Below are 288,358 nucleotides of genomic sequence, written 5' to 3' on the forward strand. Positions count from 1 at the left end.
GGGATCTTTGGAGAGCAGGGATTGAACCCGTGTTCCCTGCATTGGCAGGAGGATTCTTAACCACTGGACCACCAGGGAAGCCCTTGGCTCAACTTTTGAATGCACTGAATTTCCTTCTTGTAGCTCTAGTATTTGTAGCTTCATGTATCCTTCTATAATTATACCTGTCAACTGCTGGAGGGACTGAAAACAACACTGGATTATTTATCAGGGAACTGAAAATCCGGCTACTTCATCTGCTTTGTAGGAACCATTATGTCTTCATAGAGTTGTGAGATAATAGGTAATAATCTAACAGTAGGAACTCGGTAAAAGGCAGACGAACATGATTCCTTGTTCTATTACTAGTCACACGATGTCCACGCACACCATCCACATTCCCTCTAGTGTCCTCACCAAGGGGGAAAAAGAGAATTACTCTTCTTATGGAATGAAAATGAGACAATACATGTGAAAATGAACTAATAATATAGGCTTTGGAATCAGACAGCTATGAACTAGAATTCTATTTCCTTCTTTACTAAACTGAGATAGGCCAATTTACTTTTTTTTTTAGAGCCTTAGTGTCCTTATCTGTAAAATGGGGATAAATAGCACCTTTCAATACAGTGGCAAGAATAAAATGAGTTAAAAATATTGTAAAGTGCTTTGTACAGGGCCAGCCACAGAGGAGGGCACTGAGCCAATGCTAATTCTCTTCTGATTGGTAAAGCCTAGTGAAGCACTTTGTAACTGGCACTTAGTAAATATTCATTGATTTGAATTATTCTCTTAATCTTTCTCAAGAGCTTTTTACTTTCCTAGCCAGGTATTGTCTTCTTCCCTCTTAGTAACTGCACATCTGTTTGTATAGCTGCAACAGAGACAACTACTGTAGGAAATGTTTCACCAGACCTGGGTAGAAAAAGATTAAGTTCTAAATCTTTGTTCTTTCTTCAAATAGATTCACTCTTCCATACTGAAATTTTAGGTGTCACCCATCATTTTTGTGATCATCAAATACATTGCTTTCCATACATTTCCCAGTTGGAGGAAGATTTTGACAGTTTGGGGACAGGGCTACTTATAATAAGCTCTCAAAAGATGTAATGCAGACAAAAATTGCTCTACAATTTAAATTATTTTTTAGTCTTTTGCCATACCAAAAGACTTGGATCTTAGTTCTAAGTCTTAGTTCCCCAACCAGGGATTGAACCTGGGCTCTTGGCATGAGGAGTCTTAACCACTGGACTGCCAGGGAATTTCCTAGAATTTAAGAGCCATGCAACGAGACTCAGTTTTGTCAAAAGCAGTCTTATAATTCCATTTCTCTATTAGTCCTAGGGTCACACTTTGAGATAAAAGCTAAAGATAAGAGTTTAAATGTGTCATTCTCGTTTTATTGTTATATGTTGTACAGTCCTGGCAAACCAGACAGAAGAGGTTGATAAGAGTTCAGTCAATTCAGTTCAGTCACTCAGTCATGTCCGACTCTTTGTGACCCCATGGACTGTAGCATGCCAGTCCTCCCTGTCTATCACCAACTCCTGGAGTTTACCCAAACTCATGTCCATCGAGTTGGTGATGCCACCCAACCATCTCATTCATCCTCTGTCATCCTCTTCTCCTCCCACCTTCAACAACCTTTCCCAACATCAGGGTCTTTTCCAATGAGTCAGTTCTTTGCATCAGGTGGCCAAAGTATTGGAGTTTCAGCTTCAGCATCAGTCCTTCCAGTGAATATTCAGGACTGATTTCCTTTAGGATGGACTGGTTGGATCTTCTTGCAGTCCTAGGGACTCTCAAGAGTCTTCTCCAATGCCACAGTTCAAAAGCATCAATTCTTTGGCACTCAGCTTTCTCTATAGTCCATCTCTCACATCCATTCATGACTACATATAATATTAATTTTTTCCCCTCATTATACATATTCTACATTGTATCAGGGAGAATTTTACACTGTATCTACAGATCAGACTCAATAATTAGATTAAGGGGTAGCCTCTCTTTCTCTACATAGCCCTCCACTTAAGTGTGTACAAAGTAACCCTTTTAAGCAAGTAGGGGTGTTGATCAACATGGATATGATTATTCCTAGTTCTTTCCAAAGAGAGATCCAGCCTCTGCCCTTAGACCCTGGGAAGTGATCACTAGGCCCCTGGAGTATCCCACTTGATGGGAATGGGGTTTATGATGGGTGCTTTGAGCTATGCCGTATCAGTTCTAATCTCTAGAGGAATTAGACTAAAATCATTAGTCTGCTCTCTGGGAAGGGCTGAAAACTAAAGTCAGTCAAATGGGCATTGTGACTGAGCTCCAATAAAACCTCTGGACATTAAAATCTTGGGAAAGCTTTCCTAGTCGGCCATAATCTGTATATGTTGTCACATATCATGACTGAAAGGAGGTAATGCCCTCTATGACTCCACTGGGAGAAAATGGCTGGAAGCTCCATTCGTACCCCTTCTGGGCTCTGCCCTGAGCATCTCTTCCCTTGGTTGATTTTCATTTCTATTCTTTTGCTATAAAAACACTGTAATTATAAACACAGTGCTCTTCTGAGTTTTGTGAGTGCTCTAGCAAATTAGCCAATGTGACATGGTTGGGGCTTCCAAAAGTGTAGACAGCTGGTCTGAAATAAGGATAGTTCTAGGGACCCCTGAACTTGTGCCTGGAGTCTAAGCGAGGGCAGTCTTGTGGAGACTCTTCCCTCACACTTGGCAGTTTGGCTAAACTCATTCTAAGGTGATGGTGAAAGCAAGGATAAGAAAAGGTGAGGTAAGAAGATCTGGGTATGATTCATATCGGGGAAGTCTATAAAATTGGTGAGTTTAGGGGTTTGTATTTTGGAAATGTGAACTTAAAGAAGTCTTCCAGAGGGGAGGTAAGAGACCAAATCATGGCAGGAAGAAAAACTGGACCAAGTGCAGATCTGAGTAGAGTTCTGACAGTCCTTAGGAAATTACTTCAAACTTTTAGTTAAGTAGAGCTATATATGAGTTAAAGGTGATGATATGTCAAAAATGTTCTAAAACTATCACATATAAATGTGGGGGGGGGGGGGAAGGAGTGCTTTTAACATTCTGGAAAAGTCTGAGTGTAAAGGTCACAAACTGAGTTGTACTGAGAAATTAAAACTTTCCTGATGTTCCCCCCTCAGATTAGAGAAAGTTACTTTCCTGTGCTTTTTGTCACATTTCCACATTCAAAGTTTAACTTGATTAGCAAGCTTTTATCTTGTTCCCAAGTAAGGAATTTTTATTATTTTTTATTGAGATATAATTGACATAAACATTATATTAGTTTCACATAGACAACATCAGTCAATATTTGTACATATTGCTAAATAATTGCCACAGTGAGGCTAGTTAACATCCATCACCACGTAAAGTTATAATACAACTTTTTTCTTGTGATGAGAACTTGTAAGATTCACTCAGCCGCTTTCAAATATACAGTATTATTAACTGTAATCACCATGGTGTGCATTACCTCCCCAGAACTCCATTATATGCAAGGGACTTTTAGAGCGAAAAAAATTGGGGTACTTAAGAAAAGCAGGGCTTCCCTTGTAGCTCAGCTGGTAAAGAATCCGCCTGCAATGCAGGAGATCAAAAGCAGTTCACCTATTTCAACTTCCGCCCAGATACGTGTCTGATTTGTATCTCCTCCACTTCCCTTACATTGTAGGATCAAAATTTTCAGAATATAACATTTAAAAATGGTGCCTCAGTGGAACATGTATTTTTCCAAAGTAAAGGTCCCAGTGGGGTGTATCGTCCTGGAGTTTTACCAGAGGCGCACTGGTCTCACTTCGACCGCGCAACCTCCAGGGTCAGGCTCAAGAGGTGTGTGAGGCTGGCGAGAGAGGTCTAGGTTGGCACACTTGGGAGTTCTTTAAACCGTGGTGTTGGAGGCAATCTGAGCAGCGGCATGTTAAGTGGGAAAGCGTCAGTGGATGGGCTCTGCTGGGCCTCGCTCGCTGGAAGGATTCTAGCTGGACAGGGTTAGGAGAGGCCCATTTCCCACCTGGATTAAGATAGATCCGACGGGGTCTTCGTTTTCCTTCTCCTGGGCCATGCCTACAGCCCGGCCGGGATGCCTCCCCGGGAAGGCGCGGTCTCCAGACTCGGGAACTTGCCGCGGTGGGAGCTCGTCCCCATGGCAACGCCAAGTGAAGCCCAGCCTGGTCCACGCCGGGAGCGGAAGAGGGGGCGGGGAGGAGGCAGGGCCAGCCGTGCCTTCTGAGAACGCGCTTTCCTTGGGCGTCTCCCCCGCGCGCCGGAGACCTTGGTATCGCCCAAGGCGGAAGTGGCTCCGGGAAGGAACCGGTTCGCGGGCGCAGTGATGGCTGCGGGCGTCCCCTGCGCGCTCGTTACTAGCTGTTCCTCCACCTTCTCCGCAGACCGGCTAGTGCAACGTGAGTAGCAAGGCTTCTGGGCCGGCCTCCAAGCCCCAGGACAAGCCTCGGCGGGCGGCAGTCCCGGCACCGCGGCCTCTCTCGGGGTCTCGGTCCTCGCCGCGAGCGCTGGGCTCTTTCTCCGCTCGGTGGTGGCCCGAGGCCCCTCGGGTGCCGCTCAGATATGGTCAGGGTGCCTAGTTCCCCGTCCACTGTTAGCTACAATACTCGTTGCTTCTCTGTTTCTGCCTGGCCCACCATGGGGTTTGTTCCAGCGTTTTCTGTTAAGTAGGACCTCAACCCAGGGGTTGTCGGCGGGCAGCCGTTGAGGTGAACTGAAAAGGCTCTCAGGAATTGAACCTAGGAACGCGAGCGTCAGGTGCATGATTCGTGATTTATGTTGTCATCCCTGCTCTTGTTCCTCTGCACCCCCCGCCCCATGTTTATATGTTAAGACTTGTTAAACTTGCCCCCTCCACTCTCAGTTATTCACTGCCTTGCCTTCCTCCTGAGACCAGGCCCTCCGCCAGCATTAGTTTTTGGTTATTACTGGACCTAGTCTTTTTCTCTCTAGACCCCCATAGTGGTTGTCAACCTAAGTCACTCTTCAAAGAATCGTAGGCGAGGAGGGGAGACCAGTGGAGTAGAGAGAGCATAGGGTATTGGGCTCGACTCTTCCACTAAGACTCCGCAAAGTTGATTATAACTCAAGACTCCTCTGTTTCAAATTGTGGCTTCGAGTCAGAACGGTGACTCTCAGCTATAACCTATGCCCTTCAGTTTTCTGATCTGTAAAGTGGTGCTAATTTTCACATGACTGTTGTGCTTAACACTTTGAGTGATCAGTCGGTAAATGGTAAATACTATTAATAAATACATTATCTCTCTAGCCTTCGGTTTTCTGATCCTGAAAGTGGGGCGTGCTAAGTCGCTTTAGTCGTGTCCGACTCTTTGCGACCCCATGGACTGTAGCTCGCTAGGCTGTAATGTCCTTGGGATTCTCCAGGCAGGAATACCTAATTGCGGAGATCCAGGGGATCTTCCCGACCCAAGGATCGAACCCGCGTCTCTTATGTCTCCTGCATTGGCAGACAGGTTCTTTAGCACTAGCGCCACTTGGGAAACCATGAAGTGGGGCGTATGAATCTGTCTCACGGGATTCTTTGAAGGATAGATGATGTGACATTTTGAAAGCATTTGGTAAACTATAAAGCATCATATAAACGTGACTTTTCCTTGTGCTTGTCAATTGACAAAATTAGGCAGGGTGTCTCTCCAGCACAAATACTATATAACTTAGTTATCATTTATGATCTCCTAAATTCCTTGCCAGAGTAAAAGTTTAATTATACACTAAATGGTAACCAGCTCTTTAATTATGCCATTTCCTTACCTCTCAGCAGTGGTCCTTCTCATTTATTTCCTTTCTTTTTAAAAATTGTTTTATTGTAAAAGTAGTGCATAGTCCATTAAATAAGATTTAGCATAATGGAGAAAAGAAAATGACAGCCAGGGTCTCATCACACAAATACAAATACTGTGTTAACATTCCTGTGCATTTATTTCAGTTTTTTCCCCCAATGCACAGATTTTAAAAAATTGGTAATTGCATTTCCAATATATACAATTTTTATCCTGATATAATAGTTTTAACATTTTATTTTTAGCATGTTTTATTTTTATTATTTTACATATAAAAATTCAAATATTGTATCTGAAATATTAAATATATTTATATAAACATATGAAGTTATATATTTATAACATTTAAGGCATATGATTTTATAAATATATTTATATAAAATATACTATTTTCATATAATATTTCATATTTTTCATTTGTAAAAATTTACCATTACATTGTAAATTAATTTTCATTATATATTACATCTAGAGAGCGTATTCGAATTTGCTCAGAATTCTTAAGCTTCTTGGTGTAAGCTTCTTTAAATTCCCAAGAGAATTATATGCATTTTGATTTCCATTATTGATATATAGAAGTCCTTTCAAAGTCAGTCTTGAAAGTATTAAGTTTTCTCTTGGCTGTCACGTGCTATTGTTGGCAGGAAGGGGGACCCCTTCAGGGCCGGAGAGTGGACTCTTGTCTAACACTCAGAAAAATGAATTGTCGGAGGAGACACACATGCTGACAAATCGAGAGACTTCATTGGGAAGGGGCACCTGGGCAGAGAGCAGCAGGGTAACCAGGGAACCCAGCAGAGCTGCCTTGCCACGTGGCTCGTAGTTAATGTTTCATGGTAATGGAGTTAGTTTCCAGGTTGTCTCTGGCCAATCTGTCTGACTCTGTCCTTTCCGGTGGCGAGTGCATCGCTTGGTGAAGATGGAGTCCAGCGAGGAAGATTCTGGGAGGTTGGTAGAATGTGTGGACTGGAGTCATCTCTCTTCTTTTGACCTCTCCTCAATTCTTCCAGTTGGTGATATTTTGTTAGTTATGCATTCCTTATCAGGACCTGCTGTCCTAAGATAAGCTTGCAAGTGGTACTATCTTGCGTGCCCAGGGCAGGCAGTTTCAGTCAGTGTTTCCCCTAACAGTTTAAGAATTTGCAGACACAGTCATTTCTTGAAGGAGTTGTTTACCTGTAGTTGGTGAATGGTAATACTGTACTTCTTTAAAATATATTAGTATCGTTGGAAATGAAATAAGTCCTGTAAAACAATCCACTTTATTTCTGTATATAAAATGTTTCTTGGATAGCTTCTATGTTTGTTAAAATTAGATAACCTTTGCTTTGTGGTTCCATTAATGTTTTATAGTGAAAAATAAGAACAATTAATGAAGAGATTAGTTGAGTAAGTAAAAGTGAACCATAAAAGAGAGATTTTACCCAGGTTAATGATTTGGGTAACCATGGTAACAGTGGAATGTAGTATTTGCTGAGTTTTGATTCTGTTTTATCATAATTAAAGATGGATTCATCACAGTTTGAGTCTAAGTTTGGCATAAAAGATGGAGACTACTATAATGAATGACTTTTGTTAAGTGTTCAGTGACATTAAGTATGGTTTTGGACTGAATCTTAATTTACCTTTTTGGGAAGATTTGGTTTCCTTCCATGCATTAGGAAGAAGAACATTTCGGCTTTCTCCAGTTTCTTTCCTTCAACATTTGATCTATTTCATTGCTTTTAACCAACAATGGGAAATATTTCTTAACCAAATTACCAAGTTTATTGTAAGTATTCATGAAATAAAAATCAGTATGCCTCCACTCTGGGTGAAGTATGGACTTGTGAGAAGCTTTTTTCATTTTGTCACTCAGGGGCTTTATGTGCAGTTTTCTGGGTAGGTATCTGACATCAGTTAAAAGGGGTCTTACCCTTTTAGATTTTTAAAGGGGAATGAAGGTTCAGGATACTTGTGCAAGGCTATATGTGGTGTGCGAGCAAGTGTCTGTACCCCCAGGCCAGATGTCTTTCCACCTCACATATGTTTATACGAACATTTTACATTTATTCTGGAAAAGTGTATTCTGATATTAAGAACAGAGCTAGTCTCTGTGCCAGTTTATTGTTTAGTCGCTAAACCATGTCCAACTCTTTTTGCAACCCCATGGACTATAGCCCGCCAGGCTCCTCTGTCCATGGCATTTCTCAGGGAAGGATAGTGGGGTGGGTTGCCATTTCCTTATCCAGGGAATCTTTCCAACCTAGGGGTCCAACCAGTGTCTCCTACACTGGCAGGTGGATTCTTTACTACTGAACCCCCAGGGAAGCCAGTTACTGTAGCGAAAATGATTGCTAAGAGACTATTCCTGTCTTCAGGAAGGATGTGGTCAAAGTGCGTGCTCCACCTGGGAAAGTATTAAAATGTATTAGTAGATACCTAAGTCTTAACATCTTGTTCTACTTTCCTAGAAGAAACTTTCCATAGAAAAATCACATTTGGTTTTAATATATGTAATGCGTATTTAGCAACTGTAAGCGGTTTAGGTTCTACACCTAAACATTTGGAGCAAAATTGTTTTCTTCCTGTGAAATGTGGAAATTTGGAAATCTTAACATCAAGCATTTTTGTGTATATCGATAGTCTTCCCAAGCATGTTTTCACATAATTCAGTTTGGTTCTTGTATCCCCGTGAATTAACAAAGTCAGCTTTTCTCCATTTTACAAATGAAGAAACTGTGGCTCAGAAGCACTTGAGTTGTCTAGATTGCTGAAGTGTACCAAGTGTGGAGGATATGTTCTCTTTCGGGATTTGTGTGCATGGGCTGTGCGAATGAAATATGTTGAAATTCTTCAGCAATCAGAACTATTTAAGGTGGTGGCATTGAAGAGAGAAGATTAACTCTAAAAGAAGGTTTTAAAATATGCTCACATTTCCATTTAGAATGGTTGAAGTCTTAATTCTGAGTGAAGGAAAAAAATCATTGCCCAAAGCATCTGTATTTTAAATAGAGCATGCGCATGCCTAATAGTCTTTAACAGTGTCTGGATTTTTTTCCCCTCAATTGAGGGAGCCCACAGTACAAACATTGTATATATTAGTCAGTTCTGCTATATAGAATTAACATTAAAATTAAAGTGTTGTTCCAGATCATGTCTAACAGCATCCCTTCTAAATGTAAAATTCTAAGTATTGGTTATTTTTATGTTAGATTATATAGTTCAGTTCAGTCACTCAGTTATTGTCAACTCTTTGCGACCCCATGGACTGCAGCATGCCAGGCTTCCCTGTCCATCACCAACTGTTGGAGCTTGCTCGAACTCATGTCTATAGAGTCGGTGATGCCATCCAACCATCTCATCCTCTGTTGTCCCCTTCTCACGCCTTATATCTTTCCCACTATCAGGGTCTTTTCTAGTGAGTCAGTTCTTCACATCAGGTGGCCAAAGTATTGGAGTTTCAGCTTCAGCCTCAGTCCTTCCAATGAATATTCAGGACTGATTTCCTTTAGGATAGACTGGTTGGATCTCCTTGCAGTCCAGGGGACTCTGAAGAGTCTTCTCCAGCACCACAGTTCAAAAACATCAGAGGTTATATAATACTTTTTTTTTTCATGTTTATCTTTTGAAAACTGAAGAATCAAGCCCCATTTTAAAGTTTCAGTAGACACTTCACTTGTAGTAAAGAATCTGACATTTTGTGTTTGGAATTCAGATGCATTTTTACCCATAGAAACATTCTGCTGGTCCTCAGGTTTCTAAAACTGTGGAACCAGGTAGCTCAATTATAAGATGGATAAACTAGGCTTTGGGGAATTATACAGGCAAAGCTGGCCATCAGACTGCCCACTGCTGCTTTAGGAAGTATTCATTCTGTGAACTGGGAGTTTGTCCTAGGTCTGTCAGACTCCTACAGTTTACAGAAGATCTTAAAGTCATTTGCTAAAGAGAACATTCCTAATTCGGGGTAGGGGCTATTATACAATTTAGCCAAGGTTATCTAGCAACAGAATAGGGATAGGAACTTGTGACTTCTAATTTAGGTTTTTCTGTAGCAGCTTGAGGAGCTTGAATGGAGCCTTTTAGTTTACTCTGGAAATAAGTAATAATCTTTGCTTTAACAAAGTTGCTTATTTTGTTGTGGTAGGAGAACTCTGCCTTTGATTGGATTGTGTATTTCCAAGTCTGTATTTTCCTCAAAGGAAGAAAGATTGGGCCAGGAAGATTTACCACAAGGATGATTTCAAATGATTGTGGAGGAACTTTGATTTGTTTTCAACTAGAATACTTAATATATTTAATTTTCAAATAACATTAAAAGAAGGCTCAAGATTTTTGTCTTTATTAAATGAGGAATATTAAGTCATCAACCTTAAAATTAAATAGAAGTTCACATCCTCTCCAGACTCAAAGGGACTTAAAACACGTTCATGTTATCTTTCTGTGTGTCTGTGTATGTGTGTGTGTATAGTTGTATGTAAAATTAAAGCTCAAAGAGATTGTGATTTTCTAAGTTTGTTTAGGTCAGAAAAGTTGGGGAGCCAAGATTCAGTTCTATCCTGTGTGTGTGAAATCTGATGAACTTCCTGGTGACCAGAGTTATATGTCTTCAAGGTGAATTGAGGGACAGAAGAAATTACAGTAGATTTTACTACTACATTGACAACTTTTATGGTTCAAAATAAGTTTATACCTTTTCTTTCATGATAGTTGGAACCTTAGTAGATGAACTATGGTAAGTTAAATAATAAATGAAAATGCCTCTGTTGGTGCCCAATTTGTTTTTTTAATCCATCGAGTAGAGAATTTGTATGAAGTGTTAGACTAATCCTTTAGCCATTGTTGATGAGTTAAATGATTATAAGGTGTTTGTCTTCCCAGTAAATGGCATTCCAGTAACTCAGGTTGGGGAGCAGGCCGAGAACAGCAGTGGGGAAGTATTACACATCAGACCATGTTGCACAAAACCGTTGATGATACTGAGAGTATTGCATCATCCTGGAGAACTGAATGTGTCAAGACTCAGAGCTTTCTTTCTGGGCCACACAATGGCTTGTTTTTGTGCAGCAAAAGGTAAAAACATCCAGAAGATATGCAGTGGTCATTTGGGTTAAAGAACTTGCTGCCTTTTGCCCTGAATAATTCCTTAGCAAATAGTGACACTCAGTAAATAATGAAATCTGATATGAAACCATTTTTTTTAAGCTAAAAATATGCAAATTGTTTTAAATATGTCTGACAAGAATGAGAATCCTGGACACGACATTGTATTTATTTTGGAGCCAGTGTACAAGCACTTCCCTGATAATTACTTATCCAGGAAGCAAGACTAAGGTATATTAAGACAGAGAGGATATTGTGAAAGTTTTCAAGAGCCTTTGTGATATTTCAGGTTCAGTAACAAATGACCTATTTAGGGTTTAATTTTCTACATAGACCTGAAAGCTGGTTCTACACAGGGGTAAAGTAGTATCTTACTTGAATCAAAATTGGTATGCTTAGAGCAGAAAAATGAGCAGGATCATTTGGTAATAAACAACACTGTTATGCTGACAAGAGAATTACCATTCTGTCTGAATTCTGCTGGGGTTTTTAGGACTTTTTGTGGGGAAAACATTTGTGAGTTGAGCACTGAGTTCTACCCACTTCCTAGCTACCTGACTTTAAGCAAGTTAATTTTTCATCCCACAGACACTTAACTGTCTTTGCACGTGTTGTCATTGTTCTCAGCGTCTAAATCCTGTGCCTCAATCACCTACCTTATCCATAAAGTGAGAGCATTGTCTCCCAGTTTCCATGATTTTTTTCCAAGCCCCTTTATTGGGGTGTAATTTAAATGCCATAAAATTCACCTGTTTTTAAGTGTAGCCCATTCCTGTCATCCTAGAAGAAAACCTGTTAGCCATCATTCCTCATTCCCAGCCCCAGCTCTGGGCAACCACTAATACACCTCCCACCACCATACAGTTGCCTTTTCTGGACATTTTATGTAAAAGGAATCATACAGTATGTGGTCTTTTGTGCCTGGCTTCTTTTACTTAGCTTGATGTTTTTGAGATTCATCCCTGTTGTAGCATGTACTTGGTATTCCATTATATGGCTAGATCACATTTTGTTTACCTATTCATCAGTTGATAGACATTTGGTTGTTTCCACTTTTTGGCTATTATGAACAAATGCTATGAATAATAATAATATGAATGCCATTATGGACTTTCTAAGAACCTGTTGTATTATTTTATGAAACTGCTGGACTTTTCCAGAGTGGCTGTATCACTTTACCTTTCCCATCAGCGATGTATGTTGTTTAATCTCTTAGTCGTGTTCGACTCTTTTGCGACCCCAGGGATTGCAGCCTGCCAGGCTTCTCAGTCTGTGGGATTTCCCAGGCAAGGTAACTGGAATGGGTTGCCATTTCCTTCTGCAGGGATCTTCCCGACCCAGGGATCAACCCGCATCTCCTGCATTACAGGCGGATTCTTTACCTCTGAGCCACTGGGGAAAATGTATGAGAGTTTCAGTTTTTCCACATTTTTGACAACAGTTGTTTTTGTTTGTATTGTCAGTTAGTATTTTCAGTTTCATTCTAGTGGGGGTGAGGTAGTGTTTCATTGTGGTTCTAATTTGCATTTTTTTAGTAACTAATGATGTTGAGAATCTTTTCATGTGTGTATAGTCCATTCGTATATCTTTGATCAAAAATTTATTCAGATCTTTTGCTCATTTAAAAAAATTGAAGTATAGTTGAGTTACAATACAGTGTTGTGTTAAACAACAAAGTGATTCAGTTTTATATATATATCAGATAATTTTCCATTATAGGTTATTATAAGACACTGAATATAGTCCCTGTGCTGTCTTGTCTCTATTTTATGTGTAGTGGTCTGTATCTGTTAACCCTGTGCTCCTAATGTCTCTTCTCATCTCTGCTTTGGTAACCACGTTTGCTTTCTGTCTATGAGTCTATTTCTGCTTTGTATATAGATTCGTTATTATTTTTTGAGTCCACATATAAGTTATATCGTATAATATTTGTCTTCCTCTGGTTTCACTGAGTGTAATATTGTCTAAATCCGTCTATGTTGCTGCAAATGGCAATATTCATTCTTGTTTATGGCTGAGTAATATTCCATTATATATGTATGCTGCATCTTTGTAAACCAATTGTCTGTTGATGGGCACTTGGGTTGTTTACATATCTTACTTTTTTCCCCATTAAAAAACCCTTTATCTTCTTATTAATGAGTTGTAAGAGTATTTTATGTATCCTAGATAAAATTCCTTATCATGTATGTAATTTGTGAATATTTTCTCCTGTTCTGTGGCTTATCATTTGGTTTTCTTGATAGTATCTTTTGAAATGCAGACTTTTAAAATTTTGATGAAGTCCAGTTTATTGATATCACAGTTTACTTTTTCTATAACCCTTTGACTGTGTGTTGTCCAGTTATGATTTTAGCCTGTTTTGAAGAACCTTTTGGGTACTGGGATGTTGGGTCTATTACCTTTGTAATGTTTTTCATTGGACCAAGCTTATTTTCAATGCATGCATACAGAATAAATGTTCTTCATTGAATTTATTCTGTTTTGACAGGTTCATCTCAAATATGTTTACCTTCTTTCAGAATAAATTAACATCTGCTGCAGATTCTGTTGTTAACTTGAGCTGACATCAGTATTTTTGGTGTGAAGTTTAATTACTTGATGCTGGCTTGTTTATGAAAATTACCATTTGAGTATAAAAATTATTTTCATCTCATAATTGTCCTCTTCAGGCTTATGTGTTCTTCATTTATAAATTATTTTCAAAACATCTAAGATTAATTGCCAGATAATGTTTATGGTTAAAAGAATTTAAAAATACTTTTAAGATAGGTTTTTGATCAGATGCAAATGAATGGCATTTATGTCTGTGGTCGGAGGTTATTGTGACTGGCTGTAAAAGGCTAGCTTCAGTTCTGTAAGAAAGAATAAAACCAGCTGTGCATTCCACACTTCTGTTTTGTTTCATGAATGCAGTTAAGTCAGTGCCACAAGTTCTTTTGCTTTAAATTAGGGTTTCCGAGTATCAGCGTTGTTGACATTTTGGACCGAGTGATCTTCTGCTGTATGGGGCCGCCCTGCGTGTTGTGTTCCTGGCCTCTGCCCGCTAGGTGCCAGTAGCATCTCCCCAGTTGCAAGAACTGAAAACGTCTGCAGATGTTGGCATGCCCCTTGGAGGCAAGGTCGTCTCCCAGTGAAGAGTCACTGCTTTAGATACGTGTCTCACGCTATGAGAATAGTCATGGGATTCAAAGGAGTCCCCTCCTTTCCCCAAGTGTAAGTAGGAGTTGTCTGTCAGCTGTGCCACTGGGATTGATAAAGTGGTCTTTGCAAGAAGCCCAGGAAACTTAGAGGCTGGTGGTTCTTCCTTGGTCCTCCTAAGGCACTCCTCCATAATCTCTCTCCCCTACCTGCCAGCTTCGTTATGTTCTTTAGTGCATATTGCTCTTTCATGGACAAGCAGAGACACCCCCACCCCTAGTTATTTTTTTTTGAACTTTTTAGTTTTGTATTGGGGTGTGGCTGATAAACAATGTTGTGGTAGTTTCAGTTGGACAGCAGAGGGTCTGAGCCATACATGTGTCCATTCTCCCCCAAGCTGCTGTCCCATCCAGGCTGCAACATAACATTGAGCAGAGTTCCCTGTGCTATAGGATAGGTCCTTGTTGGTTATCCATTTAAATATAGCAGTGTGGACATGTCCATCCCAAACTCCCTAACTGTCCCAGTTATTTTAACAGGAAGATGTGGTAACCATTTCCAGATGGGTATTGGAAGAAAGTGAACTTGAGGAAAAGGAGGAGGACTGAGTTGGATTTCCTCTGCTTCAACTTTTAAAACTTAAGCCCCAAAGCACATGGAAATGTGAATTTAGAGAGTGACCAGAGAGGACTGTGTGAGGAAGAGGTAATCAAGTGTTGTGAGCAAACCAGAATTGCTGTAGTCTTGTTAAAGCAGGCGTATGTTGCTTTAACTCAGTCCAGTTCCCCTTCTCAGTCACTTAATACTGCTCCACTGATGGAGCTGTCATCTACACGCAGACAGATGTTGCATTTATGTGTACCAGGAGGCTGCAGGATGATTACTCAGAGAATCACAGAGAAGGATTTCCCGACATTTGTCTCTGTAAAGTCCCAGCCCTAACCTTGCAGTTTTAACCTTTAAATGGCACACAGGCTCCAAAGGCCCTTTCCATTGCAGCAGTATGAGCTACTCCTAGTGATTGGGGAATAATCTGGCAGTTAATAACAGCTGCAGAGTTTTTGACAGAGCAGGCACCCATCTTATACAACGTTCTCATGAAATTGTGGTTATGAAATGGTCACTGGTTGCAACAGCACAGAGCCATTATGAATTTTAAAGATTTCTGTCTTTCCTCCTCTCTGGTTAATGAAAACCCTGGCTGTCATATATTTTCCCGAATCACATTTTGCTCAATTCTTTTCTTTCATAATGGTTGCTTTCCCCTTCAGCTGACGTCAGACTCCACTGCCTCCTATAATTTTCCTAATTGCTTTCTCTTCTGTCTCAGTCTGCACAGTAACAATGGAAAAGAAAAATTCAAGAAGGCTGACTTTGGGGGGGTGGCCAGGGAGGCTTAAGGGAGGTGGTTATTTCCTAATTGTGATGTTTCTTAGGCACTTTCCGCAGCGCGGGTGTAACTTGTCCTCCTAGAGTCAGGAGAGCTGTCACACGTGAGGACCCTGAGCTGGCGAGGAGGACGTGAGCTTACTGAGGGCCTGCTCTGTGCCCGGAGCCCACCTGCGCTTCTTGTGTAGCGTTTTATTTAATCTTCAAGGTGCCGTTTGAGGAGTGTTTTTATCTCCTGTTGCAGGTGAGGAGCTGACGGAGAGGTTAGTTTGCCGTTCTCACCCAGGGCTAGCATTCAGATACAGGTCCCTCTGACCCTGGGGCTGTGCTGTCTCCTTTTCCTGGCCTTTTGAGGTGAGCAGTACTGTCATCTCAGAGGGAAGGGGAAGCAAATGTGGGTCCCCGGAGTAGTGTGCACCATGAAAGACCCTGGTGTTGGGCTGGAGGTTACAGTCCTCTGCTGCAAAGGCAGTTTCAGGTCTATGAGAAAGACTAAAACTAACTGTATTCTCAGAAGAGTTCTGCTTTCTGGAAGGATCATCTTGATTTGAAATGGCAGCTATCACTTCCCTCAAGGCATAGAAAATAAGATTTTAACCACTGGACAGCTCTTCGCAAAGAATATCATGATTAATTAAGTGCCCATTAATTCTACTGGTATTAAAAGTCTTTAATTGTCCAACTGAAGGAGATAGGAATACTCTAAAAGAGTATCAGTTCCTCGAGTGCACTAATTTGGTCTTTTTTGGCTGGAGTGGATGGGAGAAAAGGAGTAAGGTAAAGGTTATATTTATATATATGTATGTGTGAAATTGGATATTTGTGCTGTTTGAGAAATTTGCCTTGGATCTTCAGTCTGCTTCTTAGTTCACGATAAAGAGAGTATTACCTTTTGTTGATTCTAAACCACAAAAAGCTGCTTCCCTCCTTTCTTTCATGATTCCTTTTCAAATTTATACTTTTTTCTGAGGGAAGGAACATCAGAAAAGATGGAAAGTAGTACAAAGAGGGGCAAGAAGCAGAAGGAGTCTTTGAGTTGCTGGGCTGAAACTTTTCTTACAGTTCTCTTTAACTCTTGAATCTCTTCACTGACTTCCTGTGTGGGAGGGACTGTAGGGGAAATAAATTCCCCCAAAAGTGAGAAATAAGTAGGAGCTTCTGGAGAAATGATGGCTGTGTAAGTTTCTCAACCAGGGAGGGAGATTTATACTGTGCTTAAAGCTGGGGGAAAGGTTTATACTTGTTACTGGAACCGATTTGACATTTAACTTCTCATCTAAAAGCATTACAAATTAACTATTTTAAGCTGTGAAACCACTTGTAGTAACAGACCCAGCAATTAATCACCTAGTATTTGTCTCTTAAAAAATGATGTATTACAGCTCCACCAGGTGGCTGCCGGCAGTGTGAATGAGACAGGCCATCATCCTCCAGGAGGAGGGAAAAGCTGCTCTTGCTTGCGTGTGTGCATCATTTTGAATCCATCAAAATCCAGTTGAGTGCAGGGCTTCCCAGGGTACAGGGCTTCCGAGGTGGTGCTAGTGGTAAAGAACCCTCCTGACAATGAAGGAGGTGTTAAGAGACACGGGTTTGATCCCTAGGTTGGGATGATCCCCTGGGCATGGTAACTCAATCTAGTGTTCTTGCCTGGAGAATCCCTTGAGCGGAGGAGCCTGGGAGGCTACAGTCCATGGAGTCACAAAGTGTCAGACACACCTGAAGCAACCTAGCATGCATTCAGGGCAAAGAAGAGAGACCATGGCAGGTTTTTCTAGGAAGTCTGTCTGGCAAAAAACTCCCACAAGATCACTATGACTCATTTTTGACATATAAATACCCAAACCCATAGACAGTTTTCTGATGGGTTAGTTGTATCTCTCATGTCTTTGGGTATCCTCATTCTGGCTGTTGTTTTGGGTTTTCATGAAAAGGCGGAGGATACTTCGGCCCGTAGTTGATTTTAGCTTGTGACTGTTAGACACCTGAATGTGACTTAGCCCAGATGCTAGATATTGCAGTGTGTAATGTACCACAGTGGAGTAGGAGAGATGGTAGTGACCTGGACTGTTTTAGGCTCTGCTCCTATTAGGCAGGTGGCTTTTTTTCTTTGGTTGTCAGTTTTCTTATCTGGAAATGAGTGAATTATACTGACCATCTCCATAAACTCTTAGCCATGTACACCAGCATTTAAGTGGTTTTTGCTTTAATTTGGAAAAGAATAAACTCGTTAAACATTTGAAACCAAATATAAAAGATGAAGGAGAAAAGCTATACTTAGTGTAAGCATTTACATTTTTTAAATTAAACTCTACATTATGATATTGATGATAAGAACTAGAATGAGCCAATCTTCACTTTTCTCTCTCTGGTTCTAATATGGCACAGATGTGATAATAAAGCCCATATGCAGCCTTGCTGAAAGTATCTGATTAGACATAAAATGTTGAAAAAAAATCTGATAAGTAAATTGAGCCATCAAGTTGTTTTAGGCAGCGCAAAGAATGAAAACAAGACAAAAAACCCAGTCAGCTCCTAAATCTTTGAAAGGTGAAATTCATTTTTCCAACTTATTGGTTCTATTCTCAGCTAATATAGAGAGAAAGAAATAACTTCTTTCTATGTGTTAAGTAAATACCTTCTTGTTTGAAAATCAGTGACAGTAGGTAATTGGAATTTGAGGAGCTCTGAGTAATATTGTTTGTCCTCTTGTGTTCTAGACATTTATTAATAAAATGAACCATCCTTAAATGGATCCAAATATTCTGTATTGCAGTTTGTGAAGTATATGACATCCTCATTGATTTAATTTTTTCATGTTAGTTGAAGACACTGATTTGAAAAAAAATGTAATCCATATTGTATTCCAGTGTCTTAACACTGCAACCAATCTAGGAACTATCAAGAACTGCTGTGGTGCTGGTAGGAATACTGGTCCCCGGCTCCTTCTCCTTCCCCTTAACAACATTTAACAAGTAAGTTCATCACTGTACTCCTTTAGCTTCCCCAGTTTAAAAAAAAAACAAGTCAATTCGTTATTTTAAAAAAGTACTCATGAATGAAGACTGATTCCATATGGTGGCTTGTCCTGCCGTTAAAAAAAATCAGTTTATACTTTTTTTGCTGCACCCCTTGGTTCAGTTTGCATTCTTCCATATGTGCTTTTATTGGCATATTGCTATACCACCTGCTTGAAGTTTGAAATGTTAGTTTTGGATGTAACATTGACTTTGATCTAAGAGTTCTTTGTTTTTTATTCTGCGAGACATTTATATGAAAGCAGAATCTTTGATTTTAGTAACTTATGTGTTCTTCCTGCTGCTTATTTCTTAATTGTGCATGTCATAATGTCCATTACGGGACCACTATGGCATTATTGATAATTAATAAAAGATTATAACTTGAGATAGAAATTAAGCAGAAAGAACTACTGATTTCTTAAAGAGACAAGGTAAACTCTGATTTTCAAATAGTGGCATAGACCTTCTGTTAATATGAGAATAACAATTCTAGTTTTGGTGAAAAATTTTAGAAAGTTAGTTTCAAAATGTGCCTTATGGCAAAGGTAAATTCCTAAATTTATTTGAAATTTAGTTTTTTATGATTAAAAAGTTTTATTTTCAGCAGGCCCATTCTTCTTAATAACCACATGATGAAGTTTACTAATGAAAGAATGCATGTTCGCACATACATGCTTTATATATTATATCTTATTCCTAGCAGTTTGGGAACTAAGTAATTTCTACATATCTTTGTTGAGCAGAAACTATGGCAACGTCCCAAATATATAATCCTAGGTCTGGAATTTTAAATTTAACTTCTAATTTTCTGTGTCCTGCTAATTGTGAGTTTGAGGAATTTATTTTATTTTATTTTATTGAAGTTTAGATGATTTATGATGTTAATGTCTGCTATGCAGTGACGTCATTCAGTTATACATATATGAATACATTCTTTTTCATAATCTTTTCCTTTGTGGTTTATCAGAGACTGTGGAATATAGTTCCCTGTGCTATGTATAGTAGAACCTTGTTTATCCATCCTGGATATAATAGTTTGCATCTGCTAATCCTAAACTCCCAGGCGCTCTCTTTCCCACCCCCATTTGTGTCATGTTTTAGAATCTACGTGTGACTGACATCGTGTGGTACTTGTCTGTTTTCCTGAGCCCTGTAGTATGGTAGCTTCTAGTCCACCCACATCACTGAACACGGCGTCGTCTCCTTTCTTTGGTGGCTGGGTTCCATTGCGCACAGGCACCACATCTTCTTGGTCCCCACATCTGCTGATGGACGTTCAGGTTGTTTCCGTGTCTAGGCTGTCTTGAACGGTGCTGCGACGAACAGAGGGGTGCATGTATCTTTTCAAGTTATAGTTTTGTCTGGGTATACATCTAAGAGTGGGATTGCTGAATCATATGGTAATTATATTTTTATTTTTTTGAGGAACCTCCATACTGTTTTCCACAGTAGCTGCACCAACTTACATTCCTCCCAACAGTGTAGCAGGGTTCCCTTTTCTCCATACCCTATCTAGCATTTGTAATATACAGCCTTTTTAATGGTGGTCATGGTAGTTTTGATTTGCATTTTCTTAATAATTAATGATGTTGAGCATCTTTTCTGTGTGTCTTCTTTGGAGAAATATCTGTTTAGGTCCTCCACCCGTTTTTTGATTGGGCTGTTTTTTTGTTGCTGTTGATTTATATGAACTGTTTGTATGTTTTGGAAATCAAACCCTTGTCAGTTGCATGATTTGCAAATATTTTCTCTAAGTCCATTGGCTGTCTTTTAGTTTTATTTATGGTTTCCTTTGCTGTACAAAAGCTTGTAAGTTTGATTAGGTCCCATTTGTTTACTTTTGCTTTTATTTCTATTGCCTTGGTAGACTGATCTAAGAAATGCAAAAAAAGGAAAATGGCTATCTGAGGAGGCCTTATAAATAACTGTGAAAAGAAGAGAAGCAAAAGGCAAAGGAGAAAAGGAAAGATATACCCATTTGAAAGCAAAGTTCCTAAGAATAGCAAGGAGAGAAAAGAAAGCCTTCTTTAGTGATCAGTGCAAAGAAATAGAGGAAAACAATAGAATAGGAAAGACTAGAGATCTCTTCAAGAAAATTAGAGATACCAGGGGAACATTTCATGCAAAGATGGACTCAATAAAGGACAGAAATGGTATGGACCTAACAGAAGCAGAAGATATTAAGAAGAGGTGGCAAGAATACAAAGAAAAACTGCACAAAAAAGATCTTCATGACCCAGATAATCATGATGGTGTGATCACTCACCTGGAGCCAGACATCCTGGAATGTCAAGTCAAGTGGGCCTTAGGAAGCATCACTATGAACAAAGCTAGTGGAGGTGATGGATTTTCAGTTGAGCTATTTCAAATCCTGAAAGATGATGCTGTGAAAGTGCTGCAGTCAATATGCCAGCAAATTTGGAAAACTCAGGACTGATCACAGGACTGGAAAAGGTCAGTTTTCATTCCAATCCCAAAGAAAGGCAATGCCAAAGAATGCTCAAACTATCACACAGTTGAACTCATCTCACATGCTAGTAAAGTAATACTCAAAATTCTCCAAGTGAGGCTCCAACCGTACGTGAACCGTGAACTTCCAGATGTTCAAGCTGTTTTTAAAGAAGGCAGAGGAACCAGAGATCAAATTGCCAACATCCGCTGGATCATCGAAAGAGCAAGAGAGTTGCAGAAAAACATTTATTTCTGCTTTATTGACTATGCCAAAGCCTTTGACTGTGTGGATCACAACAAACTGTGAAAAATTCTTCAAGAGATGGGAATACTGGACCACCTGACCTGCCTCTTGAGAAACCTGTATGCAGGTCAGGAAGCAACAGTTAGAACTGGACATGGAACAACAGACTGGTTCCAAATAGGAAAAGAGTATGTCAAGGCTGTATATTGTCACCGTGCTTATTTAACTTATATGCAGAGTACATCTTGAGAAACTCTGGGCTGAATGAAGCACAAGCTGGAATCAAGATAGCCTGGAGAAATATCAATAATCTCAGATATGCAGGTGACACCACACTTATGGCAGAAAGTGAAGAACTAAAGAGCCTCTTAATGAAAGTGAAAGAGGAGAGTGGAAAAGTTGGCTTAATGTTCAACATTCAGAAAACCATCATGGCATCTGGTCCCATCACTTCGTGGCAAATAGATGGAGAAACAGTGGAAACAGTGGCTGACTTTATTTTTTGGAGCTCCAAAATCACTGCAGATGGTGACTGCAGCCATGAAATTAAAAGATGCTTACAACTTGGAAGGAAAGTGGTGACCAACCTAGACAGCATATTAAAAAGCAGAGACATTACTTTGCCAACAAAGGTCCATCTAGTCAAGGTTATAGTTTTTCTTGTAGTCATGTATGGATGTGACAGTTGGACTATAAAGAAAGCTGAGCGCAGAAGAATTGATGCTATCAAACCGTGGTGTTGGAGAAGGCTCTTGAGAATTCCTTGGACTGCAAGGAGATCCAACCAGTCCATCCTAAAGGCAATCAGTCCTGAATGTTCATTGAAAGGACTGATGTTGAGCTGAAACTCCAGTACTTTGGCCACCTGATGCAAAGAGCTGACTCAGTGGAAAAGAGCTGATTCTGGGAAAGATTGAAGACGAGAGAAGAAGGGGCCGACAGAGGATGAGATGGTTGGATGGCATCACTGACTCAATGGACATGAGTTTGAGTAGACTTCGGGAATTGGTGATGGTAGGGAGGCCTGGTGTGCTACAGTCCATGGGGTCGCAAAGAGTCAGACACCACTCAGCAACTGAACTGAACTGAACTGAGACTGATCTAAGAAAACATTGGTATGATTTATGTCAGTGTTTTGCTTGTGTTCTCTTCTGTGAGTTTTATGGTGTCTTACATTTGCACCTGTAAGTCATTGAGTTTGTTTTTGTGAATGGTGTGAGGGTGTGTTTTAACTTCATTGATTTACATGCGACTGTCCTAGTGCCACTTGCTGAGGTGACCGTCTTTTCTCCATTGTATGTTCTTGCCCTCTGTCAAAGATTGACTGTCGTTGTGTGGGTTTATATCTGGGCTCTTTATTCTGTTCCATTGATCCATATGCCTATTTTTATGCCAGTGACTTGCTATTTTGGTTACTGTGAAGTGAGGTGAAGTGGCTCAGTCGTGTCCGACTCTTTGCGACCCCATGGACTGTAGCCTACAAGGCTCCTCTGTCCATGGAATTTTCCAGGCAAGAGTACTGGAGTGGGTTTCCATTTCCTTCTCCAGGGGATCTTCCCGACCCAGGGATCAAACCCAGGTCTCCCGCATTGCAGGCAGATGCTTTACCGTCTGAGCCACCTTACTTAGCTTTGTAATATTGTCTGAAGTCTAGGAGGGTTATGCCTCCTGCTTTGTTCTTTTTCTTGAGGAATATTTTGTATGTTCACCTTGTTGTTGTTTTAGTCACTAAGTCATATCCAACTCTTTTTGTGGCCCCATGGACTATATAGCCTGCGAGGCTCCTCTGTCCTTGGAATTTTCCAGGCACGAATACTAGAGTGGGTTGCCATTTCTTTCTCCAGCGGATTTTCCTGACCCAGGAATCAAACCTCTGCCTCCTGCATTTCATGCAGATTTTTTACCACTGAGCCACCTCGGAGGCCCATATATATGTTCATCTTAGTATGTATTAAAAAGGAGTTTGTGGCCATTTTGCTCTAATTCTTATAATAACCCAGTTAGTGGCATGTCATTTTAGATCTCTTAAGTTCATTTTCTACATCTGTGTAAAATGAAGATTGTGGTTTGGGGTATGAGAGATGGGAGTTTGGGTTAGAACAGTTTCTGATGTCTCTTCCAGTTCTAAATATTGTATGACTTTATAGAAGCAAAAGGCTCCCTGATGGTCCAATGACTACAGCTATATTTGTTCATCATTGACTTGGGTTTTACTCTAAGAATTTTAAAAGTTATACCCTTACTACACATGAATTTCTGAAAGATTTGGTTCCCTCCTAAATCATTTAATTTTCTTGGCTCTTTTATATTAAAATTTGCCAAAAGTGTCTTTGTCAACAAGAATTTGAATTGGCTTTCAAAGAATCTGAACAAGGCTGAATATAAATGGAATGGGGTCATTTATCAGTATCCATTCTTTTATTTTATTAGTTGAATTAATGTGTCAGCATTTGGCCTAGGGACTGTGTGTAGCCCTTTCATCTTGTTAAAGGTTAGCCTTGCTGCCGTCTTCCTTTTAGCTTGTAGTAAGTACAGAATAGTTAAATATTCTTGACTTTTCTTAGTGTTTGAGCTTCCATGAAGTACGTAAGCAATAAAATAAATGTAACTGTTATTCTTTCTCTTCCACACGCTCTTAGTGGGTGTTTCGTTAGATGACTATTTTGTGCTCTAGTATTGTCTAATCTAGTCACAGTAGTTTTCATATTCTCTTTTTGGCTGCACCATACGGCATGTAGTATCTTAACTCCCTGACCAGGGATTGAACCCATGCCCCCTGCATTGGAAGCATAGGGTCCTAACCACTGGACCTTCAGGGAATTCCCTAGTTTTTATATTCTTAAAGAAAAATGCCAATTAATTGAATTAAATTATGTCACTCTTACAGTCAAATTATCAAAGAAGAAAATAGCATAATAAATGGGATCCCCTTTGAAAACTTCAAAATCCTTGTGTAAAAAGAAGCAGCGGAAGTAAATGCCTTTTTAATATGGTATTTTACTGAGAAGCTTGACCAGTGTATATTGATTTTGCACTTTCCATGGTAATGTTGTGCCATTTATTTAGATATTCTTGGAACAGAAGATGTTGTTGTGGAAGTGACTGCCAACGATGCTGTGAGGTTTTATCCCTGGACCATAGATAATAAATACTACTCAGCAGATATCAATCTGTGTGTGGTGCCAAACAAATTTCTCGTCACCGCAGAGATTGCAGAGTCTGTCCAAGCATTTGTGGTTTACTTTGACAGCACACAAGTAAGATTTTGTTTTCCTTGGACCTTGAATAAGAAATTACTTTGTGCTTTTTCTTTCCCCTTTGCATTTTCTGTGAGTTCTCTTAATGTCTTTTTTTTTTTCTGTTTTTGTTTGTATATTTTTTTATCCCTCTAGAAATCTGGTCTTGATAGCGTTTCCTCCTGGCTTCCTCTGGCAGAGTCGTGGTTACCTGAGGTGATGATCTTGGTTTGCGATAGAGTATCTGAGAACGGTAAGGCGCACCAGTAGGTGGTACGCATGTCTGCCATTCCTTGGTAAGCAAAACAGGGGTCTCCTTAGCTCAGGGCAGGATGTCTTGTATGATTTCACTGCCTTACAAAAATATCTTCAGCTTTTTCTCTTTAGAACCTTGTAATATTTACATTTTATTTTTTAAGAATGAACACTTGGAAAAAAAAAAAAAGAATGAACACTTGGGGTTTGAAAAATCATCTTTTTATTAATTTATTTTGGATGCCTTTAGAATAACATTGACATTAAAGGTTAACACTTTGAGATTGTGGAGAGTGTTGCAGCAATATTCATGTTTTATTTTTTTTTTGCTTCTGAAGAATCTTTGCATGTTATTTTAGGTGTAAACCGACAGAAAGCTCAAGAGTGGTGTATCAAACATGGCTTTGAATTGGTAGAACTTAGTCCGGAAGAGTTGCCTGAGGAAGATGGTAAGTATTTTTATGTCTGGAGAAAACATAGATTTTGGATTCACAGATGAGAAATTATTTTAATTCAAGGAAGAAGAATCAAAATGATATTCAAAACACATTATTTTTCCCTAGCTTTTTGAAAAGATTTATGCAGAATCCATTGATGCAGTCTGTTAATCAAATAATCCATTTATTTGGTTTTACCACCCATTTTAGGACTTTTGAAATGTTTGTGTTTGTTATGGATAGAGATTTCTATCTTAAATCTTAGTCATTTCCCCAATCTCTTATCCTTTCTTTGCTGCCAAAAAAGGAGGGTTTGGCCTATATTCATAAATAGTTATAAAGTTTATGTTTCTAATTTTGAATTCCTAGTAACCTGAGGCTGAATTCCTAGGGACCCTAGGGGGCATGTCAGTACTATTTGTACGTCTTTTGGACATTTGAAACCACAAATAGATCCACAAATGTCCCCCCGCCCCTGGAGGGGTAACTCTGTACTTACCTTCCTTCTACTATATTTTGGACCTTATATTTCTTTCCCTTCTTTTTTCCCCTTCCCCCATTCTTCTTCTCAAGTTTTTTCCTTCCAAGTACAACTGTGCTAGCTACTGTGGAGTCTACCAAGATAAGACAGTTTTGGCCTCCAGAACCTTATAATCTGGTACAAGAGATGAAACTTGTATACAAATTACTGAATACAATGGAACTTCCTAAGTATTATAAAAAATATATATAACGGTGCTATGGTGTTTCAGAGATCAAAGAGGTTATTTCGCGTCAGAAGTTCAAAGAATGCATTGGCACTGTGAACTCACACTTGTGAGCTGCTCCATGGGAAGGAAATAGAGAAGGTACTGGATTTAGAGCCAGAGGACTGGTGGGAAGATGCTGGTCGTTGCAAAAGACATCCTAAGTAGGGCAGCCAACTTGAATTAAAGTGCATAGAGAGGCTAAAAGTAATCATTATGTGAAACCTATTTTTTTTTAAAGAAATTAAGAAATATTTTTCTATATTCTGACTTAGAATTTTTTCCAAAGTGTTGTTACCTTCAGGAATAAAGCCCCACCGGAGAAAAAGAGGACAAAAATGAAATAAAAAGGCTGATTTTTCTCCCTGTACATTTTTTAGAATATTGAAAACTATTAAGTATAATTTCTAGTCCATGTTTTTCTAGAATTCTTGAAACTTGTGCCCTGTTTTGCACTCTAGCAGGCATGTGATTGCTTGCTTCTGGCACGAGAATGTTCTCTTGCCTATTGTCCTTGAGAATCAACATTTGAGTCATTTTCTTTATCTGTTTTCATTTTGGAATCTCTGCTCCTTTATCTTGCTATGCTGCTCCCTTACGCCTTGTCTGGATAATGTTCCTTTTTTTGAAAACATTTGTTCATTTTTAATTGGAGGATAATTGCTTTATAGTATTGTGTTGGTTTCTGCTATGCGTGCGTGCATCGTCGCTCAGTCGTGTCCGGCTCTTTGTGATCCCGTGGACTGTAGCCCGCCAGGTTCCCCTGTCCATGGGGATTCTCCAGGCAAGAATACTGGAGTGGGTTACCATGCCCTCCTCCAGGGGATCTTCCCAACCCAAGGATCGAACCCAGGTCTCCCGCATTGCAGGTGGATTCTTTACCATCTGACCCACCAGCAAAGCCTGGTTTCTGCTATACATTAACATAAATTAACCATAGTGAATAATTTTCTTGTATTCAGCATAATCTTTTTTTAAAAAATTATTCAGTCTTGTTCCTTTATTATGATTTTGTGTCTGTATATAAGGTTCTTTTTTTTTTTAATGGTTGTGCTGCGCGACTTGCAGAATCTTAGTTCCCTGACCAGGGTTCGAACCCTGGCCTATGGCAGTGAGAATGTAGAGTCCTAACCACTGGAGCGCCAGGGAATTCCCTAAAACAGCTTAAAAGTAGATTTCAACATATTGTCTTTAGGTAAATTAACTAAAACCTTCCTAGAATGTTTCAATGCCAATTGTTAGTGTATACCCTCATCATTTATTGGCATGTATTATTCCATATACTCTCATTGTTTATTGGCATGTATTGTTCCCATATACCTTCACTGTTTTTTCCCATGTATCCTCATCCCATATACCCTCATCATTTCCCACATATACCCTCTCGTTTATTGGCATGTATTATTCAACTTCAATATGAGACCTTATGTTTGTTTGTATTAAATTAATCTTATTGATTCTAGCTCTTTATTTCTGATCATATTTTTGGCTTCTGGTTATATATCTTCTGAAGTTTAGTTATTCTTTCAAGACTTGAATCACTGAAAGTTAAGATAAACATAGCTTTTATTTCTTCATATAAACACTGATGGTGATAAACTTGGCTTTGTCGAGTATTTCCGGTTTAATTCTTCCTATATTTCTGTTAGGTTGGTAGGATGGTATTTAAACAATCCATCATTTCATCATTTCTGGATGCCTCTTGTCTTTAGGCACTATGTTAGTTTAAGTAGTGAGAATGATGAATTCAGTAAGACATGACTCCTGCCTTCAAGGAGTTTCCAGTTTAGAGGGGAAGGTTATACCAGTGAATTATCAGTTCCAGTGCATCTTTTCCATGGGAAAGGTACACAGAGTGATGTCATCCCCACTTTTCTTTGAGAATAGCATGAGTGATTTGCCTTTAATCAAATAGCTAATAAATTACAGAGCCTGGCTTCACATTCAGATCTTAAGACTTCTGATTCTGTGCTGTTCCCGTTAAACCCCCCAGGACTGGGCCAGGCCACTAGAGACAGGTTCTGTATGGACTGTGCTCTGTAAACTCTTAAAAAACTTTTTAAACCACATGAAAACTTTCAGATTCTGCTGCTGTTTTCCACATGAGTATTGTAAGACTCAGCTGAAGGATTTTCATTTCCTTTATGCACAGTCGTATCTACATTGCAGATAAGAATACTGCCTTATTATTGGTATACTAACTAGGATACCAATTATTTTTAGTGCCCCGTTATTTTTAGTGTCAAATTCCAGAAGCAAGATAGTACCGATACTGAACTAATTAAACTAAGTTGTCAGTGTTTGTGGGTTTTTTTTTTTTTAATGACCCCTTGCCTGTCTCTTACACTTAGGGTTATAGTAATTTCATTTCTCACTCTTAAGCTGTCTATTTCTCATCAAAAAATTATTATCTAGATAGCTATTATAAATAGTAATTATCACTGTATGATTCCCATTGAGGAAAAGTTGGGGCATTTACTGGATTTTATAGCATACCAAGAGGACCTTTCCTGCCCTTAGGAAACTCATTGTTTATGAATAGCCAAGTTTGGTATTTCTAGTACTATCCCAGGATTGTGTAATTGGTGGAAACTAACATTTTCAGATGTTAATTGATGGAAACTAACATTTCTTGCCTTGAGGACTCCATGAACAGTATGAAAAGGCAAAATGATAGGATAATGAAAGAGGAACTCCCAAGGTCGGTAGGTGCCCAATATGCTGCTGGAGATCATTGGAGAAATAACTCCAGAAAGAATGAAAGGATGGAGCCAAAGCAAAAACAATACCCAGTTGTGGATGTGACTGGTGATAGAAGCAAGGTCCGATGCTGTAAAGAGCAATATTGCATAGGAACCTGGAATGTTAGGTCCATGAATCAAGGCAAATTGGAAGTGGTCAAACAGGAGATGGCAAGAGTGAATGTCGACATTCTAGGAATCAGCAAACTAAAATGGACTGGAATGGGTGAATTTAACTCAGATAACCATTATATCTACTACTGTGAGCAGGAATCCCTTAGAAGAAGTCGAGTAGCCATCATGGTCAACAAAAGAGTCTGAAATGCAGTACTTGAATACAATCTCAAAAATGACAGAATGATCTCTGTTTGTTTCCAAGGCAAACCATTCAGTATCACCGTAATCCAAGCCTGTGCCCCAACCAGTAACACTGAAGAAGCTAAAGTTGAACGGTTCTGTGAAGACCTACAAGACCTTTTAGAACTAACACCCAAAAAAGATGTCCCTTTCACTGGAATGTAAAGTTGGAAGTCAAGAAACACCTGAAGTAACAGACAAATTTGGCCTTGGAGTACGGAATGAAGCAGGGCAAAGGCTGATAGAGTTTTGCCAAGAGAACACACTGGTCATAGCAAACACCCTCTTCCAACAGCACAAGAGAAGACTCTACAAATGGACATCACCAGATTGTCAACATCGAAATCAGATTGATTATATTCTTTGCAGCCAAAGATGGAGAAGCTCTATACAGTCAGCAAAAACAAGACCAGGAGCTGACTGTGGCTCAGATCATGAACTCCTTATTGCCAAATTCAGACTTAAATTGAAGAAAGTAGGGAAAACCACTAGACCATTCAGGTATGACCTAAATCAAATCCCTTATGACTATACAGTGAAAGTGAGAAATAGATTTAAGGGACTAAATTTGATAGAGTGCCTGATGAACTATGGACGGAGGTTCGTGACATTGTACAGGAGAACAGGGATCAAGACCATCCCCATGGAAAAGAAATGCAAAAAGGCAAAATGGTTGTCTGAGGAGGCCTTACAAATAGCTGTGAAAAGAAGAGAGGCGAAAAGCAAAGGAGAAAAGGAAAGATATTCCCATTTGAATCCAGAGTTCCAAAGAATAGCAAGGAGCGATAAGAAAGCCTTCCTCAGCGATCAATGCAAAGAAACAGAGGAAAACAACAGAATGGGAAAGACTAGAGATCTCTTCAAGAAAATTAGAGATACCAAGGGAACATTTCATGCAAAGATGGGTTCGATAAAGGACAGAAATGGTTGGACCTAACAGAAGCAGAAGACATTAAGAAGAGGTGGCAAGAATACGCAGAAGGACTGTACAAAAAAGATTTTCATGACCCAGATAATCACGATGGTGTGATCACTCATCTAGAGCCAGACATCCTGGGGTGTGAAGTCAGGTGGGCCTTAGAAAGCATCACTGCGAACAAAGCTAGTGGAAGTGATGGAATTCCAGTTGAGCTATTTCAAATCCTGAAAGATGATGCTGTGAAAGTGCTGCAGTCAATATGCCAGCAAATTTGGAAAACTCAGCAGTGGCCACAGGACTGGAAAAGGTCAGTTTTCATTCTAATCTCAAAGAAAGGCAATGCCAAAGAATGCTCAAACTACCACACAATTGTACTCATCTCACATGCTAGGAAAGTAATGCTCAAAATTCTCCAAGCCAGGCTTTAGCAATACGTGAACCATGAACTTCCAGACGTAACAGCTGGTTTTAGAAAAGGCAGAGGAACCAGAGATCAAATTGCCAACATCCACTGGATCATCAAAAAAGCAAGAGAGTTCCAGAAAAACATCTATTTCTGCTTTATTGACTGTGTGGACCACAATAAACTGTAGAAAATTCTTCAAGAGATGGGAATACCAGATCACCTGACCCACTGCTTGAGAAACCTATGTGCAGGTCAGGAAGCAACAGTTAGAACTAAACATGGAACAACAGACTGGTTCCAAATAGGAAAGGGAGTACATCAAGGCTGGATATTGTCACCCTACTTATTTAACTTATATGCAGGGTACATCATGAGAAACGCTGGGCTGGAACAAGCACAAGCTGGAATCAGGATTGCCAGGAGAAATATCAATAATGTCAAATATGCAGATGACACCACCCTTATGGCAGAAAGTGAAGAGGAACTAAAAAGCCTCTTGATGAAAGTGAAAGAGGAGAGTGAAAAATTGGCTTAAAGCTCAACATTCAAAAAACTAAGATCATGGCATCTGGTCCCATCACCTCATGGGAAATAGATGGGGAAACAGTGGAAGCAGTATCAGACTTTATTTTTGGGGGCTCCACAATCACTGCAGATGGTGATTGCAGCCATGAAATTAAAAGACACTTACTCCTTGGAAGGAAAGTTATGACCTACCTAGACAGCATATTAAAAAGCAGAGACATTACTTTGCCAGCAAAGGTCCGTCTGGTCAAGGCTATGGTTTTTCCAGTGGTCATGTATGGATGTGAGAGTTGAACTGTGAAGAAAGCTGAGCACCGAAAAATTGATGCTTTTGAACTGTGGTGTTGGAGAAGACTCTTGAGAGTCCCTTGGACAGCACGGAGATCCAACCAGTCCATCCTAAAGGAGATAAGTCCTGGGTGTTCATTGGAAGGACTGATGCTGAAGCTGAAACTCCAATACTTTGGCCACCTGATGCAAAGAGTTGACTCATTGGAAAAGACCCTGATGCTGGGAGGGATTGGGGGCAGGAGGAGGAGGGGACGACAGAGGATGAGATGGCTGGATGACATCACCGACTCGATGGACATGAGTTTGAGTAAACTCCGGGAGTTGGTGATGGACAGGGAGGCCTGGCGTGCTGTGATTCATGGGGTCGCAAAGAGTCGGACACGACTGAGCAACTGAAGTGACTGAACATTTTCAGATGAATATGAGTGGATTCCATTGGTGAGGTAATGAGGTTGACTTTACTGTATAAACTTTTATGCTGTGTGTTTATTTTAGTTTCTATTAAAGTCATGGTTCAGACAGTAAGGAATCTGCCTGCAATGCAGAAGACCCAGGTTTGAGCCCTGGGTTGGGAAGTTCCCCTGGAGAAGGGAATGGCAACCCACTCCAGTATTCTTGCCTGGAGAATCCCATGGACAGAGGGCCACAGTCAGTCCATGGGGTCACAGTGTCAGACACAACTGAGCAACTCACACTTTTCATAGTTGATTTACAGTGTTGTGTTAATTTATGCTGTACAACAGAGTGATTCAGTTGTGTGTGTATATGTATGTGCTTAGTTGCTCAGTTGTGTCTGACCCTTTGCGACCCCATGGACTGTAGCCTGCCAGGCTCCTCTGTCCATGGGGATTCTCCAGATAAGAGTACTGGAGTGGGTTACCATGCCCTCCTCCAGGGGGTCTTCCCAACCCAGGGATCAAACCCAGGTCTCCCAGATTGCAGGTGGATTCTTTACTCTCTGAGCCACCAGGGAAGCCCAAGAATACTGGAGTAGGTATCCTATCCCTTCTCCAGGGGATCTTCCCAACCCATGAATTGAACCCAGGGTCTCCTGCATTGCAGGCAGATTCTTTACCAGTAAGCTACCAAGGGAGTTCGGTGTGTGTATATATATATAAAAGAATATAAAAAAGATATATATGTATATAAAAGAATATATATGAGCGTGTGTGTGTGTGTGTGTGTATATATATATATATTCTTTTTTATGTTCTTTTCCATCATGGTAGAAAATATCTCAGGATATTGAATATAATTCCCTGTGCTATGTAGTAGGACCTTGTGGTTTATCCATTCTATATGTAATGGTTTGCTTCTACTAACCCCAACCTCCTACTCCGTCTCTTCCCCCACCCTCATCCCTTTGGCAACCACAGGTCTGTTCTCTATGTCTGTTTTTGTTCTGTAGATATGTTGATTTGTGTCATATTTCAGATTCCACATAGAAGTGATATTATATGGTATTTGTCTTTTTCTCTCTGACTTACTTTGCTTAGTATGGTAATCTTTGGGTCCATCCATGTTGCTGCAAATGGCATTATTTCCTTCTTCTTGATGGCTGAGTAATACTCTGTTGTGTATATAGACCACATCTTCTTTATCCACTCGTCTCTCCACGGACATTGAGGTGGTTTCTGTGTCTTTGCTATTGTACATGGTGCTGCTGTGAACATAGGTTTGCATGTATCTTTTTGAATTATAGTTTTGTCTGAGTATATGCCCAGGAGTGGAATTGATGGATGAGACTGTTTTTAGTTTTTGAGGAACCTTCTTTCTGTTTTTCACAGTGGCTATACCGGTTTGCATTCCCACCAACAGTGTAGAAGGGTTCCCTTCCCCCCATACCCTCTAATAGCAGTAATTGCTATTTAAAGACTTTTTAATGATGGCCATTCTGACTTGTGTGAGGTACTACTTTGTTGTAGTTTTGATTTGCTTTCCTCTAATAATTAATGATGTTGAGCATCTTTTCATGTGCCTCTTGGCTATCTGTATGTTTTATTTGGAGAAAAGTCTGTTTAGGTCTTCTGCCTGTTTTTTTATTGGGTTTTTGTTTTTTTGTTGCTGTTGAGTTGTATGAACTGTATATGTATTTTGGAAATGAAGACCTTGTCAGTTACATCATATGCAAATATTTTCTCCCATTCTGTTGGTTGGCTTTTTGTTTTGTTTCCTTTGCTTTGGGAAAGCTTATAAGTTTAGTTAGGTCCCATTTGTTTATTTTTGCTTTTATCTCTATTGCCTTGGGAGATTGACCTAAGAAAACATTGGTTGTCAGAGATTTATGACATAAAATGATTTATGTCAAAGAATGTTTTGCCTTTGGTCTCTTCTAGGACTTTTCTGGGATCTTGTCTTATATTTAGATCTTTAAACCATTTTGAATTTACTCTTGAGTATGGTGAGAGGGTATATTTTAGCTTTATTGTTTTACATGTGGCTGTCCAACTTTCCCAGCACCACTTGCTGAAGAGACTGTCTTTTCCCCATTGTATATTCTTGCCTCTTTTGTTGAAGATTAATTGACCGTAGGTGTGTGGGATTATTTCTGGTCTCTCTATTCTATTCCATTGATCCATATTTCTGTTCTTGTGCCAATACATGCTGTTTTATATTCTTCTCAGTTGTGGTGGAAAATGTCTCAGGATATTGAGTTTAGTTCCCTGTGCTATACAGTAGGGCCTGTTGTTTATCCATCCTGTATGTGATGGTTTGCTTCCTCTAACCCCAGCCTCCCACTCCATCCCTTCTCCCACCCCCTTGACAACCGCAGGTCTGTTCTCCATGTCTGTTTTTGTTTTGTAGATATGTTATGCCTCCTGCTTTGATTCTTTTCTTTCAGGGTTGCTTTGGCAATCCTGGTCTTTTATGGTTTCATATAAATTTTAGGATTATTCTGGTTCTGTGAAAAATGCCTTGGGTAATTTAATAGGAATTGCATTAAATTCATAGATAGCTTTGGGTAGTACGGCCTTTATTTTTGGGTATGGTTGCTTTATAATGTGTTAATTTCTGCTGTACAATGGAGTGAATCAGCTCTGTGTATGTATGTGTATCTTCTTCCTCTTGGACCTCTCTTCCGCCCCCACCTTTCCCCATTGCATCTTCATCATCACAGGACCCTGAGCTGAGCTCTCACTGGATACCGCTTTTACACATGGCAGTCCTTACATGTCAGTCACAGTCTCCAGTTTAGTATGGCTCTTTTAGCAGTATTAAATCTTCCAATCCAAGAGCATGGGATATCTTTCCATTCCTTTGAATCATCATTAAAGAACTTTATAAAAGGATGTGTGTGTATCACACATAACCCTCCCAGACTTCAAATAACACAACATGTTAAGCAAAGTAAGTCATAAAGAGAAAGACAAATACCATATTATATCACTTATATGTGGAATCTAAAATACAATACAAATCAACATGGGTCCATCATGTTGCTACAAATGGCATTATTTCATTCCTTTTGGTGGCTGAGTAATATTCCATTGTGTATGTAGGCCACATCTTTTTTATCCATTCTTCTGTCTTTGAATATTTAGGTTGCATCTTTAATTTCCTTTATTAATATTTTGTAGTTTCTAGCATATACACTCATCTTTCACCTCCTTGGTGAGGTTTATTCCTAAGTAATTTTTTGGATGTGATTTTTAAATGAGATTATTTGTTTACATTCCCTTTCTCATATTTCATTGTTAGTGTAAAGAAATGCAACTGATTTCTGTATGTTAATCTTGTATCTTGCTAAGTTGCTAAATTTATCAGTTCTAGTAATTTTTGTGTGGAGTCTTTAGGATTTTCTGATATGATATCATGTCATCTACAAATAATGACATTTTTATCTCTTCCTTTGTAATTTGATACCTTTTATTTCTTGTCTGGTTGCTGTGGCTAGGACTTTCAATACTGTGTTGAATAGAAATGATGATAGTGGGCCTCTTTGTTCCAGATTTTAGAGAGAAGGCTATCAGCCTTTCACTGTTGAATATTACATTGACTGTGGGTTTGTCATAAATAACTTTTATAATATTGAGATATGTTCCTTTTATACCCACTTTGTTAAGAGTTTTTATCATGAATGCATGTTGTATTTGGTCAGGTGGTTCTTCTGCATCTATCGAGATGATCTTGCATTTTTTATCTTTTGTTGAAGTAGTGTATCACATTGACTGATTTGCATATGTTGAATCATCCTTGTGAACTTAAGATGAATCCCACTTGGTCATGGTATATGATCTTTTTTAAGTGTTGTTGGATTCAGTTTGCTAATATTTTTTGAAAATTTTTACGTCTGTGTTCATCAAAGATTATTGTTGTTGTTTAGTCGCTCAGTTTGTCTGACTCTTTGTGACCCCATGAACTGCAGCGTGCCAGTCTTCCCTGTCCTTCAGTATCTCCCAGAGTTTACTTAAACTGTGACTCATGTCCATCGAGTCAGTAATGCCATTTAACCATCTCATTCTCTGTCGCCTGCTTCTCCTCTTGCCCTTAATCTTTCCCAACATCAGAGTCTTTTCCAATAAGTAGTCTCTTCACATCAGGTGGCCAAAGTATTAGAGCTTCAGTATCAGTCCTTCCAATTAATATTCAGGGTTAATTTCCTTTAGGATTGATTGACTGGTTTGATCTCTTTGCTGTCCATGGGAATCTCAAGAGTCTTTTCCAGCACCACAGGTCAAAAGCATCAGTCCTTAAGCGCTCAGCCTTCTTTATGGTCCAGCGCTCACATCTGTACATGATTACTGAAAAAAACCATAGCTTTGACTATATGGACCTTTCTCAGCAAAGTGATGTTTCTGCTTTTTAATATACTGTCTAGGTTTGTCATAGCTTTTGTTTCAAGGAGCAACCGTCTTTTCATTTCATGGCTGCAGTCACCATCCACAGTGATTTTGGAATCAGAGATAGTAAAATATGTCACTGTTTCCACTTTTGCCCCTGCTGTTTGCCACAAAGTGATAGGACTGGGTGCCATTATCTTAGTTTCTTGAATGTTGAGTTTTAAGCTCTCTTTTTCACTCTCCTCTTTCACCCTCATCACAAGGCTCTTTAGTTCCTCTTCACTTCTCCCATTAGAATGGTATCATCTGCATATCTGAGGTTGTTGATATTTTTCCTGGCAATCTTGATTCCAGCTTGTGACTCATCCAGCTTGGCATTTCACGTGATATACTCTGCATATGAGTTAAATAATCAAGGTGACAGTATACAGCCTTGACGTACTTCTTTCTCAATTTTGATCCAGTCCGTTGTTCCATGTCTGGTTCTAACTGTTGCTTCTTGACCTGCATACAGGTTTCTCAGGAGGCAGGTAAGGTGGTTTGGTATTCCCATCTAAGAGTTTCCCAGTTTGTCATGATCCACACAGACAAAGACATAGTCAGTGAAGCAAAAGTAGATGTTTTTCTGGAATTCTCTTGCTTTTTCTATGATCCAGCAGATGTTGGCAATTTGTTCTCTGGCTCCTCTGCCTTTACTAAATCTAGCTTGTACATATGGAAGATCTTGGTTCACTTACTACTGAAGCCTAGCTTGAAGGATTTTGAGCATTCTTGCCAGCATGTGAAATGAGTACAACTGTGTGATAGCTTCAACATTCTTTGGCGATGTCCTTTTGAATTGGAATGAAAACTGACCTTTTCCAGTCCTGTGGCCACTGCTGAGTTTTCCAAATTTGCTGGCATATTGAGTGCAGCACTTTATCAGCATCATCTTTTAGAATTTGAAATAGCTCAGTTGGAATTCTGTAACCTCCACTAGCTTTGTTTGTAGTAATGATTCCTAAGGCCTACTTGACTTCACACTCCAGGATGTCTGACTCTAGGTAAGTGAATACATCATCGTGGTTATCCGAGTCATTCAGATCTTTTTTGCATAGTTCTTCTGTGTATTTTTGCCACCTCTTCTTAATCTCTTCTGTTTCTCTTAAGTCTTTGCCATTTTTGTCCTTTATTGTGCTCATCTTTGCATAAAACGTTCTCTTGGTAACTCCTGTTTTTTGAAGAGCTGTCGTTTTCCCCATTCTATTGTTTTCCTCTTATTTCTTCGCATTATTCACTTAAGAAGGCTTTCTTATCTCTCGTAGCTATTCTCTGGAACTCTTCTTTCAGTTGAGTATATTGTTCCCTTTCTCCTTTTCCTTTCACTTCTCTTCTTTGCTCAGCTATTTGTAAGCCCTCCTCAGACAACCATTTTTCCTTTTTGCATTTCTTGAAGGAAATGGCAACCCACGCCAGTACTCTTGCCTGGAAAATTCTATGGATGGAGGAGCCTGGTAGGCTACAGTCCATGGGGTCACATAGAGTCGGACACAACTGAGCGACTTCACTTTCACTTTTCCTTGGAAATGGTTTGATCACCTCCTCCTATACAGTGTTACAAACCTCCGTCCATAGTTCTTCAGGCATTCTGTCTGCAAGATCTAATCCCTTGAATCTATTCATCACCTCCACTGCATAATCATAAGGAATTTGATTTAGGACATACATGAATGGCCTAATGGTTTTCCCTCCTGTCTTCGTTTTAAGGCTAAATTTTGTAATAAGTTGCTGATGACCTAAGCCTCAGTCAGCTCCTGATCTTGTTTTTGCTGACTGTATACAGCTTCCCCATCTTAGGCTGCAAAGATTATAATCAATCTCATTTCGCTTTTGACTATCTGGTGATGTCCATGTGTAGAGTTATTTGTTGTGTTGTTGGAAGAGGGTGTTTGCTATGACCAGTGCATTCTCTTGGGAATACTCTGTGTTAGCCTTTGCCCTGCTTCATTTTGTACTCCATAATGTCATCAAAGGTACTGACTGGCCTGTAATTTTCTTTTTTGGTGGTATCTTTGTTTTTGGTATCAGGGTGATGGTGGCTTCATAGTGTGTCTTTGGTAGTATTCCCTTCTCTTCAGTCTTTTACAAGAGTTTGAGAAGGATCGGTAAAAATTCTTTGTATGTTTGGTAGAATTCGCCTGTGAAGCCATCTGGACCTGGACTTGCATTTGTAGGGAATTTTTTGTTTTTTGTTTTTTCGACTACAGATTCTCTTTCACTTCCAGTGATCTGTCTTTTCAAATTATCTTCTTCTTGATTCAGTTTTAATGAGATGTATTTTTCTGGAAACCTGTTCATTTCTTCTCTGTTGTTGAATTTGTTGGCATTAAATTGTTCATAGTACTCTCTTACGGTTTTCATGTTTGGGTTCCACATAAGTGAAAAAAAACTTCTCGATCATATTTTCACATGCGACTCTACTTAAACGTAATGAAAACATTCCATTTTAAAAACAATTTGTGACAAGCAGTGAAAGGTGAATACTATACAATAATGTGGAATGGAAGAGAACAGAGAACAAGAGATCGTGGGACCACTGCCAACCACACCAAAGGTTGGTCTTCATGCAAAGAAGGTGATGTTGTGTATATATGGGATTGGAAGTGAGTTCTCTACTATGAGCTCCTTTTGGAAAACCAATTAGTTCCAATAAATACTGCTCCCACGTAGACCAAGTGAAAGCGGCACTAGACAGAAAGTGTCTGGAATCAGTCAACAGAAAATGCATCATCTTCTTCCATCAGGATAACTCAAGACCACATGTTTCTTTGATTACTAGGCAAGAACTGTTACAGCTTGACTGGAAAGTTCTGATTCATTGTCATATTCACCAGATATTGCACCTTCAGATGTCCATTTATTTCAGTCTTTATAAAATTCTCTTAATGGAAAAAATGTCAATTCCCTGGATGATTGTAAAAGACACCTGGAACAGTTCTTTGCTCAAAAAGATACAAAGTTTTGGGAAGGTGGAATTATGAGATTGCCTGAAAAATGGCAGAAGATAGTAGAACAAAATAGTGAATATATTGTTCAGTAGAGTTCTTGGTGAAAATGGAAAATGGGTCTGTTATTTTTACTTAAAAACCGAAGGAATTTTTTGGCCAACCTGGTATTATTGTATTCCCATCAGTTTCTCACTTTATGTCTGTCAGTATTTGTTTTATGTATTTGGGTGTTTCTTTATTGGGTGCACATAGTGTCCTTTATTTTTCTTTATGCCTTTTGTTTTAAAGTCTTTTTTGTCTGACCATGAGTATTGCTAACTCTTGCTTTCCTGTGATCTTCATTTGCATGATACGTCTTTTTCCATCCCCTCTCTTCCAGTCTGTGTGTTCTTTGCCCTAAAGTGCAAAGTGCCTTGTACCTACAAGGGTGCCTTGTAGGTGGCATAGTCTCTTGTTTTTTTAATCCAGTCCACCACCCTGTGTTTTGATTGGAATAGTCTGTTTACATTTAAGGAAATTATTGGTAAATATGTATTTAATTCCACTTTAAACCTTGTTTTCCAGTTGATTCTGTGTTTCTTCTTTGTCTCTTTGTTTTTCATTTTGTGGTTTGATAATTTCCCTTTATTTTATGCTTGTGTTTTCTGTTTGGTTTTTGTGAATCTGTTGTATGTTTTTGATTTGTGGTGACCCTGTTTTTCAAGTATGTTAACCCCTTCCTGTATTGCTTTTAGACTGGTAGTCATATAGGCTCAAATGAAAGAATCTGTATTTTCTTCCTCTCCTCCTCTGCATTTTATCATTTTGATGTCCTCAGTTACATCTTCATGTTTATCCTTTTGCTATTCCTTACGTTTATCATTGCTTTCATAAATAGATTTAAAGCCTTTTTTTTTTCTTTTTGATCTGTATACTGGCTTATTTAAATGATTTACTTTACAATTGTGATATTTTCTTTCCTTGATTCTTTTATAATAAGAGAAGACCTTAATATTTCTTCTAGAATAGGTCTAGTATTGCTCTTTTCTTTTAGTTTTTCCTTGTCTGAGAAATTCTTTCTCTCTCCTTCTCTTCTAAATGATATTCTTGCTGGGTAAAGCATTCTAGGTTGCAGATTTTTCCCTTTTAAGACTTTAAATATGTTTATCCACTCCCTTCTAGTCTGCATTATTTCAGACTAGCGAAATCAGCTTATAGCCTTATGGGTGCTCCCTTATAATTAACTCTTTGTTTTTCTTTTACTGCACTTAGAATCTTCTCTTTGTCTTTAACTTTTGCCATTTTGATTATAGTTTGTCTTGGTATAGGTCTGGGTTCATTTTATTCAGGAACTTCTGTGCTTTCTGTATCTGGATATCTGTTTCCTTCTTTAGGTTTGGAAAGCTTTCAGCCATAATTTCTTCAAACACATTTTCAATCTCCTTTTCTCTTTCTTCTCCTTCTGAAGTCCCTATTATCATAGAGTGGCACACTTTTACGTTATCCCATGCATGTGTGCTCAGTTGCTTTAGACGTGTCCAACTCTGCAACCCCATGAACCATAGCCTGCCAGGCACCTCTGTCCATGGGATTTTCCCTACAGGATACTGGAGTGGGTTGCAGTGCCCTTCTTCAGGGAATTTTCCTGACCCAGGGGTTGAACCCACATTTTCTGTGTCTCCTGCATTGCAGAAGAATTTACCACTGAGCCACCGGGGAAGCCCATGTTATCCATAGGAGGTATTTTATATTATTTTCACTTTTTTTTTTTCATTTGGCTTTCTGTCTACTGTGTTCTGAATGGGTGATTTTCATTATTCTGTTTTCCAAATCACTTTTTCATTCTACTAGTCATTGCCTTTATCTTAGTTTTAATCTTGGCAAATGAATTTTCTAATTTTCTTGCCTCCTCCTCATAGTTTCTAGTTATTTGTTTGTTTTACAGTAATATGCATTTCTGTCGATAGCCTTTCTTAATTCCTCTGGTATATTCATTACCTCTTTTTTGAACTTGGAGTCTATTACACTGAAGAAGTCTGTTTAATTGTTCTTTTAGGGGAATTCTGTTGGTCTTTTAACTGGTAGTGGTTGCTCCGCATCTCATTTTACATATATTTCTCTTACTCTGAGTTTAGGAGAAACTTGCATACTGTGGCCTTGGAAGACTTTATTTGTGGGAGCGTCTCTGTGTAGCTTGCGTGGGGTTCATGTTTTCCATGCAGGGGCTGCTTTTATGTGGACGCCGTCTGCCTCTCCTCAGCATGTGCCGGCTCTTACCCCCTTGATAGGGGTGCACAGATGCTGTGATCCACGTGTTCTCCCAGGCCGCTGGCAGCGTTGGCTGGTACCTACTCCTGGGGCCCATGGCAGCAGCTCCTGTGCACTCCTAGGTCCCACAGTGGCAGGGGCGGTGATTGGCGCCTGCTCTTGGATCTCTCTGTGCCTGTAGTGGTTTGTGTTGCCCCCAGAGCTTGCATAGCAGTGTCCTGAAGTCTGAGACCGTGTGTGCAGGGAAAGAGGCTCTTAAAGCAGCCCTGCCTTTCCCCTTGCGTGGCCCCTGCAGTGGCACTTGCCTCTGTGGCGGGTCCAGGCTGCTTCCTCGTGTGCCTCTGGTTGTGGGCGTGCCCTTCCAGCCCTTCAGGCCGTCTCTGCACAGCCAGCCCCAGCGCTCCCCCTGAGTTTGACCTCCAGAGCCTGAGGTGCCGCAGCCAGCCCCCGCCCGCACTGGCAGACACGTGTCAGACTGGGCCATGCAGGGCGGCACGCCCGCTGTCTGTGCAGGTCTCTCTTCGGCCTTCTCTGGCCAGTTGCTCCACTCTCCTTTGAGGCTCCAGAGCTCCCACTCTGTCCTGGCTGACCACTCTGCTGGTGCACCGACGTCCCAGGATATTGGAACCTTTCCTCTTTCATAGCTCCCTTCCAAGGATGCAGGTCCTGTCCTGATTCCTTTCTCTTTCTTTTTTCCTTTTCTTTTGTCCTACGTGGTTATGTGGAAATTTTCTTCCCCTTTCAGAAGTCTTGAGTTCTTCTGCCAGTGTTCAGTAGGTGTTCTGTGAGAGTTGTTCCACGTGTAGATGTATTTTTGACGTATTTGTTGAAGGAGGTGAGCTCCACATCCTTATCCTCTGCCATCTTGTTCACTCTCCAGTTTCTAGAATATTCTTATCAGGAACTCCAAGCTTTGTATTTTCTTAGTTTTTTTTTTTTCCTTTTTACGTAAGTTATAGTGTGAAATAGCAACTAAATAGGCAAGATAATTGTCAGTTATTTTAAAGTGTGGACTGTGGCCCACAGTCCTAGATATACACATATAGTCAGCTGTCTGTATCTAAGGGTTTTGCACCCATGGATTCAACCAACAGCACATTGAAAATGTTCAGGAAAAAAAAAAAATCCAGAGGGTTCCAAAAAGTTTACATAGTATTAGGTATTATAAGAAGTCAAGGGATGATTTAAAGTATATGGGAGGAAAAAGGTATATAGGATGATGTGGGTAGATTATGTGCTAGGTCACTTTAGTTGTGTCCAACTCTGTGTAACCCTATGGACTGCAGCCTGCCAGGCTCCTCTGTCCATGGTATTCTCCAGGCAGGAATATTGGAGTGGGTTGCTATGTCCTTCTCCAGGGGTTCTTCTGGACCCAGGGATTGACTGGTGGGTAGATTATATGTAAATACTAAACCACTTTATATAAGGGACTTGAGCATCTGCAGATTTTGTTATCCATGGTGGGGAGAGAGTCCTGGAGCCAGTCCTTCATGAATACTGAGGGATGAATATATATAAATATTTATGTATGTGTAAGAGTGTGTGTGTGTGTGTGTATGTGTATATATATATATACTTTTTTTTCCCCCTCCCTGATTAGATGACTTCCCAGAATCTACAGGAGTAAAGCGAATTGTTCAAGCCTTGAATGCCAACGTCTGGTCCAATGTAGTGATGAAGAATGGTAAGTAACTTGAGACTAAACGTTCTAAAGATTTTTTTCCTCCTGTTCTTTCTAAGTTTTAAATTATTCAGATATATGTGGAAGCATTAAGATTATATGAAATCTGTATATTGTTCCATTTTAAAGTCCCAGTTGAAGGGAAAGCCAAAATAAACATTTCTAAGACTTTAAAATATATGTTGAATCGTTAACAAGAATTTGGAACTTACGTTTAACATGCTTGGCCTTGTCTTTGGCTTTGCAAAATACCCCCAAAGTTGTAAAGGATGACTTCTGTCCTTACAGAGCTCATAGTCCAGCAGTCCCGCAGAGGAATCAAAGTGTGTACTTTTAAAATGCTAGGTAACTGTGCAAGGCAGTCTTGGATGAGTACAGAATGTCTGATTCAAGCAGCAGAGGCAGAGGGGCCAGAGATGTGGCCTTTATTTATTGTGGGCCTGAGTATAGAGTTTCAAGTCGAAAGCAGGTCTTAGCAGTTGTCTTCATGGGATGGTCAAGATTTGGGTTGGTGAAGCGAGAGAGTGGCAAACAGTGGAGGGAGCGTGTCTTCAAGAATAATGGTTGTATCTTTTAGGGTTTCTCAGAAACTCTTGCCTACCAGTTGGACCTAGCTTAGGGGAGAGAGGCCTGTATTTGAGGCAGGAGAATCTGAGCTTTTTCCTATAGGAAGTGGTGAGTCTTACGAGACTTCTTAACAAGTGGTGCAAAGAAGTTGGCACCTTTGAAAGGTTGATGTTGTGGTGGGTTTGGCAGCTGAAGCAGATAAGAGGTAGAGCCTGAAGTCAGGCTCTGTGGCTGCAGCTCAGTAGCCATAGGGCGAGAAGCTGAATCTCAAGTGCTGTTTGAAGCCAACGGGCTAGTTGGTACACATTAGCCTCTTATTGTCTGTATTAGTTTGCTCGAGGCTGCGGTAACAAACTACAACCAACTGGAGTCTTAGAACAACAGGTATTTATTGTCTCACAGTTCTAGATGCCAGAGGTCCCTTTGATGGTGCTAGGGAGGTATCTGCTCCGGGTGTCTCTTCTGGCTTCTGGTAGCGTAATTCCAGTCTTCACATGTATTCTCCCTGTTTGCTGGTCTCTGTCCCTGTCTTTTTTATATAAGGATAACAGTCATAATGAATTAAGAGCCCACCCTACCCCAACATGACTTCATCTTTACCAATTATATTTGCAAATAAGGTAACAATCTGAGGTATGAGAGGTTAGAACTTCACCATATAATTTGTAGGGGAGTGTAATGCAACCTATAACATATTTCTATTGGAATCACTGCCTGTGTAGTGTTTTTCTTTTTTGTAGCACTTGGCTGCCCCAACAAGTATGTTATGCTAGGTGAGACACTGCAGAAAAGAATGAGAAAAATCATGTTTAAGTGACCTTATCCCATATTCCCTGAGATAAAGGAAAATCGGTTTTATAAAAATAGAAATATTTCATCTCAGTTTTCTGTTGACACTTGAGATTAAAGTGAGGGTGGGGGCTTTTGAGCTTGCCTGAAATCTAATTGAAGCCATGCATCATGAGAGAATTTGCTTCTAGCATAGAAAGGTATTCCTTCCTCCCCTTTTCTTCTCCTTTCTCCCTTTCATTTAATTGTTTTCTGGGGGAAAGTCTAATGGGTCTTATTATGTTGAATTCCAAAGATATTAGACTTTATTCTGTTGTAGAAGCAATCAAGTTAAGGCCATGATAGTTCTAAAAAAATAGATTTCAGCCTATGTTTTCATCTCCCTGTTACCAAAACAGACCCCAGTTAAGGCTTGGTTCTCATTCATTCATTCAGCAAATCCTTGTTGAAAATTTATCATGGTGCACCATTGCTATAGACTGTCATCACTATGAAAATACACTTAAGGTATATGGTACATAAACTGGATCAGTGTGGAATACAGTTACATTCAGTGGTGCTTGTTATATTCATAAGAAATATTTTCAAGAGAGCTTATTTGGTTTTAATCACTTTTTGAAAAATCCGCCCCTCAAGTTTACACATTAAAGAAGTACTGTGGGCTTCCCAGGTGGTGCTAGTGGTAAAGAACCCAGCTACCAATGCAGAACACTCAAGAGAGACAGGTTTGATCCCTGGATCAGGAAGATCCCCTGGAGAAGGTCATGGCAACCCATTCTAGTATTCTTGCCTCTAGAATTCTGCCTGGTTGCAGAGTCAGACACGACTGAAGTAACTTAGCACTCACGCACATCTTATAATTTACATTTATAGCTATAAATTTAGAAGCTGGACTGAACACACTTTATTACTTTGGAATTATGGTCAAAGGTATTTTCTGGAAAACAAAATATGCTTTTCAGACACTACACAATACTCTCAAGAGAACTGCAAAGCCAAGAGGCACACTGGATTTCTCATGGCCTTTGCCTTGAAGCATCTTTGCTTTATTTTTTTTCTCTGCAGTAGTGATATATTGGTTTGCTCTTAACCAAACCTCAAATATTGCTGTTAGCTTAATTCCATTTTTAAGAGGATGTTGACCTACATGGTATGAAGGAAACTTAACTCTCTTCTTTCTCGAAGGAGCCCTAGGTATGGAAATACAGTGGCATTTAGATGCAGCCCAAGTTTTAGGAAGTGTGGAGGACATCCTTGTGTAGCCCCACATCTTAGATTAGAGACAGAATTCGGTATGAGTATATGGTGGGGGCCGTATTACTGTTCCAGGATTGGCCTGCCCCCGTGCCCTCTGTAGGTCCTTGCTCTGCTGGTGGGCTGAGTGAGCCGTGCCCGCCTCCCAGCAGCCTGTTCGTGAAGGTCGCCTGCCAGCAGGTGCTCAGACTGCTCTGTTTATTTGCAAGTGTCCATCTTTTCTAGTTCTTTTTTCTCTTTCATTTCCCCCCTTTCCTCTTTCTCTCCTTTTGTTTTTCTCTTTTAAAAAATTGTGATTAAATATACATAGCGTAAGAGTTACCGTTTTGACCATTTTTAAGTCTACAGTTCAGAGGCATTAAATACGTTCACATTGTTGTGCAGCCATCACTACTCAAAGCTTTTTAAACCCCCCAAAATTTTAAATCAGGAAGTTAGTTGACAAAGTAAAGAAAAATATTGGAGGTGTTCTTTTAGTTTGTTTTTCTGCTGGAAATTCAACCAAGGTTTTTTATACAGGATTTTAGAGAATAGTAAGAGAGGTAGCATACCTAATTCATTTTAAGGCCAGGTTAAATGATCCAAATCCCTAAAGATAGTACCAATAAAGGAAATCATTAGAGGCCTTCTCCTCTATGAACATAGATGCCATGATTTTAACCAAAATACTAGCAACCCTAGCCCTGAAATACATAAAAAGAATATAACCTGACCTAGTTGAGTTATTCCAAGAACCTAAGATTCTTTAATATAAGAAAAAGTTACTTAAATCACTGCTTGAACAGGTTATGGGGGGATCATATGATTATGACAGTTAATGAAAAATGCATTTAAAATTTAAAAAATCTGTACAGAGGGGGGAAATAAACTGAACAAATTAGAAGTGGACTCTTGTGGCAGAAACTGACAATATGTGATATAGTGTACACCACACTGAATGTAAAACAGGGAGAGGTAGAGTGGGGCCACTTCTCACTTTCAGGACACTAATGACTAGCTTTCCTGTTGTTGTTTTCATTAGAAAAATTACTATAATCACAGTTGATTCTTTGGGATTATTACATTGCCAGTTATATAATCTCAGTTAATTATTTTGAAATATGTATTATCTATTTAGTAAGCAATAATGGATCATTGAGGTTATATCATATTGGTCTTTAATTTTGATTCAGAAAAGTATTAGCTTGAAATCTTATAAAAATGCATTTTAAATGTGCTCAGCTTGGGAAAAACATTTCCAATTCTAATAAGGACTGTGAAAATTTAGCTGTTATGGCAAATATCCCTGAAAATGTGCAGATCTGACTAGGGTTTCATTTCTTTGCAGTTTAAGGCCACTAAGCATTCACAAGTCAAATACCCAATCTGAAAATCCACTTAATTAAAAACTTAAAAATGAATAACTTTCTTCCTGCCTTCCACCAAGATAAAGTGAATGTGTTTTCCTCAATGGGACTTCCTGATTGAAATGAATGGCAAGCTCAGTTATTTGCTTATTGTAAGTCTGAACAACTTACCCTGCCTAGTAAGTTTTTGCCCCTAGTCTTTTTCTTAAAAGTTAATAATATAAAAGATGGTTCCGTGGGATTCTAGTTTCACCACCTTCATGGCCTGCTGGTTTTGCAAATAAAGTTGTTATTCCTTGCCCCAACAACTTGTCTCTCGATTTATTAATCTGTCATTCCATGAGCATTATGAGCTTGGACTTGGTAAAAAGTTTTGCCCTGGCAGCTTGGAACCTTGGGGCTCATAGACAGCTGACATGGGTTGAGGAATTTTCAGGTAAGGCCCTAACAGCTTCCAGGAGCACTTGTTCTGAGAATCTTCCCTTCAAAATTCCCCAAAGCAACACTGTCTGCTGCAGGGCTTGGCAGTTGAAGCAAGAAACTGACATCTGGAAGCTGATGGGCTCCATACAATAGGGTAAATAGAAAAAATAATAATGATAACTTAGAAGTATGAGATTAACAGATACAAACCACACAAAACAATAAGGATTTACTATATAGTACAGGGAGCTATATTCAATATATTGTAATAGTCTATAATGGAAAATAATCTGAATATATATATATATATATATATATATATATATATGTAAAACTGAATCACTTTGCTCTACACTTGAAACTAACACAGTATTGTAAATCAGTTATGTGAAGTGAAAGTTGCTCTGTCTTGTCCAACTCTTTGTGATCCATGGACTGTATAGTCCATGGAATTCTCCAGGCCAGAATACTGAAGTGGTCTCCCCCCTCCAAGGGGTCTTCCCAACCCAGGGATCGAATCCCGGTCTCCCACATTGCAGGTGGATTCTCTACCAGCTGAGCCACAAGGGAAGCCCAAGAATACTGGAGTGGGTAGCCTGTCTCTTCTCCAGCAGATCTTCCTGACCCAGGACTCAAATCGGGGTCTCCTGCATTGCAGGTAGATTCTTTACCAACTGAGCTATCAGGGAAATCAACTATACTTGAACTACTAAAAAAAAAAATGAGGGATATATTGTGTAGCTGGAAATACAAACACACATACACATGCATTAATGATACAGAAACAACCAAAGAAAAGATACATTTACTCTTTTTTTTTTTTTTTGCTTCTCTATTTGTGTCATCTTTTATTTCTTTCACCAGTGTTTTATAGATTTCTATATACAGGTCTTTTGTTTCTTTAGGCTAATTTATTTCTAAGTATTTTATTCTTTTTGTTGCTACATTTACTCTTAGGAAAGTGTCCTCTGAATGGTGGAAAGTATCTGTAAACCATACATTTATCTGATAAGGATCCAGTTGTTCAGTCACTCAGTTGTGTCTGACTCTGTGAGTCCATGGACTGTAGCATGCCAGGCTTCCCTGCCCTTCACTATCTCCTGGAGTTTGATCAAACTCATGTCTGTTAAGTCGATGATGCCGCCTAACTTATCTCATCCTCTGTTGCCCTCTTCTGCCCTCAATCTTTCCCAGCATCAGTGTCTTTTCCAGTGAGTTGGCTCTTTGCATCAGGTGACCAAAGATTTGGAGCTTCAGTATCAGTCTTTCCAGTGAATATTCAGGGTTAATTTCCTTTAGGATTGACTAGTTTGATCTCCTTCCTGTCTAAGGGACTCTCAAGAGTCTTCTCCAGAACCACAGTTTGAAAGCATCAGTTTTTTGGTGCTCAGCCTTCTTTATGGTTCAGCTCTCACATCTGTACATGATTACTGGAAAGACCATAGCTTTGACTATATGGACCTTTGTTGGCAAAGCAATGTCTTTGCTTTTAATATGTTGTCTAGGTTTGTCATAGGTTTTCTTCCAAGGAGCAAGCACCTTTAATTTCATGGCTGCAGTCACTGTCTGCAGTGATTTTGGAGCCCAAGATTCTGTTACTGTTTCCATTTTTTCCTCATCTGTTTGCCAGGAAATGATGGGACTGGATGCCATGATCTTAGTTTTTTGAAGGTTGAATTTTAAGCCAGCTTTTTCACCCTCCTTTGCCTTCATCAAGAGGCTCTTTAGTTCCCCTTCGTTTTCTGCCATTGGAGTGGTGTCATCTGCATATCTCAAGGTTATTGATATTTCTCCCAGCAGTCTTGATTCCAGCTTGTGATTCATCCAGCCCGGCATTTTGCATAATTTACTCTGCATATAAGTTAAACAAACAGGTGACAGTATACAGCCTTGACGTATTCCTTTCCCAATTTTGAACCAGTCCATTGTTCCATGTCTGGTTCTGACTTTTACTTCTTGACCTGCATATAGGTTTCTCAGGAGGCAAGTAAGGTGGTCTGGTGTTCTAATCTCTTTAACAGCTAATGTTAGTAGTTCTCAAACTTTGCTGCATATTATAATTACCTGGGGAAGATGTTTTATTTTATTTTATTTTTCATTTATTTTTATTAGTTGGAGGCTAATTACTTCATAACATTGAAGTGGGTTTTGTCATACATTGACATGAATCAGCCATGGAGTTTACCTGGGGAAGATGTTTTAAATCTCTATGCCTAGGCCTCACCCCACAACAGTTAATGCAGAATCTCTAAGAATTTTCCACAGTTTGTTGTGATCCACACAGTCAAAGGCTTTAGCGTAGTCAATGAAGCAAATGTTTTTCTGGAATTCCCTTGCTTTTTTTATGGTCCAACAGATGTTGGCAGTTTGACCTCTGGTTCTTCTGCCTTTTCTAAATCCACTTGTACATCTGAAGGTTCTTGGTTCATGTATTGTCGAAGCCTGTCATGAAGGATTTTGAACACTACCTTGCTTCCATGGTGAAATAAGTGCAACTGTGCCATAGTTTGAACATTCTTTGGCATTGCCCTTCTTTGGAATTAGAATGAAAACTGACCTTTTCCAGTCTTGTGGACACTGCTGAGTTTTCCAAATTTGCTGGCCTATTGAGTGCAGCAATTTAACAGCATCATCTTTTAGGATTTGGAATAGCTGGAATTTGATCACCTCCACTAGCTTTGTTCATAGTGATGCTTTCTAAGGCCCACTTGACTTTACAGTCCAAGATGTCTAGCTCTAGGTGAGTGACCACGCCATTGTGGTTATCTGGGTCACTAAGACCTTTATTGTACAGTTCTTCTGTGTATTCTTGCCACTTCTTCTTAATATCTTCTGCTTCTGTTAGGTCCACACCATTTCTGTCTTTATTGTGCCCATCTTTGCATGGAATGTAGTACTTAGAATGTATAAAGAACCCTTATAGCTTAATAATAAAAAGACAATGCAATTTTTAAAATGGTGAAGGAGTTGAATAGACATTTTTCCAAAGAAGGTACACAAATGGCCAGTACACAAATAGCATATGAAAAGATGCTTAACATTATTAATCATCAGGGAAGTCACAACCACGTGAGATACAACTTCATTCTCACCAGGTTAGCTATAATCTAAGAGACATTAAGAAGCATTAGTGAGGATGTGAAGATATTAGAACCCTTATACACTGATGATGAGAATGTAAAATGGTGCTATAGCCACTTTGAAACAGTAGTAGTTTCTCAGAAAAGTAAGCCATATGACCCAGCAATTCCACTCATAGGTATTTTACCCAAGAGAATTGAAAACATATGTCCACAAAAAACTTGAACACAGATGTTTCTAGCAGCATTATTCATAATTGCAAAAAAAAAAGTGGAAACAAATGCTGAATTGGAAATAACTGCTGAAAACAGCATCCATATGATAGAATATTATTCAACCATAAAAAGAAATGAAGCATGGATGCATGCTACAACGTGGATGAACCTCAGAAACATTATGCTAAATGAAAAAAGCCAGACACAAAGGCCACATATTTTAATGATTCCACTTAAGTGAAGTGTTCAGAATACTTAAATTCATAGAGATAGAAAGTAGATTAGTGGTTCCCAGGGGTAGGGAGGGGTGGTTTGGGGTATGAAATTTCTTTTTTGAAGTGATAAAAGTGTTTTAGAATTATGTAGTGATGATGGCTACACAACTTTGTAAATATACTAAAACCCACCAAATTTCATACTTTAAAGAAGTTGAATGTTATATATATATGTAAATGATATCTCAGTAAGAAGGAGGAAAGGGAAGGCTGGAAAGAGAAAGGAAAAAAGGAAGGGAGTAAGGAAGGAAATAGTACTGTTAATGATGATAGTACTGTTAGAAGGATGTTGATAGAAGGCAGTGAGATGGTAACCATACTAATGAGCTGCTAATATATATACATTATCTTGTTTAATCACAATATTTGAAAGAGTTAGGCCTAAAGAGGTCAAGTAATTTCCCCAAGGTCATATAAGTCATCAGTTCTCAAACTTCTTTGCACACTGGAATCACTTGGGGAACTTTAAAAAATACTGATGCCTGAATCTCATTCTTGGAGATTCTGCATTAACTGCTGTGGGGTGAGGCCTAGGCATAGAGATTTAAAACATCTTCTCCAGGTAATTATCCCCAGGTAATTATAATATGCAGTAAAGTTTGAGAACCACTAATATTAGCTGTGAAATAGCAAAGCCTCTGATTTGAACTTAGATCTTTATAATTTTGAAGTCTCATGCATTTAACTACTGTGATGTATAGCCTTATAAATTGCTATATTGACGTGAAATTTCTCTAAAGAGTCTGGTGACAGTGTCCAGTGCCAACATTTCTAGTAGCTGTGTGACCTTATGTGGAGCTCATTCTGTCTAGGCTTTATTTTTAATCTGGAAAAGGAGGTTGGTCTCCATCCATGGCTCTGGTTGCACAGTGAGATCACCTGGGAAGCTTTTATGACCTGTGCTGTCTGGGTCTCACCCAGACCATTTATCTTAGAAGGGAGGGGTGGCTACAGTATTTTTTAAGTGCCTCAGGAATTCAGATACGCAATTTGGTTGAGAACCACTGACATAGATGATAGTCTTCTAATTCTAACTTGTAAGAGTCTGTGCTAAATCCATGAGAGTAAACTCGGCATTTTGAAAGCTATTAGCCCTTTGACTGATTTGCTTTCTCCCATTCATGAATCGTGTAATACTCACAGGTCACTCCTCTGACTTACAAAGCCAGAGGACAGAGATAGGACTCTGCCCAGGGTAGAGTCACCTAGAGGCAAAGGTGAAAATAGTGGGCCCTGTCCTCTCTACTTCCTTGGTACCTATTTCTAGTATACAAGATCTCCTTGAGACCAGGAAGAAATAACACAGCCTTTATTAGTAGCTGCCTGTCTGGGGCACAGTTGAGGCCTTAGGTGTAGCTAGATCATGTGAGTTTGTCTTCTGTCAACCTCAGATTTCTCACTGTTCCATAATTTTAGATCTAGTTTCAAGTGTCTATTCATTCATTCAGAAAAACACTTTTGTTTTTTCTGGCTGGGCTGGGTCTTCATTGCTTTGCACAGACTTTCTCTAGTTGTGGCAGGTAAAGGCTATGCTTCATTGCAGTGTGCAAGCTTCTCATTGTAGTGGCTTCTCTTGTTGTATAGCACAGGCTCTAGGCGTGCGGGCTTCAGTAGTTGCTGCTCGTGGACTCGAGAGCATGGGCTCAGTATCATGGCACATGGGCTTAGTTGCTCCCGGCATGTGGGATCTTCCTGGACCAGGGATAAAACCCATGTCCCCTTTATTGGCAGGCAGATTCTTATCCACTGCACCACCAGGCAAGTCCAAACAATATTTATCAAGTGGTTACTATGTGCCAGGCATTGATATCTGTGGTCGGGATACATCAGTGAACAAAACCGACACAAGTTTCTGTCCTTGTAGAGTTTTCATTCTAGTGGGACACATTAGCCAGTAGATAATACACCTAATTAGTCAGTTGTACAATATACTAGAAGATGATAAGTGATGATGAAAAAAAAATAAAGCAGGGTTAGGGATGTTGAGATAGTTGGGTAGATTGCAGTATTAAATAGGTGTAGGTCTTAAGGTTGATCTTAAGAGCTTGAGATCTGAGGATGGAGGTGAGGTCTTTGCCATGTGATATCTGGGAGAATAGCTTAGCAGGCAGAGTAGATAGCTACGGCAAAGGCCCTGAAGAGAGTCCATGCCTGGTGTGTTTGAAGAAGATCAAGGACTGCACTGTGGCTGAGGAGGGAGCCCAGTCAGGGGATAATGGAGGACCAGTTATCAGGGTCTCACAGGCCATCATAGTAACTTGCGTATTTGCTCAGTCAGCCAGGGACTTTGGCAGGGCTTCTGCTGAGTAGAAGAGTAATATGATCTGACGTGAGGTCTGTAAAGAGCACTCTGGCTGCTTTGTGGCGAAGAGACGGTGAAGGTGAGGAGGAGCCAAGGTGATCTCATAGGAGGTGATTGCAATATTCTAGGTGAAAGAGAGCGGTGACACAGACCAGAGTTGTAGCAATGGAAGGAGTGAGGAAAGGTCAAATTCCAGATCTGTTTTGTGGTCATGCCAGCTTGATTGATGGTTTGGATGTGAGGGATGAGAGAGAGAGCACAGTCAAGGAGGACCCCAGGATGTGGGCCTAAGCAGTCAGAGGAAGAGGATGCCATCAACAGCAGTGAGGAAGCTGCAGGTGAAGCCGACTTTGAGGGGCAAGGTGACATATCAGTGGTTTACTTTTGGACGTGTTAACTTTTGAAAGGGACACTAGACTTCCAAGTGGAGATATCAAGTAGCCAGTTGGCTAGATGCATGGAGAGACACATGGGCGGCATTTAAAACCTTGAGCCTACATGAGATCGCCAAGTGAGTAAGTGTAGTAAATAAAGAGGACCAAGGACTCAGCCCAGGGACATTCCAACATTAGGAGGACGGGGAGAAGAGAAAGAACCAGGCAGGGACACACAGAAGGAGTGACAGGCGAGGGGGGAGAACCAAGAGTGCCGGGTCCTGGAAACACGAGTGGAGGGCTGTCAAGGTGGAGGGAGTGGTCAGCTGTGCCACATGCCGCTCACAGGCCAGGTGAGATGAGAACTGAGAACTGCCCTGCAGATTTAGCACTGTGGAGATCATCAGTGGACTTGAGGAGACAGTTTTGGTGAAGTAGTTTTAGGAGAGAGTGGGAGGAGAGGAACTGGAAATGGTGACTGTAAACCGTTCTTGAAAACTTTTTTTTGCAGGAAAGAGGAACAAAGAAATAGGTGGGTGCTAGTGAGAAGAGTGTGGTTTACTTTTATTTATTGTATTTTTTAGAATGAAATCAAGAGCAGCATGTTCATAGGCTGAAGGGAACAAGCTTGTAAAAAAGTGAGAAAACTGTTGGAGGAGGAGAGAGAAGGGAGGAGTGCTAGAAGGCTATCCTTGAGTAGGCGAGAGAGGGTGGGCTCTAATGGGGGAGTGAAGAGGTTGGCCATGGATGGGAGGGGAAAGTAGATCTCTGCAGAGGCAGAATGGAGTGTGTGGGCACAGATGTTGCTGGGTGGGGAGATGTGGCATGGAAATCTGTGGAAGTTTCTTCTGATTGCCTCTGTTTTCTCAGTGAAGTCAGAAGCCGGGTTATCAACTGAGGACAGAAGGAGGTTGTACTAGGATCTGAGGAGAGAGAAGCAAATGTGAAAGCTATCTAGGAGAATGAGAGAGTAGATGAGCCTAGGGATGTAAGATAAAATGCTAAAAATAAATGACTGCCAGACAGCACGACGGGGCCCACTTGAAATCTGGTGTGATACGTTCAAAGTGAAGCCAGGCACAGGCAGCAGGAGTGTGTGTATGTGCCCATGGGGGTGGAGTCGAGGGGTGGGTCTTTTCCCTGGCTGCCTTAAGGTACACGGGTGCAGCCATGGAATCATCAGTTGAGCTTTAGCCAAGCAAGGATATCATGGTAAGAGAGAAGAAGGGGATTAGGTTGTATCCATAAGAGAATGAGTATAATGATTGATCATGGAATTTAAACTGGGTAAGAAAGCGAGAGAGAAAATCAGTGGGGAGAGGAGTCAGGGAAAAGGTGATAGTTTTGAGGTCCCAGTGAAGCTGAAGGTTAATTGGCTTGAGCTACTATAAGGGAGTGGGGGTAATAAGCTGGGAAAATAAGTGGTGATCAGCGAATGAGATGCATGAAATTGAGATATGGAGGGGTTGTAATGGATAATAATAAGATCTTAGGCTATGACCGTGTGACTATTTGACTGAAATAGGTCGAGGACAGCATCTGTAAAACAAAACTTTAATGAACCAAGAGTCAAGTTCTTAGAAGGACCATCAGTATGTGTATTGAACTTTCTGAGAATCAGACAGAAATAGTATTGGAGAAAAGGACAGTGAGCCAGTAATTAAAATTGTGATGAAATAAGAAGAGGTGGCAGGAATACACAGAAGAACTGTACAAAAAAGATCTTCACGACCCAGATAATCCTGATGGTGTGATCACTCACCTAGAGCCAGACATCCTGGAATGAGAAGTCAAGTGGGCCTCAGGAAGCATCACTATGAGGAAAACTAGTGGAGGTGATGGAATTCCAGTTAGCTATTTCAAATCCTGAAAGATGATGCTGTGAAAGTGCTACACTCAAAATGCCAGCAAATTTGGAAAACTTAGCAGTGGCCACAGGACTGGAAAAAGGTCAGTTTTCATTCCAATCACAAAGAAAGGCAATGCCAAAGAGTGCTCAAACTACTGCACAATTGCACTCATCTCACATGCTAGTAAAGTGATGCTTAAAATTCTCCAAGCCAGGCTTCAGCAATATGTGAACTGTGAACTTCCAGATGTTCAAGCTGGTTTTAGAAAAGGCAGAGGAACCAGAGATCAAATTGCCGACATCCGCTGGATCATCAAAAAAGCAAGAGAGTTCCAAAAAAAACATCTATTTCTGCTTTATTGACTATGCCAAAGCCTTTGAGTGTATGGATCACAATAAAATGTGGAAAATTCTGAAAGAGATGGGAATACCAGACCACCTGACCCGCCTGTTGAGAAACCTGTATGTAGGTCAGGAAGCAACAGTTAGAACTGAACATGGAACAACAGACTGGTTCCAAATAGGAAAAGGAGTACGTCAAGGCTGTGTATTGTCACCCTGCTTATTTAACTTATATACATAGTACATCATGAGAAGCGCTGGGCTGGAGGAAGCACAAGCTGGAATCAAGATCGCTGGGAGAAATATCAATAACCTCAGATATGCAGATGACACCACCCTTATGGCAGAAAGTGAAGAAGAACTAAAGAGCCTCTTGATGAAAGTGAAAGAAGATAGTGAAAAAGTTGGCTTAAAGCTCAGCATTCAGAAAACTAAGATCATGGCATCTGGTCCCATCACTTCATGGCAAACAGATGGGGAAACAGTGGAAACAGCGGCAGACTATTTTTGGGGGCTCCAAAATCACTGGAGATGGTGATTGCAGCCATGAAATTAAAAAACACTTACTCCTTGGAAGGAAAATTATGACCAACCTAGACAGCATATTAAAAAGCAGAGACATTACTTTGTCAACAAAGGTCCATCTAGTCAAGGCTGTGGTTTTTTCCAGTGGTCATGTATAGATGTGAGAGTTGGACTATAAAGAAAGCTGAGCACCGAAAAATTGATGCTTTTGAACTGTGGTGTTGGAGAAGACTCTTGAGAGTCCCTTGTAGTGCAAGGAGATCCAACCAGTCCATCCTAAAGGAGATCAGTCCTGGGTGTTCATTGGAAGGACTGATGCTGAAGCTGAAACTCCAATATTTTGGCCACCTGATGCAAAGAGTTGACTCATTGGAAAAGACCCTGATGCTGGGAAAGATTGAGGGCAGGAGGAGAAGGGGGCGACAGAGGATGAGATGGTTGGATGGCATCACCGACTCGATGGACATGGGTTTGGGTGGACTCCGGGAGTTGATGATGGACAGGGAGGCCTGGCTTGCTGCGGTTCATGGGGTTGCAAAGAGTCGGACACGACTGAGCAACTGAACTGAACTGAACTGAAAGGGGAATGGTTGGATGATATGTTGGATGATGGCAGCAAAGTATCAGATGCTTGGCCTTCAAATATAGACTGTGTGAGAGTATCAGTAGGGTTTTATATTTAGAGGCAGTTTTAGAAGTAATTCAATCCAGTGACCCAGTGGGAGTAGGGGACTGTATATTAGATACGACACACGTCTTCTCGAGGTGTTTGCCTGGCTCCCATTGATATTCATTTTAACTAGTAAGCCAGTATTACCCAGTTGATTGATAGGTGGCATATCTCTCGAATGCATTTGGATGGAAAACTGATAGGAACTTTTGAGCTAGTCTGTTCTATGCAGTACAGGTATGGTTTCTATAGCATCCCTGCCAGATGATTGTCCACCGTTTTTGGTTGAATGCTTCTAATAATAGATACTTCAGTATTTTATGAAGCAGTATGCCTAGAAGCAATCAATTGCATAGAGAAATCAGAGAACTGGCCTGTTAATTCTCAGAAGATAGAATATCTTAGTCTGGTAGTTTGGGGAAAGGATATTTTACTTTGTGACATAGAACTGAGAACAGTGGTGAAAATTTTTTCTCTAATGTATTTTCCCCACATCTCCCTATTTTACTGGCTTTCATTTTGATCACTCTTCTTCCTTGTCCTCCTTGGAGGTGAAGAAAGTTCTAATGGAAGTGATTTAACTCAGAGCTGTTGAAATGATTAAGGGGAGGGGAAGAATGGAGATTGTCTAAAGTAATGAGTTTGGAAAAACCAAAGCTGAGAAGGGATTTAATTGGAATATGTAGTGTAGGGTATGCATAGGGTACATGGGGACTTGATTTCCCAAATCCTAGGAGGTAATTTATGGAGTACATTCCACTAAGAGATGATCCAGGCAGAAAAGAGAAATGATTCAGAAGGGACTGCAGTGAATTCTTTTGAATGACAGTTGTGCCTGATTCAGGTTAGGAAGGCTCTTGGCCTAAACCTTTAAGACTTTTCTTTTGGAGAACAATCATTTACTTCCCAATATTTTCTATGAAGTATTTTTTTCTATCAAGTCTTGTACTGGCTGTACAGATTGCATATTGTTGAATTTTATATAATTTAATAAGGGACACTGTTTTGTTTAGTATGCTAGTGTATATGAATTAGCCAGGGGAAGCGTTTAGAACATAGAATCGCTATGCATGCCTCTGGCGTGATGTCTTCCTTTCATAGATGCAGAAAAACGAGGCCTCAGGGAAGAGAGGTGACTTGCCCACATCCACACAGTGAATCAGTAGCTAAGGTGGGACAGCAGGGCAGGTCTCCTAACCCAGGAGTGTTGTGTTTTTCCATTACTGTGTGTGTCTCTGTGTGTGTCATTTGCTCAGTAGTGTCCGACTCTTTGCGACCCCGTGCACTGTGGCCCACCAGGTTGGGAATTTTCCAGGCAAGAGTACTGGAGTGGGTTTCCATTCCCTTCTCCAGGGGATTACAGTGTGTAGATCTGCATTTTTGGCTGATGAGAGAAATGAACACAGAGGAGTTAAATAATTTACCCAGGCTGCATGGGAAATTATTGGCAGTCAGATGAGTTCATTCCCCACAGAACTCTCTCAGGCTGAGGTGTTCTGCTGCCGTGAGTAAGATATTTAATGAGACAGGCAAGAAGTAATGATCATACCTGAGTTTTTGGACCTTTTTTACTGACTGCATTTTAAATAAATCCTTTTAAAAAGGTTGTCTGATGTGGTGTTGATACTAACTTTATCCCATTGTTCTGCACTTAATCCAAAATACCAGTAAGGCTTCTGGATAGTTACTGTAATAACTGTCCTGTTAGGCCTAATGAAAGATAGTTTATTTTAAATTATTTCACTTCAGAGTCACCACGGGTTATTCTCTTTAGTTTGAGTTAAGGTTTATTTGTACGTAGTAGGTGCTCAGTTAATGTAATTTGTTACTTAATTTCACATTGTAAAAGGAAACAGGTTAAATTATGGTACTACAGTTGTAGACAAATTGTTATTCTAGAGAGAGATTTCTAAATCTTCTTGATATAGAGGTAAAATTTCTGGGCTAACTTATAATAACCTGGTTTCATATTCTTGGCCCTACCAATGTCTTGTTTCATAAGTGAAAGCTTCATACTTTTAAAAAAAAATTTATTTATTTTAAATTGAAGGATAATTGCTTTACAACTGGTCAATTGTGTTGACTTCTGCCATACATCAACATGAATCAGCCATACGTATATGTATGTCCCCTCTCTTAAACCTCACTCCCACCCCTCCATCCCTCACCCCCCTGCCCCCTTGTTACAGAGCCCCAGTTTGAGTTTCCTGAGTCATATGACAAATTCCCGTTGGCTATCTGTTTTACATATGGTAGTGTATATAATTTATTTTTTATGTATAAAGCACAGATATGCATAAAATGTATAAGCATAGATATAGTGTATCTGTAATATTAATAGTTCAGTGGGGAGGGTATATTATGATTAGGAAACAAATGTCTAGAAAGGCCCTGAGGGGGCGTGTCTTTGTACCCAATTCCTGGCACAGAGCTCCAAATATTACAATAAATTAATATTTGGGTTTTGTCCTGGCTCCCGAAATAATTCCAGAGCAATCCAGGTGAAAATAGTATCTTCTGTGAATTCAATAACAGACCCCTTTAAACCACACTGGAGTTTATGTTAATAGAATGAGTTTTGGAAAGCCCCTGAGAATGGGAGACTGGTTATCAGGGGAAACAACCGCATGATTAGGTGGTTGGAACTTTCGACCCCACCCCCAACCTCTGAGTTGGGGAGAAGGGCTAGAGGTTGTTAATCACCAACGGTCAGTTTCCAGATTGGTTAACACATTGAGGTGCTGGGAGGGTGGCATGCCTGAAAACTTTGCTCTATGCATCTCTTCCATCTGGGTGTTCCTGAGTTACATTCTTTTATAATGAATTGGTAATCTAGTAGGTAAACTGTTTTCCTGAGTTCTGTGAGGCATTCTAGCAAATTATCAAACCTGAGGAGGGGTTCATGAGGAGCTGAGCCCCTTGGCAGGCAGTTCTGCACTAACTATGGGGGGTAGTGTCAGAATTGCATTAAATTGTAGGATATGTGGTTGGTGTCCTCTAAGAACTGGAGAGTTGCTTTGTGTGGGAAAAAACCATACATCTGATGTCAGAAGTGTTGGTTACAAGTAGAGAAGGAAACAAGTTTTTCCTTAAGGGGCCATGATGAAAGCAGCTGAGAAACAGTAAGCTGAACGATCAGGTGGTACATACTAAACTCTTCAGTTCAGTTCAGCTCAGTCGCTCAGTCATGTCCGACTCTTTGTGACCCCATGGACTGCAGCATGCCAGGCCTCTCTGTCCGTCATCAACTCCCAGAGTTTACTCAAACTCATGTCCCTTGAGTCGGTGATGCCATCCAACCATCTCATCCTCTGTTGTCCCCTTTTCCTCCCGCCTTCAATCTTTCCCACCTTCAGGGTCTTCTCCAATGAGTCAGCTCTTCACAGCAGGTGGCCAGAGTATTGGAGTTTCAGCATCAGTCATTCCAGTGAACACTCAGGACTGATTTCCTTTAGGGTGGACTGGTGGGATCTCCTAGCAGTCCAAGGGACTCTCAAGAGTCCTCTCCAACACCACGGTTCAAAAGCATCATTTCTTCGGCACTCAGTTTTCTTTATATTCCAACTGTCACATCGTACATGACTACTGGAAAAACCATAGCTTTGACTAGACGGACCTTTGTTGGCAAAATAATGTCTCTGCTTTTTAATATGCTGTCCTTGGAGCAAATTCCCAGATGTCACTGTGTTCACTGTAAAGGTCAAACTTCTAGAGAGATCAGAGTTTGCACTGTATGCATTAAAGCCTTCAAATGGTCCAGGAAATGAAGTTGTTAGAAGTGCCTGTACACCTTGGTAGGGTTTTTTAGATGTCTCTATCCATGTCAATTTGCTCACCTTGTATAATACTCCCCGTACTGTCTTGCCTTCCATTTACTCTACTTGAAAATTGGTTTAAGAAAAGGGATGTCAGTAAAATCTCAGCTGCCTACTTGTTACCCTCCGCTCCTGTGAGAGCCAGCTTCTGGCTGTGGAGACTTAGCATTTGGGGGTTTTTTATAGTTGGATAATGTCCTCTTGTTATCATGAAAGAGAACTGACTGGGGGCAGTGCTTTATGCCAGATGTGACAGATTTTTAAAGTTGATTCCCCCCCACTCCCACCTCCGTTTTTAGTCTCCGGTGTAGCTGTCTTCTCTTTCCATTTGCCTGGTGCACCAGGAAACCTAGTGACAGACTCCTTTGTCATCTTTGGATGATCAAGGCATCTTGCTCAGTACTATGCCTTGAACTTGGGAAAGTGAAGTGTTAGTCATTCAGTCATGTCTGACTCTTTGCAACCCTGTGGACTATTGCCCACCAGGCTCCTCTGTCCATGAAATTCTCCAGGCAAGACTACTGGAGTGGGTTGCCACTTCCTTCTCCAGAGGATCTTCCTGACCCAGGGATTGAAACTGGATCTCCTGCATTGCAGGCAGATTATTTACTGTTACGACTTGGTTTTAATTTCAAGGAAAAGAAGATGGTTAGTAGAAGCCTGATGAGTTTTGTTTTGTTTCAGGTGAAGCTGTCACTTGTTTCGCATAGGAAAGTAGCATTATGTGTAGTGTCCTTGTTTAGAGTGTCAGTTTAATGTTACCCTCAACCCCCCCACCACCACCAATTGCAGGCTTTGTTACCTGACCGCTGGTACCACAGAGGATTTAGTTGGCTCTTGGGTGTTCAGTGGGTTTTTGTTTGTTTATTTTTGTTTTTTTGGTGTTTTATAAATACCACCACTGAGGGATGGGCTAGGAAGGGAAATCCTGTGATCTTTTACTGTTCCTAATCAGTGAAGGAGGGATTAGACTAAATAAATATTACAGGGTTGTAACAGTTATCTCCCAGTGGTAAGCAGTAATTGTGGAGATTGGATTTAGAAGCTCTGAAAATTTACTTTCAGTGTATTATAATATTGACTATCCAGTGATGCAAGTGGGTAAAGATTAAGTGGAATTTTAATGTTAGAAACAATCCTTTCATATGGTTTTCTGTGTTTTCCCATTATAAATAAAAAGATTGGTCATCTATTAATGTATGTTCTCCGGAATGTACTTGGTAACAAGATACCATGGCAGAAATCCCAGTCCATTTTTAAGGCATCCTTTGCAACTGATGTACAGAGCAGTGTCAATAATTGAGAACCAAAACATAAGGTCTCTCTGGCTGCCTGATACCTGGGTTACTCTCCTGAGAAAGCAGATGGCTAGTACCTTTAACATAATTTTTTTCTAAAAGTTGAAAAAATGATGATTAAAAATTGAATTTAATGTTACAGAAAACAAAATAACATCAAATTAGTGAATGGAAGAATGGTTAATGAAGAGGATTCTAATGGGGTCTGTCTCTGCCTGGGTGATTTTGGGAAAATGGCATCATGTTGCTGGACTCCACTTACCTAACCTCTAGGATAGAGTAGAATTATATCAACCTAATATTCTGTGGAACTGAGTTCCTTGAGACAGAATGAGTTGTTCCTCTTTTTTATTCCAGCACCTAATATTGTGGAACTGAAAAAAATGATTTGAATAATCTGTCAGTACTCTCACTGTGAATGTTGTGGTCAAAAATAAAATGTGATGTATTAATACATTGATTTTTAGGTAGAATGCATAATTTGGTGGAGGAGATTGTGTTGTAAGAGCAAAAGGGGAAGGAAGAATTGTGACAAATTAGAGAAGATGGAAGGCAGTAAATGTATGAGTAAAATAATGAGATTTTGTTCTTAAAAAATCACCCCCAAAATTGTCCATAGGCAAATAAATGGTGGGAAATCTCTTCAGATTAGTCACCACGAAGGCACTTCAGGCTTCCTCCTGTGACCCCCTTGCAAAACATTTTTGTAGTCATTCTTTGGAATTATTTTTAGAGATGGTTATGAGCCACATAAGAAAAGTCATCTTTTTGTTTGTTTCATTTGCTCTCATTAATCCCCACACTGGTTCTGAATTTTTTTTTTTTTAACTTGATTCTAAACATTCCTTTGAGGATTTTCAAGAGTGTGCTTTAGGCTCTGGAGAAGGGACTCACAGTAGAACCACTTTTGGAATTAGTATAAAGCTTTCCTTTACAACTTTGGAAAAAAACATTCTGATATTTAATTCAGTTTATTAAGAATTTGTGTGTATGCATGCACAGGAAAAAAGAATAGAAGGGCATATGCTGAAGTTAACTGGTATCTTTGGTTATTTAGTTTTCTTCCTTATGCTTTTCTCTATTTTACAAATTTTCTACAAAGAACATATTTACAATCAGGATAAAAGGCAAAAAAATATAGGGTGGTTTTTTTCTGGTCACGCTTATTACATGTTCAGGTATTGGCAGAGACAGTTCTTCACTTGTGAGCATGTGTCACAGGTGTCAGAGATTGACTTTTCTGAATTCAAAGCTGGTGATGGAGCCAGATTTAGTGCTTAAGCCTATTTTTCTAAAGATGTGCTGTCTTTAATAATATACTTTATAATTTTACCCTTTTCAAGCAGTAGTTTAGAAAAAGAGAATAAGTCAATTCTGATTCTTTTGTGATATTAAGAACATGTCATTTCCATTTGTCAAAACAGAAGTGGAATGTGAGATAAAAGTGTATGCTTACTTTCCTAATACTAGTGAAATCATTTTGGATGGAGTACTGTATTTGCATAACAGTTTTTATGCAAATAGTATGGTATGTTTTAAAAATATTATTTAAAAATATATGCATCTTCTGTGTATAAGTTGAGGTATCTTAGTTATGGTTATGGTAAATTTGATCATCTTATCACATGGGTAGAAAAGAAAACATTTTGTGGGGAGAGAAAGGGGATGTAAAGAAGACTTAAAATACAAGAAAACTTGAACTTTGTGTGATGAGATGATGCCAAATAATTGGTGCTTTAAAGAAATAAAAGCTGGGGATTTCCCTGGTGGTCCAGTGGTTAAGACTGTGCTTCCAATGCAGGAGGTGCAGGTTTGATCCCTGGTCAAGGAACTAAGATCTCACATGCCATGTGATACAGCCAAAAACATAAAGAAAGGAATAAAAGCTAAAATATGAACACAGAAAATATATAACATATCATCTAAGACATTTTGGGGGTGCAGTCATGGAAATTCAAATATTGTGAGCAATACATATGAATTTGAAGTATAAAACCTTCTGTCATGCTTGCAGCCTCTGTCTAACAGCATGTCAGGCTGTCAGCGGATAGCTCAGCATCCCCCCTTGTAGGCTTAGCACTGTCTGTGGGCTCTGCAAGGTGGAAGAACCCTGAACTCCTGTCTGTGTCTGCAAGGAGTTTCTAACAGCAGATAGACTCAAGATAGGTGTTTATGCTACCACAGTAAGGACTACAAGGCAGATGGCACTGAGGAGCTGAAATCATTCAGAGAAGTTTCCCATTGTAGGGAGAGGATGTTTGTAATGCTGACAGGATATAAAGATTGACTCCTGAGTGCTTTTATTACTTTTCCATTGAAAAATCCTTGCAAGAAATGACTTAAAACCTGAGCATTTTAGGCCCAAATTTCCTGTCCTAATTAGATTTATATCAGTGGTTCTTAATTCAAGGTAGTTTTGCCCCCACCCTGGGGACATTTGGCAGCGCCACAGGTACTTGTTAGTATAGGTGGGGATGTACAGGACGCCCCCATAACACACTCAAGTGTCAGAAGTGGTGAATTTGAGAAACCCTTGTCTACATATCCTTGAAGGCACAGTGAAGGGACACTGGGGCTAACCACCTGTCTGTCACTGGTTTTATGTGACCAGTGCCTCCAGGAGTTATGGGGGCTGGGCTAGGATAAGTTAGTGAGAGGCACTGAAGTGGCGTGTAATTAATTATTCAGTTCTCAGCTGTTCATCTTATTTCAGTTGAAATCAGCCTAAACCAGGGATATAATAAAGGATTACAGACAAAAAAGAGAACTATATGTGAATAAAAGGATATCTTTTTGCACTTGATCCAAGTTTGTGTCATCATATTCAATATTTGTAGTGTCATATTTAGTATTTGTATATTAAACATTTAATGCCTCTTTGCTCTTTATATGATACCTTTGGGCTTAATGGAAATTAATTAGGATGGAGATTTTTAAAAATAGTTTTACTTATCTATGTTTGGCTGTGCTGGATCTTCGTTGCTGTGTGGGCTTTCTTTAGTTGCAGCGAGCAGGGCCTACTCTCTAGTTGCAGTGCATGGGCTTCTCATTGCAGGGCTTCTCTTGTTGCGGAGCAATGGGTGTAGGGCATACAGGCTTTCACTAGGTGGGGTGCGTGGGCTCAGTAGTTGCCGCCCCCCCGGGCTCCAGAGCACAGGCTCAGTAGTTGTGGTAGTTGTAGTTGTGGCTTAGTCTTCCCCTGCCTGTGGGATATTCACGGATCAGGGATCAAACTGTGCCTTCCACTGAGCCACCAGGGAAGCCCTAAAACTGGAATTAATTAGAATCAGAGAGTTCTGAATTTCACATTCAGGTTCTAGTTGTGTGACTTTGAAGAAGTTACCTAATCGCTTTGAGTTATAGTTTACTCTGTTAAAAAAAAAAGATAAAACCTCGATTCATGTTGATATTTGACAGAAACCAACGCAATACTGTAAAGCAGTTATCCTTAAATTAAAAATAAATAAATTTAAAAAAATTTGTAGAAGATAAATAACAGTGTGCCTTTAGATTTATAAAGAGATATCCAAATAATTTCATATATTTCCACAAGGCTTGAATTTTCCATTTCTAATCTTTATTCTAGATGCTATGGTTTTGTTTCTGACATTTCCTTGAGGAATTCTATGCAGATGACCAGTACTGAATTAGTGTTTTTAGGACCGGAGTTTAACATACTTACTATTCCTTCTAGAAGAATTTAATTTACATCACTTAACAACTTCCCATTTCTGTAGCTCTGAAGTTCCAGAAGAATCAGTTGAGTAGACAGATTTATTCCTTCTTAGTCTGGTATTTTGTGGCATCAGTAAAACCAGAGATGCTAAAGCTAGTTTCAACAGCTATCAGCTGAAAGAATAAATTCTTAACAGGGATGACATTTCCATGCCCCGAATCCTGGGGAGAAAAATCTGGCAAACAAGACAAGATTTAGGTGATTCTTGCCTGTTAGAACAGTAGTTTTACAGTGGGTGCACATGGGTAGAGTTTTGCTAAACATTGAACTTGGGAAAAATGGAAAGTTTCTTTAAAACCATGGGTGTTTAAAATATCCAGGTTTTTGAGCAACATTAACGTGCTTTTCTAATTGTGAAAATTTTTGTCTCTAACTTCCTTAAAATATAAGCAATGGAACATAGTGAACTCATGTTAGTTGGCCAAATTCTCTATTGTTTATAAGAAAATACTGAGCCAGAGTTCTTCCAGCTTTCATTAGCCTGAAACCTGATTATAAATTCATGATCATCTATAGATCTTAAAAGGATTTTGGAATTTTTGGTTCTTATTTTTCTATGAAGTAACTGAAAATACCTAATTCAGAGTTGACTGTCAAGAGAAGCTGAAGAATGCCACTTTACTTCATCAAATCACAAACCTCTAGAGCAGAACGGGCCTTAACAACCATTCTAGCAACGCTTTTTTTTTTTTAAACAGATCAGAAAATTGAGATACAGAAAGATTGACTTGTCCAAGGTCACACTTGTAGGTCAAGCCTATTTGACCACTAGCCCTGTCTTCTTCCCACCTATTTTTACTCTCTTCATAATTTTATTCATTATTAGAATGGGACAGTCAGGGGTTTTTTTGTTGTGGTGGTGGTTAAACACACATAGCATTTAATCATTAAAAGTTTTATCTTTAAACAGGCAAACACATGAATATGGAACAAAAGTCAAAAGGTACACAAAGGTTTACGGCATGCAGTGATGAGGCCAATTCCCTTGCTCTCCTATCCATCCCAGATCCCTTCCTTGGAGGCAGCCACTGTAAAGAATGAGGTATTTTAAATAGAGCGTTTAGGTCTAAATAGCACGTCTAAACTGACATTGTATTATATTATTCTTCACAGATTGCAGTCTGGCCTGCCAAGTTTAGGTAATGCCCAACAAAGGAAAAACATAAGCTGTGGAATTGGGATGTGGAGAGAATTGTGCACTGATTTGAAAATTACCCAAAGTCCAAGTGATTTCCAGTAATGGAAGTGAAGGCTGCCTTACGTCAGTACTCTGTTACTCAGATAATGCCTTTTGTGCAAAGAACCTGGAGTATTTTTTAAGAATTCTCATGTATCCTCATGACATGTAAAATCCCTGAGTGGTGCATAACTACTTTCAGCTGCTTTAGAGTCTATACCACATTGGCCACAAAAAAGAATTATGTTGATGTTTGAACAAACACCCCCAGGCTCTGAAACCATCAGTGTGGGACATCACATGGATCTGCTTTTCTCAGCCTCTGAGCCGCTGTGGCCTGCCTTGATGAAACCTTGGTGTCTGGTTCTTGGAGGGGACGTACCCAAGCGTCGGGCCTGGAGAGTTCCTCACCAAGCGGGCAGGTGGCTGAGGGGCGAGGGGGGCTCCAGGAGCACCTGTGCACCTTTTGTTGTGGAGCAGGGAGGGCAGCAGGCTCTTGGTACCGCCTGGTGCCTTTGTCGCCTTAAAGCGTAGGTGCTGACTCGGGTAGACAACCGCATGCAGTCGGTAGGTGCCTGCCCACGTGCTCAGAGGTCAGCCTGGAAAAAGCTGCAGGTCTAGACTCCACGTGCCCGTCAGGCTTAACCCAGTTTCCAAGGCAGACCTCCCCAAGTGAAAAGGGGGACGAGTAGCTGCAAGTGCTTATCTTTCTGTGGTGCTCTGTGTGACTGATGACAGGTTTCACCCAGTAGGGGAGAAGGCCTTGAAAGTTTGTAGGTTGTTTGAAGAGAGCTGAGAATGGAGCCAGGGAAGCCACAGGGAGGAAAGTGAAGGAGGAGGAAATCATCTTTTTGAGAGAGCAGTTCTGTGACTTCTGTGCTGCTAGACTCTTAAATTATGGGTTTCACATCCACTCTCAGGCAGTGGGTTTTTGTTTCAGGGGCTTTTTATTGTTGTTGTTTGGCTTTCCCTCCAGTTTTCCTGATCCTAAGGATTTTCCTGGGCTTCCCTGATGGCTCAGTGATAAAGAATACACCTGCCAATGCAGGAGGAGATGCTGGTTTGATCTCTGGGTCGGGAAGATCCCCTGGAGAAGAGAATGGCTATCCTCTCCAGTATTCTTGCCTGGAGAATTCCATGGACAGAGGAGCCTGGTGGGCTACAGTCCATGGGGTCGCAAAGAGTCAGACACCACTGAGTGACTAACACTACCTAATAAATATAAATACTGAAAGTATTGGGAACCTTAACTGAATTAAACAGAACTTAATTTCAAAAAAGCATGAATGTTCATTTTCATCTGGTAATGATGCCTTGACATTGATTCTTTTTTTTTTTTTTGACATTGATTCTTTTTAATGTTTTTTAATTATTTAGACACTGAAATATTAGTTCATAGTAGCTATTAAAATATCAGTGCTGTTAATCTTTGCAAACAGAACTACTGAGCAGCCTTTTGTTATAACGGCCCTGCCAAATATTTGATCTGGACTAATACTCTTTGATTTCAAAGTTATTCAGAATTTAGAGGATTTTGTAATTAATAGTAACTATTTTTTATAGTGAAAACTTTCATAACAAGGAAATAGCTGTTATTTCATCATCACAGTCATTTTAACAGCTTTACATGTAAATAAAACATTTCACTGATTGTATTTTTTCTGTTCAGAGAGGAACCAAGGCCTTAACCTTCTCAGCTCATTGACTGGAGCAAACCATAGCATTGGATCAGCAGAGACCTGCCACTCAGAGGTAAAGATTTTTCCTGGATCTTTTCTCTGCTTTGGCTTTTATTTCTACTCGTCATTATGAATCTCTACACCATTCACCATTTTTTCCTTTCCAATTAAGAAGTGGCAGAGAATACCCAGAATAGATCCAAGGAGCCTGCTGCCTGTTAAGAGCAGGCTAGATTGGTATTAAAGCAGTAAGCCCTTTCAAGACGTTTACAGTTTGGGCTCTTCCGTGTGTTTTTGCTAGAGTGCTTTTAAAAACATGCTAGAATTTCCTTGAGGCTGAAGTTGCCCCCCAGATCTTCAAATATAAAATAAAGTAATGGTTCTTTTAAGTACTCCTTCTGTACTCTGCAGTCTGAGGCAGGTCCTTGTCCTTAATGAGCTTAACAGGCTGACTCCAGCCCCCTGTCCTCAGGGACTGTGGTCCGTGTCCGCCTTGGTCGGCATGCTGGATCATGCGCACGTCATGCAGCGCCACATTGTCTTCCCAGGACCACCTTCTTCCATCTCTGAGCTGTTTTGTGATAGGATTGTGTACATTTTCAGGTTTTGAGTAAAACATGATTTGAAACAAAACAAACAATATGTTTTTAATAGTCAAAAGCAAAATCATAGCACTTTTCTATCCTTGAGGAGAAACACCCCCAGAGTAGTGAACCCTTGGCCCTTTTTACATAATGTGGCCTCGGTCCTTCTTCCGTCCCTCCTCGTGTCTAGCTCCTCTCCCTGCCTCTCTACAGCTGAGCAGCGCGTGGGCTGTGCGCCTTTTTGGAGGTAGCGCGGAAGCGGCCTCCGGTTAGACTGTGGCTCGTGTGTGTTTCTCCACAGCAGCCCTGTGGGCCGGCAGCAGAGAGGACCGAGTCCCTCTCGGACCATCGAGGGGCCGCTTCTGACACGGCAGACGTGCAGGTCGACAGCATCGTGGGTGAGTGCCGTGTGGCTGCCAAGTGAGAGCGCTGTGGAGCTTGCCAAGCCCACGCATGGGGCATACATCATCCAGAGGGAAACTGACTTTAGACGAGGATGAGGGAGGGACATCGACCATTGATACTGTTCAGTTGCTAGGTCGTGTCTGACTCTCTTGCAACCCCATGGACTGTAACCCTCCAGGCTCCATGGGATTTCCCAGGTAAGGGTATTGGAGTGGGTTGCCATTTCCTTCTCCAGGGGATCTTCCGTACCTAGGGATCGAACCTTTGTCACCTATAATGGATCCTTTACCACTGAGCCACCAGGGAAGTCCAAGGACATCAGTAGTGACCCCAAATGAATGTGAGCCTTGTGGACGGCTGTCAGAAAAAGCAGGGAGAGTAAATACATTACAGTACAAATCTGTGGGCACCACTGATTGTCTCAGCAGAATCTCGATTAAGATTATCTTAAAGTAGGTAGAACCAGGTAGTGAACAGCTTTATATCTCCATCCACCATTTTTTCATGGTATTTTACAGCAGTCAGAATTGGTAACAAGAATAATGTAGTTTTATAAGCCCTCTCATATCCTTTTAAAGTTCTTTTATGTCCACATTCTCATTTGGTAATGAAGTTTGGCAGAGAAGTTATTTTACAAAGATGAAGGTGCGGCCCAGAGCAGTTTAATAACTTGTCCAAGAAAGTCTTGGAGCTGAAACTGAAAAGCAGTTTGTCCAAAAAGCTAGAAAGCCAGGGTGCTTAGTTGACAATAACTATAAATGTTCTTTTGTTGGGAAACTACTCACATCACTACTACTTTTAATGCCACGGAGGGCCCATGTGCAATAATAAGTCTTAAAAAAACTTTTTTTCTGTTTGTAAACTAATTCATACAGAAAACTAATTGGTTATAGAAACATATTAAGAAGCAAAAATTGTGTATAACTTCATTTCTCTCCAGTTTATTCAATCTTGTCCTCTCAGTTGAACCCTTCATATTAGCTTTGAGACCTACTAAAGTCTCTGCCATGAGAACAAACCATTGACCACACAGAAGAAGATGGGAAGATAAGAACTAACCTAAAGAACTCGGGGAAGTGGTGTCCTGACTGGATGCCATAAGCCAGAAACTAAAAGAACTGAACAGAAATCCTACACTCTACTTAATAAATTTGATTCTTACGAATTCTTCTGAAGATAAATATAGTTTACATATATTATTGTTGAAAGAATAAGAAAATATAGCATAGAGAAAGAGAGCTAGGTTTCTCACTCAGAGAAAGAAGTTACAAATAAGGAAAGGTGAAGGCTGGGTTAAATCCTTTGGTACTGAACTAGAATTGAAGGTATCAGTATGAACTCTTAGTTTGTTAAAATATAGTTTGAGCAGTGGAGAAATAAATACGATACGTGTATGCATGTGTGGGCTTCCCAGGTGGCGGCAGTGGGAAAGAACCTGCTTGCCAATGCAGGAGACATAAGAGATCTGAGTTCTATCCCTGGGTCAGGAAGATCCCCTGGAGAAGGGAACGGCAACCCACTTCAGTATTCTTGCCTGGGAAATCCTAAGGACAGAGGAGCCTGGCTCACTGCAGTCCATAGGGTTACAAAGTGTCAGACATGACTGAAGTGACTTAGCACACACGCAGGTGTGCATGTGTAAGTGCACACACACATACACACATATATTTCCTAGCTCTGTCCACTAGGAGGGTCTAGAAGCAATACTATTCTAATAGTGGTGGAGACACTTAGCACTTAGATCTTGGTTTCTAAATACCATTCTCCAAGAAAAGATACCAGGGCTACTTGGAGAAGTGTGTGATTCAGGGCTGGGGCAGGAAAAATGAAGGATGAACCTGAAGCATCTCATGGTGCCAGAAAGTAAAGTGGAAGTGAAAGTCACTCAGTCATGTCCAACTCTTTGCAACCCCATGGACTATATAGTCCATGGAATTCTCCAGGCCAGAATACTGGAGTAGGTAGCCTTTCCCTTCTCCAGGGGATCTTCCCAACCCAGGGATCAAACCTGAGTCTCCCACATTACAGGCAGATTCTTTACCAGCTGAGCCACAGGAGAAGCCCTAGAATTCTGGAGTGGTTAGCCTATCCCTTCTCCAGCAGATCTTCCCGACCCAGGAATCGAACCGGGATCTCCTGCATTGCAGGTGGATTCTTTACTAACTGAGCTATGTGGGAAGCCAGAAAGTAAGGAAATGCTCAAAAAAGGATGAGGGCGTGTTGAAAGGTCACAGGAACCAACCTGAAAGCATTTCCAATGGCTAACGCTGGAAGATTTTGACAAGCAACAAAAATTAACATTAGTATTAGGCTGTAATCTATAAAATAAAATGTATACCCATGAATCCATACTAATTTAAATAAATAATTGAATAAATACATACCTGGAAAAGAAAGGGCTGCTACTCCTCCTAGAAGAATTCCAGTTGATAAATGTAGACATTATGAGGGAAATAGAAAATCACCCTTAGCCACACTCTACAGTAATAGTCATTGCAGGCAAGATCCACTGATAGATGGTGAAATTAGTAGATGAACATTTGAGAAGAAACACAACATTTCCATAGTCAAAAAATATCTTTTCCAAATTACTTATTACAAAGGGAGAATAGTAACCTTATACTGGAAAAACCTGGCAAGTACCCCTTTAAGGGGTGACGGTTACGTCACCAGTAATGACATATTGACATCTCCTCTCAATATGATGCACTGAAAGGGTACTCACGTCTGTGGTGTTCCCGCCAAAGGTCCATAAGTCATAAGAAAACATCAGACAAACCCAAAGTAAGGGGCATTACACAAAATAACTGGCCAGTACTCTGCAGAAGTGTCAAAACCATGAACGACAAAGACTCAGGAACGATCACGAACGGGAGAAGAGTAAGCGGGTCTGACGGCTTAGTTCTGTGTAGAGCCCTGAAGTGAATCCTGAAACAGAAAAAAGATACTAGTGGAAAAACTGATGAAGGTTGAATGAAGTATGTGGTTAGTAGCACTGTTCCACTATTAACTTCTTGATGTTTATACTTGTACCATAGTTACGTAAGATGTTACCACTAAGGGAGGGTGGGGAATGGCATATTGGAATGCTCTATACTATTTTTGCAACTTTTTTTGTAAGAGTAAAATTATTTCAGATTTCTTTAAAAAAGGCAAAACCAAACCAGCGAAAGTAAAACACTTTCCCTCCCCCACATCTTCCTCCTCTCTCTACTTATTTCCATTCCCCAGCTCATTCTCATCTCGCTCTTGTTCCCATTTTCCACTAAAACAGCTCACCGGCAACTTCTGTGCCGCTTGATCTAACTGATGTCCTCCTGTCCCCATCTTGACCTAAGAGGTCAAGGGCAGCACTTGGTGTTAGGAATCAGTCCCTTTCTGAAGCATTAGCTTCTCTTCACTCAACCAGCACATCTCCTGGTCTCCTTCGTACCTCTCTGATGATTCCTTCTCTTCCTTTGGAAGAGTACTCTCCCTTACCCAGCCTTTAAATATCTCCATTCCTCAGTGTTCCATCTAAGCTCCTCTTCCAAACCTGTATTTCAGCATGAAGTGATTCTACCATATCCATAGTTCAATTAACATGTATACAGATAAATCACAAATTTTTTGTCTCTAGCCCTGTATAGCAACTGCCACAACAACACACCCATTGAATGAAAACAAGTTTATTAACCAAAAGTATTTTTAACATCAAATAATCTGTATAGTATTGTAGTAGATGCAAAGAACAGTGTTATCATCCTTGTCTTCAAGGGGCTGATAGTCTAAAAAATGCGACAGGCCTTGTAATGTAACGGGTAGAGTCATGGACTGGGAGTCCTGGGCAGCTGGGTGTGAGTCACAGCTCTGCCACTGGTAGTGAGATGGCCTGGAGTAAGTTGTTCAGCTTTCCTTAGTTTCCCCTTCTGTAAAGTAAGGGTAAGAGATCTTTCCTCACAGTGCTGTTGCGAAAATGAAATGGAATTGTCAGTTGACGCGCTCAGCAGTGGAGGGAGACAAGGCTGTCTTTCTCCCTCACTGTGGTAAATGTCACAGTAGTGGTGGACGGCCGTGAGAATAGAGGAGTATGTGTCAGTGCCAGGACAGCTCTGTAACACCGACTGTGGGATGAATCTTAAGGAAGGAGACCTGTGAGTTGGGATGGTCAGGGAAGACATCCTACAAGTGGCCAGCCTGGAGTGGAGGCTGAGTGAGAATTCTGACTAAAAACAAAGTTTGATAAACCACATGCTGATGCAGAAATAGTAAAGGATTTGTGGTAAGAAAATAGGAATTTAGATTGGCTCTGCCTTTGAATAGCTCTAATTTTAGAAGATTTCATTTTTAAACCCAGGTTGCTTCATGTGTAAATTGTGGACGGTGGTATCTGTCCTAACCACCTTATATGGTTGTCAGTAACAGATGTGAAAATAGTTGTTGTCCAGTAAAGTATGGTATAAATTTCAGGCATTTATTGAATCTGCATATCTTAGTACAGGGTGTGGGCTTTAGAAATTGGAAACACGTCAGTCTGAATCCTGGCTTCCCAGGTGGCTCACCGGTAAAGAATCTGCCTGCCATGCAGGAGCTGCGGGAGATGCGGGTTTGATCCTTGGGTTGGGAAGATCCCCTGGAAGAGGAAATGGCAGCCCATTCTAGTATTCTTGCCTGGAAAATCCCATGGACAGAGGAGCCTGGCAGGCTGCAGATCACAAAGAGTCAGGACCGAGCATGCATACATGCATAAATCTGACCCCAAGGTCACACTTACTAGCTGTGACCCAGAGTAAGATCACTTCTCTTTGTACTCTAGTTTTCTCAGGAAAGGTAGAAACAGAATTCTGTGCCTCATTGCAGTTATGTCAAGGATAAAACGAGTCCCTGTTCATCTGTGAGGGCCCGCTAGCAGCCAGGCAGGATACAGCACCAGGAGGTGTATAGCTGGCCCGTGCTGGGCCCTCGTTCAGTGGTGACTTGCGTCCAAGCCAGACTCATTGCTATAGGATTCTGGGTATTTAGCACATACATAAATACTGTGTGGCAAATCCTTATTGCAGATCCCATGTTAGACCTGGACATTCAAGAACTTGCCAGTCTTACTACAGGCGGAGGAGATTTGGAGAATTTTGAAAGACTGTTTTCAAAGTTAAAAGAAATGAAAGGTAATTGGATCCATTGGGTCTTACAGGTTTCTGTAGTGATGCTCCTCTGTCTTATCTAGTAGGATTTTACTTTGTAACTGCTAATAGCATTCCATGCTTTGGCCTCATCTGAGAAATGTAGATACTGTGGGACTGTGCCATCCTCTGTTGGTAAAAGTTTCTTTAGGAAAATTCTCCTCTTTTTTCATTCTTTTTCTTTTTCCTTTCCCTTCTTCTCTTGCCTGTTTGTTTCAGTCTGTCTCATTAACATGGAATCAGTAAGATCCCTACCAATTTACTCACATCATTCCCATCTGGAAGATTTGGAAGACTTAAACTATCTAACAGCTGTAATGACTCCACCATAAACATGTGTTTTTGCAACCCATCTCCCATCTTCTAGTGTTAGAACATCTATGCACTCCAGATTCTCCTGTGCGATTAGATGAATTTCTTAAGATATATTTTCCCCCTAGACAAGGCTGCGACGCTTCCTCACGAGCAAAGAAAGATGCATGCAGAAAAGGTGAGAAAATTAGTCAGGTATTTACATACTTACTGCAGGTCCAGTGCTGTAAGAATTATATGTCACACTTGTTTACTTCTAAAGTGTCTTACTGTGAAGTTTCTGTTGGATATTCACTTATGATTAATTGAATATTGAGTTGCTGCCATCAGGCCAGGATTTTCCAATGTATGTTGAGTGACGTGGAACATTGAAGCTCAGAATGTTTGCCTTCCTAGCTGTTAGGCTGGAAGACTCTTGAGTTATTTTGTTTGGTTATTACCAACACATGTTCCTGGCAAGAAGTGTATATGGTTTATGGTATCCCACTGTATGACTGTGTCATAACTTACTTATCCACTTCCCCTTTGCACATTTCAGTCACGTGCCTTTTTTTTCGTAGTGAAGTTCATATCCCTATACGTCTCCTATGTATACAGTTCTGATTATATCCTCAGTATAAAGTCTAGGAATAGAAGTCGTGGATCAGGGTGCTCAGGGGGTTTGATAGATGTTGCCAGAGCACTGAAGGGCACGGTGTAGAATTTTAAGTCTTAATCAGTTCTGTGTGTGACATGAAACGAGCTGAAGTTTAGGTGTTCCCTAAAATCTGTTGCTTGCTTCTCTCCACAGGTGGCCAAAGCCTTCTGGATGGCAATTGGGGGAGACAGAGATGAAATTGAAGGCCTTTCATCTGATGAAGAGCACTAAACCATTCATGCTAGGGCTGGCCTAACTAAGACCCTAGCGCTCTCTCCCTGAGATTCTTCTCTCTTCAACCCAGTCATCTTTTGCTGAGCTTACCAGCATCATGTTGGCTGCCTGACTTGTTTACAGGGTCCCGTTAATTTTAGTTTTTAGTAGAGGGTAAAGCAGAAATCTCTTCTCCCTCAGTATATTGGAAGGGAGTGAGGAATTTTCAAATAACATTTTTTTTTGTTCTAGGAACGGGAGTGGGGTAAGCCTCAAAGGCCTGTGTGATTTGCCCTAGTTAAAGAAGAAAAACCACCACCCAGCTTTCCTGGTCAGTCTTTTGAGGAGCATTCCCTGTGTTCATGTTGATCCCTGCAGATCAGGAGTTTTCTGGTTTTCTCTTTGAAGGAGCTTGCTGCTGGAGGTTTGATGCTTTTGGTGGCACGAAAGGAAAAAACTGCAGGTTTAATCTGTGATGTAGTACAGATTATGGGTCAGCCACTGGCCCTCGGGTTAGTCTCTAGCTTAAAAAGCATCTGGGCATTTCATTTGAAATACAGTAATCTGACCTCTTGGTAGAAAGTATTGAGAAACCAGTGTGAATTTTTAGACTATAATAAATGATGCAAAGGTTTTCTACTCTGGTGGGGATAAAAATAAACCCTTCTCTACCAAGTTGTGGGCAGGGGTGGGGGTGGGGCATGGGTAAGAGAAACTTAAGGAATTCCCTGTATAGGCCATTGAATCAGTATGATCCTAGCCTGAGAATTTTGCATTAGTATGACCATGTAGAAACTTTTCTTTCTTAGAGTTTGCTACTTGAGATGGCGGAGATGTGTTGTCACAGTTGATACCCTCAGAACAAGGGGAGTTTCCTCTTCTCTCTCTGAACGCCAGAGATCACTGCCAGAAAGGAACACTTAAGTGGGACTTGGTGGGAAGGCATGCAGAACGCTAGGCAGTGAATCCCTCAGTACCTGTGTTACTTCCAGGGCTGAGGAGTTGGGCTGCAGGGACACTGATCTCCAAGGGGGAAAGTTCCCAGAAGAGTGGGAAATGCAGAAATGAAACCCTTATTTCTGTTTGTTTAGGGACTGCGTAATGCACGTCATGAGCCTTCAGCCTGCCGTGGCTCCCAGCTGTCTCGGCACACGGGCTGAGACCTGCTACTGGCCTGGTGTGGGTGTGAACCCCATAGGTCACCAGCAGAAACAAATTTCAGACCTGTCTGTGCAACACCTTTTCAGCACTGCAGAACCTGCTACAGATGGCAGAAGGAACGGAATGCTCCAGGGTCCTGGCCAGAGCGGCCACAGGATGGAAGGTTTCAGCGAGTGGGGTGTTGAGGGAGAGCCATTCGAGGGAACATTGGCGGCTGTCTTCCTTGATAACTTTTTTCTTTTTCTTTAACTATTCTGAGGGTCTTTGAAACTGTAGTTTACCACCATTCCAGCACTGTTTCTTTGAGGTGACTGCCTTGGCCATTGAGGGGGAATGTAAGGAAAGTCAGCTCTGGGGTTGCAAAATGAAAGGTGGAACAAGTTTTTCTTAAAATCTGAAAGGTTTCAGAGAACACTTTAGGTCACATGGTTTGGGAAAACAGACTATAAAAAGCTGTGAACTTGATCTTGTGGCTTAAACAAAGCCAGGTGATTAAAATGTGATTTATTTGTAAACCCTGCTTATGTGTATTTTTGTGATTTTGTTGTTTTTTAGTAGAGGATGTGGGCGGGGGCAGGGGGAGCCTTCCTTCTTTGGATTAGGCATAAATAGCAATAATCTGTTCGTCAAACTCACTGTTTTAAATCTATTCATGTGTATAATATTATGTTTTCAAGGTCTCAGCTATCTAGGGGTATTGGCCCCTTCTGGGTGACATGTGAGATTAAAGTGTACAGTAGTAACTACTAAAGGCCCTTTTAAGAAGCATGATCATGAGCTAATAGTGCAATAGAAATTGCAGACTCTCCAAAGTGACCTATGTACATGCCACCACAAGTTATTATGAACTGCCCATCTGTGATTTAAAACAAGAGCCTCGGCTTTTTTCCCCCTTAAACATTTTTCTATTTGTGTAACACAGCATCTGGCACAAACTGGGCCCTTAGGTTTGGTTTGGATTTTCATTTGATATTTTGATGGCTATGATTGCAAAGTTTTAAGGTCTGTGAGTGTTGGGAGGTAGGGAGAGACAATAATAAACTTTTTTTTTTCCTGAGAAAATCATATATTATGTAATAACTTTAGAGTGATGAAGACATAGATATTTTTATAATTTTAAAGTATGTTATCCTGCCAGAATATGAGAAGATTGACAGAACCACGTCTGCTTGCTGTCTATTTATAGAACTTGGCCACATCTAGTTCAGAGAAGCAGGAGATTCAGGGAAGCTAGACTTAGATGGCTGAGTAATATGGGATGTGGTTCAAGGACCATAGAGCATGTCAGGCCATTACTGCAAACTGCTTGTAACATGGGAAATGTGATCTACAGCTAACTTCGTGTTCCCGCCGTGGAGAACTGGGGATAAATGGTTTTGCTGTGGCCCATCAGGTTCTCTCTACCTTGGGCCAGTCTCTTAACAATGGTCGTTAAGAGAGCACGTGGTGTGCCCCTTGGCCTGCCTTGGCCTGCCGTGGAAAAACAGTCTTAGAAGAATCACTGTCTAAGGGTAAGATGAGAGCTCCCTGAGCTATTCTGAGCCGGAGTGTTTGCTGATGCAAAGCTAAATTTAGCCAACATCTGTCCAGTGTGGTCAGAAGTTTGATTCATTGAACATTCTGATTGATGGAGACAGTGCCAGGGAATGCTGGATGAGTTAAGAGTCACCCTTCATCCCCCCTCCTCCCCCCAAAAAAACTTTTAAAACAGAGGAGACAATTTAGCTACAGCCTTCTATCGTTAAATACCCATCTTATAGAGGACTGTAGCTAGAGAAAATGTGAAAAATCAGGTCAGGTGTAATCCTGCATCCCTTAGTGCAGGACTGGTTTAAAAACGATTAACTTGCCCATAATTTGTGTGTTCCTGAAAGCATCATGCTGACCGTGCGGGGCAAAGTGCTAGTTGTTTGTTGTTGTTCTGGTTTGATTTAGATTCCACTTGGGGTTTAGATGAGTGATTTATCCTTGGACCTTCGGAATGTGAGCTCTTGCAGAAGGGGTCTTAGAAATATTCTATTTTATGCCTGTTATTAACATCACCAGTCTTGCTCTTAATCTGGGTGTCTTTACTCAGGGTTAAGTGTGTGTAATAGTTCTTCTAATATAGGAAGTATCTGTCTTGATTCTGAGGTGTTTCTCTGATTTGCACAATGAAGAATTGAAAAGAGGTAACAGCAACAGTGTGATCTTTTTGTTGGAACACTGATGAGAACTGGTCTGGTTCTTAAATAAGTGCTATTCTACTGTGTTTCCTGTTGGAAAAGTATTGATTCAAAAACTGGACCTAATGGTTGTAACTAACTGCGTCTTTGGAAAACAGGCTTGGGAAGAAAAAGATTTCTTTTTCCTCTGAGGTCCTTTTTCATTGTGTGTGTGTTGATAGGCTTAAATAGTTGAGCCTCACAGCTGCAAATCTGGGAGGAATACCTGGGTCACAGAAAGCCTCCCAGGTTCTCTCCTGTGAAGCACGTGGCCTACCCCTGCCTCTCTTTCTCTCATTGACCAGGTGGCTTTGATGGTCCTAAGTGTGGGCTGAATGAGGCTTGAGGTAGGAACTTTGTGGGAACAGCAGCATAATTTAGGAGAGATGAGTTTCTTCTTCTGAAGCCCCAAGACATGGTCTGCATCAATCCTGTTGCTCCAGGAAAGTCTCAGGAAGTCATTCATGGTTTTACAAGGTCTCAGACCTGACGTTAAGGACGAGCAACTAGAACCCGTTCCTTTATCCTGGTGAGAGCTGAAACGAGGCCTCAGTGCAGCCAGCACTGCCTGGGACCCTGCTCGGTGCCAAGACTGCTCTGGCCATGGCCGAGGCTACAGACGTCGGTAAGGATCTGGGCTCTCCTCTGACAGCTCGTCGTCTGACTCGGGAGGGAGACGGGGCGAGCGAATTGAGGCCACAAAAGGTCGAACACTGGGCAGAACGTGACGTGCGCTGTGCCCAGCCTTGACTGCTATGGGGAGAGCGCCCAGCGGGGTGGGAAGAGCATAGTGTATACCTTCGAGCGGCGAGTCTGTCTTGAGCCCACATCAGAATCACCTGGAGGGCCCCACTCCAGGATTTCTGATTCAGTACGTCTGGGGTGGGACCTGGGAATGGGGGTGTCTAACATCCCAGATGACACTGATGCTGCTGGCCAGGGGCTGCACTTTGAGACCTGTTGACTCTGAGGAAGCCTGAACTGAGCTATTGGGCTAAGAATCGGGGTAGATATGTGGGTGAGGTTGCAGAATTCTCAGCGGAAGCTGCAGCATGAATAAAGGTATAGAGATAAGCAAGGGGTGATGTTGGGGAAACCCCTGTGGTACAGCTAGAGAAGGGGTGGTAGATGAGGATGAAGGGATGTGAGAACCTTGGAGTACTGCTGTGTGCCTACTCAGGAGATCACCAGGGAACGAACGGGTTTAGGGCAGAAAAGACATGTAACTGTAATTCCAAGACTATCTGGCAGCAGTGCTAGCCAACGCCAGTTGATTACCAGTCTGCCTAGAAAGCTCTGTTGAGGATTCTGAAGCTGAGAATGGACTTAGCACTGTGATGAGTGCTTTGCATGGATAGAGAAATAGCAAGTGCTGGCGATTTTGCCCTGTATTTGCCATCCCTGGACTAAAGGGTGACAGATTAGGAGAGTACTGGAATAACTGTGATGAAAGGTAATCAGAACTTTGGGTGGTATTCCTTCAACCATGTATAAGGACTTGTATAGGACAGTAGGACTTCCCAGGTGTCACTAATGGTACACAACCCACCTGCCCGTTTAGGAGATGTGAGTCAAGGGTTTGATCCCTGGGTCAGGAAGATCCCCTGGAGAAGAGAAAGGCAACCCACTCCAGTATTCTTGCCTGGTGACCCACGGACAGAGGAGCCTGGCTGGCTGCAGTCCATGGGGCCACAAAGAGCCGGACACGACTGAGTGACAAACACCTTGAGGTACTGGTGGCACCTCCATATACCAGTAGCCAGCAGGCTGTGGGATGTGAGTCTGAAGCTTGGGGTTGATGTCTGGGCTAGAAGTACTGATCTGGGAGTCTTGAACATATATGTGGCTTGAAATCACATGGATAGGTGAGCTCTGTGAGGGAGGAATATCCAGGGTACCTACCGTGGTCTGGGTACACCACCATGGAAGTTGGGGGGGGGGCGGTGCAGGCCTGAGAAGAGATTGTGCAAGAGCGTCCAGGGGAACCTGAACACAGGGCCTTTCCAAAAGGGAGGTTTGGTCCACAGGGGTGGCTGCAGAGGTGTGTGGGGAGCAAGGAAAAGAAACCCTCAGGACTTGGGTGTGGGGAGGAGGCCTGGAGGTGAGGCTCCAATAAACACGGGGAGTCAGAAAAGGAAGTTTGCTCAGGAAAGGGAGTTTGCTTGGGTAAGGTGGAAGGTGATTCAGTTGGGGTGTTGTCCGGCTCATGTTTAACAGGCAGCTGGAGTTAAAGTTGTGGAGCTCAGGGACAGGCTGATTAGAGGAATGGATCTGAGAGTCATTTGCTGAGAAATCGACTAGATAAAACCTGAAGAAAGTTGTTTACTGGCAGGAGGCTGGAACTGGCCAGATAACAATGAAGGTAGGAATGTGATGTCATTCATGGAGGGCAAACCTACAGACTCACAGGTGCTGTTCCTGTGAAGTCCACCTCCCACCTGGTATAGCAAGTACTTGGACTCTGGTGACGTCCTTAGAAGGAAGTGACCCAGCTGGAGAATGAGTCCAGCCCCCTTCCCCAAATGGTTTACTCATTCTAATCATCCTTTTTCTTAATCCACATCATCTTAGGTCAATGTATGACTCAGCCAGGGGAGCGATTTTGAAGTCTCTCTCTCCTTGGTTTGAAATTTAAAATGAATTTCCACAGGAGCTAAGTCATCAGAGCCGGAAAGTTGCAGAAACCTACTTCTTTAGGAGTTTAAAACTTAGCTCCGTGCCTGTGGTGAAACTAATCTGGTGACCTCCAGTCACTGGCTGGAGGCTTTCAAATACAGCGGAAGTGAACACAGACTGACAGCCTGGAGACAGCACGGCTGGGAGGCGTGCCTGAGCCGGAAGCCCCCGCACCCGCTGCAGGACTGGCTGGCACCGCACGCTGCCCTCGGGGATGAATGAGGGCCGCGGCAGAACGGGGCCTGGCACACCTGGGCTCAGAGGCACTTTTCTCTGAAGGCCCCAGGCCCTTTAAACTCTCCACCCAGACATGGCAGCCAGAAGGAGTGCGCACTTCCAGCCTGGCTGCTTTTCAATGAAAAGTTTTATTAGAAGGGCACTTACAGGAGGACGAGAGGAGAGAGGGACACATTTAACAATAGGGGTACAATGCTTAAACAGGTGCTCAGCTCTTAAGATACAAAAGTTAGAAAAATCTAAAACACTATAAATACATACATGCTTTTTACAAAGGTATTAAAAGGTCAGGCTGGCTGAGAAGGGAAGGTAATCAGCGTCCTCCGTTCTCTTCCCCACCCAAGCAGGAGTCCCGCCCAGGACAGCCTAGTTGCAACAGCAGCACTGAAGGTGAATGAAGGCTTCTTGGGGGGAGGTGGCTCCAGCCCTCTGTACAGTTCTCGCCCCTAGGAAGGGAGAGGGGCTGGGTTCAGAGGCCCCTGTGGACGGGCCCGCGTTTGCCTCTGGGGGCCAAGCCCAGAGCCACTGCGCCCTCCACCAGTGTCTGGAGCGAGCTGTACCCCATCTCTTCCCAAGCCACTGTCCTCAGGAGGAGAGCCGTTTCCAACTTTCTTCCAAAAATTAAATAGTTATCTGTCTTGGTTTTAAGAAATTATTACATAAATATAAAAACACCAGAATGCTCGAGTGTACATTACTTCAGCATAAAAAAAAAATTACAGGATCACTTGAGAGAATTTCTCAATCCAGTTTACACAATACATGAGTTTTTCTTTGTGATAGCCGTGTTTCTGAAAGGTTGCTTGTATAGCAAGTCATCTCCCCACTCTCCCATCAAAGATGCCTCTTCAGTTTTGATCCATACATTTTCTGCTTTCCTACCCACTTGAGAAGCGGCTGATACTCCTCAAAGACTGTTACTTGAAGGAAGGTTCTAGAAGGGAACATCTACACCACACCAAAGTGGCACAACTTGACTATGTTGAGGTTTTCTTCTAGCAAAGATGTAGATTAGGGAGAAAACTCCCAACTCCGCCACTTGAAGTCACACAGTGAGATACAGGGTTCAGAACCAAACATGCGCCCTCTTGCTACTGGTAACCCCCTTCATAAACAGTCCTAGGAGCAGCATGCCAATTCCTGTCCCTCCCTTCTTTTACAGACTACAGAGAGTGGCCTAATGGGAGCTCTGGCCCCCAGAGGTCCTCAGAGCCTCAGAAATGGCAGTTTGGGGCTGCAAATGAAATCAGATCTCTGCCTTCTCCCCAAATGACTCGCATGCATGCATGACATGCACACATTACTTCAAGAAAACCTTTTTCTGCGGTTTGAGTAAAAGCATTTAGCCCTGGAATATGTCCAAACTCCAGGAAGCCAGAGGGAGATGGAGAAAAACAAACTGAAGCACAAGATATGTGCTGCAGCTCATTCCAATACGTTAACAATGATTTAAAAAAATAATCACCACGGACAATTAAAAAAAAATACAGCACAGACAACATAAGGACAATGGAAAAGTCTGCCAGCAGCCTTGCCCTCATGTCTGTTCCTCCTAAGAGTCAAAGTCCCCGCTCCTGACTCTGGGCTTGTCTCAAAATGTCAGGTCTGCAGCCTGCCAGGAAGGTGGCCAGCGGAGATGACGTGCCAGCACAGGCCTGTAACCCGAACTGCCGGGGCGGCTACCTACTTGCGCTGGAAGGCTCCCAGTACTAAATAAAGTTAGGAGCGGGGAGGGTGTGGGAGGAGAGGAAAGGGAACAGAAGTTGGCTCCCAGGGGAGGTGCCGAGGCCAGGATCTAGGGCCCCTGCGCTATAGCTACACCCGGGTCAGCATCGGCACAAGCCGCAAGGTGAAGGTGGCCTGGCGGGGAGCCCGGGGCAGGGGAACAAGGCGTGTCCTGCAGCCTGGACAACGACACCAAAAGCACTCTCCAGCAGCTGCCATCACCCCCGAGAACTGCCCTCCTCCTGCCCCTTCACCTGTCCTGTCTTTCAATGTATAAATGCCTTTATGCAATAGGGTTTTAAAACTATTTTTTACGACTTGTAGGACACTAATATTACACATGCCTCAAAGCCACTTACGCGGCCTCTATGATGGGAATGAAACCAGATCCTAACCTCTAGGTACAACCAAATTTCCTTCTGAAGGGTGCTGAACGTGGTCTTCCCCACTTTTTCCTCACCCATCCTCCTGTAGCAGTCTAGTTATAAAGAAAAAAGGCCAAGTAAGTAGCTTTTGGGAAAAAACACAAAATTAAAACTCCACGCCTCCTAGAAGAATTCTTTAGCTTTCAGCATTGTGGGTTCTAAGACGCCATCCAAATGCAGCCAGACGTGACCAACCGGATCACCCAAATTGGGCTGTACCTGAAGCCAGCGCCCAAGTACCTGGAGGACAGCTGTGTGCCGTAGGAAGAGCTCACAGGAAGGAGATCACAGGCCCCTGGAGACTGCTGCCCGTGGCTTTTAGTGGAGGCATTGCGACACTCCAGCCGAGGCCAAACTGAAGTTAGAAGCCATACCACCAATCTCAGACCTGACCGGGAGCAGAAACACACATCCAGGAGGTTCAGACGATTTCTTGTATCTGTAAGAGGCAGTCCACGATCATTTCACACCAGGCAGAAACTTCAGACCCACAGCATCTGGCCGCAGGTGGAGTGCAGGGCTACGTGGTGTCTCTGGACTCTGACAACAGCCCTGTGCAAAGACTAGTCCAGGTCTGGCAAGGCACTCCTGTCTGCTCCTGTGTCCTCTGGAGGCGTGGTGAGCAGCCCTCCTACCTGGACTTTAGGGCTGGAGCTTCCGAGGCCTAGGGTCCTGTGAGCAAGGCACCAGGAAGCACCAGCGTCTCCACACAGCATCATAAATGTCATCACATTTGAGGTTTATACCTGCCAAAAGTACACACTTTCTTCCCTTCACCTGGAATAATACAGGACTTCCATAGGAAATCCCTTCATTTTTCCTGGTAGAAAACCATGCAAAAATATGGGATAAGTCATTTCATACAAAAAACAGCAGCAAAGAATAAAAGTACCAATTGCAAGTGACAATTCCATCTGCTGTATTCTGCAAAAGGTCAGTATAAGAGGGCTTTTTTTTTTTTTTCCAGTTGAAATAATCTATAGTAGTTTCCTCACTAATTGCCACTGGGAGCAATACTTATTATACATTCTAACTGCTAGAGTTGTCACTGACGGTCCTCTGCCATGAGCTAGATAATCTCATACCTCAGGGGAAAGATGACAGACCTCTTTGCACCAATTCTGCAGTTTTCAAAGGTGTAAAAATAATTTCTTTTAATAGCCCTTTTATTTGTCTTTGTCGGCCTGAGATCTTTCCCTCTTGGTGAATTTGCTTCTGTCAATTTCAGCTTCCAAAAGTACTAGCAGGTATCTTCTTAACAAAACCTGGAGAAAGTTTCACTTGGGGAGAGAAGTTGCTGGATCCCACTCTGGTTTCCCAGTCAGTGTGCAAACCAGGGTGTTTTGTTTTGTTTTGTTTTTAACTCAAATGTTTAAAAGAACATACAATGAAGGTCATTTAATTAACGCAACTGACTACACCAACCAATATAGCCAAATGCATGAGAAAGCGGAGCAAGCTCTTACAGGTGACCGGAGACCCTCGCACACCTCACAGACAGCTACCTCCTGGGAACACTTCCCGTAATTCGGATCTCTCTTGAGATTAACATGATGATACAAACTGTATGTCGCATATGCGCTGACAACAGATCCTGCCAACTGCTGGAAATGAGGGCACATTTAAGGTCATTTTTAAAGAAGAGGTGTCTTACCACCTCTTCCCACCGGTCCCTACGTGCTCGATTCTGAACACAATCAGGAGGCTCAGACAGGTGGAGACCGACGAGCCCCTTCCCTGCCCCAAGTCAATTCAGCGCTCAGGTACAGGGTCTGCTCCTGCCGGGGTTTGGGAATATTCGGTGGAAGGGGAGGGCCGGGCCCGGGGTGTGCTCAGACCCCTGCAGGCTTCTCCCAGCCCAGAGCACCCAAGGCGAAGTCCACACTCCAGTCCTAACCAGGCGGCCAATTCCTGTTGGGCAGTGACATCTCAGTTTGCTGTCTCTTTAAGAAAGAAGGGGACCAGGGGAAGGGCAGGTGGTGAAACACTACCTGTTTGCTCACGCCACCAGAGCAGAAGCCATTTCTTACCCTTCAGACCGGGGCCGAAGGGCCAATGTGTTCAGCAGACACAGCTGTTCATAGAAATCCACCTCTGGGTTTGCTTTCGTGTTTTGGAAAACAGGCTGATGCCACTTTGGTTGAGGGAGAAAAATTTCTTCTTTGACACCAGTGAGTTGAGCTCTGATTTCTCCACCTCCTACATGGCCCTCTTCCCCACTTCCACCCTCCCTCCCCTCCCCCTTCACTTGCAGTGTCCCTAAGACACGCTGGAGCAGCGGATGCTGGGGGAGCCCATCTGGGTGAGGACCTTGTCAAGCCACTGCAAAGGTCCATTCAGGTGCAGCTCAATCCAGCAGGGGGTGCTGGTCACAGTCTGTCTCCTGCAAGACATTTGAGAAAAGGGTGGGTGGGGGGCGTTTAGAATATCCAGTAGCACACACAGATGCATCAGAGTGGCCTCTCCTGATCTGGTGACAGTCTTCTTCCCAGAGCCAGAGATACAGCCTGCCCTGCCAGACCCTGTCCTGGAGAAGGTGCCACCAGCTTGCTGGAACTGCCTGCCAGACTCCAAGCAGGAAGGGAAAGGTGGCGGCCCCCTTAAAGAGAAACATGTAAGGCAAATTCCAGGGTGCCCCAGAGGCCCACCAGTTGCCGTGACGGGCCCCTGATGGAGAAACTCCAGCCAGAGCGAAGGTCTCCCCGGCCCCCTGTCGTAAGTGGGCACCCACAGCTCCCCTCTCTCCAGCCCTGGCAGGCCACGATGACGGGTGTCTGTCTGGTTGAGGGGTGTTTTTTTACAAAGCGCCGACAGAGTCCACATGCCGTCGGTCCCCAATGTGCTGATATAATTCCCATCTATGGCCTTATTTTGGAAAATCTTACGAGCAGAGCGAGCCATGGAACAATTACTGGAAAAAACTAAGGCACACCACACGTTTCTTTTCCCCAAAGCCCTCTGTCTAAATTCAGGCTGGTTGATGACGCAGCTTGCAGGCGAGCTCCCAAAGGCCTCCGCTGAGCAAAAGGCTATCTGCTGAGGCCGGAGGCGCGGGTGCCAGCCGGAGGTGAGAGGCCCGGGCCTCAGGCCCGGCTCTCGGCCACCTCACAGGAAGGGATGAAACCTTACTCTCCTTGGCCCAGGAGGCAGAGGAGGGCGAGACTGTTCTGGGAAGGGGCCGCACCGCCGGTCAGGCTGCTGCTCAGCGCTGCCAGGCGGCGGTGACGCGGGCCGCGCAGGACTGGGTGTGCTGGCGGCGTGTCCCGCGCGGTGACACAGTGGCCCCAGGGAAAGGCTCTGGCCAGCAAAGGGCCTCTGCCCCAAGCACTTGAAGCTGGAGGGCCGCGTGCCGCGCCAGGTTGAGAGCCGCCAACCCCAGGGCGCCACCCTCCTCGCCTGGCCTGCGCATCGTCTGAGCGGAAGGTTAGAAAGGGGCGTGCAGACACGGCCCCGGGGCGCCTGCCTGACCCGGGTGCCTGCGTGCGACCCTCAAGACGGCAGTCTGAGTGTTCAGAGGGATACGCGGATCTCCCTCTGGCCCTTTCCCACTGGGTCCATCTTCAAATATTTCCCTTCCCCAACAAAAAACAAGACTAGTTTTCTAACCTTTCGTGTTGCCTAAATGATTCCAGCCAAGGCTAAGAGGTGAGTTAAAATGTCCCTCGGACTGGGCCCGTGGGCCTGGGCTAATGTCAGGCTTTTATCAGTGGGCTGTAAGTTCTCCTGAAGGCTGACCACTCGGACCGCCCAATTGTTCACACCTCCCGGATTTGAGAGGGACCCCACAGACCAAGGGCTCTGCTCCCCAGCACTGTGGGGCAGACACGGAGAACAGCAGCTAAGATACGGTAAATGACAGACGAGGATTTTACGGACCGAAATCCTCTAATGAGAATCTGACTTTCCATAAGTCACGCTCATCTGGATTTCATTATAAATGGTGGCCCAGAGCCAATACTGAAATGGGTTTGGCCCGGGTGCAGAATGACTGCAAAACAAAATGGATTCCAAACATCTGGAAAAATGAAGAGAAGGGGGGAATAACTTGCGAGGTGCTGGCTCGGGCTGACGTGTGGGTACCTCTGCATCTGCCGTGGAGCGGGGGCTGGGCACACAGACCTGCCTCTCGGGGCAGCTTCTGCGCAGGTGTGGAAAGGAAAGGAATGGGCATCTCCAGGCCCACACCCGAGTGGTCTGAGAGCTTCGAGAGAGCAGACCAAGGACACCCCTGACCAGTGCAGCATTTAAACCAGTACGTGAAATGCTGAAAGAAAATCATTTCTGAGCCAGTAAATATTGTTCCCTTGACCGCTGGCTTCTCCTCCCTTCCCTGCTTTCTCAGTTTTAATATCCTAGGTCCTCAGGGTTACCAGGTCAGAGAAGGAGCCACAGAGGAGGGGAGGAACACTGAGAGGGAGACTTAACTCCTTGAAGAGGGTTGGACTGAAATCATCTGCCCAAAACAAACCAGGAGGACGCCAAGAGGGCACGGTTGTAGGCTCAGCGTTTCCACCAATGGTGCGACTCCAGGCACGTCGGTTTCCCTCCCTGGGCCTTCGCTCCCTCACCTGTACGAGGGGGATGACACCAGCATCCCCACCCAGCGTTGTGAGGATGAGATGCTTCCAGTGCCTGAGAAGCTGAAACGCTGGGCAAGCACCGCTCAGCTCTTCCTCGTCTGATGGGACTCGGCCCTGCTCTGATCCCTGGCTCCTCTGCTCTTGGCGGAGAGGGCCAGCCTGGCTCATCTCTGAGGACCCCTGCTCAGCTGTTCTGAGTCAGCTGCGGTCTCCGCGTCCCCAGGACAGGCACGCCAGCACCCACCTGTACTCGGCTCCCCAGCCTTTGACGAAGCTCATGCGAATGGTGCACATGCGGGTCAGCTGGTACACGGCCTCGAAGCCCTGGTTGACAGACTGAGCTAAGAGGGCAGCGAACTCCTGGTTGTTGAAGATCTTCAGGTTGCATCCTGCAAACAGGACAGACGCAGAGCTCACGGGGACGAAGGCCGGCCTTGTCCCGAGCTCCCCCCCTGGTTAAAGCCACTGCCCAGGCCACCCAGACCAGCGTTTCTGCATTAGCCACAGACTCCACGCTCAGCCGCCTGCGGGGGGCAGCCCGCATGGTCTCCACTCTGAAGCCACCGCCACTTCAATAGGGAGGTGCAGCCGACACAGCCGTAGGGGGGTGCGCGAGCCTGGTCCCCAGAGCGGGGGGAAAACTGAGGGAGACAGTCAGCTTGGGGGCTCTGCCCTGGGTGAAGGGGCCAGGCAGGACTCCAAGGAACAGAGAGACAGGGCTGTGGCCCAAACGCCCCCTCGGCGTGGGGCATGGTCGGCCGCCTGGGGAACAGAAGCCAATGCCCTTCGATGGAGGGGGTGCCAGAGAGGGCAGCTGAGAGGCTGCCCAGCCTGCCATGCCAACAGGAAGCTCAGCAGAGGGTCCTGGGCACCTTCCACCCAGGTTCTCCGATGAACCCACCTCCGTTGGGACTGAGGGCAGTGAGAGATCTGAGCACAAGGCTGGGTTCGGGTGATGTTCACAGGAAAGGGAAGGTGTGTGCCCAACTTTCCCAGCAGTACAACCAGAGACAGGCACATGTGAAGTGTGCAATAAATCTCCTGTTTGAAGTCCTACAGCCCAAGTGCCAGGAATGTGTCAACCGGAAAAATAAAAGACAAAAGCATGTTCCGGAAATGCCCCAAAGGTGAGCTGAGGCGACACTCACTAGCGGGCCAGCCCCGACTGGGCCCCCTGGCTGGCTGTGTGACTCTGGGCTGGTCCCTTTTCTAAGCCCATATCTCCCTTGTGAAGGGAGAGGCTGGCCTCAGGAGCCCCCAGCTCCGACATTCCAAGAACTAACAGCCAGCCACAGCCAGCTCTGCCCGAACCAGAGAGGCTGGGAGGGCCAAGGGGTGGGCAGAAAGCCAAAAGTGCAGCTGGGCTTCCTCTCCTCGTCTTCTCTGCGGGGACAGGAGGCGAAGCAGGGCCCACGGTGGGCTCCCGCCCCTGCCCAGCGAGCAGCAGACGAGCACACGGCCCCAGGCTCATCCTGGCTCGGCCGCTGACTAGCTCTGTGTCCTGTGCAGGTGGCTTAACCTCTCTGAGCTTATCTCAACGTGCCTCCCTGCCGGGAAAGCTAGAGTAACTGGAGAGGACTCAGTGAGCCCCAAGACAGACACCTTCCACCCAGGTTCTGTAAAGGCAACCACACGACATTCTGGGAACAGAGAGCATCACCGGCATCTCAAACTGCATTCTTCACTTGACCTTGCCCATGACCCGCCACACCACCATCATCTGCTACTTGGCAGGCAGGAAGACATGCCACACTCGTGCCATAGGCAATGGGCTGAGCCACACACTCTCTGCCTGCCAGGCACAGTCCACGCTCTGCGGCTGCATGTCCTGGGAGGAGGGGGCCTCGGGGGCTTTCTGCCTCTGCTTTCTATGCAAGGTTCTAGGTAAGATCAGCCTCTTGCCTGGTCTTCTACCCAGGGCTGGCCTTGTCCACACCACCCTCTGAGGTGAGCCTGCCATCGCCTGGAGTACAGAGTCCTACTCAGCAAACCCTCAACAGTCCCCTTGAGTAAACGTGATCTCATGTCCTTCCATGGCCTGGTCCCATCATATTGTCTAAACATGTGCCCTCCTTCACCTCTAGGCCTTTGCCCATATCATCCCCTCTGCCTGGAATGCCCTCAGTCCCTGCCCCCATCACCCTGTGCCTACTCCTTCCACGCTGGTGCAGGCCCATGGCTCCCTCCAAGCTCAAATGCCATATCCTCCATGAAGCCTTCTCTGAACCATCCCAACAGTTAAATGCTTTTCCTCTTGGATCCAACAGCATGTGACCTGTGCTGCTTGCTTTGTGCTTAGCACTACCCTCCCTTGTATTAAGCACATTTGGGTCTTTGCCTTGTACGCGCAGCTGATGGGTTCACTCTGAGGGGGCAGCAGGAGGGCTTCCTGTACCCTCCCATCCCCCTGCAGCTCCCAGCATGGCTGTAGGAAGGAAGGGAGGAAGGAAAGAAGGAAGCAAACAGGCATACCGCCTCAGCATCTGTGCACACAGGCAGGAAACAGGTACCCACAGATCAGAGGCAGACCTGTCAGATGCTGCGTCTGCTCTGCGGAGGTTCCTGGAGGTCACAGTAAGACAGCAAGGCTCAGAGAAAACCCAAGAGAAGCATCTCCAGACTGTCAGTGCAAACACCAACGCGGAGAACAGGAAGAAGAAAGCTTTCTGGCATCCCAGGCATGCGCCGCAGAGGAGAGGCCCACAGGGAAGGGGTGGGCGTGTAGGTGGTGGTACCTGGCGGAATCTTGCAGACGGTGGCCGGGTGCCAGCCATAGCGCTGGTTACAGTTGGGAGACTGCACGAAGATGGCGCTGTCACTGAGGCATTCTGCGAAGACCTCCCCTCCGATGTAGTACAGCCGCACGCCCCGCCCTAGAGAGACGCAGGTTAGCCGGGACCAGGTCTCCCTGGCCCCCACGCAGTGGTCCTGGCACCAGCCGCAGCTTCCACAGGAGGTTCCAGGCGACTGGTTCTCTACCAGCATCACCAGGCAAGCGGGACCCAGAGCCCAGGCCCAATCCCACCAGGAAGTGATGGGCGGTTGCTAAAGCTAGGGAGGCAGACCACCAGTGATCTGCCACAGGCCTCAGCCAAGTTACGCAGCCTCAGTTTCTTCATCTGTAAGATGGGGATAATGATAATACCTACCTCGTGGGTGCCTGGTGAGCAGTAGCTGTTGGGGGAAGGTCCCTTCCCCTTCCAACATTCAGAAACTCATGTGGTCAACCTGCAGAGAGTTCCTCCGGCAGCAGACACCCCAGGAGCCCTTCACTGTAGGCATGGCTTCATTAATGCCACCCCCTGGACCTTTCTCCTCTCAATGCATTTTTCTAAACCATTCCATAGGTTTATATCATTTAGTTTTTCTTCATCTCTTAAATCCACTCCAGATGGACAGAAATTATTTTTAAACTGGCCCTGCAACTCAAGTGGTTACATAAACCCTCCAACAATGAGTCTCTGCTCAGCCAGGGGATGTACTCTTCTGCCTGGAAGGTCTCTGTTCCCACTCCAGGGTGGGGAGAAGCCCTGAGGGCCGGGAAATGGAGCCAGATTTCACAGGCGCGCCGTGGAGTGGGATGGAAAGCAGGTGATCAGCTACAGGCCTGCCACCTCGCCCCACAGCCATCCCCCGCCCCCACTCCCCTGCTCTGCCTGGCTCAGTGCTGTAGGACTTGGCATCTCGAAGACCCCTGGGTGCTGGCAGACCCGGGGGACCCCAGTATTACATCAGTCAAGAGCAGGAGGCAGAGGTGGAGTTGGGAAGACAAGATCCAAAGAACAAAAATGTTTGGGTAACTTTTAAAATACTATTTTTAGATATACAGAAGTATGAAGTGAGTAAACAAACCTCTGTGTATACCACTGCGGGTCTTTTTAAAACAAGTGACGGGCTGTCTAGGAAGGGTACGGGCTGAGGGGCAGGGGCTTATGTCACCCACTGTGTCACACACTTGCTGTGTGCCCTCTGCCCCTCCCTGGGCGTCAGGTTATTCCCTGGAAAATGATCCCACTGGTGCAGGCCCGTGGCTTCCCAGCTTTTAACTGGAAAACTGTCTCTCTACATGAGATCCTCTGTGAAGGCCCACGATACAAGCAAGAGCAGAGGTGCTCTGGTTCGCGTAGGCCCTGACCCCTGCTGCCCTGCTCAGCTCTTGAGCTTGCTCTAGAGTCCCTCGGCCACCGTGGATGCACCAAACAATGTCTGAGAATACCCACCCTCTCTACACCATCTCTACAACCCTTCTAGGTGACTCTGGATCGCAAAGTTGTGAACATCCTCAGCGTGATAATTTTCTGAACAAATCGAGGGCCACGTATCACGGCTTCACCTTCCCTAGACTAGGTGATCTTTCGCCACGGGCTGGGGCTCAGATGACAGTGTCAGCAGTGGCGCTGTCCCAGCCGCGGGCAATGAAAGTGAAAGAAAGTCAAAGTCGCTCAGTCATGTCCAACTCCTTGCAACCCCACAGACTATACAGTCCATGGAATTCTCCAGGCCAGAATTCTGGAGGGGATAGCCTTTCCCTTCTTTAGGTGATCTTCCCAACCCAGGGATCGAATCCATCCAGGTCTCCCACGTTGCAGGCGGATTCTTTACCAGCTGAGCCACTAGGGAGGCCCAAGAATCCTGGAGTGGGCAATACCTGTCGTCTCTTCACTTTTTCTAAGTTCCTAAGACAATTATATATGAAATGAACAAATGAAAGATCACTCCTCCAAGACAGACTATCTACCTGTCTGCGCTCCATATTAAGGGTATTTTTATTAAGAGAATGGCACGGCTGCCTTTCTCAAGAAATCAAAGGGTCTTCCTCGACTGCTTTCAAATTTTCAGAGATGGTCTGTCTGAGGAGGGAGGAACAGGCAACCCGGATTCTACCTGTCTTACCCTAAACACCCTCAACAAGGTGACAGAGAGCCTGAGGGGTGGGTGAGGGAGGCGGCACAGGGTGGCGGGCGGGTTCCCGCGGGGGCGGGGGCGGGCTGGGGTGTCAGGGTGGGTAACGTGGCCGCCCCTTACCGATATGCCTCCGTGTCAGCTCCACAGCTGCGTTCCGGTTGACGTTGGAGAGCAGCCCCAGGCAGAAGCGCTCCGAGTTGGAGGGGTCGGTGAAGCCGTCCACCGTCATGGACGGCTGCGAGGCGTGGAATGTCTCCCCGACGCGCTGGTTGAGCTCATAGTAGGAGATGGAGCACCAGAAGGCCGGCTCGCAGTAGGTGACGGGCTGCAGGTCTGCAGAGACAGGCCAGGCTGCTGGGTCAGGGAGTGTCCCCAGGCTCCGGGCTCCTGGACGGGGTCCCCGGGATACCCTGCAAGACTGTTTCCTCACCTCCCGGAGGGCATTATAACCTCCCCGCCCTTTTCCTGTGTAAAACTCACAGGATCTAGTGGGGCAAAACCCTCAGGTGTTGGGAGACGGGTTCCGCCGGCCTCAGCACTGTTCATTTAGTCTGAGCTCACAAAGGCCCTACCCCGCCTGGCCTTAGGTCAAAGCCGTCTTCAAGGAGGTGCTGGGCCAAATCTGAAAGGCCCTGGGACCAACAGATACCTGGGCAGACGCACCAGACAGGCCAGCAGTATCCACTGCAGTCTGGTCCCGCCACCTGCCTTTCTTTCAAGGTCCCCATAGTAACCCGTGCTGATCTCTGCCCCCTTAAAAGGGCCTGCAGCTTCTGGTTTTGCCTGATCATGGGCCAACTCCTAGCCCATCTCGCGGCAGCGTGCAGGCCTGTGAAATGGCCAGATGACGAGGCTGGTGCGACCCCGGTGTCCATCCGTGCTCCGCAGTTGCAACCACACAGGCATCGGGTGCTGTTTGCGGCGTGAGCTGGGTCCCTGCCATTGATTACAGAACTATCCTCCTCGTATCCAGATGCTATCCATTGGGGCGGCTGAGACACACACACTCACCCAAGAGAAACTCTGAATTTATCCCAGTTGCCAGTCTGTGTCTCAGTCAAGGGCACCTTAGAGCAAACTGCCATCCTGTGAGGGGGTGGCTCTCAGAAGAGGTAGGCACCCCGGAAATAGAGGCTTCCCCTCACGGGACCCCACATTGCCTTTCCCGTGACTCGTGCCACCTCTAGCCGTTTCAGGCTCCACACCTGCCCAGGTGCCCTCCTCCGGCCCATCTCTCCGTCATCGCTCATCTCAGGGTCCATCCTCCTGGCCAGGGGCCAGGCCCTCATCACTCCTCATTTGCACCAGTGCCTGCCCTCTGACATGACCCCCTCCCGCCCCCTCCGCACCCCAGTCACCCCTTCCGCTGTGCACTGCTCCCGGGACCACATCCGGCACTCTGCCTCCTCGCATCCCAGGTGCTGGACAATCAGGGGGCTTGCTGCTCTCACTGCTCCATCACGGGTCACTCACTCTGGCTCTTATTAATACATGCACACATACACACAGACGGTCATTCAGGGTGCATCTCTGGGGAGCTGGTGAGACAGTCCAGGAGCGCTCACTGGACCAAGTCTCAGCCCTGGCCCGAGACCCCTGCTCACTGCCCGCCAGGCAACTGCCCAGAGCGAGAGCCCACGAGAACCTCTGCTCAGCTCCCCAGGCCACTACCAGTGTGTAAAGCCCAGGAGAGAAAAACCCAGAAGCAGTTCCAGGTGGGGCCAGGTCTCCCTGCCGGGCAACGTGGCCCTGACCTCCTTCCAGGGTCAACGTCCACGATCCCATCTGAGGGTGAAAAGAAGGTTAGCACATGCAGGAGGAGCTGCAGGCAGGTGACAAGCCTGCCCTTGCCACACCCAGGAAGAGAGTCAGCTGGAGGGTCAGGACACCTAGGTCAGGTTTCTCCACCTCAGCACTACTGAGGTTCGGGGCCGGGTAATTCTGTGTTTGGGGAGAGAGGGCTCTGTGGGCTCCAGGATGTGTGTGGCATCCTTGGCCAGCAGACCACATCCATCTCGCCCTCCCAGCTGTGACAGTCAGAAGGGCCTTCAGACACTGAGAGAGGTCTTCCAGGGGGCACAATAGCCCCCAGATGACAGTCACTTCCCTAAATGTTTGACCAGGTCATGGAGCCCAAGCTTCACGCCAGACACAGACCAGCTGTGTGCTGGTAAGCAAAGAAGTTTAGCTTGGAGTTTCAGTGTCTGCATCTCCCCCTGGCCACCCGAGTGGAGAATCTCCTTTCTCACCCGGAGCTGTTTTTGGATGGGCTGAGAGAATTCAAGTGGAGAGCAGGGCATGCATCAGACACTCAATAAATGGTGTCAACAGCAATTAGAATAATTTCAGTTATTCAAACTTGAGAACATCCTGTTCTTGGCCTGACCTCCAACCAAAGGGGGCAAAGTGTCCTTGCCCCTCCTTCTCCTGCCAGGGTGGAGCAAGGGAAGAGGAGGGAAGGTAGGCTGTCCAGGCTACTTAATGGCGAAGGGGGTGTGATGGGGGCAGGAGCGACCACAGCCCGCAGCCAGTACCCTGGAGGCTGGACTGAGCCTTGTCAGCCACATCCGGCTCTGGCATTGCTCGATGTTTGACATTCCAATGAGATAAGTTATATTCTAAACAATGTGCTCACTAAAATGTGAGCTATGTTGCTTTGGAAACCTTAAGAAAAACAACCACCACCACCTAAGAAATCCAAGTGCACTCCAAGCCTTCAAAGTGGCCCGGCAACATGTCAGACCCAAAACGTACTGGGGAAGCGCTGCGGGCCCCACTTCCCAGAGGCAGGCTCTGCTGACTTTGCTGTGCAACCTCAGGGACATGACGTCCCTCTCTGGCCTCAGTGGCCCAGTCTGAACAGTGACTGCAGTGTACTGGAAGCCACTGAAGCAGACTGTGAAGGTCATGGGTCACACTGAAGAGGCAGCCATGACTGATCTGGGCTGGCCTTGGCTTCCCTAGCCAAGTACAGAACCGAGTCCTTGTCCTCGAATGATAAAGCCAAGTCCAACACCCCCTGGGCTTAGCCCAGGCAGAAGGCAGTAAGCCAGGCTCCCAGGAACACTGACTCAGCCCACTTGTCAAAAGAAGGGAAGTCAGCAGGCCACCCGCTGGGTAACATGGGGCCAGAACACCATTCTGGTGATGTGTAGGCTTTGAGGTGTCTCAGAATCAGAGAGAGACTCGGGGTCCTCGCCCAGAGGCTCTCCCAAGCAGATCTGAGCCCTTATCTAAACATCCCTGCAACTCGCAGACGCTCACTAAACAGTGTTGTGGAAAACACAGGATGCAGCAGCCTGACACATAATTAGGCAGATGGTAGTTTGGGGAGTGGAGCTGTCAGGCCAAGGCCAAGTCTGAAGGCTGCCATTTCAGAGAGTGCTGTCTGGACGAGCTGACCCACGTTCAGAAGCAGCACCCCAGCCATGCACTTACTGTGGTCTGCAAACAGCTGCCAGTCAGCCTGGCCTTTCACCTCTCCCCTCCCATCATCCCTCAGGGCTTCCTGCAGGCACTTACGCCAGAGAAGCTGCATACCCGAGTACGCGCCCCACCTCCGGGGTTCTGCCTTGAATGGTGCTTTATTTTTAAACTGCATGTCTGCCCTCATTTCTTTGCCTACTAAAGGACTTATCCACACCATGGTTCAGAACAAGACCAAGTCAGGACCCTGGAAAAGAGAAGACTATAAACAGGCTAACCATTAAATTAGATGGCTACTAAAAGAGCACTCAGCTTGGCTCTGAGCTTCCTAGCAGACAAGGCAAAAAGGGAGCATGATATGCGACCTGGCTCTGGTTGGCAAAAAGAAAATTCTTACCAGTTCTGTAGGGAAAATAAAGCTTGTCCTGGGCACTAAATCTTAAAAGAACTCTTCAATGGGGCCACTTCTCCCCCACAACAGTCAATACAGTCATTCAACCCACCCTGGATTCAAGAGTGTCCCAATAAAGGCAAAAGCAATTTTACATAAGGCTGCTTCTGGGGGAAAGAACTCTGAACATATGTGGCTCACAGGCTCCTCTGGGAGGACAGGGTAGGGTGACCTGCCCCAAGGAAAGTGGTTTCGCTTCCCCAGGCCAAGGACTCCATACACCTGGTGTGGCAGCTGATGGCGCGTGCCCAAGGCCTTCCCTCCACACGCTCTGCTCCCAGGCAGACTGCTGAGTTTGTGCTAACCCCTCTTCCTGTGGCAGAGGCGTTGCAGACGCAGGAGCCTCCCGCTCCGGCCGCTCTCGGCCCCCAGCCCCCGCCGCTGCGGTGAGGGCCAGATTCCTCGAGGGGCAGGGGGCACTTAATTCTCCACTGGCCCCCTGCCAGCCTAACGCACTGGCTGGCTCTGGTTCTCAGCCCAAGTCCAAGCTGGCGTGGGCTTTCTGTTTTGTTTAAGGGAAAGAAAACAGAATAAAACCCAGAAGACAACACTTGGATTAAGGGATGCCTATTAAAAACACGTGCAAGAGATCCAAATCCGGGAAAGGAAAGGGGGGAGGCCCGAGCAGGGCAATTAGCTTTCCGCTATACGTCGAGAGCAGGGAGGGGGGTGAGGAGCGGGCGCGCCGATGCGGCGGAGCTGAAGGTCAGAGCACCAGCGCCCGCCTCCGTCTGGGCCCTGTGGAAGAAGACCCCACACCCTAGGCCCCATCTGCCTTCCACTGCCTGCGCTGCTTGTCCCCCTCGTCTGCTGGGACACGACCCTCAAGGCCCAGCTCAGGTGGCTGTGAAAACATTCTCTCACCCCTGGTGTCTGAGCCGCCTGCCCACCTAAAGGTCAGGTCCCTGCTGGCCCAGGCCAGTCATCCCAGCAGCCGGGCACCAATTCCAACTGGTCTCGCGAAGGATTAGGCCACAAGCCCACTTTTACCCAGAAAGGACCCCTGCTCTGTCAACCGAGGACCAGTCTACCGAGACCAAGAACAACGGAGAAGTCTCAGCTGGACGGCCGCCCAGGAGTCTGACGGTCCAGCCAGCGGTTGACTTCCTGCCATGAGGACGTCTGCCTGTGGTGCCCCGAGCTTGTGGAAGACGAGAGCTCAATGAGGCCTCGGAAAAGACACCTGGGATTGGGTTTGGGCTGTAAGGGGGTCCCCCCCTGCCCTCTTCTTGAGGGGCCAGGGGTCTTTTTGCTACCTTGGCCACCAGCAGGAGAAGGCAGCTTCAGTCCAGGGCCCTCTGGGAAACCATCACCTCCTTCAACTCCAGCTCAATTCCTGCCCCTGGACACTCCCTGGTACCTCACTTCCCCGAGTCAAAGCCTCTCCAGAGATGTCTCACTCTAAAGCAAAGAACAGCTCACTCACAGGCAGGATCTGGCTCATTATCTCTCTCCACCTCCTGCTCTCCTCCCCCTGCGTTTGCTCCAATACTTGACCTAAATCCTTGGAAATTCCAGGTGATTCATCCAACACAATGTGTAATAACAGGAACCTCACCTGCTCACATCCCTTCCCTGCACAACAAAGCCCTGGGATCTCCCCAGAGCCTGCGGCTGGCCAGAGGCTGAGCTGGCTCTCAGTCACTCCTGGGGCTCCCCCATGAGGCACCCCCAAGTGGCTCAGAGGCTCAATTTTTTGCCTGGAGCAGGAAAGAAATGAAGTAGTAGCCAGATGTCCTATGCCTGCTTTCTTTCTGTATAATAACTTCTTTACAAGAAATAAGAGGTGTCCTGATATGCCCAGATGTCTCCGGGAGAACTCTCCATGTGCCCGTCAGCATCCTACGGTTTGGGACATTCGGCCGTGAAAGAGGAATGCAGAGGTGGTGGCTGTGTGCCGACCCCCCCCACCACCGCCTTTTATCTGTCCTGCAGCCCACTGCCGAGGACTGCAGCCCCCTCCCCACACCTGCTCTCCAAATGATGCCCCTGACCCCCGAGGAGCTCTCTCCTTACCCCTCACTTGGCATCTCCACAGAACCTGCCCACCCCCTGCCCTCAGCATCTCTCTCCCCTCTGACTGTTGGGCCCCATCCTCCGCCTGACCCCCAGGCCTCTTCCCGAGGCACGTCTCATGAGTCCATCCTTGGGTCTCCCTCTCCACGGCGTCCGTCCACCCCCAGGACTTCAGCCGAACCTTTGTCAGTGTTTCCCAAGTGAGGTCTATAGAATGGTCCATGGGATCCTAAGAGAGAAGTGTTCCAACAGTGGTCGGATCCCTGAGAGAAACGCTGGACCAGCCAGGCCTCCTTTCTGCAGGACTCTCAGAGGCTTTACGCTGTGAGTGCCCTGGGGGCCCCAGGAGTGAGCATGAGACAGGTTTTCCAAACTCATCTAAAGATAAAATCACGTGTCTGACCCACTACGGGCAAGGCTATCACACATGCCAATGGCTCCGAAGCTGCACCTCCAGCCGCGGCCTCTCTCCTGACCGTCCCACTGCTTCCTGGACTCAGGTGAGCACCTCCCTGTCACCCTCCTCGCCAAACCCCATCCCCCATCTCCTGGGGTCCGGCCTCAGTGACATGGAAGCCTCCCAGTCTTCCCAGTTAAAGCTGGTCAATAAATGCTGCTGATTCTGGCCCATGGTGCTCTCAGATGCCTTCTCCCGTTCCACTACCCTTTCTCTAAAGCGTTCATCTCAGCCTCCTTCAGTGCTACAGCTTCCTAAGTGGGTTTTTTTGGGAGGGGTGGGGCAGGGGTGGTAGCCCCAGCAATGTCTCCTAAAATTTAAATTCCACATAGTGGCCAGATTAATCATTATGAAGCCACCATCAGATAAGCGCCCCAAACTCAAAACCTGCCATCTTGCCTTATCCTGTTGGCAAGGTGGGGCTATGTAAGTGTGGCCTTCCGTGCTCTTCTCAGCCCTGACAGCCCTCTCAGCCTCATCTCCACCGTGCCGCCCATAAGCCAACCCACCACACTGCCAGCCATCCCCAGAGCTCAGCCTGCCCGTTCACGCCAGTGCTTCCATCGGCAGTGCCCTGCCCTCCTTCTCTGCCTCCTCACAGCATCCTACCTGTCCTTCAAGGTCCAGTGCACACGGTTCACAACTCTGAGGTCTCCCCGCCCCACCCGGCACATACACTTCCCCTGTCCTATGTGCGCCTGCTCCTTTGGCCCTGGGCGCAGTACATCACTGGTGACAGACACCTCCAGCCACTCCACCAGACAGTGAATGTTTAAGGGTCTTCAGCTCTGGACCCCCAGCATCGGTACATAGTAGGAACTCAGCGAATGAATGAGTAAATACAGAGAAGATACTGACCACCCTGCATGATGTCCCCACTGGAATGCCACCATTCCCTCCTGTAAGCCCTCAGGGTATTTCCTCTGTACCTACCTCTTGTTTTATATAAAAAGCTATTTACAGTCCTGCTTATTTATCCCAACAAGGCCGACAACATTTGATATCAGGGTCTGGGGCTCCTCTTGGAATTCCCCTACCTGGGCTGGCATACAGAGATGGAGCAGGAAGTGCCGGCAAACGGCCGAATGAGGAAGAGACGGGCAAGCAGGCAGGGGTCCCCGCCAGGGACGACATGGGACACCAGGACCCTCAATCTGACACTTGTTCCCTCCCTGAGCCGAGTTCTGCTGAGAAAGGGGAGAGCTGGTCCAAGTGGCCGAGCAAGGCAGGGTCCTGCTGCATGTGGGGACACAAGCTCTGGGCCCCCAAGGCCTGAGGTCTCCATTTCCTAGCTGTGTGAATGGGACAAGTACGTTAACCAGTCTGTTCCTTGGTTTCCTACTCCACAAAATGAAAAATTATAGCACTACCACCTGATTTAGTTGTCACAAAGATTCAGCTAACACGCATGAAGCGCTCTGAACAACACTCAGTAAACGGCGAGTTCTCAAGAAATGCCAGCCATTATCATCACCATCCTCTCATCTCCATCCAGCCCTGATGCCAAGGCGATGAGACAGTAGGGGTCCTACCAGTGGTTTTGAGTGGGTGAAGGCTGGGGTTCGAGGGCTCACCAAGCAGAAAGGAAGCTGGGCCTGTCAGCGCCAGAGTCTCACCATGAGTCCTTCATGACTCGTCAGCTGACTCGTGCCCCCATCCACATCTTCCCAGCAGAGTGGCTCCCCCCTCTCTGTCCGCCAGGCTTGGAGGCTGTTCCTTCATTTGGAAGAAATGGCCTTATAATTCCTGACCCTCAGACAAGAGGCTGAGGGACACGGCAGCAGGCTGGGAGGATCGTGCCAGTCGGGCTCTCTGCCTTGGGGCCAAGTTCAAGGACACGCTGTCATCCTGGTCTACGCAATCTTGAGGGGAATGCAGAGTGAGCACCCACCCAGGACAACTTTCAGTCCGAACCACCAAGTCAGGCAGTGGGGTTGCCAGGTCAAGCACCAGCTCTGATGTCTGTAGACTGAAAGGGCTGCCGTGGTGGGGTCAGAGGGGTCAACCTCCAAAGCAGAAAGCCCAGAGTGAAGTTCACAGTCATGGCCTTCAAGTTAACATGAGCTTCCAGCCTTCAGAGTTTATGTTTAAATAACTCCATCAGTCCTTTCACATTGGGAACATACATCGTGGTATTATTTTACAAAGACACTAAAACAGATCCCCCAAAGTCATATTTCACACTGCCCACTCGTCAGCCTGTATTAAAGGGTTTTCAAGCAGCTCCCACACATTCCAAATGATGACTCTTCATCTGATGCTATCAGTCAAGGACTGGGAATAACTGGGAACAAAAGCCAGGCCAATCCACTCTGATTCACCAAGTATGGATATTAACTCCTTTGTTCCCTGCAGTCAAGTCCCAGCAGTACAGGCCAGAACAAAATCAAACTCACATTCTTCTAAAGCTGCCAGACCAACTCAGGAAAAAAATTCCCCTAAATGAGAACTGAACAAATATTTCATTTGTTTTGAGCCCTCTGGCAGGCCCCACACTGAAGCCAAAAGACGCTCCTGGATTAGAAAAGCAAATCTCACAAAAATGACCCAAGAAATCAAACATCTGAGAGAAAGTTGTGGAAATGATGGCCCAGCTGCTCCAAGACATCATGAGATAATGCAAGATGATCAATGAGACATCTAAGCATGGAAATGTGTTTACAAAATAACAGAAGATAGAAGGAAAAACTGAATATGAAGTATTATCTCAAAGGCAAAGCACAAATATTATGTGCCTGATCCAAAAACATCAGAGGACTAAGATAAAACAAACACGTTTGTGTGAGGGTAGAGGGATTATGGGTAACTTTGCATTTAAAAAAAAAAAGAATTCCTTATATGGTACTCTTTTAAATAAAAATGACATCACTGTCAGATGAGGTGCTCAGATGAAATCCAAGTAAGTGTATCTGAAACAAGTCCCCGAAAGCTGGGGGCTGTAGTCTGCACCACTGCCCGTGGCTTTGCATCAAACCACACACGGATGCTCGCCGACCACAGACCCTCATGTTTCTACAGCACAAGATTCGGGGGATTTTCATTCACTCGTGTCTAACCGCCTCCCAGGGGAAATACAAGCCTGGCCCACGGCTGCTTTTCCTGCCACCGCTGTTCTCAGGTTTCCCATCCTGTGGGTGACCCCAGAAGCTATGTAAGCAGAAACCTGATGGGTTGTGCTGGGCGGATGCTGGGGGCCAGGGGTTGGGGGGGAGGAGCCTCACTTTCACAGGGCCTCCTCCCCACACCAGCCACCAGCCAGGGCTACAGCTAAAGGGGGTTCGAATTATACAGACAAGGAGCTACTTACCCAAGTTATTGTGTGCTGGGGACATCGGATTCGGGGAGAGGTTTGGAGAACCTGCAAGGTGAGACACTGCTGTGAGACTTCAGAAAAGACTGTGGGCCTGGGAGCCAGATGACAGAAGGTGTACATCACAGTGGTGTGGGAAGAAAACCCTGGGCTGGGCCTCCATGGCCCAGGAGAAGGCTGAACCTCATATATCCTTGCCGGTGCACTCGCTTCCCCGGGTCCCAGCTTCTTCATCTGTGCAACCAATAGATGAGCCGATGACCTCGGAGTCTCTTCCACAACTCGAGGGTTTGATGCGTCTAACCAAGCCTGCAGCAGGAGGCTGCTGCGGTCCCAGCCTGGGCACACAGACCCCACACTGACATGCCCTGTTAACTGGGGGAGACCCTCTCCCCAGGTGCTCCAGGCCCCCAGCAGCGAAAGTGAAGCTTGCAGCCGCCCAGACCCCTCTCTGCTCTCAGAGCTCAGGGTCTGCAAATACCAATGCAGGCATTCCCAGGTTTCAGGAAACTCACCAAGCTGCCTCAGACACCCCACAACTCAGCAACCAGACTGACATTTTATGCAAAACATGATGCTACACATGGGGAAAAGTCCTAACTACCCAATTCGTCCTATTCTATTATCTTTACTCATTACTCCCAGTGGGTAGATGGGTGGGGACCCACACAGCATCAGCCTTCAGAAAACCAAGCTATTGCTTTTCCAAAAAGCAACACTGGGCTGGTCCCTCCATCGTCCCTGCACCCACGGGGCTCCAGCTCCAGAGGGTTGTTTGTTTACTGACTGACAGCCCTTTGCGCCTGGCTCCACTCCCTGAAATCTCTAGTCCTCACCACTGGGCCTTCAGCTTAGGCTGCCTGGAGCTGTGAGCAGGGTCTGCTTCTGCTCCTCAACTCAGCTGTGACCTCCTTGAGGACCAAGGGGGAACCATGGGTTTCTGTCTCGCCTCTAGCACCCAATCTTCTGGGGGATGTGGAAAAGTCAGAAAAAGCAGAGTTTTCAAATCTTCCATGGTATCTGGACATAGCACCATGTAGCCATGGGACTTTGGCAAAGTGGTTCAAACACTTTGAGCCTTGATTTTTTTTCCCCGCAGGTATAAAATGGGAATGATACCATCTACTGTGTGATGTGTAGAAATGAAGTGAAATGGTGCACAAAACTATGCCTACACCAGGGCTTGTACACAGGAGGTGTTAGTAAGTGTTGGTCTCCTGTTTCAGGCTGGTCCGAATCATGGAGACCCAGGAAGTGGGACCTTCTCTCTGGTCTGAACAGACATGTGCACATATCTGGGGAGACACAGGGCTGGACAGGGAGAGCCTCAGGCCCCAGCAGAGATGCTGCTCCCATCTGCTGGCAGGGAAGTCAAACCATGAGCAACTGGACTGGTCTGAGTGAAGAGCAGAGAATAAACAGGAGACCCCACCCACCCACAAAGCCTGGGGTCCACAAAGCCCAGGGCCCGTATTCAATAAACATTCATGTCCACAACAGGGTCCTACAGGTACACTACGGGAGGAGATGAGGAAGGGAGGACAGAGATGGGACAGAGAAAGGAAGGGGGAGACATAAGAGTTGAGAGGGTGAAGAGGCGGCTGCTTGTCCCATATAAGACCTTCTTCTCCTTTGGTCTGTTTTCACAGGCAGACTGTGTTACTGTGCTTCGCAGATGCAACTTTTTTTTTTTTTAACAAACTGAAAGTTTGTGGCAACGCTGCATCCAGCCAACATACTGGGACTGTTTTTCCAACAGCATTCATTGACTTCATGTCTTTTGTCTCCTTCTGAAAATTCTCACAATATTTCTAATTTTTTCATTATTGTTATATTTTTGATGGTGATCTGTGATCTTTGACAGTTACTATTGCAAAAAAGATTTTGACTCGAAGGTTCAAGTGATGGTTAACATTGTTGAGCTATTAAGTATTTTTAATTAAGGTGTGTACACTACTTTTTTGGACATAATGCTATTGCACACTTAACAGACCAAGACAGCATAAACATAACTTCTACAGGTACTGGGGTACAAAAAATTTGCGTGACTTGCTTTACTGTGGTTATCTGGAAATGAAACCACAGTATCTCAAAGGTTTGCCTGTAATCCTTCCACAAACCTGAAGAGCAGCAAGGAGGGAAGGGGGAAGGAGAGGGAGAAGAAATATAGCATCTGCAGAGATGTTGCTCAGGGGGCTGACTTCCCCCGCCAGCGTTTAAAGCTGTGAGCTTACGGCAGGCACCCGGCATCAGATACAGGTCTCCAGTGCACTCTGGCTGGGTTCACACGTCATCCACTCATCAGTGGTGTGTGGAGGCATGTGACACGATGTCTAGGCTGTGTATCAAATGACCACATTTACAATAAACATGCACGTCCCCTGCATCCTTCTTTCAGGAATTGCACTCTCGTCTGGGCTACGTGCAGGGCAGGTGGCCCTGCCACATCGGACAGCTCTGCATACACAAGGCATGCCTGCTGTCATCGGAAGGGAACATCTGCTTGGCTCTCTCCTCCTCACCCAACCACACGCAACGCCATGCACGTGCGATGTGGCAGCTGGGGTTCAATTCAAGAAGCCGCTGGTCTGGGGCCAATTTGGTCCCAGAACAAATGAGGCAGGAACATCTGGAGATGTGGCTGGAGATGACTGGGCTGGGCCCCTCATGGCAAGAACACATAGATCGCATTTGGGCATCACACACAAATAGATGCTTCGGGGCCTTGCAAAGATCTCGCCTCTGTTCCAGCGCTCCTGAGCTGTTTCAGGTGATGAAGGCCACCCTCCATCACACTGCCAGCAGCGTTTCATCTGCTTTCAGCCTGCAGGGGCTCCGCATCAGCCTCTGGCTACACCTGAAGCTTTGAATGACTGGCCCTCCTGTCTCTGCAGGAGAATGCTCCAGCCACACGGAGCTCTCTGTCACCCCAGAACTCACCAGCTCTCCTCCCCACAGCCCCTCATGACTCTGCCTGGCACACTGCTCTGCCTGTCCTGGCAGCCTGGCCAAACCCTATTACCTCCAAGACCCAGTGCAGGAAAAACCTACACTGCAAGTTACTGCTCAGTCCCCTAGTCCTTCGTCCCCAGGCTGGGTGGCGTGGCCCTGCTCCGTGCCACCAGCATCTCCCATCAGGACACAGAGGAGACGGCACGGGGACTGCGGGCTGGCTTGTTGGTCTCCTCCACACCATGAGCCACTCGGGCTCCTCCTCTAGTCCAGATCTGGGCCCATGGGGATTGCTCAGTAAATACTGGATGGAGGGACAGAGAGAAGGATGGAGAGAGAAAGGGGGGAGAGGGGAAGACAGAGAGAGAGATGGAGGAACAGAGGGAAGGATGGGGAAGGGCAGGCACTCAGGAGAAGGAGCACAGACTCCACAAGACTCTGACCTGCATCCATGCTGTGGTTCATCTGGTGGTCACTGGTCTCTCCATCTTCACTCAGGTAGCCTGGGGGCGGGGTTTCTGGGAATTGAAAGGAAGGTGGTGCATTACATGGCCTGTCTGGTTTGGTTCTTGAGGCGCCCTTTGCAAACACACAGATGCACGCCACTACGCCGGGGGCGGGAGCTGAGGAACTCTGGGCCTCGGAGGCCTGGCTCTCCCTGTCTTTGTGCACTAACCCTCGCTTGTTCCCACCTGAATCACTCTGAACTCGGTTCACACTGTCTGACTCCCAGTCTGAAGTGCCTATCCCTACAGCCTCTGTGGGGCTAAACTTCTCCCCATCCCTCAAGATCAGGTTTCAACCCACTCCCCCCACCTCCACCCGGCCATGGACTCACCCATCTCTGAGGACAACTGCCTCAGATCACCCTCTGGCTCTACCAGCCACCTCCGCACCATGATCTGCCAGCTCTTGAGGGGATGTCTCAGCTGGGATGCAGGCTGTATGAGAGCAAACCACCATGCATTTCTCTCACTGAGCCCCAGGCCCTGACTGACTTCTCTGCTTTGCTGAACTGAGTGGGCAACCCACCCTCTAGGGACCAGAGCCACCCAGGACAGATGAAAGGCCGGGTCTGTAAAGCAGGTCCTTCCTTAAGGCTCTGATCCACGCACACAGGCCTGCGGTCAACCTCAGCACGGTGTGCTCACTCGGGGCCAAAGGCTAGTCCAAACTAGACGGCTCCGAAAGGAGCACGGCCCATCTCTGCCCCGGCTACCCTAGTGCGGGGTCTGGCCAAGCACTTTTCTGCCAAGCAGTTCTCCTGGACGCCTGGAGTTCTGGTGATTCACACATTATTTGCATGTAAATGATGGGCTTCTAAAAACATTTACACTCTGACAGTAGAGCCCACTTCTCCCTTTACAGTAAAACCTCCCAGCCAGGTTGGAACCCTCCTGGGGCTTACTTACAGGCCCCGTTCTCCACACGCTGCCCGGCCCTTGGCCCCGGCTCAGCCCACTGCCCCTGCAGCCCCCCAGACCTTCGGGGATCCTGCCTGAACTCCAGCCCCGGGGCCGAGAGGGTGGTGAGAGAAACACAGCCTTGCTATTTCCGCTTCCAAAATAAATGACTGTGCCGAGGCCGGGCGGAAGGGTCACGCCGCCGCTCCTCCATGCCAAGAAAAGCATCATTAGTGAGCGGGGAGCCAAGGCCACGGGTCCTCTCCCCACAGGGACGCGGGTCTGAGTCAGGGGCCTCGGGCCAGCGGGTGTGCGGAGATGGGGTGATGGGGCCGTCCCGCGCCCGCCTCCGGGGCTGGCCTCACGGCTCGAGGGTGCCTACCTGGAATATTGCTCTGGGGCTCGATGCCGGCAGGGAAGTTAGTGTTTTCGGGGATGGAATGGCTGTAGTCGTCCAGCGGGGGGAACTCGGCCGGGATCTCTGTGTGGCGGGGCACCAACACAGGAGGTAGAACTGTGCAGAGGAGACAGAACCGAGGAGGTCAGCGTGGATGCCGGGCTGGACTGACGCCCCGGCACCCCCAAATGCACCAGAGGCCCTCCCTCAGGGAGGAGAGGCAGAGGGTGGGGGAATGGGGAAGGGGAGAGGAAGAGGCGGCGGCGAAGGATGCCCGGTAGACACCTGCGGACCCCACAGAGGGGCCGTACCTGGGGTCTCTACCCTCTGGTAGTGGTAGGGATTCACGCAGACCTCGTCCTTCTTCATGTTGAAGGCGAACTCACACAGCTCCATGGCCCGCAGCTCGTGGTGGCTGTGCAGGTCGGGCCATCGCCACAGGCGGCAGTAGATGACGTGGGGGAGCCCCTTCCGGTGGGACACCTGCAGCCGGCCATCCAGGGACCTGCCGGGATGGACAGGAGGAGCAGAAACAGACAGTGAGGGGGATCTGGGCTGCCTGCTCCCCAAGTCCAGCCCGCCGAGCTCCTGGGGGCCTGGCAGAGACTCAGAAAGCTCCCCCTGACAACCAGCACTTGTCCGGCTCGCAGGCAGAGGGCCTGCAGATCAGAGGAGCTCTGGGCGTACGGGAAGGGGTCCAGGAGAACAACAGAGGCCCAGCCGGCAGGCCGAGGGCTCCTGGGCCGGCAGAGCAGACCCCGGAGCCACCAGGCTGCGGGATGACTACCCTCCCCAACCTTGAAGGGAACAGCGCTGATCTGTGCTCTGGAGAGGCCAGGCCAGGCGGAGGTGGGCAGAGGGGCCGGGGCTGAGCTAGAAGATGGGAGTTCTTCAGGAGCCGACATGAGGACCACAGTGACGCCGTGGAGGAGGGTGGCAGAAGGCAGCCCGTCTCCAGGGGCACTCCTTCCTCATACACAAGGGAACATCCCTTTTTCAGCTGGGGTCTGTGATGAGGTGGGGAGCGAGGGAGGGACATGAAAGGGAACTTTAACTGGTCAGGGCCCACACAGCAGGCCTCTCAGGAGTCCCTTTCCATGTGAGGGCTTCTTGCCGACCGGCCCAGGCGCCCCGTCCAAGGCTCTCGCCCCTAGCTCAGAGCTCAGGCCTACATGGTCATCTATGAGCAGAGCTGCGACCCCACTCCAGGCCTGGTTCTGCCTCGGTCCCCAGAGCCCAGCTCGGCCCAACCCACCACCCACGGCAGTGTCCTGTCCCCGTGCAAACCACGTCTTCTGTGGTGACTTGGCCTCTGAGCAGTTGGCCTGGTGCCCACCGCACTCCCCCAGGCTAAAATGTGGTCCCTGATGGACCAGTGGTGTCCGTCCACGGGAGCTCTTCTAAAAGGCAAAACCAGAGAGCCTGCCCCAACCCATTACATCAGAATCTTCCTCTAAAATCCCCGGGTCACCGGCCCGAGGGAAAGTTGGAGCAGTGCCATAGGCTGTGAAGACTAGGGAGCTGGAGTGGCAGGGGCACCATCAGCCAAGAGTCAGGTGGGAAACAGGGGGCTTCTGAAAGATGCGAGACTCCAGGGACAACCAGGGTTAGACGGGTGAGGAGAGTCCTTATACACACAGAATCCTTTACCAAGGGATTTCCCTGGTGGCCCAGTGGCTGAGACTCCATGCTTGCAATGCAGGGGGCCCGAGTTCAATTGCTGGTTGGAGAACTAGATACTGCACGCCATCAACTAAAGGTCCTGCATGCCACAACTAAGACTTGTGCAGCCAAATTACAAAGATGAAGAAGGGGGGAAAAAAAGGAATGCTTTATCTAATGAGTATTTCATGAATTCCTACTTTGTGTGGCACGAGGGATACAGTGGTGAGGGAAAGAGATGAAAAGAGGCCACAAAGCGCTTCCACGGAGCTTCCATGGGCAAGGCCGACATTAATCTACTAATCAGGTCAGCGACAATGACAGGCGAAGGGCAGGGAGCTGCGAGCGCATACGACGCTGGGGACGATGCTTCACTGAAGGGTGAGACAGGGCATCTCTGATGGGATGGTGGTTGACCAGAAGGTCTAAAAGGCAAGTACGCAGACAAAGGGGACTGGGAGGAGGACATTGCAGGTAGAGAGAGGAGCGTGTGCTAAGGTTCTGAGAAGGTGGAGAGCACGGTTCTGAGAGGAGGGAGACCAGAATGGAGGCCAGAGGGACCAGAGAGGAGGGAGGCTGGGGCAGCAGGAAGGCGTGCCTCTGCCGGGTCTCAGACTCCATGATGAGAGGTTCTGCTTCTTCCTAAGAGCCACAGGAACCCTCTGAGATGTGTAAGTGGGAAGAGTGTGTGTGCCTGTGTGTAAGAAATTCTGGCTGTGGGGACAAGCAGACTGGGGGCAGGGGTGGTGGAAGCGTCCAGAGTGGATGAGACGGGGAATTCTCTGGTGGCCCACTGGTTAGACTCCCCCCTGCTTTCACTGCTGAGAGCCCAGGTTCGATCCCTGGTTGGGGAACTAAGATCCCACAAGCCGCGTTGCATGCCCCCGGCCACAAAAAAAGAGTGGATGTGATGGGTACTCTTATATAGAGAGAGCCCCCCAAAGGCAGTACTGCCCTTCCTACAAGAAGGCTCATCTTTGGACCCCACTGGTCAGCGGGCAGGACGTTTCTGACAGCTGGGCAGGGCTGGTGGAGAGGCATTTGAAGCTCTCTGTCCCTGTCCCCATTCAACTGAGGGCACCTGTCTTCCTGAGAAAAAAAAAAAAAGGAATTTATGGACACTGTGAGGGAGGGGCCAGCCAGATGCCAACAGAAGCACCAACCAAAGAGACAAAAACAAGAATCTAGTCAAACTCTCTGAGTCACTGGCCTGGGCAGGGGGAAGGACAGACAGGTCAGAGCTGGGCTATGGCAGAGGGACTGCCGGGAGCTGCTGACTAAGGGCGACTCCAAGGATGTAATTACCTCCCTCCCGTGGGGCCCCAGACCAAGGAACCCCAACAGCCCCAAAACAGTAATTAGCAGGCAGAACGAGAGAAGGCAGCCTGGGACTCGCCCCTGAGACACGGAAGGCAGACGGCCAGATGCGGAGTCATGAGACCTGGGGTCAAGACGAGGTTCTGCTCTTCCGGCTGTGAGACCCTGGGCAAGTCGTGAGGTCTGTGGGCCCCTCGGTTACCTCATCTGTAAAATGGGAACATTCTCCGCCCACCGCTGCCCTTGACCTCACGCAATTTTCAGTATTCACTCAAAAGTGCTTTCTAGGGGCTTCCCTGGGGGCTCAATGGTGAAGAATCTGCCTGCCAATGCAGGAGACACAGGTTGACTCCTGGTCTGGGACGATCCCATACGCCACAGAGAAACTAAGTCTGTGCACCTCAACTATTGACCCTGCACTCTAGAGCCCGGGAACCACAGCTACTGAGTCTATCCACCCCAACGCCTGAAGCCGACACGCCCTAGAGCCCATGCAGGAGACCCCACTGGAATGTGAAAAAGCCCACATTCTAGCAAAAAAGCCCACATCCAGCAACGAAGACGCAGCACAGCCAAAAATAAATAAATAAGTAAAACTATTATTTTTAAAAAAGTGCTTAGTGAAGTACCAACCAGTGAGCGTTACTCTTCCACATCACAATGGACCCTCTCCAAAGCCAGCCCTGGATAAGTGAGGTGAGCTGTGGGGCGGAGGGGGAGAGAAAGGGGGTGTGGGAGGTGACTAGTGGGGACAGAGAAGGCCTTAGCTGCTCCTATTGTCTTGAAAACCACTGTGCGCCCACAGAGAGGGACGTGGCCACATTCCCTCTTCAGGGTTTGCCAAAATCCCCTGAAAAGAGACAGCTGAACATCTGGAGTGGCCTCCGCATAGAGTCCTTGGAAAGATGCTCAGACCAGCAGGAAGGAGTGAGGTTGTGCAGGGAGTCCCCCTTTCCTACCTGGTTGATGGAAGTTTTTTTGTTTTTTTTTTTAATGCAGCACTATTTACAATTGCCAGGACATGGAAGCAGCCAAAATGTCCATTGATGGAGGAGGACTGGATAAAGAAGATATGGTGTATATATTACAACAGAATATTACTCAGCCATAAAAAAGAACAAAATGATGCCATTGACTGTGACATGGATGGACCTAGAGACTGTCACACTGAATGAACTAAGTTAGACAAAGACAAATGTTATATGATATCACTTATACATGGAATCTAAAAAAATGATACAAAAGAACCTATTTACAAAACAGAAATAAGAGTCATAGATGTTAAAAAAAAAAAAAAAGTAACACAGGGCAGGAAGAGGGTGATGGCGGACAACAGAAGAGGAGCCCCCCCCTTCCATGGGACAGACAACCTGAGACAGAGAGCAAAAGGCCAAACTCCGTCAGCTGTGCATGGGGCCTGGGTCTTAGCAGGGAAGGTGGGGGACAGGACACTCTGGGCACTCCTGGTGCAGAGGGGTGCCCACCCGTCACCCTAATGGCCTAACCCCCAGGACCCCTAACAGCCGAACCAGAGACCCAGAGGGGCCCAGGGCCCCACGCCTGCTCGGGGGCCTGCCAGGGGGAGAAGGGCGCAGAGTGGGTAGAAATGGGAGGCCTTGGGACGCACAAGGCCTCTACATGCCTTGTGAGGATGCAGCCCTCATGGGTTCGGGTAGTTGACGGGCGGAAGGAGAGTCGAGGAGGGCAGAAGGCATATCACATTTGCAGGCAGAGGCCTCAGTGTCCTGACTCCTCATCCAATCCCTTCTGGGTTACATGGGTTGTTTCTTCTCAGGGCCTAAAGATCCTGGCTGTCTACCTGCAGTATTACAGCAGACAAAACTCCAAACATAGAGGAAGCAGCAAGGAGCAAGAAGGGGGTGGTTATAAATGGGAGGGGGTATGAGACTGGGAAGGGGTGGCGGAGGAGGGGGAGGGGACAAGGGATAGAGGACGGGAGGGAGGTGGAGGAGAGGAGGCAAGTGGTGGAAGGTGGGAGGGAGATAGATGGAGGAGGGGGAGGAGAGGAAGAGAAACAAGGGGGGTGGAGTGGGGTGGGGTGGGGGTGGGGAGTGGTGAGGGGAGGGGCAGGGGTGGGAGAGACTAGGAAAGTCTTTGGTCAAATACAACAAACCGGATGGATGCATTTCTCTCTGTCCTGCCCAAGACAATGAGTAGAAGAGCAGATCAGACAAAATTGGAAAGCAGCTGGCCAAATGGGAACAGACTTAGCAGAGTGACGAGAGCTGAGACCAATCGTCATCAGAGGACACCAACAGAAGTGATTCCCATTGGGCCTCAAAACCTGGGAAGACTCAGGAGTTGGAGGCACCACACACGTGTCAGGACTCGGCTGAGAATAGGAAGATGGGGCTAAAGTCTGCGGAAGAGGCTGGCAGGTCCCAGCTCTTTCCCTGCCAGCCTCCCCACAAACAGGACCTCCCCAGGCCTGCCAGAGACAGGTCTGCTCTCTATGGAAAATGATCCAGACAGCAGCTCTGGATGGGGTCACAGGGCACAGCTGGGGGTGAAGTCAGACAAGGGTTAGAAACAGGATTTCGTGAATGCTCCCTTGTTCACCAGGCACCCAGGACAGTGGCAGTCAGGCCCGTGCCCCACTCCCACCTGTAGAGGAATTAAACAGCTGAGCCCAGGAGAAAAGACCTGCGACACTGACATCTGGGGATCACCCAACAGAACGACCCAGTCCCTGCAAGCCTGCCCCCCAGGGAAGCCCGTTTGCCAACAGGCCCCTCCCATCGCCATGCACTGAGCAGGCACTCAGCTTTTCATTGCTACTCTCTCATAGAGATGCACATCCGGAATCCCCACAGAGACACACATAAGTGGGGGAGGAAAAAAAAGAAATCTGAGACAATGTAGGGAGCAGAAGAAAACTTCCAAACAAAATGAAACGAAACAAAAACTACTCTCAGGGAGACAAGTCACTGGAATCCTAAAACAGGAACATGTGCAAACTACTGAAAAACATTCCTGGAAATAAAATATAAGAATATAAATTAAAAACTCAAGAGAGCTTTTCACAGACTTCTTGAGCTTTTAAACTACATACATGAATTATTTTAATAGTATAAAGTTTTTTAAACCAAGGAAGGTACAATAATCAAGGTACAGATCAATGGACACTCATAGAGTCCAGAAACAGCCACATAGATATGATCCACTGGTTTCTGAAAAAGGTCCAAAGATAATTTAGTAATGAGACAGAAGAGACCACTTTCAACAAATGGTGCTAGAACAACTGGACGGCCATATGCGAGGAAAATAAGATGCAATCTACACCTTGTACCTTATACAGAAATTAACTAAGGTGGGTCATAATATAAAGCTTTAAACTATACATCTTCTAGAAGAAAACATAGGAGAATATCTTTGTGGCCGTGGGATGGGCAAAGATACTACATCAGAAACATATTCCAATTTTTTTTAAAGTTGATGAACTGGACATCATCAAAGCCTAAGCCTCTGGTGTTTGAAAAGACCCTGTTAAGAGAATAAAAAAGACAAGCCACAAATTAGGAGAAAATATTTGCAAAGAATATATTTGATGGGGCTTCCTTTGTAGCTCAGTTGGTGAAGAATCTGCTTGCAATGCAGGAGACCCCAGTTCAATTCCTGGGTCAGGAAGAACCCTTGGAGAAGGAAATGGTAACACATTCCAGTGTTCTTGCCTGGGAAATCCCATGGATAGAGGAATCTGGTGGGCTATAGTCCGTGAGGTTGCAAGAGTCAGATACAACTTAGTGACTAAACCACCAACATATTTGATAAAAGACCTATTTCCAGAATACATAAAGAACTCTGAAAACTCACTAATAAGAAAACAAACAACCCAACTATTAAAAAACAAAACAGGTAAGTGACTTGAACAGACACTACACAAAAAGACATAAATGTGGCCAAAAAGGAGGATGAAACGATGCTTGACATCATTAGTCATTAGAGAAGTGCAAACTAAAACCATGAGATGCCATTCCATCATTACTAAAACAGCTACTACTGAAAAGACTGCCATGTCCTGGCAGGGATGTAGAGCAACTAAAACTTCATATGTTGCTGGTGGGAATGTAAAATGGTACAACTACTTTGAAAAACAGCTTAGAAATTTCATAAAAGTTCAAAATATAAACCCACCATATGATCCACCCAGTCCACTCTGTGAAGTCTTACCCGAGAGCAATGAAGGCATCTGTCCACACAAACCTGTGTGCATGAATGTTCATCCCCACTGTATTCATAAAGGCCCCAAACTGGAGATGACCCAATGCTTCTCAACAAGCGAATGAATAAGCAAACTGAAACAGCCATACAAAGTCAAGTAACAAAAAAGGATGAACCACTGATACAAATAACGTGGATGAATCGAAAAACAGTCATTCTCAGTGAAAGAAGCCAGGTGGGATTCTGTTTGTATAACATCAATACAGTAAAGTCAAGGGACAGTGCAACCTTACATTTGCATGACAGCAAGCAGATCCGCGGTCGTCTCAGGATGGGGTTGGAGGGGGATGGGAGAGGGGGCTTATCAAGGAATAAAGCTGATGGTTGGTACCTTGACTCCTGGTGGTGGGTTTTTTTTTTAATTGAAGGATAATTGCTTTACAGAATTTAGTTGTTTTCTGTCAAACCTCAACATGAATCAGCCATTGGTATACATATATCCCCTCCCCATCTGCCTCCCCATCCCACCCCTCTAGGTTTACACAGAGCCCCTGTTTCACTTTCCTGAGCAGTACAGCAAATTCCCCTTGGCTATTTTACATGTGATAATGTAAGTTCCATGTTACTCTTTCCATACATCTCACCCTCTCCTCCCCTCTCCCCATGTCTGTTAAGTCTGTTCTCTATGTCTGTTTCTCCATTGCTATCCTGCAAATAAATTCTTCAGTACCATTTTTCTAGGTCCCATATATATGCGTAGAATATGATATTTATCTTTCTCTTTCTGACTCACTTCACTCTGTATAATAGGTTCTAGGTTCATCCATCTCATCAGAACTGACTCAAATGTGTTCCTTTTTGTGGCAGAGTAATATCCATTGTGTATATGTACCATAACTTCTTTATCCGTTCATCTGTCGATGGACATCTAGGTTGCTTCCATGTTCTAGCTATTGTAAACAGTGCTGCAATGAACAATGGGATACATGTGTCTTTTTTCAATTTTGGCTTCCCCAGGGTATATGCCTAGAAGTAAGATTGCTGGGTCATATGGTGCTTTTATCCCTGGTGGTGGTTTTGCAGGCATATACACAGGTCACAATTGACCAAACTGTACACTGAGAAAACATGCAGTTTGTTGTATGTCAAATATACCACAATTTAAAAAAAAAAAAAAAAAGAACTCTGGGACTTTGGACTTAGATAAACCTGGATTCAAATACTGACTGTCTCTGGTCAATAGCTGGGTAAACTTGATCAGATTGCTTAATGTCTTGGCCTTAATTATCTTTCATCTTATATAAGTCACTCTGCTGGATTGCTGAAAGGACTAAATGACATTCCAGGGAAGCTTTTGGCAAATAGTCAGGACACAATACATGGCATCAATCCACTGTCATTTTTGTAGTCTCACTATTACTACACCATCACCATGACAGCGCCCGGAAGAGAAAGGTCCCGAGTAGGAGCTCTAGGACACCAGGCCCCTCCCCTGCCTGGGCCATCTGGGTCCACAGCCCTGGAGGCCACGTGAGGCTTTGGGTAGCCTGGTGTTTCCAGTCTTCACAAGACTCTTGTGCTCCTTATCTCAGAGCAGCCTCTCCGAGATGCAGCTGGGTCATAAGGCAAGTGTTGTATTGGTCCCGCCTCACCCCATCGAGAGGAAAGGCGCCCCTCCTAGCACCACACAGCTGTCTGCACCCAGGTCATAGCTACAGGGCAGGTCTCCTGGCTGCCAGGCCAGGCCTGATGGTGCGGAGGGGCACTCTCCAGCTCCTGAGCACACGACCACCGGTCTGGCTTGGCAGTATCCTCAAGAAGTCACTGGGGGGCTTCCCTGGTGGTCCAGGGGTTAAGAATCTGCCATCCAGTGCAGGGGACATGGGTTCAATCCTTGGTCGGGGAGTGAAGACCCCACGTGCCATGGGGCAAGTAAGCCAGTGTGCCCCAACTACTGAGCCCTGTGCCTCAACTAGAGAGGCCCGCACACTGCAACGAAAATCCCGTGTGCCACAAATAAGACCCATGGAGCCACAGAAATAAACAATAAATATTCAGAAAAAGAAGAAGTCATCTAGCTCATGCCCCTGCTTCTGGGCTGTACAATCCGCAACCTCATGACGAGGCGGGCATCCCACTCACGTCCTTTTCTCATCACTGACTACTCCTTTGGGTTCAGGGCTGCACAGAGCCAGCCCGTAGTGTTCCTTCTCTCCCTCTGTCCCACTCAAAACACCCAGTAATGCTTACCAAAGGATTAATAGTGAACTGGGAGTTTCAGCTGCTGGATCTAATTTAGTCCATGTGTCCGGTACACACCCTCCCAGCCTTACAGGGCACCGGGCCCGTTTTAAGCAAGTCCAATAAATAAGTCTTAATTCTGAGCTGATGTTATCATAAACATGCTCCACTGCAGAACAGGGTCTATTTACAACCTGCCCCTCTCCCTGATCCAGTCCTTTCTCGGCGTAGCCCAAGACCAGCTGCTGGGGCTGAGAGCACAGTCCGCCTCTGGGCTGAGGTCTTGTCCCACACCCAGCAGCTTCCTGATGAGAGACCCTCAAGAGTTTCTCCAGCAATGCTCTCAAGCTCCTCTGACAGAGGTTTTATTCCTTAAATATATTCTTCACCAGCCGAGCCATTTCCTATGGCAGGAAATTAGGTTTCCTCCCATTGGCTCCAAGTGGGGCCTGTAAAGTGTCCCAAAATGGTGGTGGGAGCCGCAGCCAAGGCCATGGACATGCCAAGGTCCTGAGCCGACGGTGAAGCGGAGCCCGCCCGTGCACTCGGGCAGGGAGGCAGGCCCGGGGCCCACACGCCTTCACGTCCCTGTGACCAGAGCTCTGAGGCCCGCAGCCCTCTGGGGGCCGACATGAAACCGGCAGACATGGACGTGAGGCTGGGAGATGAGGAGCAGAGCACATAGCTCCAGAGACACCCCGGGATCCAGTCACAGCACGAACTATACGCGGGGCAACTGCTGCATGTGCATGCGTGTGTGCTCAGTCATGTCCAAGTCCTCTGACCCCGTGGACTGTAGCCCGCCAGGCTCCTCTGTCCATGGGATATTCCAGGCAAGAATACTGGACGGAGTTGCCATTTCCTTTTCCAGGGGATCTTCCCAACTCAGGGATCTAACCTGCATCTTGTGCATCTCCTGCATTGGCAGGCAGGTTCTTTGCCAGTGAGCCACCGAGGAAGACCGGGCACACTGCTACTATGTGAGAATACAAAGACGGCCCAACCCCAGTGCACCCTGCCTTCCCCGAGTTCAGAGAACTAACGGGGCTTGACCAAGGTCATGTAACTTGTACAGGAGCAAGGCCAGAACTCAGACCCAGACCTGGGTTGAGAAATGGAGGGTGGCATAAACAGTCCTTTTTCCCGTGCTGTCCCATGCTGCCTCCCTACCAGGGAAACTGACTTCTTATCCATCATCAAAGAGCTACTGAATACCCACCAAATCTCAGGCGCCAGAGCAGAAGTGAACAAAAAGCAAATTTGTTAATACTTCAGGTGAAGCCTATTTTACTTAAAACACATACACACAACTAAACTTTCTAGCTTCTTCCAGAGACCAGCTTTTTTTTTTCCAATTTGCTCATTGAGTAGTAACAGTTCCTTTGTTTCTACCTGGCCTTTGAGCACCAGTGGTCTCTCTGAGATCTGCTGCTCTGCCTCTCCTTCATACGTAAGTATCAGAATGTTCCTTTCCCTCTTCCATGCCAAGGATGGCCCAGGACAACTGTCTGACAGAGCAGCAAATATGCTGCTGCTGCTGCTAAGTCGCTTCAGTCGTGTCCGACTCTTTGTGACCTTATGGATGGCAGCCCACCAGGCTCCCCTGTCCCTGGGATTCTCCAGGCAAGAACACTGGAGTGGGTTGCCATTTCCTTCTCCGCAGCAAATATGAAAGCCCTGCAAATAGTCCTGCTGAGAGGACCACTGGATTTAGGGGTTCACCCAGGATCCTCTCCCTTTGGTCAACACAGCCAAAACCAGGACTTCCCTGGTGCTCCAGTGGTTAAGACTCTGCCTGCCAATGCAAGGAACACAGGTTCGATCCCTGGTGCAGGAAGATCCCACCTACCAGGAGCAACTAAGCTTGAGCACCACGACTACTGAAGCCCGAGTGCCTAGAGACCACGCTCTGCAATAAGGCACTGCAACGAGAGGCCCTCGCTCACCACAACTGGAGAAAGCCCACGAGCAGCAACAAAGATCCAGTATAGCCACACACACACACACACACACAAAAAAAAACCACAGCTAAAACCAAAGCATCCTTTGTTCCAGGCAGAAATGCTATGCAGGGTCACATGTTGAGTCAAGGGGCTGCAGGTGACAAGCCACAGAGGTCTAGCATTTAAGGAACGAAGCGTTCCTGGTCAGCTAAGCCCTGGCTAACTGTCTACCTGAAAACTCACTCTGGAGAACTGCAGACAGCTGGGACTTGACCTTGAGCGCATCCTGACCAGTTCCTTCCTTCTGTGGTTGAGGAAACAGACTGATAGATTAAGCACTTCAAGGTCACCCAGCAAGTGAACACAGAGCGAGAAGGTGGTCGCCCAGCTGTTATTTCACAGCAGCCAGAACTCGCTGCTGCTGAAGTCTGAAAAACACACGAGTCCACATTCGCCCTCAGTACACTGACTGCAACAAAACATATTAATGATTTTTCTTTATTGTATTGAATCTTAAGTTGCCCAGAGTTCTCAATCTTCAGGATGACAAATATTTTTTAAAAACTGGGTCTGAGCACTTGGTCTAGGTGAAGGATGTGTGCTATAATTCCTGTCCCATCAGTGCAACCTTCTGAAAGTTACATTAAAAGAACCTGTTACAAACAGAAAGAAATTTAGCTGTATATTGAATCTACTATTCCCCAAATCTTTTCAAAGTTTACTTTGGTTGTTAAGAGTTTAAATAAAAAGCAACACTTCCAACATCAGCTCCTTATCATCTGGTGCCATAAAGGAAGAATCTGGTATGGGGGAGAGGGGGGTGGTCCCCAAATCTCCGGATAACTGAGATTTCCCTGTAACCCCACCATAGCGACCACACGCTCCAGCCCATTTCGTACGTGTCCTCAGCAAGTTCTGTTAAGTACACTAAGCACGTTTTTTTTAAATGTTCCAGTTTAGATTGGCCTGTGAGGAGCTGAGAACAGAATTTCACAAGCCCTGATACCAGTCACTGAACCACTTCACCAAGAACAACCCAATTCCCATCTGAACTTGCCAATGGGTAATAGCTGGTGCTTCAGGCCGCCACACTGGGGGACAACCCATCCGATGCCAGGCTGAAGCCCCCAGTACTGTGCTCCGGACCAGAAACCGGCTCTCACTCCTCCCCCACTGGACTGATGTCTCCCCTCCCCGCTGAGAGCTTTCCAGAGTGGCTGGCTCAGATCTGTGACAAGTGCTCCAAGCAGATGGGGCCCGAATGTGAGCCCCAAAGGTGGGAGGACCCCCTGGGCAAACCCTGGAAGGAAGAAGCCAAGGAACACCTCGTCCTGCCCACTGCGGCGGGTGGGCCCCACAGGAAACACATTATCTGGACCTCAGGGCCTCCCTCCTCCCAAGGGGCCAGGGATGCGTGGAGGGCGTACACTTTCTACAGAAGACAGAGGCTGATCTGGAGAAAGTTCACTTAATTACAGTCATCTGTAAAGCATATGTACACCAAGAATCTTTCAACATCGGGCTGTGAGTAAGGGGAGCCCAGTCCCCTCCTCACCCCGGTTGCTCAAGCTCAGCTTTCCCGACACTTGGGGGCAGATCACTCTATGTTGGGGTAGAGAGGAGCCGCAGCTGTCCTGTGTCGTAGGGTATTTAGCAGCATCCCTGGCCTGTCCCCACTAGATGCCAGTTCCACCTCACCTCGCAGCTATAATAACCAAAATCATCTCCAGATCTCGCCAAAGGTCCCTGAGGGGGCAAAGTACTCCCCTGGGTTCCTTGAGAACCTGTGGGCTATGGAAATACTCTGGGCATGGGCACAGGTTGGGGGAAACAGAAGCAATTTCCACCTCAAAGCAAGTGTCAGCCTGGACTTCGCACTCATCATCTCCCTGGATACAGGGATTCTGTGGGGTGGGTCTCCTCAATCCCATTTTTCAGGTGAAAGATTCACGTGGCATTGAGTGACTTGCTCAAAGTTGCCCAGATGAACTAGAAGTGGTGCCTGACTTTGTAAGCTGGGATCACACCCCAAACCCAGCTCCCCATGCCTGCAAAGCACAGTGATCATTCTGTTTGAACCAGAGGTTCTCCGTGAGACCATGATCATGGTACCCTCTGGTCCCCCTCACCCATGCAAAGAAAGTAGTTACATCTGGGAGGCAGAGGGGAAGAAGGAAGACAGGAGGAAAAGGAGTGTTTCATGTGGAATCTTTCTATTTCACAGCTTTGGTGTTCAGAAACTTTTTTTTTCCTCCAAGAACCAACTTAAGGGGATTACTTTTTTCTTGGCAGTATCACAGAGGTTTCACACTGGAAAGGGAAGATGTGACAGAAGTCTGGGTTGGTCTCTGGTTACCGAAATAAGGGGGAAAGAACTGTTGCCAGGCTTCACGGAACTTTCTGGATGGCCATTTCACTCTGCCAGTTAATATTCACTAAGAATGGAATTAAGCAAGAAGATCATGTATTTGTTTATTTTTAAAGAGATCACTCACAGAATGTTCAGGATACTCATAGCCCTTGGCCATGTTCTGATGGGCTTAAGGCAAAAAGTACACTTCAGCCCAGCTTTTATTACAACCCCCACCCCAAAAGCTCACTTCACAAAATACAGGGAGTTTGAAATGGAATTGTGAGTTCAGGTGTGTTTAGATACTTCTCATTCTACTGGGTGACTCTGGCCTCCTGTGGCCCTGGTTCTGCATGCAGCATGGCTATTCACATAGCCCACACTTAAAGGGTCCCTGCTTCCAAACTGCTCTGGAGAAATGGATTCATTTGTATTTTCAATATGGGGGGAAAGAAGAGAAAATGGCAGCCTGAAGCCAAGAGGACAGACTCACACAAGAAGACAAAAGACTTCCTTCTCTATCTGACAACATGGCACTCCATGAGCAGTTGGGGAAAGAGATTTACTAGGCTCCACAGTTTAACTTTGGAGGGAAAAGTTTTAAAAAAGGGTGGGGGGCGCTCGGGGAGCAGCTTTTGGAGACTGTTAGATCATTATCTCGGCTTAGACCCTTTTTTCTGAAGAAGAGAAAACCGGGGCTTGAACTACAGATCAGCCTTCCACTAATAAAAGCCTGTAGACTGAGAAATGTCTTTGATCTCTTACAAAATAAAAAGGCAGGGCTCCAAAGAGTCACCTCCCCTGACAACTGCTATTTCTCTTGTCTTATCTGCCAGTGAACTTCAATATTAGCTCACTTCGCTAAACAAACAACTCTTATTACGGGACTCTTAGTCATTCTGTTTTTCACTTTCTTCCAGCAGAAACCATTAAGGTCTGAGTGGCCTCTCCGGGGCTGTCTTTTCCCAGACCCAGTTCCCAGCCTTCCACCTCCCGCCCCACCAGGTTTGTATGAACTGAGCCCCATGAATCACTTCCTGTGGGCAGACTGCACGTTTGGGGATGGGATTTTCTTTGTCTTTTTTTTTTTTTTTTTGGAGAAGATTCTCACAGACAGTTGGGCCTCAAGGAGTAGAACCAGGCAATGATGATGCTCACTCGCTGCCCTGTCCTATTAAAACAAATCAAAGTTTCCAAAGACATATAGAAAATGTCAGGCGGTGTGTTCGTGACTAGGGGAGTTGGGGGGGAGAGGTGAAGAGGACAGATGAGGAGGTTTTCTGTTAATTGCTCAGTTTTGACTTCCTTCATTATGAGTCACTGGCCAGAGAGATAAAACAATGTCATAAGCACTATACAGCATGTAGGGTAAACGTGGCAACTTTCTGTGACATTTGAACCGAGGAGTAGGGCCTCTAGAAAACGTTCACTCAAGCTCCGAGTTTACAACCATTTCTGGTGAAATACCATACAATATGGGCTGGGAAAGGAACATTCCCACATTTCAGTCTTAATCACATTTACCACTCTTTCCCCTGTTCTTAAAAGAGGCCCCACAAATGGGAAGGAAATCTAAAAAAGAGGGGTGATATGTGTAACTGATTCACTCTGCACAGAAACTAACACAGCATTGTAAAGCAACCACAGTCCATTAAAAATTAATTTTAAAAAAGTAAATAGTCCCCAAAGCCTTAAGTAAGAATCCTCTAACCTTTCAGAGCAGCCACTGTAGGGGAGCTGGAAGCAAAGGAGGGGTGGGAAATGACCACATTTCTAGAAAAAGTGAGTTTAAGGCCCATGAAGTTAAACAGCTATCTTTATAAGCAGGAAGGACAGAATTCGCAGGACACCAGTCTCCAACATTCCACAGACACTCTGCCTCTCTCTGGTCCAAAGCTTTACAAGCTTACATAAGCAGTTTCCATCTAACCGGTAACAAAGAATGGGTGTCCTGTATATTCTGGGCATCACTATCCTGAGGACAATTTAAGCAGCCAATTAGCATTCCTTTCAGTCTAAAGGGACAGACTTCCTATTGTCTCTCAACAAAAGGTTCTGGTTCATTGGGGGCAATTGCACCTAAGACAGCAAAGAACCCCTATGGGCAGGAAGATGGGAATTCCCAGTAAACAAGAAGGGAGGACTTCAGAACTTACAACGTCAGGGTGGCAATCACCTGCCCTGCTGCTTAAAGCTGGCCTCAAGGACTAAACAGCTCTAGGCTAAAAGCTGCATCACCAACCTCCCCACCCACCCCTGACCCCCCCAGCAGCTCCACTCGGGAGCACAAAAAGGCTTCCAGGTGAAGCTCCCTCCCCTGGGGTCCAGCACCCTCACAACTCTCTCCCACACCCAATGCACCCAGTCCCAGCCAAGTACCCACAGAGTACCTGCCCACCCACCGCCTCATCAGACACCCACTTCCCAAACAGCACACAGGTATTTAGAGGCCTGCGTTACAGGTATGGAAATTCACGGTGCTTCGCCGGTTCATGTTGTTGAGCTAACATGTTGTGGCCATAATGCCTGAGTGTGGGGCTCTTGCATCCACAGCCAGAGATCTTCAGTCCTTGGCGGTATGTCAACATGGTCTAGGGGTCCAGAGGCTCCCTTCAGTCCAATTATGCCTCCAGCTCAAAGATTACCCCCATTCTGTGGCTCTTCCTGCAGAAAGATCTCTGTTCTCCCCTCTTCAAAGACTTACAGACCTTACTATCCAACATTCACCAAACTCACCATCACCATCACCTGGGATGATAAAGTAACTTCCATGTGTACCTGGCTTCCCCTCCCAACGAAGACAGGAGCTCCTTAAGGACAAGGAGACCCAACTTAAAATAACTTCCCCAGTCCCCTGGATGGAGCATGGGGCTTGCATGTTACATTTGTTCAAAAGTAGGTCAGGGCAGGGGAATTACTCCTCTGGGCAGCAACAATCAGAAGATGGAGGTGAGAAATACAAACCTCAGGCTGCATCCCAGCCTTATGAACCCAATTAAGACACGAAGCCTTGTAGTAAAGGGACCCACAGATGCACGTTACTACCAGAAACCCAATGCCAGGAATGTTCTCGAAGCAATCAGCTGGTATCGAGAGGTGCCATTAAAAACAGCAGGGGAATGACAGCCACAGGTGCCAGTTCATTCTGCTAAAGCAGCCAGTGGCGGGGTGCAGGGAGCTGAAAGGCTTTTAAGTGAGGAAGTCCTGCCTACTTCACTCATCATACCAGAGAGAGACAAAGTCATATGTGGCTCAGGTTGTAGGCAGACACAACCTAGAAGGCTTTTCGATGAATTGACTCAACAAATATTTGTTGAGTGGAGATTTTATCAGTGTTGAAGTTATTGGCAGAGAAGACATGCACAATACATCTGGGTCTACGCCAGGGAGTGGACTAGCGTGTCTGTGGCCCCACGTTGGCTGTGCTGCTCAGAGGTGAGGGGTCTCCAGGTATGGAGCATCCCATCTACACAGCAATGGGTTCAGGGACTTCCTTGGTGGCCCAGTGGTTAAGACTTCGCTTTACAATGCAGAGGGTGCTGGTTCAATTCCTGGAGAGGGAACTAGGATCCCATATGCCTCAGTTTAGTTCAGTTGCTCAGTCATGTCCGACTCTTTGTGACCCCATGAGTCGCAGCATACCAGGCCTCCCTGTCCATCACCAGCTCCCGGAGTTTACTCAAACTTATGCCCATTGAGTCAGTGATGCCATCCAGCCATCTCATCCTCTGTCGTCCCCTTCTCCTCCTGCCCCCAATCCCTCCCAGCATCAGGGTCTTTTCCAATGAGTCAACTCTTCCCATGAGGTGGCCAAAGTATTGGAGTTTCAGTTTCAGCTTCAGTCCTTCCAATGAACACCCAGGACTGATCTCCTTCAGGATGGCCTGGTTGGATCTCCTTGCAGTCCAAGGGACTCTCAAGAGTCTTCTCCAACACCACAGTTCAAAAGCATCAATTCTTCAGCACTCAGCTTTCTTCACAGTCCAACTCTCATGTCCATACATGACCACTGGAAAAACCATAGCCTTGACCAGACGGACCTGTGTTGGCAAAATAATGTCTCTGCTTTTTAATATGCTATCTAGGTTGGTCATAACATATGCCTCATGCCCCCCAAAAAGAAAAAGAACTAGAACATAAATAACAAAAGCAATATTTTAACAAATTCAATAAAGACTTTAAAAATAGCCACATTAAAAAAAATCCTTAAAAAAAATGACGGGTTCTGCCAATCTCTAGTGTCCGCTTGCTTTCTAGCACTGACAGTTCACCTACCTGCGAAACACACTAATTTGCCATGAAAAGGATCTTTAGAATGGTTGTGTTTACACCTTCCAGTTCCCTGACTGCCTTTAGGCATGTAGGGCCTTGGAAGAAACAAATCTGAATCATCAACAGCAGCAGTGCAAGTACATGATCAAGAAGAGGGACTACGATCTCAGAAACAAAACAACACACAGCAAGGGGAAAGAGAAAACTTCAGGACTTCCACTCTTTCTGCAGGTTAGAAGAAAACAAACCCCCAAAGCCCAAGCTTCACAGCAGTATCAGCAAAACTGTGACAATCACAGCTGTGAGGCGACAGTAAAGGATTAAATTGGTATCAAACAAGTTCCTGAGAGAGAAGTTGGCTTCAAACCAGAAAGGTGGGACTTCCCTGATGGTCTAGTGGCTAGGACTCTGCACTCCCCATACAGGGGGCCCAGCTTTGATCCCTGGTCAGGGAACTAGATCCTACATGGTGCAACCAAGACCCGGTACAGCCAAATAAATAAAAATAAACATTTAAAAAGAAACCCGGAAAGGTAAGAGGCTGCAGAATTGCTGACCTCAAAGGTCAGAGGTCAGGAAACGGGTGCTGTGGCTCACAGACGAGGTCCCGTTTGTGGCTAGCTTCGGCGGGATTCGCCCAAGACACAGGAATGAATACAGACGACCTTGCGTGGTTTGTTCCAGATTCAGGAATCAGAGGACTTTGGAGCTGGTGGTGGGGGTGGGGGCTCTAAAATGAACCATTGCACTTCCTCTGCCTTTTTCCCTCCACTTAGGAGGAGACGGAGGCCCCGGCAGAGAGAGCATCACCCCAGGGCCCCTTCTGTTCTTTTTTTTTTTTTCCTACTCCAGGAATCCATGATCCCAAAACTATCTGTGGCCCAAAATGGAAAACTCAGCTGTCAGGGAACAAAAAAGCTAAGCCCACAACAAACGGCAGGGCTCCCCTCCAGGGCAGGAAGACCAGAGGGTGTCTGGGCAGGAGGACCGCCTTCTGGCGCTTCCCACCCTCCACACAGCCAGCTGTCAGGCCCAGCGCCCTCCCAGCCCGTATTTCAAGGAGGCCGGGCCCATCTCCCCGACTCTGTAAACAGCTCTGCCCTCCCCTCCCTCTGCCGCCAGCGCGCAGAACACCCCCTGCCACTGGGGCCTGGACTGTTTGGTAACAATGGAGGGAACATTAAACAAGGGTGGAAGACGGGAAGTGAATCACTGAATTCTCAAGCAGGCTCCTTGGAAGGGGCAGGGTGGCGGGAGGGGAGGCTGGGGCCACGCGGGGAGGCCTGGCGGAGGGTGGGGGAAAGTTTCCCGGACGTTCTCTTCTTGCCCCACAATAGGGTGCCCCCCGGCTCTGCCTGCCTTCCGGCACCAGGCAAGCTCAAGTTCCTGAGTCATCTTGGCTGCTTCGAGAAGTATCTCGGATGTTCTCTGCTCGGGCACCAGGTGGAAGCGGGTGGAGATGCAGAAGAAGAGCCACTTCTCCACAAAAGGACCCAATTCTGTCCCCACGGCCCTCCAACAGTCTGACCCTGACACTCGGCAGATCCTGGTCTCCCCAGTAAAGGGTATGGCTTTGTCTCCTCTTTCCCCTGCTCACAGCATCAATTACTCACATGGAGATGTTCCACGGGACGATGGCAGGCCACGACTGAAGCAGCATCTAAGTGAGACACACGCTGTCCCCTATCCCTCCCCCGCCCAGTACACTGATTCCCACTCAGCCCGGGTGCCACGCCAAGCCACTTCCAGCAGCATCACTCACCTCCACTGACGACCACCCACCCTGGATCTGCACAGCACCTCCAAAGCCTGGTCTCTGCCAGGATTTTGTCCTGTTTCATTCAACTGGTGTGTGGAACACCATGGGTGCATGCACTCTACTGGTCCATGCCTCTACTGGGAGAGGCAGGGAGACGCTCCAGCAGTCCCAGTCTGTAGTTACTGAGGGCCTACTATGTGCCAGGCACTCAGTGAGCACCTCAGTTTGCTCAACTTTGCAAAGGATCAAGGACTAATGGACCAAACTGTGCACCACTGCACTCCACGCAGGAGCAGGGCCAAGGGCGCCCCACAGTTGGTGCGAGTCTGACCTAATTTTTGCTTTCCAGGCTCTTTTCACAACTAGTTTTTCCCATACCTGCCTCATCTTCATTCCAGAGGTAACATCAATCAGTTGTTTCCTAAAGCAAGTTCTTTGCTAAGCACTTTATGCTTATATACTTTTATCCTGCTGGACAGGGCCCTGTTCTGTAAAAGACGACCATGAAGTTTTAGTGAGCAGGAGAGCACAGTCAAGCTCTGAACTCCAAACCCAAAGGCCTAGGGTCTTTCCATTGCACCAGGCTGTTGCCCGGCATACCCACTTGCCTTGAAGGAGACACAGCGGGAACAAGGTAAGACTGGGGCCCAGGAACCAGATTCCAGCTCTGGCTCCTCCCTCTGCCACCTGGGTGACGTTAGGGAAGGTGTCTCATCTCCCAGGGCCAGTTTAAATGTGAGAACATGATAAAAACTTCATCTGAGGACAATTTATGTTGTTGTCCATGGGGGTGGTGTTTTACAGGGTACCAGCAGCTTTGAGCAGAGACTAAGGAGATGAACGATTTCCTCCTTCCGAAGTTCACTCAAGTTTGCCAAGTTTTTTGACACTCCCATCCTCAGAGATCACGAAAGTGAAGGTCTGAAGCAGTTGCCTGGGTTCCTCAAGTCCCAGTCCTGCTTTAGTGACTATGTGTGAGTTACTCCTGCTCCCCAAGCCTCAGTTCTCATCTGTAAAACAGGCAGGTTGGATCAGATATGCCCAAGGTCCCTTCTCCGACAATGTGACTAACTATTAATCAGCAGCTCACTGTTTTGTTTTTTTTTTTCTCACACAGAGAAGACTTCCTCCATGCAAATTTCTCTGAACAATGAAAAAAGGAACACATTTCCAACACCCCAGCAATACCATTCTGTTCTAGCTACTGCTGGGAACTGCCCAAGTGCCAGGAACTCAACTCCCATGGTCAACTCCGACCCCGGCCCTTGTGTGTGTGACTTTGCAAGGATGATGGAATCCACAAGGCTAACTTCCTGCCTGCGCTCCACACGAATGCTCTGAGCAGGAATCACGGAACTGCGGAAACTGCAGCGGAAACTGCAGAATCTGTCCCCATTCCTGGTCACGGAAGAATCGCAGGGAGGGAAGGCGTACCTGCTGCAACATTCAGCATCGGCCACCGAGAAGATTCTAGAAGGCAAACTGGTACCATCCTGTGTCTACAAGCACCGCAGTTACACCCCAGGTAGGATGTCAGAACCTCATGAGCAAATCCACTGTTGGCTGTGACATGAAGTCCTTCTGTGCTCCCAAGTCCCAACAGGAAACACTAAATAATTCCTGATTTAATTAAGTGAAAATTGAGAGTCAAATGCATTCTACACCAATATTTGCTCTTTCAAAGGACATTTTCAAAAGGGAAAAAAAGTACTCCTCCATAAGAAACTTTTAAAACAAAAAGTAAACAAGAGAAAACCCAAGTGTACATATTCCCCTCGGACATAATATTTTATATGGATCACGTACTTTTGACAGGCTCAGCTAAAATTCTTTGCTTTTAAACATGAAGAGCAAAACTCCTGTTTATATCCATACAGTGAAATATTACCCAGTTATAAAAAGGAATTCATGATTGCAACATGCAAAAACGTGAAAGAATCTGAAAATAATTATGCTATGTGCATGAAAGTACCTCCCCATCAAATAAAAGGAGTACACCCTGTACAATTTCATTAGTGTAAGATTTTAGGCAGTTTAAACTAATGAACAGTGACAGAAAGCAGACCAGTGGCTGCCTGGAGACTGAGGGGCAGCAGGCAAACAGGAAGGCAGAAGTACACATGGGCAGAAGGGATCTTTTGAAGGACATGTTCATCATCCTGATCGCTGATAGTTTCATGTGTGTACATATGTCAAACTCATCAAACTGTACACTTTCAATACGTGTCAGCTACTGTATGTCAATTATATCCCATCTATTGCTCCAATGGACAGTGTCAGAGCTCTCTGTTTACTGCACGAAAACGGAAAAAAGCCAGTGTTGACACACGAAAGCATAATGACTACATTATGACGTTCTAAAACATTATGATGTTCTAAAAAGGCGTGACATATTTACACACTAAAGAGTTCGCTGAAAACGTAGGTACGACCTCTCTGGTACATGAACGTCTTAACTATCTAGTTATTCACATAAAATTGTGTGCAGATCCATGACTTGAGACAATGCTCATAACAAGTGTTCATCAACGAAAAGCCTCAGAGCATCACAGAGCGGGTCTCAGAACTTCAAGTTGGCATTGGAGAATAAATTGTACACAGAGACCCCAACCCCTGCTGCAGTAGTGCGGGGACCGGGGTGCGTGCAGGCTGTGGTCTGGCCAGGAATGATCCACGGAGCCAGGGGTCATGCCAGGGAAATGATGGTGGGGGGGGATGTTTAAACCCAGGAGCAAGCTGCCGGGTGTGCCGTGTGTCCAGCTCTCCCTTGCACACGGACTCACATCCCTGTGTTCATGTTCAACACGGTGGGCCCACCTGGTGAAGTGCAGGGGTCCTTTCAAACATCACAAGACTATTTTGTCAGCTTTTTTTTTTTTTTAAATCTTTAAATTTTGAGGTCACTATAGCTTCACCGTAATTTAGCACAGTGGTTTTCAAATGTCTTAAGACATTGGCAGACTCAGGCCTCCAGACTCCCCTATGTCAACCTCCTATTCCAAAATGAACTAGATGTAAACACTCTGTTCCTCTCAAGAAGTCTGAGATTTGGGGGCGGGAAGGCTGTATATCAGGGCACATCACTTGGAAACCTCTTATCTAGGACACTCATGGCTCAGGCAGTAAAGAATCTGCCTGCAATGCAGGAGACCGGGGTTTGATTCCTGGGTTGGTAAGATCCCCTGGAGAAGGGAATGCCAACCCATTCCAGTATTCGTGCCTGGAGAATTCCATGGACAGAGAAGCCTGGCTGGCTACAGTCCATGGGGTCACAAAGAGTTGGACATGACTGAGCGACTAACACTATCTAGGACATGCCAAGGAGCAAAAGTACTCAGCACACTTGGGGCTGACACTGGAGGGAAGAAAGGAGGGGCAGCATGAACGCGGGGAGAGACACAGGGTCACCAGGCCTGGAGGAAAGGCCTTCCAACCTGTTGGTGATACGTCCTCCAAAGTTCTGCAGAAAGACCGAGTTCATTGCCAGCCCAGCCCCGGGGTCGAGTATTTCTGGTATAATTCCTCACAAACCATGGGGGCTCTGCAAATGTTCACAGATGGTGATGAATTCCTACTTCTGGCCAAGTGCACAGGGGAAAACCCCAGTTCTTAAACACTTGAATGCGGATAGTCCTAAAGCAATAGCGGGCGGGGAGGAGATAGGAAGAATGCACACACACACACACACACACACACACAAAGGAAATTAAAAATGGAAGAGTTTAGCATCATGGATAAGAGAACAGTGAAAGTCAACTAACTGGTTTGGGACTGGGTTCCCCCTAGCCCAGGTGTGTGTCCGAGAACAAGTTACTTAAGTTCTCTGTGCCTTAGTTGTCTCAAACCATCCTGTGGGTAGGTAGCATCATCCCCAATTTAAAACTCGTGGTGCAGGAGACCGGAATATGTGAGCGACATTTCACAGCATCAAGAACAGACCCTCCCAGAGCTTGCCCTGACCAGCGCCTCCCCTCAGCCCCAGGTGAATTGCACCTGTTTTCATCAGAGTTGAACTGGCTTTTCTGGGGCACCTGGCCCCTTGTCCAGCTGCCAGAGTACAAATTAGCCAGTACCTGCTGGAAGCCCATCAGAAATAAGAATCACGAACTAGGAAGAAAGCATTAAGTAGAGACTGTCATACAGAGTGAAGTTAACTCAAAGGGAAAAACAAATATCACATATTCACGCATATATGTGTGGATCTAGAAAACAGTATAGATGATCTTATTTGCAAAACAGAAATAGAGACACAGACGTAGAGGACTAATGTATGGACACCAAACAGGGAAAGGAGGTGGGGGTTGAACTGGGACATTGGGATTGACATATATACTCTATTAAAACTAGGTATAAAATAGATAACTAGTCAGAGTCTCCTGTACTCTCACTGAGAGCTGAGGGAACTCAACTCAGTGCTCTGCGGTGACCTAAATGGAGAGGAAATCCAAAAAAAGAGGGGATATACGTACACATATAGCTGATTCACTCCGCTGTAGAGCAGAAACTAACACAACATTGTAACGCAACTATACTCCGATAAAAATTGAAAAAACAAAAGAGGAGTTTAAGGCCCAGGAATCTGGTGGGTAAGCAGGAGGCAGTCTCTAGGTATTAGATTTTCTGGATAATCAAAGACCAACTTAGAGGTCCTCTAACCCCGTTCAGTTCAGTCACTCAGTCGTGTCCAACTCTTTGAGACACCATGGACTACAGCACGCCAGGCCTCCCTGTCCATCACCAACTCCCGGAGCTCACTCAAACTCATGTCCATCAAGTCATGAGTTGGTGATGCCATCCAACCATCTCATCCTCTGTCGTCCCCTTCTTCTCCCGCCCTCAATCTTTCCCAGCATCAGGGTCTTTTCAAATGAGTCAGTTCTTCTCATCAGGTGGCCAAAGTATTGGAGCTTCAGCTTCAGCATCAGTACTTCCAATGAATATTCAGGACTAATTTCCTGTAGGACGGACTAGTTGGATCTCCTTGCAGTCCAAGGGACTCTCAAGGGTCTTCTCCAACACCACAGTTCAAAAGCATCAATTCTTCAGTGCTCAGTTTTCTTTATAGTCCAACTCTCATGTCCATACATGACTACTGGAAAAACCATAGCTTTGACTAGACGAACCTTTGTTGGCAAAGTAATGTCTCTGGTTTTCAATGTGCTGTTTAGGTTGGTCATAGCTTTTCTTCCAACAAGCAATCATCTTTTAAGTTCATGGCTGCAGTCACCATCTGCAGTGATTCTGGAGCCCCCCAAAATAAAGGTCTCTCAATGTTTTCATTATTTCCCCATCTATTTGCCATGAAGTGATGGGACCAGAGGCCATGATCTTAGTTTTCTGAATGTTGAGTTTTAACCCAGCTTTTTCACTCTCCTCTTCACTTTCATCAAGAGGCTCTTTAATTCTTCTTCACTTTCTGCCATAAGGGTGGTGTCATTTGCATATCTGAGGTTATTGACGTTTCTTCTGGCAATCTTGATTCCAGCTTGTGCTTCATCCAGCCTGGCATTTCACGTGATGTACTCTGCATATAAGTTAAATAAGCCGGGTGACAACATACAACCTTGACATACTCCTTTTCCGATTTGGAACCAGTCTGTTGTTCCATGCCCAGTTCTCCTCTAACCCAACAGCCTCAGAATACAGCACTCCATCCAACAGTTCCGCCAAACACAGGGCTGGATGCAGCCTGTTCCTCTGTGATTTCTGCCTCCTGCTCTTAGAACAACATTCAGGGACCTTGCAGAACAAGTGTCCTTGGCTGGGCACTCTCTGCTCCAGGTCGTCATGCCCAGGTCTTTCCTCAGATGAAGACCATCTCCTAGGGACTTTTGCATTAAGCTGACATCCAATGAACTGCCCAGGGCCTGAGAGCTGGGCCCCAGGTTCTCCATCCACATCCCTTCTTGAATTTCCCCCACTGCATCCATCCTGGTGATAATCCCAGGGGAGAGGCAGGGACCCATAACAGTGCATGATATAAAGAACTTATCAGCTTGAGGAGGACAGCTGTCTCAAAACATTAAACCAAAAACACGGCATAACAGAGAAAGTGCTTTGAACATAACAGGTGCTCAATAAATATTTATTGTGCAAATGAATGCTCCATTGAAGTCAAGGCAAGCGCCTCTCTCTTCTCCCCACTTCTTTCGTGGTCAGTTTGGGCAACTTCCTGAGAAACTTCCCGCTGCCGGAATCCAGAGACACAGAAGAAAGCCACCAGTTAATTGGTCTGGGCCGGAGGCTGAAAACAGGCAGCAGCCCACAGATGTTGTGCTTGGCGTACACAGAGATTTTTAAATTTTTAAGTTAGTTGCCAACTTTTAAAAGCTGGGAGATTTCATATGTAAATCTAGATTTTTGGCATCTCTTAAAAAAAAAATCAGAATATCTGGCAACCCTTGGCTGATGCCATGTCACCGATGCCCCTTTAGATGAGAAATGAATCCTTAAGTCCCACTCTGTCTTGACACCAGGCCCCAGCCTCCCGCCCTTCTGCCTGTCCCTGGGAGCATCTGAGCCTGCAACCCTTGCCTGTTCTTCCAGCGTGGGAAGCACTGCTTCTTATAAAACAAAATGGAACCTGAAGGGCCGAGGGACATTTGTAGGGCAACCACACGACGTTCACTTGGGACAGTTCAATTCACACTGTCCTCGTGTTATTAGTAAATGCATCTCCTTTCACTCGCAGAGTCCCTGTTTGAGTAACAAACTGTATGGCTACCCGGAGCCTCTGCCAGCTCTAGACCTGCCTGGATCAACCCAAGAACTCAATACCCAAAGCCTGAGAAGGAAAGTCCCTTGATCTCTATACGGTTTCCAATCCTGAAGATGTCAGATGTCAGAGGGGTTCACTCCACAAAGAAGGCCTTCAAACAGCCTGGCTTTCTCGAAGCTGTGGCAGTGGCCAGCCCTGGAGGATCTGCAACGCCGAGTGCCAGGGAAGGCTGGAGAGGTGTGGCCGGGACTAGAGGTAGAAGGAGGTACCTCTCTTGGGGCAGGCAGAGGTAGAGAGAAAAGAGAACAGAGAAGGGAGTTTAATAACAACCCCACCTCTGGGTACCATTTCTCTTGCTTGAAACCACAGGGAGAACTAAGGCTACCTTATTTTCAGTGGACACAAGGGAAGAAGAGAAAATGGCAGCCTTGATGGTGAGACAAGTCATCAAAGGTCATCAATTTGTATTTATTGTCTCTTCTAGAATCTTCTACCCTCTTGGATCAAACACATTGAATTGTCAGGGCCAGGAGCCTGGCTTCCACCCACGCTGATGAAAAGACAGACTTACTGAGCCTTTAGCTGAGTGAGGTTGGGTCAGGGTTTAAAAAAAATCTAGTTAGCCAACATGTGGGGGGCCTTTAGTATAGCCAAGGGAGGTACCTTGCTTCAGAGGGAATACTTTGCGAAGACACAGCCACAGGAAGGCAAGCAGGTGAGCCTCTTTTCATACTGAACTGCAACACCCAGCTAGCTCCAGGCCCCAGGCTGCAACATTCTTAAGTATTTCCTAACATCCCTCCAATCCAGCCTAGGCTGAGAGGGTTTTGCATTTAACCCTGAAATCAAAGTATTCCCTTTCCAATCTTTAAAGGGTTAAAGGCCAGGGAGGGAATGATTTCCCTGAGGGAGGAGGGTAGCAGAACGGCTCCCTTTCCCTAATAAAAATTCTGGCAAGAGCAGACAGTGTGCAGAGGGGAAAGGCAAGGCCGGAAATCAAGCACTGCTGTCTTGACATTTTATCCGAAAACCTGACGTAACTGGATCTCACAAGGCATCTGAGGCTTATTTTTTCCCTCCCTAATGTGAGCAAACAGAAGAAAATCGGGTTCTGAAAATCCTTAAGGTCCATGTGAAATTAAGTCCCTCAACCTCTTCTTTTCCAAAGTGGGAGCATTACAGAGGAATCATGGCTGCCAAAATCTGTTTTTAAGTTTCCTTGGGTCACTTGCCTCACAGACGTCCAAGCCTGTTTTATTGAGCAACAGAGAGCTAACAGGAGGCATGATCTACGTTGAAACGGGTTCCCAAATTTCAGTCTCTCAAAGGTAATTATTAAATAGACCCAGGGAAGGGCCTTGACTTTGGAGTGGGCAGGGAATCAGCTATAGTCACTGAAACACTGATCAAATTCTACAAAGATGATAAAGAGAAAACGCCTTCAAAGAAATGGTATTTTATGTTTTCCCTGACCAAGTTAGCCAGCAGCCTGGATTGGGAGGGTTAACAGCATGGAGTTTTAACATCTTGTAGGGCGGGGAAGAGTTGAAGGGTATGTATAAATTCTCCGCTGGCCTTTGGCCAGGGCTGCTTTTATTGATCTAATCAAACACAAATGATGATGCCTGACATGACTTGTATATACAAATGGCCATCTGAAAACAGTCACAGACCTAATTGAAGGAGACGGCAGGAAATCAAAGGAGGGCTGGATGGAGGAAGAGAAATACCCAGACCCACAGAGCAGCATTCCAGCTGCCCAGAGAGGCGGAGCAGGGGCTTTTCCTTTGAGGGGAGGGAGATGTTTACTCTCACTGAGGAGTTCGGCTCCCCTGCCTGCCACTGTCCCGGGGAGCAACTCAGAGCAGCCACGACTGGGAGGGACGAATAGCCACCCTCGCCAGCAGGCGCCCCGCAAGCTCCGCCGCGATGGCAGCTCGGCCCTGATGGCATGTGGCGGAGCCAGGGCTCAGGGACTGGAACCCAGCCGAGGGTCATGAGCAATGCCTCTGTTTCTGTCACGCAGGGGGTTTCCTGCAGGAACTGTGGCTTCCTGACAGTCGGAGCATCTACATCCCCACCCAGAGAAGGAGAACGCTGGAAGGCTTCTAACAGCTCTCCAGCCAGCAACCCTGTGGACGGACAGGGAGACCAGCCCACAGAGGAGACTTAGAGGGGACTTGTCCCGAGGTGGGGTGCCTGACCCCCATCCACTGTGCTTCCCAGCATACCAGCCTGGAGCTGCCCCATCGGAGCAGGCAATAGGCGCTGGTGAACTTAGGAGGTCACAGAGCAGAAGGCAAGAAATGTGGTGAGAAAGACAACATAGCTCTTCCTAGGAGAAGTCGGATCCCTAATAGCTTTCATTTTCTCTGCTGCCAAGAGGAAAGCTTTAGTGATATCCAGAAAGGAGAAACGGAGAGCGGGAATCAGAGTTTGCAAGCTTGTTTCAAACTCTTCAAGAAAGAAGACATTTAGACCCATCACTCCAATTCCCACAGGCACTCTGACCAAATGACCACGAAAAATTAGACAGAAATAATCAATCCCAAAGAGCGGACTCACTGGAAAAGACCCTGATGCTAGGAAAGACTGCAGGCAGAAGGAGAAGGGGGTGACAGAGGATGAGATGGTTGGATGGCATCACTGACTCAATGGACACGAGTTTGAACAAACTCTGGGAGATGGTGAAGGACAGAGAAGCCTAGCAGGCTGTAGTCCATGGGGTTGCAAAGAGCTGGACATGACTTAGCAACTGAACAACATAATCAATCCCAAATAAAACTGGTAATGGCTATCACGACAAACACTTCAATTTGTTGAACAAAGTAAAAAGTAAATTGGCAACACTGAAAACTGCAAGAATCAACCCAGGAGAAAAAATAGGCTCCAGAGTAAAAAGTTCAGCACAAAATAAAACTGGAAGCAGTGAAAACTGTAGGCAATGAAAGTCATTGGCTAAAAACTGATGGACAAAAATCTAATAATTCAGATATGCAAAGGAAAACTGACTTGGTGGCAATAATGGCACAAAAGAAAATTCCAAAATGGCAGAAGCTAAAATCAGTACCAAACAAAGGAAAGCAAGCAAACAAAAACTGAAGCAAGTTTTGCTATAAATTGCACCGAGTGGCAGATACTAATGAAAGTAATTTGTTTAAAAACACAAACAAGGAAGAAGTCAAGAACAGTTTAACTGTAACACACAGAAAATGGTTGAGGTATTAAAACGACTCATATCCAGTTTAAAGTGCTAGAATGAAAAATGCCCAAGATGTTTTCAGGAAAGGTGGTCAAAGGTCCAGCCATTGTCTGTGGCTACCTCCCCATTTCCCTGAAGAGAAAGGGGGACCCTTCCCCTTTGCTGGATGCTTGTCATCATGCCTGGATCAGGGCCAGGATCCATGAAGGATCAGACTTCAGCATAAAGAGCAGACATGGTAGAAAAACATCTTCAGCCACCAGGAGATGGCCTTCCATTCCCAATCAGGTCACTGACCTGACCTAGGGCAGGTGACGGCTTCTCTCACCTTGGGGACACAGACCCTACTGTAAGCGGAGGATGGGCCATTACTCACTGGGAAACCCCGAGTCCACGGTGCTGGCCCTACTTGGGGGACCCAGGGACTTCCAATTTTCTACCCTTGTAGGGTGGGTAAAAGACAGACAAGGACGCAATTCTATGGGCGGGGGCGGTGGTCAGATGAGCAGGGCAGTGGGCAATTCTCATCTTTCCTTCTCTGTATGTTCTGAATTCTTCACAATAAGTATACATTACAGTTGTGATGGGGGGTGAGAGGGAGCATTTGAGAAAAAAGCCAAAAAACTTGCTCTAATAATAGACTCCAGAATGTATTTACTCACATGAAAGGTCCAGATGACCCTGGGAGCTCCAGATGGCACAAGTTCGAATTTGCAATTAAGCATGGAGGCAGGGTCAAGTTGTAAATCCAAGGCAAAGGATTTATAATTTTGGAATTTAATATAAACAGCGATTGGGGAGCAGGCAGACTTGCTCTCTCTCCCTTAAGCTGCTGCCCTCGCCTTAGGTATTCAGTCTTCTTCCAAATGCTGATCATTTGGTGGTTCAAACACATTCCAACGGAGTTACTCGGCTTTACAAACAAAACACTACAAAGTCCTGGCTGGGGAGGACACACACCAAATTCAGAGTAAACACCTGTGAGGAGGAGAAGAGAGAAGAATAGGAAGGGGGTGGGGTAACAGGAAGCCTTTAGCAGAGTAGCTTTAGGGTTTTGTTTTTTAATAAAGAAATAAGACATTACAGGTATCTGAAGTAAACATGGAAAAATATTAGCACTCATTATATCCAGTGGAAGGTTCATAGGCAAGATATAATATACCTGTAGCTTGTATGTTTCCAATTTTTGTATCATGAAAACACACTCAACAAAACCCCAACAACAATAGACCAAGGCAAGGAATCACCTCTGGCCGCTTGGAGAGGGTGTCTGAATCAGCACAGAGCCAGCTGAAAAAATCAAAGTTCAAAGTCCTCTGGTATGTAAATACTTAGCAAATTCTTGGCCTGAGAGTATATACACAACATATTAACTGGTCTCTGCCTTCTAAAATTTTTGTTATCATAGGAGAAAAAAAATCTTGTTTTCTTTTTTAAACAAATGAGTGTAAGGGAAAATGAAAACTATTATTGAGAGATGGCCTACTTGGTGTCTGGTACTTTGCAAGAAGTCTGGGGTATCAGCTCAACTGAGGTTTAACAACAAAGAAGGCTATTGTGACCCCTTCCTTTCAAGAGGAGGAAACTGAACTTCCGAGGGGCCAATCACTGGTCCAAGGTCTGGCATTCAGCAAGGAGAGCTGAGAAAGGCAGGCTGGGCTCAGGGGTAAGAGAGATTCATGGGGGCCCATCTCTCTTACCCTCAGTTGGGGTTATTCTCTGTGGAGTCCCCCTCTCCCCCCACCAACCCATGTGTCACCCTCACAGGGTCAGAGCCCGGATCACCAAGCCATGGGACAAGGAACCCTTCCCAAACACAGCCCTTGCCTGCTGTCTTGTCTCTGCAGCTTCAAAACCGTAGCAGCTCCGTCCCCAGCATCTCCCCACACTCATGCTCCTAGGATAGCGCCACCTTCTGGGGACACATCTTCCCCAGGGCGACACTGGGAGGTTCTAAAGGGCAGATGGCTTGGAAGGCTCATCTACCATCACCTCTTTAAACCTCAGTGTCCTCCTCTGTAAAATAAAGAACTGTGGCTCCATCTCCTATGATCGCTCTGAGGGCTGGGCGCAATAACACACTACAGCTCTTAGAATGGGACCTGGCATGGTCACAGGCAAATATCTATCATCGACATAATGGTCCTTAACAACTCCAGGTAAATACAGTTTCTCTCAGCACCTAGACCTGAGATTCTTTGAGAGCAGGAGTCATGCCTTTTGTGATCTCACAGCCCCCACAGTAACCTACAGGTGTCAGGGGAGGAGAGGAAGCCAGAGAGGCTGGGGTGGGGTTGAGCGTCCACCCAGGAAAGAGCTGGGCACCTTGAAGGAAGGGTCCCTTCCACATTTTAAGACGTCCAGTTAGTAAGGAAAACAACGAAGGGACAGGGAACTCTCACAAGTCGCTTTTCTTAGAGCTGTTCTGTCAATTCGGGGTCTGCACGTGTAAGTACCATACACATGTGAGGGAGTGGGACCAGGGGAGATGGCATCACAGGGCTGCACTTCAAACAGGTCAGGGGGAGAGCATTCAGAGAGTCTCTGGTGACTCAGGGACATCTCAAAGCCCCAATTCAGGGACCTCCCTGGTGCTCCAGCAGCTAAGACTCCATGCTCCAGATGCAGGGGGCCTGGGTTCGACCCCTGGTTAGGAAATGAGATCGTACATGCTACAAATAAGAGTTTGAATGCTGCAACTAAAAAAGTAAAAAGGCCCCACATGTCGCAATGAAGGCAGAAGATCCCACGTGCCACAACTAAGAATAGGCACAGCCAAAAAAAAAAAAAAAAGCCCCAGTTCATCCAAGCTCAGGGAGGCGCGGGAAGAGGTCCTGCTACAAACACCGAAACCCTGACACACATTCCCTGCTAATTAACCGCAGGCCGACTTCACTCCCAGAGCAGCAGATTCCAACGTGTAGGGCCGGGGCTTGGCCTGGGGTGAGCTCGGGGGAATAACCAGGCTCCTTCAAGGGAGAAGCCACTGTGTTCTCCCCCGAACCGGCATGGCATGCAGTATGCAGCAGCAGTCTGACCCAAGTGCACCAAGAGGGTGGCCCTGAACCGAGGGTTCCCTTCCCTCCAGTCTAACAAGGTGCCGCTTTGGACGACAGCCCAGATCAGGTCCACAAAAGGCTGGAGCACAGGCCCCCAGGAGGTGGAGGCAGCGGCGGCCGGAGCACTGGAGTCCGGGCCCTGGTCTCGGCGCTGGCATTCCCGCTGTGTGACTTACTGTCCCTGAATCTCTCAGTGGCCTCATTCAGAAAATGAGAAGGTTAGAACAGATCATCCCGATGATCCCTGCCAGTTTTTAAGTTGTTGGAAAGGACTCTCTTCTGGGGAATATGTTTTGCTCTCTTCTGGGAGTCTGTTTTGCTCTCCCAAACTCAGACTTGAGTGAAAACCAGAGCAAGTCCTGGGTGTCACACCCGTCTCTCCCAATACCACTGCCCCCGCCCCCAACACACACACCCATCTGCTTTTGCTAGTTTTGTATGTTTGTCTCTGAAAGTCTTTCTAACTCTTCTAATTTTCTAATTTGTACTTAATCACAAGGAACTGCGCTTACATTTGGTATGGGGTTCACAAATGGAACATACTAATGACTTTGTAAATTAATTTCAGATTTGGCTCCATAATTTTTGGCAGTAAGATTCCACTTTGTTTTCCCTCTCATTGTTTTTAGAGGCAAATGGAAATGCAGCCCACCCCTCCAAAAGTACATTAAAATTCCAATTAAGTTTTCATGGAAAAAAAACCAACAGCAATACAATATTGGCATCTGGGGCAAACAAGCTGGAGTGTGGAAGATGGCAGCTATAAGCCTGGAAGTGTTCAAATGGGCTGAATGTGACACAGGCTTTCTCTGGCAAGAAGGTAAGAGGTCCGGGAGGGCTGTCCCTAATCCCACCAGCAGCTCAGCAAATGCCACTTCATTCACCCTTCCATGAAGTCAGACTGTTGCAGGGCCTGCCTGGAGGGAGGCAAAGACCTTAGTGCAGGACGGCTATGATCTCTGCTACTTGGGCTGGGCTGTTAAGTCCTGTCCTGGGTGTGACACTGGATTGGGCCGTCAACAAGCTGCACAGCATTTAAATGGGAGGGACCCGAGGGTGAGGAAGTTTAAAACATGGGTCAGAGAAGGAACAGATGAGGACGCTGATGATGCTCTGCAGGGAGAAGTCCCAGGGGACACAGCAGAAGGTCCCCCAGGCCAGAAGACTCACTGGTAGGCTGTTCTCAGGTGCAGGGAAAATTACAGGGAGGCTGACTTCTGCCCAAATCAAGGTGGACTTCATTGGAAGGAGGGAAAATAAAAGGGCTATCTTAGAGTAATGATTTTGGAGAAGGAAATGGCAACCCACTCCAGTATTCTTGCCTGAAGAATCCTAGGGACAGAGGAGCCTGGTGGGCTGCTGTCTATGGCATCGCACAGAGTCGGACACGACTGAAGTGACTTAGCAGCAGCAGCAGAGTATGATTGGAGGCGGTCAGCAGCTCATTAAGGATTTTTAAAAAGCCCTTCTTACATTGAGGGCACACGCTTTCAGGTTACTCCACAGTGTTGCTTTTCACACAAACCTTCTCCAAGGGCCACCACTCAGGCCTCTTGGTGTAACCACCAACCTCCATATAGTCACTGGGGTTTTGCCCCAAGTTCACACAGCAGGTCAATGCAGGTGCAGGGACCTGAGCTGGGCTCTCTCCTGGCTTCCTCCCCCCAGCATCCCTCCTGTTTCAGCGCTGATCCCCTCTGTCTTGCCTGTGGGACGGCATGCAGATTCCCAGGGGCTAAATGCCATGCCATGCAGTGTAAATGTTCCTTGACTGTCTATCTCAGGAAAGCGTAGATGGTGAGGTGGTTCCTCTCCAAGCCCCCTGGCAGGGACAGTGGGGAGAGAGACATTCACCCAGCAAATGGTTTAATCCTCAGTATTCACTTCCCGAGAGGTACTTGTGAGGCTCAGCCCGGGAACATGCTGCTCAGACAGGGAAGGAGACCCATGCTCAAGTATCTCTGATGTAAAGTCTTCATGGCTGGTGTCTCTAGGACTCGGCTCCTCCAGCCCCTCCCTGCAAAGTGAACGGTTGGCTCAATACCTTCCGGCCTTCCACATCTCTAAAGTATGGAACCTCTCAGACGGCCAGCAGTGTGGCCCAGGCTCCGTGCAGCTCGGTGCTCCGGGAGGACCACACTCTGAAGCTGCCGGTCATCAGGAGGGATGAGGGCCTGCTCTGGTGGGGCTCCCACACACTGCACCTCTCGCGTAATACAGCTTGCTTAGCCAGGCAGCCTCTAAAAGAAGCAGCATCTCCTTTTGCAGAGGATGGACTGGCTGCTCCTGCCCCAGCGTTACAGCTGGTAAAACAGAAGACCAGACAAGGTGGCACAAGAAGGGGCAGGGGAAGCTGGGCTTCACTTTGGGATCAGTCCTGGACCCTGGTCACAGAGAGGCAGTGAGGTGTACGGGGCTGAATCAGGGCTCTGGAGAGACCAGCCGGGGTTGAAATCCCAGCTCCCTCTGAGGTGCAGGACCTCAGAAAGCGCCGTGTCTCTGCGTCTCAGTGGCCTTCTCTTCCCATCAGCACTGGGAGGAATCCCCGAGGCTGACGGTGACCACGCCTGGCACACAGCAGACATCGGCCACTACGCAACATCTGGTAGCGTTGTGATTGCTCTCAGATAGAAAACAAGACACCAGACCCAAGAAATCTGGAAACATAGCTCAATGCCTGGCATACAGGAGCTCAATGACTGCCTGCTGGCTAGACAGACAGGCAGACAGAAAGTCGAACACACAAAACCCAAACCCCTCAGTTCAGAGCGCCTGTGGCCTCCATTCAGTCGCCATCCTGCACAAGATCTCTCCTCTTGGAGCCTCAGCTCACTGCACTGTGAAATGGGATAACTCAGTACTTCAGAGGCTCGCCGTGGGGTCTAAACAGGCTGATGGGCTGGATCTTCCAGGGAAAAGGTAACACCTAATAATTCCGGCTCAGAGCACATGCTCAATAAATATTTGCAGAGGGAGGGAGGGCATGAACGCACACATGCATTCAAGAACTTGCCCAATCCCAGCCTCCCCAAATTCTTGGGGTTTCTCCAAGCAGAAAGTCTCAGCTGCTTGGAGCCTCCTGAAGTGCCCGACATTCCCAGGTGGCAGTGGGAGCGGGGCCCAGCGTGCTGGCCTCTACAATGACTGCCCATCACGGGCTCCCCACCCCCACCACCAGCCCCCACTATCACCAGCCCCATCCCCCACTGGTTTAAGAACCTGGGATTAGAAGGAATGAGTTTATACACACACACACATCACCTTAACAAAGCAGCCCCAGACCTGCTGAACCTATGTCCCGAAGCCCTTGTTGAACAGGCCAGCCATGGCGCCCCTCTTGTGCCCTGTAGCTTTCTCTGAGCACTTGGCCTGACTGCTACGCTGTGTGCAGATTTTCTTTCTCTATACAGAGGGAAACAGACAGGTGAATGGACGGCTCTGGAATCAGCAAGCCCTGGTCCAAATTCCAACTCCAGCTCTGACTGTGCAGCCTTGAGTAAGTTGCTTGGCCTCTCTGGGCCTCTGCTACTTCCTGTGTGAAAATACACATGCTACCCATCTACCACTGAAAATTCAACAGAACAGCAAGGGTCGAGTGTCTAGAACGGCGCCGGACACAGCAGGCTCACCAAATTCAACTGTCTCCTGCTTCCAGTGGAAAGGAGACCCGAGCTCTAGCTCCACTCCGCTCCTCACTGACTGTCGCAGTGAGTCACAGGCCCTGTGAGTACAAATGCTCCCCTCCAACATGCAGATGCTGGGACTTCCCTGAGGGTCCAGCGGCTAAGACTCCACACTCCCAATGCAGGGGCCACAGTTCAATTCCTGGCGGGGAACTAGATCCTGCATGCTGCAACCAAAGATTTCGTGTGCCACAACAAAGACCATAATTAAATAAACTGAGTAAATATTCCTTTTTCTAAGTGCAGATTCTATTAGTTGACCAAACAAATCCCAGAGCTGTGCCGTCCAGTATGGCAACCACCAGCCATACATACACACCTCCTGGGCACTAGCAATGTGGCCAGCCAGGAGTGACATGTACTGTGAGTGGAGAGAACAAGCTGACTTCAAATATTTAGTATGATCTTTTTAAAGGATGTAAAATGTCTCATGAAAAATGCTTCTATTGAGTACAGGCTGAAATGTTAATGCTTCTGAATACACTGTATTAAATAAAATATTTAATTTCACCTTTTCTCCTTTTATGTTTTAACATGGCTAATAGATTTCAGATTCCATCTGTGGCGTGTGCTCTACTTCTGTCAGAGAGCACTGCTCCAGGGTTCTAAGCAATCAGGAGTTACTGCTGTTGGCATTAGTCTCCCCTACAGAGCCTGCAGTTTCCTCTGGACCCCTGCTAGTGCTTTCTTTTCTTCCCCAGAGCACTTAACACGCAGTGTTCAAGGTGCATGCCGAAATGCTCTTAGGGACCTGATGAATAAAGTCTTAAGATTTCAGACATGATCAAGCAGTCACCGTGCACCAGGAACCAAGTCAGTGGGTAAAAATACACACCAGCTCATCTAATCCTTACAGGAACCACAATTCACAGACAACAAAACTGAAGCTCAAAAACACTGAGCGATTTGTCCAGGGCTACTCGATGGTCAGGGACAACAGCCGGGACCCAAGGCCACGCAGCCCCCACTCCTTGTTCCAGCGGCATCTCTCTCCACCACACACATCCTGGGAAAGCTCCAGCCTCACAGTGCTCCGCCTCCCACCCGCACGCTCTGCCCCCCATCCCCACCACCTAAGGACTTCCCAGCAAGGCAGAAGTGACACACCATCGAGTGAGTCCATGAACAACCCTACCTGCACTTGGCCTGGGCTGGGCTAGCTCAGAATGAATCACCTTTTAAAAGGGGTGAGTGATAGGGAAGGTAGATTCTAGCTTGTTGCCTCTGAACTTCCTGGCCAGGGTGCAGGTGGGAGCCTGGGAATAAGGAATTGGTGAGCTGTAAAGAGCCTGATGAGGTTGTTTTGCTTTTTCTTTTTTTTTTTATTAGTTGGAGGCTAATTACTTCACAACATTTCAGTGGGTTTTGTCATACATTGATATGAATCAGCCATAGATTTACACGTATTCCCCATCCCGATCCCCCCTCCCACCTCCCTCTCCACCTGATTCCTCTGGGTCTTCCCAGTGCACCAGGCCCGAGCACTTGTCTCATGTATCCCACCTGGGCTGGTGATCTGTTTCACCACAGATAGTATACATGCTGTTCTTTTGAAATATCCCACCCTCACATTCTCCCACAGAGTTCAAAAGTCTGTTTTGTATTTCTGTGTCTCTTTTTCTGTTTTGCGTATAGGGTTATCGTTACCATCTTTCTAAATAATAGCCAGGACATGGAAGCAACCTAGATGCCCATCAGCAGATGAATGGATAAGGAAGCTGTGGTACATATACACCATGGAATATTACTCAGCCATTAAAAAGAATTCATTTGAACCAGTCCTAATGAGATGGATGAAACTGGAGCCCCTTATACAGAGTGAAGTAAGCCAGAAAGATAAAGAACATTACAGCATACTAACACATATATATGGAATTTAGAAAGATGGTAACGATAACCCTATATGCAAAACAGAAAAAGAGACACAGAAATACAAAACAGACTGTTTTGCTTTTTCAGAGGAACTCATTAGCAAGGCTGAGCAGCCCCAAGTTTCATAAGCTCAACCCCATTAAAAATCGCCTCCCTGGGACGTCCCTGGTGGCCCAGTGGTTAAGACTTCACCTTCAAAGGCAGCGGGTGTAGGTTTGATCCCTGGTCAGGGAGCTAAAATCCCACATGCCTGGCCAAAAAAACAAAAACAGAAGCGATACTGTAACAAATTCAGGGCTTCCCTGGGGGCTCAGTGGTGGAGAATACATCTGCCAACACAGGAGACCCAGGTTCGATCCCTGATCCGGGAGGATTCCACATTCCTTGCAGCAACTGGAGCCATGTACCACAGCTACTGTACCTGTGCTTTAGAGCTTGAGATACACAGCGACTGCAGCCCGCACGCCCCAGAGCCCGTGCTCTGCAACAAGTCTGCACACCGAGAGAGAGGAGCCCCCACTCGCTGCAACTCGAGAAAAGCCCGGGCAGCACTGAAGACCCAGCACAGTCAAAAATAAAACAAACAAACAAACATTTTTAAATGGTAACAAATTCAACAAAGACTTAAAAAAAAAAATCACCTCCCTGCCACTCCCAGGTCACGCTGTCCTCTGGGCTCTGGCTGTCCACTCCAGCCCTATACATGATGTTTCTTTGGCATCAGGGCTCAGGGGGAAGGCCCAGGCTGATCATAAGCATGGGTTGTTAGATGAGTATATGTGAGGAGATGGAGGCAGAAACAAGAGAAAGGAACAGCTGTAAAGAGGCAGAAGATACAGCCCTGTCTCTGAATGAACTCACTAAATAGGGTACAAAGAACCTGAAAAATAAAGGACAACGCAAGAACTACCCAGCAAGCAAGTACTGTCTACAAAGGGGAGGAAGCAGACGGAGGATGAGCCAACAGGCCTCTCCTTGTCTAAACCATCCGAGCTTAAGGGGAGAAGTGGTTTGCAGGTGACAGGGAAAGATCAGGGTGGGCCTGGCAGTTTGGGAGGGCTTCTTGGAGGAGGACGTGCCTGCAGGAGGAGCAGGGCTCAGACAGGCCTGGAGGACATGCCAATGGTTGGCTGTGTCAAGCCTGACACTTAGCCTCTCAACCTCTCGGTTTCCTTTTTTTTTTAAAGGGGGAAGGGGTAGCAGGCAGAGAGGGAGGAGACAGAGAAAAAACAAAACGTCTGGGAGACAGTTCACATCTGACCTCAGACAGGGCAAATATTTACTCACCCATTCACGAACCTGGCTCTGGGGAGCACCCTCAGCTGGGGACGCCTGGGTTTATGCTGGTGTCTGGTCTCGATGTGAGGCCTGAGGCGGCCAGTGTTTAGCCAATGGCATAGAGTCCAGTCCTACAGCTTGTCTGTCTGCAAGCTCAATGGACAGCATTCGACGGCCGTGGAAAAAGTGACCACCACGATGACCCCACTGCTCACACCAAGACACTGGCGAGCCACAGGGCACGCTGCCCTCTGCCGCATGCCCACCTCCCACAGGACCGTCCTGAGTGTGTGAGCCTGCGTGGGGAGGGCTCATCTTACCCTCACCAGGGAGCTGGGGGGGAGGCTGACAGCCCCTCATTCCAAGGATGAGGATGCCGAGACTCGGCAAGGCCACACGATTCACACACAGTCCTACTGAAGGCAAACCTGAGCCTGCCCAGTCGGACCATCGCCTGAGCGCTCCCGCACTAGTCCTGCAGCTGAGAAAAACTGTCAAATATTTACTGAGAAGCTACTGTGTGCCAGGCACTGTCCATGGCCCTGGGGACACAGTCACGGACAAACAGGGAAGGAGCCTGTTCCCCAGGAGCTGGCGTCCCGTGAGAGGAGACTGGCCCAAACACAGAACGCAAAATTAAGAGGAGTTCAGTCGTGATACAGGCTCCTTGCCTGAGGAGGTGGGAGGTTAAGCGGGCTGGACCCCTGGACCACTTCAGAGTGAAGGTTCGTAAGAATGACCAGGAAGCACGTTTCAGTACAAATTCCCAGAGCACACCCCAGGGCTTTCATTACAAGTCTAGGAAGCGACCAGGAAATCCACATCTTTAAGAGCTGGCCAGGAGCCTGGAGGCCCCGGATTCCCAGCAGCCTGGGGCCTGGGCACAGTGCTCTGGCCATGTTCCATTATCCACGACGGTTTACAACTCCCACCTCAATCCGTCATCCATAAAGTGAGCATCATTCTTTTCCATGACGGTTTATCACAGGATATTGAATCCAGTTCACTGTGCTATACGGTAGGGCCTTGTTGCTTATGCGTTCTATATACAATGGTTTGCATCTACTAACCCCAAACAGTAATGGAAAACAATGTGAAAAATTTATATATGTATTGCTATAACTGAATGACTGCTATCCAGCGGAAACTAACTCATCATGGTAAATCAACTATAGTTCCAACACATAAATTTTTTTTTAAAAATGAGCATAAAAACAGCAGACCTGACCTCCATCTCAGGGTATGCTGAGACACAAAGAAGGCTGTGAAGTTAAAGAGCTGGACAAATGGGAATTACATACATTTTTAAACCACAATGTTGGGGATTCCCTGGTGGTCCAGTGGTTAAGACTTCACACTCCCAACGCAGGGGACCTGGGTTCAATTCTTGGTCAGGGAAATAAAATCCTACATGCTGTGAAGCATGGCCAAGAAATGAAGATAAATAAAATAAGAATAATAAAATAATTTTAAAAACCAAACAGCAACAACCACACAGCTGGTGAGAGTGGACCCACCAAAAGAAAAAAAGGAAACCACATAAGCCCTCTAGAAACCTGGGACTGCCTGTCCAATGCACACTGCTCAGTGACAGATCCCCCTACATGTAACCTTCCCTGCCACATATAATCATTCTAACACAAGCGCAGTTGCACAACAGGGGCCCGCGTGTGGGTTTCCATGCAGTGGCCCCATCCTGTGGGAACCCAGCGTGTGGGGTTCCTGGTTAGGCAAGCGGCTGCAATAAATTACCCCGCCGCCAGCGGCTCTAGCCCACATGTTGCTCTTATGGTCAGCGCACTTCATCCGAGCAATGACCTAACCCCAGCGCCAGTCAAGTCAGCAGCAGGCTCTCCTGTTATCCCCCTCCAGCAAGCACCGGCTCACATTTCAGGCCATTTGCTCCCCTGGGCATGACTCAGAGAGTCAGTTGTCTTTAAAAAATGCTTTTCATATTTCAAATCAAAAATAAATACCACGCACTCTGGACGCAAGCCATCACAGATGTCTCTGTTGAGTTATTCAAGTAAGAAGACCCGGGGAAGTAGAAAAAGTTAGAAAAGTGGTTAACTCCTATCATCCTGTCCCTAGTGCCTTAACCCACCGCCGGGCTGGTAGAGTGGGCCTGAGGCCAGGTCACAGGACTGATTTCTGGCTAGGGCAGAACAGAGAGGTCAGGGGTTCATACATTCATTAGGACCGGGAAGTGGAAAAACAAATGCCCTGCAGGCTAATCCTACTAGGAGACATTGTGAATCCTGGCAACCTCACCTTGAAGGGGCTCTCTGTACACAGACTGGAGTGGCCCTTAATCCCTAAAGAAGAACGGCGGGTGGTGGGCAAAAGCAGCTGCAAGGGCTGCCCGTGTAAGCACCGTCCAGCAGGGAGGGGCCTGCCCAGCACACAGGGATGCGCCCGGCCCCCAGGGCCCCAGGCCATTCAACCAATCTGCTTCCCATGACTCCCTTCTTCCCTTATCCTGACCCACCCATGCCTTGACCATTTGGCTTCCTGGGTGGGGTGCCCACAAGGAGAGAACGCCCTGCTTAGAACCTCATAGTGGTTACACTTTTCAACAAATAAACTAGTGGCTTGATTTGTGCTTTAGCTTCTTACTAGTTGGTGGGAGCCCGCAGTCCTGACTTGAGGCCGACAACATGAGGTTTCTGAGTGGGTCGGGCCAGGCCCAGCTCCCAGGTAAGTCACCAAGGTCGGGGCCGTCTTCTGGCCCCAGCTCTTGCCTGGATGTCACATCTTTCCTCCCAGTCCCTCCAGACGCACCTCCACTGGGCACAGAGCTGTGCATTTCTTCAAGGTGCTCCTAGGTCACACCTGTAAGCATAGCTTTGAAAGCTGAAATCAAAAGCGAAAACTTCCCCTTTAGCCATGGGTTAATTTCCAGTCACACATGCTCACAGGTGAGGCCCTGATCAACTGTGATATTGTGTGATGGGACATTCTGATTCACAAATGTTCTCATTAACCAAGGATAACCAGAAACCTTTCTTTTCCCAATTCCCTGTGAAAATATTTCCAGAGTATCTATCCACTCTTCTTCCTCAACAACTCTGTTTTCTCTGAAGACAAGACATTTTTAAGACTAAGGATCCCTCCAGCCACTCAGGCCCAGACCATGAAGGGAATCTTCACTAGAGAGATCAGCAAGCGTGGTAACGAGCAGAGGTAGCCGGTCAGCCGGGTCACCTCACCACCCCAGGACAGCCTCTGGCAATGTTTTCTTTCCCAGGAACAAAAGCCTGAAGACAAAGCTGACTACAACCTATTTTCCAGTGATTGGTTTCAGTCTTATTCCATAGGGTATCCACAAAGTTAGAGAACAGGGTATACTATTTTCCCTCTGTTTCTAGACTTTCTGGGCTCCCTGGGATATTGATACTAAACCTTTCCAGGTTAGAAGTTGGACATATCACTTTCAATTTAGAGGTCTTTGACCTAAAAAGAAGTCCAAGGGTTGCAAAAAAACACTGAGTATCTTATTTGGAAATGTAACTAAAAGACTGTTTCAAAATAAGTCTATCCCATTCTCTAACTCTGTGGCAGGTATCTGAACACCTTATGTGTGGCCACTGCTATAAAATTTAAATGCTGGAAGGAGGTGATGACATCATCATGATATTAAAGGCTACCACTTAATGAGCAGTTATAATATGTCACAGATTGTCATTACATCTTGTCAACTTCATTTTTTAAAACTATTCTGGCAAGTTATTTTATCCCAAATTTACAGATGAAGAAACGGAGGCTCAGAAAGTTCAAGTCCTTCTATGTGGAATCTAAAATATGACACAAATGAACCTATCTATGAGACAGAAACGGACTCACAGACACAGAGAACAGATTTGTGGCTGCTGAGGGGGATTGGCGGAGGGAGGGATGGATTGGGAGTTTGAGATTAGCAGATGCAAACTAGTATCTATAGAATGGATAAATGACAACGTCCTACTGTATAGCATAGGGAACTATATTCAATATCCCATGATCAATCATAATGGAAAAGAATATGAAAAAATATATATGCACAACTGAATCACTTTTCTGTACAGCAGAAATTAACAAAATATTGCAAATCAACTATACTTCAACAAAATTGATTTAAAAGCAAAAAACACCCAAAAACAAACAAAAAAGGAAAGTTGAAGTCCTTGCTGAAAGTCCCATAGCTTCTGAGTGGCATGGCCAGGATCTGAACCCTGGTCTGTGTACCTCGAAAGCCCTGTTATTCTCTACCTCACCATGCTGTATATCTCAGACCTCAGGAAATTCACTCCAGTGTTTTTCTCTTCATGAAAAAACAATTCTTGTCCATGGAGTGATTACTTTAAGATTATCTGATAAATCCTGGCTTGAAAAGACAAGTTTGAGAACCAGTTCCACTCAGCTTCCAGCTGGTTGCATAACCCACGAAGTGCCCTCACCTCTTTGGACCTTAGGATCTGGGGCTATGAGATGAGTCTACATTTCCCGAGACTTCTTTCAGAGCTAACAAGAGGCAAAAATTCCCAAGAGGTCACCAACAGCCATAAATCCTCAAATAGGAAACAGACCTAAGGACTACTGTGAGGAAAGCAGACCTAACTTGCTCACTCCCAGACTCTGGAGAGGAAACCAGTAGAAGCTGGATGGCTTCCAGGGAAGGACAGACCCCTCACAGCACCCCTTCAGGGTGACCTGAAGGGTCCCTGAAGCTACAGGTCAGTTTCTCTCTCCTAAGAAGGAAAAAAAATAACAGTTTCCTGGTTTGTAAAATGGAAATGTCTCATGTGTTCATTCAACAGAGGATTGCCATGTGACTGCACTGAAATATTAACAATAAACACGCTTTTAAAGAAAAAAAAAAGTGCAGAGATCCTGGGATCAGCAGATTTGGATTAAAACTCCAGCTCTGACTACAAGTGAACAAGTCAACTGAACCTGAATGAGACTCAGTTTTCTCATCTATAAGTCAGACCTCAGATCAGGGCTAGAATTTTCTGTAAGGATGAAAAAGTCCTGCTCTGGGCTGTTCAATGTGGTAGCCACTAGCCACCCGTGGCTACTGAGGCCCAGAAATGTGGCCACTGTGACTGAGGAACTGGATTCTACATTTTACTTAATTACCTGATATTTTGCAAATGCAGGAGGCATATGAGACTTGGGTTTGATCGCTGGGTCAGGAAGATTCTTGGAGGAGGGCATGGCAACCCACCTCCAGTATCCTTGGAGAATCCCAAAGACAGAGGAGCCTGGTGGGCTACAATCTATAGGGTTCCAGAGTCAGACACTGAAGCAACTTAGTACAAACGCACCAGATATTTAAATAGCAACCCGTGGGTGGCGGCTACCCTATTATATAACATAGCCTCTGTAGTGATAAGAATGAAATCAGATAACGTCTATAAACTGCCTTGCACAGAACACAGGAAGCAGTTAAGTTCAGGAGGAAAAATGCATGAATATATAGAGGTCCCATCAGTGGAGATTTTTTTTAAGCAGAATATTCTTACATCAAGAAATGGAGGCACCAGAAGCTGACATCTAGACAGAGAGATACATGGATAGTTTAGGAAAACCCCCAAAGAAAAATCAGATACACTATTGGAACCATTCCCTTAAGTGTGTAAATGCCTGGCTTGAAAGTTTTGTTTTCTTCACCAATGTTCTTGTCAGCAGATAGAGAGGGCGTTTTAGGCCAAACTGGGTTTTTATAACCCTCAACGCCCAGTACAAACTGCCCCATGAGCAAGCTCTCTCAGCAAAACCTTCCATCCTGATGGGCAGCCGCCCCCAGCCCACGTGCAGCCTCCCTGGGGCCCTCGAGGAAGCTGCCCACCCAGGCCCAGGCACACCCTGCTGGGGCCACGGGCTCCAGGGAGGGAGGGAGGGAGGGAAGGAGGGGGGGCCGCCCATAGGGCCCGGGGAAGGCGGGGGGCGAGGCGGGGTCACAGGGCGGGCGGGAGTACCCCCGCACCCACTGGCAGGCAGCCTGCGTCAGAGCCCGACAGGAAACAGGAGAAGACAACACGGGCCGCGTGGAAATCCCCGCCGGGCCCCACGCCAGAGTGTGACTCAGTGGGGCCGGCCGGCCAGCTGCCCTCCCACCCCGCGGCCAGGACCCAGGGGGCCGGGCTGCAGGAAGCCAAGCAGCCTCTGCACAGTCGCGGACACTCGAGTCCTCCAATGTTATTCACTACATGACAGATGCCATCTGAAAGTGGGCGAGACAGGGGGCCCAGCCCACTAGGTGGGAGTTCAAGGCTGTCTAACTACAGCAAAGTGCAGTTTCCCTAAGGGCAGGTTGGAGTTCAAGTCCCAAAGCTGCCACTAAGCCTAAGACAGCCTCTGCACCTTCCCTGGCCTGCACGATCCAGGCCCCATCCCACCTCCGGCCCCGTCCCACCCACTCTGTGGCAGGTCCTAGTCTCACCCCAGGATGTCAATTATCCTAAATGTGGACGTTCCCTTCAGACACTTATGTCACCAGGACGCAGGCCATGCCTTATACCTTCAAGGTGAGTTGGATACATACAGGGAGCTCCAAAATCACTCTTGTGTCCAAACAGACAGCATGGAATACCTCCAAGACTGATATCCCACAACTCTCCTGGTGGCCCAGCAGTTGAGAGTCCACTTGCCAATGCAGGGGATGTGGATTCGATCCCTGGTCTGGGAACTAAGATCCCACATGCCACGGGGCAACCAAGCCTGTGTACCACAACTACTGAGCCGGTGAGCCCTAGAGTCCACCCTCCCTAACAAGAGAAGCCACGGCAATGAGAAGCCCAGAAGCCCAAGCACTAAAGTTAGAGAACAGCCCCCACTCGCTGCAACTAGAAAATCCCACATGCAGCAAAAAGACCCAGAATAGCAGGAAAAGAAAAAAAAAAAGACTGAACCCTTGACAGCCCCTGGCCAACTCCAAGTCACCACGGGTCCACCTGGGCTGCCAGGGGCTCCATCTCACGCCTCCCTCGGGGCAAGGTCTATCCTATACATTCTTCTTTCCCCCATAAAGTACCCTGTGTCCTTGAGGGCACATAGTTGGTACTGACGAAAAGCAGCAACAACAACAAATTCCTGGTGCGAGACACAAGAGGCTCAGTAATCCAAAGTCTTATTAACCCTTTGAGATAACTAGAAAAATCCAACTTGCCTTGACGTTTTACTTTCAGAAATAATCTTGGGCAATTTTGCCTTTGGACTATAAACTTCTTACAAAACAGTCCATTTGCCCCATTCCCTTAAGTGCGCGTTGGTTGGAACTTCAAGGGTGCTTTTGGCAAGTCTGAGTGCAACTTGGCCTGCCTTCTATGTACCTCCCTAACCAGTGACTCCATTCAGCCGGCACGTGAGCATACTCAAGGCTCTGCCCTCCCACGGGTCACCCCAGACCCTGGTCCCCATCCAGCTCCCACCTGGTGGCTGTCCTCCCAGCACTGGTGAGTGGTAGCAGGAGTGACCCACGCCCTCTGTTTCCCCATCCTCCCCTCTATTCATTCTAGGACTCACTGTGTGGGCCTGGCCCCCAGCTACCACCACGACTGCCCTTACCAAGGCCACTAGTGATCGCTGAATCACAAAATCCAAAACACGTGCTTTGCACACCTTCGCATCCTGGCTCCGCTGCTGCATCTAACTGCGCTGTTCCCCTCCTCTCGCTGCAGGGCCTCATCACTCGCACCTCCGGCGTCCCTGGTGTCTTGCTTTGCCTCGCTCTCCCCGTGCCCTGAAGGTAGCTGTCCCTCAGGTGCCGGTCTCCTTCTCAACCCACCCTGTACCCTCCCCAACCTGGCCTCACCCACACCATAATGCCTCACAAACATGAATCTCAGCTCAGCCCTCCCCTCCCCTCCCCTCCACACTCATCCACCCAGCTGCCCGGTCGATGGGGCCCGTGACAGGAGCTCTATCAGCAGTCACTGGGGCTCACTGCTCGTCAGCACGGGCCTCCTCTGTGCGTGGCGTGATGGGAGATGCATGGCCCTGGGTTCAAGTGGTACCCAATGGAGAAATGCTGTGAATCTCAGAGAAAAGACAGACCTCAGGTTGGGGCTCCCGAAGAAGGCACCACTGAGCAGGTGGCATGTGGGGTGGTATCTTGAAAGACAGCTCAGGAAACCAGCATTTTTATCCCATGAGGTATTCTGCACTCAGCTTCCCCACAGCACACTGAGACAGCACAAAGTCTTACCTGGCTATTTGAAACTGCTCTTTTACATCCTAGGTTGGATGAAAAATCTCCTAGAGAAAGACATTGTCTATGTAGATCTTTTTTTTTTTTTTTTTTTTTGCGGTGGGGGGCGGGGTTCTTTGTGACAAATTGACTCCCCCTCCCTAATTCTAGTGTAGTCTAAAAGGAAGATATCTTTGGACCAAAGTTCACTGGCCCCAGCCCTCCCTCACTCAAAACTGCCATTTATTTGCAAAAAACATCTGGGATTTGCTTTATTCTAATTCTGGTAAGGAATGCACTATAAAGAGGGAAGCTCCATCTATATTTTTCACTCTTGCCCCGGTCCTCTCAGCCAGGCTGGACAGCCCTCCCTGGGCCCCCACTGCAATCCCTATGCGGGGTGGTGAGTTACATGTCCCTCTCCCCTTGCTGGGGGCAGCAGCCACCCTGCACTGTGCCAGGCACATGGTCAGCACCCACCACAAGCGTGTGAAATAATGCATTTCAGACTCTTAATAAGGAGTTCTTGCAATAAATGATCTCTGGGTTGTGCTTGGCATTATATGCCTTCTGTAATATCACTAAAACAACATTACATGATCATGTCTCTAGGCATTTTAAAGCAAACAAGAATCTTTAAAGAAGGTTTAAGGGACTTCCCTGGTGGTCCAGTGGCTAAGACTCCATGCTCCCAATGCAGGAGGGCCTGGGTTCAACCCCTGGTCCAGGAACTAGATTCTGCATGCTGCAACTAAGAGTTCGCATGCCACAACGAAGATCAAAGATCTTGAATGCCACAACTAAGACACAGGAGAGTCAAATAAACAAATAAAAATAAATGTTTAAAATGATCATTATTAAAATGTGAAATGCCGGGCTTCAACTCACAAGCTGAAATCAAGACTGCAGGGAAAACTATCAACGACCTCTGATATGCAGATGATACCACTTTAATGGCAGAAGGCAAAGAGGAACTAAACAGCCTCTTAATGAAGCTGACAGGGGAGAGTGAAAAAATTGGTCTAAAACTCAATATTCAAAAAACGAAGATTATGGCATCTGGTCCTATCACTTCATGGCAAACACAAGGAGAAAAAGTGGAAACAGTGACAGATTTTATTTTCTTGGGCTCCAAAATCACTGAGGACGGTGCCTGCAGCCACAAAATTAAAGGACTCTTGCTCCTTGGAAGGAAAGCTATGACAAACCTAGACAGCGTATTAAAAAGCAGAGACATTACTTTGTCAACAAAGGTCCGTCTGGTCAAAGCTATGGTTTTTCCAGTGGTCATGTACAGATGTGAGAGTTGGACCATAAAGAAGGCTGAGTGCTGAAGAAATGATGCTTTCAAACTGTGGTGCTGGAGAAGACTCTTGAGAGTCCCATGGACAGCAAGGAGATCAAACCAGTCAATCCTAAGAGAAGTCAACCCAGAATATTCATTGGAAGGACTGATGCTAATGCTTAAGGTCCAATATTTTGGCCACATGATGCAAAGAGCTGACTCACTGGAAAAGACCCTGATGCTGGGAAAGATTGAGGGCAGGAGGAGAAGGGGGCAACAGAGGGTGAGATGGTTGGATGGCATCACCGACTCAATGGACATGAGTTTGAGCAAACTCTGGGAGATAGTGAAGGACAGGGAAAACTGGCGTGCTGCAGTCCATGGAGTCACAAAGAGTCAGACATGACTTATCGACTGAACAACAATAAAGAAATGAAGCAATCTCAACTTAAAAAAAAAGAAGACTTGAAAATCTGTGCTAAATAAACCCATCTCTTTCACATGAGCTTGGAGGGCTTCCCAGAAGGAAGGGAAACATCCCCACACCCACAAGAGTCTCACGCCCAGCACCACCTGCTCTAACCCACTTGGGGACCTGTTGACCTCCTAATGATCAGAAGGGGACAGCCACTCTGTGCAGTGAGGGCTGCACGGGGCTGGGGCTCAGGGGACCATGGCCTGAGCCTGAGGGTAGCCCCATTACCACTTCTGCTTTGGGGCACATGACTGCCTCCTCTGTGAAATGAAGGAGCCGAGCTGACAAGGTCTGAGGGCCCTGCTGGGTCTGCCAGTGGCTCTTTCCTGACTTTCAGGTCTGTCCAAAAAAAACCCTGCCCACTAGCTCCTTCTGGCAGAACCCAGGGTCACCACCTGAGTGAGGCTGGGGTGGCAAGAAAGAGTCTGGATTTTAGATCAAAAGACCCTAATTGGTCTCCTGATCAGTATTTACAGCCTATGAGGCCTCCAGAAACCTTATGCATCCGAAAAGGATTATGACTCGCCCCAGTGGCTCTGTACGACAGACCAGTCATGGCCCTAGACCTCAAGAAGCCAACCCTCCAGGTGGAGAGGCAAAGACACATTCACACAGGGTGTATCTGGGGTTTGAGGAGGTGGAGGGACCAGGAGGACTGGGTGGGGGAGTCCAGAACGGCTTCCTGGAGGAAGTGAGCATGGGGATTTCCGAGCAGTTTACAAGTTTTTTTTGAGATAAACATTGCATTTATCTGCTTTCTTACCTCCTGACCTTTGCCTTCCAAATTGGACATGCCATCATATCTAGTCATAAGATGCTTCTCCAACCATGAAGTAGAAAGCTAGCTGCCTGGGTCACTTCCCCATGGGTGAGAAGCCATCTGCTCAGCTCACTGAACACGTGTCCATTTCCTCCATGTCGAATGGATAACACCAGAGGTCTTCCTCATTTCCTGCTCCTCGGCTCTCCTGTCTCAGCTTGTGAGCGCCTACCTAGAACTCCCTTCTCTCTGGCCTTTCCACTCCCTCGGGCTCTGAACAGCACTCCCAGCACCAGCGACCTCTTCTCTTCTGATTTCCTACGGCACCTACTTTCAAAACTACTCACAGACCGCTAGGAATAACCACCATCTTCATCACAGCAGTCCCCCTTCCCTGCATGCTCCTGCAGCCCGGCACTCGCATGACCCACTTGTGATCATAGCAGTAGCCACACAACCCCATGAGAAGGGTGCTACATTTATCCCCACCATGCCAGGATGGGTCTGACGTTCAAAGCATATGTCCCTGGCCTGGTCACCTGGTACTCTATGGGTAAGATTTCCCCTTGGATGGCGAGGGCTGGATCGGTATCCTAGGGCAGGATGTCCCAGCAGTGCCTTCCAGGCCCTCACATTAACTGTCATGGCCTGATGGCCCCAGCACCTGTGATGAACTTAGCCCCTAGCAGCTGCTTCAAAAAGACCCACTTAGGGAAATCAAATAGGAGATGCTAAGAGATCCACGTCCACAGCCCTCCAGGCAGACCTCTCCCTGTTGTTAAATGCCGCTCCTTCCTTGGGGCTTCTGCATTTGCTCTTCCCTCTGTCCAGGCTGCTCAAAAATCACCTCTTCCCTTGGTGACCCTTACACCTCAGCTCAAATGTCACTTCCTCCAGGAAGCCTTCCCTGACCACCACTCCTCCCACAAACAGAATCAGGCCTCCCTGCCTAGAGTGCTCAGTCCCTCTCTCTGTCCTCATTCATGGCTCCCCAAGGTCTGCAATGTGACATCTGTGATTGCTGGGTTCCCCAGACTCCAAGTGCCTTGTCTCAAGGCAGGGCCTCTCTTTGTTCGCCACAGAATCCAGAGCCTGGCTGAGGGGGAGCAATCAGTAAGATGTGCTGAGTGAATGAACAAGACAGTCCATGTCATTAAACCTTATCTCAACCTCAATGTCACTCCGGGACACAGACTACCAGACATCTTCATCCCCACTACACTGATGAGAAAATCGTGACTCAGAGGACACATGTCTGTCACCTGGGGTCAGAGGCTTGGTAAAGTCTAGGACAAAAATGCCCCCAAAGGGTCAATGCCCCCAAAGTGTCACAGCATCTTCCTGTTGGATTTGCTGGCACAACTCTCAGCACACAGGAGGTCTGGAGACCTAAGCAGATGGACACGGGAGCCAAATGACCTCCCAGGTGGACCAAAACAACTTGGTTCGGTGGTTGTTGGCCGGCATCGTGTTTCCATCCTAACAGATTCTGGAGCAAGGCCACATTCTGTCTGCAACCTGACTCCACCCTGCCTGCTCTGTTCTGAGAATACTGTGAGGGGCTGGAGGGATACAGAGAAATCCAGGAGTGTAGGTGAGACTTGACTTCTGAAGGAGAAGAGACTTTCCTTTTGTCTCGTCATGTGAGTAACAAAGTGCCAAGGCGCTCCTGGAGGTGCCCACAGCCTCTAGAGCAACATCAACTCTCAGCTTGCTGGTTCGACCTGACACATCTTTTGCTCCAGAGCAGAGCAGAGCACTGGGTCAGGAGTCAGAGACTGGTTTCTCAGCCCACCTCTGACCCTGACCACCTGGCGACCCCAGGCAGCTCAGCATCCGTACATGCCCAGTGCGGGAAACAGCACCCACCCTGTCTCCCTCGCTGTGGTCAGGCTCAGAAAAGATGGCAGGAGCGAAACTGTAAGTCCCAGGTAGTAACTCAGATGTTACATTCTTACATTATTACAAGGCCACTGCTGGCCAAGGGCCCAGAGGTGCAGAGGGTGATCCCTGGGGGGCTGCTTTTTGACCCCCAACCCCACAGAGGCAAATGTAACTTTAAAGAAAACTGCTCTTACCTGTTCAAAGATACCCAGGGCAGAAAGAGCGCTGGCCTCTTACACTCCCTAAATTAGATCAAGAATGGGGACCAGAGAGCAGAAAAGGAAGGACAGGTGAAATCAAAGCCAGGATTCCCTGGGCTGGAGTCACCTCCTCACACGTTACTAACTGTGACTTAGAACAAGTAGCTTACACACGCTGTTTCCCCTTCTGCAAACTGTGAAACAGTAACCTCCCCTAGAGGCTGGTGTTCAAATCTCTCTTTTTTTTAAAAAAAAAAAAAAAAAGAATGTTACCAAAAAATAGTAAAGCCCTTTATTGGGGATGAGATGGAGCGGGCCACCCAACATGACACATGTAGTCAGTTAAAGGCAGTTTGTTTCTCTGCCCCAGGAGGGAGCCTGTCTGGGTGGGCCTCTTTGTAGAGTGACCAGGCCTGTGCCAAGCACAACCGCAGGTGGTGGTGGCCCCACTTCTAGGAGAAGCGGTCCAGTTTGGGCCAGGACCTCCCTCACGCATGCTGGAGTTTTCCATTAGGCAGGGAAGCGGGAAGGCATGTCAGAGTGAGCAGAAAGGATGCTCCAGCACTGAGGAGGTGGAAAGGTGGGTGGGCTCCAAGGTGGGTGAAGCAACACAGCTTCCCTTCTAGGTCACTGCCATCTCTCAGAGCAAAGCCACCCAACACTCATCACTACCTGGCCAGCTCTCAAGAAGCAAATGGCAGGAAATAACTCCTAAAACACAGCCAGAAGGGCCAGCAAGCACTTCACTTTTCTACCTCCAAATGAGCCTCAAAATCCTAACCTGATCACAGAAATGTCACTGAAGGAGGTAATAAATATTCAGAATTTTAGGAAGCATTCCATCAACATTTTTTAAAAGTACCCCCATGTCCCTTCCTAGGCATGATGGGGGGATGTGAGGGAAGTAAGACACAGTTCCTGCCTTGAAGAAGCTGTCAGGGGAATTCCCTGGTGGCCCAGTGATTAGGACATCACACTTCCACTGCAGGGGCCTTGGGTTTGATCCCTGGTCAGGGAACCAAGATCCTACAAGCTGCCCAGTGCAGTAAAAAAAAAAAAAAGAAAGATGGACTGTTAAAAAAAAAAATGTTATCAGTCCAAAGGGACAGAACTAACACAACTGAAACAATTATATGCTCATGAATCTCTGGTTCCTAGGACCCACAGGGGAAAGTCTCTCACGTTGAAGCCCCCGAAAATATTGGATTCCTCCCTCAGGAGAGAAAAAAAAAATTATTTAAATTGTATGGACACATATGTTACTCTGTTCAGAGGTCACATTTCCATTTTACCTTTGGCTGATAGGAGGCTCAGAGCCAAATTTGCAGGCTATATCTAACAATCCCACAAAACTTTATAATACCCAATATTGTGTACTAACATTACCTTTGCTCTCATGTTATTTTCCAATCCTTTTCTCCTCTTCCTCTAGTTTCCCTGTCCATCTCAATCCTTTTTTGTTCACTGTACTTGAGACTTATCTGAAATTCTTTTTTGGAACAAGGTACATGATTAAAAATTTTTTTAACTTGATTAGTATTACAAGGTGAAAGTAATCAAGGCTGGCATGAGGATGAACACATAGATCAATGGAAGAGAACTGAGAGTCCAAAAATAAACCCTCACACTATGACCATTGATTTTTTAAATTTAATTTTACTTTTAATTGGAGGAAAATTACAATATCATGATGATTTCTGCCATACATCAACATGAATCAGCCATACGTATACATTTGTATTCTTAATCACTGATTTTTGATAGATGCCAAGACCATCCAGTGGGGAAATAATAGTCTTTTTAAATGGTGCTTGAACAACTGTATATCCATATACCAAAGAAGGAAGTTGGACCCCTATCTCATATCATATACAAAAATTAAAATAAATCAAAGACCTAAATATATAAGCTAAAATTACAGAGCTCTTTGAAGAAAACAAGGGAGTAAATCTCTGTGACCTTGGATGAGACAATGGTTTCTTAAATATGACACCAAAAGCAAGAGCAACAAAAGAATAAATAAATTTAGCTTCATCAAAATTAAAACCTTTTTGTTTCAAAGGACACCATCAGGAAAGTGAGACAATTCAAGGAACGGGAGAAAATATTTGCTAACCATCTATCTGAAAAGGGAATTTGTATCCAGAATACATAAAGAATCCTTAAAGCTCAACAAGAGAAAGACAACCTAAATTAAAGCAGACAAGTGGCCAATGAGCACGTGAAATGATGCTCAGGGCCGTTAGTCATTAGGGAGATGCAAACCTAACCACAGGGTAATACCACCGCACGCCCAGCAGAAGAGCTGAAATAAAACAGATGACACGAGTGCTGGAGAAGCTGGAACCCTCAAACACTGCTGGTGGGACCTGTAATACACCCCCACTTTGGAGCAGAAGCCAGTTCCTCAAAGAGTTAAACGTACAAATGACCCAGTAATTCTACACCTAGAGATATACCCAAGAGAAATCAAAACACAGCCATACAAAAACTTGTACATCAATGTTCACAACAGTAATATGCATAATAGCCAAAAAGGAGAAACAACCCAAATGTCTATCAACTGACGAATGGACAAACAAAATGTGGATATAGCCCATATAACCTAATATTATTTGACCATAAGAAGGAATGAAGTATGGGGTCGCAAAGAGTGGGACACGACTGAGCAATTGAACTGATACATGCCACAACATGAGCCTTGACAACACAGTGCTAAGTGGAAGAAGCCAGTGACAAAAGACCAACACTGTATGACTCCATTGTAAGCAATGTCCAAAAGAGGCAAATCCATAGAGACAGAAAGTAGATCAGGTTTCCAGGGCAACGGGGTAGAGGGTAGATGAGGAGCAGCTGCAGATGGGTATGAAGTTTCTCTTAGGGGTAATAAATATATTCTGAAATTAGACAGCAGTAATGGTTATAGAGGGCATCCCAGGTGGTGCAGTGGTAAAGAATCTGCCTGCCAATGCAGGAGATGCAAGAAACATGGGTTCAATCCCTGGTCAGGAAGATCCTCTGGAGTAGGAACTGGCAATCCACTCCAATATCCTTGCCTGTAAAACCCCATGGACAGAGGAGCCTGGTGGGCTACAGTCCATGGGGTCGCAGAGTTGGACGTGATTGAGCACACACACACACACACACACAATGGTTACAGAAGTGTTAATGCACTAAAACCAAGGAACTGTATACCTTAAAAGAGTAAATTTCATGGTATATGAATTATATGCTAATAAAACTTTTTAAAAGTTCTTTTTTAAGGTTGGTTAAATAAGGTCGGGAGTTGTATTAATAACTCACTGATGCTGGTTTCTTAATTTTGACAAAAGTACTGTGATAACATAAATTGTCAACACCGGGAAAATCTGGGTGACAGGTACATGGGGATTCCATGCTATCTCTGCAATTTTTCTGTAAGTCTACAATTATTCCAAAATAAAAAGTGCATTTCACAAAAAGATGGCTCCTATAGAGTTAACTCAGAGAAGGCAATGGCACCCCACTCCAGTACTCTTGTCTGGAAAATCCCATGGACAGAGGAGCCTGGTAGGCTGCAGTCCATGGGATCCCGAAGAGTCAGACACGACTAAGCGACTTCACTTTCACTTTTCACTTTCATGCATTGGAGAAGGAAATGGCAACCCACTCCAGTGTTCTTGCCTGGAGAATCCCAGGGACGGGGGAGCCTGGTGGGATGCCGTCTATGGGGTCGCACAGAGTCGGACATGACTGAAGCGACTTAGCAGCAGCAGCAGATAGAGTTAACTATTATGTAATTATTGAATGAGGCTACACAACTGCAGTGTACCTCCCCTCTAGGAGGCAGCTGCTCAAGGGCAGACAGAGCCCACAGGTCTAGACTCCACAGACTCTCAATGCCTGTCAGCAGAGGGGCTGTATGTATAACAACAAATGCGGTCCTTTTCCCTCCTACCAGAGCAGGGCAATATCCCGGAAGCCTCCCAACCACACCAGAAGGGTAACACTGTCACCCAGGAAGCCGTCAATCTGAGGTACTGTTAGTTTTCCACCACTGTTTATATACACATGCACTTCTGTTTGGCCAAATCCACCGTCCACTTAAGCCACACCCTCTGGCACAGCCAGCAGCGGGCTGGGGTCCTGGGACGCCTAGCCGGGCATTGCTGAGTCTCCCTCCTCCAGCAGAGGAGGTAACTGTCTTGATGTCCCATTGCATACACATCGCATATAACCTGACTGGGGCCCCACAGACCTCTGCACGTTTACGAGTCTTCTCCCCTAACCGAATGGAAGTCCAAGGGCAGAGACAATCCTTTATTTATTCTTATTCCCCCAAGGTCTTACAGACATACACCCAAGCAATGATCAAGTTCATTCATTAATGGGTAAACTAGGAGAGTTCAGGAAGCATATGGTAACATTGTTCCTACAGGAAATCTACTGGTCTCAGCAGAGAAGGACTAAAAAGCAGAAATCCTCCCTGGTCTTCTCTTTCTTGCATGGACATCACTAGTGGGTTGAGGTTTTGGTTTTGCGAGCACGGGGTGGATATCTCACTCTGACCAATCTGGGAGCCGTGGCTGCTTGTTTTGCAGAGACACAGGTGGGTGGCAACTGGGCTGTGGGGTGGGGGTAGGGGGGCGGGCGTCACATGCTCTGCCAGGCTGATGGCAGCGCTGCTTCCTGTGGGGCCGCTGACATCAAGGGCCAGCCGTGCGCAGGGGGCACGCGGGTGTCCCAACAGCAGGCAGCAAGCGGGGTCATGTGAAGTTCAGCACTGGGGCTTTCTCAGTCCATTGGGTTTTACTCATCCCCTGTCCACGAGGCGTGTTTCTCCCCCTCCCGCTCCTCTTTGTGTGCGTGTGTGTTTTAATTATTCGAGGGCTCTTGGCTTGCTTTCCTAACCCCACATTAACATTTCCCTCCGCTACTGAGAAAGGAGGCATTCCACCCGCTGGAAAGCAGTCAAAGAGGCCAGGGAGAATTCCAGCTCTGTGCACGAACCCTTGGGGACACGGTCTGTGTCCAAGCGCCAAAGAGGAGGATGGGAGGGTTACATGAGCAGGACAGCAGGAAGCTCTTGGAAGCCACGTGGTCTGCTGCCACCTCCCACCCATTTTATAGATGAGGGTCACGAGTCCCAGACGGTTCCAGCAACTTGCACAGGGTCTCCCAACTTCCATCAGAGCAAAACAACTCAATTTTTCACAACTGCTACCATAAAGCATTTTTCAGTCCAGGCAAGCACTCTGCATAAAAAACATGCCCCCACACAAAGAATTTACAGTGGAAATCGTGTCTTACAAACCAGCAAGCCATGAGAATTTTCTAATCACAAAGCATTACAAAAATCCAACATGCAGATTCATTTCATGCATTCATTTGACAAGATTTATTAAGTGACTACTCTCTACCTGGCATGGTGTTAGGCTGAGAGGACTCGAGGGTGAACTCCCCTTGCCTTCAAGAAGAACCCAAAGGTTGTCCGTGAGACAAGGACCAATCCGTGGAAAATAAGCCTGGGACGGTTAGCTCAAGATGGGTACGTGAGCTCACTTCCTCTTACGAAAACACCAAAATCACAACTAACTGCTGAAAAACCATCACCAAAAAGATGCTGGAACCTACCAAAAAAGATACCCTACAATCATACCTTCTTTGATCTTCATAATTTTATCTCCACCTCCAGATCATTGAAACCCCTAGATTTTCACTATTTTTCCTTCTTCCCAAATGAAAAAAAGAAGCACAACGATCTGCTTCAATGTATTAAGTCATAAGCCACAAGGCATAAGCAAGGGCCAAAAGCTCAGTTTAGAACCGGTGCAGTCCAGGGACCGGAGCTCACACAAGGCAAGACCGCCCTGCAGTCCTGAGCAGGGATGTGCAGAATGACCTGAATGCCAGCACTCTGCCAGCCTCGGCGACCCAGAGACCAGCCCCACAGAGCCTCTGCCCTCAAGGGGCTCACTGGGCTAAAAAGAAAATAAAATAAAACCCTAGAAACAGATGATTTTCTCCTAAGGTTTAGGTGTGCTCAGGAGCTGTGGCGGTGGGGGGGAGAGGGGCAGGTGGAGGATACTGAGCAATGGCTAGGATGAGGGGACGTCTGAAGGCTGCTTCCTGGAGGAGATCAAGATGGAATTACATTTTGAAGGAAGCTAGTTGAATAGGTTTGGGACATTCCATGGGCATGAGGTGAGGCAGAGAGGCAAGAAATAGCCTGGGGAAGGGTGGGGCAGGCAGGCAGTACTCAAGTCAGAGTGAGAGTTCTCAGCCTTGATGGGCAGAGAGTGGTCACTGAGAATTCCAATGATCTTCACAGGTCTCTCCCGGGACCTCAGTTGTACTTGATATGCATCACCTGAGTGTCCACGTGAATCTCTGACATTTGTAGCAAATATGGAACCTCAGAGTGATTTCAGCTGCCAAGTGGGAAAGCTCCTTACCAGAGCCACCAAAGGCAAGGCTGAGTGAGAGGGAGACCCCGAGGGACAAGCTGAAGCATCCTAAGGTTCTGGGCGCTAGGACGGCTTCTAAGCAGGGAGTGCCAGGGCAAGCCTTGTCCCATAGAAAGATTACCCTGGGGGAGCGGGAAAGCAGATCCAAGGGTGTGGGAGGGGAGGCTACAGAGGGAGTGCCGTGCAGTGCCCGGGAGCTTCATCATCCAGGTAAGGGAGAACAGCTCCACCCAGGAGTCAGTGTGGCAGAAGCCTCAGGCCAGGTCCTCCTCCCATCCCAGAACTAATCACTCACTCATTTTAAACAACAGTTTCCACTCTCTTTGCACCCAGCCCTGAAACAAATCAAAAAGGAGGATTTTCTTACAACAAAACCCAATGGCTCCTCCTTTCTTCCTGTTTTCACAGGCCACATCCACAGGACACGTGGAAAAGACGGCGATGGGGCGGGGCTGGAGCAGAGGGAAGAAGGTCTGTCTTGCAGTAACCGTGGCAGCCAGATCATCAGTGACTGGGCTACGCAAACCAGCGCGACCTTGGCGGGGCTCAGAGTGGCAGGAGGGGCCGGGGAAGCCATTCTCTCACATCAGGGATAATTCCCAGCCCTCGTTTGCCTCACTGGCCTCAACCTGCAGATGATCACAAACAGCATCAGACGAGCAGGTGGATGTGATCACACGACTTCCACCTCCTCCGGCACCTTGGGAAGCCAAGAGTAGATAAACCTCCCTCTGGGGAGGAGGACACTCTGCTGAAACGATGTGGCTGGTGTGGCAGGAGGAGAGATGTGGATTTAAGGGCTTTGAAAGGCCACCTGCTTTCTACTCAGTTAAGGCTGCCTCTCTCCTGGTCTCCTGGCACAGTCATGGTCATCGAGCCTGACATTCCCACCATTTGTCATTCCTCTGGCATCCAGGGCCTAAAGACTGACTAATGACACCAAAAGCCTTGGTTAAAGTGTGAGTCATTAAAATCAACTTCTTTTAAATTCACGTAGTAAATATTTCTGCAGGACCTGCCCCTGACAGGTACTGTGCCAGGTACCGGGAGGAAGGAAGTGAGATGACTAAGGTATGGGGACCTACAGAAGTAGACAGAAGCCAGAAGTCCACATGCGGCCCTGTCAACCTGGCTGAAGACAGAAGCCTCTACTTGGACTCCCAGGAGTTTTTAAACCACCAGGGAATGATATGTTTTGATACCATCATTTTGCATCCCCTGGGGTAATAAACACTATGTCATTAGCGCCATTAACACCTTAGTGTGAATTAGGTAATCAGATGAAGTGTCACCTTGCAAAAGACTGAGCCGTGGGACTGATAAGTTCGGATGCCAGAGGAGCGAAGCCAGGGAAAGCCCAGTGCTCACAGGCCACTCAGTGGGGACCAGAGATTAGGGGACAGAGGTCCAGAGAATCGGGGTGCTGGGGCAATGGAAGCACAAGCAGATGCACATGTCCTCCACCTACCATTCATATATTTATTGGGCTCTGCAAATATTTACAGGGCTCTCTGGTCCTGGGCCCTGGGCATAGTGGAGAATAAAGGAGTTGGCCCCTGCCCTTGAGGGGAAGACAGACAGTAAACAAATAAGCACACAGAAGTAAAACTACAAACTGGGGGGCAGTCTCTGAGTGACAAGAACCGCATGCCATGGCCACTGTGGCAGGAAGTATAATGAAATGGGGAGGGGGCGGAGGTGGAGGGACTGAGGAGGGTTCTCTTAGGAGAGGACAGATAAGCTGAGACCTGATTCACATTTGCCAGCTGAAAATGGCGGGGAAGGGTACCCCAGGCAGAAGGCACAGCACTTACAAAGGCCCTAAGGAAGGAAACTGAAGAAGGCCAGAGTGGGGATGGGAGCCCAGCTGGAAGTAGAGGTTGGACAGACAGGCTTGGGCCAGACCCCACAGACTCCTTAGGGATTCGGACCCTCACCCTCAAGGCCACAGGAAGCCCCTGAGTGATTTTCAGCAGATGCACCAGGTGATAGGCTGCACATTTTTTTAGAGTTCACTCTGGCTGCAGTGGAGAATGGCCCTGGGGGAGAGGTGAATGTAGGCAGAGGGACCCGCTGGGAGGAAGGCTAGGCCAGAGAGACCCTGATTTGGATGAGGAAGCCACAGTCGAGATGGGAGAGCAGACAGATGTTGACATTTTGGAGGCAGGAATGGTAGGGCCTGGTGATTTACTGGGGAGGGGAGTGGCGGGGGGAGCGGCAAGGCTGACTCCTCTTGGGGTCTGGTTCAGGCAACTCAGGGGATGGTGGTCCTTTCCCTGAGAAAGGAGGCTGAGCAGATGGCAGAGAGGGTGCAGGGGAGGAGGGCAAAGCAAGGCTCAGATTTGGGACGTACTCAAGCAAGACCCCAAGAGGCCCAGGAGAGGTTTCCAGGGACATTGACAAGCCGTGTGCAGCTGCAGGCAGAGGTGCCCACCAGGGGTGGGAAATCCCACGGGATCTCCATCCAGAGCATCAAAATAAGGGCATTTCTTGGCACCTGAGCCCAGAGACACATTTCTGTTTCCCCCTCCCATGCCCTGTCAGAGAGGAAGGCTTCCCTTTTCTGGAAGTGTCAAACACGCCGCACAGGAAACTCCTTCAGCTGCCAGGGTGACTAATATTTATCACTGGTGTATACAGTAGCCATTCTCCAAGGCCATGAAATTCTGCCCACAGTTACCACCACCAGGCTCTCGGCAGCCCTGCCCGAGCCCAGCCATGCCTCGGCATTTCACAGGGCTGAATAACACCCCTCGCTTCCCAGAGGGGCTCTGCTCACCCTGCACCTCAACAGCGTCTCGGCATCCTGGACTTGCTGCCTGCAGGTCAAGGTCCAGAGTCTCCGCTGCGCTCACGGACGCAAACCAGGGCTTTGCCCAACCTGCCCCTCCAACCTCAGCACACGAGCAGCACCTCCCTCCCCCGGGCAAGGACAGGGAGGGCAGGGACTCTGGAGGGCATCCTGGCCAACTTTTCATCTTCAGAGGAGCAAACCCAGAGTCAGAGAAATCAAATCGCTTGCCCAAGGTCACAGGGCAGAGCTGAGATGACAACTCTCGGCCAGGGCTCACTGTCTGGGGTCCCAGCCATAGGGTCAAGGCGCAGGGCTCAGGTGGGTGGGAGAGAGCTGCGGGCCGCTGATACAGAGACCCCCTGGGAGAAAACAGGAAGCGGATCAGGAAAAGCACCCACTGGGACATCCCGGAGGATCTAACTCTCAAAGTCTGCACGTGGGACCCCACACACTCTGTCCTCTCCAACGACCTTCAAACAAGAAGCAGGCCTCTGTGCCAAAAGTGGGGGAAGAGTTGGGCCTTAGAAGCTCATTGAAAGGTTCCTGGGAACAGCGGGCTATTCTCCGAGAAGACTTTCAGCAAGACCCCAGCTCTTAACAGAAATGGCCTCACTCATGCAATGCAGTTTACAAATTTATCTACGCCCACAGGTCTCTGGGAAGGGAAGCCCACAGAGGAAGTACTTTCTCGTGTGACAATGACCATCGAGGAAAGGCGATAACAAGATAGCACGGATACAGCAGTGCGGCGTCAACCATGCCGTTCTGCCAAGTTCCTTGCCAAGGTTATCTGCCTACAGCACCTGCCAGAACAGAGGGGAAATCAACTGGAAAAAGGGCACTGCTCACAACTGCTATGAATTTTTTATCACTGCATGTGCCAGACACATTACAGTCCCCTCTGAGAACCGAGGAAAACAGGGCCTTTACTCCTTTCTAGTCAGGGATGTTCCTGAATTCAAGAATACTGGAAGGTGACCACAAAATGGAGAAGGACGGGGACAAGGAGGACAGCGTCAAAGGGCAATTCTTTCTTCCTAGAAGCTCCATCTTCTTCTATAATCAGACATGTTTCTGAACCCATCAGGTCTGCTAACAACCATGGCTTTAAATATTCACTGACACTACACTGCTGTGAAGATGAAGTCATTCATTCATTCAAACATTCTAACATTCACTGAAAACGCTGAAATATCAAGTATTGTGCCAAGTACATGGGATAGAAAAGTTGAAAACTAGTCCCTGCCCTGGAAAAGCTCACAGCCATCAAAAGTTGGGGGAGGGTGAAAATCCTGAAATCTGATCTTATCTATCTTCCTGTTTTTCAATGCTACCCCCACAAAACCAGCTGAAGCAGGCACTTCTGCAAGTTGGGACCTGTTATACATACTTTCTCAGCAACTAGCCCCTTTCTCTCCTCCAGGTTTCTTATCACTTTTTCTGTACCATCACCCCGACCATCTTTAAATGTCAACACCACTAGAAAGGGTGAAATAATTCAGCCACCTTAAATAGTGCAAAGAGCTTCTCCTAACAGTTTAAGCAAGTGCTTATGGAGATCTATCGATAGAAAGTAAAGTGGTCGCTCAGTCATGTCCGACTCTGCGACCCCATGGACTATAGCCCACCAGGCTCCTCTGGCCATGGGATTCTCCAGGCAAGAATACCGGTGTGGGGAGGTGTTCCCTTCTCCAGCAGATCTTCCCAACCCAGGGTTCGAACCCAGGTCTCCCGCATTGTGGGCAGATTCTTTACCATCTGAGCCACAGGGGAAGCCCAAGAGAACACAAAGAAAGAGGTTCAGGGTGGGCTCTCAAGGTGACATCAGAGCGGACATGGCCAACCCACAAGCGCTAATGGTTGGAGGGAACCTTCCAGATTGTCTCAGCCACGTTCCCGCCAAACATGAGTGGGGAGTTGGCACCTGCTGCCCCTCCCTGACACAGCGCCACGACCACCAGGGTCAGAGCTGGAAAGTCATGGAGCTGAGAAATCTGGAGCCGAGGGAGGGTAAGTGAAACTCAGGGTTCCTAGACTCCAGGGAAGTGGCATATACCAGCTCTCTCTGAGGGCCCTTGCTCAAGTCAGCATTACTGGCAGGTCACAGCAGCTAAGAGCCCATCCTCAGGCCATCAGTAGCTCCTGTCTGCCTCGTGCTGTACAGTTCTGAAAAACTCTCCCATCCCCAGCGCTCTCCTGATGACCACGGTCACGTCAGTGTAGGCAGGGCGGCTCTAACTAACCACACTGTATGCAGGTGTGTGTGCGTGGTATAAAGGAAGTCCCCGGACTTCTCTGGTGGTCCAGCCGCTAAGACTCTGCACTCCTAATGCGCGGGGCATGGGTTCAATCCCTGGTCAGGGAACTAGATCTCCCGTGCCACAACTAAAGATCCCACATGCTGAACCAAGACCTGGCCCAAGCAAATAAGTAAAAATAAATAAAATTTTAAAAATAATAAAACGAATCCCATGGAGGCTGTGTGCTTGGTCTGAAGCCCCACTGGACAGGGAGAAGTGCCCAGGCATGTTCACTCCTCCTTCACAGGGTGGTAGGAAGTGGGCAAGGTGTAAAACACGAGCCCAAGACAATGGCCCCTGTACAAAGGAAGGTGGCAGCTACGTTTGGGAGGATGAAGGACACACAGGGAGGGCACCGACCACCAAGAAGGGCCCAGCTCACACATTCGAAAATAATGATTATGTACTGTGTGCCAGACCCAGGGAGTGAGTCAGGAGACCATTTAAAGAAAGAGGAGATGGTCACAGCAAACTGGGACAGTCCGGGAAAATGCAACAGAGGAGGTGGGCAACATGCCTGAGGGCAAGTAAGGGTGAGCCCCAGTTGGGCATTGGGTGCGAAGACAGCAGGTTGGTTGGGGGGCATGCTACAAGGAGACTCATCTTGGTGGGCGCAGATAGACAGACACAAGGTCAACCCATGAAACAGTTTAAATATCAAGCAACAGGCCCCAAGTACCCTGTCTACAGAAATGCAGGGCATCCGGTTCTTTCCAGCCCAGTCCTAGGTCACCTCCTGCTACAGACCAACCAGGACCACCAACAGGGTCAGAACTCACCTGTCTAATAGATCTGCCCAGGGCCTTGCCCCCCATCCACATGGCCCACGTCTATATCCCATCCGCAGTCAGCCTGGGCGGGCTTGGAGCTGGCAGCTGGGGCAGACACAAAGCTCCTGCACACGAGGAAAGAGCTGAATGTTTACAAATCCATCCTGGCTCCAGAGAAGGTGGGTGGTGGGCACACTTTCAAAAGAGCCACATTTTGCACATTTTATGTGGTTTTCGCACATTTCTGAGCAAGTGGATGACTGCTGTGTGTGTGTGAGCATAACGAGTTTCAAAAGGGAAAAAACAGTGGGTAAATCTGACTCATCTTACACACACACACACACACACACACACACACACACACACACATGCATTCCCCGCCCTGCCCCCCAGGACTCTGGCTTGAATAGCACAGCTGGGGGGGTGGGCCTGGGGGCTGCATCAGGTCACCTGCCCTCCCTTCTCAAGTGCTCACCTTCCAGGCGACCCATGAAAACACAATTAAACTGTGAACTCCTGGAGGGCAGGAACTGGGTTTTCCTCACACTGCCTTTGACAGAGCAGGGGCCTCAAGAGCCCTGCTGATCTGATGGCAGAAATAAATAACCGTGCATGCCCAGTGCTGCGTCCCTGAAAGTGAAAGCCAACTCTGCTCCTCAGCTCCCAACACAGACCAGTTTGCATTAGTGCTTTATTCCTTTGGTCTTTCCACCCGCTGGCTTCATAAAGCACTTCAGTAAGCACCTGGATAGCTAACGAAGCACTTTCACATCCATCACCTCACTCAGATGCTCACAGCCACTCCAGGATGTGGAAGAAGCTAGGATATTATTCATGTTCCAAGAGGAGGAAGCCCCAGCTTAGAAACTTGAGATCATTTTGCTAAGGTCACGTCACTAATAAAACTCGGGTTCCGTCACTCCTTGTCCATGGATCTTCCTAACAGTCTAACTGTCAAGACTCTGGAACCTGATTCACCTTCTCCCCAGGATCAAATATATATTTAATTTCATTACAGCTCAGTCTCTTTTAAATGGCCATCTTCACCGCTGTCTTGCCACCAACCAGGACAGGAGGCTAGAGCCTGACTTATAAGAGTAGGCGGGCCTGTCTACTGCATAACCAGAGGGTGGGAGAGCCAGGGGGCTTGCTAAATTTGAAATCTTTTCTGACATCCAAGCATTTAAACAGCTCATTGACTCCCATACATAAATATTACTATAAGCTACAGTTTCATTTACCCTGTGCTGGGGCCAAGAGGGTTTGAAAGTAGAGTGAGCACAAATTAGGTACTGGAAAGTTTCTTATTTCCTGTAGTGTCAGATGTTCAGAGTCAAAAAGAAAAGAAAAGAAGAAGCAATGTCACGCGGTAAGTCTCCCATCAAACAGCAAACGTCTTGTGTTCACACGTAATTGGTTCCTTTTGCTCAATGCCAACATTGAGCAGCATGACTAGAATTGTTCTAGACAACCCAGGTCTTTGGCTGAGGGTCTCCTGACAGCTGAGTCAGTCCAGGGGCTGCTCCACCAGCATGAAACACCGTTTTCCCAAGTGTTACCTAAGGTAGGAATAAAATACCAAGTGGAACAGAGGTGAACCTCTGTGGCTGGACATTTATCCAGTGAGACAAAGACGCTTATTTAAAAAAAAGCACATTTCTGTTGCGATTTTCCTAATGGAAAGTGAGAAGGCCAGAGTCCATATCCCAGCTCTGAGCCCTTCGGCGACTTACTATCCCTCTCTGGGTCTCTCATTCCTCCTAAAGGTGAAGCCTGGTTCAGAAAGCCCCAAGTCTGCTTCAGCCGCAATGCACACACCAACAACTCCTCCCTTTCTCTCTCACTCAACACAGCATACCTGAACCCAAGTCGGTGAGAGGACAACCATGAGGAAAATATACTTATTAAAATACATATGGCGATCTACTGGACATATACCCAGAGAAAATCGTAATTCAAAATGACACATGCACCCCAATGTTCATCGCAGCACTATTCCCAATGGCCAGGACACAGAAGCAACCTAAATGTCCATCAACAGAGGAACAGACAAAGAAGATGTGGTATGCATATGCAATGGAATATTACTCAGTGATAAAAAAGGAACAAAACTGGGTCATTTGTAGAGATGTGGAGAGAACTAGAGATTGTAATACAGAGTGAAGTAAGTCAGAAAGAGAAAAATAAATACATATGTGGAATCTAGAGAAATGGTATAGATGATCTTATTTGCAAAACAAAAATAAAGACAGAACAAATGTATGGACATAAAGGGGGAAGGGTGGGGTGGGATAAGTTGGGAGATTAGTACTGACATATATACACTATTGACACTATATATAACACAGATAACTAATGAGAAGCTACTCTATAGTACACGGAACCTTATTCTGTGCTCTATGGTGAATTAAATGGAAAGAAATCCAAAAAAGAGGATAGATAAGAGACATATAGCTGATTTACTTTGCTGTACAGTGTCCAATACTTTGGCCATCTGATGTGAAGAGCTGACTCATAGGAAAAGACCCTGAATGATGCTGGGAAAGATTAAGGGCAAAAGAAGAAGAAGGTAGCAGAGGATGAGATGGTTCGATGGCATCACTGACTCAATGGACATGAGTCTGAGCAAATTCCAGGGGACAGTGAAGGACAGGGAAGTCTGGTATGCTGAGTCCATGGGTCCACAAAGAGGTGGACGTGACTAAGCAACTGAACAACAACAGTATAAACTAGCACAACATTGTAAAGCAACTATACTCCAATAAAAATTAATTTTAAAATAAAAATAAAATATACATTGCAATAAAATGCACATAACCTAAAAAGTTACCACTTTAACCATCTTAAGGTGTACAATCCAATAGCATTTAATTCATACAGAATGTTGTGCAACCACCACTTTTATTTAGTTCTAGAACATTTTGATCACCCCTAAAGGAAAGCCCTGTATGCAGGTCAGGAAGCAACAGTTAGAACTAGACATGGAACAACAGACTGGTTCCAAATAGGAAAAGGAGTATGTCAAGGCTGTATATTGTCACCCTGCTTATTTAACTTATATGCAGAGCACATCATGAGAAACACTGGGCTGGAGGAAGCACAAGCTGGAATCAAGATTGTCAGGAGAAATATCAATAACCTCAGATATGCAGATGACACCACCCTTAAGGCAGAAAGTAAAGAGGAACTAAAAAGCCTCTTGATGAAAGTGAAAGAGGAGAGTGAAAAAGTTGGCTTAAAGCTTAACATTCAGAAAACCTAGATCATGGCATCTGGTCCCATCACCTCATGGGAAATAGATGGGGAGACAGTGGAAACAGTGTCAGACTTTTTTTTTTTGGGCTCCAAAATCACTGCAGATGGTGACTGCAGCCATGAAATTAAAAGACGCTTACTCCTTGGAAGGAAAGTTATGACCAACCTAGATAGCATATTAAAAAGCAGAGACATTACTTTGCCAACAAAGGTCCGTCTGGTCAAGGCTATGGTTTTTCCAGTGGTCATGTATGGATGCGAGAGTTGGACTATGAGGAAAGCTGAGCACCGAAAAATTGATGTTTTTGAACTGTGGTGTTGGAGAGACTCTTGAGAGTCCCTTGCACTGCAAGGAGATCCAACCAGTCCATCCTAAAGGAGATCAGTCCTGGGTGTTCATTGAAGGACTGATGCTGAAGCTGAAACTCCAGTAGTTTGGCCACCTGATTCGAAGAGTTGACTCATTGGAAAAGACCCCGATGCTGGGAGGGATTGGGGGCAGGATGAGAAGGGGATGACAGAGGATGAGATGCCTGGATGGCATCACCGACTCGATGGACATGAGTTTGAGTAAACTCCGGGAGTTGGTGATGGACAGGGAGGCCGGGTGTGCTGGGATTCATGGGGTCGCAAAGAGTCGGACATGACTGAGTGACTGAACTGAACTGAAAGGAAAGCCTGTACCCATTAGACAGTCACTATACCCCATTCCACCCCATCTCAACCCTCTAGCAACCATTAATCTGCTTTCAGTCTCTATGAATTGACCTATTCTGGACAGTCCATGTAAATGGAACCATACAACACATGGCCTTTTGTGTCTGGCTTCTTGCCCTCAGTATAATGTTTTCAAGGTTCATCCCTGGTGCAGTATGTACTTCATTGCTTGGCTGAAAAATATTCTATTGTATAGAGGAATATGTTTCTAATTAACGGGTAAGGAAACCATTCATGAACTTCAGCAGTATTAGCAGTAATAATTAAATAAGATGATCTATATAAGGTCCCAGGCACATACTAAATGTTCAATTAACAACAGCTTCATTATCTTCAGCCTTCCTGAAGGCTAAAGTTTCTCACAGTAGGGCTCGCTTGAGAATCTCTGGCCTGGATGCCCCCCAAGGCCCCACCCAGGCCCCAACTTCTTGGAATAAGTGAAGCAAAACATGCCATCCATGTGCTACATCTTCCCCCAGTTCTCCAGGACATGTGAACCAGTCCTCTGAGCACCTGAGGGGTCAACCATCCTTAGGCGCCAACATCACAACCTTGCAAAACAGTGGGGCCCCTCTTCTAAGCCGTCATGCTCCTTGAATGTACCAAAATAAAACACTGTTGGAGACGTAGTGTAATTCTTCATCTTTCAAAATGACTCACAACAGGATTTCTTGAAACGGTTTCCCTGGTATGCTTGAAACATAATTCAATTGACACCATCACTGTTTCGGCAATAGACCTTCTCCATAAAACAGCGTGTGGCTGTTAGGAGTCGGCTCTCATCCTGGAGGACAGGGTTTGTTCCAAGTCAGTGCGACTGATGTTTGCCTTTCCCTCCTGGTAATCAGCGTGCTGCATCTGGAAACAGAAGCCCTGAGCCCTCAGCCTACTTCCCAGCCCTGCGACTTTGAACAGCCACCTCTTGGACTGTTACTTCACTTCAGGAATACAGGAGTCGCCCCCACTTTCCCTAGTGCTGGTACCAGAATCAAAAGTGCCACAGAGATGTGAATTACTGCTACTCACAGACCCAGCCATGCGTTGTATGATTCCATTCCAGAAGAGGCCAATTCACAGAGACAGAAAGCAGACTGGGACTTCCCTGGTGGTGCCGTGGGTAAGAATCTGCCTGTCAACTGAGGAAATGGGTTCGATCCCTGGTCTGGGAAGATTCCACATGCTGCAGGGCAACTAAGCCCATGCAGCTCAACTACTCAGCCTGCATTCTAGGGCTCGCAAGCTGCAACTACCGAAGCCTGCATGCCTAGAGCCCATGCTTTGCAAAAAAAAGACGCCACGACAAAGAGTAGTGTAGACCCCGCTCGCCACAACTAGAGAAAGCCTGTGCAAAGCCATGAAAACCCAGTGCAGCCAAAAATAAATTAATACAAAAAAAAATTAATTAATTAAGAGAAAAGAGATTAATGGTTGCTAGGGAATTGAGATGGGATGGAATGAAGCACAATGACTGCCTAATAGGTACAGGGTCTCCATTAGGGGTGATAAAAATGTCCTAGAACTAACTTGTTCTGGACACAAGTTTTGGGGCATTTCAGAACCCTGCCCCACCTTCATGGGTAGCTTGACCTTCTCCCAGCTGGTAACCTCACAGACCAAGGTCACTCTCCCATCCCACACAAGCCCCCCTACTGTCCACATCCAAGCCTCCCAGTGGGTCCTCGGAGCACCCTTAGGGACATGCAGGGGCCCGGATGCCCGCTTCACCTGTCTTCCGGGGGCTGTAGAGGCCTCCATAACCCAAGCAACCCTCTCCAAGGGCTCTGTGGCCAGTCCTCTCCCAGCTCCCATAACTTGTTTTCTTTAATTAGCTCTCTGTGGCAGGAGAAAAATGCGGCCCCACCCTCGAAATGAGCAGATCTGGGCCTCAAATGTACTCTGTGGTTCGCCTCTGTGCTGCCAAGCTGTTAGCCGGGAGTGACAAGCTACCGGAGCTTAATAGGCAGGGGCTGGTGAGAAAGCCTGCTCCAGTAAGACAGGCCTTTCTCGTCCCAGCATCTGACGTTTCTCGCCAACAAAGCTGGGCTGCACCCCTTCCCGAGTCCCTGAAGCCTGCCATTGTGGTTCAGGGGACAATTCCAAATTCTGCTGGTTTGCCTTCTTTTCCCTCCCTCCTTCCTTCTTTTTTAATCTGCTCCTGGGACAGCTCACGGTCCCTCTCTGATCTCAGAGATCAAGGACTTTGCCCACACAAAGTAGCTGATGCTCATCTCCTGTTGCTAGTGACCAAGGTTTCAACCAATACTGAGAACTCACCAGGGAGCTCCTCACATAGCACCCCGAGTCTAAGCTAAAGGGAGATTTCTACCCATGTCATCTCAAACAGGCCCCACCGTGGAAGGCAGGCAGACCCATTTCACAGATGAATGAACTGAGGCTTGGTGGGGAAAGGACTGTCAGAAGTCAAGTGACTCGGAATGACAGAGGGTGGAAGGACAAGGACCCAGATCTTCCAACTCCAAGCACGACAATGTTTCTCTCTCATTCTAGTAACTTCTAAAACAGTCTGCAGAGCGGCTTAGGAGTCAGGCTCCCCAGGCACTCCTCCTCCCAGACCCTCTCCAGTTAGACCTTGAAGACTGGGGTCCCAGATGCTACTCCTTTGGTCCTAGGACCTCAAAGGATTGACTCTTTTTCACCATCATGACCATTGCTATCATTTATTCAACACAATGTACCAGACCTGATGTTAGCTCCTTTCCCCGAGTTCATTTCATACCATTTTGCAGATGGGGAGATTGAGGGTCCAGGAGGCTTGAACAACCTGCCCAAGGTCCAACAGCTAGTTAAGACATGGAGACGCGATTTGACCCAAGAATTCAGCCTCCAAAGTAGCTCACACTCTTCACAACTACATTATAACTGAGAGACTGAGGATTGTCCGTTGAGGAGACTGACACAGGAAGAAAACAACTTGCCCTAGGAGACCAAGCCAGAGGTGGAATCCTAACTGGGGCCTCTCTCTTAGCCCATTGCTGGCTCAAGCCCCTGCACTGGGATGCTTAATAATTCACAAGACTGAATGCACAGCACGCTCCCAAAACACCTTCAACACGGGTATGTTTGTAGCCTCTGAGAATTCTCAACTGCGAGGTCCATCAACCACAGACCCACCATCACCTGGAACAGCATGGAATCTTTAGAGCAAGTGCCAATGTTCATTTATCCATAAGTTGTTTCTTGGCTCCACAACTTGGAACAGAGTAAATCTAGCAAAGGACCTGTGTGTATAAGAACAGTCTGAGGCCCCCAGCCCCAGGAGCCATCCGGCGTCAGCCACATGATTTGTGGGACTCCAAGCAAAATGAAAATGTAGAGACCTCAGAGCAAAAAGCAGGAAGAAATGTCATTAATGGTACTAAATATAAAATATTTCCCCTTTCTTCCAGTGTCTCTCTATGGACTTGTGATAATGGGTTTTGGCTTGTTTTTTGCTATTTAATACCATCCTAAGTCAAGAAAAATTAAAATTTTAAATTATTGGCATGAATTTTGCCATTCATGTTTACATTGTGCAATGCCAAGTTTTGAATACAAACGAAAGAACCCTTAACTAGTACGTGAAATCATCAAAATCACACAGTTTGTATTTTGTAGCTTGGTGCTGTATGCTCATTCATGTCTGACTCTTCGCAATCCCCATGAACTATAGCCCACCAGGCTCCTCTGTCCATGGAATTTTCCAGGCAAGAACACTGAGTGGGTTGCCATTTCCTCCTCCAGGGGATCTTCCCAACCCAGGGATCCAATCCACATCTCTTGCGTCTCCTGCATTGGCAGGTGGATTCTCTACCACTAACCATACATACATACCCACCGTACATCATATGACTAACCAGAGCAAGAGCACCACTGCATAAACTAACTCAACTGTTTTCACTTCACTTCTTGACACGTGCACATTCTACCAACACTCCCCGCTGGCTGCTTACTGATGAACAGGGAAAAGTCACCGTGGGCTGCCTGATCTTTCCTTTCCCTTGTATGTCATCATTTTCAGGGTAAGTGATTGGCTAGCACGGGGAAGTCACATGAGTAAGAAAGCATATGATGAGATTCTTTGGTGGTTGATGTTTCTTAGAATGACATCACTTTCTGTATCTCACACAAGCTCTGGTTCAAACTCAGGACTATCATGGGCTTCCCAGTTCTTGGAATAGCTTCAGAGCAATAAAGGTCAAACAGGTATCTTCCAGTTATTCATAACAAGCCCCTTTCTACAACACCTGAGTTTATGGAAACCCTCTATGAATGAGGGGCTTGTTGCCAGGGAAACCAGTCTTATGATTGGAAGGTAGGAATTTTCAGCCTCAGTCCCTCAACTCTGCCCCCAATTCCAATCACCAATGGTCAATCATTTAACCAAGCAAGTCTTCCTATGAAACCTCCATAAAAACCCAAAAGGACCAGGTTCAGAAAGCTTACAGGTTGGTGAACACATGGAACTGAGCAAAAGGCTGTGCATCCACAGCATGGATGCTCCAAGCTTCTTCCCACATCTCTCTCCCTGTGCATCTCTTCCATGCACCTGTTCTCGAGTTATACCCTCTTACAATAAACCAGAAGATGTTTTCCTATGAGCCACTCGAGCAAATTAACTGAACCCTAGGAGGGTGTGGTGGGAAGCTCTGATCAGTAGCTGGTAGGTTAGAAGCACAGGTGTCAACCTGGACTTGTACCTGTTGTCTGAAGTGGGGAAGGGTGAGACCGAGCTCGTGTCTGTGGGATCGGATGCTACCTGCAGGTAGAGACGGTCAGAATTGCTTGAAACTGTTACTATCTAGCTGGGTGTGAGGAAATCGCCATACCTCACCTCAACGCACACATACACACAGTGATCAGAAGCATCAGAAATGAAGTTTTCTTTGAGTAGGGTGTGAAGAGTAGACACGTGGAAGCATTTTCCAGACACCCCTCTAGGCAGCCCTGATGTCTTCCTAGTGACTGGTAGCAGAGCTGGGTAAAAACTCAAGAGCACTGAAGTCCAGAAAAGAAAAGAAAAAAAAAAGAGTGACTGACTCCAAAGGTTCTAGAACATCAAGTCAGTTGCAACCTGCCAGGATTTAAATAAAGAGTTACTGCAAAGGCTTTGCTGAGACACCTGTTATAAAGGTATGGGGCAGCATCCTTACCTAGATGAGTGCAGCCCATCTGCTTCCCTAAATGCCTGTGAAGCAGGCCTGAGGTAATTACGACCCTCAGACCATCTGGGCTATATTAGAAATAACATGCATCTATTGAGTTAAAAGCTCAGGTCCTGCCCCCAACACAGTTATTCAGCATCCTCACGAGCTGCCCGAGCAGGCCCGGTTCCATGTTATCACACCCTGCGCTGGCACAGCCTTGTCCTCAGGGCAGCGATTCTGAGCAGAGCTTGAACAGTAAGATTGTTTAGTGCTGAGTCTATCTTACAAGGAGGCTGGGCAGACGCCCTCAGCCCTGCCCGGGAGGAATCAGCAGGTGGGACGACAGCTCCAGCTGACCCCCAAGTGTGGGATGAACGGAAGCAGTGGGTGCTCCCCTCTTAGAGCCTTCACATCTCAACCTGATGTCACTTCTAGCTACAACCCAAACAAGGGGATAATGTTTGCTGGTTGGAGGAGGACGCGTCTTCTGACCTGCCCCAGCCTTAGGCTGATTCACTGGACTTGTCACATACAGATCGCCCCACGCCGGTCATCTCACATAGACCCACTGACCACCTGTGGACCCCCCACAGAACGGCTGGGAAAGGATTTGGAAAACTGCCAAGTGGTGGCCATGCCTGGATCTGGGAAACACCCTGGAATCATGCAAAGAGCCCTGAACCAGAAAGGATGTGAGCGGGGCTGAGATACCTGACCTCAGATAAGCCATTTGACTTCTCGGAGCCTCAGCTTCCTCAGCCGTTAAATGCGGAAGGCATCCAGATGTGCAGGAGGATGGCGGCTGGTCCTCCCGCTGGCCCAAGAGGTCTCCCAGAGGTGCTGCCAGGAGTGGTGAGATGGGAATACCGGCTGCCTGGGTTTCTATTGGGCAGCCAGCCTCCCCACTGGCCCTGTTTGGCTCCTCAATTGTACCCACAACACTTGTGGGCCTGATACATCATCAGAAGCCAGCAGGAGCCCTTACCCAGTTCCTCTTTCCCTTCTTAGCAACAGCAACGCTGTGGATGGTTCTGGGGCCAAGTGGGCCTCCGTCTGTGCCCTTAGGACTGGGTTTGTTTACATCCTTCCTCTTAAGCTATCTGGGCCTCAGTTACTTCTTGGAAGACTCGGTCCTTGGTAGGGCTGCTGGGAGGACCGAAAGACAAAAATGTGTGGAAGACCCCTGGGCTGGTACCTTCCTACAGGTCACGGTTAGAATGAGGATGCACCCAGACTGCCTGCTAAACGAAGCCCCTCCTGCATTGGGAACAGAATACGAGGCTTATGGAGATAGCAAGGCAGACAAAGGGCCCAGTGGAGGTGTGAACCCTAAAGCTTCATACTCAAGGGGCCCACTAAGGTTCAAGCCAGATTCCACACCTGTCACCCCACCTGATCTGCACCATAGTCAGCGAGCATAGAGGCTTTACAGACAAGAAAAGCGTGGCTCAGAAAGGTTAAGTGATACACCCAAGGAGACAGAGCCAGCTCAGGAAGCCAGGGGTCCTGAGGGTCCTTTCCATGACACCAAGTGGTGAACAAGAAAAGAGGAACAGAACAGTGGTGACCACAGGGTCAGAGCAGCACCTTAATAAACAGGGAAGGGAAGGCAAGCTTGACTGCAGATAGGAACTCTCAGTCCAAGATTCCTACTGCCTTAAAGCTCCCTCTCAGCCTCCCAAGTGCTCATCACTGACTTTCAGACCACAACCCTCAGGTACTAGGGCCAGGGCCAACTTCCTATGGCCCAGATGCTGGCTTCTATTGCCACATTTCCTTCCCTAAAGCTCGAGAAGACCCAACATATGGGAAACACCATGCCCATTATTGAATCCTCAGAATACCACCACGGATAAGATTTCATATTTTTAGCTGCTGAACAAACGGGAAATGAATCACCCAGGAGATTAAGGGCAAGCGGAAGGCTTGACCCTAGAGGTGAACAGCCCTGGAGTCTGGGGCCTTTTCTGTCACACCACACTGCTCTGGATCAAGACCCCGGACCAACAGGACCCTCAGTATCCCGTCCCCACCTTTAAAGGGGTGCAGCATCACCTGTAACGGTGGCTCTCCAGTTTTAATGTGTCAGCATCTTTCGGAGGAAACACAGACTTCTGGGCCACACCCCAGGGGTTCTGAGTCGGGAAGGCCTGATACTCTTCATCCCCAACAAGATGTGGAGACTTGCTGGCTGCTGACCACACTTAGAGAACTGCTGATTTATCATCAATTTAAGCTCTCTCCCAACAGCTGAGGAATGGTTAACTCTGGCATATCCACTTGAGATAATGTGTAATTATGAAGACCATGGGGAAATGCTTATGACAACATCAGGGCAGGAGGCTGGCTCCCTAGGCTGGTCCAGGTGCTGTGTGTCCTCTGACCCCTTCCTCATCCTCCAGTCCTCTGCTCTGCATCCCCAGGGCTGATCCCTAACAACAGGGGGGCAACTGGGGCGTTTGGACAACAACACAACTCGTGGGAGGGTGGAGGGTGGGAGGAAGGGAGCAGCCGGGGTGTTTCTCCCCTCTCCCCCTTTCTGCCTTGGGTGGGCATTTTGAGCAGCAGCTGCATCTGCTCTAGACAGGTGGCCCACCAGTGACCCTTGACCTTGGGCTCTGGGTAGAACATCTCTTCCCTTTGTCCCTCCAGCCTAGAAGCAGCAGTGGCTTCCTGCCACTAAGCTCTAGGTCACCTCCCCTTCCCATGTTTGGCTTCTTGGCTTCTTTATCACCTGCATAGTGAAGGCCCATATTAAATTCCCTTTGCGGTAAATACTTGATGGTGCTCCTGCTTTCCTGGTTAGACTGACTAATATACTCTGATTACAGCTACACAAAAATGCTTATGCCAACGGACAACTCTAGAAGGTAGCATGGAAAAATTAAAAGAGGTAACAAGGTGACGCTTGTCTTCCAAAAACGTGAGAAGAATGTCAGTTATTCATTATCCATGACTAATATTTAAAAACTGGTCCCAAGCACATGGTTTAATAGAAAACAAGGGAAAGAAAGAAAAAGAGAAACAACCTTTTCCTTCATAAGGAAAAGGCTGGGGAGCCAGGAGTCCATGACAACAATCTAAGGAGAACAAACCCTTTACCTTCACTTCTAAAAACACCTTCTCTTGGAGAAACCATGGCCACAGCCACAATGATACTAGCAGTTCCCCCTGAAAGTACCGGTGGTTATCTGGGGATGAGTGACTCACTTGTTAAAGAGGTCACATAACGTATCATCACAAAGCTGGTCTCCGGGGCAGGGCAGGTCACACTGGGCAACTGCCCAAACCACCTTCAACCCTCATTACCCTGGAGGCAGCTCCCACCTCAGGTCAGAAACCTGGGGCCCATTTGAGAAATCCCTTTAGAGGAGACCAGGGCCCAGAGACTGCTGGGAGAGCAGGAATAATGAAAGAAGATGTTCTAAAACTCAAAAGAATTCTGTTCAAGCCACATCCACCAAGCACCAGGGCAGCAATGTGTGTGCCTGGGATACCAGGGAGGGAGGGGGAAGGTGGGGGTATCTTATTTTCCCAGCATTTGTAGGGTTTTTCTCTCCCAAAGAGCACAATTAAAATCAAAAGCAAGGCTCCACAAAACCAGATGGTAACAATATAAGAAATTATGCTGGATTCCTGCATTGAGCTCAAGGCTGAACACTGCGGCAGACAATCAAATGCTCAAGTGGGGAAGGAGGTTCTTGGCCTTGGACCAAACACAGTTTGGTGGTCTGTTTATAATATTTTAGCCTGACAGCACTGCACAAAATGGACCACGAGACTCACCGCTATAATGGGTTACTTTCAACCCCAAGCCAAAGATGATTTAAAGCCCTAGGGAAATCGGGGGTGGGGGGTGGGGAACGCAGCAGAGAAAAGCTTCGAGGGCTTTATGGGAAATGTACATCTACGCTTGCAAACTCCGAGTGGAACATCTCAGTGTCAGAATCATGCTTACCATCAAGAATACTTGGAAAACCAGGACTAAGATTACAACAGCTCACACAGAGCAAGCGTCAGGAAGTCTTTATTGCCCTGCCCGGCCCTCCTACCCATTCTCCTTGCCCAAGGAACGGACATCAGAGACCTCGCACCTTCATCCCTGGGAGCTGGCTGACTACGTCATAAGACAAGTAACTATGCAGGGACAGGGCTGTTTGGCCAGGGTGTGAACTAACAAGAAAACTAACAAAAACTAACAAAAAAAGCTACCCCAAGTTCAGGCAAAGCACAGCAAAGAAAACACCCACACAGGATCGAGACTCGGCACCACCTCCAGCTTTGCCTCATCCACTAGGACCCAGGCCGAGTCCCCGTGCCCCTCGGAGCCTCAGTTCCCATCTGTGGAAGGGGCTGGACTAGATAGCCTATCAAGGCAATTCTAACCAGGGCAATCACTCCTGTGTATGACCCAGTCTATGGCCCACGCTTCTGCAGGACAGAGAGAGTACCCCCGGGCTGCGGGTCAAAGGGCCGAAGGGACTATCCTAAGAGCCCACAGCTACTGGGTTGGCACTGTCAGCAAATCTGCCAGACTCCAGACTCCTGGCCTCCCTGACACCCCGGGAGAGGTGCCCCGCTCTCAAGGGCTGCCTTCCTGCACATGCCCTGCAGAGTCAGCCTCTCAGTCTGACCCAGGCAGCCTGTCCCCACTTCCGCGGGGTGGCCCTTCCTCGGTCTGACTGTGCCTCCTCCTCATATGTGGGTCCAGGCTTCCACACGGGGCAGGGTGTCCACAGTCAGGGTCAGGTCCGGAACCACGACCCTGTGCGGCTTCAGAGGCAAGAACAGCAAAACCCAATGCCTCCAACTGCTGGTTTCACCACCCACCGCCCCCACGGGACTCTCACTTCCCCATCCACTGGTGCTACCCGCTTCCCACTGGCCTGATGACCAGCTGGGGGGCCCTGGGCCAAGTCACTCAGCATCTCCAGGCCTCTGTTTGTTCATCTGAACCAGCATCGACCTCCAGAAACTGTCACAGAGATGAAATAAAATCAGGTATGTGACACAGAGATAAAATGAGATCGTGTCTGAGAGAGCTCTGTGTAAAGTCTAAAATACAGTACATTGAAGGCCATGGTGGGCTTCCCTGGTGGTCTAATGGTGAGGAGTCTGCCTTGCAAGGTGGGGGGTGCCACTTCGATCCCTAGTCTGGGCGAATCCCACATGCCATGGGGGACCCAGGCCTGTGTACCCTAGAACGTGTGCTCACAACAAGAGAAGCCGAGAAGCCAAGAACCACTGCAATGAGAAGCCCACATACTGCAACTAGAGAGTAGCTCCTGCTTGCCGCAACTAGTGAAGCCCGTGTGCAGCAATGAAGACCCAGCACATCCATAAATAAATAGATAGCTTTTCTTTTTAATGTCCTGGTGGTGGTGTCTCCCCTTCCCAGTGACAGCAGCTGGGAAGAGTCCATGATTGTTGGAGGGATGTACTGAGAAAGCTCCTGAGCACACACACCTCTGCACTGACTTTTGTGGCCACGCGGTGCAGTGAAAGAACCACCCTGTCAAAGAAGAGGAGGAGGAAGGGTCACATGAACACTCAGATGGTCCCCGTCACCGAGAAGACAGGGGTGAGACCACGTCTCTGCCGCCCCTGTCCCAGGGCTACTGTGAAGACAGGACAGGGGGAAAGTGCAAACTCCCAATCCTCCCCACAGGAACGGGAGATGAAGGTCACAGCTAGAGGACACCTGGCTGCCTTTCTTGCTCTTCAGAGTCTCCGAGGCGCTCACAGAAAGGAAAAAGCGGGAGAAAGGACAGCGCCTTGAAAGAACAGCTGGGGAGCAAGCGTGGCTGGGCAGGCAGAGCTGATCAGGAAGGAGGAGGGCATGGGTTTTGGGGTGTTTCTCTCGTTTTTCTGGGGGCTCCTAACCTGGTGTCTTTAGAAACACAAAAACAAAAGCAGCCATTTCCCCCAGAAAAAAACAAAACAAAACCTAAGAAACCTACCTTGCAAGAGAACGTTGTTGGCTGTGTTCACACTCAGGACTGCGCTGTGTCAGAGAGCCTCCTGGGGTCTCCTGGGAGCTCTGGGGGGCAGGGTGCTGAGGGTCCCTGGGGAAGGGCCCGCCCTTCTCAGCTGACTGAGCTCTCTGTTCACACAAGGATGCCCAACAGAGGTTTGAGCTACCCCGTTCATACCATGTGCTCCTGGGGGCTGACAGACCCCAGGTGTGAGCGGCGGTGGGCGCCAGTCCCCTCCATCCCCCCCCAGAACAGCTGCTCCCTGGTTCGTGGAGGTGGGGACAGGTTCTGAAACAGCCTTCCTAAAGCTGTGCCCAGCTACAACGTGTGAAAAAGCAGCAAAACACCGCCTGTGTTTCCTTCGAGCCCGCCCCCACCTCGCAGCTCCATAGCTTTGCTGCTCTTGCGGGTTTTCTCCCCAGCTCTGCCCCCTCCGCTCCTTCACGGATGCTCACACTCACCGATGCACTCCACCTGGCCTCCACACCGGGCTTCCCCTGCTGGGCTTCCCCAGCCCCTGCCCGCCCCACTGCCCTCAGCCCAGCTGACAGGTAAATCAAAGAACACGGGATCCACCAAGCCTGCCGGGTGAGGCGGTTCCCATTTAGCAAGAGCTGACCCTCCTGTGTGCCCCGCCTCCAAGCCACAGTCTCAGAGAATCACTTCTAGGTTGCGGCTTCCCTGAGGGCTCAGCGGTAAAGAACCTGCCTGTAATGCAGGAGACCCAGGTTCGACCCCTGGGTCGGGAAGATCCACTGGGGAAGGAAATAGCAACCCATTCCGTTATTCTAGACTGGGGAATCACATGGACCGAGGAGCCTGGCAGGTTACAGTCCACAGGGCGGTAAGAGTCAGACCAGACTGAGGCAAGTGAGCATCTCTGGGGCACTGGGCGCTTCTGGCCACCAGAGCAGAACATCCACACAGGCAAAGGGGGGACAGAGAAAACAAGCCCCAGACCAGAATCACACTGCACGAGGCCTCCCGCGACAATGGGAGAGAAACTAACAAATGCACATCCGCTCCCACCTTGTGCTCCAGGTCTCTGTTTTTATTCTTCTAGATGAGCTCCAGGAATCACTGCTCAGCTGTCAGTCAGCTGGGCCAGAGGAACTCTAAGAACTTAGATCGAAACCATGGCTTCCCAAGAGCCTGGCTTGCTCCGCCCCAACCCCCTCTCCCAGCAGAGCTGGCATCATAGCAAAACAATTTCAAAGCACAGAGACCATAAACACCAAATTAAAAGGTAAAGTAAAAAAGGGAGGAGATGTTTACTGGAAACTTAAGTTCTACTGCCCAAAAAAAAATATAGGTCTTTTTTTAAACACACATACACCAACACACACACATATATATAAAGCCTCTGCCGCCCACCTTAAGAAATATGTACTTTGCTCTATATATGGCTTTCTTATCTGCCCTCGATTATGCTCGGCTCATAACCGTGAAGCCTGAAATAATTACCCACAGAGAAATAATAGCCTTGGCCCCAGTCAGGGCCTAACAAAGCCAGTCCTGCGTTTACCAATGATCACACAACTCGCTTGCAGGACAAACTTGAGTTTGCTGATGCACAGAGAATCATTCCCATCCATACCTGAAATGCAGCCACCGCTGAGAGGGTGCCAGGTGGCTACTGGAACCAAGAACAATCATCTTACATGATATTTCTGGGATAGAAAGGAAAGGAGTTCCAGCTGAAACCAGGCAGGAGATCAAGGTAGGCAGATGGTAATCATCAAAGCAGGGGGCTGGCAAAGACCACTCCTCCCTTGCAGGAGAAGGAAAAAGCTAGAGGAAAACTGACTCCTGAAAACAGAGAATTTTGAGGGAGGCAAGAGCATACAGTCCTTCTTAGTAGCAAGGGGGTGCCCCTCAGGGCTGCTCCCCAAAGACAGTCAACATGTTAGAAGCAGGGAGACAGGCACCTACTACTGGGGCCCAGGAGTCTCCTTTTCACTAGCTCACATCCTTGACTGGACCTGATCTGTCCTACCCGCACCTCCATGCCCCTCCCTCTGAAACCCTAGGTCCTCACCACGTTCCCGAAACACAGAAGGCTTTCAGATTGGGTTGACCAAATGCTCTTTCAGGTTTCCCTGTAAGATACTATGGAAAAATGGCAATGAACATTTTGGCCCACCCAATACTATCCCACACTTGTGCATTCAAACCCCAAGTCAGATGGTAAGCTCTCTGAGGGCAGTGGCCATATTTGCCATTTCTCTGAGCACCTTGCTCCATAAATATTAAGTGACTGATGGATTCTTTCCTGAGAAACAGCAGCCTCCATCTGGCATCTGTGTCTACACCCACAACTCAAACCCTGTCACTGAAAAAGCTCTTGAGCCCCATTCCCCAATTTGCAAGACCCTTCAGGGTTCACCAGTACTGACCAGGTCTCCTCCCTGCCGAAGCTCATTCCACACCCAGTAAGTCATCACCTTTGCAATCCCACCACCATCACAAAATGCCCTCTTCTCTGCCTGAAAAAATATTAGAACTGAGCTGTCCTCTCCCATTAATGTCTGACCCGGACAGCCCCTCAGAATCCTTCGGCTGGGGGGATGGAGTCCCCGCGAGGAACTATGAATGAGTAGGCATAAACAGGAGTGCTTAGATGCTGCAGCTGATGAAGGTGGTGGGAAGCTCTCAACCAAGGGCAAGAACACTCACCAAGGCACACAGGCCACCACGGGACATACTTTCACAGCCCCTAGCGTCCACCAGGGCATTGCCAAGGATCTGACACTAAGCTATGCCACCAGCACTGGCTGAGGCCTCTGACTTAGTTTCACGAAAGAAGTGTAGGTGTGTGTAATGGTCTGTTTAATCCATTCCTGCTCCACCCCTGCTCCTGCCACCGCCCCCTGCCCCAACATAGTACTCTGAGTTTCCCAAGCAGAAATAACCAACTACAGATGGTTCCACTCCTTCAGAGATGTTTGAGAAACCACTGACCCAGAGATAGGAGAAAACTGGGACTCCAAACCTCAGGGCAACTATTCACCATCAGCAGCTGTGATTACCAAATCAACATGCTTCTAGAACTTTTTTTCTGTGTACATGCGCTTTTTCTTTTTAAACCAACCACTATCACTTTTCCCTGAGAAGAGATGCCTGAAACATTGAACCACAGCTTTACTTAAGATCTAGAGCTGGGATTTCCCTGGTGGTTCAGTGGTTAGGAATCTGCCTTCCAAGGCAGGGGATGTGGGTTCGATCCCTGGCCAGGAAACTAGATCCCACATGCCCCAGAGCAACTAAGCCCACACGCAAAAACTACTGAGCTCACACTCCACAAGTAAGACCCAGCGTAGCCAAAAAAATAAATGTTAAAAAAAAAATCTAGGGCTGTTGATTCTCAATCCTGGCTACACACCAGAGAACTTTAAAAATACTGATTCCCAGGGCCCACCTATAGAAATTCTGAATCGGTCTGGGGTGTGGTCTAGGTATTGGAATTTTTATAAGCAACCAGGGTTGAGAATCTTCCATGTCGAGCCCAAGCACTGAACGTGAATCATGAGGAAGCAGGAGTCCCAGCTGCCACAGCCTACCCTGCAGCTCAAACCTCTTTTCATCCTGTCTTCAACGGCAGGCCCCTGTCTCCAGCTCCCAGAGCAATGGTACAGTGATCCTGAAACTCCCCAAATGAGTAACAGAGTCGGTCATTTCTTTGAATGCAAGCTTCAGAATTAGAACGTTTAAGGTACAGAAACTTTAAAAATCCTGCTAAGCCAATGCCTTTGGTTTGTCAAGGAGGAAACCAGAGGCCCAGGTAGCAAAGTGACTCAGCCAAGGTCATGAGGCTGGTTCACAATGGGACAGGCCTAGAACCCGGGTCTTCCACCTCTAGTTCTCTCTCCGGGACACCAACCAGGAGGTCCTGGGGTGACAGACCCCCAACAAAAGCGAAGTCACAGGAATGGCCGCTGTTTACTTCTTGTGTGCTCTTAGCGGCCAGCCCCTCATCACTGCATCTCTGGGAGCCTCTGTCTCTTCGCTGGCCTTAAAACAGCTGAGAGCAAAGATGGTTCTTCTCTTTAAAGATTCCTGAGCATGTCGGTCAAATCATAATCCTCAAAGAATATATTTGCTGGCTGGCTGGAGTTTGTGGAAAAAGCCTTTAGAAAAAAAAGAGTCTACCCAAGTTTTGAAAGAGCACTCTGTTGAGCTGCGGGTCTGAGAGCCTGAAAAGCAGCAGTGGATTCTGGTTTCTTGTGGATAAGAGAGAGTTGATTGTTGGTTTCAAAATCTCTAACCAACCTGTGAACACGTTTCCCTTCCTTCCTGTATTTTTACGGCACCACGCCTGCAACGCATGCAGCTGGTGGCTAGAAGCACAGGAAGCCTGTGCTTTGGGTTAAATGAGAATTCCTCTCTGCTTACAAGCTGACTTCCCCTAGCCTGGGCACAGGGAACAGACCCTCATCAGGCGAGCCTTGTTTCAACACAAGCCTGGCAGCTCCAGGCAGCAGGAGTATATACAACTGTCCAAATCTACAGACCAGTTACAGCCCCTGGACCATAGTGTCTGACAGCACCGCCCCCAACTGAAGACACTCAGTAACTACCTGACAAGTTAAGTCATCACTGTAACAATTAATGTAAGGAGTGGGCCACCTCTGAAGGTAAAGCATTGGACAAAAATTAGGTTTATCCCCCTGGAAAATATGTGCATCAAGAAAAGAGTGAGGGGACTTCCCTGGTGGCCCAGTGACTAAGACTCCATGCTCTCAAGGCAGGGGGTCCGGGTTCCATCCCCGGTCAGGGAGCTAGATCCCACATGCCGCATCTAAGACCTGGCAGCAATTAAGTGAAAACCAAGAAGTCAAGAAAAAGAGGGCAAAGAGGTGTCATGAAATATTAGAACTGATATAGACTTTTGAGATTCTCTCTTGGACTTGTTATTTTCTAGATGCAAAGACCAATACTCAGAGAAGCCAAGTGAACTTTCCTGAAGTCAGAAAGCCAAGTTCCATCAAAGAGTGGCCAAGGGCCCTCAACCTCACTGGAGAAACAGGATGCCAAGACTGTGGTTCCTTCATGTGCATGTGTGTCTGTTCTCAGGCTCATTCAACACTTCATTGACCCTGGAGCTTCAACAATGATGAAGATGAAGACCTGTGGAGGTTGTGGAAGGAGTATAGACAGCAATAGTCGTTGTTCAATTCCAGGCATTTCTGGGCTATTCAGATATGGACGCCCAGTGAACAGCTGAAGCTGAGGGTCTCTAGCTGTGCAGAACTACAGATCTGGAAGTCAGCTCCCCAGTGAAACCCAGGGGGAGGACAAGTACTGCAATTCTGAACTGTGATACCCAGCAGGGTAGAACGAGGTCCAGCCTCGTATGATTTTCTCACAAAAGAAGTTAAGGCCGATGGGCAAAAAATAAAAAAACAGAATGGCCAAAAGGTGACATTCAAAAAGATTCTGGGATCAAAGTCCCTTTGTGAGCACTGTTATTTCACCCTCCTCTGAACGGTAACCACTTCCCACATGAGCCTCAGTAAGGCAACCGTGTAGCCCACAAAAGAGATAGAAATATGACCACACTTCCCTCTTATAAACAGGCGATGGTAAACATCTGAGACCATTGGTCCACAGTCGTGGTTAAACAAAGGGTCAGGGGGCCCCCTGGAATGGCTGTGAGGGCCTCCATCTCCCCACACGCTGACCCTCCTTCTGAGTGGGGACCTTGGACCATTAACTTCAGAGCTCCAGCTGGTCAAACAGAGCCAGCCTCACCCTGGAACCACTGTGTTGGCTTTCATGCCCAGGCTCCCCTGGCCACTACTCCTGAAGACTCAAGAATTTTCAAGGAGAGTAGCTGCTTTGGTGCCTGGCCCTGTGCTCAAAAATGCCTCTCTGGGGGGGCGGGGGGTGGGTGTTGGTCTCGCAAAGCAGGCAGGAGGGCAACACGTCATGCGTGTGCTGAACCGTGCAATCCCCCCACCCCCACCTCCTGGAGCAGTCGTGGTGGTAGATTCTCCTTTTTTAAAAAAAAGAAAAACAAAAACAAGAAAAGTCAAAACTGCGACTCTTTCAATCAAGCAAGAAAAAGAGGCAAAACCTCAAACAAGTATCTTTAATTAGCTTTAAGATGTTCCCTGGGGGGTCCCGGCTCCTAGATCAATAGGAAAATAAACCTTGAGGCCTTGGGACAGACTCTGTTTTCTCTGAATTGGAAATGAAAAAGACTTTGCAGACCTGAAGCCAGTTATTAGCTGACTGTGACAGAAGTCCTCCTGGGTATGCCGTGTCTGCCAAATGTTCCATCAGAAAACGACCCTCAGATTCTATAAATCGGCCAGCACTTTGTTTTTAACCACTGAACATTTATAGAATTCTTATTTCTTCGTCTACATGCTTTCAGAGAAAGTTTCCAGCAACTTCAAAGCCAGTCAGACGCACAAAGACGCTAAACATGCAATTAAATTTCACAGGGTTTTGAAGCTAGAATACCGCAAGAACCTTTAGAAAATTTCCCCTGGGGGCAGGAGGCTCTTAACTCTGTACCCCACCCCCACTCCATACTCAAGGGCAAATTTTTAATCTTCATTTCATCAACAGGAAAACACGACTGGCAGAGGGGTGGAGATAGAAATCTGAACTGCTTGAAAGACCTGACTTAAGTCAGAAAGTATAGTCCTCAGATACAGTGTTCAGAGGCTCTGCTGTTCCCCTCAGTGAGTCTCACTTCCATTTGTCCCCCTGAACCCTAATTTCACACCCATTCCTAAGCAGTCCCACTGCAGACTGCTACAACTCACACAGGTGCATGTTCTGAACACAAATAATGGTCTCTCCATCTCAACTGTAAGCTCCATGAGGGCAAGATCTAGCCCTCTGATTGGGTTACCACTGTGACCTCTAAACTCAGCAAGACATCGTTCAAGACATCAACAAGTGTTCAGGGGTCTACTCAGAGAAGAAGGAAAACACCAATCAAGTATGAATTGACATTTACTAAGTACCCAGCAGGTATTACCGTTCATAGAATTCAGCAAGGAAATCAACCCTTAATATTCATTGGAAGGATTGATGCTGAAGCTCCAATACTTTTGCCACCTGATGCGAAGAGCCAACTCATCGGAAAAGACCACGATGCTGGGAAAGATTGAGGGCAGGAGGAGAACGGGGCAACAGAGGATGAGATGGTTGGATGGCATCACCAACTCAACAGACATGAGTTTGAGCAAGCTCCAGCAGTTGGTGATGGACAGGGAAGCCTGGCATGCTGCAGTCCGTGGGGTCAAAAAGTCAGACACAGCTGAGTGACTGAACAACAAGAGCAGGTACTAAGTACCATAATGAACCCAGGAAACAACCCGGGTCTTTGCCTTTAAGGGACTTGTTACATCTAATTTCTGCCACTGGCTGCATGTGACACAATGCTGGCCAGTGAGATCCGAGAGGGATTCTGGGAAAGGCTTCCTTCCTGGATAAAGAGACCCCCAAGGAGAAGCAGCCTTTCCTGCTGCTGGACGCAACTGTGTAAAGAGGGTAACACCTGGGACAGCTGTGATCATCACTGGGTCATGAACGCTGGAGATGACAGAGCAGAAAGATGGAAGGCTCCCAAGTCCTTGCTGGTGCCTGACACCATCCTGCCTCCAGACTTCTTAAAGCAGGTAATAAGCCCCCACAGTGGTGAAGCTGTTAGCTGAGTTTCAGGTTACTTGCAGCCCAAGCATCCTCAGACAGTGAGTCTGGCCCCTAATCAGAATACGGGGTGGATCGGAGAGCAAAGGAGCTGGCTGGCTTACTGCAGTATCCAGGCATGAGAAACCGGGGGCCTCGGCTGAGGAGAGGGTGGTGATGGTGAGGACAGCTTGAACTCAGGAAACACAAAAGCGGATTCCAGTCTTACCCACACGATGGCCTAGTCATCTCCATGAAGCCCAGGGCCTAGTTCCCACGCTGACTCTCCAATGAACTGGAACATAAATAATTAATATTCCCAGCCCTTCCTCACCCACACACATGCCTGCTTGTGTCTGTGGGGTAAAAAAGAAAAAAAGGGAAATGCATGTTGTTCTATTTATAAGAAACAGCACAGCCACAAAGGGTGATGACTAGAGGGGCACAGTATCAGCTCAAGTTCTCCAAGCAAGTGCTAAGTTCGGTTTGAATTTACACTTGGCTTCTCTCAGCCTGTAACTGGTCCTCTTCAACTCTCCAGCTGCTCTCCTTGGAGCTCAACAGACAGGGCCTTGCCCACAGCAAACAGTTTGGTTGGAGGGAACAGAGAACTCAAGTCCCTCTCCAGGCTTCCAACAGATTATTTGGGGCGAGAGAGGAAGGATGAGGCTTGGATGATCACAGAAACGAAACCCATGAACCCAAGGCAGGAGTGAAGCATGCAAAGTCTTTCCATGTTCTCTATGGGATTCCACTGGCAGACAGGGTTACTTAGGGCCACGCACCCTGGCACATTCCATGCATTTACCACCATCAAAGAGAAAGAAAAGGCATGCTTGCTGTTATTTTTAATTCCTTCCCCAATGCCTTCCAAAACTCTTCAGCACAAGACTGATCCACTAAACCCCCACCAGCTCCCAGCCAGGAGTATCTTGGAAACCGCAGTGAACATGCAGCAGGGGAGCAGAAGTCAGCTCACAGAAGACTTTGCTCCTGGACATGAAATCCCGTCTCAGCTGCACTGGACCTGGGGGCAGCTCCTGCTTTCCAAAGGGACATGTCTTCATGAGGATGCATATGTTCTAGAGCCAAGTGAACACCCTACCACCCCCTCACTGCCACCCCGGCATCCCCCGGATACACTCCCATCTCCACCTCCTGCTTCTTGTCCTTCCCTTCAGAGTGGCCATCAGTGAAGCCAAATGTTCCCCAGCTCCCACTGCAGCTAAGTTAACACATACTCTGGTGTTAACTTGACTATTGTAGATTACCTCTAAAGTTTCATCCAGTTTTAAATTATGTTACACTGCCAACTTGCTGAATGATCTTAGACGAGTCACCTCACTCAAAGCAGCAGTAAACCATCTAGACAGTCCCTGACACTTTAGCAGTGGCAGCGAAACCTACTGATGGACCCTCCCAGTTACTCTGGCCAGGTATCGTGATCACCGGCACGGAGGCAGGGTGACTTGAGTGACTACCTCTCCAGGTTTGCCTGGATAGTCCAGGTTGATGCCAGGTTCTGGCCATCACTGATAACGGCACTGCCCCCTTTTCACTCTTAGAAGTGTCCTGGTTTGTTTAACAAATTCTTTGGTCACCCTAGATTCTAAAACGGACAGAGCTTCAGAGGCAAATTCCGCTCCATCTCTTATCATGAGACCTACAGCAACTTTCCTAAGCAATTTCATTGGTTTTCTTATAAAAAGGAGAACAGTAGTCCCTTTTGGGGGAGCCCCGGGGCAGACAGCTGGGAACAAGAGACCTGAACTCAGATTCCTAGTCTGCTGCTGACTTCTCAAAGCCTGAGCCTCCTCTTCTACAAACATTGGTAACTCATCCTTCCCAGAAGATGGGTAAAGAAGATCAACCACCTGATCAATGGCCCGCCTTGGTGTCTGGCACATAATCAGCACCCAGTCCACGCTGCATGTACCAGAATCACTCCCAGTGAGACAGCTCAGGTGATCTGCCACATGTCAGCACGACTGACCCAAATCCTCAGACAAGACCATAAGCACCAACTCACCTAAGCTTCTGGAACCAGACCCATGCCCCTCCTCCCTCCCCCCCCCCCCATTGTATGCACGCCCTAAGTTCATACTCCTGTTGAATTCTGTGTATCATTAAGGTTTTCTCTATGGTCTCTGTGAAAACGTAGGTGTGAACTTGGAAGGTTTAACTCCATCTCTGTGAGGAAGGGTTTTTAACAATACTATAGAGTTGTGCTTCATAAAGAAATAATAAGTGGGGACTTTCCTGGTGGTCCTGTGGCTAAGACTCCATGCTCCCCAGTGCAGGGCGCCTGGCTTTGATCCCTGGTCAGGGAACTAGATCCCACACGCCGCAAGCAAGAGTTCACCATGCCACAACTAAGACCTGGTGCAGCCAAATCAATTAATAAATATTTTTTAAAAAAAGAAAGGATGAGTGACAGTGCATACTTTATAGTCTGCAAAGAGCTTTTAATACACATGCTATGCTAAGTTGCTTTGGTTGTGTCTGACTCTTTGTGATCCCATAGACTGTAGTCCTCCAGGCTTCTCCATCCACAGGATTCTCCTGGCAAGAATACTGGTGTGGGTTGCCATCGCCTTCTCCAGGGGATCTTCCCAACCCAGGGACTGAACCCAGGTCTCTTATGTCTCCTGCACTGGCAGGCGGGTTCTTTACCACTAGCGCCATTCATTAATACATAGCTCATCGAAATAAACAACAATCATCCTACCAAGGAAGGCATCGTTTTTCTCATTTTACTGATGAGGAAAGGAAGGTTCAAAAAAAAAAAAAAAAATCAGGTGACTGGTCTACAGTCACCAAAGCAAGAAGCAGAAAGGCAGGGATTTGAACCTGGGTCTCCTGAATGCAAGCCCAGAAAGCTCCATCAAAGTAGGCTGCCATTTCAGCAGCAGGTCTCTATCAGGGTTCTCAAAAATGGTCCATGAACTAAGAACCTGTCCATGGACACAAAACTTCTTACTTCTAAAAACCTATAAACTTCAATTAACAGCAACAACAACAAAAAAGATGACCCTAAACAGATGAGGTAAACTGTATGCATGGTTACCAAGATTTCTGCTTGCTCGTGATGAAATATATGAACTTACCCCATTTTACTCTCTTACTAAGGAATGTAATCTGTTTTTAATACATGAGAGCATCTGATGAGTCTGCAGTAGAGAACTTAGGCATTTTTACTGATTGCAGTGTGGTCTGGAATTGGAAAGCCCGACCTAGACGATCGTCAATGAAGAAATTTAAAACACTGACCAGAGACATTCCACACAAAGACACCATGCCAGGCACAGAGAAAACCCAAGGAGAGGCTGGGATCTGAGGCCGAGGCCGCTGCTTGGGGAGAACAGGCCTCTGCATGGAGCCCAGCGACACTCTGCTTAATTTCCCAAGGAATCCATGTCAAGAGGCTGGCATGACTCACTGGCTAATTACCTGAACACTTGGGCTCCCAGAGCCCTCCTGGCTGTGTAACCCGTCTTCCCTCCTGACGGCGAACAAAACACTATTTTCACCCTGGTCCAGACATAGCCTGAAGCTGTCCACATGGTGGTGTAAGGGATTACGACTCTGACCTGGATAACTCAGGCAGAAAACTTGCTCTTACCAGCCACGGGCTGGGGGAGGCGAGGAAACGCGAATAGAACGGTGGCTTCAGCCACGCCACTCCCGTACTTTAAAATCTCCTGGGTGCTTTACGGAGCAAGGTCCAAACGCCAAGCTCGGCCGAATGAAACCCTTGGCAACCTCCTTCTCAGACTCCTCTCTGGCCAGGCCCTCTTCCACGTTCTGGCCGCCCCGCCCCAGACGCCAGGCCCTTCCACTCTCTGTCTGGCCAGTGCTGCACTCAGCCTTCCCTTCACTCCCACACTCCTATCCACCTTTCAAAGTCTCGCTGGAGCATCATCTCTTCTGTGAAGCCTTCTGAGTCCCTCAGAAACAAGCTGCTCTTTCTCTGGGATCCCCAGCACTGCTTTTATCAACCTAGAAGTCTTTCCCATGAGCCCACTGTAGCTGCAGCCACTGTCCCTTTTAGCCTCTGCACAGTTCAGAGACAGGACTTTATCTCTGCATCTCTATCTCTCCTGAGGCCCAGCACAAAGTCACTGCCCAATAAATGGAGCCAACAGCCAACTGCACTAGCAGGGGTTGGGCTCTTCACTCCACCTTTCGGATAGGCAGCTGCCATAAGCATCACCTTTCCCTGACCTGCACTTAACTCACTCTGATCTGAGTTCAAGGTGAGGGAAATCAATCCTTCCTACAGAAACACCCACAATCTTCCATATAATGGTGCCACCTGAGCAGGGCCTCAGTTGTGGCTATATAACAGAGAAAAAGTTATTAGTCGTTCAGTCATGTCTGATTCTTTGCAACCCCAAGGACTATACAGACTGCCAGATTCCTTTGTTCATGGGATTCTCCAGGCAGGAATACTGGAGTGGGTTGCCATTCCTTTCTCCAGGGGAATCTTCCCAACCCAGAGATTGAAACTGGGTCTCCCACATTGCAGGCAGATTCCTTACCATCTGAACCACCAGGGAAGCCCACTGAGAGGATGGCCATAAAAACAGGACTGCCTCCACCGTCAAATGGTCTGAGAGCAGGAGGAACTGTGGAGTTCCACATACAATATGTCATATAGAAAAGAGAGAAATCAAGGTAACAGGTGATAAATAGAATATGTTCCATCATACTGACAGGGACCTTAACATGACCTGGGAGGCCAGGTTTGAATGGAGAGTTCTCTGACCCCTTGGGTTCCACAATGGAACTGCTGAGAAAATCCCAGGAGAACTGACCCTAAATCCCAGCCCATCCCCAGAATCACCCCACACTTAGAGGGGCTTCCTGTACGCTCATGCAGACACCCCAAGTCTGAATTTCATCCCGTTTCTCCATCTCCCGGCCTGACCCATGTCATCGGCCCAGGGCCCACGGGTGCACACACGGCCCACGGTCGACACAGTCTCCCTTCCTTAGGCAGGTGGACCTGGAGAAGAGCCCACCTGGGACCTGGAAGCAGGGTCAAGATCACGGGGGCAGGGAACAGAAGGGCCGAGACCCAGTGCACCGTCTGGAAGAAGGAAGTGCAGGCTCCACACGGGCCATCCCTGGGCCCACAGCTCTACCCCGTGGAAAGAACCACATCCAGAAGGATGTCCAAAGGGTGGTCCACTAAGCGTGAGCCCCCCAACACACCTAGAGGGCAGCCAAAGGTACCGCCGTCCATGTCTGGGTCATTTTGGAGCCATGAGCTTCCAGCACCAAACATTCTCACCTGACAACCAAGCAACTGGTGAGGGGCTGCCTGGAGCCAGAACTGCCTTCCAGCCAGGCCTCAAAAACACACCACCAAGAGTAAACATACACTTCCACACATGGATGGGCAGGCTATCGGTGACAGGCCTGTGAGTCACGGAGTTTCTCCTTCAGGATCTTACACCCACCCACCCCCCCCCCCACCCCAGGAGCACTGATTCATCAAAGTTTGTTTTCAATACTATTATTTTTAGTCAGCCAAACAGTTTTTAAAATGATGATGGAGGACAGGAGCGGGGGGAGAACCACCTAAGAATACGAATTGTTTCTCTTTGAATGGCCTGCCAAGCCCTACATCAACCAGCAGTGTGACTGTGGCCTCTTGGTGCACAAGGGCTGGAGGCAGATTCTTTTACTGCATCAATAGGGGTTCTCCAAACAGTGAGCCCTGAGAACGAGTGGAGGGGGCAGGATCCCTTACTGGCATCTACCAACACCATCAGCCAACCGCCCGCCCCCCCCGCCCCCCGCCTTGAAAGGGGAAAAGTGAATGTTTACTAAGCACCTACTACGTGCTGTGAGCCACAAATACCAGCCAAGCGCTTGCTCTCTCTTAAATCATTTGTGTTGATTTATAGGAGGCAGGCAGGCCCATGCCCATTACACAGATGAGGAAAGTGGAGCTTAATCAATGGAAGCAGATGTCCCCAAGGCTGCCACATGGTCAGTAACTGGCCAACCCAAACCCAGGTTTGAGAGCTCTTTGTTCATCCTCGATGATTCTGGTCTTTCAGCCTACTCACGCCCTGAACCCCTGCTCCTCGGGCAATATTTTAAGAATCTTTGGGTAGAGATAAAAGGGTACACACAACATCTAAAGGGGGAGCAAAACAAGGTCACTCACCCTGCCCTTCCAGGCACACAGAGAAACAAGGCTCACCTTGAATCTGAATTCAACGAGGGTGTGAGAAAATTTACAATGGGGAACATTTGAAGCAAAAGGAAAAACCCAACTTCCATCACCAGCGCCTGCTTTCAGCCACTTGTAACTATTCAAAAAGTCCTTTCTGGATCCATTACTCCACATTTGGGCTTAGCCCAGAGGTGATTTTTTAAGGAAAAAATGCCTTTTGGCATTTTTGAGCTGTGACAGCGTAAAAACAGACCTTTAAAAAACACACACCCAAAAAGCATTACTATTTTCAAAAGCCCAGTCTCAAAGAAAAAGAAAAAAAAAAAAAAGGAGGTGACACCCCAGAGCTGCAACTAGGCCTGGCAGTCTGTGATGCAAGTGTTAGTGGGGAAAGCCAACAGATTGACAATGCCATAGATTTCAAAGGCAAACCTTGACTCCAGGTTTCTTAAACAACACCCCAGGCCTAAATTCCCAACAAAGGTGTCAGGAGAAAAACTTGCCAGATGTAAGCAGGGAGAGCAGGTGTGATACAGAAAAAGGACCATTTCAGGGGAAACTCACTTTTCATTTCCTAGCTGGGGTTTCAACTTGTAACCTCCATGCCTCCCCACAAGAGGTGCATGCTTACGCAATCAAGTATAGCCTTTCTTTATATAGATGCTTGAAAATAAATAAAGAAAGCTTCCTGGGTAAACTCTGACATATGAGCAAACATTTTCCACAGGTATCCTCTATAATGCCTACCTCTCACATTTAACCATTTTTAGGCAATTGTGGTCATTAGTTTAAGTAAACTTCCTGCTCTGAGGATAGCCAAAAATAGCAACAAAAGAAGAAAAACTGCTCACTGCATCTCAGCACATTCAGCCTTAATGGTGTTATCCTTGATTTCAGTTATTTTTATATTCCTTTGTGGTTAAATTTCACTGATTTAGACTCACAGGGCAAAGGAAAGGCAGGGAGGACAGAGGGGTGAAACAACTAAAATAAAAAGCTGAATTATAGTTTTCTTACTTTCAACTAGGGAAATTCATTGGCACCAGACTAACAGGGACTTAGGACATGAATAGTTAAGAACGAACTGCGGTTTATTGATCAAGCGGATGCATGCAAAGGGATGCTTCTAAGATGCTTGCATGGAAACCACTTTAGAGTCAGAAAGAACCTCTAATAGAGCTTATGTAGCCCACTTCCCAGCTGAGAACATCTGAGGCTCAGAGACATCAGGGACTTGGCCCAGGTGACACAGCTAATTAGAAACAGAGCTAAAATCTAGAACCTACCCAGGTCTGTTGACTCCTGCCTGCAAAATGACTCCCAAAAGTGTGTTCATGACTGATTTTTCTTGATAGAATTTATGGGGAGAAAAGGCCTGCTAAACAAACTTCAGTCTAGTCCAGAATTAGACAAACTTCTTAATTAATAGGCTTCTACTGTGTTTTCATTTTAAGCGGAGTCTCTCTGTCAAAACGCCCTGCAGCAGTGTGCCACGGTGGCAGGCTGCTGTTTACAGCAGAGGCCTCAGATAATCACAACGGATAGTGTGACTTGTGCTCGAGATTTGTTATTTCTAAAACTGTTAATTAAGTCAAAACAAAGAGTAACGTTACACACTCTCTCTCTCATCAGGACTCAATAAACTGCAGGGCTTGGGGAATCTGGTTCTCTGGCATTAAGAAAACAGTATTTACAAGTTAAGCAGAGTGAACACACACATGATTCTTACAACTCCAAAGGACCAGTGTTCAGCAGCCAGTGGACCAGAGGCTACAATAGGGCAGAATAAGGCATCTGCCTCCATCACTGGTGTGTTCCTGCTACCTGGGACAGGTTTTGGCACCTAGTAGGTGCACTAAAGGAAGCACACACATGAACTGGACAAGTTCTCTTGGATCTTTGTTTTAAAATCTGGAAAACAGTAAAATTAGAAACCAAACTTCTGCAAGCTAGGTTTACTATGACAACTTCCAACTGTTTCCAGAAACCACGGCACCTGAAGATTGAAGGCTCCCTGGCCCAGGAACCTATCAATGGTCAATAGATGATGCCCAGCCCTCCTGGGGAAGTAGTAGTCCCATCCACCACTGCAGGGAACATTTGTGTCTGCAAAAGGCTGGTAAACCTCCCAGGCCCTGCATCAGCAGCCTTTCTGGGCAGACTGTAAAACCAGATGTGGATCTGGGAAGGGGGCAGGGCGAATTCTTTTTTTTAAATAGGTCAATACATCAAAGGAGACAAGGACAAAAGTTAATTAGAACTATTCATGAGCTTTGTTGATTGAAAAAGCGGCATTCCACTTTCAAGAACTTAACTGCACTTACAAGAGGCTGGGGGAGGGGTAAATAAGGTGGGAAAATAGATGAGGGAATAAAGTCAGACTTCAAGTCTTAAAGCAATCACTGCTTGCAACGTGGATAGACCTAGAGGTTACCAGACTAACTGAAGTAAGCCAGAGAAAGACAAATATCATATGCTATCACTTATGCATGTGATCTAAAAACACGATACAGATGAACTTACACAGAAAACAAAAATAGACCCACAGACTTAGACAACAAACCTGTGCCTACCAAAGGGGAAAGGAGAGGGAGTGATAAATGAGGAATTTGGGATTAACAGATACACATTACAACATATGAAATAAATAAGCAACAAGGACCTACTGTATTGCACAGGGAACTATATGCAATATTTTGTAATAAACTATAAGGGAAGAGAGTCTGAAAAAGGATAGACATATATAAAACTGAATCACTTTGCTGTACACTTGAAAATAACACCGTAAATCAGCTACACTTCAATAAATAAAGCAGGCACTTCTTGGTCCTATTTATTTCCTAAAGGAGCTCATACAGAGACACGGCTGCATTGCGCAAGCAATGGCATTTAGAAATCTCCCAATAAGTTAACTAGTGAAAATTAATGGTCGCTCAGTCCATTAAATCATGTTAATTTTATTTCCATTAGAATAACAGAGCAATTACAAATTTACATTATTGAACCAATATTTATTTTTCAAAAACTCATTTTAATTGGATTCCTGATGTGATAAGCTCAAGCCAGTCTCTCTATGCCATCAGCTGCTTGCATTTCTCATCAGAAGGAAATGACTACTGTATTCATTGGCTTTTTCTATTATTAGAACTGTCATTTAAACCTTTACATCCTTGCAAAGACTTTTAAAAATACATTATTAAAAGCTCTTATGTCCCTGTAGAATTTCAGGTTTACAGGATTTGTTTTTTGGCAAGTGTTAACCAGAGAAATTAAAAATTACAGCACACCAAAAAAAAAAAAAAGGTTACAGCACACCAAAACTCAAAAATTCTGAGCATCCACCATCACCTCCAAGTTGCCCACTTCTTATCAACACGGTCTGTTATATTCTGAGCTAATACATCTTAACTCACCGTTTCCACCAAGGAAACTTGAATTTCAGATTTGCCATACTAACTCCTTTTTTATTTCAAAGTGAGAACACTTTACAGTGGAATAAAATACTGAATACAAGTCACTAGTCTTCTGGTGCAGACTAGGAGGTAACATATTCATAGCAGCACTCCATTTAGGAATAAGAGAAGATAAAGACATTCTCAGTCCTGTAGGCAACAAACACCATGAACCGAAAAGTTCCCATGATCGTACTACCGTCCAGAAACTTCCTCCTTTGGATAATAGCTCCTGTCCTCTTGGTTTTCCACTTTGCATTGACCCCTCCCTCCTCTCCCCACCTCTTCCCAGAGAAGTAATGGTCTGTCCCCCACATCCCTGGGCATTTTGTACATCCTTTTGGCTGCAGCTAATGGCCTATATTTTGGGCAAGTCTGTCTCCCACTCTAGACAGGGGGGCCCTTGAGAACAGGTGCCCTGCCCTGCTCATCATAGTAGGTATTTCATAAATGACTGAATAATTTAGTAATGAATGAATGATACACAGAGACATCTAAATATAAAACACATCTGTCAAACTTTCTGGTTTACAAAACACTTCCACAGGCTTTACCTCATCCTGATTTTACAGGTGCCGACACGAAGGCTCTGAGAACTGTTAAATCCATCCAGGTATTAAAACAACAAGATACAGGACCTGAATTCTGTGCTTTTTTTTCTGGGGAAAACAGATGGCTATCCTTACTTTGTTATCTAACATAGTGACCTCTAAATATTAAAAAACCATATCATAATCCCCCTCACTCCCCAAAAATATCACTCCATACTAGAGCTCATATTTTTCCTGATGGCTGGGAATAAGAAAGAAATAGACACAAATAACGTCCTGTTGATGTTTTCCTTACTCAAGTGTAAGCTTGTCACAGGCAGGGACCATCTCAAGTTTACCTCCACATCCTCCCCCACTTCCCAGAATACAGATTCAGACATGGGAGGGGCCAATACCTATGAACGAATCCACAAAATCCCATCCTGTAACATTTGATTAGGAACTGTGAGCAAGGGGCTGTCTGCAACACATACTGAGCCCAATCATTCAACTCCTGGGTGCAAGGAGCAGGTTCGAAGGTTCCAAATGGCTCCTAAGTTCGAAGGTCAAGTGGCTCTTAGATTCAGCCATAGCTCTAAGCCAGCCCCACAGTCCACTACCCAGTGTCCGGCAGACTCCTTCCCTTTCCTGCCTTTGTGCAGAACTCCTCTAATCGAGGTTAACAAGAGAAAGGAGAGGATGGGTGCTTGCAAGTGAGTTGGGTTCCAATGGGCCACACAAGAATGGTGCTCTGAGCTGCAACTGAGAGAAAAGAGGACAGGAGATGCTGAAATGGAGAGGGTGTTAAAGCTGCCACTCTGCACCCCTGGTCTGTCCCCAGAAGCCTGAGAAAGAAATATTACGGTGACACCAGCCTGGCAAAGTCCAGGCAGATAGCAGGAGGAGGCCACACCAAAAGAACAGATGCACAGAAAAGTATGTGTCATACCTTATGTTTGGTTCGATTCCCCCAACTTTCCTCTGGACTTGGTGCTTTGACACAAGAAAGCCTGATTTTCCTTCCAAACAAACAAGGTCGTAAGCTTGGTCCAGCCCTCAACAAGTGGGCCACGGCATGGGTCCCATTGGTAGAAATACAAATTATCAGTGTCCATCAGAAGAGTCATTTTTAAGTGTGCCTGGCTCCTTCTCCCCGATAGAACACATGCACACCTTCTCTGCCTCTCGTTGGCAAATGCTATTACTCCATTCTTATAAACTGGCCAGGAAGATACCTGCAGATGGACTCAGGTACTCAAGAAGGAGAGTAGATAACACAGAGGATGCTATTACACAACCGGTCGAAGTTCTGACCATCCTGCCAGACCTCAGAGAATCCTGATAGCCCCTCTACTGGTGTGTCTAAATCAGGCTCTGACCACTGCTTTGGCACCAGTCTCTTTGACATGCTTGAAACCAGTAAGCCTGTATCACTCCAGCTCTCTTGATCACTGAGACAAGTTAGAGCTGGAATAACAGAAGAAAGCGTGCAGTCTGGGGGACTCCAGTACACAGCTCCAATTGGTAAACAGTGCTGCTGCTGCTCATGATCTTGTATTAGCCAAAACAAGCTGGAGAAAATCTCCTTAGACTAAGGGTTCCTTACACTGTGAAGTCCAGATCTTGTAGGGTACTTTTAAGCACCCAGGGCCCCACCGCACACCCACAGTGGGATAACTAGATGAAACATTTCCCGCTGTCAGTTTCCCAAAGACCTCGTTATAAAAAGCTGTGGGGAGAGAGCAGACAATTTGACAGGCAGCCCCACAATCTATGGGACTCAGAGACACACCGATATCACCCGCGTGAGGCCAGCTAGCCACCTCCCCAAGACGTGGCCTTTAGTTTTCTGCCCATGAGCAAAACAGCAGCCGCTGTTGCCAAGGGAGACAAGGTGACCCAAAGGCGTGGGCACAAAATCCAAGGATGGAAATCCACTTTGTCTGGATCCACCCAAGTAACGGGGTTTCCCTAACTGAAAAAGATGGAAAAAAATCTGCTTCAGCATTAGGTCCTTGCCAGGCAGGTAGAAGATGGCTCAGTCCTCACAGAGCTATGGGAAGGCCAAGTTAACTTGAACTCTCAGGGACATCCAGAGTGTCCATATGCCTCAGGCTGCAGAAAACTCTCGAAGAGGAAAAGGCAGGCCATGGCTATGCTTTCCCAGAGGGCAAACTCCTACCAAGGCAAGGGGGGGCCAGGCCTCTCCTCCAGGCTGTCACCAGCCCAAAGAATGCTGGCAACCTTACTACCAGAGATTCCAGGACCCACTCCTCTAGCTAATACTCTAGGCATCAGCAAAGAATGTATTCAGAACCTTCAAAGTGAAGAGGAGCCATGGCAAGCAGAACGGGCACATTTGGTCAGAATGGGATGTTTTGCTATGCCAAGCCTTTTCACCTCTCTCCAAAGTTTTCTCAACTTTGAAAATGGGATCAGTCTTAGGCCTAATTGCCTTATCTATTTTCCATGAGTTTCTTTTTCTTCATCTCGTAAAAGCATATGAAAGTCCTTTGTAAACTGTGAAACAATTCATGCAGCTTTTCATTTTATACTGGATACTGATTTTTTTTTCTGTCTCAAAACATAGAAAAGCACTTGTCCTCAGCGCCCTCAGGCAGGTAAGAAGGCAGGTTCTCCCCAGGAGGGAGAAGTATGACATTCCTTTACCCTACTCCCTACCCCTCACCCAAAGCAATAAAGAAGGAAGAACCGGGGCTGAGACCAGGACCTAGGGTTCCCTGACCATCACATCACACCACCTCCTCTGAAGTCAATTCTGGCTCCCCATCACACACCAGAACACACTTCCCAGACAGTACACCACCTTCCTTCCCGCTTTATTGACTGGATCCACCCAGTTTTGAAAAAAAAAAAAATTATTATTTTTCAAGTCAGCACTCCCACCATATGTGGCGTTTATTTCCAGAGGAGGCCGGCTCTGGGTTTCCGTGGACAGATGTTGCTTTGTGCATGCCTGACACGCCGGCGGCCGGCGTACAGCTGCCCCGAGCAGGTGGCCAAGGACAGAGTCCACTTCTGGCCCGGCATCAAGGCGGACAATTTATGTGGGGCTCTAGCCCTGGGGACCCCCTGCTCATTCCTTCACAGCCGGGGACCCCTACTCACACACACAGACACACAAACTCCCTCGGTACAGAATTAAGACGTTCAAAGGGGGCTAAGAGGGAGACTAAGAAAGCTAAAATATGTGCCCCCCACCCCCATCCTAATTTCCAGCCAGGCGCAGCTAAGCTAAGAGAAGGCCGTGGGGAGTGGAGAGAAGTCACTGACCCCTTCTATCAGCCATCTGGGAGCTCCTGCCAGACCTAGCTAGCAAGAAGTGGAGGATAAAGGAGGTCCAGACAGATGGCAAAGCGCTTTGGGAAGGAGGGCTCCGTAGGAATGCGAGGGCCGATGCGAGGCCCACTTTGGGGTGCGTTTTGTTATCTCCTCGGCTCCAAACCCCTCTCCTTTCGGCACCCACCCGCAATCTCAGCCTGAAAGAAGGGCAAAAAACAGCCGGGGGAGGCGGGGGAGAAGACCCCACTCTCCGCCACTTATCTCTCTCATTTGAAAGTCAGAGCACTGCACTGCAACTAAAGTGCGTGTGTGCGGAGGGGGCGGGAGACTGGCACAACCGAATCTAAAAATACTCGATAAAAATGCTAATCCCGAAGGCAAAGAGAGAACGAAGAAGGAATCTGTCAATCACGAGGCTCCCGCTCCTCACCCACAGCCCCAGCTGTACGGACTGCATTCCTGTCGAGAAGGAAAGAAGTGGGGGGACAGGAATGAAGAAAAGAAAGGGAGAGACACCACCACCTCCACGGGCGCGGGCCGCGGGGGCGGGAGGCGGCGGCGGAGGAGGGGCTCGGGCCCGCGGAGCTGAACAAAGCGGGCCTCAAGTTCTATCCCGCAGCTCCCCGGCGTGGGGGGGGGGGGCGACCCTGCAGCACCCCCTTTCCCGGAGGTGAAAAGCCAATGCGAGGTCTGCGAGAGCGAGCGCCGCGTGGAAGTCCCGGGCTCCGAATCTTTGCAAATCTAGAAAAGGTTTTGTTTGGGGTCCCCCCTCACCCGCTTCCTGCCTGCGTTCCCACCCCTCGTGTACACACACACACACACACACACACACACACACACACACACACGATCCCTCCTGCTCCAATCCCACCAGGCCGGCCCCGCCACGCTCTGGGGCTGGGCGGGCGCGCCCAACGGTCCCTCCAGCCCCCACCTGGGGATGGTGATGCACTTGGTGTTGACGTTCTGCGTGGTGATGGCTTTCTCCAGCTCGTCCAGCTGCCCCGTCTTCTTAAGCTTCTTGACCAAACTCTTGACTGCCTTCTCGCACCACTTCTCCTCCTGCCCGTTCTGCTCGCCCTTTTTCCAGCCCAGCAGGCGCTTCACGATCGGGGGAGTGAAAGGCAGGATGGACGACATGGTTGGGGAGGGCGTGCGAGCTGCGAGGAGCGCCCCCGGCGGGGCTGGGCGCGGCGGGACGCCGGGGGCGCAGCGGGGAGCTCAGCCCGGGCCGGCCGCGGCCGCCCAAACTTCGCTTCAACTCTCGGCGAACTTGCTGGTTCTCCGGGCCCGGCCGCGGCGCTGCAGCCGGCGGGGCTCGGCGCGCGGCCCTGCGCCCCGGGCGTCTCCCACGGCGGGGAGAAGGACGGCGGGGCGGCGGGCAGGCGGTAGCGAAGCGGGATCGGGAAGGCCCGGGACGCGGGGCGGAGGCAGCGGCCGCGGGGACCGGAGTGGCAGAAGAAAGTTTGGGTTTCCGCACGGGGTGGCTGTTTGGGTGCCGCCTCCAGGAAGGAAAGTCCAACCCCCAGCCAAACTTTGCTCGCCTCGCTCGCTTTGATGCGCAGATCCCTCCGCCTCGGCAGCCTCGCCTCCCCGCTGCCCTCCTCCTTCCCGGCTCGCTCGCTAGCTGGGCCGGCCCGGGGCGTACGCCGCGATCCTGCTCCCGCCCGCTCCCAGTCTGTGTTTCATGCAAATCCGCGTGCAGCCTCCTTTCCAAGCTCTGTCACCGCCCCCTTGCCGCTGGGGCTCCCCGCCTCCTCCCCCGCGCCCCGCCGCCTCCTCCTTGCGGGCGCCTTGCCGGCTCCCCCCTCGACCGCCTCCGGGAGGGCTCCTGGCCTTCCCCCCGCCCGGCGCGGAGCGCGCCCACGTGGGCGACCTGGGACAGCGGCCGCCAGGGCTGGAGCGCGCAGGACTCCGCGCGGCCCCGACCTGAAGTCCAGCGGGCGCCGGGAGGAAGTCGTGGGAAAGGAGCGGCGAGAGGGGCCCCTGGCGGGAGGGCCGGGCTCGGGTCGTGGCGTCCGCTCTCGGAACCCACACTCAGGAAACTCATTTGCAGTGGCGGGCCCGAGGGTTAGACTCGCACGAACCAACGAGAGCGGTCTGGCCACGGGCAGGCGGTGCATTCCTAAGAGGACCCCGGTTCGAGGGAGGACGACGCGCGGGAGGCTGAGGCCCAGGAAGTCGGGGCGCGCACCGGGACGCTGGCTCGCCGATCCCAGTCAGGGGCTGTGGCGGCGCCGGGGACTCGGGGGGCTGTTTTTATTCTCGCACCAGTGAAACCGTTCCAGTTTAGAGCCCCAGGGCCGGGTGAAACAAGGATTAGGGAGAGGCTCTCAGAAGTGCCGATTTGGGGACCCCAGTGACTCCCTGGATAGTAGCTGGAGTCAGGGGTCCCTTGGGCCTTGCTAATCAAGTGCCCCGCAGAAAATGGGCCTCAAAGGCATTGTTAAGCTCAGGAAGAAATGAATGGGGGAGCCTTAGAACTTATCTGTAGAGGAAAAGTTTCATTACAGGGTGCTGGACTCCTATGGGAACCAAAGTATCCGAAATTCAACACCCAGTAAATAGGAGAGAGAGTTTTGTTTTTAAAGCTGTGAACTCGCAAGAAGTGGAGCAAAAGGGCAGTCTTCGGGGACCTTATATATTCCAAATTAGCTTCAGTGGGAAGCAGAGAAACACCAGGATATGGAGGAGCTCTGGGGCTTTTCTCTCCACCAACACAATTCTGGGGCGTCTACCCACAGACCCCCTCACTCAGTGGCTGTCGGGAGTCACCCAGGCGCCCAGGGCCTTTCTCCTGCAGCCCCTTCCCGGTCAGACCTCTTAGCCTTTGTTTGTTTTTAACAGCGGGAAACTCCCAGGGTGAGAAAGAAGTGATCCGCAAACCCTCTAGCGGGTGGGGCGTTACAGAGCCCTGTGAGGTGTGGCCTAATCCACAAAGTCAGCCCAGAAGCTGCAGGGGTCCCTGCCTGGAAGGAGAGAATGAGCTCTGGCAGGCCTGTCAGCCTCTGGGGCCGAGCTCTGGGCTCCCTTCCTTCTAATTCCTTGCCTGCTTGGACCTCAAAGGAGAAACCCCTTAACCCCAAATGGGGCTTAATGACCTGCTCCCCACTCGTGGACGGTCCTCGGAACTAACCAGCAGCCATTATAATCTGGTTTCATTCCCTTCCTCCGGCTCTCATCGAAAAAGAGAAGGGAGGAAGGCAATAGACTTTTATTGATGGCGTTCTTCATTCCAAGTGATGCCCTCTGAGTTCATCTTCACAGTGACTCTTGAAGTAGATGTCCCTGCTCGCCCATTTACAGCTGAAGTACCTGAGGCACAGAGATTATAATACTCGAGAGCTCTAAGCTGCAGTTAGGATAGAAACCAGTGATTTTTGATGCCTCAGCCCACACTGCACCCAGCTAGCTGCCTTCTAGAGTTGTAGAGGGCGAAGGTGACATCACAGATGGAGCTCTGCAAAAGCCAAGTTCTTTACACAGGTGCACTATTGTGATACTAGAAGAAATGTTTGCTCACCTGGAAAACGGGCTAGAGATAGCTTTCCTCTCAATCTCTTAGGGTGGTTGTGGGAGTCCGATGTGAAAAGCTTAGCCAACAGTCAATACTCTAAAGGAATGGAGCCACACCTTGGGGCCACTGTTGGTGCCATGGAGAAAGGTGCAAAGTGGGGAGCAGGGTTCAGTTAGACATGCACATCTACAGAGCACCTCCATGTGCCGTCCTACTCATTTCTGAAAATCCAGAAATGAAAGACTAAGGGGCCTAGCCCCACAACCTAAAGAAGCACCAAGGGAGGTGTGCCTGTGAGAAACGGGCCCTTGTGTGAAACGTTCACATAAACCTGAACACCGCCATCGGGCAGGTCCCACTGTTGAGAGGCATCCAGCAAAAAGGCCTTAAGTTTCATCAATGACTGAACTGGCTTTTAATCTTGGCTCTCTCTACCCCTTCACCCCAGCGAGCATCTATTCTCTCAGCTCTAAGAATGAACCTCACAGTTCTTATTATGAATCTAGAAAAAGCATGACAACGGTCCTCCTTCAGTGCAGAGGCCATGTGTGGTGAGGTGCAATGTGCACGATGAAGGTGAGGCGCCTAAGAGAGATCTGAGGGCTGCAGGTAGTGGAAGGACCTGGCATGTCCCCGAGCCTCTGAATCATGACATGTGGAGGGCCCCCTGGTCAGCCCTCTCATTCTCCTGAAAGCAGGCAGTGACTGGTCAGCAGTCAGCGTGGCTGAAGCGTGCTGTCCTTCAATCCCCTCTTTTTCTGGTCTCAGTGGGACAGCTGGTGCATGCAGAAAACAGGGCTGGCTGCACGTGTGAGGCCAACAAGTGCCTTGTCTGGGCGTTTCTTTCTCCTCTGGCCTCAGTTTCTCCCCTAGAAGAGTTAAAGAAATCAGTCCAGTTTCATGAAACAGTGAGGAGGGCTGAGGAGCAGATTTCTCTGGGTGCCCGAGAACCCCCCACACACCCCGGCCTTTGGCAGGTGAGTGGGTGGGCGGCTGTGGATGGAGAGGAGCTCTGTTCCAGTGTCGGTGCTCCTGGGGCCCAGCCAGGCCGGCTTCTGCAGAGGTTGTCCTTGGAAAGGAAACATCAGCCGGTTAATTTTTCATCGGGGTAAGCACAAAGTTCAAGAGAGGTGGGATGGGGCCGGAGGCAGCGCCTCTGTTTTTCTGGGAATAGTTAGTCCTACGGGGGAGGAGCCTCACAAGCAGATTCGCCAAAAGGTTTTCATGTGTTTGGCACGGCTCCCGGGTGGAGCACTGGAAAGAGACAAACACCTGCCTTCAATTCTGATGATTTTTCTGTTAGCTAAAGGGTGTTTAATCAATAAGTGGCGAATCTCAAAAGAGCAAGAAAGTTGTTCCTGTCTTCATTTTACACAGACATAAAGTGACATCTGGTGAAGGGAGGTGAATCACAGCCTGGAGATGAGTTAGGATTTAGTGAAGACTAGAACTTTCAGCAGAATGCCCTCACCTGAGAGGGAGCCTCTGTCTGCAGTTAGCCCTCTTGCTTTAGCACTTAACACACGTGAGTCCTCTCTGTGGTACCAAATGGACCTGAGTTAAAATGTCTAGTCTCCTGTTTCCAGCTCTGTGACTTCGGGTGAGGCCCTTAACTCTGTGTATCAGTTTCCTTATAGAGTGGGAATAATAATAATCTACCTCTTAAGACTGCTGTAAGGAATCACATAACACATGCAGAGAGCTTTCTACAAGCACTCAGAACATTTTCAATACGCTTGGATATAGTTGGTGCTCAGTGTAGAGTACTATGCACAAATTAGAAGCAATGAGTTCTGCATACAGGAGACAAATGGCTGTGTCTTAAAAACAGTTCCAGGTGAAGATAGCAACACAGAAAATGAAAGAAATAATGCTATGTTACTTGTGTAAAAAGTCACATAGGGACAAAACAACTGTATACATTTTGAAAGAAGTCATATAAACAAAAGGATACACATTGAATCACTTCACACCCTTTAGGATGGCTACTCTTAAAAAGGGAGAAAATAGTAAGTGCTGGTGAGGATATGGAGAAATTAGGACCCTTGAGCAATGCTAGTGGCAAGGTAAAATGGACGCAGTATTGTGGAAAACGGTATGGTGGTTCCTCACAAAAGTAAACATGGAATTACCACTTCATCCAGTGATTTCACTTCTGAGTGTATACCCCAAAAGAAGTGAAAGTAGAGATTCCACAGATGTTTGTACAGCCATGTCCATAGCAGCATTATTTGATAGTCAGGAGGTGGATGTAACTTTAGTGTCCATTGATGGATGAATGCATTAACAAAATATGGTCTATACATCCAATAGAATATTATTCAGCCTTAAAAAGGAAAGAAATCCTGTCACATGCCACAATGAGCATGAACCTTGAAGACCCTGTGCTAAGTGAAATAAGCCAGTCACAAAAGGACAAACACCATATGATTCCATTTACACTAAGTATGTAGAACTGTCAAATTCTTTGAGACAAAAAAGTAGAATGGTGGTTGCCAGGGCCTGGGGGGAGGAAAGGGATTAATAGGTACAGAATTTGAGATGGGGAGATGAAAAAATTTTGGAGATGGATGGTAATGATGATTGTACAACCTTACCACAGAACTGTACACTTAAAAATGGTTAACATGATAAATTTTGTTACCTATATTTTACCATAATAAAAAATAGAAAAAATACACATTGAACGCAATAGAACATGTGTTTGAGGGTAAGCATATGGGAATTGGAGAGGAGACTAGAGGGGGAAAATAAATAAACCCATGGGTCTGTAATGATGAAGTACTGTGTGGTACTGAGGAATCTGTTAACCTCACTCTCTGCACTTAAGCTGCAATAGTACAATGTACTCGGCACATGGTAGTCAGTAGCCTAACTATTCTGTAGTTCGCTCAAAAGTCAGTCTTTGGGACTTCCCTGCTGGTCCAGTGGTTAAGACTCGACAATGCAGAGGGTGCCAGTTCTATCCCTGGTCAGGGAGCTAAGATCTTGCATGGCACATCCAGTCAGTCAATCAGTAAAAAGGCAAAACATCGAAACAACAACAAAATAGATGAAGACGGAGCCTTTGCTTTCTAGCACCTTCCAACCAATGATGGTGATCTCTCATATTTGGAGAACCCAGTCAAAATTATTTAAAATGCCTGCCTCAGGGCCACCCCGAGGAGCCCGCAGCCTCGGACACTGCCCCCACCTGATAGCTCAGGGAACTGAGGGTGCGGGGACCAATACCCTTTGCAGGTCTGCTCCAGGCCAGGCTCTGGGCAGAGACGTCAAGGGTAGGATTGAAATTCTCGGTCCCCCAAAAGTGGTTCCTATTGTTGCCGAGGAAGGACCACAGACTGAAGAATTTAAGTTGCTATTGTCCAAACTGTATGGCTGACCCCTGACTGCCAGCCCAGCATGGACCCTCTGTCGCCAGACCCCCCAGAGTAAGGTTCCTAGGGCTGATTACAGACAGTCCCTGGGAGAAGGGAGCTGGAACAGAAGGAGTTGGGTGCAGATACTGTCCAAGGAAGATAAGGTGAGAGGCCAGGTCTGGCAGGAGGAGATTTGTGGGGGACTGGACTCGGGGGTAGGCATTGCTACCCGCCGCTGGGTGCAGACTGAGGCACGGGGCCAGGGCTTCGAGGGAGGACAGGATGGGCCTGTGGGCAGGGAGCTGGAGCCCAGGGCAGGGTTCACAGAGCTATTTTGAGTTTTCCTGAAGAAGCTCCTTCCCAGTGTTCAGAAATTGCAGGCCTGGGACTCAGGGGCCAGGAGAGGACCCTGGGAGGTGTACGGCTGTGTGTGTGAGTGTGTGTGTACCTGATTATACCACCTGTGTGGGTCCTGGTGTGTTGCTCACTCTGTGTATACACAGGTGTGGTTGAGATTCAAGTGTGTGTGCGCTAAATGTCTCTGTCTGCCCATGCCTCTGAGATCTGTCTTGTTCAGATCACATTATTTCACAGAGCCCAGCCCCATATGTTGAAGTGCAATGGGTATGTGTTGTGTGAGTTTTCTTCCTGGGTTCATCTGTTTCTGTGTCTTTGTCTTTGTACCGTGTCTGAGTGTATATTTGTAGAGGTCACTGTGTTTTCTCTTTCCTACTTTCTGGGATAATAAGAGTCACAAATGTGGCCTTGGCTCAGGCCCAGGATTTCCCTCGGTCCAGAGTTCAGTTTACAATGTGGCTCTAAAGCAGCAATTGTTGGTTCATATAATTGCATTTATTTTTAAAAGCACACGTGCATATGAACAACCACCGAGGAGTGGTGTGCTGAAATAAAAACACAGTTCTAGAAGGGCAGTGAGATTGTATGCCCTTAAATTACCTTCTAATATATTGGCAAGCTATTTTTACACTATAAGTGAGTGGAAGATACTATATCAAAGTTATACCTCAATTTAAACAAAGATTTTAAAGAAAGACAGCCATGTGTAGGGTGAAAGCACAGCTAGGTTTCTCCAGGGTAGGGAATGTGGATCCTGGAGGGAATGAGGCAGGGGTGGTTTGGACTGTCTGCTCAGGTCTGAGAGAGTGACTGATGCTTGGGGCAGTGGGTAGGGTGGTCTGTTAGAGCTTCTGTGTAGTCAAACACGGGCCATGTCCATTTCTCAAAACGACACATGTCTAGAATATTCTGTCCCTCAGATACACCCCAGCCTCTGGAAACAAACCTCCTGGGGTTGACTCAGACCTTGAAGGAATAAAATGGGAAAAGCTGTCCCTCTCCCAAGCAATTCAGTCTGACCAGAGGGAGGGACACCAGCTTCAAGACATGAGTTAGGCTGCTGTTGCTATTTTAAAGACCCCATACTATAGGATTCCATTTCTCTGAACTGCCCAGAATAGGCCAATCTATAGTGGCAGAGGTAGATCACAGGTTTCTGGGGGCTTGGTAGAGGGTGGGATGGGAGTGATTTTCAAGGGGTACAGAGTTTCTTTCGGGGGGAATGAAAATATTCTAAAGTTGACTATGGTGATAGTTGCACAGCTCTTTGAATATATTAAACCCTACTGGCTTGTTCATTTTTAAGTGGGTGAATTGTATGATAAGTGAATGACAGCTCAATAAAGATATATTTAAAAGTAATAATAAAGGCTAACACATGCTGAAGTCTTGCGAGTGCTGGGCCTTGCTCTCAGTGCTTTACGTGAACGAGATTAACTCCTTTAGTTTCTGCAGCTGCCTGTGGTTGGTGTTGTTACCCTCCCCTTTCCAGAAGAGGACACAGACATGATGAGGTGACATTCAGAGACTGGCCTTGCTCAGACAAGCCAAGATACCTGCTGGACAGTCCTTGTTCTGAACCATGATGAGGACAAACAATAACCACAAACTAGAGATAATCACACTGCAATCCCCTGATTTTTCACTAAAAATATCATGAACATCTTTTTATGTTACTCCACTATGTTGAATGTGTCTGGAGCAGTCTGTCACATGGGTCTATCATAATGCATGAAGCCAATTTTCCACAAGTGGACATTTAAGTGGCTCCCAATTTTATTCAGCATTATAAAAAGTGATGCTTTAAATGCTTTTGTGCATATGCATTTGTGTGTCTCTCTGATTATTTTCTTACAGTAAGTCCCTAGAAAGAGAATGGCTACTTACGGAGTCATTACCAAATGGCCCCCTGAAAAGCTACTGTACCAGCTTATCCTCATCATAACAGCTTTATAAAGTGAGATTGTATCTAGGGCAGAATTTTTCTTGTCATCTCACTTAGTCATCAATAGCTCCACTCAAGAGAGCTTCAGCTTTTGCTGTGACTTTTTTAGTTTTCTTCTGCAGTCAATAAATGAAAAAGGGTCTCTACTGAAAGATCTCTCAGCACAGGGCAGAGGAATCACAGGGTGGCATTATCGGCAGGCAGTACGAGGGTACACCTTTCGATCTTTTCCCCCTGCCCTCCCGCAGGTGTTGGTGTTCCCCAGAGCCAGGTACTTGCTTCTTTCCTTTTATATTCTCTCCCTGTGTAACCCTGATGGTGGAAAAGACCCTGATTCTGGGACAGATTGAAGGCAAAAGGAGAAGGGGGACAGGAAAGGATGAGATGGTAGATAGCATCACCAACTCAATGGACATGAGTTTGAGCAAACTTTGGGAAGTAATAGAGGAAAGGAGAGCCTGGTGTTCTGCAGTCCATGGGGTCTCAAAGAGAGGGACATGACTTAGAGACTAAACAATAAACAACAACCCTGGGTGATCTTACTCTGCTTGAGTCTTGCCTGATCTTTAAAAACTGACCCCAAAATCTAAATATACAACCCAAACCCCTCTCCAGAGCTCAAATCTCAAACTGTCACCTGGAATTAGAGGCCCACAGTCATCTCAAGTTCATGTTCAGAAATGAGCTCTTCAGCTTCCTCCATGAACTTGCTTCTCAGCCCTCCATCCTCAGGGGCATCACCATTGTCTCCAATCACGCAGTAACCTGGAAACTCCTCCCCTCTTTCACCCCTATATCCCATCTGCCACCAAACCCTATAGGATCTGCCTTCTATCACCCAGCCTCCATCTTAATTCAGGCCCCTATCACTGCCCACCACCAATTATTACAATAATTTTCTAATTGTCTTCCTTCTCTACTTGCAGCCAGAGTGAGCATTCTAGAAGTGTAAATTGCATCTACATTTCCCTGCTTTGTAAAAAATGCTTTCTATAATTTATAAAGAATGCTTTCAATTGTCTACAGCGGTGATGTCCAATAGAAATATATGCGAGTGACCTATGTTAATTGTAAATGTTATTGAGGCTATGTTATTTTTTAAAAGGAAAAGGAAACAGGTGAAGTTAATATATTTGATGTAACCCAACATAGGGCTCAGTGGTAAAGATTCTGCCCGAAATGCAGGAGACACAGAAGACGGGGGTTCGATCCCTGGGTTGGGAAGATCACTTGGAGGAGGAAATGACAATCCTCTCCAGTATTCTTGCCTGGGAAATCCCATGGACAGAGGAGCCCCTGTGGGCTACAGTCCATGGGGTGGCAAAGAGTTTAACATGACTGAAGTGATGTAGCATGCACACAACCCAACATATCCTGTATATCATTTTAACATGTAAACACCATAAAAATCATCTCTATATTCTTTTTTTGTGCAGTCTTTGAAATCTGCTGGGTGCTTTATGCTTGCATCTCAATTTGGACTGGCCACGTTTCAAGTGCTCAATAGCCACGTGTGGCTAGTGGCTCCCCTGTTGGACAGCATACTTCAAGAGAACAGAGTCCATAGCCTTTCATATGGAGTGAAGGTGCTGAGTGATGGGGCCAGTCTGTCTGCAGCCTCATCTCTCTTGCTTCACCGACATCACATCCTTTCTCCAGGCACATCACAAATACCCCTGGTCCTTTCACACCGCAGCATCTTTGCTCACACCACTCCTTGACTTTGGTGTCCTCGCCGTCCCTCCCATCTCCACATCCCACCTTTTCAACTAGTCGAACACTCCTTCCATCCAAGTCTAGGTTGGAGCAGCACCCACTTCATGAAGCCTTTCCTCCTCTATCCTGTTCAGACCTCTATGCTCATACTTAGGACTTATTCGTGCAGTTATCTGTTTATTTATTAGAGGTTATTGTTAAAATATTGTGAAAAAGTTATTGTGGTTTCGGACCATGAATTTTAAGTCATTATGGGTCAGACACATCCTTATGAATCAAAACAGAAACCATTACAATCAACACATTTTTGCCAATGAGAAATAAGTTGATTTATTCCTGTAGTATAAAAATCCCTGCTACGGAATTCAATGAGCTCTTGCAAAGCATTTTCTGCCTCCCGCTGGTTGCAAAAGCGTTTTCCCTGCAAAAAGTTATCGAGATACTTGAAGAAGTGGTCGTCGGTTGGCAAGAGGTCAGGTGAATATGATGGATGAGGCAAAACTTCATAGCCCAACTCATTCAACTTTGAAGCACTGGTTGTGAGACATGCCATTGGATGTTGTTGTGGAGAAGAATTGGACCATTTTTGTTGACCAATGCTGGCTTCAGGCATTGCAGTTTTTGGTACGTCTCATTGATTTGCTGAGCATACGTCTCAGAAGTAATGGTTTCACTGGGATTCAGAAAGCTATAGTTGATCAGACCAGCAGCAGACCACCATACAGTGACCATGACCTTTTTTCAGTGCAAGCTTGGCTTTGGAAAGTGCTTTGGAGCTTCTTCTTGGTCCAACTACTGAGCTGATCATTGCCAGTTGTCATATAAAATCCACTTTTTGCCTCACGTCACAATCCATCAAGAAATGGTTTGTTGTTGTTGTGTAGAATAAGAGAAGATGACACTTCAAAATGACGATTTTTTTTTGGATTTGTGGTCAGCTCATGAGGCACCCACTCATCAAGCTTTTTCGCCTTTCTAATTTGGACAGGGAGGCCTGGCGTGCTGCAGCCCATGGGGCTGCAAAGAGTCGGACACAACTGAGTGAACTGAACTGAATTTGTGTCAAATGCCGAACAACCAGAGAATGGTCGATGTTGTGACCTTCTGATGGCCAGCCACTGCGCTCCTCATCTTCAAGACTCTTGTTTCCTTTGCAAAACTTCTTGAACCACTACTGCACTGTAGATTCATTAGCAGTTCCTGAGCCAAATGCATTGTTGATGTTGTGAGTTGTCTCTGCTGCCTTATGAAACATTTTGAACTCAAATCAAAAAATTGCTCAAATTTGCTTTTTGTCTAATATCATTTCCCTAGTTAAACTAAATATAAACAGCAAATAATGTAATTAGCAAAAAAAGAAAAAAACCTGAAGAGAGAAATGTGCATTAAAATGATGTATAACATAATCACATTTATTTAAAAAAGTAGCCCAATAGCAAGCAGCAAATTTCAACAATTACCTTCACACCAACCTTAATAATTAATTCATTATAGTAGATTTTAAACCCCTTGTCATATTTTTCTCACCCCAATACCTGTGCTTGAGCCCACTAAAAGTACTCAATAAATGTTTGGTGATGAATTGAATTAATAGTCAGGCAACTGAGGCCCAGAAAGATTAAATGATGTGCCCATGGTCTTATAACTAAAATGTAGAATCCTGACTTACACTGCATGCTCTCAGCCCCATGCTCACTTGGCCACTGGGTTAGGGGATGTCAGAAAGCCAATCTGTAGGGAATGCGTGGAAGGATTTACGTGAAGATTGGTTTGAGGTGCCAATTGCTAAAATCCAGGCATCCTGCACCCTAGTTCCTGGTATGGATTCAGCTTCCGTTGCACTGTATTTTACTGCCCCCAAACAATTACTAGGAAATGTCAGGGACCAAAAGGAACATAGGAGCAGCATGCATTATGATACTCAACTCCTGATCTGGACCAGCCTCACCCACAGATGAAAGGAATGGTTGTGACTTGGGGAGGAATTTTCTATGAAGGACTTGAAACCTGGTTAAGTGGCAGAACTGACTGGAGTGCTGGGTGGGGGGAGGGGTTGGGAAGGGTGGAGAGTTTGGTTCTATCGATGGACCTGCTCTAGCGTGTATGTTACTTACACCCCCAGTTTCAGCTTCCTCGTCTGTAAGAGGAAGGGACTGGCGTGGTCTTGGGTTTGAACACAAGACTCAAACACCCCTCTTTGCATCCATGGCAGACATCCTGGCAGAATGGCTTTCTGAGTTCTTTTCTGCCTTGGGACCCTCCTTTAGACTCTGCCACGGAGCTGTCATCCCTCTGGTTGGAGCCTGTTTGCCTCTGCACCTCTTCCAGCTCTGACCTTCTAATTCACCAATAAAGACGCATCCCCTGGTCTCTGGGAATCCCCTAACTCAATGCAAATGACTGTGGGAGGAAAACACCTCGAGCCCTTGTCAGTTTCAATCGACAGACAGCTAAACTCTCAGGGCCCCTTCCTGCCAAGGCCGCCCAGGAGGCCCAGGAGAGGAGCCAAGGGAGAGGAGGTGAAAGATGGAAAGTGCGTGCATTGTCAGCCTGCTGGGGCCCAGGCCTCAGCTTCCATCATAGGCACCGTTGTTCAGGGCGATGGGTGGAAGCAATGCCTCCAGGAGAGCCTGGCCTCCTGCCCTTGGGTAGCAGGTAGTTTAATTCAAGAGCCAGAAAAGACAAGTGCTGTTCCCACTGACTTGAATACACAGATCAGAACTCATCTGTCTAATTAACAGGTATGTCACCAAGTGTCCAGGATACTGCCTGACACAAAGCAGTCTTCCCAAAAATATTTGATGGAATGAAGGAAAATAGTGAGTGTGCATAAACACTAGCTATCCTACAGCTTAGCTAGCGAGGGTAGAGGTAAACTCCTGACCAGCATGGACTCATATTTTTACAGGTTGCTCTCTACTCCCCTCAGATTTTTCCAAGTGAGGCCACATTACCTTAATGCCTAAAACACACACAATTATACACTCCCTCTCAAACTCAAACCCCACTGGCTGTGGTTTTGTGGTGTGTCACACCTTCATTAAGTGTATTTTTGCCTCCAATGTTATTTTTTAAGCAGAGCTGGTTTTAAGTAGGAAAGCATACCCATATCCCATGCATCTGCCTGGGGCTGCATCAGGAAACTCTAAAATCCCTTTATGGAACTGCATCTTCTGTGAAGCTGTGGGTTCCAGGCCCAGCATTCTAGCCATTCAGTTCAGGGCTAACAGTTGATCCTTCTGTGAGAGACTTGTCCTTAAAGGACAGTCAACATCAGGGATCAGTTTGAACCTGGGTAAGCGTGGGGATCCCAAACTTGGATTTCTTTTTCAAGACTTTATTGAATTTGTTACAATACTGTTTCTGATTTATGTTTTGGTTTTTTGGTGGCAAGGTATGTGGGATCTTAGTTCTCTGACTAGGGATTGAACCCTCACCTGCTGCACTGGAAGGCAAAGTCTTAACCATTGGACCTCCAAGGAAGACCCTTGAACTCAGATATTAATTAGGAAAGGGAACAACACGTCTTAATTTTGCTGTCCCTTTAAGCTGGAATAAGGAGGATGGATGAGTCCACACACACTGTCCTCCTATGCCTCCTCCCCATGCATGTGTGTGTAGGTGTGTGTGTGCACGTGTGTGCCTCAGCTAGGCTGGCACAGACTCTCTGCCCACACCTTACACAGTACAGCTTAGACTTAGTTCTCTTTGGGAAGTGAGCATACATCATTCAATTCAGAAGATGGGGGCTGAGCACCCACTATGTATGAGGAGGCAGAGCAAGAAGGGGCTTAAGCCTGCTGCAAAGCACCCTCCCCCTCCTGCCCCACTTGCAGCCAAGGAGAAAAGTTCAACTTTCTTGCATTTTACAAGCAGAATCTCTAGGAAAAGATACTTGAGTTCAACACACAGATGGGAGGCACGTTATCAAGTTTAGACTATTTTTGTTGGAATGTGGTATGGGGAGACTGAATCTCTCAGGGTGTCTTGGGGTCTCACCCCAGCCCTGTCCTCGTGCAAGGCGATGAGAGAAGGCCCCCAGGACAAGAACCGCAGCATGCAATAGCACAGCCTCTCCAACCTAGAGCCCATCATTCTGAAGCTGGTAAAGAGGACAAAGGGGTCCCTGTGACCACACAGCCTGGGTACCACAGGCCAGAGTCCTGGACAAAACTCAAATGTAGTTCCCATGTTCCATGGGACCAATATACTCAAGTCTGGGACTAGAAACGGCACCGGAGAAACATTCTGCTGAACCCAGGATTTCAATTAGGAGCCAAGGACTAAAGTTCCTTTCCCAGCGCTGCCAGGAATTCTCTTAAGACCTTATGTCCAAGGGTCCTTTGCAAATGCAAACCCCACTGTCCGAGGTTTATGATCCACTCCCCATCTACCTTGAGCACATCACAGGGCTTCTGTGAGATTCAGGCCCTCACCTACAAGGTGAGGTAATGAACACACCCAACAGAGTAGATGTGAAAGCCTTCCCCGCTGGCACTAGTAGTAAAGAACCTGACTGCCGATGCAAGAGATATGAGACGCAGGTTCGATCTCTGGGTCAGGAAGATCCCCTGGAGGAGGGCATGGTAGCCCACGCCAATATTCCTGCCTGGAGAATCCCATGGACAGGGGAGCCTGGAAGGCTACAGTCCATGGGGTGGCAAAGAGTCAGACACGCCTGAAGTGGCTTAGCACACGCACAGCACACGCTTGCTGGTGGGCCAACAAGAGCCACTTTAGCATCTTCTCTCTTTCCCACACTCGAGTACCTGGGACAGTCATAACAACAAAGGTGATTTGCCAGGCACTATATCCTCTTTTACATAACAGCTCCTGAGCCCCTCCCTTCCCTGATCCCAGGGTCTTCCTGTGAAAGAACCAGCTCCAGAAGCTGAAGGAGTTTAGTTAAACCAGGTGTTGTGACTCAGATCATGAACTTCTTATAGCAAAATTCAGATATAAATCGAAGAAAGTAGGGAAAACCACTAGACCATTCAGGTATGACCTAAATCAAATCCCTTATGATTATACAGTGGAAGTGACAAATATTCAAGGGGTTAGATTTGATAGACAATGTGCCTGGAGAACTATGGACGGAGGAGTGTGACATTGTATGGGAGGTGGTGATCAAGACCATCACCAAGAAAAAGAAATGCAATAATGCAAAATGGTTGTCTGAGGAGGCCTTACAAAGAGCTGAGAAAAGAAGAGAAGCTAAAGGCAAAGGAGATGAGGAAAGATATACCTTTTATATAAAAGATATATATTTGAACGCAGAGTTCCAAAGAATAGCAAGGAGAGATAAGAAAGCCTTCCTCAGCCATCAATGCAGAGAAATAGAGGAAACAATAGAATGGGAAAGACTAGAGATCTCTTCAAGAAAATTAGACCTACCAAAGGAACATTTCATGCAAAGATGGGCACAATAAAGGACAGAAATGGCATGGATCTAACAGAAGCAGAAGATATTAAGAAGAGGTGGCAAGAATAATCAGAACTATGCAAAAAAGATCTTCCTGACCCAGATAACCACGATCACTCACCTAGAGATTGACATCCTGGAATGGGAAGTCAAGTGGGCCTTAGGAAGCATCACCACAAACAAAGCTAGTGGAGGTGATGGAGTTCCAGTTGAGCTATTTCAAATCCTTTTTAGATGATGCTGTGAAAGTGCTACACTCAATATGCCAGGAAATTTGGAAAACTCAGCAGTGGCAACAGGACTGGAAAAGGTCAGTTTTCATTCTAATCCCAAAGAAAGGCAATGCCAAAGAATGTTCATCTACCACACAATTATACTCATCTCACATGCTAACAAAGTAATACTCAAAATTCTCCACGTGAGGCTTCAACAGTACATGAATGTTCAAGCTGGATTTAGAAAAGGCAGAGAGACCAGAGATCCAATTGCCAACATCCATTGGATCATAGAAAAAGCAAGAGAGTTCCAGAAAAACATCTGCTGCTGCTAAGTCACGTCAGTTGTGTCCGACTCTGTGCGACCCCATAGATGGCAGCCCAGCAGGCTCCTCTGTCCCTGGGATTCTCCAGGCAAGAACAATGGAGTGGGTTGCCATTTCCTTCTCCAATGCATGAAAGTGAAAAGTGAAAGTGAAGTCACTCAGTCTTGTCTGACTTCGCGACCCCGTGGGCTGTAGCCTACCAGGCACCTCCATTCATGGGATTTTCCAGGCAAGAATACTGGAGTGGGTTGCCATTGCCTTCTCCTGAAAAACATCTACTTCTGCTTTATTGACTATGCCAAAGTCTTTGACTGTGTGGATACAATAAACTGTGGAAAATTCTTCAGGAGATGGGAATACCAGACCACCTGATCTACCTCCTGAGAAATCTGTGTGCAGGTCAAGAAGCAACAGTTAGAACTGGACATGGAACAATGGACTGGTTCCAAATCGGGAAAGGAGTACATCAAGGCTATATATTGTCACCCTGATTATTTAACTTATATGCAGAGTACATCATAAGAAATGCTGAGCTAGATGAAGCACAAGCTAGAATCAAGACTGTTGGGAGAAATATCAATTACCTCAGACTTGCAGATGACACCACCCTTATGGTAGAAAGTGAAGAGGAACTAAAGAGCCTCTTGATGATGTTGAAAGAGGAGAGTGAAAAAGTTGGCTTAAAAGTCAACATTCAAAAAAAGAAGATCATGGAATCCTGTCCCATCACTTCATGGCAAATAGATGGGGAAACAATGGAAAAAGTGACATACTGTATTTTCGTGGGCTCCAAAACCACTTCAGATGGTGACTGCTTGCTCCTTGGAGGAAAACCTATGACCAACCTAGACAGCATATTAAAAAGCAGAGACATTACTTTGCCAACAAAGGTCCATCTAGTCAAAGCTATGATTTTTCCAGTAACCATGTATGGATGTGAGAGTTGGACTATAAAGAAAGCTAAGCGCCGAAGAATTGATGCTTTTGAACTGTGATGTTAGAGAAGACTCTTGAGAGTCTCCCTTGGACTGCAAGGAGATCAAACCAGTCAATGGTAAAGGAAATCAGTCCTAAATATTCATTGGAAGGACGGATGCTGAAGCTGAAACTCCAACACTTTGGCCACCAGAGAGAAAGAACTGACTCATTGGAAAAGACCCTGATGCTGGGAAAGATTGAAGGCAAGAGGAGAAGGGGACAACAGAGGACGAGATGGTTGGATGGCATCACTGACTCGATGAACATGAGTGTGAGCTGGCTCCAGGAGTTGGTGATGGACAGGGAGGCCTGGCCTGCTGCAGTCCATGGGGTCTCGAAGAGTTGGACATGACTGAGTGGCTGAACTGAACTGATTTCAGCACCCATTTTACAAAAGACCTGAGGATTAAGCAAAGCTTCCCTACCCTCTTCCCTTAGGAAGCTGGTGAGACTTCCCTAGCAGTCCAGTGGTTAAGCTTCTGTGCTTCCAATGCAGGGGGCATGGGTTTGATTCCTGGGAACAAAGATCCCACATGCTGCATGGCACAGCCTAAAAAAACAAAAAATGAATAAAATAACAGTAAGAATAATAAAATATTTTTTTAAAGAAATACTTAAAAAAAAGAAGATGATGGTGGGAAAAGGTGGACACCATGGGAGACAGGGTCCTGGGCCCTCGGAGCTCACTGGCCCTCTGCTTCGGGCAGAGATTCGTGCTGCCTGTCCTTCATGGGGCCCACAGGGTATATGACCAGGTGCAAACGTGTTCCCCAGGCTTGAGGTGGAGGGGGGATGCTCAAAGGAGTAGGTTTTGGATTCCACTGACCTGGGTCTAAAACTCCTTCTTCTTCCCCATTCATTTACCAGGTTAAGATGTGGTTCCAGTGTGAACTAATTTCCCCATCTCTGGAACACGCTATTGCAAATAACTTACTCATGAGTAATGCAGCCATGTTGTGCAGAGTTTATTTAGATAAGAAAAACAACTCCAGGCCTCACGGGAGGGGCTGCTCAGCCGCTCAGAGCCAACCCGTCTCCTGGGCCTGCCAGGGAGGGTGAGGCCTTTGGGCTACAGGAGGCTGGACTTGGAGGGCTGCCGAGAAGCCGGCCTGTCCCCAGATGCCTCCGGGCCCTGCACCAGGAGCGAAGGTGAGGGAAGGAGCAGGGCGGGTCGGGTCGCAGAGCTGGGCAGCGAGCAAAGCTCAGCTGCTCCAGTGTTTGGCCTTGGGTGAGATACTTCCACCCTCCTAGCACTAGTCTCCCCCTCTCTGAAAAGAGGTGGGGTACACCCACCCACAGAAGGGCTGTGGGGAGTACTCGGAAACTGCGGAGCCTAACGCACAGGTTACTTATTAATTGATGTCTGGATTGAGGCCGTGTTTTCAGGCCACACACACTAGAGGAACGGGCCCAATGCCAGGATTCAAAGGCCTGGGTCCAAGTCTCAAATCTGCCACCCCCCAATCATGTGACCTCAAGTTTCTTCACCTCTCTGAGCCTCAGTATTCACCTCTGTGAAGTTGGTAACCCTGAAAACTCCAAGTTGATTTGAAGGGAAAGACAGATATAAAAGTGGTTTGTCCTATATGAACAAAGAATCTGAAAAGGGGTAGATATACACATATAAATAACTGAATCACTTTGCTATACACTTGAAACACACAACATTGTAAATCAACTATACTTCAGTATAAAACAAGAATTTTTAATTTTTTTAAACAAATTTATTTTTTTTTTAAATAGCCCTTACTGAATTTGTTATAATATTGCTTCTATTTTATGTTTTGGATTTTTGGCCATGAGGCATGTGAGATTTTAGCTCCACAGCCAGGGATTGAGCCCACACCTCCTGCATTGGAAGATGAAGTCTTAACCACTGGACTACCAGGAAAGTTCCCCAAATAAAAACTTTTTAAAAATAAGAAAATAAGTGTTTTGTTTGTGTACTGTAAAATGTACTCGTATGAGATGACAATGGTGCTAAGTTACTCAGGAGTTTATCTGTTAGTCAATCCACCACCAAACGCTTGCTGCACTGGACACGGAAGATGCAGAAGTGGAGCCGAGCTGCAGAGAAGAAAAGGGAGGGCTGCGTGTGAGGGGCCAATGGGCAGGGCAGAGCGGGGCAGAGGGGCAGCCTGGCTTGGGCTGAGGGGGAACCAACCACCTCCTCGCAGCTCACACAGCCCGGGGGTACCTGTAACACTTCGTGAACAATACCTTCACCTGGTTTTCACTCTGTTTTTGTGTTTTAAAGCAGAATCCATTTTTCAAACAAAAAGTGTTCAGCAGAACTGCAAATCCTAATGCATGCAAGCAAATCTGTTCTGGCTGAAACAGGTAGGGGCCCAGAGCCAGGACTACCTGGCCCCACCCTCCAGCCCCCGCATCCACTCACCCGTCTCTGTCCTCAGTCCTGTTCCTCAGCAGCCCTGAGCGCTGAGTCTCTATAGCTCTAAAACCACAGCTTCATCTGGGAGGCAAGCACCCTACAGGCACTCTCACACAAGGAGGCACCTGCATGTGGATTCACAGGAGCATTACTTGTGGTGATGAATACCGGAGGCAGCCAAACATGCATAAGTAGGAGAAAGGGTAAACAGATGGCGTTACACGTATACAGTGTAATTAAGTTTGCTCCAGTGAAAGGGAATGAGTGAAAGCTACACATATCAACAAAGATTAATCTCCTAAATGTACTATTGAGTGCAAAAAGGAAATTGTAGAATGCTATCATATTTGCTGTTATTGTTTAGTCACCAAGTCATGTTTGACTCTTTTGTGACCTCAGGGACTGTAGCCTGCTAGGCTCCTCTGTCTGTGGGATTTCCCAGGCGAGAATACTAGAGTGGGTTGCCATTTCCTTCTCCAAGGGATCTTTCCAACACAGGGATCAAATCTGCGTCTCCTGCATTGGCAGGCAGATTCTTTACCACTGAACCACCAGGGTTACTATATTACTATGTTATAATATGCTATTATATATTATTTATATAAAACCAAAAATATACAAAAGAATATATTTGCTTATGAGATATATACATGGAATTGGAATGTGAAGATGTACATGAGAAATAATAAGGCTTCTAGTGGAAATTCTAGGAGAATATCTTCATGACCTGGGGGTAGGCAAAGACTTCTTAGGGCACAAAAAGCACTAACTATAAACAAATTGACAAATTGGACTGCATTAAAATTGAGAACTGCATGAAAAGAGACAATGACAAGAAACAAAAAAGCAACACAATTAAAAAGCAATTTAAAAGCAACACAGAGTAGGAAAAGATATTTGTGATACCTATATCTAAGGACCAAATTCAAAATAATAAGCTGCTACAAATCTGTAAAAGACAATTCAATTATTACAAATTCTAACTTGAAAAAAAAAGTTCTCTAGAAAAGAGGCTATCTAAAGGCCACTAGGCATATAAAAAGGCTTTCAAAATTCATTTTTAGGAAACTGCAAATTAAAATAGAATGTCATACCTCTACACACTCATTAGGATGAATATAATTTTAAAGACTGATGACACCATGTATTATCAAGGATGTGAATCAACCAGAACACCTGTACATTGCTGGTGGGAATGTAAACTGGTGTAACCACTTCAGAAAACTGTTTGACACTATTTAGTACTGAATGAAGGTAAACATCCTCCAGAAATCCTATCTCTGATCATATACCAAGCAGAAATGAATGATTAAGTCCATCAAAAGTCATGTATAAGAATGTTATATATTCACAGTATTCTCAGTAGCCCAAATGTCCATCATCAGTAGAATGGATAAATTATGGTAGAGCCACACAATGAAATACTACACAACAGTAAAAGAACGAAGTACTGTTATACATGACACTCTTACAGGTGAATCATTCATTTGAAGCAAATCAGGTATAAGACAGGATATATTGCATGTCATTCATATGAAGATGTGGAGAAGGAAATGGCAACCCACTCCAGTATTCTTGCCTGGAGAATCCCAGGGATGGAGGAGCCTGGTGGGCTGCCATCTATGGGGTTGCACAGAGTCAGACACTACTGAAGTGACTTAGCAGCAGCAGCAGCAGCACCTGAAGATCAAAAACCAGCAAAATGAATTTATGTAATAGAGTTCAGACTAGTGGTACTTTGGGCAGAGGCTGACTGTGACATGGTCTGAGGAGATTTCTTGAGTTCCTCTAACCCAGTGATGATGACCCAGGCATGTTCACTTTTAAAATGCATCAAGCTGTACATTTAAGACATGTACACTTAAATGAAAGATGCTTAACATTGCTAATTATTAGAGGAATGCAACTCAAAACTACAATGAGGTACCAACTCATGCTGGTCAGAAACTCCATTGTTAAAGAGTCTACAAGTAACAAATGTCAGAGAGGGTATGCAGAAAAGGGAGCCCTCTTACATTGTTGGCGGGAATGTAAGTTGGTATAGTCACTCTGGAAAACAGTATGTAGGTTCCTCAGAAAACTAGAGTTACCATATGATCCAGCAATACTACCCCTGGCATACATCCAGACAAAACCATAGTTCAAAAACATACAAGCTCTCTTATACTAATAGCACTGTTCACAATAGCCAGGACATGGAAACAACCCATAGGCCCATCAACCAATGAATGGATAAAGAAAATATGGTATATATATACAATTAAATATTACTCAGCCATAAGAAAGAATGAAATTATGTTATTTTCAGCAACATGGATACTAGAGATTATCATGCTAAGTGAAGTAAGTCATCTATTTCTGCTTTATTGACTATGCCAAAGCCTTTGACTGTGTGGGTCAAAATAAACTGTGGTAAATTCTGAAAGAGATGGGAATACCAGACCACCTGACCTGCCTCTTGAGAAACCTATATGCAGGTCAGGAAGCAACAGTTACAACTGGACATAGAACAACAGACTGGTTCCAAATAGGAAAAGGAGTATGTCAAGGCTGTATATTGTCACCCTGCTTATTTAACTTACATTCAGAGTACATCATGAGAAATGCTGGGCTGGAGGAAGCACAAGCTAGAATCAAGATTGCTGGGAGAAATATCAATAACCTCAGATATGCAGATGACACCACCCTTATGGCAGAAAGTTAAGAAGAACTAAAGAGCCTCTTGATGAAAGTGAAAGAGGAGAGTGAAAAAGTTGGCTTAAAGCTCAACATTCAGAAAACTAAGATCATGGCATCTGATCCCATCACTTCATGGGAAATAGATGGGGAAACAGTGGAAACAGTCTCTGACTTTATTCTTTTGGGCTCCAAAATCACTGCAGATAGTGATTGCAGCCATGAAATTAAAAGATGCTTACTCCTTGGAAGGAAAGTTATGACCAACCTAGACAGCATATTAAAAAGCAGATACATTACTTTGTCAACAAAGGTCCGTCTAGTGAAGGCTATGGTTTTTCCAGTGGTCATGTATGGAAGTGAGAGTTGGACTATAAAGAAAGCTGAGTGCTGAAGAATTGATGCTTTTGAACTGTGGTGTTGGAGAATACTCTTGAGAGTCCCTTGGACAGCACGGAGATCCAACCAGTCCATCCTAAAGGATATCACTCCTGGGTGTTCATTGGAAGGACTGATGCTGAAGCTGAAACTCCAATACTTTGGCCACCTGATGCGAAGAACTGACTCATTAGAAAATACCCTGATGCTGGGAAAGATTGAGGGCAGGAGGAGAAGGGGACCAGAGAGGATGAGATGGTTGGATGGCATCACTGACTCTATGGACATGGGTTTGGATGGACTCCGGGAGTTGGTGATGGACAGGGAGGCCTGGCGTGCTATGGTTCATGGGGTCGCAAAGAGTTGGACACAACTGAGTGACTGAACTGAACTGAAGTAAGCCAGAAAGAGAAAGACAAATACTATATGATATCACTTATATGTAGAATCTAAAATATGACACAAATGAACCTATCTATGAAATAGAAACAGAATCATGGACATAAAGAATAGAAGGGTGGCTGCCAAGGTGGATAGGGGTGGAAGAAGATTGAATTGGGAGTTTGAGATTAGCAGATGGTAGTTATACATTATACATGGTAGTTTATACCTCTCAATCCACTACCCCTGTCTTGTCCCTCCCACCTTCCCTCTCCCCTTTGAAAACCACTAGCTTATTCTCTGTATCTGTGATTCTGTTTCTGTTTTGTTATATGCATTCATTTACTTTTTTTAAGATTCCACATACAAATGATAATAGTATTTGTCTTTCACTGTCTGACTTAATTTACTAAGCATAATACTTTTCTTATGATCCATCCACATTGTTTCAAATGGCAGAATTTCATTCTTTTTATGGTTGAATAGTACTCCATTGTATGTATGTACCACATCTTTATCCACTGATCTTTTGATAGATAATTAGGTTGCTGTCATATCTTGGCTACTGTAAATAATGCTGTGATGAATGGTAGGGTGCATATATCTTTTCAAGTTAGTGCTTTCATTTTCTTTGGATACGTACTCAGCAATTGCATTGCTGGATCATATGGTACTTTTATTTTCAGTTTTTTGAGGAACTGGAGCTTGGAGTTTTGATATTATACTAGACCAGATTTTCAATTTACTGAAATGAAACTCTCTTGGAGACTAAAAAGGCCCAGAAAAAGCTATAAGACCTGAGATTTTATTTAGGGATGGAAAGAAAGAGAATAGTCTAAAAAGGACAGGGGGAAAAAGTGCAGTTGACTTTTGTTTGCATATTGAATCCAGCTGGAACCGTAAAGCGGCCACATGCGTGTAAAGTGCCCGGCACATGAAGTGCACGTCCGGTTTCGCCTGGACCTGGGAGAAGCTGCCTCCCAGGCCCCCGTGGCCCTGTTCCAATCCAAGAGGTGGCTCCCCCTCCCACTCCCAGGAAGGCCCTGCTGGAGGCTGACAGCGGGGAAACTCCTCTGCAAAGCGTTAACCTCAGCCTCTGGAATTTACACTTGCCCCACCGCCCATCTGCTAAACATTCCTGCCTGAAATTCCAGCTGAACCAAGATACTGCTCTGTGAAGGCCCCTCGACTGGTAGGGCCTGGCAGGCCTCTCCCAACTTCCGAATTGCTGTCAGAGGCTGTGACCTCACTTCCTCAGCCTGCTCCAGCGCGGGCCTCCTCCCTGGCTGGCTGGGGTGCTGTGTGGATGCCAGGCTCAGATCCCTGCAGGCTGCTGAGTGGGCTTGGGGAGCTACTGCCACCCGTCCCATACCCATGCCGTGCCGTTGTTCAAAGGTAAACGCACAGAGGAAATGTCCCCATTCCAGGAGAGCTGGGGTAGAGGAGGGTTCTCTTGGCTCAGCCTTCGGATTAAGGAGAAGGGAGGAAAGGGGCTGCCATTTATCAAGCACTTACTGTATATTAAGTCCGGTGCCAGGTCCCTTTCGTGGGCCATCCTACACTCCTGAGAACAGCCACCTGATGTGGATATTGTCATTCTCATTTTACAGAAGAGGAGAGATGCCCTAGGAATTAGAAAACTAGCAAGCAGCGGAGATACCTTTTTCACTTGTTTTTGCCATAGCATTATGCTATTCTGGATATGGTAACCTCGTGTGACTACGGCCCTCAGCCATTGTAAATTCAAATTATTTTTTGCTGGTGTAGAATACTGGAGTGGTATGGTGTTAAAAGACAAGGGCTGGGGTCAGTCTGCCTGAGTTCTACCACTTTTCTGAACCTCGATTTCTGTATCTCTAAGGGAGAACAGGAATAAGAGCACCTTCTGCATCGCACTATAAAGACAACACATGATGGTGTATGGGAACTGTGAGTCCAGAGCTCGGGATGTTTTCATGTGCTCAGTAATTATCACTTGTGATTACTCACATCACAGACTAGTGAGGGGATGGGGCAGACACTGGTTACGCTGTGTTGATGGATGGTTAGGACTCTGAAATTCAAAGGCGAGATGATATCTAAGGTCGCTTGGTGACTGACATGGCCCTACCTCATGGCAGGTGCCAGCTCCTTCAAGGGTCCCCTCTCACCCTGGAGACCTCCCATGGGTCTCTGAGCACGTGCCAGCCCACAGCCTCCCATCCTGCACACGGGGAGGCGCTGAGCTGTGAGCAAAAATAGAGAAGGCTGTGTAGGTGGCTGGCGCTGCGTCTACCAGGGAATGCTGCTTCTCTGTTCTCTGTGCGGCTGTTTGCAGAGGTGGGAAGGGGTGGCTGTTTGAAATAGACAAAAAGTACAGAAAGCTCCATAGGCAAGAAGTTGTCCCCTACTCCTCTGCCCTCACGATGGCGTCCATGGACGCATGTCACTCTCCATTTTTCCGAGATCCTTCCATTTGACGCCTTGAAGCATCACCCTGAGCTTCTCTACCCATTTCTTTCCCGGGGAACCCCCTAAAAACTCTCACACTTGTACACTGGGAGTTCAGTCCCCCCAGGTTTAGCTGGGGAATCCCCCTACCCATTCTCAAGGGAACCCAGCCCACATCTGGGCATCTGGACCCTTGCCACCCTGGACTTTGAGAACAAAAGCAAATCTGCTAGCCAGCAGAGGAACCCAGCTCGTTCTCAGTAAAAATAACCTGTCAAATCAATTACAGTGGCAAAGCCAATTAGGGTGACCGCAGGGGAATAAATATGCCGTGTTTAACTTAATCATCTTTCTGTTCCAACGGCACTCTGGCAGGGCTGCATGACTAAGGCAAATGACTATTACATAACTGATATTTTTATTCTTTGCCCCTTCTCTTCAGAAAGAGAAGCCATTAAATTCCATTTTCCTTCAAGGTGGGGGAAAAAAGGCAAAGGAAAGTAAGATTGACTCTGAACTCACACAAATGATAAAAGCAAGTCTAAGACCCCCTGTGGTGAATAAACACATATAAAACTACTCATCAGCTTTGTGACTTGAGGCAAGTCACCTTCCGTCTAGATTCTCTATCTGTGAAGAGAGAGGATTGGACTTGGTGATCTCCAAGGGCCATCCTTACACATTCTGACTTTCTGTTACACTGGACAATTCTGACTCTGAAATTATGTACCATCACACGGTACCTTGAGTCACCCCATTGCTCCATGATGGTGACTGCATCCATGAAATTAAAAGACACTTTCCCCTTAGAAGGAAAGCTATGACAATGTAGACAGCATATTAAAAACCAGAGACATCACTTTGCCAGTGAAGGTCCATATAGTCAAAACTACGGTTTTTCCAGCAGTCATGTATAGATGTGCGAGTTGGACCATAAACAAGGCTGAGTGCTGAAGAATTGATGTTTCCAAACTGTGGTGCTGGAGAAGATTCTTGAGAGTCCCTAGGACTGCAAATGAGATCAAACCAGTCAATCCTAAATGAAATCAACCCTGAATATTTATTGGGAGGACTGATGGTGAAGCTGAAGCTCCAATCCTTTGGCCATCTGCTGGGAAGAGCTGACTCATTGGAAAAGACCCTGATGCTGGGAAAGATTGAGAGCAGGAGGAGAAGAGGCAACAGAGGGTGAGATGGTTGGATGGCATCACCGACTCAATGGACATGAGCTCAAGCAAACTCCAGGAGATAGTGGAGGACAGGGAAGCCTGGAGGGATGCAGTCCATGGGGTCGCAAAGAGTTGGTTGCACTGAGCAAATGAACAACATTGCTCCTTTGACAGCATCTGTATCCTGAATCAATATTTGCTGAGTTGAACTGATTGACTCACTCTTTATTTCAATTATTTCCTGTCTCTCAAACACTAGCCAGGTACTGGCAGATGGACAGCTAAATGGTGGTAAGAATGTTCCTTTGAAGATGGTTAGATGTGTCACTGTGAAATGCCAGAGTCTTGTGTGATCAGATTAGATGATGTCAGAGACAACAGATATTCAGAGAAGAGGGAGCTTTCCAGCCCTGGGATGGTCATGAAGCACTTCCTGGATGAGGTGAAGTTTGGATCGGGCCTCAAATTCAATTCAGTGAAAGGTACTCTCAGGGTATCTGTAGGAATGGCCTGTGTAGAAGCAGAGAAGCCTGACAGCACTGAGGGTTTGTGTTGGAAGATAAGGTATTTTAGAAGACCATGAAAGGCTTTGGAGACTGGGATGGGGATGGGGGTTATGAAGAAGGTGGGATGGAGACTGTAAGACCATCACCTCCTCCTCTGGCCAGTGGATGAGCTCACCATTCTGACCAGTTAGTGAACTCCGGTCTCAGCTTCTGAGAACCATCGAGAGGTCCTAAAATCATGGGGTAGGGGTGTCACTGAGTGCAGAAGATGCAGTCCTTGCATCTGCACAACATACCAAGGCCTTAAATTCACCTACTTTGCCCATGTGTATGCCTACAGCTTTTCAGGGCTGAGGGAAGAGTTGAAGGTCAGTTATTACAGAGATGTTACCAGTGCCTTCTCTCCGCCTTCTCAGGTACTATCCCTGACACTCAAGGCTGCTTCCTTCCAGTATGTGCAAGCATGGTGGGCCAGTGTGGGGCAAAGTCTGAGGTGGCCATGAACAAACGCTTCTGGAAACAGCCCTCTGTAAAGAGAGATTCAGGTGTGGTGGGTTAATCCCTAGCCTGGGCAGCAGAACTCTGTGGTCTGCTCCAATTCTGTCTCCCAGAACTGTCCAACTGGATGGAGGCCCTGTTGCCATGGTGATGACCTGCTCAACAGCACACCTTGTATTGGCTCCTTTCCCTCGGTCTCACTTCCATATCCCTCAATCTGAGTTTCCAGGAACTACTTACATTCGAATCTTTGACCCAAGTTCAGCTTCTGAGGCAAACCAAGTCAAGACAGGTAATGAACCTCCCTCAGTTTATAGCTGGAGAAACTGAGGCTCGGAAAGGAGAAGGGAACTTGTTTATGGTCACCAAATAACTGGTTGAGTCAGCGTTTGAGCCTCGGCCTGCAGGCCCCCAGCCTAGGACCCTACCCACTAGGCCAGACACATCTTAGGTTAGCTCTTCCCCCTCTCTGCTCACCTCTGAGACCCACCCCCACAAAGTCAGAAGTAGAAGCTATTCTTTCTCCATTTCTATTTGAACAGAAAGCAAGAGGCCTCAGTAAGGGGGAAGGGGCAAGGGTCTGAGGCTCCCAGATACGGCCCTCATTATCCTAGGAAGTGGGCTTTTGTCTCCATGGCAGCCAGGGCAGCCACCCCATTTATCTGTTTCAGCGAAGCAGCCGTATTCCTGGGTTCCAACTGCTGGGGCTTAAATGGTATGTTTGCAAAATAGAGTTATTAGCCCTAAAAAAGTAGGGGGAAGTAGAGTACAGGAAGCTTGGGGTCCTTTATATCAACATTAAAGAAGTGTGATATCCAGAGAGATGACTTTAAAGGGACCAGAGCAACTCCACATAAAGACAGCAACCAGAAAAATGGAGTGGAGGTGGATAGAGTGGCGTCATCTTATAATAGTTGAAGCTGTTTATCGTCAGTGAAAGGAATCCAAAGGGAATATCACTGAGGAACAAAGATGTTTTCTGTCTCTTTAAATAACTCAAGGCAGCTTGACATCTTAGTCAACAGAAGGAACAAAGATATTGTGTGTTCAGGGAAAGGAAACTATTTTTCTCCTGAAAAGAAAGCAGATGTTATCACCTACCTTGAGAGAGGTTTGTGGAACCAGAGCACAATTTGACACTTTTCCTGGTTCAATAAACACTGCTTTGATGTGCTAACAACCCCTAATGAAGCTGCTCAGTTAAATGAGCTAACCTCTAGGCTACTAATAGATTCTTATGACAGTTTCCTTTTCTGTGTATGGAACATTATACTGCAGATGCCTTAAGCAAATCATTCTGTTCCCGCCTTGCCATGCAATGTGTGTGAAGGGCTAGTTGCAAATTCATTCATTCGTTTACACAGAAAACTCAGTATTTTTACTGTATGGCTGAAGAAATGATACCTACAGATGATATTAATAGATTAGATTGGCCATACTTATAATTATATATCATCAAAAAAGTACCCCCAGAGAATCGTGTTGAGGGCCCAGCAGGAACATATCACTATGTTCAGGGGAAGGAACGGGATTTCACTGAGACTGTTATCTTTTTGCCCAGCCCTCATATGTTTAGGGGAGAATTTGAACAAATAGGTGGGAAAGCAGCCAAAGCAGTTTGGCTGGGGCTGATGGTATAAGATGTGAAGTTGATAGAGATAAAGCTGGAGAGATAACGTGGGTCCCCATTAGCTTTTTCTTAAAGGCAACAGGAAGTCACTTCAGTGGTCATGTTGAGGAGGAAGATTGGGCTGAAGATGGTTGCCTACTTACTCCAAAGGACACTAGCTCATATCCCTCATACAGTATTGACATAATGAGTTGGTTATGAAGGCTGTTCACACATAAGGCTAATTTGGGGGATAAGAGGCAGAGAGGAAGGAAGGGGTGAATTATTAAGATTTCAAATTACAAAGTGGAAGAGGAATTTCTCATCTGGGTTAGAAAGCAAGGACATCCTCTCCCTGGTGGGACCCAAGACCCGCCTGGCACATAACTGCAGAATTTAAAGCACCATCCATTTGAGTTACTGGTTAAAATTCTGCTGTGTTTTTCTTGATAAACACTTAGACACTTAACATTTATTTATATGGCTCATCCACAGAATTTTTCTTCAGGATGGACCTCAGCCTGTTACTTAATCTCCCCCCCTCCCTCTGGCATCCTTCCCGAATCAATCCGGGGGAGTTAAACTTCAGTAAAACCTCTTGCATTTCTCTGAAAGAGGTCTCTTGCATTTCTAATTATTTGGGGTTTTCCCCTTCTACTCCTCTCAGGCCAGACTTCCGAAATGCATGCTCCGGTCAATATGCTCTTCAGCAGAAAGCTCAGGGAGTGGGAGGTGCAGGGTAATGAAATTTTCTGGGTAATGGAGGGATCTATTGATAAAACTCAATTTGCTTTACCCTTCTTTCTGGCTGCTAGTTGTTGTTCTTTTTTTTTTTTAACGTCTGAGTCACTTTTTCTGCCCTGCGATTGTAATTAAGTGGATTCTTCCTGAAGAGGGCTCTTGCAGCCACGGAGGAGTGGTGTGGTCATCAATAACCACAGGCCAGGGCTAGAGAAGGGGATGAAAAAGGAGAACACAGGGTAGCCACACCCCCGACCACGGGGCCGCAGGGCATCACGGGAACTGAAGGTCAACTGCGGCCACATGCCTACCGCTCCCTGCAGCAGCCTCCTCCCCTCCTGTCACCCGCAGGAGAAGCAGGGTCAGAATCATGGCACAATCTTATTTCTTGCCTCATCTTGCCCCGACCTTCACGAGAAAAAGAAAGATGTTGGGGGAAACGCTGTGTAGGAGTTTGTTTTCAGAGGCAACTTCTAGGGGAGGTCTGGGGGGGTCTGGACATCCTGGGTATTAGGAAGAACACCACCCATGAGCTGGGAGAGTTTATTTCTTGTCCTGCTCTGCTGTTCATAAGCTGTATGGCCCTGGGTAAGTGGCTTCTCTCTGGGCCTCATTATCTGTCTCTAAAAAGGTGGTCTGCAGGGTCTCTATCCATGCAGCTGAAAGTTGGGATAGTAAAGCCTTTCCTGCTCACCTCAGGGAGGTATGGCGGGATCAAGATAAAAAGTGCGGGGAAATCCTTGGTAAGCTGTAAAGCCCTCTGTCACTGGGAGAGGTGAGCTCCCCACAAGAGGCTCCCCTCAGCAGCTAGGGACGTCTTGATGCAAACCAGGTGTCAGTGTGATCAGATCTGAGGAAAGGGGGTCTGGGGAGACTGTGGCCTGAGGGAGGAGGAAGGGAAGTGAAGTGCACAGCCGGGCCTTCCAGAATCTCCCATCAGACAGGGCTCCCCAACCCTCCTCAGTCTCAGCACCGACAGGAGCCCCTCCCTGCCCCTCATTCGTGTTTACGCCTTGTGATGCTGTGAGCAGGCCCCTTGCTCCTGGGTCCTCTGCACCTCCCTGGGGGGTGTGCAGGCAGAGAGCTTCATCATGCTTCTGTCCAGATGAGAAAATAAGCCACCTCCAGTGAGAGGTTAGGTGGTGGGCTCCAAGCCCCCTGGCAAGTCAGAGCCCTAACTGAACCCTCCAGAGTACTACGGGAAAAGCCCAGGCACTGAAAACAGAGGGTTTTAATCCCTGTTGGGCAGACTCCCCAACCAGCTGTGTGCTCTTGGGCAAGCTATTTAACTTCTCTGAACTTTACTTTCAGCCAAATCTTGGAGGTTTTCCGTAGACTTCTCGGGAGGTTCCAACTGAGCTGAGCCCCTCTTGTGTCCATAGCAGTGAGCTTAACAGTATCCCTTGTATTGGACAATGCCCAGCACTGGAGAGGCACTGACAAACATCAGATGCAGGCAAAGCTGTGAAGTGCACTGTTTTTCAGGTGGCTTCCATCCAAAGCTCTGAAAACCCACCCCCTCCCACTGCCCCCCACCCCCGTCACCACGCAGACCCCGCCTTTAGAATCGGACCACACTCAGGTCCACTCGGACTCCATACCTTCTCTTCACTCCCTCTGGCTCTGATGCTGAGGCTCAGCCGTTCTCATGAAGGCTGTTGGGACAGATCCATAATTCAGGGACATCATCGCTCCTCAAAGGTACAGGGAGGTTTTTGGGAAATAGAACTTGGAGGGAGCTTGACTTTGGCCAAGAGTATTGCGGTTTGGTCCCTTGAGCTTGGAGTTCAACAGAACCTTAAGACACATTTGGCATCTGTGTAAAATCTCTGCCCTGTGCCCCCAGCTGCAGGACAATGGGGGCCATTTATAACTCTGCACATGGAATGAGAACATCTGGTTCAAATAACACACATACACATACCCCAACAGGAACACATTACAGTAGAGACGAGCGCTCTTAAACTGAATGTACTCTCCTGCTCTCGGTTCAGGGACCATGGGAACCAATAAAGAAGACACAAGCCCTGTCCTGGGGGAACTGGTAGGGGTCATTTTATCTAACACTGCTCACTCTGAGTCCCTTGGACAGCAAGGAGATCAAAGCAATCAATCCTAAAGGAAATCAACCCTGAATATTCATTGGAGGGACTGATGCTAAAGCTCCAGTACTTTGGCCAACTGATGGGAAGAGCCGATTCATTGGGAAATACCCTGATGCTGGGAAAGACTGAGGGCAGGAGAAGAAGGGGTGACAGAGAATAAGATGGTTGGATGGCATCATCCACTCAGTGGACATGAGTTTGAGCAAACTCAGGGAGAAATGGTGAAGGACAGGGAAGCCTGGAGCACTGTTGTCCATGGGGTCACAAAGAGCTGGACATGACTTAGCGACTGAACAACAGCAATAACATCTGAGATGGTGGGGAACCTGTCTGAGGTCACACAGCAAGGGAGAGACAGTGGACCCTGGCCCAACCTCCTTCCAGGCTGCAGCTCTCCCCAGCTCCCTGCACATGCACTTCACCCAGCGAAGAAGCAAGCAGACCCTCTGCCCTTTGGAGCCTGGAGGATGGAGAGAGGCACCCTTTTCCCCCAAGAAGTCAGAGGTCCCCAGGGTCCTGGCCAGCAGAGAGCCTTTTGTCACGTGGAGCATGGCCATCTGTGATGCCAGTGCTGGTGCTGCAGAGACCCCAGAGTCATGGAATCTGCAGGGAGGCGGGGTGCTCTGCAGCCAGTCAGACTGGGGTCACAGGCACCAGGGTCCACAAGTGAACGCAGGAGCAGGTGCACCCAGGGCGGTGGGCCCAGCTGCGCATGCTTGTTGGAGAGCAGATGGTTGTGCCCAGTGGCGCATTGAGCATGCACTTCCTCCACGGAAAACATCTGCAGAGCTGGGCTGTCTTTTCTTGCCCTATTTTGTTCTAACTTCTTGATTTCTCTGGTTCTCCCTCTTTCCACAGTCCCTCCATTAGGTTTCTCTGCTCCAGATTGCCTCAAAGGTTGGGAGACCCCGGCCTCACTTCTTCTTTCTTCTTCATTGGGGGTCCTTCTTTCTGAGGTCCTGAGGGAAGTGAAATATCCCTTCACAGTTACCCCTTCCCTGTCTTCCATGAAGACTGTCGCCCAACCCCTGTGACCTCATAGGCGCCATTAAAACCAAGCACAGCCCACAGGAGGCTGAATGCATGTGGGGCCTGAGAACTACAGGGGAATTAAGGATGATGCTTACTTTTTTTTTTTTTTTTAAACCTAAACAACTAGAAGGATGGAGTTACTGTTAACTGAGATGAGGAAGATGTGGGTGACACAGGTTGGGGCGGTGAACATTCAGAGTTTCACTTTAGACGTATTTTGTGTGACTTCTCAGAAGACAGTTGAATGTATGAGCCTGGATTTCAGAAGGCAGATCTGATTGATGAGAGAAATTTGGAAGCCCTCAATATAGATGATATATAAAGCCATGGGCTGGATGAGGTGACCTAGGGTGTGAGTGTGGCACTTTACCCCTCTTCTCTGTAGTGGGGTAACAGAGAATCTTTCTTGTATTGTGGGGATGAAAAGGGATGATGAGTGTGAGATGCTTAGCCTGACAGCTTGAGGTGCCCGGGGCTTGATACTTAGCTATTACAGATTGGTACAGGAAGGCTTGGGGACGGAGGGTCACTGTGGGCAGCAGCAGAGACCTTGGGAAAGGTAAACTACATGCAGATTATTGATGGTGGGCCCTAAACCCCCACCTCTGGGAGAATGGGTTGCCGTCTCTGCAGAGATCAGATTCCCAGGAGCCCCCTGTACCCTGATCCTTTAATCCAGGCTGTCTTACGGACGAGTCCTCCATGCAGCCAGCACCCAGCTAGAAGGAAGCCTAGACATCCCAGCCCCGTCAAGACAAAACCCAGACCCTGCCTGCCTCATGTTCATTTTACTCCAGCTACTGCCTGGCAGTTCCCTTGCTTCTGCTGGAGGCTTACTGTTTCCCTGCCTGATATGCTCCCACTGGAACTGGATGCTGGTCAGACGTTTCCCACCCCCATGCCATGCATTCTACTCCCACAACAATCTTACGAGGAAGATTTGCTCCACTTCAGAGGACAGGTAAAGTGATAGCACTCACTCCCTAGGTCATCTAGCCAGTCTTCTGGCCTCAAACCTCATCTATGCCAAGGCTCCCAAATTCTCCTCTTCAACCAGACCACTGTCCTGAACAAACTCTTATCTCTGCCTAAATCCATTTCCTCTTTCTCTGCTCAGTTAACTCTTACTCACCCTTCATTTCATCTTAGATGTCCCATCCTTCCAGACAGCTCTAAAATCCTCCCCTCAATCTGGATCAGGTACCTTCTCAGAGTCCCCATAACACCTTGTCAACACATGCTATTGAATTCATCTATTTTTTGGCTTCTCTGTGTCTCTAGATTTGGTAAAGTTCATTGCTTAAAAGACAAAAGTATAAAATAGGTAAAAACAAGAACCTACTGAATAGCACAGGGAACTATAATCAATATCTTATAATAACCTATAATGAAAAATAATCTGAAAAAGAATATATACTATATACACACATATATATAAATATATATAAAACTGATTCAGTTTACTATACACCTGAAACCAACCCTATAACCTAGTAAGTTAACTATGCTTCAATTTTAAAAAGTACGAGAACTTCCCTGGTGGTACAGTGGTTGAGAATCTGCCTTCCAATGCAGGGGATGTAGGTTTAATTCCTGGTCAGGGAACTAAGATCCCACATGCAGCGGGGCAAATAAGCCTGAGTGCCACCACTACTGAGTCTGCATGCGGCAATCAGAGAGGCCCCGTGCCACAACCAAGACATGATGCAGCAAATAAATAAACACATAAATATTGTTTAAAAGCACAAAGGGAATGATGGGATAAACCACAAGTGGGTGTATTTGGGGATGAAACCAGTAAAGATGATACCCAACCTTATACCCCACACAGCCCCCAGGGAGGACTCTGGAGCAACAGATTTGGAGTCAGGCGGGCCTGTGTTCAAATTCCAGCTTGGCCAGTTATTAGCTGTGTGACCCGAGATTCTTTAAAATGTGTTAATAATCATATCTTGCTCATGAAATTGCTGTGAGCAGCAGTTGAAGCCAGCCTTAGAACAGAGTTATGCTCAAAAAGTTGTAAAAGTGCTTGCTGGTATTCATGGCTAATCTTCTTCCTTTTGGAAAATAAATACACAGGGCCAGCTGTAGAGCTAGCAGAATGTGGGGCCCAATGAGCGGCCCCTAGAAAAGACAGAGGGGACAGCATGTGGGCAGGCCAGGCTTTGTTCTCCAGGGATTCGAGTTACCAAGCACTTTGTCAGAAGGGCAGCCACATCTCTTTCCAGCCTACAACCTGAACAAAACCAGCAAAGCTTTGACAAGCAGGGCCTGGAGGACTGGCTTTAGGAAGAGATAATGCTGACTTCCCAAGAGGCCTCCATTGTAAACAAACAGCTGCTTCCAAAGTGCCTTTCCCCATGCGTGTTCTGGACTCTGCCTACACTGTGTCCTCTGCCTGCATCTTTCAGTCTCTCTCTATTGCACACTTGCTCACCTCTCAGCTCTGGAATGCTGCTTTTTAATCCCGTGCTGTTGGAGAGCTCAGTCAGAAAGACTGGCATGCCAGGGGTGGGGGCGTGACTTTCAGGAAGGAAGACTTGCGATGTCAAGAGGGAGGCCCCTTGAGAGTCTCCTATGGGATCTTCCCAGGGTCCCCCTGTCCCCACACCTGGCCACCTGGTCAGATGCCTGCTAGGTGTACCCTTGGATCCAGACCCTAGGGTCCCCCTCACTCTAATTTGGTGTCTCCTGAATGGAGCTCATTTAGTATTGGCCATCTCCAGTGGGGCACTGGCCTTCAGCCTCCTCTCCTAGGTAGGAGACCCAGGCCCAGACCCCATTTTCGCTTCACAAGTCATAACTGGGAGCTGACTAGTTACAAGGACCACAGCCTCACTGTGGACCCGAGGTAGGACAGACCCGCCACCACCAGCATTTATGGCTCAGTACCATCCGCCTCTTCTGTGAAGGCTTCTCCACATTCTTGAGTCCTCACTGAACCCCTTTCTTTGAACTCTTGAAGCCTGAGTAAAACCTGATTAAGCCTCATCTTAGTCCTGAGTTTTCTACTTTAGAAATCTATCATCTTTGCATACTGTGGTGAAAAAGATATTTATAGTCACTAAATCCTGACTCTGCTGAGGGATTCAGGCAAATGACACAGCCCTTCTGGGTCTTGGTTTCTGCATCTGTAAAGTGGGATAATAGCAACCTTTCAGGGGACTAGTTGTAAGGATTCAGTGGGTTATCATATCAAGTGTCTAGCATAGGGCCTGCCACATAATATGTGATCAATAAACAGCAGTGTTATGATTTAGGGAAGCAGACTCAGTGTGTATACTCTAGGGCTTTAAATGCACTCTACCACTTACCAGCTTTGGGATCCTGGGTAAACTTCTTAACCTTTATAAGCTTTGATTTTCTCATCTGTAGAATGGGACTAATAATGCCTATTTTTAAAGGTGAGGAAACCAAGGCACAGATAGTTTAAGTGGCTTGCCCTAGATTACACAGCTAGTAGTGTCAAATATAGGGTGTGAAGGCTCTAGAGCCTGTTCACTTGACCACTGCCGCAGAACGGCATGAGGGACACACAGAGGTCCCTGCAATGAGAAAGTGGAGAGGAGGGAGCCATCTTTTCTGCAGGCAGTGTCGAGGGAGATGAGGAGAGCTTTAAATGGAAGGTGAACATTGCTTTAGTCCTGGAGAGAGAATGCATGTGGCTGAGAATGAAGTTAGAAAGTCATTCCAGATGGGAGACCTCTTACACTGTTGGTGGGGTGTAAATTGGTGCAGCCACTATGGAAACAGTTAACAGTTCCTCAAAAAAACTAAAAATAGAGTTGCCATATGATCCAGCAATCTCTCTTCTGGGCCTATACCCAGACAAAATCGTAATTCGAAAAAATGCATGCCCCTCTGTGTTCATAAAAGCACTATTTACAACAGTCAAGACATGGAAGCAATCTAGATGTCTATCAACAGATGAACAGATAAAGGAGATGTGCTATATATATATATCTATATTTACAATGGAGCATTACTCAGCCATAAAAAAGAATGCTGCTGCTGCTGCTGCGTCGCTTCAGTCGTGTCCGACTCTGCGACCCCATAGACGGCAACCCACCAGGCTCCCCCGTCCCTGGGAGTCTCCAGGTAAGAACACTGGAGTGGGTTGCCATTTCCTTCTCCAATGCATGAAAGTGAAAAGTGAAAGTGAAGTCGTTCAGTCGTGTCTGACTCTTAGCGACCCCATGGACCGCAGCCCACCAGGCTCCTCTACCCATGGGATTTTCCAGGCAAGAATACTGGAGTGGGTTGCCAGTGCCTTCTCCAAAAAAAGAATGAAATAATGCCATTTGCAGTTCTGAAAAAAGAATGAAATAATGCCATTTGCAGCAACATGGATGGACCTAGAGAATATCATACTACGCAAAGTAAGTCAGAAAGAGAAAGACAAATGCCATATGATACCACTTATATGTGGAATCTAAAATACATAGATGAACATATTTACGAAACAAAAACAATTATAGATACAGAGAACAGACTTGTGACTTCCAAGGGGGAGGGGATGGGAGAGGGAAGGATTGGGGGTTTGGGGTTATCAGATGCAAACTATTATATATGTGCCACATAAACAACAAGGTCCTACTGTATAGCATAGGGAACTATATTCAACATTCTATGATAAGCCATAATGGAATGGAAAAGGATATATTTTATATATATATATATACACACACACACATATATATATCTGAATCACTCTGCTATACAGCAGAAATCAAATACAACATTGTAAATAAAATCCACTTGCGAGCTTTAAATGCTTTTAATATATATGTTAAAAGCTAAAAAAAAAGTCATCCCGGACAGTTGAACAATGCGAGTGTGCTTAATGCCATAGAACTGTACACTTAACATTCACTGAAATGCTAATTAAGATTTTTAAAAAATAAAAATGTTGGGAGGGGGATCGGGATGGGGAATACGTGTAAATCTATGGCTGATTCATATCAATGTATGACAAAACCCACTGGAAAAATAAATAAATAAAGGAGAAATTGGAAAAAAAATAAATAAATAAATAAAAAATAAAAACATACAATTTTATTAAAAGTCACAACTTTAGTGATGTATGTATTTTCTGTGACCATTCAGAAGATAGAGATCATCAAGCAAAAAATAAATAAAATAATTTGTTATTTCCCTATTTAGATATGTCATTCTAATGCATATCTCTCTGGGATTCTTGTCATACATATGTTCTGATGGTTATTTACTAAAGATTGGAACCTACTGTATTTCTATACGTGTAGTTTTGTAACTTACTCTTTTCACTCACTAAATTATAAAACTTCTATGTCGTTAAAAATAAAAAGAAAGAGAGAGAAAGTCATTCTAAGCAGGAGGCCTGGCATGAACAGAGGCATCAGGAACAACAATACAAAACACAAGCCTGAAAAAAGTGAGGAACCCAGAGCAGCAGGAGCACAAATTACAGAGAAGAATGAGGTGAGAAGAAAACCTGGATAGGTCACTTGGATCTGGAGACTAGAGGGCCTTAAAGGAAAAAAAATAATAATTATGCATCACAAAACTTAGCTGAGGCTCCTGGTAGCCAATGGAACAAGAGGAATACAAGGGACTTCCCCGGTGGTCCAGTGGTTAAGAATCAGCCTTGCAAGGCCGGAGTCACAGGTTCCCTTAGATCCCTGGTCAGGGAACTAAGATCCCAACAGCCACGGAGCAACTAAGCCCGCCATAACTAGAGAGTCCGTGTGTCACAATGAGAGATCCTGTACAACGCAACTAAGACTCATCACAGCCAAATAAATATTTTTTAGTGAGAGAGAAATGCAAAAAGGAAAAGAAGTTTCCATATACAAAGGAGTGAGGAGCACAAGGTCTGGGGCCTGACTCCCAGGATTTGGTCCCAGCTCCTTTTCAGTATCAATAGTTGTGTTGCTTTGGCAAATTAGTTCACTTCTTTGTGAGTCATCCCTCTACTTACAAAACAGGCCAAATAGCAGTGCCTACTTCATATGATTGTTGTGAGAAATTAAATGAACTAATCCCTGCGAAGGGCTCAGAGCCTGCCACGTTGTCAACTCCCAATACAAGTTAGAAATCATTTTCATCAATACTTTTTCCTGGCTGAATTCTAAGATGAATGTATCTTGAGATTTCCTCGTGCAAAGAGCTATAAGCGACATAAGGGCTAGTATTTGCAGTGAAAATGGGACAGTAACCCTGGCCGCCTTCTCAGTGAGCCTGTGTCTGACATCTCCTGGAAAGATGCCAAGGGCTCTGAGCAAGCTGGTGCTCCCATCCAGGCCCCAAGCTTCCTGACCGCCTGACCTGAGCCAGGAAAGGAAGGATTTTCACTCCCTTCCCGCCTGCCCTCTCTCCCCCTGTTCAGGTCATCCACTCAGCCTGGCTTTCTGCCCAAGTCGTTTCCTGTTTCCTGAACATTTATCTCCTGCACATTCATGCTTTTTTCTCATATCATCCCTCTGCCTGGAATACGTCTTCCTTCCAGAATCCTCCTGGCAAAGGCCTGCATGTCCTTTAAAACTCACTTCCTGTCTCTGGCCTTCCCTGACTCTGCGAGTCTCCCTCTGCTCCTGGAGGACTCTGCACCACACTCCCTTCTGAGATGCGTGATGGTGACAAAGACGGTGGTGATGGCGGTGATGAAGATGGCAGTAGCTTACCGTTATCACCCTCTTCTTATGGACGAGGCACTATGTGAAGTGCTTTCCAAGCATTATTTCAATTTAATTTTTACAACCCTATAAGGGAGTCGCTATTTGCACCTCCATTTGATAGAAAAGGAAACTGAGGCAGAGAATAACTTGCTTGAGCCACACAACTGGAAGCGAAAGAGCTGAGATATGCACACAGGGAATCTGTTTTCAGAACCCACACCCACAATTGTTATGCCAAACCGCTTCCCTGTATTATTACTCCCATTTTTATTGTTACAATTATTAAAAGTTGATGATAGATGTGTTCCTTTGTCCTTGTACCCTCAGGGCCTGGCACCAGGCTGGACACCCAGGGAGCACTGAAGGAAAAAACCTGCCACTGTTCAGTCTGACAGTTCAGTTCAGTTTAAATGAGTCAAAGCTCAGTTCAAAGCCTCGTCCTCACTGCTGGACCCCCTGACCAACCCCAACCAGATAGAGTGAAAAAGCTGGCTTAAAGCTTAACATTCAGAAAACTAAGATCATGGCATCTGGTCCCATCACCTCATGGGAAATAGATAGGGAAACAGTGGGAAAAGTGTCAGACTTTATTTTTTGGGGCTCCAAAATCACTGTGGATGGTGACTGCAGCCATGAAATTAAAAAACGCTTACTCCTTGGAAGGAAAGTTATGACCAACCTAGGTAGCATATTAAAAAGCAGAGACATTACTTTGCCAACAAAGGTCCACCTGGTCAAGGTTATGGTTTTTCCAGTGGTCATGTATGGATGTGAGAGTTGGACTGGGAAGAAAGCTGAGCGCCGAAGAATTGATGCTTTTGAACTGTGGTGTTGGAGAGACTCTTGAGAGTCCCTTGCACTGCAAGGAGATCCAACCAGTCCATGCTAAAGGAGATCAGTCCTGGGTGTTCATTGGAAGGACTTATGCTGAAGCTGAAACTCCAGTACTTTGGCCACCTGATGAGAAGAACAGACTCATTGGAAAGGACCCTGATGCCAGGAGGGATTGAGGGCAGGAGGAGAAGGGGACGACAGAGGATGAGATGGCTGGATGGCATCACCAACTCGATGGGCATGAGTCTGAGTAAACTCATGAGTTGGTGATGGACAGGGAGGCCTGGTGTGCTGCGATTCATGGGGTCGCAAAGAGTCGGACATGACTGAGCGACTGAACTGAACTTCATTGAGCCCCTTTTATGTCTTTATGCTTCTCCAGTGGCAGACACTTTAGTACTGCAGTGCACACATGTGTATACACACACGCACACAGGATTCTTCCAGAGGGTGCAAGAGCAGCTGCCATATGGTGAAGCCCTACTGCTCATCAGCAGGCTGGTGATTTACATACCTCAACTCATTGATGCCTCACTCAATTTAATGAGGTTGTATCCTCACTTCAAAGACCAGGAAAGCAAGGTTTGGAGCTGGTAAGGGACCAAGGGACCATGCCAGGATTTGACTCCATCACCCTCTGGCTCCAAAACCCATTTATTCCTCCTTTACATTCTCCTCATCCAGTCTCCCACATCCCTGGATTTCCCACATCCTTTTACACAGGCCTTGGCACACAGTGAGTGAAGTCGCTCAGTCGTGTCTGACTCTTTGCGACCCCATGGACTGTAGCCTACCAGGTTCCTCTGTCCATGGGATTTTCCAGGCAAGAATGCTGGAGTGGGTTGCCATTTCCTTCTCCAGGAGATCTTCCCAACCCTGCCTACAATGCACCCGGGTCTCCCGCATTGTAGGCAGACACTTTACCCTCTGAGCCACCAGGGAAGTCGCTGGCACACAGTAGGCCTGCAGTAAATATTTGCTCAATTGAACTGGATTATGGTGTGGGTGGTCCAGGAAAAATGTGCCACAACTCAGGCATTTCAAGTGAAATGCATAGTTTCCAAACCCAAGCATGGAGGAGCCCGCTATTTTTGGATGGCCTTGCACAAATGTTGTGTGGGCTTCCTTTCTGCTACTAAATGTCACTGCATTAGTTTCCTAGTTTCATTCTCCTGCCTGGGCTGGGGAGGATTATGCAACCAGAGTTTAGGAATGAGTCATTGCTGGCTCAGCTGCCAAACTGTCCACAATTGCCATGATATGGTACAGTCGTTCTTTTTTTTTTTCTTTCTAGGCTATTTGTGGGTGGTTTTGTTTAACTTTTACAGTCTTTTCTTTCTTTTCTTCTAATTTTGCATCTCTATGTCTTTTGCTTTGAGGGTTTGAGTGAAGGGATACTGAAGGTCTTCAAAACTATGCTTACTCTGTGTCTGCCATTATAAGTTCATCTACTTTCTGTGAAATCTACATGGGGAAGAAAAGCCCCTCTGGTGATGATGTTACGAGGAGCTGACCCGTGAGAAAGATGGGCACTCTTTTCTGGGTGCACAGGGCTTTCCTTCCACTGGGTCAGCAGCTACCACCACCCCCTCCCCTGCAAGCCTGCGGGGAAACAACCAGAATCACAGATGAGCCTCCCAAACTATGGCTGTGCCCTTCACATTCCTTTCACAAGCCTGTTTCCCGGATGTGTTGAGGCTGGCTGTTTACTTACAGGAGGACCCAGTGGCCTTGAGCCAGGGAAGCCCTGGGGGCAGCCCCCAGCCCTCATTGGATGAACAGGGCAGACCCAGATGCAGTGGGATATGCAGGAGGGCAAGGCCCAAAGTTCAAGGTGACTGATGGGTATGTGGCACCTTCTGTGTGCCAGACACAGTGCTGGGCTATCTGATAGTGTGGGTGATCTGATACCCAGCTGTATAAGGGCTTCCTTATATAGACTGATGGTCTGCGAACCAAGGCAAGGTCGAACCTGGAGGTGAAACCAGCAGGTCCACACATGAGTGGTGGGAAAGATGGAAACAGGAGCTGGAACTTGCCTAGGTGAATAACAGCTACCAGCAGTGCTCAGCCCAGCGCTGAAATGAAGGCCATCCGGCATTAGGAACGTAGGGTCAAGAAGACTCATTAGGAACTTCTTAGTTACTACAATGCTCGCCATATGTGCAATACTTAATTGTTTCCAGAGCACTTTCTATACATGCTCTTAAATGATGCCATAGAACAGGTCCAGATCCACCCAGCAATCCACATGCAGCAAGAGTCGGCCCTGTCTGCCCCTTTCCCAGCTCTCAGGCATGAGCAGAGGTTTATACCTGAGAGGGGAAAGAGCCCTGGATTAGAAGGAAGAGTTCACACAGACTTAAAGAATGAACTTATGGTTGTTAGCGGTGAAGAATGGAGAGAGTTAGGGATTAACATGTACATACTGAAACATTTAAAATGAAAAAGCAATGAGTTCCTACAGTATAGCACAGGGAACTCTGCTCAATGTTATGTGGCAACCTGGATGGGAGGGGAGTATGGGGGAGAATGGATACATGATATCTAGTCAAAGCTATGGTTTTTCCAGTAGTCATGTACGGATGTGAGAGTTGGACCATAAAGAAGGCTGAGTACTGAAGAACGGATGCTTTTAAACTGTGGTGTTGGATAAGACTCTTGAGAGTCCCTTGGACAGCAAGAAGATCAAACTGGTCAATCCTAAAGGAAACTGAGTATTCATTGGAAGGATTGATGCAGAAACTGTAATACTTTGGCCACCTGATGTGAAGAGCCAACTCATTGGAAAAGACCCTGATGTTGGCAAAGATTGAAGGCAAGAGGAGAAGGGGGCGACAGAGGATGAGATGGTTGGATGGCATCACTGAATCAATGGACACGAGTCTGAGAAAACTCTGGGAGATAGTAAAGGACAGGAAAGCCTGGCGTGCTGCTGAACAGCAGCAGCAATATGTATGACTGGGTCCTTTTGCTGTCCACCTGAAACTATCATAACTCTTAATCAGCTACACTCCAATATAAAATAAGCTTAAAAAAAAAAAAAAAGAAGGAAGAAGAGTCCAGCTTAGAATCCTGGCCGCTCATGCTATGCACATGTGGGCAATTTTCTTAACCTTTCTGAACCTCAGTCTCTTCACCCTTAAGATGAGACTAATATGGCAACCCACTCCAGTATTCCTACCTGGAAAATTCCATGGACACAGGAGCCTGGCAGGCTATAGTCCATAGGGTCGCAAGGAGTCAGCCACCACTGAGTGACTGAGACCATCAGCATATTCTATGATCTCAAAAACGGTTGCTTCCTTTTGTATTCCTACTGGAAGAGTTTGGGACTTCCACTTCTTCTATATCCTTGCCAATATGTTTAGTCTTCTTAAACTTTTGGCCTTTCAAATAAATGTGTAGCATTAAAAAAAAAAAAAAAAAGATGAGACTAACAATACAACTGAGAAATGATCACCCAATGAGGTGGTTCATAAAGTGTGTGTTGTCATGCTTCCACTTGACACTCTCCAGCAGCTTCTCATCTCAGTGAGAGAAAAATCCCAAGGGCTTACACTGCCCAGGAGGTCCTGTGTGGTCTGCCCCACCCTCCCACTGCTCCTTGGACCTGACCTTCCACCCTGCCCTGCTCCACCCCTGGTTTTCCAAACACATCTGGCTTCACTCCCCACCCCCACCTCAGAGGGGCTTCCCTAGTAGCTCAGTTGGTAAAGACTCTGCCCGCAATGCAGGAGACCCTGGTTCAATTCTTGGGTCAGGAAGATCCCCTGGAGAAGGGATAGGCTACCCGCTTCAGTATGCTTGGGTTTCCCTTGTGGCTCAGCTGGTAAAAAATCTGCCTTTAATGTGGGAGGCCTGGGTTTGATCCCTGGGTTGGGAAGATACCCTGGAGAAGGGAAAGGCTACCCACTCCAGTATTCTGGCCTGGAGAATTCCATGGACTGAATAGCCCATGGGGTCACAAAGAGTTGGACACAACTGAGCGACTTTCACTTTCATTTTCCCAGCTCAGGGCCTTTGCACTGGCTGTTTGCATTGCCTAGAGCACTCTTTGTCCAGTTATCTATCTGCACAGAATCCTCTCACTGCTCATCTTTGTTCAAACATAAGCATCTCAGTGAGGCTTTTCAAGATCTCCCTAAAAGGTATCATCTCTTCCCAACACACTCTGTCTCCTCCCTCCACTAAAATATTAGCTCCATGAGGGTAGGACTTCTTCTATTTTGTTCTCTGCTGTAACCTTAGTGCCTGTAGAATGCTTAGGAACACAGAGAAGATGCTCCATAAATATTCTCAGAATGAATGAAGTAGTAAAGGAATAAAGCGGTCTTTAGTACTGTTGTCCTACAGTTAAAAGAGCCAGCCTCAGTTCTAGCATCCTGACCCCACTAAGGCCAAGGTCTTTGGACCTTCAAAGCCATGATCTCATGGAGGAAATTGTAACCACTTCTCTCTCCCAGCTAGTCTGAAACCCCAGTCTGATAAAACAGAGCATCAATTTATCATGTAGCGGATGACTGCATCTTGAACATCACACTAATGGTTTGCTTGTGAGAAAATGGGCACTTAGCCTGTTATCAGAATCAAATGAGGTGAGAGAAGCTTCTTCAAATGCCCATTTCCCTAAAAAGAAAGAAGAATCAGTTTGCAAGAAAAACACCATTTTTTTAACGACCAGTCCTGCACCCTCCTGTCTGTCTGCCCAACGGAGGAGCAGGTTTGGAGAAGGACTATGTGATGCTCTGAACTTGACTGGCAAGCACTTGAGAGCTGCAGCCAGCTGGGAGAATGCTGGCTGACCCTCCGACCACGAGAGGCCCAGGAGTTGTTCCTCTGGGGATCCTTTTTAAAGCTGATTGTTCCCGCAGCAATAGTGCATTTTAATCTCTTCTTTTTCAAGACAGATCTTTTTCCTTAAAAGGAAAGTCTAGCTAATCTTTCCATGAAAGTATTGGTTTTCCTTTTATATAAATTCTAGATTTTTAAAATATTCTCTTTTTATCTCCTTGCCTTCCTTACCAACCCTTCTTCTTGAATAATTAAGGCATGTTGTGTGGGGGAGGGAGAGAATTATATTTTGGTAACCAATATACTTCACCACAATTTTATGTACATAAAAATAATCTGGATATATGTCTAATTCATAGATTTTGGAATCTCTCTTCATTCTCACAATCTTCCACCAGTGCTACCATTGTGTTTTCAGTGTTTTGAAAATTCCAGGAATAGGTCAGGTATACCTGCAAATTAGTACAATAGGAAGGTATTACTTCCCAATGTTTGCTAGTGTCCTCGCTGGACAGAAAGTTAACTGAGTCCCCTCAGACAGCCAGCAGCAATCCTGGGGTGAGCTGAGGCCGGACTGCCAGCCAGAGCGTGGGCAGGGAGCCCAGATCTGGGCCCCCAGCAAAGGCAGAGTCGGAGCAGCCTGGGACTCTGCCAGGAGGGGACCGGCAGCTTTGGGATCTGCGTCTGCAGAGGCTGACAGGGAGGCAAGCCCAGGAAGGTGAGGCGCTAAGTCCGTGCAGGTGGATGACCAGGCTCCTTGCCCCTCCAAGTCTCAGAGACATGTCTCCGCAAGCTGACCCCAGGGAGGGCACTATGCCTTTGTCAAAGGCCAAGGTGACAAGGGACTTCCTGATTCCATCACATGTGATAACAAGATGCAAATATTACTATATGTAAATGGACTAGCATCCACACTGGTTTGAAAAGCTACGAAATTAAGGCCCAGATCATCCCTCCAAATAGCAACAGTAACAATAAACCTTTCCTGAATGTTTTACTATGCAACAAGCATGGTTCCAAGTGCTTTATGCAAGTTAGATCATTTATTTTTTACAACAACCCTACTGGTAAATATGGATATTATACCAATTTTAATTTTTTTGGCTGCACTGCACAGCTTGTAGGATCTTAGTTCCCAGACCAAGGGTTGAACCTGGGCCACGGCAGCCGAAGTGCCAAGTCCTAACCCCTGGAGGGCCAGTGAGCTCCCTACTCATTTTAAAGCTGAGGAAACCGAGGCAGCCAGAAGGCAGGTAGGTTGCTCCAGGTAGAGCCTGCAGTCAAGCCAAGCAGTCTGACTTTAAGCTTTCTCAGCCTTGGCACCATTGGCGTGTTGAAACAGAGACTTCTGGTAATTCTCTGTCGAGGGGGGCTGTCCTGTGCATTGGAGGAGGTTTAGCAGCAACCCAGGCCCCTCAATGTCAGGGGCACCTCCACCCTCATCCAAGGTGTGATCACCCTAACTGTCTTCAGGCATTGTGAGACTTCCCTCCGCGTTAAGAACCACTGCTCTATAGCTAGGGCCGTTCACCGCAAAGCACCGCCTACCAGGGCAAACTGGATGGCTCCGGATGTGGAATCGGAGATTCATCTAGGAGGGACGCTCGAGGTGGCTACTCACACCTGGGCTCCCAGGGGAATCCTCACAAGGGTCCTCGGCTTTCAGTGTTAAAAATCGCATTTATCAGATCATCTAGAATCGGCTGGTCTCAGGGAAACAATCCCTGAGCAGCTTGCAGGCCAGCTGGACAAACCAGTTCTTACTCATGTATCCCAGGGGAGGGGGCAGGTGGGGCAGCTGGCTGGCAGATCACGCAGGACACGCGCTTGGGCAGGGGACTGGTTCTGGAGCAGCAGGAGAGCGAGGAGGAGGGGCCGGGCTTCCTCCCTGTGCCCCGCTGCCCCAGCCTGTGCCAGCTTCCCGCTGCGGGATCATCACGGAGGGGCTTGCCTGCTTCCCGCCTCGTAGGCAGGTGAGCCTCCCGGCCAGGCCGGCCAAGACAGAGCAGGATTGTTTGTCCCGACTCCTAGTCTGTTCCTCCGCCACACACCGCCCTGTGAGCACCCTGTAGGCCTCCCCTCATAGACAGAACAACACAGGTAATTAGTGATAGAACAGGGACAAAAATTCCAGGTCTCTGGATCACTCTTTCCCATGCCCATTGGTGGGTCTTCTCAGAATGTTGAAGAAAGGGGTCTCTAGAACCTGGGCTTCACCTCCAGGATCTAATCATACACATTGTTTTTTTTTTTTTTTTTTTTTTTTAACGTGGACCATTTTTAAAGTCTTGACTGAATTTGTTACAATATTGCTTCTGTTTTATGTTTTCGTTTTTTGACCAGGAGGCATGTAGGATCTTGGCTCCCTGACCAGGGATTGTACCCGCTCTGCCTGCTTTGGAAGAAGCCTTAACCCGTAGACTGCTGAGGAAGTTTCAGATCACACGTGTTTATTGAGGTCCTACTGCGGACCCAACTCTGCCCCGCCCTGTGACAGATACCGAGAGGTACAATTAGCAAACCCTGGCCTCAGGGAGATGAATCTGGTTATGAGCTGAACAGAAGCCAAGCAGTTAATCTACAGATAAAATGAGGAAAGGAAGGGAGGGAAGGAGGTACCATGGGTAGCCCCCGAGGTGGTTTTGGAGCTTTGGAACACAGGTGGAGGGACAGGGTGCAGGAGTAGGTGATGACTTCATTTGAGCCCTGCTGATGTGCAGGCCCCAGGGGATACCCAGGGGAAAGCCAGCTGGCCAGGTGAGAAGCTTCAGAAGAATTCTGGGCCTGAGATGGAGCTTGGAGAGGTTAGAGATGGAGACAGACTGGGCTGCAGGGGTAGATGAGGAGGCCTAGGGATGGCGTGTAGAAGAAGGAAAGCTCTGAGGGAGACGACGCTGCAGGGATGAGGGAGAAGGGGTGGCTGGAGGTGAAGGGAAAAAGCCCAGGGTGGGCAGTGACCCCAAAGCTGGAGTGTCCTGCCAGGAGGCTGGTATGGTGAGGATGGAGGAGGACAAACTATCATTAGCAACCAGGAGGCACTCAGGACCTCATCAAGAACAAGTGTAGGTGGGGGCTGGGGCAGAAGTTAGAATACAGCAGACAGAGAAGGGAGTGGAAGGTGAGTGCAGAGTCCCCCTTCAAGAAGCTTCACTGTGTGCATCTATTTAATATATAGTAGTATGTGTCTGTAGGAGAAGGCAATGGCACCCCACTCCAGTACTGTTGCCTGGAGAATCCCATGGACGGAGGGGCCTGGTGGGCTGCAGTCCGTGGGGTCGTGAAGGGTTGGACACAACTGAGTGACTTCACTTTCACTCTCCACTTTCATGCTTTGGAGAAGGAAATGGCAACCCACTCCAGTGCTCTTGCCTGAGAATCCCAGGGACGGGGGAGCCTGGCGGGCTGCCGTCTATGGGGTCGCACAGAGTTGGACACGACTGACGTGACTTAGCAGCAGCAGCAGCAGCAGTATGCATCTGTTAATCTCAAACTCCTCATTTATTCCTCTACAATTATTTTCCCTTTGGTAACCATGAGTTTGCTTTTTAGGCCTGTTTTCTGTTTTGTAAATAAGTTTACTTGTATCATTTTTTTAAGATCCCACATATAAGTGATGGCACATGGTATTTGTCTTTCTGTTCCTGACTTATTTCACTTGGTATGATGATCTTTAGGCCCATGCATGTTGCTGTAAATGGCATTATTTCATTCTTTTTAATGGCTAAGTGATATTCCATATTGTATATATACCATATCTTCCTTAGCCATTCATCTGTTGATGGACATTTAGGTTGCTTCCTTGTCTTGGCTACTGTAGATAGTGCTGCCATGAACACTGGGGGGTGTATGTATCTTTTTTAATTAGAGTTATCATCTTTTTCAGATATATATGGGGGAGTGGGCCTGCCGGATCACATGGTAGCTCTATCTTTAGGAGCTCAAGATTAACAGATACACACTATGATACATAAAACAGATAAACAAAGGAACTATTACAAAGCACAGGGAACTAGAATCAATATCTTGTAATAACCTATAATGGAAAAGAATCTAAAAAATTATATGTATATATTTTTACATGTATATATATGTATATATATAACTGCATCACTTTACTGTATACCAGAAACAAATACAACATTGTAAATCAACTAAACTTCAATTTTTAAAAATAAAAAAAAATTTTTTTAAAAGAAGCTTTGCTGTAAAAGAGAGTTGAGAGGGCGAAACTTGAGGGAAAGGTGGACTCTCACTTTCAAATTCCTGCCACTTGACCATCAGAGGAACTTGAAGACGGGGAAGCCCCGAGATAGTTCCCCACGCAGCTGCCAGAGGCTGCTTCCTCCAGCAGTGAATTCCACTCCCTCTGCTACCAACTCCACTGCGAGCGCACCTCTTCTCCCAGCCGTGGCCTTTCTGACTTGGCATAGACCTCTCACCCTGGCCTGGCCTTCAAGCGCACAGTGAAGAGGCCGCTCAAACTAGGTGATGAATGAAAGATGCCCAAGGGGTTCTCAGTGTGTGCAAGTGAGTTCAGATCCAAAACCACGTGGACTCTAAGCTGGAACATTTTTGCCAACACCTAGTCCAAAGTATCTCAAATTTTTCCCATGAAGGACCCCTATTGGCACATGGGAAAGAGGGCCTACCCCAGGGGTTAGGGGTCAAAGTGGAACACAGAACAACAGCCATAAACCAAGAGTTTCTCTAGTTTTTCTAAAGCCTCATAGTTAAAAATCCACATGGCTTTGCATGCTCCTCTGTGATACACTTGTGTGTTTTGGAGTTTTAAAGTCACAGTCTATGCTAAACTGACACTCAAGGAAGATGTGCCAGCTTTGTTCCCAGCAGTCCCAGTTACAAGGGTGTTCCCATAGCTAAGTCGGCTTTCCCTGGTGGCTCAGACGGTAAAGCGTCTGCCCGCAATGCGGGAGACCTGGGTTCCATCCCTGGGTTGGGAAGATCCCCTGGAGAAGGAAATGGCAACCCCTTCCAGTATTCTTGCCTGGAAAATCCCATGGACAGAGGACCCTGGTGGGCTACAGCCCATGGGGTCGCAAAGAGCAACTTCACTTTCCCTTAGTCCCATTTACAGTAGCAGTCTGACCCCTCTGCCTCCAGCTCCCTATATCTGCATGAACACACACACGATTTCACAGTTGAGGCGAGTGGGGCTCAGAGAGGGAAGGTCACATGCCCAAGGTCATACAGCAAGTACATAAACTAGAATCTAGGTCCATCGACTCCCTAGTCAGTGTTCCTTTTACCCAACTCTGTTGCCAAAGGAAGTGAGGATGGCATAGCTTTCTTGGGTGAATCTTGGACTTCACTTTGAATTTTGGCAGATGAAATTAGGAATGGATAGCAAGAAGTTCAGAGTAGAAAATAAGTAACTTAATCATCTGGGCTCCACAACCAGATTCTATGCTATTAAGGCTTGACACTACTAGAATTAATAGCCATGTCCCAGGGAGGGTTTGACAGACTTCAAGAAGGCCTTTCTGCTCCAAATTCTGTCATCCCTTCTGGGGTTGAAAGATATGAAAGCCACCTTTCAGTTAAGCATCATGTTTTCCCCCTAGGTCATTCTTTGGGGTTGAATTGTACACCCACAAAATCCATATGTTGAAGTCCTAATCTCCAGTACCTCAGAATGTGACCCTACTCGGAGATGGAGACTTTGCAGAGGTAATCATTAAAATGAGGTCTTTGAGGGTGGGCAGTAGTCTGATATGACTGGTGTCCTAATAAAAGGAGATCTGGACATAGATACAGAGACAAGACTGGGTGGAGATACAGAGAAAAGACAGCCAACCACACGCCAAGCAAAGAGGCCTGGCACAATCCTTCCCTCCCAGCCCCCAGAACCAACTCTGCTGACACCTGGGTTTCGGACTTCTAGCCTCTAGAACCATGAGACAATACACTTCTGTTGTGGAAACTAATGCAGTCACCTTTACAGAGACTTGAGATCCTGGGAAGGCAGGCACAGCTGGATTCACACAGCAGAAAAGCAGGATGCTCTTTTAGCAAAGGGAGCCTCTGTTTTTGAACTGTCCCCTTTACTAGGCGTCCCCACACGGCCTCGCCTTTCCTCTCCACTGTAGAGATAATAATAATAGAAATTGTCGCTTCTCTTTACTGAGCATTTGCTATGTACCAGGAAGTTTTTAATGCTTTACATTTAATACCCAATACCAGGAGGTCTGAGGCAGTATTATTCCCATTTTATAGATGAGGCAGTTGAGTGCCAATGAGGTCAAGTGTCTAGTCCGAGGCACTGAGCTAGCAGAGTAAGTAGTTGGACCAGAAATAGAACCCACTTATCACCCACCTTTCTATCTACTCTCAGGGTGAATGAGCTTTCCCTGGGCTTTCCTTCTGAGTGATGGATGGGGAGCTGACCCCCGTCAACGCTTTTGAAGAGAGACGAGGGACGTCTCCTGGTGCCTGAAGCTCTGCACCTTCTGACCTGCCCAGCCCTCCCTCAGGCCCCCTGCAGGTCTGATGGGCTTGGCCAGAGTCTGGGCTGACGTCAGGCGGCTGGAAATTCCTCTGCCCAACATCAAGGCTAGTAGAACAAAAGCTCCCACAGCAGGAAAAAAACTTCCTGCTCAGCTCCTAGCGAGAGGGCTCAGGTTTCAGCCACACAGCCGGTGAAGTCATCCGTCATGGGCCAGCGGCTGCGGTGCTCCTGAGGGCACGGAGCAGCTGGGCGGAAGGCCTCTCCAATCTTCCCTTCCAGGCCGGCCTCAGGGAAGCCATTTCTCCTCTCTGACCTCAGCCAGTCCTTACATCCACAACCATACATTTTGCCATTGGGGAAACCGAGGCCCAATGAGAGGTGAAGCCAGTAACAAGAGGTAATGCTTTCAGTAACGAGAGGTGAAGTCAGGGGTTCCATGTAATTCCACAAATTAGACTTGGCAGGGAAGACCTGAACCCAGCCCTTGATCCCTCCTAGGATTCTTAAGAGGAGCTGAGCTCCTGGTCCAGGATACTAAGCACAAGGAGAAAGAAAGGTCCTCCAACAAAAACTGGGTGGAAAGGAGACAAATTCCAAAGACACCTCACCCCCACCCCCGCCCCACTCCCCCCCCCCCGCGCCCCCCGCCCCGCAACCCCCGCACCGCCTGCTTGCCTCAGCCATCCATCTGCCCCCTCCCAGACCACTGAGGGCTGGGTGGGAGAACATTCACTTATTCACTCATTCATTCATTTAGCATCTCAGGTACCCACCAGGTGTGTGGGCCAAATGTTGAGCTGTGGGTCGGGTCAGCCTGGGCCCCACGTGTGCCCAGCTAACTTACAAGCCAGCTCAGTCAGGTGGGGTCCGAGATCAAAGCAAAGGGAAGCAGTCACCGAGAAAATGAACACAAAGCAGCCAGAGACACGAAAGATATTTTCGTTATCAGTAATTCCTCAGAGTTAAGCACCAGTTATGACCAGGGCCAGGAGTTGCAGCGCTGCGTCCATGCCCGGGCTGTACACAGGCTACTTTCCATGGAATTTCACTTAATTTCACAACCACCCTATGAGGCTGTGGAGTAGACTCCAGGATCCACAAGCCCCTCTTTCTTTGGCACTTGGACCCCTCCCCCATCCATATGAGCGAGTTCCTGAGGCCATGTTTGCATCGATTGGCCCAGCCGCACCGTCACAGAAGATTGGGCTGGGAGTGGACACATGACCCAAGCTGCGATGATCAGATTCTTTGAGAGATTTGGAATTGGAATGTCATATTAACTGAGGTTTACAGGAATCGGGTCTTGGAGGAGAGAGAGGACCAACAGTGCACCAGGTATGCTGGGAGCAATAGTGTGGTTGGTGGTGCTTCCTACCCTCTGGTCCCGAGATTCTCCTACATCCTCATAACATATTCTGGTTTTGCATAAGCTGGCTTGAGTTGGTTTCTGTCACTTGCATCCAAGGAGCCTTAAGCAGACAGTGAGTTTAATGATGGCAAAGGCCAGGTCTTATTCACCAGAGTATGCTCACAATGGGGCACAGAAAAAGTGCTCATTAAATATTGGTTGAATTAATGAAAAGTGAAGGTTCAGAAAATTTCATTGATCTGGACCCAGGTCACATAGGAAGTAACAGCTGGGATTTGAACTGGGTTTTTCAGCTTCAGAGCATCCGTTTTTCTCTATTATACCATGGCCTTTTACAAATTGGTTTTGAAATCAAGGCCATCAGAGGAGAATGGATCAAAAAGGTTTGAAAACTTTGGGACTTTCCTGGTGGTTGAGAGGTTCAGAATCTACCTTCCCAGAGCAGGAGACGTGGATTCAATCCTTGGGTGGGGAACTAAGATCCCATTTGCCTCAGGGCAACTAAGCCCATGCTCTGCAAGTACTGAGTCCACATGCTCTTGAGCACATGAGCCACAAGGAAAGATCAGGAATGCCACAGTAAAGATCCCAAGTGCCACAACTAGGACCCAATGCAGCCAAATAAATAAATATGGAAAAAAGTCTGATTTTTCTTTTATAGATGGGAAACTGGGGCCCACAGAAGAGGGTGGTGGAAGTCTCTTGATTCCTATATATCCTTCTAACCGAGCCTGGGTTCTATCCATGTGTGTGTGATACAGCCGTGTTGGTTATTGGGACACTGAAGTACTTTTGTTTGTTGTTTAGTCGCTAAGTTGTGTCCTACTCTTTTGCAAACCCATGGACCATAGCCCACCAGGCTTTTCTGTTCATGGGATTTTCCAGGCAACAATACTGAAGTGGGTTGCCATTTCATCCACCAGGGGATCTTCCCAACCTGGGGAATGAACCCATGTCTCCTGAATTGGCAGGTGGATTCTGTACCACTGAGCCACCTGGGAAGCCCAAAGTACCTTTATATCTGTCGGTGAGTACCAGCTGCTGGGAGGTCCTAGACCTCCCACCCTCTGTCAGCCCTTCCCTTTGGAAGCCCTGGGCCTCTAGTAACCCACCAGCAAAGAGGTGATGCTTAACCCCAGCAGGGGTCTCCGGGTGCACTGTCAGTACTTACGCTGCTCTCTGTGTTAAATATTTTCAGTATCAACCGTCTACCCATGTAGGGCAATCTGAGGAATTCTGGTCACTGTCTCTGCATTAAAGAAAGCCCCCTCTCCTATCTCCCATCACAGCTGAAATTCTACCATGCAGAGATTTCATGTATCCACTCATTCTTGTATTCCACAAATATTTACTGAGTGCCCCTTCTGTGCCAGCTTTCAGTCCCCAGGAGTTCTTGCTCCCTGGGAGGTGGGGAATACAAATAGTCCTGGGGAGGGAGAAATCTGAAGTCCTTATGGCCCCTATGTCATGGGGAAGGTTTGGCGGCGGTCTGAGATCACCCATCAGGCTGGCTAAGCTACCAGAAAATGGCCAGTAGCAAAGAGGGGAACCAAAAAGCAAGCAAGAATGGGACAGTGAATACAGAAATAAGCGATTGCATTTATAGCATACAAGGAGGCTTTGTGGCACATCAAAACACCAAATTTTAGGGATTGGTGCTGTTATTCTGATTCATGTATTTTGGAGGTAAATTGCACCATGAGCTTCAGAATTTGGGGCCATCTGAAGATTTTAATCTAGTCTAACTGGCAGGTAGCTGAGAGCAAACTCCATGACCATAGATAGGGGCTAGGCTGAAGTTCTAGGAGGAGAAGTGAGGAATTAAAGATGGCTTAAGGATTTCTACATGCCAAGCCCCATCTTATCTACTTTTTTGTGCGATATGTCATTCCCCTAAAGCCAGACCAAGCAGCAGATTTTATTACTCCATTTTACAGATGGAAGAAACCGAGAGTCAATATTCCTAAGTGATTTTCACAATGTGACATCACTAATAATTAATGGAGGACTTTCCAAGTGGTCCAGTGGTTAAGAATCTGCCTGCCAATTCAGGGGCCACTAGTTTGATCCCTGGTCCAGGAACCAAGATTCCACATGCCCTGGGGGCAATTAAGGCCATGTACCACAATGACTGAGTCCGCGCTCCTCAACAAGAGAAACTACCGCAACTAGAGAGTAGCCCGTTTGCTTCAACTAGAGAAAGCTGGCGTACAACAATAAAAAGCCTGTGTGCCATGGTGAAGACCCAGTGAAGCCAAAATTAATCAATCCATACTCATAATTAATGGAACTGAGATTTGCACCTGGATCTGGCATTCAGTAAATAGCTGATGAATGAATGATCTTTTTGGCTCCAGAGTCTATGACCTTTCTACTACAACTCAGAGAACTTGGAGGGAAAGGCACCCCATCTATAAATAATAATAGTAACCTGTATACAGTACTTACTACGTGCCAGGCACTGTCCCAAGCTCCTTATATATACATATATTAGCTTCTCTGGTGGTTCAGTGGTAAAAGAATCTGCTTGCCAATGCAGAATACCTGGGTTTGATCCCTGGGTGGGGAAGATCCCCTAGAGAAGGAAATGGCAACCCACTCCAGTATTCTTGCCTGGGAAATCTCATGGACAGAGGAGCCTGGTGGGCTACAGTCCATGGGGTCACAAAAGAGTCAGACATGACTTAATGACTAAACAACAACAAAACCTCATTTGACAGATGAGGAAACCAAGGCACAGAGAGGTGAAGTCACTCATGGGAGGTCTCAGAAGTGGCCCATGGAGGGGTTGGTATTATAGCAACCTGGCTCCAGAGTCCCTGCCCTGAAGGTATCTATACTATCTGGCCTGTTTCCCAGCTCTACCAACACAGGGTTTTGACACTGTATTTTGATTAGTTTGATAAGCATGTGCTGATACCTCATAGCTGGTTGTTTGCATTTCTCTCATTTCCGGTAGAGTTATCTGCTTTTTCATGTTTGATTTACTTCCTGTGTAAACTGTGTGCTCATCTCTTGCTGCTTACTGAGTGGAATCTGGGCACTGATTTTAGCTTTTTGTGAAAAGGTAAAAATTAATATATTTTAGATGTATCAGTGGTTTATCTTTTCTGGGATATTTTCCTCTTGCAACTAATTGTCTGTATTTTCTTTAATAAAATGTTCCTATTTTTTAACTTGAAAATCTTTGTTGTCTTCAGTGATGGGTCCTCTTCCAATATGATAAATGTGGATTTATACCTTCTTGTCTTTATGGATTGTTTTTCAGACGTGCACAAAATGTAGCCTGCACTTTATTTCAGAAAATGGTATGAGGTATAACTTTACTCTGTATTAATTATAGCTCTTTTCCACACATTTTTTATATGGCAATTACTTTCTTCACTGTTGGATTATTTCTAGTTTCACTATATACTGAATTAATTTTGGATCATTTAATCCCTTCCACTGATCTTTTTTCCCATTGTTACCATATGGTTTGGATAATTGTCTCTTTGTAATATGTTATGAAATCTGGTAAGTTAAATTTACTATCATACCCTTTAAAAAGAGGCTTCAGTCCCTTTTAACCATTTAATCTCGGGAACTGAACATCACTATTCATTTCTCAGTTCAGTGACTCAGTCATGTCCGACTCTTTGCAACCCCATGGCCTGCAGCATGCCAGGCCTCCCTGTCCATCACCAACTCCTGGAGCCTACCCAAACTTATGTCGATTGAGTCAGTGATGCCATCCAACCATCTCATCCTCTGTCATCTCCTTCTTCTCCCACCTTCAATCTTTCCTAGCATCAGGGTCTTTTCAAATGAGTTTGCTCTTTGCATGAGGTGGCCAAAGTATTGGAGTTTCAACTTCAACATCAGTCCTTCCAATGAACACTCAAGACTGATCTCCTTTAGAATGGACTGGTTGGATCTCCTTGCAGTCCAAGGGACTCTCAAAAGTCTTCTCCAACACCACAGTTCAAAAGCATCAATTCTATGGCACTCAACTTTCTTTATAGTCCAACTCTCACATCCATACATAACTACTGGAAAAACCATAGCCTTGATGAGATGCACCTTTGTTGGCAAAGTAATGTCTCTGCTTTTTAATATGCTGTCTAGGTCTCAGGTTCTTGTAAATTATCCTTTGGGAGCATTAATAGGTAGTGTACTGAATCTGTATAGAAATTCAAGGGAAATTGTTGCCTTCCTATTTTTAATCTTCTAGCCTGGTATGGGTGGGCTTGCCATTGATTTTGATCATGCTCTATTTCTCCCAATAAGGTTCTATAACTTTCTTCGAAAAAATCTTATGACTTGAAGTAAATTAATGTTCAAATACTGAATATTTGACACTAAATGAAGAGAACGCCCTTTCCTGTGTATTTCCTATCTGTGCAGGCCTGATATATGGGCCAGAATGGGAGCTCTTGGCTCAAGGGAAGCTGTCAGTGGCCAGGAAACTGGGCACACGTGCCGGAGTGTGACAAGGGCCTGGACAGCAGCTGGCAGTGCGAGCAAGCTTCCCTGGGGCTGGGGATGAGGGGAGATCCTGTGGGAGTCCAGAAAGTGGGGAGCCTCCACAGGAGAGCATGACCACATGAACGGGCATGGACTGTCACAGAGCACCCACGCAGGAGGTGGGAGTGGGGGGCAGGAGGGCTCTTTGATCCAGGCCTCAGATGTAGACTCTTCTTTAATTAACAGATCCTTTTTTCAAAGTTTTCTCTAGCTACAGCAAGCAGGGGCTACTCTGCGTTGCGGAGCCCGGGCTTCTCGCTGTGGTGGCTCCTCTTGTTGTGGAGCACAGGAGCTGAGGAGTTGTGGTGCATGGGCTTAGGATCTTCCCAGGCCAGGGATTGAACCTGTGTCCCCTGCACTGGCAGGCGAATTCTTAACCACTGTACCACCAGAAAAGTCCAGTTGCAGGCTCCTAACGTTAGCTCCAAATGAGATCATTTACATTATCAGTGGGTGTTTTTGAGAGACCGCTGGCTAAGGGAATGACCTCTTCGGAATCTCTGTTAGGTTATTACTCAGAATGGTCTTTGGTATTTCAAAACTTCCTTTGGGGGAGGCAAGAGTCCAAAACCTCTGTTGAGTGCCAACTATATGTACCAAAACCTGTGCTTGAAGCCATAGCCTTGCTGTCTTATTTAATATTCATGACAGTCTAATGAGGTAATTATCATTACACCCATTTTGAGATGAAGAAACTAAAGCTATAAGAGGTTAAGGATGAAGCTCAAAGGCACACAACTAGTAAGTCTCAATTTGCCATGAAACTTGGTGTTGCCTTCAAAGCCCATGTTCCTTCCATTCACCGTTATGCTTTTCCACAGTGCAAGGTCTCAATGAGTTACTCTGTCACCTGGAAAGGAGTGAAACATGAGTAAATCCCAAGACCAGGCCAGGTCATTCATTTCTCCAACAAATGTTTGTCAAGCATCAGTTATGCACTCCACTTTTCCCAGGGTGAAATCATCCTCTCCATGGTTTGAACCACCAACATGCTGCAGCTCCTCACATTCATCCTTCCAATTCAGACTTCTTTTCTAAACTTTACACTTGAACAGCCAACTTCCCGTTGGTAAACCCAGCAGGATGTCTCCCAGCTCAGCATGTCAGAATGGAACTGGCCATTTCTCCTTCATCTCCCCAAACTATGTTCTGGCTCAGTGACTGATGCTGCCATCTATCTACCTTCTTGTTTGTTCCCGATACCCAAATTTTCACCCACACTTACTGATTTTCTTCCAAATTATGTCTGAATCTGTGTCTTCCTTTCTGCCTCAGCAACCACTCCCTTGGGTTAAATCCTGACCATTTGGGGTGAGTCCTCCCCTGGTACATGTCCCAGAGTCATTCTGCTCTGGAGTCCCTCATATGTTTCAGGTGGATCTTCCCATTCCATGACTTCAAAACCTTCCTAAGTGGAGAACTGCAAATTCAATTTTGGTGCGAAATCTCCAAATTGGACTTCATGCCAGCCATATCAACCATTAAACCTACCCTTTAAGCCCTTTTCAAGGGGAACTGGTCCACTATTGCTACCTGCTCAGACAGCAATTGTGTTTTGGGCCACGCCAGCTGATTGAACCAGTGTTAGCCATCTGGCCCAAAGGCAGCTGGCTGGTGGGCTGGCCAACAATGCATGACATGGTCTGGTGTAAAAGAAACATGAAGTTAATCAGATTCTCTCTAGAAACTGTGAGCAAAGAAATATTGAGAAGATGAGGCAGTGAGCAGTGGAGACTGAAGTCATGCAGCAGAGTTGGGGCTGGAGCAGCCACGATGAGCGCCTGTGGGATGCAGAGAACACGCAAGAGGAGGCAGCCGGTGAGTGCCGCGAAATGGATAGAATAGCAGAGCAGAGAGCCACAAAAAGATGCTGAGCAGCATAAACTGGTTCTGCAACTAGAATACTTTTAGCTTTAGGAAAAATTCTCCATATTGTCCTGACTTTTTAATTTTGCTCTAGGTCAGCAAGGATCACAATGGAATGTGGAGGGGTCCCCCAGCCTGGCTTACATCAAACAAGCCCTCTTTCAGACTGGGGTCTTGAGAGACACGGCAGAAGTCTTGCAGAGCTAGAGAAACAGCTTCAGATCTTCCCCCTGGGGAATCCAGACAATAGGAACTACCGACTTTTTTCCACTAAAAGATCACCACACGTGGCAAGGCACGGATGCTCCACTTCAATATTTAGACTTCGATGCTATGGAAGTCAGCCGTGTTTGTTATTCTGGGGGTTGGTGTTTGGAGAAGCACATTGTCTCCACGGTGATGCCTGGTGCTGGAAAGTTGTTCCATTGTCTCAAAGCCCCGCCGGCATGAGATCACAAGGCTGGGCCAGCATGTGCTTTTTCTGAATAGGCCCCAGGAGGTTGGGCTGATTTAATTCTCCAAGGGAAGCTGATTTCCTAACTCCAGGGGGACAGGGTAGGGCCCAGGTGCCCGACCAGCCCCCTGAGACTGTGGGCACATTCATATTGGTGTCTGGAAAAGGGGTTCACAGCATGGGCTCTGAAATCAGGCCTCCTAAAATTGTAAACTGGCTCCATCATTTACCAGCTGTGTGACCTTGGATAAGTCAATCTCTTTGTGCCTCTGTCTCATCTATAAAATCAGGTAAATAATAGTATGCACTTTATAGTGTTTTATCATAATTAAATAATGTATTAGGTAGATAAATAATGTGTTAGGTTGATCTATATGAAACTGTCAACATTTTTCTTGGTCAAAAATGGTTTCTCCTCATGCAGTTGTGATTAGCATGTAGTAAGTGTTTAATAAATGCTAGTTAAAAGTGTAAAAAATAGAACTAACATTTTTTTTAAGCCCTTCTCTTACAATAAGTACCAGTCATTTTTGACTAGGCCCTGCCCAGACTGGTACAGAGAGGGCGGGTGGTACTGATGCCCACTCTGTGTTGGAGGCACCAGGAAACTGTGGGTTTCTCAGTGCTGGGTCAAGTTCTGCCACTAGTAGCTGTGTGGCTTCCTCTCCAAGCTTCTTCCTCTGACAAAATCTATAATATTGGACAAACTCATAAAGATCTCTTCTAGCTCTGATTATCTGATGCTAAGTCTTCTTAGACCATAGCAAATCTCTCTCTCTTTCCTTTTCACTTTTTATCTGTGTCACTGGTTTGCCACTTGCAAATGAACAGCTCAAGGATCCACTCTCACATTGGCCCCTGGGTCTTTGCCATGTCTAAACACCTTGGGATAGCCTCTATAGCCTCTGACAATAAATTAAGGCTAAAGTTTCTTTTGTCACCCAAATTATAATTTAGGCCACATTCAGCTTTGCTGTAAGAAGTACAGCTTTTTTACTTCTCCTTCCCTAAATATTGGGCTGGCTAAAAAGTTCAGGTTTTTCCATTACATCTTACAATAACTCACTCACTTATCACAGTCTGTATGGACAGAGGAGCCTAGTGGGCTTTAGCCATAGGATCACACAGAATCAGACCTGCCTGAAGTGACTTAGCATGCATTCCCACATGTATCAGGCATGCTTCTTGGTGCCTACATGTGTAAGCCGTTTAAACCCCACAGCAAGTCTATGACAGATGTACCATGATCCCCATCTTACTGCTGAAGAAAACCAAGGGGCAAAGACAAATATCATGTCCAAATGTCACGTAGCCAGTAAGTGGCAGAACTAGGATTTAAACCACAGTCTATGTTCTCAGCCACAAACTCTACTCTCTTGGCAGTTCCTGTAAATTCTTAGTGTTCCATACATTTTTCTTGGTGTCACTTGTCACCTCTTTCAGAATCTTGTCCCACTTGTGACATTTCTGGTGAGTCACACCCTTAAAGTCCTTAGAGGTACAGTGTGACAGAACAGTACTTTCAGGCACCACCTTTGACCTTCCAGAAGTGTTAACAAAGGGTTTCATGGTCATACCTCCCCTCAGCTTCAGATTTTTAAAATTAATTTTATTTTATTTTTATTTAGCTGCACCAGGTCTTAGCTGCAGCATGTAGGATCTAACTCCCTGACCAGGGTTCAAACCCAGGCATCCTGCACTGAAAGTGTGGAGTCTTAACTGTTGGGCCATCAGGGAAATCCCTCAGCTTCATCTTTAGACCATGATTTCCTGAGAGATTCCTGGATCTTGGCTCAGAATTCATCTCCTAAAAAATTTTAACATTATTTCCTATCTGGAGAGGTGGGGATCTTCATAAACAGCAAGTCCTATCTCTCTTTTTAAAAAAGTCTTTCCTTTAGCCTATCTCTCTCCTCTAGCATTTTTCTAAAAGCAGCAAGAAACCAGGCAGCACCTTCAACAATCTGGGTGGAAATCTCGTTGGCCCAAATACCCAGTTCACTATGATCATTTTCTACTTTCCAAATAAACTTCAGGTGAAAGTGTTGCTATGCTTTCTCCAACTAAATGTCAAGAATCTACCCTTCCTGTTCCCTCTACACTGTTGGTGGGAATGTAAGCTGGTATAGCCACTATGGAAAACAGCATGGAGTTTGTTCAGAAAACTAAAAATAGAATTACACTATGAGCCGGCAATCTTATTCTGGGTGGGCATATATCCAAACTAAACTATAACTCAAAAAGATACATGCAGCCCAATGTTCATAGCAGCACTATTCACAATAGCCAAGACATGGAAGCAATCTAAATGTCCATCAACAGATGAATGGATAAAGATGTAAGATATATACACAATGGAATACTACTCAGCCATAAGAAAGAACATGCATAATGCTATATGCAGCAGCATTGATGCAATTAGAGATTATCATAATAAGTGAATAAGTCATAAAGAGAAAGACAAATACCATATCACTTACGTGTGGAATCTAAAATATAACAAAAATGAACCTATCTATGAAATAGCAACAGACTCATGGACATAGCGATCAGACTTGTGGTTGCCAAGAGGGAGGGGTGGAGTGGGTGGTTGGGGTTAGCAGATGTAAGCTGTTATATATAGGATGGATAAACAAGGTGCTGCTGCATAGTACGGAGAACTATATTCACTACCCTATGATAAACCATAACATAAAAGAATATATTAAAAATGTGTATATACACATCTATGTGTATATATGTGTGTCTGTATGAAGAAATGAATCACTTCACTGTACATCAGAAACTAACACAACATTGTAAATTCAACTATACTTCAAAAAAAAATTAGTCAATTACTTTAGAAAAGAAAGAAAGGAAGCACATATTTGCAGCTGAGCCATTTTATCAGCCTGCTTCCTACCAGCAGAATTCTAGGAGTGCAAAAACTTCTTTTCGTTTTTTTACTGTCTCTATCCCTTTCAGCCTGAACTGCCAGTATTTTTGCTGATATAATCTTTGCTGATAAAACAGTGTGTTATCAAAAATAAGAAATACTTAGGGGTAAATTTGACAAAAGCTGTGCAAGCCTTAATGTCAAAAACTGAGAGAAATTAAAGACAACTAAAATAAGTAGAGATACATACGCCTCCTCAGAGATCAGAAGACTCAGCATCATTAGGTGTGAATTTCCTGAAGCTGATCTACAGACTCGATGCCATTCCAGTTAAAACTTCAGTTGGACAATGGAGAAACAGACATAGAGAATAGACTGACGGACACGGGGAGAAGGGAGGAGAGGGTGAGACATATGAAAGAGTAATAGGGAAGCTTACATCACCATATGTAAAATAGATAGCCAACGGGGATTTGCTGTAAGGCTCAGGAAACTCAAACAGGGGCTCTTTATCAACCTAGAGGGGTGGGATGGGGAGGGAGATGGGAGGAAGCTGTAAAAGGGAGGGGATATATGTATACCTATGGCTGATTCAGGATTTGAAATAGCTCAACTGGAATTCCATCACACCCACTAGCTTTGTTCGTAGTGATGCTTTCTAAGGCCCACTTGACTTCACATTCCAGGATGTCTGGCTCTAGGTGAGTGATCACACCATTGTGATTATCTGGGTCATGAAGATCTTTTTTATACCGTTCTTCTGTGTATTCTTGCCTGGAAAAGGTCTGTTTTCATTCCAATCCCTAAGAAAGGCAATCCCAAAGAATGCTCAAACTACCACACAATTGCACTCATTTCACACGTTAGTAAAGTAATGCTCAAAATTCTCCAAGCCAGGCTTCAGCAATACATGAACTGAGAACTTCCAGATGTTCAAGCTGGTTTTAGAAAAGGCAGAGGAACCAGAGATCAAATTATCAACATCCGCTGGATCATTGAAAAAGCAAGAGAGTTCCAGAAAAACATCTATTTCTGCTTTATTGACTACACCAAGGCCTTCAACTGTGTGGATCACAATAAACTGTGGGAAATTCTGAAGGACATGGGAATACCAGACCACCTGACCTGCCTCTTGAGAAACCTGTATGCAGGTCAGGAAGCAACAGTTACAACTGGACATAGAACAACAGACTGGTTCCAAATAGCAAAAGGAGTACGTCAAGGCTGTATATTGTCACCCTGCTTATTTAACTTACATGCAGAGTACATCATGAGAAACGCTGGGCTGGAAGAAGCACAAGCTGGAATCAGGATTGCCAGGAGAAATATCAATAACCTCGGATATGCAGATGACACCACCCTTATGGCAGAAAGTGAAGAGGAACTAAAAAGCCTCTTGATGAAAGTGAAAGAGGAGAGTGAAAAAGTTGGTTTAAAGCTTAACATTCAGAAAACCAAATCATGGCATCTGGTCCCATCACCTCATGGGAAATAGATGGGGAGACAGTGGAAACAGTGTCAGACTTTATATTTTTGGGCTCCAAAATCACTGCGGATGGTGACTGCAGCCATGAAATTAAAAAAGACGCTTACTCCTTGGAAGGAGAGTTATGACCAACCTAGATAGCATATTAAAAAGCAGAGCATTACTTTGCCAACAAAGGTCCATCTAGTCAAGGCTATGGTTTTTCCAGTGGTCATGTATGGATGTGAGAGTTGGACTGTGAAGAAATTTGAGCACCGAAGAATTGATGCTTTTGAACTGTGGTGTTGGAGAAGACTCTTGAGAGTCCCTTGGACTGCAAGGAGATCCAACCAGTGCATCCTGAAGGAGATAAGTCCTGGGTGTTCATTGGAAGGACTGATGCTGAAGCTGAAACTCCAATACTTTGGCCACCTCATGCGAAGAGTTGACTCATTGGAAAAGACCCTGATGCTGGGAGAGATTGGGGCAGGAGGAGAAGGGGACGACAGAGGATGAGATGGCTGGATGGCATCACCAACTCGATGGACATGAGTTTGAGTAAACTCCGGGAGTTTGTGATGGACAGGGAGGCCTGGCGTGCTGCGATTCATGGGGCCTCAAAGAGTCGGACACAGCCGAGCGACTGAACTGAACTGAACTGAATGGCTGATTCATGTTGAGGTTTGACAGAAAACAGCAAACTTCTATAATGCAATTATCCTTCAATAAAAAATAAACAAATTTTTAAAAATTACTAATTAATTAAGATAGAAAATAAGAAGGAAAACTCTACTGTAAAAAGATACAAACCTTTCAATTAATCACAGTTGCAAATATGGTTTAAATAGAAATAACTTCTGCTATTCAGGTATTAGATGCTGTTAGACCAATATTTGAAAATTGTATTTAAAATTTACTTTCTCTTAATGAGAATTCCACTATTAGAAATGAATTCAATGAAAATAAGCCAAAAAAGGGAAACATTTTCTATTCAAAATTGCTCAGAGAATGGGAATTTATAATTCAAAGGGGAAATTTAAAATGTGTTCATGTAGTATAATGGGAAAAATTATATTATAAGAAAGTTACTGTGTATTTATTAAGAATATAAAAACATATTTCTGTGGCATATTTATTAGTATATAGGTAATAAATAATATTTGTTCCATTTATGTATTAAGGAAGGAAAATGGCAGGATGAGAAACATCAAAACACTGAAAGTCACAACCGACTCTTTGTGACCCCATGGACTATACAGTCCATGGAATTCTCCAGGCCAGAATACTGGAGTGGGTAGCCTTTCCCTTCTCCAGGGGATTGTCCCAACCCAGGGATCAAACCCAGGTCTCCTGCATTGCAGGCAGATTCTTTACTGTCTGAGCCACCAGGGAAGCCCAAGAATACTGGAGTGGGTAGCCTATCTCTTCTCCAACAGATTTTCCCGACCCAGGAATCGAACCAAGGTCTCCTGCATTGCACGCGGATTCTTTACCAACTGAGCTATGAGGGAAGCCCAAAACACTGACACCTCACTAAATCAATGACAAAGCTGGCAAAAATTTTCCAACTCAATTTCTTTCAGAACTCTGGAATCTAACAAAATACAAGAATTTGGGAACCGTTTCATGAAGAAATAGGTTGCTAAATTTTGGTAAGAAGCATTTGTTTCATTCAAAGTGAGTAGAAATAGGATGCTAAAATTTATTTTTTTTTATTGAAGTATAGCTGATTTACAATGTGTTAGTTTCAGGCATACAGCATAGTGATTTGTTCTGGGTGGTTTTTTTTTGAGGTTTATATTCCATCATAGGTTATTATAAGATATTAGGTATAATTCCCTATGCTATGCAGTGAATTCTTGTTGCTTACCTATTTTATATAGTTTGTATCAGTTAACTACATACTCCTAAACTGTCCTTCCTCACCTCCCTTTCCGCTTTGGTAACCAAAATTTGTTTGTCTGTGAATCTGTTTTTGTTTTGTATATAGATTCATTTGTATTATTTTTTTTTAGAATACACGTATAAGAAATATCATACAGCAAAAAAGAAAAAAAAAAGAAAACCTCACCTGGCTTTTTTGTAGGAAATGATAAACTGATTCTAAGAAATACCTACAATAGCCTGACCCAGTTTGTAAAAGAAAAAGTTGTTGAAATTATGTTAGTTAATTTCCAAATGTATAAAGTTACAGTGCTCAAGACAGTGTGGTATTGGTGTCAGGACAGACAAATAGCTCCATGGGGCAGAACAGAGAACCCAAAATAGACTCACACATATACGTGGTAAATTGATTTTTCAAACAGTTTTATGAAGACATAATTCACACATCATATAATTTATCCACTTAAAGTGTATAATTCAATAGCTTTCAGTGTATTCACAGTTGTGTAACCATCACCACAATCTATTTATAGAGTATTTTCATTCCCCCCTAAAAGAAATTCCATACCCATTAGCTGTCATTCCCTATTCTCCTCCACAAACACTCAATGCCAGCTCTAAGCAACCACTAATCTATTTCCCGTCTCCATAGATTTGCCTATTCCGGCCATCTGATATAAGTGAAATCATATAATATGTGATCTTTTGTGACTGATTTCTCTCATTTAATGTTTTCAAGGCTCATCCATATTGCTGCATGTATCAGCACTTCATTCCTTTTCATTGCCCAGTAATATTACATTGCATGGATATACCCATTTTACTTACCTCTTCATCACCAATGGGCATGTGGACTGTTTCCACTTTGAAGGATATTATGAACAATGCTATTAACATTCATGCAGAAAACTTTATGCTTTAATTTCTCTTGGGTCTAAACCTAGGAATGGAACTCCTGAGTCATATGCTAACTCTGTGTCTAACCTGTTGAGAAATTGCCAAACTGTTTTTGAAAGCAGTTGCACTATTTGACATTTCCACTAGGAATGCATGAGAGTTCTTTCTCCACTTTCACCAGCACTTGTTATTGTCCATCTTTTTCTACTGTAGTCATTCTAGTGGGTGTGAAGTGGTATTTTATTGCATCTTGATGATCATTTCCTTAATGACTAACGATACTATTGCCTAGCCAAAAGTAATGAGGATTTATCGCTATGTTGTCTTCTAGGAGTTTTAAAGTTTTAGTTTTCTGATTTAAGTGTATGTTCCATTTTGAGTTGTTGTATATGGATGAAGTAGAGTTCCAACTTTATTCTTTTGCACATGGATATTTACTTGTCCCAGTACCACATTTTTTTTAACCCTATTCTTTCCCCAGGTCAATTGATTTTTGACAACAATGTCAGAACAATTCAATGAGGAAAGGATATTTTCAACAAGTAGAGTTGGAACAACTGAATATCCATTAAAAAAAAAAAAAGGATCCTTGACCCTTATTTCATACCATATACAAACCTGACTCTAAATGGGTCATAAACCTACATGTAAGAGTGAGAACTATAGAACTTCTATAAAACAGAGGGAAAAAAATCTTGGTGACTGACCGTGGGCTAAAAAAGCACAAATGATAAAAGTAAAAATTGACCAATCTCATTAAAAATTTTAAAATTTCTCTCTGAATGATCATGTTATAAAGTTATAAAGGTAAACTATAAACTGGGAGAAAATATTTGTAAAACATATCTGATAAAGGACTATTAAGAATATATAAATATCTCATAATTCAATATTAAAAATAGCTCAGTTTTTAAAGTGGCAAAAATCTGAACAGACACAAAGTTACACAGAGATATCAAATAAGTATCATTAGTCAGTAGAGAAATGTATACCCAAATTACAGTGAGATACTACTACAAATCCTTTTAGTTCAGTTCAGTTGCTCAGTCGTGTCTGATTCTTTTCGATCCCATGGGCTGCAGCACGCCAGGCCTCCCTGTCCATTACCAGCTTCTGGAGTTTACTCAAACTCATGTCCATTGAGTTGGTGATGCCATCCAACCATCTCATCCTCTGTCGTCCCCTTCTTCTCCCACCTTCAATCTTTCCCAGCATCAGGGTCTTTTCCAATAAGTCAGTTTTTCGCATCAGGTGGCCAAAGTATTGGAGTTTCAGCTTCAACATCAGTCCTTCCAATGAATATTCAGGACTGATTCCCTTTAGGATGGACTGGTTTGATCTCCATGCAGTCCAAGGGACTCTCAAAAGAGTCTTCTCCAACACCACAGTTCAAAAGCATCAATTCTTCTGCACTCAGCTTTCTTTATGGTACAACTCTCACATCCAGACATGACCACTGGAAAAACCATAGCCTTGACTAGATGGACCTTTGTTGGCAAAGTAATGCTCTGCTTTTTAATATGCTGTCTAGGTTGGTCATAACTTTTCTTCTAAGGAGTAAGTGTCTTTTAATTTCATGGCTGCAGTCACCATCTGCAGTGATTTTGGAGCCCCAAAAAAGAGTCTGACACTGTTTCTCCATCTATTTGCCATGAAGCAATGGGAACAAATGCCATGATCTCAGTTTTCTGAATGTTGAGCTTTAAGCCAACTATTTCACTCTCCTCTTTCACTTTCATCAAGAGGCTCTTTAGTTCTTCTTCACTCTCTGCCATAAGGGTGGTGTCATCTGCATATCCGAGGTTATTGATATTTCTCTTGGCAATCGTGATTCCAGCTTGTGCTTCATCCAGCCCAGAGTTTCTCATGATGTACTCTGCATATAAGTTAAATAAGCAGGGTGACAGTATACAGCCTTGACGTACTACTTTCCCGATTTGGAACCAGTCTGTTGTTCCATGTCCAGTTCTAACTGTTGCTTCCTGACCTGCATACAGGTTTCTCAAGAGGCAGGTCAGGTGGTCTGGTATTCCCATCTCTTTCAGAATTTTCCACAGTTTATTGTGGTCCACACAGTCAAAGGCTTTGGCATAGTCAATAAAGCACACCCTTTAGATTGGCTAAAATTAAAAGACTGACCACACCACATGTTGGCAAGGATGTGGAACATCTATGTTCCACTAACACTCATATACTGTTGGTAGGAAGGTAATATGGTAAAGCACTGTAGAAAAGTTTAACAGTTACTCAAAGAGTAAAAACAACTATAAACATTTATACACCAATAATTTGGATAACCTAGAAGAAATGGATAAATTCCTAGAAACATACAACCTACCAAGACTGAATCATGAAGAAACAGAAAATTTGAAGAGACCAATAATGAGTAAGGAGGTTGAATCAGTAGTCAAAAACCTCCCAACAGAGAAAAATTCAGGACCAGACAACTTCTTTGGTGAATTCTACCAAACATTTAAAGAAGAATTAATGGCAATCTCCAAACTCTCAAAAAATTTAAAATGTGGAAGAACGTCCTCCTTATGAGATCAGCATTACTATTACACCCAAACCAGACAAGGCCACTATAAGGAAAGAAAATTACAGGCCAATATCCCTTGTGAACATAGATGCAAAAATCCTCAACAAAATACTAACAAACTAAATATCACATTAAAAAAATAATACACCACGATCAAATGGGATTTATCCCTGAGATACAAGGATGGTTCAACAGACACAAATCAATAGATATGATAAATCATATTAATAGAATAAAGGATAAAAACCATAAGATCATTGCAATAGATGGAGAAAAAGCATTTGACAAATTCAACATTCTTTTATAAAAAAAATTCTGAAGAAATTAGGTATAGAAGGAATGCACCTCAATGTAATAAATGACATAATATGACAAGCCCAAGGCAAACATCATAGTGGTGAAAGCTAAAAGCTTTTCTTATAAGATCAGGAACAAGACGAGGAAGGTTACTCTTGCCACTTCTATTTAACATAATGTTGGAAGACCTAGTCAGAGTGCTTTGGCAAGAGAAAGAAATAAAAGACATCCAAACTGGAAAGGAAGAAGTAAATTTGTCTCTTTTTGCAGGTGACATATTATATACATATGTAAAAGCCTGAAGACTCCACCAAGAAAAATGTTGTGCTTAGTCACTTAGCCGTTCTCAACTCTTTGCAACCCCGTGGACTTTAGCCCACCAGGCTCCTCTGTCCATGGGGATTCTCCAGGCAAGAATACTGGAGTGGGTTGCCATGCCCTCCTCCAGGGAATCTTCCCAACCCAGGGATCAAACGCAAGTCTCCTGCATTGCAGGTGTATTCTTTACCATCTGAGCCTCCAGGGAAGCCCAATAATTCAATGGTGAATTCAGTAAAGTTACAGGATATAAACTTATTGCCAAATTCAGACATAAATTGAAGAAAGAAGGGAAAAGCACCAGACCATTCAGGTATGACCTAAATTAAATCCTTTACACTTATACAGTGGAAGTGACAAATAGATTCAGGGGATTAGATCTGATAGAGTGCATGAAGAACTATGGACAGACATTCATGACATTGTACAGGAGGCGGTGATCAAGATCATCCCCAAGAAAAAGAAATGCAATAAGGCAAAATGGTTGTCTGAGGAGGTCTTGACAAATAGTTGAGAAAAGAACAGAAGTGAAAGGCAAAGGAGAAGAGGAAAGATATACCGTTCTGAATGCAGAGTTCCAAAGAATAGAAAGGAGAGATAAGAAAGCCTTCCTCAGCGATCAATACAAAAAAATAGAGGAAAACAATAAAATGGGAAAGACTAGAGATCTCTTCAAGAAAATTAGAGATACCAAGGGAACATTTCATGCAAAGATGGGCACAATAAAGGATAGAAAAGGTATGGACCTCACAGAAGCAGAAAACATTAAGAAATGGTGGCAAGAATACACAAAAGAACTATACAAAAAAGATAATGACCCAGATAACCATGATGGTGTGATCACTCACCTAGAGACAGACATCCTGGAATATGAAGTCAAGTGGGCCTTAGGAAGCATCAAGCCTGCAAACAAAGCTAGTAGAGGTGATGGAATTCCAGTTGAGCTATTTAAAATCCTAAAAGATGATGCTGTGAAAGTTCTGCACTCAATATGCCAGCAAATTTGGAAAACTCAGCAGTGGCCACAGGACTGGAAAAGGTCAGTTTTCATTCCAATCCCAAAGAAAGGCAATGCCAAAAAATGTTCAAACTACCACACAATTGCACTCTTCTCACACGCTAGCAAAATAATGCTCAAAATTCTCCAAGTGAGGTTCCAACAGTACATGAACCGAGAAATTCCAGATGTCCAAGCTGGATTTAGAAAAGGCAGAGGAACCAGAGTTTAAATTGCCAACATCCACTGGATCATCAAAAAAGCATGAGAGCTCCGGAAAAACATCTATTTCTGCTTGATTGACTATACCAAAGCCTTTGACTGTGTGGATCACAATAAACTGTGGAAAATTCTGAAGGACATGGGAATACCAGACCACCTGACCTGCCTCTTGAGAAACCTATATGCAGGTCAGGAAGCAACAGTTAGAACTGGACATGGAACAATAGACTGGTTCCAAATAGGAAAAGGAGTACGTCAAGGCTGTATGTTGTCACCCTGCTTATTTAACTTACATGCAGAGTACATCATGAGAAATGCTGGGCTGGATGAAGCACAAGCTGGAATCACGATTTGTGAGAGAAATATCAATAACCTCAGATATGCAGATGACACCACCCTTATGGCAGAGAGTGAAGAACTAATGAGCCTCTTGATGAAAGTGAAGGAGGAGAGTGAAATAGTTGGCTTAAAGCTCAATATTCAGAAAACTAAGATCATGGCATCTGGTCCCATTATTTCATGGCAAATAGATGGGGAAACAGTGGAAACAGTGGCTGACTTTATTTTTGGAGGCTCCAAAATCACTGCAGATGGTGATTGCAGCCATGAAATTAAAAGACACTCCTTTCAAAGGAAAGTTACGACCAACCTAGACAGCATATTAAAAAGCAGAGACATTACTTTGCCAACAAAGGTCCGTGTAGTCAAGGCTATGGTTTTTCCAGTGGTCATGTATGGAAGTGAGAATTGGACTATAAAGAAAGCTAAGTGCCAAATAATTGATGCTTTTGAACTGTGGTGTTGGAGAAGACTCTTGAGAGTCCCGTGGACTGCAAGGAGATCCAACCAGTCCATCCTAAAGGAGATCAGTCCTGGGTGTTCATTGGAAGGACTGATGCTGAAGCTGAAACTCCAATACTCTGGCCACCTGATACGAAGAGCTGACTCATTGGAAAAGACCCTGATGCTGGGAGAGATTGAGGGCAGGAGGAAAAGGGGACGACAGAGGATGAGATGGTTGGATGGCATCACCAACTCAATGGACATGGGTTTGGGTAGGCTCCGGGAGTTGGTGATGGTCAGGGAGGCCTGGCATGCTGCAGTTCATGAAGTTGCAAAGAGTTGGACATGACTGAGCAACTGAACTGAACTGAAGAGGAAAGTTTATAGCAATACAATCCTACCTCAAGAAACAAGAAAAGCATCAAATAGACAGCCTAACTTTATACCTAAAGCAACTGGAAAAAGAAGAGCAAAAAAATCCCAAAATTAGTAGAAGGCAAGAAACTATAAAGATCTGAGGAGAAATAAATGAAAAAGAAATGAAAGAAATAATAGTAAAGACTAATAAAACAACAAGCTGGTTCTTTGAGAAGATAAACAAAATTGACAAACCTTTGGTCTGACTCATCAAGAAAATACAATGGGGCAAAGACAGCTTCTTCAATAAATGGCACTGCGAAAACTGGACAGCTACATGTAAAAGAACGAAACTAGAACACTTCAAAATGGATTAAAGACCTAAATGTAAGACCAGAAACTATAAAACTCTTAGAGGAAAACCTAGGCAGAACACTCAATGACATAAACCAAAGCAAGATCCTCTATGATCCATCTCCTAGAATAATGGAAATAAAAACAAAAGTAAACAAGTGGGACCTGGTTAAATTTAAAAGCTTTTGTATAGCAAAGGAAACTATAGGCAAGGTGAAAAAACAACCCTCAGAATGGGAGAAAATAATAGGAAATGAAACAACTGACAAAGGATTAATTTCCAAAATATACAAGCAGCTCATACAACTCAATACCAGAAAAACAAACAACCCAATGAAAAAGTGGGAAAAAGACTTAAAGAGACATTTCTTCAAAGAAGACATACAGATGACTAACAAACACATGAAAAGATGCTCAACATCGCTCATTATTAGAGAAATGCAAATCAAAACTACAATGAGATATCACCTCACACCAGTCAGAATGGCCCTCATCAAAAAGTCTACAAACAATAAATGCTGGAAAGGGTGTGGAGAAAAGGGAACACTCTTGCACTGTTGGTGGGAATATAAATTGATACAGCCACTATGGAAGATGGTATGGAGATTCCTTAAAAAACTATGAATAAAACCACCATATGACCCAGCAACCCCACTCCTAGACATATACGCTGAGGAAACCAAAATTGAAAAAGACACATGTATCCCATTGTTCACTGCAGCAGCTATTTACAATAGCTAGAACATGGAAGCTACCTAGATGTCCATCAACAGATGAATGGATAAAGAAATTGTGGTACATATACACAATGGAATATTACTCAGCCATAAAAAGGAACGCCTTTGAGTCAGTTCTAATAAGATGGATGAACCTAGAACCTATTATACAGTGAAGTGAGTCAGAGAGAGAAAGATAAATATCATATTCTAACGTATATATATGGGATCTAGAAAAATGGTACTGAAGAATTTACTTACAAGGCAACAATGGAGAAACAGACATAGAGAATAGACTTATAGACATGGGGAGGGGGAGGAGAGGGTGAGATGTATGGAAAGAGTAACATGGAAACTTACATTACCATATGTAAAATAGATAGCCAACGGGAATTTGCTATATGGCTAAGAAACTCAAACAGGGGCTCTGTATCAACCTAGGAGAGTGGGGTGGGGAGGGAGATGGGAGGAAAGTTCAAAAGGGAGGGGATATAGGTATACCTATGGTTGATTCAGGATGAGGTTTGACAGAAAACAACAAGATTCTGTAAAGCAATTATCCTTCAATTAAAAAATTAATTAAAAAAAAAAGAAATATTGAAAAAAAACCTAGACAATATATTAAAAAGCAGAGACATTACTTTGCCAATAAAGGTCCGTCTAGTCAAAGCTATGGTTTTTCCAGTAGTCACGTATGGATGTGAGAGTTGGATCATAAGGAAAGCTGAGCATTGAAGAATTGATGTTCTTGAACTGTGGTGCTGGAGAAGACTCTTGAGAGTCCTTTGGACTGCAAGGAGATCCAACCAGTCAATCCTAAAGGAGATCAGTCCTGAATATTCATTGGAAGGACTGATGCTGAAGCTGAAACTCCAATACTTTGGCCACCTGATGCGAAGAACTGGCTCATTGGAAAAGATCCTAATGATGGCAAAGATTGAAGGCAGGAGGAGAAGGGGACCACCGAAGATGAGATGGTTGGATGGCACCACCAACTCGACAGACATGAGTTGGAGCAAGCTCAGGGACTTGGTAATGGACAGGGAAGCCTGGTGTGCTGCAGTTCACGGGGTCACAAAGAGTTGAACATGACTGAGCAACTGAACTAACAGGATATAAAATCAAGAAAAATCACTTCATTTCTATATACCAATTAAAGTGAAAGTGAAATTCACTCAGTCGTGTCCGACTCTTTGCGACTCCATGGACTAAATAGCCCATGCAGTTCTCCAGGCTAGAATACTGGAGTAGGTAGCCTTTTCCTTCTCTAGAGGATCTTCCCAACCCAGGGATCATACCCCAGTCTCCCGCATTGCAGGTGGATTCTTGACCAGCTGAGCCACAAGGGAGGGCCATATACTAACTAAGGAACAATACAAAACAGAAATTAAGAAAACAATTCTGTTGACAATAGCATCAACAATACTTTACAATAAATTTAACCAAGGAGGTAAAGTATCTATACCTGAAAACCACAGAACCTTGAAAAAAGAAACTGAAGACAAAAATAAATTGTAAGATACCCCATGTTCATGGATTAGAAAAATGAATATAGTTAGAATGTTCATATTACCCAAAGCAATCTACAGAATCAATGTAATCCAAACATAATTCTAATGGCATTTTCCCACGGAAATAGAAAAAAAAAATCTTAATATGGAACCACCAAAGTTTGTGAATAGCCATAGCAATCTTAAGCAAAAAGAACAAAGTCGAAGGCATCACACTACCTGATTTCAAAATATAACACAACACGATAGTAATCAAAACACATGAAAAGAGATACATAGACCAGTGGAACATACTACAGACCCCAGAAATAAATAAATGGTCAATTGGCATTGACAAAGATGCCAAGAACACACAATGAAGAAAGGACAGTTCTTAAATAAAGAACTGTTGGGTGTTGGGAAAGCTGGCTATCCATGTGCAAAAGAATTAAATTGTTCCCTATTTTATCCCATCTCACTCCAAATACAAAAACCAACTCAAAATGTAATAAATACTTAAATGTAAGTCCTGAAACGTTAAAACTACTAGAAGGAAACATAGGGAAAGCTTTTTGATATTGGTCCGGGCAGATCTTTGAGGGGATATGACCCAAAAACACAGGCAACAAAAGCAAAAATAGAGAAGTGGGATCTCATCAAACTAAAAATCTGCAGTACAGAAAAGGAAACAACCAATAAAGTGAAAAGACAACCTATAGAAGGGGAGAAAAGATTTGTAAACCATATGTCAGAAAGGAGGTTAATATTTAAAATGTATAAGGAACTCAATCAACTCAACAGCAAGAAATAAATGTCCTGATTTTAAAATGGGCAAAGAACCTGAATAGACATTTCTCAAAAGAAGGTATACAAATATCCAGCAGGTATATGAAAAGATGTTCAACATCACTAATCATTAGGGAAATGAAAACCAAAACTATAGTGAGATATCACCTCACTACTATTAGAACGGCCATTATCAAAAAAATAAAACACATGTTTGTGAGGATGTGGAGAAAAGGGAACGCTTGTACATTGTTGGTGAGAATTTAAATGATGAAAAACAGTATGGAGGTCTCCCCCCAAAAAATTAAAAATAGAACTAATATTATGATACAGCAATCCCACCTCTGAGTACATACCCAAAAAAGTGAAGCCAGAAACTTGAAGTGCTATCTGCATTCTCATGCTCATTGTAGCATTACTCACAATAGCCAAGATATGGAATCAACCTAAATGTGAATCAACAGATGAATGGATAAAGATTACACACACACACACACACAGAGGAATATCATTCAGCTTTTTCGGTCATTCATGACAACAGGGATGAACCTGGGAGACATTATACTAAGTGAAACATAAGCATAGAAAGACAAACACTGCAAGATCTCACTTATATACTGAATCTAAAAGAGTCAAGGACTTCCCTTGTGGCTCAGCTGGTAAAAGCGTCTGCCTACAATGCGGGAAACCTGGGTTCGATCCCTGGGTCAGGAGGATCCCCTAGAAGCAGATGGTAGAATAGTGGGCAGGGAGGTAGGGGAAATGGGGATATGCTGGTCAAAGTGTACAAAGTTATAGTTAGGTCAGATGAATAATTCAAGAGATCTAATGTACAGCATGATGATGACTATAGTTAATAATAATGTGTTGAATACTGGAAATTTGCCAAAAAACTAGATTTTAGGTACTCAAGTCACACCAAAAAAAAAAGATAATTATGTGATGAGATGATATATTAACTAGCTTGACTGCAGTAATCATTTTGGTATGTACATATATATCATCCTGTGTTCACAGCAGCACCATTCACATTAGCCAGGACATGAAAGCAACCTAAATGTCCACGGACAGATGAATGGATAAAAAAGATGAGGTATATATGCACAATGGAATAGTACTAAGCCATAAAAAAGAACAAAATAATGTCATTTGCAGCAACATGGATTTAGAGATTATCATACTAAGGGAAATAAGTCAGAAAGAGAAAGACAAATATCATACGATATCACTTATATGTGCTGGAGGAGGGCATGGCAATCCACTCCAATGTTCCGGCCTGGAGAATCCCATGGACAGAGAAGGCTGGTAGCCTACAGTCCATAGGTCACACAGAACTGGTCATGACTGAAACAACTTAGCATGCCTGCATGCACTTATATGTGGAATCTAAAATACGGCACAAATGAATTTATCTACAAAATGAAAACAGACTCACAGACATAAAGAACAGACTTGTGGTTACCCTGGGGAGAGGATTGGGGTGGGAGAAAGACTGGGAGTTTGGGATTAGCAGATGCAAACTATTATCCATAGGATGGATAAATAACAAGGTCGTACTATATAGCATAGGAAACTATATTCAAGATCCTGTGCTAAACCATAATGGAAAAGAACGCGAAAAGAATATATATTTATATATGTATAACCGAATCACTTTGCTATACAGCAAAAATTAACACAGCATTGTAAATCAGCTATATTTCAATAGTTTTAAAAATATGTGTATGTTTATCAAGTCATCATGCTATACACCTTAAATATATACAATTATTTTTAAATAAAATGATAATAACAACAACAACAACTGGTTCACAGTGAACTGGGGAAAATAAACATTAAACACACACCTGGGCTTCCCTGGTGGCTTGGTGGTAAAGAACCCACCTGCCAGTGCAGGAGATATGGGTATGATCCCTGGTTCAGGGAGATCCCACATGCCACGGGGCAATTAAGCCAGTGCGCCGAAACTATTGAGCCTGCTAAAGCCAGGGGGCCGCAGCTAACTGAGCCCTTGCGTCATGCCCGCGTGTTGCAACTGCTGAAAGCCTGCATGCCCTGCAGGCCGTGCTCCTCAACAAGAGAAACCACCACAGTGAGAAGCCCGAGAACTGCAATCAGAGGGTAGACCCCTGCTCACCACTAGAGAAACCCCAAGCAGAAGCAAAGAACCAGCACAGCCAAAAATAAACAAGTAAAAGTAAAAGTTAGACACATACCTACCATATAGCACATCTCATCTACTCCTAAGTATTTACCCAAGGGAAACAAAGCATATGTCCACACATGAAATATTAAGAACATTAGGTACAAGCATGGGACCTATTTTAATAGTAGTTAATAGGTTGTTCTAAAATAACACTATTTATTAGGCTTTTGTGCTTTGATGGATCCTCAGTTTAACATGGCCATTTCATTCAGCCTACGACTGTAGATGAAACTCACAGAATACATTAAAGTATTATTTGAGCAAAAACAATATAACTACACTAAGAGGAATCAAAATGAAATGGAAAATTCAATCATGATCCACTTTTTCTGACAAATCAACTCATTTATTTTCCCTTGTTCCCATCTGGTACTTGTCTGCATGCATAAAACATTTTTACATAGTTGTAAAACTGCAATTTTGCATTCAGCTTTTGAAAAGCAATTGTAATATTGAAAACTGTTTTCCATATTGCTACTTAGTCTTCACAATTGTTTAAATGACCGTGTTGTTTATTTTGTGGGTCTACTACTCTATGACATTTCTCATACA

At 46.0% G+C, this 288,358-nt stretch overlaps 3 protein-coding genes across 4 annotated transcripts in view; 1 reads left to right on the top strand and 2 right to left on the bottom strand.

The window, feature by feature from the left end:
• The window catches only part of IQCH (IQ motif containing H), a 225,111-nt gene extending 220,979 nt beyond the window's left edge, over positions 1-4,132 (bottom strand). Inside the window, exon 1 of the mRNA XM_043919837.1 lies at positions 4,009-4,132. Coding sequence (XP_043775772.1) covers positions 4,009-4,059 — 51 coding nt within the window. The 5' untranslated portion in view covers positions 4,060-4,132. The remainder of the gene's footprint in view (positions 1-4,008) is intronic.
• Positions 4,133-4,254: 122 nt separating this feature from the next.
• AAGAB (alpha and gamma adaptin binding protein) lies at positions 4,255-77,444 on the top strand. 2 transcript variants are annotated; one of them, XM_043919838.1, is made up of 10 exons: positions 4,255-4,399; positions 24,194-24,384; positions 24,520-24,616; positions 24,978-25,067; positions 42,656-42,739; positions 68,444-68,526; positions 69,339-69,435; positions 74,482-74,586; positions 75,042-75,091; positions 75,704-77,444. In XM_043919838.1, exons 1-10 carry the CDS (start codon positions 4,327-4,329, stop codon positions 75,779-75,781), a joined length of 948 nt encoding a protein of 315 aa, XP_043775773.1. In that variant the 5' UTR covers positions 4,255-4,326; the 3' UTR covers positions 75,782-77,444. The 2 variants fall into 2 exon arrangements, with proteins under 2 accessions (XP_043775773.1, XP_043775774.1); XM_043919839.1 differs by having other exon boundaries at positions 69,342-69,435.
• A 4,706-nt stretch (positions 77,445-82,150) lies between these two features.
• Positions 82,151-210,662, bottom strand: SMAD3 (SMAD family member 3). The gene is made up of 9 exons (XM_043919841.1): positions 209,858-210,662; positions 108,400-108,593; positions 108,074-108,205; positions 106,732-106,806; positions 103,334-103,384; positions 93,797-94,009; positions 91,507-91,644; positions 89,016-89,160; positions 82,151-86,574 (listed from the first exon to the last, which is right to left on the bottom strand). The coding sequence occupies exons 1-9, from the start codon at positions 210,061-210,063 to the stop codon at positions 86,451-86,453; spliced, it is 1,278 nt and encodes a 425-aa protein (XP_043775776.1). The 5' UTR covers positions 210,064-210,662; the 3' UTR covers positions 82,151-86,450.
• Positions 210,663-288,358: the final 77,696 nt, after the last annotated feature.

The sequence above is a fragment of the Cervus elaphus genome, chromosome 12 (assembly GCF_910594005.1).
Source record: "Cervus elaphus chromosome 12, mCerEla1.1, whole genome shotgun sequence".
Taxonomy (NCBI): Eukaryota; Metazoa; Chordata; class Mammalia; order Artiodactyla; family Cervidae; genus Cervus; species Cervus elaphus.

Coding starts and splice junctions, on each gene's coding strand:
- SMAD3 (XM_043919841.1), bottom strand. CDS start 210,063: ATGTCGTCCATCCTGCCTTTCACTCCCCCGATCGTGAAGCGCCTGCTG. Junction 108,594..209,857: donor AAGTGCATCACCATCCCCAG/GTGGGGGCTGGA, acceptor CCATCCCGGCAG/GTCCCTGGATGGCCGGCTGC. Junction 108,206..108,399: donor CCAGAGGGTAGAGACCCCAG/GTACGGCCCCTC, acceptor TCCTCTGCACAG/TTCTACCTCCTGTGTTGGTG.
- AAGAB (XM_043919838.1), top strand. CDS start 4,327: ATGGCTGCGGGCGTCCCCTGCGCGCTCGTTACTAGCTGTTCCTCCACC. Junction 24,385..24,519: donor TTTACTTTGACAGCACACAA/GTAAGATTTTGT, acceptor TTATCCCTCTAG/AAATCTGGTCTTGATAGCGT. Junction 74,587..75,041: donor AAAGTTAAAAGAAATGAAAG/GTAATTGGATCC, acceptor TTTTCCCCCTAG/ACAAGGCTGCGACGCTTCCT.